This window comes from Scyliorhinus torazame, chromosome 10, assembly GCF_047496885.1.
Source record: "Scyliorhinus torazame isolate Kashiwa2021f chromosome 10, sScyTor2.1, whole genome shotgun sequence".
Taxonomy (NCBI): domain Eukaryota; kingdom Metazoa; phylum Chordata; class Chondrichthyes; order Carcharhiniformes; family Scyliorhinidae; genus Scyliorhinus; species Scyliorhinus torazame.
In genome coordinates, this window is record NC_092716.1 from 215,770,862 (window position 1) to 216,059,219 (window position 288,358).

General features: G+C 46.2%; 1 protein-coding gene across 3 annotated transcripts; it reads left to right on the forward strand.

Moving 5' to 3' along the window:
- Positions 1-55,343: 55,343 nt before the first annotated feature.
- On the forward strand, positions 55,344-208,700 carry pik3c2a (phosphatidylinositol-4-phosphate 3-kinase, catalytic subunit type 2 alpha). Of its 3 annotated transcripts, XM_072466379.1 has the most exons (35): positions 55,344-56,070; positions 78,206-78,246; positions 85,019-85,109; positions 96,671-97,880; positions 108,187-108,287; positions 109,532-109,689; positions 111,919-112,039; positions 120,059-120,170; positions 121,035-121,111; positions 121,193-121,256; positions 125,323-125,469; positions 133,345-133,390; positions 137,847-138,069; positions 140,991-141,113; positions 144,719-144,886; positions 145,041-145,152; positions 148,804-148,943; positions 159,351-159,539; positions 160,523-160,616; positions 161,402-161,496; positions 165,125-165,305; positions 166,359-166,460; positions 168,809-168,901; positions 170,517-170,646; positions 172,353-172,489; positions 172,907-173,076; positions 173,925-174,081; positions 174,615-174,724; positions 182,991-183,198; positions 195,017-195,141; positions 195,233-195,350; positions 195,822-195,903; positions 197,820-197,929; positions 198,430-198,555; positions 205,353-208,700. In XM_072466379.1, the coding sequence occupies exons 4-35, from the start codon at positions 96,756-96,758 to the stop codon at positions 205,533-205,535; spliced, it is 5,127 nt and encodes a 1,708-aa protein (XP_072322480.1). In that variant the 5' UTR covers positions 55,344-56,070; positions 78,206-78,246; positions 85,019-85,109; positions 96,671-96,755; the 3' UTR covers positions 205,536-208,700. The 3 variants fall into 3 exon arrangements, with proteins under 3 accessions (XP_072322480.1, XP_072322479.1, XP_072322478.1); XM_072466378.1 differs by lacking the exon at positions 85,019-85,109; XM_072466377.1 differs by lacking the exons at positions 78,206-78,246; positions 85,019-85,109.
- Positions 208,701-288,358: the final 79,658 nt, after the last annotated feature.

Below are 288,358 nucleotides of genomic sequence, written 5' to 3' on the forward strand. Positions count from 1 at the left end.
TACCTGGCAGCTCCAACTCCATTATTTGCCTCCCGACATATCCTCTCTGTCCACAACAGAATGGCTTCTCAGTTACTTTTTCCAATTATTCCAACCAGAGCTGATCCGTTGCTTAATTTATGTTCCCAAACTTTAACCTTCTGCCACCATTGTCCCAAGGTACTTGAATCTATTCACTTTCTCCAGGTCTTCTCCCATAATATTTAGACCTTCACTCCAATCCTCGTCCCTAGGCACTCAAATTGACAATGTCTCCTAGTGAGTCTTGGATCTACTGATCTTCATACCTCTGTCTTTCAATACTTTTCTCCAGTTGATGTTCAATCATATTCTCATCATCTCCGCCACCTAGATCAATGTCATCCACAAACACATTTGTTTGTGGCACTTCCTGTCTCACTTTCTCAGTAAATACAATCCATGGCTGGAGAACAGACTCAGTGCCAATCCTTGGTGCAATCCAATTTTGTCTTCAAAACTCTCACTGTTTCTCTCTCTTCCCCGCCACCACCCCCCCCCCCCCCCCCCATGTGTACATGTCCTGTAATACTTATACATACCTCCAGAGACTCCATGAGTATCTCCAGATTTCCTCTCTAGACATCTGGTCATAAGAATAGATTGATGAATACGGCCTTTGTGCATTGGCCCTCCCAGTAATTCTCCATCTCTAGTCTCAAACAGAAAAATGGTGGTGCTTCTTTTGGACATGAATCTGAACTGATTTTCATGGATTTCCAGTATTTTTCCCAGCACACCTTCCCATATCTTGAAGGTGTATGGCAGGGGTTTAATTCTTCAGTACTTTATGCAATCTTGAATGGTCCTCGTTACTTTGAACATTGGTACCAGAATGTTTAGCTTCCATGGCCTTGGGATTTCCTCTCTTAATACAAATTTGCACAGATGCTCAGGGCCTGGACCCTATTTTCATCTAGGCAAGTCTATTTTTCTGCTGGTATTTCATCCAGTCCCACTGCATTGCATCTTTTCATTTCTTTTAAGTGCTGGTTTTGATTTTGTTTTTCCAGATTGATGGCAGTTGTATTTCCTTAATTTGTAGGTACTTCTGTCTTTTGTTTTGTGGGTTGCGGGGATGAGGGTGTTTTCTTCATTCATAAGCCAGTTTTAAACAATGGCCCTACCTCTTTATTTCACCATCTTTCATCAGGACATGCCACCTACACTCTTGATTTCTCACATCTTTTGTTACTCTTATCTAGTTATTATTCTGAATATTGTTATCCCTCTTTGATATTAAGACTTTCATATATTTCTCCCAAAAATCCTTCTCTCGTATTAATCACCTTCCTTCATATTCCTTTTTGCCATTTTACCCTGTTATTAAACATATTAATGTTTAAAATATGAAAATGTCTATTCTTTTTAAAACCTGAATGATGTATTTATATTTAATAAAAATACACCAGGGCAGCACGGTGGTGCAGTGGTTAGCACTCTGCCTCACGGTGCCGAGGTCCCAGATTTGATCCCGGTTTTGGGTCACTGTCCGTGTGGGGTTTGCACATTCTCCCCATATTTGCGTGGGTTTGCCACACTAAATTGTCGCTTAATTGGAAAAAATGATTTGGGTACTCGAAATTTATAAAAAATAAATAAAAATACACCTAACTTTCTCACATTTAACAGCAAAAGAGAAAAAAATTATAGTTTCCCTAAGTTCTCATAAATTGTAGGGCAACACGGTGGCGCAGTGGTTAGCACTGTTGCCTCATGGCACCGAGGACCTGGGTTCGATCCTGGCCCAAGTCACTGTGTGGAGTTTGCACATTCTCCCTGTGTTTGCGTGTGTTTCTCCCCCACACCCCAAAGATGTACAGGGTAGGTGAAGTGGCCATTTTTATTAAAACAGCAAAAAATATATACGTGGCCAAACGTTACAAACACTAACTTTGTGTTGGAGAAACAGGATGCCCTCCCCTCAGTACCAATGGACGGGGAGGGGTGGTGGATACTCTGATTATTAAAACAGTTCACAACACATTTCTATAAAAAACAAATGGTGCAAGCACTAAACTTTGTGCTGGAGAGACCAGATACCCTCTCTGTACCAACAGGAGGGAAAGGAAGGTGGGTGATGGGGAGAGAGGGGAAAGGAGGATGGTGGGGAAGAAGGGAGTCGGGGTGTTGGTGGAGGGGGGCCGAATAGGACACTGCTTGAACTATCTACGGAGGTGGAAAAACAAAAGAACTTACAATTATGATATGCCAGATTCCGGGAGTCCCCCAGGGTGAGGGGCGGCACAGTATCAGGCACAAGTGAGCCCTGCACTCCACTGCAGAGAGCCTCATGTGCACCCTCCACTCCCGACACTGGGTGGCTGACAGCCTTCGGACAGTCGCCCTCTGGGCCCGAATCCTCCACTACACTGAGTGCGGTGGGTGACACGGGCCCACCAACCAACCCAGGGCCTGCCTTGATCCCGCCACCGGGATCATTGACAGGCGCTAAATTGCCCCTTAATTGGGAAAAAAGTATTGCGTACTCTTAAAAAAAATGTTTTAAGTTCTCGTAAATTCTGATGCGTTTTTAAGTGGCAGCAATCAAAGGTGGGTGGGGTCTGATTGGTCAATGTTAGACAGGTCTTTTGCCTCACCTGAGTAATCCACAGGGGGAAATAAAGTCTTCTGCCTCAGAACAGAGAAGACAAATGGGAGATTTGAGGAAGGTTTTAAAAATCACATATGTTTTAAATAGACTAAATAAAGAGAAACTGTTTCCGATGGCCAAAGGTTTGACAATTAGAGAGCAGAGTTTGAAGATGATTGGTGCAAGAACCAGAGAAAGCATGTGGGAAAACTCCTACGCTGTATGCATTTAGGATTTGGAATGCACTGCCTGATTAGTGATGAATACACATCCCAGAGCAACCTTTGTAAGGAAATTGGATAATTATTTGAAGGAGAAAGAATTGCAGGGACATGGTTCAGACTAGATGAGTGGGATTAACAGGATTGTTTTTGTAAAGAACTGGCAGTAGCTTGATGGGCTGAGTGTTCTTCTCTGCTGCGGTACTGTTTGATGATTCTATCCCAGACAAATTAATTGGATGGTTTAATGTGAGCTTCACTATTTCATACTGATAAAAGGTGGAAAAAACAGCCAAGTGTCCCACTGCTGTTTGCTATGCCAGGGACTCTTGAAAAGTATGAATGAGTGGACATCAGCAGAAGACAAATTGGTTTTCGGCGTGCTGCCATCTGTTCTCAAACAGCAAGCTGATATATATTTGACTTCCTATATTCACTCATTCATGCATTCATGTGTGATCTAGTCAAAGGCAGGTCTGTTGTTGCTTCATCCTAAACTATTTTCTTGGTCATTTTTGTCAGCGGTGGTTTGCTATTACATTCCATTCTTCAGGGCAGGAGAAGGGGCAGGTTCCAAGTCGACTTCAGCCAGAACAGAAAGCAAAACCAAACTGTTGGTGTTATTCAGAACCACACACTAGCTATCTGATCAAATTGCTTATTTGGCTTCTGCAGGAATAATAAACATTTGACCGAGCACTCCTGAAAACTTGAACTTTGACCAGAATGGATTTTTTTATTTCGTTCATGGGATGTGGGTTTCGCAGGCTGTGCCAGAATTTATTGTCCATCCCTAATTGTCCTTGAGGGGCAAGTTAAGAGTCAACCACATTTTTGTGGATCTGAAGTCACATGTAGGCCAGACCAGGTATGGATGGCAGATTACCTTCCCTAAAGGACATTAATGAACCAGGTGGGTATTTTTTCCCAATTAAGGGACAATTCAGCAATGGCCAATCCACCTAACCCGCACATCCTTTTGGGTTGTGGGGATGAGAGCCACGCAGACACGGGGAGGATGTGCAAACTCTACACAGACAGTGACCCAGGATCGGACTTAGGACCTTGGTGTCGTGAGGCAGCAGTGCTAACAGGTTTTTATGACAATCGGCAATAGGTTCATGATCATCATGAGACTTTTAATTCCAGATTTTTATTTAATTCAAATTTCACCATCTGCAGTGGCAGAATTTAACCTTCCCCAGAGCATTATTCTGGGTCTCTGGTTTACTATTCCAGTGAGGAGAAGAGGAAAAGAATTTGAATGGTAAGAAGTGACTAGTGAACTGAAAGAGGAAGAACATATGAATTCTGGTGATCAGTTTGATTTGATAGTGTAATTAACATGGAATAATTATAACTACTGTAAGTATGGTTGCATCAGACTTCAGAAGACACGCATAGTGGTTAGCATTATAACTACCCCATGGATCTTACAGAATATGAGCTCCCTGATAAGGGGGCGGGGAACCGTTAATAATCTCTAGTAATGTGAAAATAGAACCGGCCAGCAAGGCACCGACTAGAGAAGACCAGTAGTGAACTACTGGAGCAGTTATATAATAGTATTGTAAAATAATGTATGTTTTTATTTCAACAAACTCAGTACTAATTCTTCATGCCCCTTACAAAACTGGCAACAAGGATAAAAACTGGATAGCTATTGACCTGCTGAACCTTCTTCCTATCTCTATCGGATGCAGGTTGGGCATTTTCTTTCATCATGGCTCTTTTCAGAAGTTTGAACTGCCTGTGGCATGCACACTGCCTGTTCTGAGTGATACGGAGCCTTACATACCCAGTGGCCACAGACACTAAGACTTTCGATGAGTTTGTAGATTTAATGGGACAGCACTTTAACCTGACCTTGTCTGTTGTAATACAATAGTACTGGTTTAATAACCGCTGAAAGGATTCCAGGTGAATTCATCGCCAGGTTTTTGTTGAGATTACATAAAATTGCAGAATTCTATGAATATGGCGCCGTACTGTGAAATGCTGCATGAACGCTTGGTTTGCGGCATTAACAATGTAGCCTCTCAAAAGAAACTGCTGGCCGAGCCTTTGACCATACAACAGGCCATCCAAATTAGCGAGGAGATACAGGCAATGGAAGTGAATGCCCAAGGGTGCGCCCACTCCCCGGATCGCCACCTTAACCTGGACTGAACGCTGTAAAGGCCTATCCCGGTGGCCAAAGGAAGAGCTTTCCTGGCGGGAGAATTCCCTGGAGTCCGTAGAAGTGGAGTCCGGCTGATGTGGGGCTTGCGGTCGCCAGGCCCAGTGTGAATGTAGGCCGCGAGTGAACTGGAGAGCCAGGCGGCCCGGCAAAGGAAGACGTCAGACCAGGGCCCTTCCCATCTGGACGAGGAAGATCACTGCATGCAGTTGCATTGTGTGGTGGCCCCCATTAAGGTTTCAGTGCATTGCCTGCTCGTTATGGAGTTGGACACTGGCGCAGTAGTCTCTGTGGTCAGACAGAGAATATTTAACCACATTAAGCTGGGAGTTCACACCCTAGATTTGATGGTCACCCAGTCCAAGGTGGCCACCTACACAGGTGACCCATTGGATATCACAGGTACTACTATGACCTCAGTGACTTATGGGCACCAGTCAATGTGCCATGGTAAAAGGCCACAAGCCCAGCTTGTTGATGCCGTGCTTGGTTGTGCTATCTGCAACTGCATTAGCAATACGACCTCCAGATGGGATCCAGCGGACTGGGCAAGGTGTTGGGAAAATACCCCAAAGTATTTCAAACCAGACTGGGGATGATAAAAGGGGCATTAGCCCGCATACAGATTGACCCGGAAGCCCTGCCATGATATTCCCGGGCATGCCTAGTTCCCTACCTGTTGCTGGGAAAGCTGGAAACAGAGCTCAGTCATTTGTAGTCCTTGCTTATCATCAGGCCTGTCAGGTTTGCTGATTGGGCAGCGCTGGTGGTACCTGTCAGGAAGCCGGACAAAAAGTTAATTTATGCGGAGATTACAAATAGATGTAGAGATGGCTTCGCGGTTGGACCACTACTCCATGCTCCGCAATCTACTTGAGGCTTGAGTGTGGGCATTCGTTCACAAAGCCCTATATGAGCCAAGCCTATTTGCAGCTCATGCTGGATCCGCAAATATGTTACCATCAATATGCAAAGGGGCCTCTGAGTATATGTGGCGACCTTTCACCGTGTCCTCTGCCTGTGCTATTTTGCGGTGCGTAATAGAGAACATCCTGTGAGGGCTGCCATGTGTGACTGCTTATTTGGATGACATGCTGGTCACAGGAGCCTCTGAGCAAGACACTTGGATAACATGGAGGCTGAGATTCTCTGAGGCTGGTGTTTGTTTACGATGAGCAAAATGCGTATTTCATGTGAGGAGGTGGTCTACCTCGGCTATCGGGTGGACCATGATGATTTGCACCCCATCGCGGCGAAGGTGCGTGCCACCCGATAGAAGCCTCGGAACTTTGCTATTTTCTAAGGCTCATTCACTATTAGGGGAAGTTTCTCTCGAACCTTGCAACCACATTGGCCCCATTACATCTTCTTCTGACGAAGAATCATGTATGGTCCTGGGGCCAGTTCCAGGAAACAGCTTTTTGGTGAGTGGAAAAGCAGCTGTCGTGGTCCAGGTTACTGACCCTTTACGGTCCCGCCACACCCTTATTCATCATTTCCCGGCTGGGTCATTGTCTGTGCGGAGTCTGCACGTTCTCCTCGTGTCTGCATGGGTTTCTTCCGAGTGCTCCGGTTTCCTCCTACAGTCCAAAGATGTGTGGGTTAGGTGGATTGGCCATAGTAAATTACCCTTAGTGTCCAAAAAGGTTAAGTGGGGGTTACGGGGATAGGGTAGATACGTGGGCTTGAGTAGGGTGCTCTTTGTAAGGGCAGGTGCAGACTCGATGGGCCGAATGGCCTCCTTCTGCACTGTAGATTCTATGATTCTAAATTCTATAATCACAGGCAATGCTTTCCCCTGGGTACTGGGACCGTTCTGTCACACCAAATGGAGAATGGAAGGGAGCATCCGATAGCCTTCGCCTCCCATATGTTGGCTGCAGCGAAAAGGAATTACACACTGATGGAGAAGGAAGGTCTGACAGTGGTCTTCGCAGTGAAACATTTTCACCAGTACGTCTACAGCCGCCAATTCATTATCGTTAAGGACCATAAACGGGGCTGGTTTAGCACACTGGGCTAAATCGCTGGATTTTAAAGCAGACCAAGGCAGGCCAGCAGCACGGTTCGATTCCCGTACCAGCCTCCCCGAACAGGCGCCGGAATGTGGCGTCTAGGGGCTTTTCACAGTAACTTAATTGAAGCCTACTCGTGACAATAAGCGATTTTCATTTTCATTTCATTTCATAAACCTTTACTCGAGCTTTCCAAGGAGGATTCCGCCCATTGCCTCCGCCTGGATTCAGCGCTGGGTCTTGTTATGAGCCACCAACAAGTATTCCTTTGAACATAGGCCGGGGACTCAAATTGCGAATGCCGACATACTGAGCAGGTTACCTTTGTCATTTGGCCCTTTATCGACCCCCAGGACGATCGAGGTAGTCACAACTCTGAATTTCATGGACTCCTTAAAACATGGAATTCCTACAGTACAGAAGGAGGCTATTTGGCCCATCAGGTCTCCATCGATCCTCCGAGAGGGCACTCTACCTAGGTCCACTCACCCACAATATCCCCATAACCCCAGCTAACCTTTGGACACTAAGGGGCAATTATAGCCAATCCACCTATCCTACCCATTTTGGACTGTGGGAGGAAACCGGAGCACCCAGAGGAAAAACACACAGGCACGGGAGAAAGTGTAAACTCCACCCAGACAGTCAGTCACCCAAGGCCAGAATTGAACATGGGTCCCTGGCGCTGTGAGGCAGCAGTGCTAACCATTGTGGTACCATGCCATCCTTGTCGGTCATGGCATCGCAAATCCGTGAGTGGACCCAGACAGACCTGACACTGTCTAAAGTATGGCACACGGTTTTGTACAGTGACAGAATCAACAGCTCCTAGGGAAATTGACGGCATTTTCCCCCAAGCTGTCTGAGTTCAGTGTAGAGGATGGTATGCTGCTGTTGGGTACACGCATAGTCGTCCCATAGAAAGGACAGGAGTTAATCTTGAAAGACCTCCATAATGGACATTTGGGCGTGTACAATATGAAAATGCTGGCACACAGTTACATATGGTGACCGGGCCTCGATGCAGACGTTGAGAAGATGGCCCAGCGATGCTCCATTTGCCAAGGGCATGAGAAGATCCTGCCAGCCACGTCCCTACATCATTGGAAATGTCCAGGCCGGCCATGGGTACAGTTACATGCCGTCTTTGCTGGTCCATTTCAGTGGTCCATGTTCCTCTTATTGATTTTTTAAAAAAATATATATTTATTAAAGTTTTTAACACAGTTTTTCTCCCTTACAAACAATAACCCCCCCCCCCCCCCCGTAACATAAAAAAAGAAACGAGAAATTGCGCGGAGCAAGATATATACATGGCAAAATAGTATATTTATATAGCTTTGTACACTGGCTCTCTCCCGTACATGCCAGTTTCCCCAACTCTTCATGTTATCTCTTGCTCATCCACCCCCCCAGGCAGCTCCCCCTCCCCCCCCCCTCCCCGGACGTCCCCGCCCCCCCCCCCCCCCCAGGTTGTTGCTGCTGCTGACCGACCTTCCTCTAACGCTCCGCGAGATAGTCTAGGAACGGTTGCCACCGCCTGTAGAACCCCTGCGCAGACCCTCTCAAGGCGAACTTAATCCTCTCCAACCTTATGAACCCAGCCATATCGTTTATCCAGGCCTCCACGCTGGGGGGCTTCGCCTCCTTCCACATTAGCAAGATCCTTCGCCGGGCTGCTAGGGTTGCAAAGGCCAGAATACCGGCCTCTTTCGCCTCCTGCACTCCCGCTTCGTCCACTACTCCGAATATTGCTAGCCCCCAGCTTGGCTTGACCTGGACTTTCACCACCTGACATATTGCTCCCGCCACTCCTCTCCAGAACCCCTCCAGTGCCGGGCATGACCAAAATATATGGACATGGTTCGCCGGGCTCCCTGAGCACCTTCCACATCTGTCCTCTACCCCAAAGAACCTGCTCAACCTCGCCCCCGTCAAGTGAGCTCTGTGAACCACCTTAAATTGTATCAGGCTGAGCCTGGCACACGAGGAGGAGGAATTAACCCTACCCAGGGCATCAGCCCACAGACCTTCCTCGATCTCCTCCCCCAGCTCCTCCTCCCATTTACCCTTCAACTCTTCTACCAGCGCTTTCCCCCTCTTCTTTCATCTCCTGGTGTATTGCCGACACCTTGCCCTCCCCGACCCATGCACCCGAGATCACCCTGTCTTGAATTTCTTGTGCCGGGAGCAACGGGAATTCCCTCACCTGTCTCCTCACAAAAGCCCTCACCTGCATATATCTAAAGGCATTTCCCGGGGGTAACTCGAACCTCTCCTCCAGTGCCCCTAAGCTCGCAAACGTCCCGTCAATGAACAGGTCCCCCATTCTTCTAATCCCCGCCCGATGCCAGCTCTGGAACCCCCCGTCCATCTTCCCCGGAACAAATCGGTGGTTACCTCTGATCGGGGACCATACCGATGCTCCCATTGCGCCCCAGTGCCCTCTCCACTGGCCCCAGAACCTTAACGTTGCCGCCACCACTGGGCTCGTGGTATACTTTGTCGGCGAGAGCGGCAGCGGTGCCGTCACCAACGCCCCCAAGCTCGTTCCTTTACAGGACGCCATCTCCATCCTCTTCCATGCCGCCCCCTCTCCCTCGATAACCCACTTGCGGATCATCGCCACATTTGCTGCCCAGTAGTAGCTCCCTAGATTTGGCAGCGCCAACCCTCCTCGGTCCCTACTGCGTTCCAGGAACCCTCTCCTTACCCTCGGGGTCTTATTCGCCCACACAAACCCCAAAGTACTCCAACCTACTCTCTTAAAAAAGGCCTTGGTGATCACAATGGGGAGGCACTGAAACACAAACAGAAACCTCGGGAGGACCACCATTTTGACCGACTGCACTCTACCCGCCAGCGAGAGCGGTAACATGTCCCATCTTTTGAAGTCCCCCTCCATTTGCTCCACCAATCTCGTCAGGTTCAGTTTATGTAGGGCCCCCCAACTCCTGGCTATCTGGATCCCCACATACCGAAAGCTCCCCTCTGCCCTCCTCAGCGGTAGGTCCCCTATCCCTCTTTCCTGGTCCCCTGCCTGTAATACGAAGAGCTCAATCTTCCCTACATTGAGCTTATAGCCCGAAAACTCCCCAAACTCCCTCAGAGTCTGCATGACCTCCACCATCCCCTTCATTGGGTCCGCCACGTACAGCAACAGGTCATCCGCATACAGCGACACCCGATGCTCTTCTCCCCCTCGGACCACCCCCCTCCATTTATTAGACTCCCTCAATGACATGGCCAATGGTTCGATCGCCAATGCGAACAGCAGGGGGGACAGAGGGTACCCCTGTCTCGTCCCTCGGTACAGTCAAAAGTACTCGGACCTCCGCCGGTTCGTCACTACACTCGCCACCGGGGCTCTGTAAAGGAGCTGAACCCAACTAATAAACCCTCCCCCGAACCCAAACCTACGCAGCGCCTCCCAGAGGTACTCCCACTCTACTCGGTCAAAGGCCTTCTCCGGGTCCATAGCTGCCACTATCTCCGCCTCTCCCTCCTCCGATGGCATCATCATCACGTTTAAAAGCCGCCGCACGTTTGTGTTTAATTGCCTGCCCTTTACAAATCCCGTCTGGTCTTCATGGATCACCACCGGGACACAGTCCTCGATCCTCGTGGCCAGCACTTTTGTCAGCAACTTTGCATCCACATTGAGGAGCGAGATCGGCCTGTACGATCCACATTGCAGTGGGTCCTTGACCCGCTTTAAGATCAAAGAAACTGTTGCTTCCGACATTGTCGGGGGCAGGGTCCCCTCCTCTCTTGCCTCGTTAAAGGTCCTCACTAGTAACGGGGCCAACAGGTCTACATACTTCCTGTAGAACTCCACCGGGAACCCGTCCGGTCCCAGGGCCTTCCCCGCCTGCATACTCCCCAAACCCTTGCTCAGCTCCTCCAACCCAATTGGTGCCCCAAGCCGGCCACCTCCTGCTCTTCCACCCTCGGGAATCTCAGTTGGTCTAGGAATCGTCTCATCCCCTCTTCCCCACTGGGGGCTGGGATCTTTACAGTTCTTCATAGAAGGCCTTAAATACCTTGTTTATTTTCGTCGCACTCCGAACTGTGGCTCCCCTTCCATCCTTGACTCCCCCTATTTCCCTCGCTGCCATCCTCTTACGGAGCTGGTGTGCCAGCATCCGACTAGCCTTTTCCCCATGCTCATAGATCGCCCCCTGCGCTTTCCTCCACTGTGCCTCCGCCTTCCCTGTGGTCAACAGGTCAAACTCCGTCTGGAGCCGTCGTCTTTCCCCAAGTAATCTTTCCTCCGGGGCCTCTGCGTATCTCCTGTCCACTCTCAAAATCTCCCCCACTAACCTCTCTCTTTCCATGCCCTCTGTCTTCTCCCTATGAGCCCTAATGGAGATTAGCTCTCCCCTGATCACCGCCTTCAGCGCCTCCCATACCACCCCCACCCGCACCTCCCCGTTGTCATTGGCCTCCAAGTACCTTTCGATACACCCCCTCACCTTCCCACACACCACCTCACCTTCCCACACACCACCTCGTCCGCCAGCAGTCCCACATCCAGCCACCACAGCGGGCGTTGGTCCCTCTCCTCTCCCAGCGGCAGTTCCACCCAGTGCGGGGCATGGTCCGAAACGACTATAGCCGAATACTCCATCCCCTCCACCCTCGGGATGAGCGCCCTGCCCAGAACAAAAAAATCTATCCGGGAGTAGGCTTTGTGTACATGGGAGAAGAAAGAAAATTCCCTGGCATGCGGCCTTGCAAACCGCCATGGGTCCACTCCCCCCATCTGATCCATAAACCCCCTGAGCACCTTGGTCGCCGCCGGCCTCTTTCCAGTCCTTGATTTGGAGCAGTCCAGTGCTGGATCCAACACTGTATTGAAGTCCCCTCCCATTATCAGGCCTCCTATCTCCAGGTCCGGAATGCGCCCCAACATGCGCTTCATGAATCCTGCATCATCCCAGTTCGGGGCGTATATGTTTACCAACACCACCCGCGTCCCTTGCAACCTACCACTCACCATTACATATCGCCCTCCATTGTCCACTACAATAGTCTTGGCCTCAAATAGCACCCGTTTTCCCACCAATATTGCCACCCCTCTATTCTTCGCGTCCAGACCCGAGTGGAATATCTGTCCTACCCATCCCTTTCTTAACCTGACCTGGTCCGCCACCTTCAGGTGTGTCTCTTGGAGCATGACCATGTCTGCCTTCAGTCCCTTTAAGTGCGCGAACACTCGAGCCCTCTTCACCGGCCCATTCAGGCCCCTCACGTTCCACGTTATCAGCCGGATTGGAGGGGCTCTCACACCCCCCCCCCCCCCCCCCCGACTAGCCATCTCCTTTTCTGGGCCAGTCCCGTGTCCACGCCTCCCTCACCCTCCAGTCCCCCAGACGGGGGACCCCCGTCCCGACCACCTCTTCTCTGTCCCATTCCCTTTCGGCCAGTGCAGCAGCAACCCTTTTTCCCCCCCCTTCCCTCCCCCCGCTAGACCCGTCTAGCTTTTTTGCTCCCCCCATGTCACTCCCGTAAGTCAGCTGACACCTGCTGGGCCCGGCTACCCCCACTATCCCATTGACCTCCCCGAGTGGGAGTTCCCCCTCCCACCTTTCTTCCCGCGCGCGGGAAAAACAAGAAACCCCGCGCTTTCCAAAGCCCGCTCTGCCCCCTCTGGCGCAGCTCCTGTCACGGCCTTGTCTCTCTCCCCCAGCCCACGTAACATTTCCTGCGCGTGATTGTGATTGACCCCCTATATACAACAACCATCACACATCAAACCTCAAATATCCCCCCCACCCTCACAAACCCTCAGTTAGAGTCCAACCTTTCGGTTTGTATAAATGTCCACGCCTCTTCAGGCATTTCAAAGTAGTAGTGTTGGCCCTTGTATGTGACCCACAGTCGCGCTGGCTGCAGCATTCCGAATTTCACTTCTTTCCAGTGCAACACCGCTTTGGCCCGGTTGAAACCCGCTCTCCGCTTTGCAACCTCCGTGCTCCAGTCCGGGTATATTCGGATCTCTGCATTGCCCCACTTACTGCTCCGCTCCTTCTTGGCCCATTTCAGGACCCACTCTCTGTCCGTGAACCAGTGGAACCTCACCACCATCGCCCTTGGCGGCTCATTTGCCCAGGGCCTCCTCGCCAGCACCCGGTGTGCCCCGTCCAGCTCCAGCGGCCTCGAAGGGGCCTCCTTGCCCATCATCGCCCCGAGCATCGTGCTCGCGTATGCCCCGGCATCGGCCCCCTCCACTCCTTCAGGGAGACCCAGGATCCGCAGATTCTTTCTCCTCGACCTGTTCTCCAGGTCTTCGAGTCTTTCCGCCTACCTCCTGTGTAGCGCCTCGTTCTGCTCCACTCTCACCACCAGGCCCGAGATCTCGTCCTCGTTCTGACCAACTCTTTTTTGTACCTCCTGGATCTGAACCTCTTGGGCCTTCTGGGTGATCCCTAGTCCTTCGATTGCCGAAAGCATAGGCGCCAGCATTTCCTTACGCATCTCCTCGCGCTGCTCCTCCTGCAGCTCCACTTTGTCTCTGGCCGCCGCCATTTTGTCTTTTTTCCCCGGTTTTTCCCGTTGCTCCAGTGCCACTTTTGTGGCCGTTACGCTTCGAGTCCGTTTCATAAAAGTTGGAGGGGGACCTCCCTCTTACCTTCCCCACGGGTTAATATCAAAAAAGGTTCCGTTGGGGCTCTTCTAGCGAGCCTGAAAGTCCGTGGTAGCGGGAGCTGCCGAATCGTGAGGCTCAGCTCCGCATAGCTGCACCCGGAAGTCTTCCTCTTATTGATTAATGCCTATTCAAAATGGTTTGAAGTGCACGAGATGGCAGGAACCACGTCCCGGAAACCATTGAGAAATTACAATCTTCATTTTGCACACGCGGCATCCCTGAAGTACGTGTCACTGATAACGGCACTCATTTCACGAGTGAGGGGTTCTCTGGGTTGCTGAAGGCAAATGAGGTGCGGCATATTCGTACTGTCCCAGACTACCTGGCTTCTAATGGTTTAGCGGAGCAAGTGATACAAATCTTTAAATGGGGCCTCAAAAAGTAGTCTTCTGGATCGATGGACACTGGGCTGGCTAGTTCCTTTCTTTTGCTCCAGGACCACTCTGCACACAGTGACTGGCAAAGCCCCGTGGAACTGCTGATGGGCAGGAGGCTTTGTACTCGCCTTAGTATGATATTTCGTTTTTTACAATTAAGGGACAATTTAGAGTTGCCAATCCACCTACCCTGCACATCTTTGGGTTGTGGGGATGAGACCCATGCAGACACGGGGAAAATGTGCAAACTCCACACGGACAGTGACCCGGGGCTGGGATTGAACCCAGGTCCTCAGCGCCGTGAGGCAGCAGTGTTAACCACTGCGCCACCATGCTGTCCCTTAAATGGGATACGTTCTATGGTGCAACTGTAATCATTGGTAAGAGTCAATGTGGACATGCTGAATTTACTTAGTTTCCTGGGGAAGTATAGGTGCTTTCTTTGTCCACGTGGGTGGACCAGGACAGATTGTTGGTGATGTGCACACCTAGGAATTTGAAGCGGTCAACCATCTCCACCTCGGCACCATTGATGTAGACAGGGATGTGTACGATACTTCGCTTCCTGAAGTCGATGACCAGCTCCTTAGTTTTGCTGACATTGAGGGTGAGGCTGTTGTCATTACACCATGCCACCAGGTTCTCCATCGCCCTCCTGTACTCTGAGTCATCGTCGTTTCAGATACGACCTGCTACGGGCGTGTCATCAACAATCTTGTAGACGGAGTTGGAGCCAAAGTTTGGCACACAGTCGTGTGTGTATATAGGGAGTATAGTAGGGAGCTATGTACGCAGTCTTATGGGGCCCCGGTATTGAGAACTATCGTGGAGGAGGTGTTGTTGTTTATCCTTACTGATTGTGGTCTATGGGTCAGGAAGTCAAGGATCCAGTTGCAGAGGGAGGTGCCAAGTCCTAGGTTTTGGAGTTTTCATTTGAGCTTGACTGGGATCATGGTGTTGAAGGGGGAGCAGTAGTCAGTGAATAGGAGTCTGACGTAGGAGTTCTTGTTGTCAAGATGCTCCAGGGATGAGTGTAGGGCCAGGGAGATAGCGTCTGCTGTGGACCGTTTGTGGCGGTATGTGAATTGCAGTGGATCAACGCATTCTGGGAGTATGGAGTTGATGTGTCACATGACCAACCTCGCAAAGCACTTCATAATGATAGATGTCAAGGCCACCGGATGGTAGTCGTTGAGGCACCTTGTCTGGTTCTTCTTTGGCACCGGTATGATGGTGGTCTTCTTGAAGTAGGGAGAGATTGAAGATATTTGCGAACACATCCGCCAGTTGGTCCACGCTGGATCTGAGTGCATGACCAGGGACTCCCATCAGTATCCGTTGCTTTCCGAAGGTTCACTTTCAAGAAGGCTGACCTGACTTCAGAGGCTGTGACGGTAGGTATGGGTGTGTCCAAGTTTGCTGGGCAGTTGACAATGGTTTGTTGGTTTCCTGCTCAAAATGAGCATATGTATTGACCTATGAGGAGAGATTGATGAGATTGGATCTGTATTCTAAAGAGTTTAGAAGAATGAGCGTTCAATTCATTGAAGTGTAAACATTCTTACAGGGCCTGACAGGGTAATTGCGAGGAAGGATGTTTCCCCTGGTTGGGGGGCTTCTAGAATCAGGGAACACAGTCTCTAGAATAAAAGGTAAACAATTTAGGACCGAGATGAGGAAAATATTTTTCAATCAGACGATGGTGAATCTTTGGAATTCTCTACCCCAGAGGGCTGAAGTAGGAAAGAAAGGGACTCTCTACACAATGAACCAAATCCATTTTGTCACATTATCTGTGATAAGTCAGACTCTCTACAAAGAATGAAGCTGTGTTATTAGAAATAGCGTACAGCTGTTTAATTTAGTGTTGGAAAATTAGCAAAATGGACAAACCGCAATATTGCTTTGTGCCACTTGTCACAGCAAAGAAACAAGTGCCGGAGGAGTTGAATCCAGCATCTGCACAGACCATATAAAACAAGAGTCCAAAACAAAACTTTATCAATGAGCACATAGACTTCAGTAAAGGTTTTCTGAGGACAGTTGGGACAAAACATATTTTCCGCGTGATTTACCTACTTTATAAACCTCTGTGTTCAATATCGTTCTGTATGACTTTTTACTTCCTGTTTGAGTCCAAAATTTGTTCATCGTACTGTTAATGTACTGGCAATGGGTCTGCATACTCTGGATTAAATTGAATTAAGTATCCCTCATTTCAGAAGCATCCATATTCCCTCTGCCCACCCACCTTTTTCCACAAGGTAGACAAAATGATCATGGCGTTTGTGTATGTGTGTGTGTGGGTGGGGGGGGGGGGGACCCAAGGATTCCTGAGTCGACACTGCAAAGGAGGAAAAATATGGGTGGCTGGCCCTGCCAAATCTACGGTATTACCACTGGGCAACCACAGCCGAGAGGGTGAGGGGATGGATACGAGAACCCAACACAAAATGGGTGAGGCTGGAGGAGTCCTCCTGCAAGGCTCTCGCCACGACAACACTCCCATCACTCCAAAAAAGTACACATCCTGCCAAGTGGTGGTAGCCACACTGAAGACATGGAACCAAATGAATCAGCATTTTAGTTTGACAGAGATGTTCCCCATGGCCCCCATCTGCAGCAACCACAAATTCCCAACAGCCATGCTCGATACCACCTTTTAAAAAATGGAGACAGGACAGGTGTAGCCACCTGGGTTGGCCAATTCCCGATGTAAAATGGAGAACAGCAAAGGCTGAAGGGAAATTCAACCAACGCAGGCAGAAACTAGCAGGTGCAAGTTTACTGTGTATTAAACTCTGCAAAAGTCCAGACAGCATCGATACCAGCAACCATCTGCACAATAATGTAGCAGCCATCTACATACTAATGAGCGATCCCCGGGAACAATCAAAACATTTAAGGTAAACAAGGCCAAGCCAGACTCCTCGCCGCCAGCAGGAGCCAACACAAAAGAGGTTAACAGTCACCTAACGACCGCCCATCGATCAGGGAACCGCTCCAGTATTGGAGAAATCGAACCAAGCGATTGGAACGAAGTCCAATCACTTGAAACCAGATACGGGGTCCGCCCCGAAAGGCGGGAAGCCCCTGGGGACTATAAAGCAAAGCGCCCAAGTTCAAATCGTCCTTCTTGACAGGGTCACTCAGCAACGCGAACCAACCCTTGACAGTGACCTGTCCAGCTGCCGCCAAAAGACCGTAAGTCTCAAGTCAACGCTCGCTATGAGATAGGCGCTCCTAGCTACCAGTCCATACCAGCTTTTGAATCCCGCAGACTCAGAACCCGAACAAAAGGCCATTTGTTCCCCTGACCTGGTGGGCCAGTCCGAAGCTAAGTATAGGCCTGTTAGTTGTAGACGTAGCTTAGAAAGTAGCGTTTATGCATGAGTAGATTTGACTGTGTGTAAATAAATGTGCTTTGATTTGAATCTTACTAATTGGTGTATTGAGTTATTGATCATTACTTGAACTTGAACCTCGTGGCGGTATCGTAAAGATACCTGGCGACTCGAAAGCAAAGGTTATAAAACAGAGCCAATTGAACCAACCAAAAGTTAGCAACATATTACTGCCGATATCTGACGGGACCTGATCTAGAAGTGGCTTCACCACTCCGGGAGAACGCAAAAATTTGAATTAGAGATTCAATTGGGAACAGAAAACCACAAGTGTTCAAGCAGTTCTGATCAATCGTCATAATTCGGAAGTGTGTTAAATGCATGCGTAACTGACAGGGCAATAAGGTAAACTGATAGATTTTTTTGTTGCGACAAAACTGTCGGGAGTTTGTATTCCGGAAAATAGCGAAAGACGTACCCGTAATTACAGCACCGCCTTAATACCCCTTGTTCCCAATTTTAAGAAAGTATTCAGAGAGGAAAGATAGCAATGCAGGCAATGCAACGCCTCATGAACCCTGAAGAATTTGTGGTCGCAGCGACCAGCAGCAGTAGAGTAGGACAGTGTTCCGTTTGGGAAGAGGAAATCACAATGTACCTCAAAGGGAAAGGATGGCCCCTTTGGAGCGAATTCTGTAACAATGAGGAAACAGGTCCCGGGAGCATAGGACATACTTGGTGGGAGAACCTGAGCGAGATTCACAAGAAGAGCTTAGGAAAAGCTCGCAAGCCGATGGCAATTGTGTCCTGCTTGGCACAATTGCGAGGCACAGAGGAGGTCGTTAGGACGCTCCGGAAAGAGATCGAAGGCATACATCGAATGAGCAAGCTCGATGTCAGTGAGGTAGAAAGAGAGAACGTAGAGTTAAGGCGTAAGTTGGCAGCAAAAGACGGAGAGGTGGATGATGCCAAGGGGGCACCCCAGTCTTGTCTGGCGCACCTAAGCAGCTTCCAGTCCCAGTACGAAAAGGCCTATCAGGACATGCAACGTGCAGTCCTGGTACGAGAGGAAACCGAGAAGCAGGTAGAGGCATTGCAGAGGCAGTGTAGTGACCTGAAGGCAGCGTTAAGAGCACTCCATGCTGCCACCACGGAGCAAAGACAAAGCTCATCAGACCACGCAAAGTGCCGGAAGCAGATTGCAGAACTGCAATCTCTGCTTTCAGTTCAAAAAAGATCACAGCTAGATGAGGAAGACGGCCCTGATTGGGAAGAGTTAAATGAGACAGCGCAGAGATATGTTCAGGGAAGATGTGCGCAGGGAAAGCCACAGAAGAGAAAAGTGCCCCAACCCCCCACAGAGCAGATAGTTCAGGCTCCAATGAACCCAGTAACCACCCACCGCACAGCCACATCGGACGACACAGAATTTCTGTACACCACCCCCTTAACAGTGACCCAATTATGGGACGCATGCGGGAAAATCACACCGTTCCTCCCACCTCAGACCCTCACCGCCTCTTTGCCAGAGTAAAGCAGCAGGCGACCATGTATGGCCTGGATGAGCGAGAGCACGTGAAGCTCACAGTTTTGACCCTTCGGCCGTAGCAGCCCTTCCCGACCCACAGAATGTAGGAGTAGGCACCCTTGCAGAAATGCATACCGCGATCCTAGACGCGATCGGGTATAACCGGGGTGACCCCGTAGATGGCCTCAATAAGTGCAGGCAAAAGAAAACCGAGCACCCCACAGCGTTTGCTGGATGCTTGGGGATCAATTTTGCAGCAGTTTTCGGAGACTTGGACCGCGCCCATTTGTCCCCAGACAACATGGCCAAATGGACCCGCACCCTTATTCCCATGCCACAGAAACAGGACAAAAAGTTTGTGCGAATTATGATCCCTCAGAGGAGGCTCATAATGAGAAATGGGTTGTAAAAAGATTGTCCTGCGCCTGGGAGCAGTCTGTACAAAACAAACCCGCAGTTAAAAATCCCGAAGAACAGCAGGCAGACGCAGACATACACGCAGTTAAGGCACACCAGAACCCCGCATGGGTAAATGAAGGCAAGAACAGCCCCCCACAAAAGTCACAGGAGTGTTACAACTGTGGACAGTTGGGACACTTTGCAAGAGAATGCAATGCCCCACGAAAACCACAGAGAGCACAGCAGGCAGGCACCCTGAATAAGAATAAGACAGAGCCCATACATAGTGTGAGCACCCGTTCAGATCAGACGGACCTGAACGGAATGGACTGACGGTGTTTGGGCTCCCCCAGTTGGGTCTGCGACACCCTTTGGGATAGGTCCGGCCGACCAGTAGTTGCAGCAAAAATACGGGGACAGCCCATCGAGTTTCTCTGGGACACAGGAGGGTCCCGCACCACAATACATTCCTCCACCATGTTTCAAAAGGACACGTGGCCCGCTACAGCCACCATCACCCTCAGCGGCTTTACAGGCCACTCACAGCAGGGACACATCACAGCCCCTGTATCCATTCAAATCGGCAACATCACCACCAAGCACCCCATAGTTTTAGTCGACCTGCCCGACACAGCAGAACACATTTTGGGCATAGACTTTATGAATTCCCGCAATCTATCCTTTGATCCAGTCAACCAATGTGTCTGGAAAATGGCAAATTCCGCAAGAGCCCCTGCAACGCTCACCAAAGGAGAATATGCAAACAAGATTAGCGCAGTAGGCGAATTTTGGTTTGACCCGACTACAATTAGCACAGACAAGCAGGTTAGGGCAGTTTTACAAAAGAACAGGACAGCATTCGCGACCCACAAACACGACTGTGGCCGGATGACTGGTTCAGTACAAATCACAGGACCTGATCCTAGACCCCAAAAGCAATATGGATTTCCCCAAGAGGCAGAGGGAGAAATCGCAAAAGTTATCGACAGCTTATTAGAGCAGGGCGTACTCAGATCAGTAGCCTCCACTAATAATGCCCCGATTTGGCCAGTGAGAAAGCCCGATGGATCATGGCGACTGACCATCGATTACCGGGAACTCAACAAAATCACCCCCGCAGCAGCCCCCACAGAAGCCACAAGTCCCGAGACCATGCTCAAGCAGGGACTCAATTCCCGATACTTTACGGTTTTGGATATCAGTAATGGATTCTGGTCCATTCCATTGGCAAAGGCGTGCCAGTACAAATTTGCCTTCACCTTTAAAGCACAGCAGTACACTTGGACATGCCTGGCACAAGGCTTCCACAACTCCCCCTCCATTTTCCACCGAGCTGGGGGTTTAGCCAAATTTCCTCGCCCCGAATGTCTGGTCCAGTACGTAGATGACCTACTACTGCAGACAGACACCAAGGAAGAGCACATCGAGCTTCTGTCCAAACTCCTGGAACTCCTACAGAAAATTGGTTGTAAAGTTAACCCCAAAAAGGCCCAGATTTTGGAAAACATGGTGATATATTTGGGTACAATTATCACACATGGTAAACGCGAGATCGAGCACAAAAGGATTGACTCGATTGCAAAATTGCCCCTTACCCAGAACCTTTCAGCCCTCCGGTCGTTTTTAGGACTGGTTGCCTACTGCCGAAACCACATTGACAGTTTCGCCAGCAAGGCAGCTCCCCTCTCAGACCTCCTAAAGAAATGAGCCCCCTGGGAATGGCTTCCGCAGCATACGGAATCTGTGGACTCGTTGAAAAGAGTACTCATCGCAGCCCCCGCACTACAAGTTCCAGACCCGCTTTCCCCTTACGCTATAGAGGTAGCAAGCACAGACCGCCTCCAGAGTTTTAGATGCTGTGGAGCAGGGATTTTCAGCCTGTGAAAGGCACCTGCTCGCAGTTTTTTGGGCAGTACAGTATTTTTCTTACATTACCGGACTAAACCCCATCACAATCCTGACGGAACACACCCCCACCCAACTTTTACTGGACGGACGACTCATGGACGGTACAGTTAGTCAGATTAGAGCAGCCTGATGGACCCTTCTTTTGCAGGGACGGGACATCACTGTTAAAAGGACAATGACCCACGCTTTTTTAGCCGATAACCTACTGTACCCCGGAACCCCCATGAATGTGAAATTATCTCTCCACATCTTTATTGCTAAAACACCCCCCAGAAAGATAGGTAGTTCAACCCAGAGCCCCAAGCACACAGACACGTGCAAACCCATTAGGATATATGTGGATGGATCTTCCACAGTATTAGAAGGGAAGCGCATAACAGGATGCGGCATTTATGTCGAGGACGCGCAGGGACGCGCCCTAGAAGAAATAGCAATAAAACTTCCAGGACACTTGGGCGTTCAGGCGGCAGAACGTGCGGCCATCGCATACATAGTGGAACACCCAGATTCCTTCCCCAGCCCAGCAGACATATATTCGGACAGCCTCTATGTCAGCAACAGCCTTACGGAATTCCTACCCCTGTGGAAAGCAAGAGGATATGTTTCCGCAGACGGAAAACCCCTCCCTTCAGCCCCATTGCTCCGTCACATTTTAGAGCGAGCACAGAACAGGACTTTTAGAATAGTTTAAGTTCGAAGTCACCATCGTTCCTCACCCCCTGGAAATGTAAAAGCCGACGCACTGGCCAAAGCAGGTTCCAGGCATGGATATTTTTGGACACCCCCCGAAAGTGCACCAGTGAATGCAGTTCAGGTCTCGCAGACTAATATCGAGGATTTAGTGCAGGCCCAGAAGCAGGACAGCAATCTCAGGGAGATTTTAAAAGGAAACGATTCAGCACCCTATGATTGGTTTAAAAATGCTCTCACCACACATGACGGTGTGGTGTTAAAAGACACCCTTTATGTGGTTCCTGAACAGGACAGGAATCAGCTCATTTGTTTGTTCCATGACGGTCATGGACATCAGGGAGAGAATCGATCCCACTACAGCCCACCTCAGGCAGCTCTGTGGGTGGCCGAGTTTAAAAGACGATGTAACTCACTACATTGAGAATTGCCTTATCGGTGCCCAGAACAACCCGGACAGATACGCCAAAAAGGCTCAGCTCAGTCACACCCGACCCGTTAATGGCCCCTGGACTAACCTCCAGATTGATTATATTGGACCATTGCCCCCTTGCAGGAATGGTTATAAATATGTACTCGTGGTGATAGACACGTTTACAAAATGGGTGGAAGCATTCCCATCCAGAACAAACACGGCAAAGACCACAGCCAAGATTTTAACCCACCACATCTTTACGAGATGGAGACTCCCCCACAGCATTGAATCCGACCAAGGTTCCCATTTTACGGGACGTGTCATGAAGAACGTCCTCACGATATTTGGCATTACCCAAAAATTCCACATCGCATACCACCCCCAGTCAAGTGGTATCGTGGAGCGCATGAATTGGACCCTAAAATCCACCCTCAGAAAAATGGTCCAGCAAAACAACACCACTTGGGATTCAGTCCTCCCCTTTGCGCTGATGTTTTTGCGAAATACAGTTTCAACATCCATAGGTTACACCCCACACACTCTCATGACCGGACGCCCCATGAAAGGCACAGCATTTTTATTAGGATTAGATTTGACCAGCCCCGAAGTGACGGCCCTCACACATGAGAAAGCAGTAGAACAATTAGTGGCAAATGTTAAAACGGCTCAGCTAGCAGCCGCAGTGAAATTGGGCACAAGAAAGAAACAGATCAAGGCCTGTTTCTGAGTTCAGTGTAGGACAGCAAGTCATGCTCTCCGTATACAACCCCAGCACATTCCTGTCACCTAAGTATTCGGGTCCGTACTCCATTGCGGACAAAGTAAGCCCTTCCGTCTACAAAATAAAGTACCCCAATGGAAAGACTGCGTGGTTCCATATCAACCAGCTGAAGGCATATGGAACACAATCTAACCACGCACATCATGTCATGCTCGACGCAGCAGACCACGCCCCGCCCACAGCCAAAGTAACCCTACCCTCCCCCAACACGTCCAGCCCAGCCACGGACACAACCTCGACTCCACCCCCAAAATATACACTCCGCCCCGGAACGCCCACAGACAGCAGCAGCAGCGACTGTGACTCGGACAATAGCCACAGCACGTCTCCCTACTATGCCCATGCAACAGGACCCACACCCAGCGAATCTGACCACGATTCGAGTGATCCCTTCACGATCACTTTCCGAAACAAACCCCACCACCGACTTACAATGCCGACCCCGATTCCGTCCCCACAGAACTAGACACCACCTTTTGGCACCGAGATAATTCATACAGACTCATCCGGAATGACGAGAGCGATCCCAGATCACACCGTGTAGCCCTATCAGCCCTGATACACTCGAGAGTTTGGCATCTGGGAGAAGATGACGACTTTGAGTCTGACTCCCAAAACGAGAACCCCTTTGCGACCCTGTTCGCAACCGATAACTGAGGTGTCCAGATGATGTTTTAAAAAGGAACCGCTTGGGAGAAGACGGTGTCCTTTCTGATGGAACCTGCAGCATGTTTAATGTTGTTTGTATTAGTATTGTTAAATGTTGTATGTTGAACCGGAATTTTTTTTCCACGGCCCCACGCCACCACCCTTCCAACGCCCACTGGCAGTCAGAGAAACTAAATTGGCCACAGAGACTTGTTAATGTCCCAGACGCCAGTTCAGAGGAACTCGTCTGTCAACAGATACACAGACCCCTGTTCGTAACTGCCCTTCTGGTTCGAAGGAAGAATCAATACGGCAACCCCCCACGATGACGACATTTCTTGCCCGTTATTGTCGGTTGCTCAGGCAATGGAGAAACGGCATTGGGACCCGCCCTGCCTGGGAACCCCCATCTGGTCAGCTACACTCGGGTAGAGCACACACGGCATTGGTTGCCGTCCTACCCGGGGACTCCATCCAAATCTTACCTGTCGCGGCCCATATGCACCTGATTTCGGCAAGTTTTGTTCAAAAAGTTTTGTTTTGTTTTCAGGTAACCCTTAGGTTGCCAACCCTCTGCTATTTACATCCTCAAACATTTAGATGGTAAACCGCACAGTCTGCGAGACAGCTCGCACTGTTTCAGTATTTGTAAGTGTGTCTTGTCCTGAAATTCGGTTTTTGGAAAAGAAAAATGAGGGCGTCACACATAGTAACCAATTATCAAGGGAGTAATTGGCACTAAAGGACAGACAGGCTATCATAAGAGATATTAAACCAAGATAGTAACAGACACTATGCTTGATCCCACAGAACTCCAGAAGCTCCAGGACCAGAGAAGAGAAGCGAAGAGAAGAGAAAAGAGAGAAGAAGAACCATGAGGACATCCTCTGTGTTGCTCATCACTATAATGGACATTTGGTTGTGCGCGAACGCGAACTCCCTGACCTCAACCCCCCCCCAGCCGTTAATGATTCACTTCCCCATAGTACCCAGAGCCCAGTCACAAGCGACACCAAACCATCTTGGTGTGACAGGTTTATAACCTGGTACACCCTGTCCTACTTGATAGAATCCCTACTAGTATTGGCGATACTCTGCTGCATCGTGCAGACTATTTGTCTGAGGAAATGGAGAAGGAGAGCCTACCGCACTCGCACCCCGGTGTATAGGATAAGATTCCCTATTTTCGGATACGACCAGACCCCCGACCCCTGCGATCTATAATAAAGAACATTCGTTTACGTTTTTTGTGAATGAAGAAATGTTTCATGAGCGATTGTACAATCCTGAGCTTGACTGCCAAGCCAGGAAAAATATGTATAATGCTGCTATGATTTTGTGTGTATTGTTTAGAAAGTTAGTATGATTGAATGTTTGAGTGAGTGTAGTTTATTAAGGATAGTTAGAGGTACCGTTTTTTTATTTGTAATGCATGTCCCTGTTTTGACATGGCGCCACTTAGAATTGTCAGTTAAAATTTTTCTTGCATAGTTATGGTCAGTGTAGAGGCCATAAAAGAGTGCTCGCCGGGTCAGGGAATGAAGAACAACGCATCGCGTTAGGATCACAAGGAGGGAGTGTAGCCACCTGGGTTGGCCAATTCCTGATGTAGAATGGAGAACAGCAAAGGCTGAAGGGAAATTCAGCCAACGCAGGCAGAAACTAGCACATGCAAGTTTACTGTGTATTAAACTCTGCAAAAGCCCAACAGCATCGATACCAGCAACCATCTGCACAATAATGTAGCAGCCATCTACATACTAATGAGCGATCCCCAGGAACAATTGAAACATTTAAGGTAAACAAGGCCAAGCCAGACTCCTCGGCGCCAGCAGGAGCCAACACAAAAGAGGTTAACGGTCACCTAAAGACCGCCCATCGATCAGGGAACCGCTCCAGTATTGGAGAAATCAAACCAAGCGATTGGAACGCAGTCCAATCACTTGAAACCAGGTACAGGTTCCACCCTGAAAGGCGGGAAGCCCCTGGGGACTATAAAGCAAAGCCCCCAAGTTCAAATTGTCCTTCTTGACAGGGTCACTCAGCAACACGAACCAACCCTTGACAGTGACCTGTCCAGCTGCCGCCAAAAGACCGTAAGTCTCAAGTCAACGCTCGCTATGAGATAGACGCTCCTAGCTACCAGTCCATACCAGCTTTTGAATCCCGCAGACTCAGAACCCGAACGAAAGGCCATTTGTTCCCCTGACCTGGTGGGCCAGTCCGAATCGAAGTATAGGCCTGTTAGTTGTAGCAGTAGCTTAGAAAGTAGCGTTTATGCATGAGTAGATTTGACTGTGTGCAAATAAATGTGCTTTGATTTGAATCTTACTAATTGGTGTATTGAGTTATTGATCATTACTTGAACTTGAACCTTGTGGCGGTATTGTAAAGATACCTGGCAACTCGAGAGCAAAGTTTATAAAACAGAGCCAATTGAACCAACCAAAAGTTAGCAACACAGGGGAAGACTAGCAGTCAGGGACTTTTACATCGGGGACAGACTTGTGACCTTGGGCGAACTGATGGGAAGACTTGGAACTACTGACAGCACAGGAGCTCGGGCACCTCCAAATTAAATACTTTCTTGGCAAGATACCCCAGGGCCCCAAGAGACACACAACTAGAGGAACTAATAAACATGGACAGTAAGGAGGGGGAGAACTGTGGGAACATATATGGACGGTTGCTGGATAGAACAAGACTACCATGGATGAAGCCTGATTAAAATGGGAGGACGAGCTGGGGATGGGAGGACGAACTGGGGATGGAAGTGGGTTGCGACTCCGGAGCGAAGCATTGAGCAGGGCCACCTCCTCCTCCTCCAGTGCTCGACTAAGCCTTATGCAGTTCAAAGTGGTGCACAGAGCTCACTATATTTTTAGAAAATTTAAAAAAAAATTTAGAATATCCAATTCATTTTTTTTTCCAATTAAGGGGCAAACTACATAAGGGGAAGAGGGCTGATGCCCTGGTTTTTGCATCCTTAATCACACACCGTAGGATCCTACTTGGCTGGCGATCAGCAGCACCACCCACAGCTGCAGACAGGCTTGCTCAACTGTCGGAAATGCTCCACCTGGAGAAGATTAAATACACCATACAAGGGTCGGACGAGGGCTTCCACAAAGCATGGGGGCCATTCATCAACCTGTTCCAAGACCTGTTCGAGTCCAAAAGCGACAAGGGGAGAGGGGGGAAAGAGGGAAACAAAGGAGGATACACACTGCAAAGAAGCAGAGGGGGAAGGAGAGAGAAGGGAACCTAAGGAAATCACAGAACGAAACATGGGGAAAAAGGGAGGAGGGGAGGGACCACTCCCTGCCGACAACAACTGAAAACCACAACAGAAAGGAATGGAACATAGTATGTGACACCCAGGGCAGAAGTCAGCACTAAGAGGGAAAACTAAATGACCAATGGGGAAAGGGAGGGGGTTGTTGGGGGGGGGGGGGGGGGGGGGGGAGGCAGGACCACATGTAAAAATAAGAAGTGGGTGGCACTATTTGGAGTGTCGGGAGATCCGGAAGCCCAGGGGGGTAGAGAGGCCAGCGTTTTGGCCTTTGCCTCCCTGGTGGCTCGGAGACAGATTTTGCTGGGATTCGGAGCCTCCTAAGTCGGGAGTTTGGGTCAGTGATATGGCAGGGTTTCTTAGGCTAGAGAAAATTAAGTTCGCCTTAAGGTGTTTGTTACAGGAGTTTGTCGTTCATCGACTTCAAGGATAATTGACCGTCAGCAGGAGGGGGTGGGGGGGAAGGGGGAGGCATGGAAGTGATGAATAAGGGCAGGCAATCTAATGTATGGGTAGTTAGGGTTTAGGGTGGGGGGAATTGGGTGTGTTATTGTGGGGTTTTTGCGTGTGTTGTATCTCTTTGTTTCAAATATTAAAATTATAAATGCCTCAATAAAATATTTTCCAAAAAAAAAAGAAGTGACATTATAAGTAAATACCAGGTACACCATAGATTGGGCTGTTACTCTGTACAAGCTGGAAAATACCAATAAAAAAATATTTTTTAAAAGTAATTCAGCATTTAGCCTTAATCAAGTTTCCATTTCTGTTTATTGGCTCAGCTTTATGTGTCGTTTCTAAATCCCCCATTTTTGCTCCTAATTTGATCTTTTCATTTTTTTTCTAAATCCTGTCTTTGGACCAATGTATAATTCATGACAAGAGGGCTTTAGGATGGCGAACCACCTGCAATGTGGTTTGGTGCTTTACCAGACCTGACTGAATTTCTTTGAAATTCACACTCTTTTTCCCTATCTGTGAAACAAAGCTGTAAATCCATTTTCTCTTTTGATTTCAGATTCCAGCATCCGCAGTAATTTGCTTTTATCCAGTGTTTAACTCACTGCCAATTCTCTTCCAGGAATGCCGACCCTGAAGAAGTACTGCTCTTCTCTCTGACAGGATTTATAAATATCTCCTACTTTCTGTGTCTTTTAGCTTTGACAAAGGGTCATCTGGACTCGAAACATGAGCTTTTTTCTCTCCTTACAGATGCTGCCCGACCTGCTGAGATTTTCCAGCATTTTCTCTTTTGGCTGTAAATCCATAGTTTGATATGGGGCTAGAACAATTGCACTCAACATCAGCATGTACCCTGTTGTAACTGAGGTAGATATGTCAGGTGGGACCATCGTCCTATCTGTATGATAATCCAAACTTTAACAAGCAGAGTAACATGAATATTTATTTGCTTTGGCAGCCTCTGGCTCCTGAGATGATCGTTTGCGCACAGATGGCCAACTCTGTTAAACGTGCCTGGTGTGACTCGGGTACCCCACTCTGGTGTGGCAGTCTCTGCGCATTTGCTGCAGATGAAGACAGCAGTTTCTTTTCATAATTGAATGTTGCTTGTAATTGTTTCATAGAATCCTTAATTGCTTCATATGATTCTGTTATAACCTGCCTGCTTACCATTGGCTGGGGACTAATGACAATCCCACAATCCTGTGGGAATATGAGCTTCCCCAATGAGGGGGGGCGGAGAAACCATTAGTAAACTCCATGTATAAATAAAGCTGGCCAGTTTGGAACCAGAGGAAGGAGTGTGCAGCAAGGGGAGTTGCTGCTGCTGTTGTTATATATATATATATATATATATATATATTATTGTAAATAAATGTTATTACTTTGTATCCTTAAAACTCATGCTGGATTCTTCGTGGCCCTCACAAAACTGGCGTCGAGGATTAAAGTGAATAGCTGTCTACATTGCTGAAGCCACCTCCCTGGATTTTTGTTGGATACAGGTTGGAACTTGTTTTCTATTATACCATGCCTCTGTACGGACATTTGGATGTTTTTAATGCTGCACTGGAAAGCTGGAACCAGTACGCAAACAATATCACCGAAAATGAGCGCCAGGTGGTCATATTGCTCACTGCCTGCGGCCCGCATACATTTGGGGTGATTAGGAGCCTTACTTACCCAGCTGCGCCGGACACCAAAACGTTTGATGAACTTGTGAATTTAGTGGGGAAACATTTTAACCCAACTCCGTCCACGATAGTCCAGCGTTACCGGTTTAATACTGCTGAGAAGACCCCAGGAGAATCCCTTGCCGACTTTCTATCCAGGCTACGCAGGATTGCGGAGTACTGTGACTATGGTGAGACCTTGTCAGAAATGTTACGCGACCGTTTGGTTTGCGGTATTAACAATGCGGCCACCCAGAGAAAGTTGTTAGCTGAGCCAACATTGACTTTTCAACAGGCCATTCAAATAGTATTGCCCCGAGAGAGCGCACAACGAGGAGTGCAGGAGCTACATGGAATGGAGGTGCATGCCTTGGGGCGCAACCCCTTCCGTCCGAAAACGTCCCCCCGCACTCCTGCGGTACCTTGGGCGAGGCAACGTCCGGATCGACGCCAGTGGCCGTCGGACATTCCTCCCCGAATGGAGCCTTCTCCAGAACCAATGGATGAGGAGACATGTCCGTGTCAGACTTGTAGGCGCCGACCCCGTCGCGGACGCCGGTCCTGGGGGCACCAGAGGCGCCGTCATTCCGACCGAAACTGGGACCAGCACAGGGGCCATACCTTCCATGTGGATGAACCTGCGGCAACTACTCCTGAGGACGTGGAGACGGAGGATGACTGCCTGCAGCTGCATTGTGTGGCAGCTCCCCGTGTGGCCCCCATCAAGGTGACAGTATGGATCAATGGTCACCCGCTTGAGATGGAGTTGGACACTGGCGCAGCGGTCTCCGTGATCGCCCAGAGGACATTCGACCGCATCAAGCAGGGTATACAGACCCTTACATTAACTGACTCACAGGCCAGGTTGGCCAACTACACGGGGGAACCACTGGACATTGCAGGAACTACAATGACCCCTGTTGTTTATGCCCGCCAGGAGGGGCGTTTCCCACTTATCGTGGTGCGCGGCCATGGGCCCAGCCTGTTGGGTCGGGACTAGTTGTGCCATTTGCGGCTGCATTGGCAGCACATCCTCCAAACAGTTTCTGGAGGGTTGATTGAGGGGCTAGGACGATACCCAGATGTATTCCAGCCCGGTTTGGGGAAAATAAAAGGGGCCGTAGCCCATATCCAAGTCGAACCAGGAGCCACGCCGCGCTATTTCCGGGCGCGCCCGGTGCCTTACGCCTTGCTCGAGAAGGTAGAAGGGGAGCTCACTCGTTTGGAGAGTTTGGGTATTATCTGGCCCGTCCGTTTCGCTGACTGGGCAGCACCAATTGTACCTGTAATGAAGCCAGATGCCACAGTTCGCTTGTGTGGCGACTATAAACTTACAGTGAATACGGCTTCCCGACTCGACCGATATCCAATGCCGCGCATAGAGGATCTCTACGCGAAGCTTGCAGGTGGACTCTCGTTCACAAAATTAGATATGAGTCACGCCTACCTACAGTTGGAGCTGGACCCTGCCTCCCGACCATATGTAATGATTAATACACACCGGGGCCTGTATGAATATATACAGTTGCCCTTTGGAGTATCCTCTGCCTGCGCTATTTATCAACGTGTTATGGAGGGCATTTTGAGAGGTTTACCGCGTATCGCTGTCCACTTAGATGACGTTTTGATTACAGGGACGTCGGAGCAGGAACATTTGGAAAATCTGGAGGCCGTCCTTAGACGCTTTTCGGAGGCTGGAGTCCGTTTACGTCGCACAAAGTGCGTATTTCAGGCAAAGGAAGTAGTCTACCTAGGTTATCGGGTGGACCGCGAAGGTTTGCACCCCGTCGCAGAGAAGGTGCGCGCGATTCAACAGGCCCCCGCCCCGATTGACACTTCGCATCTTCGTTCTTTTCTCGGTCTCATAAACTATTACAGGAAGTTCCTCCCCGTTGCACCTTCTGCTGAAGAAAAATCACACCTGGGTTTGGGGTCAGCCGCAAGAAACCGCTTTCCGGCGGGTAAAGCAACAATTTTCGTCGTCTGGGTTACTAACCCACTATGATCCTGGAAAGCCTTTGCTCGTCACATGTGATGCATCCCCGTATGGTATTGGGGCCGTCCTGCCCCACAAGATGGAAAACGGGGCCGAGCGGCCGACCGCTTTCGCCTCCCGCACATTGACTGCAGCGGAGAAAAAGTATGCACAGATCGAGAAGGAGGGCCTGGCAGTGGTTTTTGCGGTGAAACGCTTCCACCAGTACGTGTATGGCCGCCATTTCACTATCGTAACTGATCATAAGCGTCTGCTGGGACTTTTCAGAGAGGATAAGCCAATACCGCCCATTGTTTCCGCACGGATCCAGCGCTGGGCTTTGCTGCTTGCTGCATACGAGTATTCTCTGGAGCACAAACCAGAAACGCAGATAGCAAATGCCGATGCATTGAGCCGATTGCCTTTATCGACCGGCCCCATGTCGACCCCCACGACCGGTGAGGTGGTTGCAACCCTAAATTTTATGGACACCTTGCCTGTCACGGCATCACAGATCTGTGAGTGGACCCAGACGGAGCCAGTCCTGTCAAAGGTTCGGCACATAGTCCTGTATGTTGGGCAGCATAGACAGCTCCCAAGCGAGTTGCGGGCATTTTCCTCCAAGCTTTCAGAATTCAGCGTGGAAGACGGCATCCTCTTGTGGGGGACGAGTGTGATTGTCCCGGAAAAAGGACAGGAGCTGATACTAACAGACTTGCACAATGGGCATCCAGGTGTGACCAAAATGAAAATGTTGGCCTGGTGTTATGTCTGGTGGCCAGGCCTCGACACCGACATTGAGAAGGTGGCCCAAAACTGCTCCATTTGCCAGGAGCATCAGAAGCTTCCGCTGGCCACGCCCCTACATCACTGGGAATGGCCTGGGCGGCCTTGGGCACGCTTGCATGCGGATTTCGCAGGCCCTTTTCAAGGATCCATGTTCCTTCTATTAATCGACGCCCAGTCTAAATGGCTAGAGGTGCATAAGATGCTGGGCACAATGTCCTGCGCAACAATTGAGAAGATGCGTTTGTCTTTTAGTACTCATGGCCTCCCCAAGGTGCTCGTCACGGATAACGGCATTCCATTCACGAGTGAGAAGTTTGCGAGGTTCATGAAGATGAACGGCATACGCCATATTCGCACGGCCCCTTACCACCCGGCTTCAAATGGGTTGGCAGTGCGCGCAGTGCAGACATTCAAACGAGGCCTAAAGAAGCAGTCTTCCAGATCAATGGACACGAGACTGGCTCGCTTTTTGTTTTTATATAGGACCACCCCCCATGCGGTGACTGGGGTAGCTCCCGCAGAACTCCTAATGGGCCGGAGACTTCGCACCCGCCTTAGTATGGTTTTCCCGGACATTGGCGCAAAAGTACGCCGCACACAAGAACGGCAGGGACAGGGTTTTTCTCGGCATCGGCCGATTCGGCAGTTTGTGCCACCCGGTGACCCAGTGTTCGTTCGGAATTTTGCTGGTGGTGCCCAGTGGGTTCCTGGCGTAATCTTTTCGCAAACGGGCCCTATATCTTATCAGGTGCAAGCCCAGGGACATCTCCAGCGCAAACATGTAGACCACGTTCGGTCCAGAAGACTATCCCTTCCAAAGATTCCCCGCCCCCGGAGCTCATTGCTACAGCCACAGAGACCAGAGACAATGGAAGGTAGTCCTCAGAATCTTCCTCTGGTGCCTCACTCGAAGCCTGCGCAGGTCGTTACAGAACCGCGCGGAGATAGAGACACCGAGATGACAGAGGCAGCAGGCTCTGACTCCGAGATGGAGACACAGGACGCATCAGAGGGGGAATCCTCGGGCCCACGGACCGTGGATGTACAACCGTTATGCCGTTCATCACGGAAGCGCCGGTCTCCGTCTCGTTACACGCCGCCTGATCCAGCGCCACGTGCAAATGGTGTCCGGCCTGCGGCAAAACGAGTCCATGTATAAATAAAGCTGGCCAGTTTGGAACCAACAGGAAGGAGTGTGATGTGTGAATGTATGTGTGAATGTATGTGTGAATGTATGTGTGAATGTATGTGTGAATGTATGTGTGAATGTATGTGTGAATGTATGTGTGAATGTATGTGTGAATGTATGTGTGAATGTATGTGTGAATGTATGTGTGAATGTATGTGTGAATGTATGTGTGAATGTGTGTATGTATGTATGTATGTATGTATCCTTCGTTAAAACTGGTGCTGGATTCTTCGTGGCCCTCACAAAGGATTCCTAGAGTGAAGAAGGAAGCCATTCAGCCCACCAAGACTGCACTGACCCTCCGAAATAGCACCCCACCCAGGCACACGCCTACACCCTACCCCAGAACCACACCTAACCTTTGGTGTCTTAAGGGGCAATTTAGCATGGCCAATCTACCTAAACTGCACATCTTGAGACTTTTAACCCTGACTTGCACAAAATAATTATAGGAACTATAACCTTTAATTAATTTAAGTATCTGAAAAACAAAATTATTTAATTGGCAAACGTCCTTCAATAATAACACTGATTTAATGAGAACTTACTAAATGTATTAGATAGATTGTAAAAAATGTAGAATAAAAATCCTGCTCAAGTTACTGCTGCTTCAGTATTTTACCTGTGGAATCGGATGACGTGCTCTGTTGAGTAACCATGCAGAGGAGTAATGACTTTAGCTATCTGCTTTACATTTTAGAAATCAGATCAAAACCAGACAGGTGACGAGCCTGAACATGATCCAAGAATTTGAAACTGTATGCCAGATTTGCAGCTGTTGATGAGATTGCAATAAACATTGTAATCTGCAACTAACATTGTAATCAGCCAATGTAATAAGCAGATCATAATTAGGCATTGTCTCTAATTTTACCAGAATGAATAAGGTTGAGGTAGCCTCAAGGACACCAGTACTGCACTATAGTGATTTGAATTTTCAAACTTGATAGCAAGTTGTCTGTCTCAATAATATAGCATATTTGAAGTATCGCAGGCTGACAACAATTTAGTCAAGCAGTAATACAATATCATTTATACTGTTATTTCTGTAAGAACAATTACATTTATAAGGCACTTTTGAATTAAAGAAAGAATCCCAGAGTACTTCACAGAAGCATTTATGAAGTAAAATTTAGCCTCAAGCCAAAACCTGGTCAGAGAGGTAAGTTTTGAGGAGTGAGAGCTGGAGAAATTGAGGAAGTTTAAAAATATCCTCGTCTTTACATGGTGGCTTGGAGTCTTTTACATCCAACTGATAACCAGATAACCAAAAAAAAAAGAATTAAAGAAGGAAGAATTTGTTGCTTATTTTCCACTAGCAGTCACAAGAAAGGCTGAGTCTGGGAAAGGCCTGACAAAGGATGTCACTGAAGATTAACGATAATTAAGGTGCTCTTCTTCACAGGCAACATATTGTAAGCGTTACAATTGTCAGATTCTGCTGTTCAGGTTGTGACAGCAGGTGGCACTATTCGAGGAAGAACAAAGTGAGTTCTTCAATTATCCTGGCCAGTCTGTATCCCTCAATCAATATCATTAAAAAACAGATTACTTGACCATATTGCTGTTTGTGAGAGTTTGTTGTGCGAAGGTTTGCAGCGACATTACCTCAAATTATAACAGTCATATAACATCACAAGTACATAATTGGTAGTAAAGTGTTTTGAGATGGCCTAAATGTCTAGAAGGTACTAGTAAATGCAAGTCGTTTCTTTATTTTCCATTCTGTTTTTTTAACCTTTTAAAATAGTAAAAATAATTTTGGCTGACCTACATTAGCTCACTGTTAAATAATGCTTCAATTTTGATATTGCCATCCTTGTTTACACAAGCATCCCACCCTATCTGCATGAGAATCATAACTGCAAGCATTTGCCAAACCACGTATAGAGGCAGATCTCACTTTGCAGATGATCAGTACGTTCAGAGGCTCCAGCTTTTCAGGCAGATTATGGCAGTTTACCCCACAGTGCAATAAATGTGAAGGGCTGGGTAAACAATGAGCTGGATGGTTCTGCAGCGCACAATATGTCATTATTTAAGAGGTACTGCTGGGCTAGCTGAACCAGCAAAAGCCTTGACTGCTCACACTAGACAGAACCAAAATATCAACAATACCACGACACAACAAATGTGGGGAGTTGTTTTTAATGGAGTGAGTCAGCTGAAAACTGGATGCTGAGCTGTCGCAACTGTTGTAAAGATGCATAATGATAATATGCACCATGTAACAGCCAGCTACAACCTGATTTGAGGAATTCTGAAATCATGAGGATTGTGCTGTTAGTGGCACAGAGGTCAGCCCTCTTTATAGCTATCTACATCCACTAGTAAGAGAAGTGTCATAAGAGTTGTCTGGATGTGTCCTCAAAATTGAATCATTAGTTTGACAGAATGCTAGGAAAGAAAAAGACCAATGCTAATTAACCCATGAAGTATTATACAAACAAAACATTATCAGTAATGGGGGGAAAAAATCTGTTCATGCCACAGGTCCAGAGACAACTTATTAAGAGGGATATAATATGCTCTGCCCTATCTGGACCTTTCTGTGACCACTTTGTTAGCAATAATGGAGAAATTAGGGCATGGACAATCAACTAGACATGTCTAGGTGCTAGTGAAATATCAACATACGTACCAACAGGACTATATGATTGACATGAGAAGGGCTGAACTCGCTTAACAAGTGCTATTCAAGTTGGTAAACCGAATTGACGATCCTTCTTTTGACATAATATATATTCAACGTTTCCAGGAGACCACAAACCTAACACAAAGAATATCCATTTGAAATGGGTGTCAAGGATTGTGAGGTGACAGTAATTATTGTGGATGGCACAGAAAGGGAACAGCAACATAAAACAGTCAACGGGATTCTCCGTCGGTTGACGCCGGAATCGGGAAATCGATCGAGCGGAGAATCGTGGCAGGCGCCAGTTTCACACCAAATTGCAATTCTCTGGTGTCTCGACAATGGCGTCAATGCGTTCCACTCCACATGTACAACACCGTTGGCATATCATTAGCGGGCCTGACCCAGTATTCTCCGGGGCCTCCGCGATTCCCCGCCTCCACTGGGGTGAATTCCCAATGGCGAGGATCACTTGTGCTTTAAAAAATTGAGATACAGGCGCCTTGACTGATGAGGGAGAGAGGGGAGGCAGGACACGGAGAGGCGCGACCATAGGCTGCCCGTCCTGACACTGGCCGGGCTGGCTTGGGGAGGGGGGGGGTCCTGCCAGGGCCAGTGAGAGGGTAGTGATAGGTGGACGGGTGTACGGCTGGCTTGATTCCGCCCCCCATGGGACTGGGGCGGTGTCAGGCACCGGCTGCCATTATTGTGGCCCGTAAGGCAACCATCCTGCTGTGCACACCACTGACCACCCACTCTGGCCCCTGGTACTGCAGAGTGACACCCGCGGGCACCGATGGAGCCAAGTGTGCAGGGATGGGGTGGGGGAGGGGGGAGAGGAGTGGGGATGGGACAAACGTGGGCAGCGTCTGCAGTGCCAACTGGGGCCATCGTGTAGCCCGGTCGACCTGGCCTGTCCCCCACAATCAGTGAACTTGGAGGCGATCAGAGCGTCCCGTGCGCGTTAGCCCTGGCACCCACTTTATGCGGCCTCCCGTGCCTGCCTGGGCCCCATCTACTGTCCATCCTCACCCTTATCCCACATCCTCCATGCTAACATGTTGGCTTTTCACCCCCTGCACACAATGGATATTGGAATCCAACCAGCAATGGTGGCCTTCCTCCTAGTCGGCTGTACGAGCTGGAGCTGCTCGAGGAGGAGGATGCTGCAGCAGCGGAGCATGCCCGAGAGGAACAGGAGGCAGCCAATGAGGATGGAGAGCCGGACGCCAACAGGCCGAGGAGGAGGAGGTCCAAAGGAGGCGCCTCACGAGGCCTCACATGTAGCACCTATCATTCAAGGACCTGCTGGACCGGGCATGCCATCGAAAACTCCGGCTGAGGAGAGGGGTCAGTGCAATATATCTGCCAGATCGTGGCGCACCTGGCACCATGAGGGAATGGGGGAGGACACCCGCTCCCAGTGGCCGTCAAGGTGACTGTCAACCTGAACGTCTAGGTAATGGGGTCCTTCTAGGCGCCGCGTAGGGTGCACCTGCGTCATAACAGAGGCCCTATATGCCCAGTCGGCACAATACATCCACAGAAAATGCACAGTGTTAGACACTCCATTGCATGCAGTCCAGTGGCTTCAGTGGACAGGTCACCCAGCCAAGCTGCCGGTATGGGTGCTAGCATGTGGTGCAGTGTGGTGATTCGGTTGCACTCCGGGTGGGGGGGGAGGTAGCATTATGGGTGTGTGGCGTGGGGGTTGGTGCCAAGGGCACAGTGCTGCCTACTCACCCTGGCTGCCCTGAGTAGGTTGTACAGTTTCTTACGACATGCTGGCTAGTCCGGATGGTGTTGCTCATGGCGCTTACAGCCTCTGCCACCTGCGCCCAGGCACAGCGAATGGTGGTGGCTGGCAGCTTCCTTCCAGGGCCAAGATAAAGATTTGCCTGTCTCTCCTCCATGGCATCCAGCAGGGTCTCAGTTTTGGCGTCCATAAAAAGGGGTTCCACTCTCCTCGCTGCCATCTTGTTGGCTGGAATGGTGTGTGTGGAGAGTGAAGTGTGTATATGCAGCTGAAACTTGTCAGCCTCCTGAGTATCAATCACGAATCCTGCACCGTTTCTCATTGGAATCAATTGTGTTCCACGTGGCGCTGATGCTAGCCCCTCTGCGTCATTGAATTGGTAAAGGTGCAGTGCCAGTTTTGCTGTTGTAGAACTTGGAGAATCCTGCCCGAGCGTCAACACTTCGTCTCAGGAACAGAGAATTTTGCCGAGCATATTTAACTCTAACATTTTTCATCATTCACTTTCCTGTCTCAGGAAGGGTTTCCAACCTTCTAAAGCCCTGCCATATTGAGGAATTCAAGAGTAAGCTCCATGAGACTGCCATGTACAACTCAGGAGAAAATCATAATGACACTAAAAAAATGCCTTTTCATTTTGTTTCCTTTGAACACTTTTGTACAAGTATAACAACGCAAGGGTGGCACGTGGCACAGTGGCTAGCACTGGGACTACAGCGCTGAGGACCCAGGTTTGAATCCCAGCCCTGGGTCATTGTCCGTGTGGCGTTTGCACATTCTCCCCATGTCTGCGTGGGTTTCACCCCCACAACCCAAAGATGTGCAGGTTAGGTAGATTGGCCACGCTAAATTGACCCTTAATTGGAAAAAAAATAATTGGGTACTCTAAATTTTTTTTTAAAGTATAACCATGCTGAACATGATGTGGGGGGGGGGGGGGGGGGTGCGGGGGGGCTGGAGAAGGCCTGCTCATAGGGGCTGGTTTATTGTGTTATTGTGGGAAGATGTGTTGAGTGACCAATGACAGGTGGCGTGGGATGCATGAGACAGAGCTGAAAATCTTCTCATGGGCTTTTTAGTCAATTGATGGAATGATCCTTTTTACTCACAAAAAAATCTATTGGTAGCAGATTTCTGATATAATGTACATGGAATAACAAAAATGCACGGTTGCAAGCAGACAATGTTGAATGCTGAACACTTCATACTCATCCATCAGATTATAATGTTTGCAGACAAAAGTAGAATTACTGGGGAATCAACCTAGTCTAAAGTTCACATGCTTTCAAGTTCCACTGCATGAAAGAAGATTTGAGTGTGTTGTCCAATTAGCAACACTTGCAAATGCCATCAACCATTTCTCTGTGCCCTGGTGATAGTGGAGAACTGTCTTCACAGTGTCTGGGTCAGCAGGGAGGCAGATGTACTGCTGTAAGGATGTAGAAGAAGGCTAGCAAAGACATTGACCAGTCACTCCACCTCCTTATCATCATGCTGCAGCGCTTATTGATAAGGGTAGTGAGGTACCCTCAATAATGACGCTTAGAGATTAAACTGTAAAGAAGGCTTTATTAGACTAATAACTATACTACAGCTAGAGACGAGAGCTGACTGTTACACAGACCATGAAGCAGCCCTTTATGTATGGCTCCCAGATGGGCCAGAGGCGGAGTGCCCAGGGTTCCAAGCCCGGTCTTAAAGGGGACATCACCTTACATGATGATAAGGCAGTAACCGTTCATCACATTCACCCCCTGTTTAAAAATGAGTCCGGCGGGGGTGAAGTGCCATCATAGGTCCATCCATCTCGGTGGCCGGATCGTCCTCCTCGACCTCCTCAATTCGGGCGGTGGTGCGGTGGGCACTGACGTCCCGGTTGAGGGCACATCCGGGAGCACAGCGGTCGGAGCTTCGGTCCGGGTCAGGGCAGAGGAACTAGGCGGGGCCGGGGGTAGCGGAGCCGGCGCCGGCGGGGTGTGTAAAGGGGGGTGCAAGGGGGGGCGCACGGTAGGAGCTCACCAATGGGTGGTAGGGCCAGAAGGGGGTGTGTTGTAGGGGGCGACGGGTCCTGCAGGGGCGCGGCGCGGCCTGGAGGAACTTTTTGAGGTTAGCGTCATGGTCCAGCTGATCATGGCCGCAGATGGTGACATTGTCCAAGTATGGGTATGTAGCCCGCAAACCGTACTGGTCCACCATTTGGTCCATCGCCCTTTGAAAGACGGAGACCCCATTTGTGACACCAAAGGGAACCCTGAGGAAGTGGAAGAGCCGGCCGGCTGCTTCGAAGGCAGTATAGGGGCGGTCTTTTGGTCGGATGGGGAGCTGGTGGTAGGCAGATTTGAGGTCGACCGTGGAAAAGACTCGGTATTGGGCGATCCGATTTACCATTTCCGCGATGCGAGGAAGGGGGTACGCATCAAGCTGCGTGAATCGGTTTATGGTCTGGCTATAATCCACGACCATCCGTTTCTTCTCCCCGGACCGGACAACCACCACTTGCGCTCTCCAAGGGCTGTTGCTAGCCTCGATGACCCCCTCTCCCAGTAAACGCTGGACCTCTGACTTGATAAAAGCCATATCTTGGGCACTGTAGCGCCGGCTCCTGGTGGCGACGGGCTTACAGTCAGGAGTGAGGTTAGCGAATAGCGAGGGGGGTGCGACTTTCAGTGTCGCAAGGCAGCACACCGTGAGGGGGGGCAAGGGTCCGCCGAACTTCAGTGTCAGGCTTCGGTGGCTGCACTGGAAATCCAGTCCGAGCAGCAGGGGGGCACAGAGGTGAGGGAGGATATAAAATTTGAAACGGGTGTATTTGGCACCCTGGATCGAGAGATCCGCAATACAGTACCACGTGATTTGTACCGAGTGGGACCCAGATGCGAGGGCTATGGTTTGGGATGCGGGATGGGTGCGTAGGGAGCAGCGCCTTACCGTTTCAGGGTGGATAAAGCTCTCCATGCTCCCGGAGTCGAAGAGGCATGCAGTGTCGTGCCCGTTGACCTGGACCTGCATCATGGAGTTCTGCAGGTGTTTTGGCCGAGTTTGATCGAGGGTGATCGCACCCAGTCGCGGGTAGTCGGAGTCGTCAGCCGAATCGGACTCGTAAAATGGCCGCCACCGCTGGCTGCGCGTGTCGGGTCGAGAAGATGGCCGACAAGATGGCCGCTCCCATGATTCGCACGAGGCTGATGACGCGTCAGAAGAGGGCGTGTCGGGTAGATGCGCAGCAGCATTGCGAGGCCTGCGGGCCTGAGAGCCTGATTTTCGGGCTGGCTGTTCTTTGTTTTTCTGGCCCCTGGGTCTGGCCAGGCAGACCCTCGCAAAGTGCCCTTTCTTACCGCAGTCGCTACAGATCGCGGAGCGGGCTGGGCAGCGTGGGCGTGGTGCTGGTCCTGCCCGCAGAAGTAGCATGGTGTGCCCCCATGGTGAGCGGGTCGCCGCGTGGCGCAGACCTGTAATACGGTTGAGTCTGAGGAAGTCCGGGGGGGGCTGGCAGAGTCCGCGGGGTATGTACCCAAGTTATGCCGGGCCACCTCCAGCGAGGAGGCGAGCGTTAGCGTCTCCTGGAGGTCTTTTGCCCCGTTTTCAAGCAGCCGCTGCCGGATGTAGGTCGAGCGGATGCCGGACACGAAAGCATCTCTGATATGCAGGTTCATATGGACTTCCCCTGTCACACCCTGATGGTCACAGTCCCTGGCAAGCGCGGTGAGTTTTTCAACAAACTCGTTGAGCGATTCCCCCGAGCGCTGCCGGCAGGTAGAGAGCAGATGCCGGGCGTGCACCTCATTGACGGGTTTGACAAACCGCTTGCGGAGCAACTCAATCGCTTCCTCATAAGTCGTCGCCTTTTCGAGCGTGGCGGAGATTCTGTGACTCACCCGGGCGTGGAGTAGACGCAGCTTGCGTGGCCCTAGGATGGGAATCTCTGCGGAGTCCAGGTAGGCCTCGAAGCACCGCAGCCAGTATTTAAAAATGTCCTTTGCCTCCGGCGTTCGTGCTTCCAGATTGAGCTTCTCTGGTTTTAGGCCTGTGTCCATCCTGAATCTAGTTTAGTCTAATAAATTGAGGTACCCTCAATAATGACGCTTAGAGATTAAACTGTAAAGAAGGCTTTATTAGACTAATAACTATACTACAGCTAGAGACGAGAGCTGACTGTTACACAGACCATGAGGCAGCCCTTTATGTATGGCTCCCAGATGGGCGGAGCCCCCAGGGTTCCAAGCCCGGTCTTAAAGGGGACATCACCTTACATGATGATAAGGCAGTAACCGTTCATCACAGGTAGCAGGGGACAGAGTGTCTCAGAGGCCATGCAATCTTGAAACCATGGATTTAAAAAAATAAATTTAGAGTACCCAGTTCATTTTTTCCAATTAAGGGGCAATTTAGCGTGGGCAATCCACCTACCCAGCACTTCTTTTGGGTTGTGGGGGCGAAACCCACGCAAACACGGGGAGAATTTGCAAACGCCACACGAACAGTGACCCAGAGCCGGGATCAAACCTGGGATTTTGGCGCCGTAAGGCAGCAGTGCGAACCATTGTTCCATCGTGCTGACCTTGAAACCGTGTATAACACTACTACCCCTTCAACCACCCAGCAGTAAATCGGGTATTGGACTGTCATGCCATGCATTCATGCATAATGTGTTTCTTTTATATTAATTTATATTATTTTGCCTTTCACATTTCTATTTTTTTCATCTCTTCAAGGAAAATCAGAGTCAGCGCTTGGTCAAGGAAGGCTTGATGCAACTTATTAAACTGCTTTATTTTGCAACAAATGAGCTCATGGAGAGTCACAGTTCTGATCAGATTCACGGAGTTTAATCAAAATACTTTTTCATATTGAAGTAGAGAACACACCATGCTTCCCAAACAGTGTTACTTGGCTTAATCAAAGTGTCTCTTAGAAAAACTGCAAATTATTTCATCAAAGACAGCTAATGTTTTTACATGCATTCCTATCCTCTCAAACGATATTCAGAAATTATTGCTCCCAATTGTTAAGCTCTCCTTTAATTGTCTCCAATTCGTTTTAATTGGATTTGCACTAGACTTTCAGTCTCTACTTGATAATTCCAGTTCTAAAGGGTATTTTAATGATATGACCTAGAAAAATTGGATGGATGGAATGAGTCTACTTTCACATTGAACCTAACAACCATTCTGCTGTTAACTGTGCCAAAAGAGGAAGGTCTCTAGGCTAATGTGTGGTTAACAATCAGAGAATCGACTTCCGGGTGCGGCGATGACCAGCTAAGTCGCACGTTTCGGCAGCTCCCGGTGGAACGGACTTTTGGGCTCTTAATAAGAGCCCCAACGGCAATTTTAACGGCTAAAAGTACTGTGCGGTAAACCAGAAGGGAATCCCCCCCTGGATACGGATGGAAAAAGGAGAGGAAAGTGGCCGGATTGCGGTGGATCCTCTAGAGCAGCGGCAAGGAAGGCAAGCAAAAACCAAGATGGCGTCGGAAGTGGCAGTTTAATATGGGGCCCTGAACAACACAAGTTTTTGAAAAGCTGCGTGGAAGAGCTTAAAAAGGAGATGAAGAAGGAGCTGTTGGCCCCGATATTACAGGCGATTGAAGGGCTAAAAGATGAGCAAAAGACCCAGGAGCGGGAGCTTCGGGTCGTGAAGGCAAAGGCTGCCGAGAACGAGGACGATATACAGGGCCTGGTGGTGAAGACGGAGATCCACGAGGCACACCATAAATGATGTGTGGAAAGGCTGGAGGTGCTGGAGAATAATGCGAGGAGGAAGAATTTAAGGATTCTTGGTCTTCCTGAAGGTGCAGAAGGGGCGGACGTCGGGGCATATGTGAGCACGATGCTGCACTCGTTAATGGGAGCGGAGGCCCCGACGGGTCCGTTGGAGGTGGAGGGAGCATACCGAGTGATGGTGCGAGGACCGAGAGCAGGAGAAATTCCCAGAGCCATAGTGGTGAGATACCTCCGTTTTAAGGACAGAGAGATGGTCCTCAGATGGGCAAAGAAAACTCGGAGCAGTAGGTGGGAGAACGCGGTGATCCGCGTATATCAAGACTGGAGTGCGGAGGTGGCGAGAAGGAGGGCGAGCTTTAATCGGGCCAAGGCGGTGCTTCATAAAAAGATTAAATTTGGAATGTTGCAGCCGGCAAGACTGTGGGTCACATATCAAGGGAAGCACCACTACTTTGAAACGGCGGATGAGGCGTGGTCATTTATTGTTGAAGAGAAATTGGAATAAGCGGGTTATTAAAAAAGAACGTTTGAGACAAAGTGGTGGGGCGAATATGGGGGGCGAAGAGGGGGGAAAAAGGGGGGAGAGATGATTTTTATGTTGATAATCCTGCGACCCGGTAACTTTTCTCTCTTCCACAGGTTGTGGGGGAGGGAGGAAGGGAGGTGGAGGAGCTGGGGGCGTAGGCCATTGGGGGCGGGGCCAAAAGGGAAGCGCGGGCTTTGTTCCCGCGCTATGATAATTATGGCGGGAATAGGGAAGCAGGAAGGAGGGGGCGTCGCATGGTGCGAGCCGAGGTCACGGGGAGAAGCCGAGGTCGGCCAGAGTTTGCTGACTTCTGGGAGCAACATGGGGGGTGTAACTACGCTAGTGGGGGATCTAGCGGGGGGGGGGGTTGGAGGGGGGATTTACTGGGTTGCTGCTGCTGGGGAGAAGGGGGAGCTGGTATGGGGTGGGGTGGGCGGGGCGGGAGGGCACCGCCTGGGGGGGACACAGCTGCGTGGGAACCGGGTGAGGAGCTGGATAAAAGGGGATGGCTAATCGACAAGGGGGGGGGGGTAAAGAGCCCCCCAACCCGGCTGATCACGTGGAATGTGAGAGGGCTGAACGGGCCGATAAAGAGGGCACGGGTACTTGCACACCTTAAGAAACTTAAGGCAGATGTGGTTATGTTACAGGAGATGCATTTGAAACTGATAGACCAGGTTAGACTACGCAAAGGATGGGTGGGGCAGGTGTTTCATTCGGGGCTAGATGCGAAAAACAGGGGGGTGGCTATACTAGTGGGGAAGCGGGTAATGTTTGAGGCAAAGACCATAGTGGCGGATAGTGGGGGCAGATACGTGATGGTGAGTGGCAAATTACAGGGGGAGGCGGTGGTCTTGGTGAACGTATATGCCCCGAACTGGGATAATGCCAACTTTATGAGGCGCATGTTAGGACGTATCCCGGACCTAGAGGTGGGGAAGTTGGTAATGGGTGGAGATTTTAACACGATGCTGGAACCAGGGCTGGACAGATCGAGGTCCAGGACTGGAAGGAGGCCGGCAGCAGCCAAGGTGCTTAAAGACTTTATGGAGCAGATGGGAGGAGTAGACCCATGGAGATTTAGCAGACCTAGGAGCAAGGAGTTTTCGTTTTTCTCCTATGTCCACAAAGTTTATTCCCGAATAGACTTTTTTGTTTTGGGAAGGGCGTTGATCCCGAAGGTGAGGGGAACGGAGTATACGGCGATAGCTATTTCAGATCACGCTCCACACTGGGTGGACTTGGAGATAGGGGAGGAAAAAGAACGGCGTCCACCCTGGAGACTGGACATGGGACTAATGTCGGATGAGGGGGTGTGTCTAAGGGTGAGGGGGTGCATTGAAAAGTACTTGGAACTCAATGATAATGGGGAGGTCCAGGTGGGAGTGGTCTGGGAGGCGCTGAAGGCAGTGGTTAGAGGGGAGCTGATATCAATCAGGGCACATAAAGGAAAGCAGGAGAGTAGAGAACGGGAGCGGTTGCTGCAAGAACTTCTGAGGGTGGACAGGCAATATGCGGAGGCACCGGAGGAGGGACTGTACAGGGAAAGGCAAAGGCTACACGTAGAATTTGATTTGCTGACAACGGGTACTGCAGAGGCACAGTGGAGGAAGGCACAGGGTGTACAGTACGAATATGGGGAGAAGGCGAGCAGGTTGCTGGCCCACCAATTGAGGAAAAGGGGAGCAGCGAGGGAAATAGGGGGAGTGAGGGATGAGGAGGGAGAGATGGAGCGGGGAGCGGAGAGAGTGAATGGAGTGTTCAAGGCATTCTATGAAAGATTATATGAAGCTCAGCCCCCGGATGGGAAGGAGAGAATGATGTGTTTTCTGGACCAGCTGGAATTTCCTAAGGTGGAGGAGCAGGAGAGGGTGGGACTGGGAGCACAGATCGAAATGGAGGAAGTAGTGAAAGGAATTAGGAGCATGCAGGCGGGGAAGGCCCCGGGACCGGATGGATTCCCAGTTGAATTTTACAGGAAATATGTGGACTTGCTCGCCCCGCTACTGATGAGAACTTTTAATGAGGCGAGGGAAAGGGGACAGCTGCCCCCAACTATGTCAGAGGCAACGATATCGCTTCTCCTAAAGGAGGAAAAAGACCCGCTGCAATGCGGGTCCTATAGGCCAATTTCCCTCCTGAACGTAGATGCTAAGATTCTGGCCAAGGTAATGGCAATGAGGATAGAGGATTGTGTCCCGGGGGTGGTCCATGAGGACCAAACTGGGTTTGTGTAGGGGAGACAGCTGAATACGAATATACGGAGGCTGCTAGGGGTAATGATGATGCCCCCACCAGAGGGGGAAGCGGAGATAGTGGTGGCGATGGATGCCGAGAAAGCATTTGATAGAGTGGAGTGGGATTATTTGTGGGAGGTGTTGAGGAGATTTGGCTTTGGAGATGAGTATATTAGATGGATACAGCTGCTGTATAGGGCCCCGATGGCGAGCGTGGTCACAAATGGACGGGGGTCTGCGTATTTTCGGCTCCATAGGGGGACGAGGCAGGGATGTCCTCTGTCCCCATTATTATTTGCACTGGCAATAGAGCCCCTGGCAATAGCATTGAGGGGTTCCAGGAAGTGGAGGGAAGTACTCAGGGGAGGAGAAGAACACCGGGTATCTCTGTATGCGGACGATTTGTTGTTGTATGTGGCGGACACGGCGGAGGGGATGCCAGAGATAATGCGGATACTTGGGGAGTTTGGAGAATTTTCAGGATATAAACTGAACATGGGGAAAAGTGAGTTGTTTGTGGTGCATCCAGGGGAGCAGAGCAGAGAAATAGAGGACTTACCGCTGAAGAAGGTAACAAGGGACTTTCGCTACTTGGGGATCCAGATAGCCAAGAATTGGGGTACATTGCATAGGTTAAATTTAATGCGGTTGGTGGAACAGATGGAGGAGGACTTCAAGAGATGGGACATGGTATCCCTGTCACTGGCAGGGAGGGTGCAGGCGGTTAAAATGGTGGTCCTCCCGAGATTCCTCTTTGTGTTTCAGTGCCTCCCGGTGGTGATCACGAAGGCCTTTTTCAAAAGGATTGAGAAGAGTATCATGAGTTTTGTGTGGGCCGGGAAGACCCCGAGAGTGAGGAAGGGATTTTTGCAGCGTAGTAGGGATAGGGGGGGGCTGGCACTACCGAGCCTAAGTGAGTACTACTGGGCCGCCAATATCGCAATGGTAAGTGGATGGGAGAAGAGGAGGGAGCGGCGTGGAAGAGATTGGAGAGGGCGTCCTGCAGGGGGACTAGCCTACAAGCTATGGTGACGGCGTGTTGCCGTTCTCACCGAAGAAATACACCACAAGCCCAGTGGTGGTGGCTACTCTGAAAATTTGGGGGCAGTGGAGACGGCATAGGGGAAAGACGGGAGCCTCGGTGTGGTCCCCGATAAGAAATAACCATAGGTTTGCTCCGGGGAGAATGGATGGGGGATTTGGAACATGGCAAAGAGCAGGAGTAACACAATTGAGAGATCTGTTTGTAGATGGGACGTTTGCAAGTCTGGGAGCGCTGACCGAAAAATATGGGTTGCCCCAGGGGAATGCATTCCGGTATATGCAACTGAGGGCTTTTGCGAGGCAACAGGTGAGGGAATTCCCGCAGCTCCCGACGCAGGAGGTGCAGGACAGAGTGATCTCAAAGACATGGGTGGGGGAACGGTAAGGTATCAAACATATATAGGGAAATGAGGGACGAGGGGGAGATTATGGTAGATGAGCTGAAAGGGAAATGGGAAGAAGAGCTGGGGGAGGAGATTGAGGAGGGGCTGTGGGCTGATGCCCTAAGTAGGGTAAACTCATCGTCCTCGTGGGCCAGGCTAAGCCTGATACAATTTAAGGTGCTACACAGGGCGCATATGACTGGAGCACGGCTCAGTAAATTTTTTGGAGTAGAGGATAGGTGTGCGAGATGCTCGAGAAGCCCAGCGAATCACACCCACATGTTCTGGTCATGTCCGGCACTACAGGGGTTTTGGGTGGGGGTGACAAAGGTGCTTTCGAAGGTGGTGGGGGTCCATGTCGAACCAAGCTGGGGGTTGGCTATATTCGGGGTTGCAGAGGAGCCGGGAGTGCAGGAGGCGAAAGAGGCTGATGTTTTGGCCTTTGCGTCCCTAGTAGCACGGCGCAGGATACTGTTGATGTGGAAGGAGGCCAAGCCCCCGGGTGTGGAGACCTGGATAAATGACATGTCAGGGTTTATAAAGTTGGAACGGATTAAGTTCGTCCTAAGGGGATCGGCTCAAGGGTTCACCAGGTGGTGGCAACCGTTCGTCGAATACCTCACAGAAAGATAGAGGGAATGGAAAAGAAGAAGACAGCAGCAGCAACCCGGGGGGTGGGGGGGGGGGGGGGGCGGGTAAGGGGGGGGGGGGGTAGGGGGGGGTTAGGGGAGGGGGGGGGGGAGGAACCAGAAGGACTCTCAGGGATGTTAGTGTACATGTATAATATGTATGGGTTGTTGTTATAGGTAATTGTATATTGGACTGTTGAATTGTATTTTTGGAGAGTATTTATTTGGGACAAGGTAGTTGCCATTTGGTTTTGTTTTTTAATTTTGATGTTGTTTATATATTATTTATTTCTTGCTTAAAACTGGCCATTGTTATTTATATTGTTATATTACTGTGTAAAGGATACACAATGTACTGTCATGGTTGGCCAAAAATTTTGAATAAAATATACTTTAAAAAAAACAATCAGAGAATCGGCTCAATCCTCTTTTCATTCAAGTGCACGTTCCAGCAGGGGTCACTAGATAGTCATCGGAATCCTGTAGAATCCTTGTTTCTGCACCCTTGGTATACTGAAATAAATTAGAGTCATTTATAACACATATGGATACAAGTCTTTCCATCACATCCATGCTGGGTAATACTTATTTTTATATAAGGCAGTGGTGGGAAACCTACGCCTGGGCGCCACATGTGGGCCACCTGGGTTCTGAGTGTGGCTCATGAGACATTTTGCTGACTGTTGCCGATGAGCAGGGTTGCCACATCTGTCCGTGTCGTTTTTTCCCTATTGGTATGACTGAAATGCATGTAAAGCAAGGGCAACTGAAGTGAGGGTGCATGCCGATAGCACACAACATTGACTGTGAGAGTTGTGCTTCCAAAGTGTAAATATTCCTTTTGCTTTTACCATTTGAAGTTGATGATATTTCTATTAATAAATAAATTATTTAAGCATTCGCTATAGCTCATTATGAAATATTTGGCATGCATTAAATGTATCTAATTTTATTCAGTGTAATAGTGCGTGAGAACAGTGGCTCAAAAAATCTAAGTGTAGAATTTTGGTGGAGATAAGAACAACAAGGGGTGGAAAACATCAGTGGGAATTGTCTATAGACCTCCAAATATTAGTGGTAAGGTAGGGGATGGCATTAAACAGGAAATTCAAGATGCATGCAACAAGGGTGCCACAGTAATCATGGGTGACTTTAATCGACATATAGATTGGGCAAATCAAATGAGCATAATACAGTGGCAGACAAATTCCTGGGCTGTTTACGAGATTGCTTTTAGGTCAGTATGTTGAGGAACCAACTAGGGAACATGCTATCCTAGATTTGATATAATGCAATGTGAAGGAGTTAATTAATAATCTTGGAGTGCGGGGTCCTTAAGGGAACAATGACCATAGCATGACAGAATTCCTCATTACGATGGAAACTGGGGTCCTAAATCTAAACCAAGGAAAACACAAAGGTATTTCAGGCAGCACGGTAGCACAGTGGATAGCACTGTGGCTTCACAACGCCAGGGTCCCAGGTTCAATTCCCCGCTGGGTCACTGTCTGTGCGGAGTCTGCATGTACTCCCCATGTCTGTGTGGGTTTCCTCCGGGTGCTCCGGTTTCCTCCCACAGTCCAAAGACGTGCAGGTTAGGTGGACTGGCCATGATAAATTGGCCTTAGTGACCAAAAAAGGTTAGGAGGGGTTATTGGGTTACAGGGATAGGGTGGAAGTGAGGGCTTAAGTAGGTCGGTGCAGACTCGATGGGCCGAATGGCCTCCTTCTGCCCTGTATATTCTATGTTCTATGTATGAGTCATGAGATGGCTAAGATAGATTGGGGAACTTTGTTGAAAGGCATGATGGTGGATAGGCAATGGGTAATATTTACGGAACTGATGTATGCACTGCAACAGTTATATATTCCTTTCTTGCACAAAACACAAGAAAAACAACCCAACCATGTGTTACAATCCCAGCTGATGTTATAACTGGACGGGAGGATTCCAGAATTGCACCCTGGCTCACAAGGCTGTAATTTTTATTTTACTTTTATAAAACAAGGAGGAAAAGAGTCACAGGACCACTAATTAGTTTCAATAATAAGAACAAAACATTTATTAAACATGAAAGAATTGGATTATGATACAATACACTTTTACTCCCCCCTGATCTTAATAATCACACACCGGTTTAAAGATTAACATGGATTATAAAGTACATTTTAAGCTACAATGGGCTTATTAACTGCATAAGTCCCTTCTAAGCACGCAAGATGACTGTGATCAAATACACGCACTCCACTCTGAACCAAGTTAGTGTCTTTTCTCCTCAGAATCCCCCCAGATGATAATCACATGAGAGTTTCCAAACTCCACTCTGAGAAACATGCCTTGAAATCTCTCAGAATAATGCTTTCTCTTAGTGTTTTGCATTGTGAAACCAGTCCAGGTTTTACAAATGACTCTTTTAACCCAAGCTTCCGCTACACTTTTAAAAGTGAATCCAATCCAGGATTTTACAGAACGTCCTTTTAGGTTTCATTTGCCTCAACTGCTTTTACACAAACTCTGATCCAGCCACTGATTTCCATAGTTACTTAAATGCATGTTCCATAGTCTGTAGCAAAATCTCACAGACCTGAAATCTTTCTGGCCTCTCACGATCAAATGCATTTTCACCACAAACAGTTCTCTGTTCCAGTACCTTTAACACCAGACTATTTGGAAACTTCTCTTTATTTCACTAGTTTCCTTAACTAGCTGCTCTTCAGGTCTTTGCACTTGTTTTCATCAATTACTCCATGGTATGGCTTTTCTTCAAGACAGGTTTAGAGAGTGCTCCCCCTATAGCCTTCTAAGCCAAGTGCTTCTAGCAGAGCTGTGAAAGCTGCCTTCTCTATCACTATCTATCGCCAACTGCACACAAATTCAGCCAAAAATAAAACTTTAAAGCTTTTCTGTCTTACAAGGCCCCAGTTTCTAAACAACACCCACATGCTTATGCCTTTTATTTATTCCTTACACCATATCCCTCTGGAAGCACAATAGAAACACAGTTCAAACTTAACCAACACCCACCCATACAAACTCCTCATTCCAGCATGAATTCTTCCAGGCGCAGAAACATTAAATTAAACACTTAAAGCTATAACGTATTTCCAATGTCTATTAATACAAATGTAAATCCCTTAAAACTACCTTTGTTTCCTAACACATGGCTTACAAAAAACTTTAAGAATAGTTTTAGATACAAAGGAGTTATATAAGGTTGCAAGAAAAAGTAGCAAGCCTGAAGATTGGGAGAATTTCAGTATTATTATTCAGCAAAGGAGGACAAAGAGGTTGATGACAAGGGGGAAAATACAGTATGAGAGTAAACTTGCAAGTAACATAAATGTGCACTGTTAAAGCTTCTATAAGTATATAAAAAGAAAAAGAATATTGAAGACAAATGTAGGCCCCTGACAGTCTGAAACAGGATAGATGATAATAGAGATCAAGGAAATGGCAGAGCAATTATCAACTTCTTTAGTTATGTCTTCATACATAAAGACACAAATAACTTCCTGGAAATGCTAAGGAATCAAGGGTCGAGTGAGAAGGCAGAATTACAGGAAATTAGTATTACTCAAAAAATATTTCTGGAGATATTCATGGGGCTGAAAGCCAACAAATCCCCAGGGCCTGATAATCTATATCCCAGAGTAGTAAAGGAGGTGGAAATAGTGAGTGCGTTGGTTGCCATTTTCCAAAATCCTGTACATTCTGGAACAGTCCCAGCAGATTGGAAGGTGGCAAATGTAACTCCGCTATTTAAAAAGGGGGGGGGGGGGGGAACAGGAAATTACACATTGGTTAGCTTAACATCAGTAGTAGGGAAAATGTTACAGACAATTTTAAAGGTTGCAATAACAGGACACTTAGAAAATAGCAAAAGGATTAGACAAAATCAACATGGAATTTTGAAAGGGAATTTGTCATTTTTGACAAATCTATTGGAGTTTATTTGAGAACATAACGAGTAGAATAGTTAAGGGTGAACCAGTGCATATGGCGCATTTGGAGTTTCAGGAAGTTTATGATAACATAAGAGGTTTGTGTGTGAAATTAACGTACATGGGATTGGGGGCAATAGATTGGCATGGATTAAGAATTGTTTAGCAGACAGGAAATATACAGTAGGAATAAATGGCTCTTTTTCAGAATGGCAAGCAGTAACTAGTGGAGTATCGCAGGGATCAGTGCTTGGTCCCCAACTATTCATAATATTCATCAATGATTCGGACGAAGGAACCAAAAGTAATGTTTCAAATTAGTTGATGACAAGAAACTTGGTGGAAAGATAAGTGGTGAGGAGGATGTCAAGAGGCTTCCAAGTGTTCAGGCAAATACTTGGCAGATGAAGTATAACAGGACATCTTAAAGACTTACCACGCTCTGAGTGAAGAAATCCTTCCTCATCTCATTCCTTTATGGTCTGCCTCTGATTCTGAGACTGCCCCCAGGTGCTATACGAGACTCAGCAGTTGGGGAAACATCCTATTTACACTTACTCTGCCACTCACTGTAAAAATTCTATAAGTTTGAATGAGATCACCTCTCATTCTTTGAAACTCTAGAGGATACGGGGCATGGTGGCCCAGTGGTTAGCTCTGCTGCCTCACAGTTCCAGGGACCTGGGTTCAATTCCGGTCTTGGGTGACAGTGGAGTTTGCACTTTCTCCCCGTGTCTGCATGTGTTTCCTCCTGGTGCTCTGGTTACAAAGGGGAAAAAAGGGTGCAAAAATGATGAAAGTAAAAAGAACAAGAGTCTTTGTTTCAGATGGTTGTCTTCTAGCACACCTTCCTTCATTTTAAGCTTTCAGTCAAAAGACCACCCTCACAGACCCAATCCATGGCCTATCCTAGTAACCCTACCTAATCTTTGAAACGTATACAATTCTGACAGAACTGGACAAGACTGGATGCATAAGGGTCTAGAATTAGGGATCACGGTCTCAGAATACAGGACAGGCCATTTTGGACTGAGATGAGGAGACATTTCTTCACTCAGAGGTTGGTGAGGCTGTGGAATTCTCTACCACAAACGGCTCTGGAGGTTATATAACTCAATACAAGAAGGAAATAGATTTCTAAACTTTAAAGATGGCAAGGGGTATGGGGAGTGGGCTGGAGTATGATGTTGAGATAGAGGACCAGCTATGATTGTGTTGAATGGCAGAGCAGACTCAAAGGGCCAAAAGGCCTACTCCTGCTCCTATTTTCTAGTTTTTATATTTCTATCAGGCGGTTAAGCACAAAACTCTCTAACTTCAGAAACCATTTTTAGAAGTGAGTTTGAGTGGGCCGAGGATATTTGTGCACCAACTTTGTCTTCATTGGGTCTTCTGTCAACAAGGAATATGGAGAGCATGGCTGAAACCTACATAAAATATTGTTTTACAAAATACCGTTTAAAAACCTCAGATTGTCTTATATATGTATTATTTATGTTGATCAGTAATATGCAAACTTTATTTCCAAGCAGTAAAATGGAGTCACGATGGAAAATAGTTTGGGAAGCATTGATCTGGGCACTGCTCAATTGGGAGCCAGTGTAGATGAACAAACACAGGGGAGATGGGTGAACAGGACTTGATTCAAGTTTGGACACAGGCAACTGAGGCTTAGATAAACTAAGTTTGATGGCCGGTTGCACGTGGCAGGCTGGACAGGAGTGCTTTGGGTCATAGTATCATAGAATTCCATTTTTTAAAAATTTAGAGTACCCAATTCATTTTCCAATTAGGGGGCAATTTAGCGTGGCCAATCCACCTACTCTCCACATCTTCTTTTGGTTGTTTGGTTGAAACCCACGCAAACAAGGGAAAATGTGCAAACTCCACACGGACAGTGACCTGGACTGGGATCGAACCTGGAACCACGCGTGGTGCCGTGAGGCGGCAGTGGAATTATAGAATTCCTACAGTGTAGAAGGAGGCCATTCAGTCCATCAAGTCTGCATCGACCCTCTGAAGGAGCACCCCACCCAGGCCCCACCCTATTACCGTAACCCCACCTAACCTTTTTTTTGGACTCTAAGGGGCAATTTAGCATGGCCAATCCACCTAACCTGCACATCTTTGGGCAGTGGGAGGAAACCGGAGCACCCAGAGGAAATCCATGCAGACAAGGGGAGAAAGTGCAAACTCCGCATAGACAGTCACCCAGGGCCAGATTTTAACCCGGTCCCTGGTGCTGTGAGGCAGCAGTGTTAACCACTATGCCACCATGCTGCCCTAGTCAAGTCTAGAGGTACCAAAAGCCTGGACGAACATTTCAGAAACATATGAGCTGAAATTGGGGTAAAGTTGGGTGATGTTAAAGAGGTGTAAAAGGCAGTCTTAGTAGTAAGAAGTCTTACAACACCAGGTTAAAGTCCAACAGGTTTGTTTCTAATCACTAGCTTTTGGAGCGCAAGTTCTTCCTCAGGTGAGTCGGAGTAGTGACGTTCGTTTCCAGGTAAAATATCACACCAAGGTCTGGCTGTAGCTCAGACAATTGCCATGAAGAGAGATGAAGTCAGTAGCTCCGGAGAGGGCGTGGTGGGGACTGAAGATAATTGCTCTGATTTCTCGAGGATTTGGTTGGATGCTATTTATATTCTTCAATATATTCCTCATTCACCTGAGGAAGGAGCAGTGCTCCGAAAGCTAGTGTTTGAAACAAACCTGTTGGACTTTAACCTGGTGTTGTAAGACTTCTTACTGTGCTCACCCCAGTCCAACGCCGGCATCTCCACATCATATATTCTTCAAGTACTGGACGTTGGACAAGAAGTCTGACCACGTGGAGACATTGGAGCGGTTACCAGAGGTACTGATGAAGTAGAGTTCCTTAGTGTATGTTGGAACTAAGGGTCCAATAGAAAACAGTGAAAATGCCTTTAAAGTTATTTAATTTATTGGAACAGTCACATCAATGTCAGAATAAGTGGTCAAAAAGGCTACACTCGAAGAGGATACCGGAATCGCTGGGGGTGGGGTGGCGGGGCAATTTTTTTTAAAATTAAAATTAAATTCTACCTTTCTAATTATTACCACGCGCGAACCTGAATTCAGCAGCTGGTTATAAAAGTATGTTTCCTTCTCGTTAGATTAATACTATTTGTTTTCTTATCACGCTGAGAAGTTTCACAAAACATGCATGCCGACACTCTTGATCGTTCGATATCACACAATGCAGGGCAATTCCAAAGGTTTAACTGAATATGTCCCAGATTCCGCATCAAATTGATAGAAACCATAAATTATGCACGACCCTTGTAAACTTTGTTTTTCGTTTTATTTATTCACTCTCTTTATCAATTAATGAAATGAAACTTGCAGTCAAACTGTGCTCCAACGAAGGCTTCGAAAACATGCTTATTGCAGCCGCGGTAGCTATTTGAAATTCCTTTAGTGAACTGTTTGGAGCGATCCCGGGCGTCTGTGTTTTTTTACGTTCGAGAATGAGAACGGCGATGTATGCGCTCGATTTCGAAAATAAGTGTTGCGACCAATGGTTTTGACGCGGCACAATCGTAGCCTTGGGGCGGTATCACAGTAACATTAGAAACTGGCGGGGTGCGGGTAGGGGAGGGAGGTGATGCTCGCTCAGATTGCTGCGCCCCGAGGATGCGCGATCGGAATTCCTTCCATTGTTCAGACAGGACATTGCGATGACGAAGGAATCCCTCCCGTGCTGCAGACGCGGGCAGAGGGCTGCCTGACCATTCGATCGGAATCCGCTACGTTCCATCGGCAATTGTTCTCGCCGAACGCTGCGACACACAACGTTCCACCTGACCAGCCGGCCCCACCGGATTGCCCGACTTCGCGCTGAACTCGGCGAGGGTCCCTCACCCACACAACTTCCCTGCGCCTCCAGCGGGGATTTAAAGCCCCCACCCCAACCAAAAAAAAAGCCTCGACTTGGTTCCCGGAAGTGACGGCCCCCTTTGTGGATACCGGAGATTTAGCTGGAAGATGGCGGCTCGGCTCGGTGCTGTGCTGGGCTCTGAGGTGAGTGGCGGCGTGCGCTACGTAACTCCGGGTAATCTATTTTCAGCAAGACGCTTAGCCCCCCTTCCTCAGTGCCTCTAACACCACAAGTTCCCCCACCTAAGACCAGCACAGCTGTGGGCTGCGTCTCGTGGGTTTTAATTTTAGGTGTCTCTTTGGAAAATGTATGGGATAGTGTGAAGTTTTGTAGCCTCTGCCGCAGGTAACTGGGTCAGGGCTAGGATTTCTGAGCGTCTTTAATCGGGTCGAAGCAATTAAGGTTCGCGACGATTAGTAAGTTCCCTGTGCAATGCAAAGCGCTGGCGCGGCTCTTGTGTTGTGATCATTTGGTGTCCTTATCTTCGGAGCGGTTTAGCTCTTCGGCAGTTGGCTCTGTGCAGGGGAGCTGTGTTTTTCTCTGTCCGAAGTCGGCTACTCGAAGTTGCCGAGTTTTGAGTTTCTCTTTTTAAAATTAATTCCCAATTTATGCTGGGTGGCTGTATTTGTGTGTTATCTCCCCCCCCCCCCCCCAATCCCCCTAGAATTGGACTCTAAAGACTCTCGATGCTGCATTTGTTTTGCTGCTGTCACTTTAGAAGCTGCGCTGAAATCTTTTTTCCCCCAAATGCACCTAAGACCGCATATTTTCCATTCGCCCGGGCTCTTTAAATGTTTCGTTACAACTAAAATGTTTTCCGAGATTTATGCGGGATGTGTTGAAAAGCTGCAATGTTTCACTGACATTAAACGACGTTAATTGTAGTTTACCGATGAGTAAGATTACCCATGGGGTTTGTTTTTCCCCCTGTCTGTTGTCTTGGGGTTGAATCATCTGATGGAATATAATGCTGCAAAATGTTTATTCCAGTCGAATATAGTTTCTCTCGTCCCGAAACGATTTGGGAGGAGTTTACTATTTACTAAATATTTTTGTATGTAAACACTTTAAAAAAAAAAATTGGGATACAGTTGTTATTGGTTGACCTATCACAAACATACTTGAAAATTGAATTATTTTGGAACCTTGTGATCTGGCATTGTGGTGAGTGGTCGGGAATTGGGTTATGTAACTGGGAGGGGATCTCCCTCTGACACAGTTGAGCTTTGGGAAAGCTTTTTGAGTTCAATGCAAAGACCTTTCTCTAAAAGCTGATTTCAGTTCTCCTTCTTTTCTATGAAAATGTTTAATGCACCAATATCCTCCCCGAACAGGTGCCGGAATGTGGCGACTAGGGGCTTTTCACAGTAACTTCATTTGAAGCCTACTTGTGACAATAAGTGATTTTCATTTCATTTTCATTTCATTTCATGGTATCGTCTAACTGCTGAATAAGGGTACTTGGTTTTCAGTTTTTGTTGTTTCTGCTTTTAGAACTATAATTTGGGACAAAATTAACAATCATTTGGCTAGACATAGATTGTTAAGGAAAGCCAGCATTGGTTTGTTGAAGGCCAATTGCATTTAGCCTGCTTAAGCTTTTTATGGTACAGAGAGGATAGATGATGGTAATGCAGTGTATTTTGATAATGTGTGTGAGCAAGGAAGTTGTGATGAAGTGGATACCACATTAGTTTGGAAAGATGTGCTTGTTAGGTGAATTGGACATTCTGAATTCTCCCTCAAGTGTACCCGAACAGGTGTCGGGGTGTGGCAACGAGGGGATTTTCACAGTAACTTTTGCAGTGTTAATGTAAGCCAACTTGTGACACTAATAAAGATTATCATTAGCTGGGGTATTGCAACCAGTGATGGGCACTACAGTTTAAGGAACGATATGAATACATTAGAGAAGGTGCAGAAAAGATTCATAAATGAGGAACTTCAGTTATGTGGTTAGATTGGAGAAATTGGGGCAGCAAGGTGGCACAGTGGGTTAACCCTGCTGCCCCATGGCACCGAGGACCCAGGTTCGATCCCGGCTCCGGGTCACGGACCGTGTGGAGTTTGCACATTCTCCCCGTGTTCGAGTGGGTTTTGCCCCCCCCCCCCCCACAACCAAAGATGTGGGCAGCACGGTAGAACAAGTGGATAGCACTGTGGCTTCACAGCGCCAGGGTCCCAGGTTCGATTCCCCACTGGGGCACTGTCTGTGCTGAGTCTGCATGTTCTCCCCGTGTCTGTGTGGGTTTCCTCCGGGTGCTCCGGTTTCCTCCCACAGTTCAACGACGCACAGGTTAGGTGGATTGGCCTTGGTGACCAAAAAGGTTAGGAGGGGTTATTGGGTTATGGGGATAGGGTGGAAGTGAGGGCTTAAGTGGGTCAGAGCAGACTCGATGGGCCGAATGGCCTTCTGCACTATGTGCAGGCTAGGTGGATTGGCCATGCTAAATTGCCCATTAATTGGAAAAAATGAATTGGGTATAAAAAAAAAATTGGAGAAATTGAGGCTGTGCTCCTTCAAGAAAAGAGGTGAGAGGAGTTTTGAAAGAGGTTTTGATAATTGTGAGGGACAGAGTAGTTGGAGACAGTTTGCTCCAATTGATGAAACTGATGAGCTGTGGTGATGTGATTTGGAAAAAACATTTGTTTAAAATGAGAAGTTAAGTTCTGGAATAAGTTGCCTGGGAGGGTGGTGGAGGCTGATTAGTAGCGACAGGGCTACGGGGATTGGCGCGATGTGAATTGGACTTGCATAGACACAAGCTGAATCTTTTGTGATAATGCTAGGGGTGTATATATTTTTCAAAAGTGGAAGGTTGGTTAGGATTCTCAGAGGGCTTGACAGGGTAGATGCTGAGAGGTTGTTTCCCCTTCTGTCCGAGAGTAAGGGGTCACCCATTTTATGACCGGGATGAAAAGGAATTTCTTCTCAAGATAGTGAATGTGTGCAAATCCTGACTTCAGAGTGCTGTGAAGCCTGGGTATGTTTAAGGCTGAGATAGACCATTTTAATCAGCAAAGGAATCGAGGGTTATGGGAATAATGTGGGAAAATGGAGTGATCTCGTTGAATGGCGGAGCAAACTCAAATGGGCTGAATGGCCTACTTCTGCTCTGACTTATATTATGGTTAGTCTCTTTTCCTCTCTTCCCCTCTATTTTACACTCTCTTTCGCCATTTGTTCTAATCCTCAAAACATTGTAACACTTCGCAATGTCAGTTACCCCGGTTTGTCAATTTTGTTATATATTTCATGGATTTCTGTTTAATGGCATCCTTGTAACGTCTGTATTGTCCTTCATGGAGCAGTTTCCCCTCCCTTCCTCACTAGGAATCCTGTTACATCCACAGGAGCTGCAACTTTATGCTAGAGGTTTTAAGAACATGAGCAGATTTGTTCTGTCTTGGTACCTTGAAAGATCAACAGTGTATTTTATTTCTGACCATGGTGAGTCAGTCCAAGCAGATGGTTGTATTATTTGGTGCCACATTACTGGAACTTAACTTTCTTTGGCTTTTCTGTTTAAATCTCTCCCACCCAAGGCCATGCAGTCTGTAAGATCTCCTCCCCCCCCCCCCCCCCCCCCCACCCCACACACACACACACACACACACACACACACAACCCAAAGATGAGCATGGTAGGTGGATTGACTACGCCAAATTGCCCCTTAATTGGAAAAAAAAATGTTTGGGAACTCAAAATTTATATAGAAATATACATAGGAAGTCTGACAATACTTGTAAACAGAACAATGTTTTGGGAAGGGACGTCAAAGTATTTGACACTTCCCTTTTGCGAAGCTGATTAAAGAATGTTGCAGTACAGAAGCTGGATGTTCTGTTCAGGAAGTTTGTTCTTGCTCTACACAAACCACTTAGTTTAATCCCACACTCCAGATCATTCTGTGACCATTTACTATTTCTCATTTCCCCCACCCAACTCTCTGAATGCACCTTCCAGCAATGGATTGTAACAGCCGTACATTACAGCCAAACACTGCAAAGCGACTTCTGCCAGCCTCTCCTTCGTTTCTTTCTGTGACCACCTCAAATTTGAGCCCGTGTTGCAGCTGCTACACGTGTCCAATATTTGAATAAAATAGCAGGTATGGTTCAATGAACAGCAACAACGCATCTTTATGACCTTGTGGGTTGACTCTATCATAGAATCACTACACTGCAGAAGGAGGCCATTCGGCCCACAATCCACCCTATCCGCGTGCGTGTGTGCGTGTTCACGTTCCCAGTATTTCCCTTTCAAGGTTTTAATTGGAGACACATACTGGCGTAAGCTGGAACAGAAATCTGTGACTTGTTAAAATTCTTTTATGAGATGTGGGTGCTGCTGGCCAGGCCAGCATGAGTTGCCCATCGCCAATTGCACTTGAACCACGACTTGCTCGGCCATTTCACAAGGCAGTTAAGACTCCAACATTGCTGTGGGTCTAGACTCGCATGGAGGCCAGACCAGGTTAGGATGGCAGATTTCCTTCCCTAAAGGACATTAATGAACCAGATGCTGTTTAACAGCACTTTCATAATCAACATTACAAGTATAGATTTTTGTTTTGTGAATTAATTGATTTATTAAGTATTTGACCTTGGTGGAACTTAACCCATGTACCCAGAGCATTAGCCTGGGCCTCTAGTTTTCCCCCGCCCTTCCCCATATAAGATTGCATCTCAAGTAACAGGAAGTTTTATTTTATAGATCTATAGTGACAAGGTTCACATTTTCTGACTTCTCCGTATATCTCATGACGCGATCGATGTTAACTGACACTCGGGGATTTCTGAAATGACTTCAGAATATAATTGCTGAATGACTGACTGACCACATTGGAGTGGTGGGTATGCAATGAATCTGTAATGCAGAGCCACTGCGGGTGAACCATAATATCGACAATGGTTTCATTGCTGTCATTAGACATTTAAATCCACATTATTGAATTTAAATGTCAGCTTCTGCCATGGTGGGATTCAAACCCGGGTCCCCAGGGCATTGCCCTGGGTCTTTAGGTTACTCGTCCAATAACAATACCACTGCCGCCCCTGTGAGAGTTGATAAGTGTGTTGAATTTTAGAGTAACTGACAATGATGTGCAGTAGGACTAATTGTCTCTCAGTTTAAAGTACAATATCATTGCCAGCTTCCTCCAGATTGGCCGATATTAAACCGCCTTGAATTGTGTGAATCTAGGAGTAGCACGGTGTTGCAGTAGTTAGCACTGCTGCATCATGGTGCTGAGGACCAGGGTTCGGCCCCGGGTCGCTGTCCATGTGGAGGTTGCACATTCTCCCCGTGTCTGCGTAGGTCTCATCCCCACAGCCCAAAAAGATATGCAAGGTGGGTGAATTGGCCACGTTAAGTTGTCCTTTTAATTGGGGGGAAATAAATAATTGGTTATTCTAAATTTATTGAAGGGGGGAATCTAAAAACTGTTAGCAGCCTGGGTAAACTGTACCATGGTAGAAAATTGTTGAATTTTGACTTGGCAGATAGTTTGCTATCTTATTTTATTTGTTTTAAACTGTAGATGGGCATAGATAACCTGACTGTCACAGTTATTTGTTGTCGGCATTGTTCCAGCTACGAGTTGCAGCAAACAATCCATTTTGGATGGGTTGCCTTCTTTGGCACTGCTTTACTGATGTTTGAAGAGGATAATCCTTGAGAGGCAGATTCTGTTACAAGTGCTGTACATGAAGCTTCCAAGTGTCATTTTGGGTGGTTGTTTTTGATGTTAGTGTCTGTTGACCAGCTGCTGTAGCCACTGGTCATGGTGGTGGAAGCCATCCCACAGGTGTCACCATTTTCCACTGTCATCAGCTTGTGAATACCAGATGTGGTGATTAATGTTTACGGCCTTCATGTCGCACTTGCAAGCATTCTTGAAGAATTTGTTTTTGGATCCTGCTGACTTTGGCTGCCTCACCAGACAAAAATCTCGTTGGGTAGGCGACTGTCCATCATCCTGCAGATGTGCTCAAGCTAAAGAAGCTGCCTCTGATGCATGCGGACAAACCTGGCTTTGAGAGGACTGTTGTATTTGTGATTTTCACAGCTGTTATGTACATGTGTGTCCCCACTAAAGTGACATATCTGTCAGTGGGACAGCTTTGGCTGGGCTCAAGTTAATGCAATATCCCTTTGGTGTTTGCATCTTTTCAGTTCTGCATTTAGTTTCTCGAGTGCTCAGTTTGTTAAATGGCATACTGTACCAGATACCATGTTGATTCAGTTTATGTCAGTGTGCACTAATTCGGTTCTCAATCTTTTTTTTGTCCAGACGCAATACCATAAATAGTCAACTCTTCCTCTATGCTCCTGCCTCTTTGTGGTATTGTTTGTGACATAATTTATGCATTCTGTGAATGCTTCAGTTGTTCTGCATTCCTGGTTGTGTCAACGTCTGTTTCTTTATAACTCTTGCCATGAGAACTAAACTTCTGCCTGAACTGAAATAAATTTCAGCTCTTTTAGCTTGGATCTTTTTTGAAAAGATTCTTAAAAATTAAGTAAACCTTCAGGTGAGTTCATAATTTCCTTTTTAAACTTCGAAATCCCGTTGCATGACTAGAAAACCATCAACATTGTATCGCAAAACAGATGGATGCCATTATTCAGTAGCCCTGTTTAACCCTTACTGACGACGAGAGACCATATGGAAGCTGTTTTCACAAATTGGCCTCCTTATTTACTGTCAACTCTTCTAAACCAGATGATAAGAGTGTTTGCTTCAGCCTCTTAGAAAAATGCTTTCTTTGGAACTGGAGAAATTTTGGTGTTCGCATTCGGGGGGGAAATGTTGAAAACTTTGCCGTTTATACTTTGACCAAACCTGACTTTTAGTATTGCTATCTGTAAATGCAGGAACAATCATGTGTTTACTCTCGTGTTTAATGTCTAATAATTGTAGGGTTGTAATCCTCTCTGCCCTGTCCTATGAGTTTAATTTGTGGCTTTCCAGTATGTTTTATGATTGATATTGCTTGATTGTTGCTATTGTATTTAAAAAGCTGAATAGTAGCTTTGTTTTTCCTGCCTTAATGCTGTATTGATTGAAGGTAGAATAGTGTGAACATTGTTTATTGACACTATTGGAATGCAAGTGGCTTTGTGCAATTCTTCATGTCCAATTGGTGGCGATTACTTTAAAATGGTGTAGGTAAGTGTCTAATGAATTAAAGTGGAGATTTAGAATGCAATACCCTGTTGGAGCAGAGTCCATAAATTATTTTTGAGAGAATTGATTCCAGCCTGTTCCTTTTTAATTTCCAACTCCAATGCTAAAATAGCTTAATTTGAACTACCAGATTTTTTTTTTTTATGCTTCAAATTGATGGAAGTCAATTGTGCCACTGTTTACTCTTAAATGGGAGAGCTGTTGCGCCTTTCCTTGAAGCTATTCTGTATCAGAACTTGTGCAGTGATTCCAGCTTCCAAGAAGTTAATGTGCAATATTTGCTGGATTTGCCAGTGTAGGGCAATGCATTTTGTAGCATCCCATGACTGATTTCATAAGACTGCTTCTGATGTTGCTGAGCTTTTTTTTGGGTGATGCTTAGAGGGAGCAATTACAGTATTGGATGATGTCAGTGTTTCTTTCTGTTTGTTCTCTGTGTGTGGAACACTGCCAAAGTTGCACTTATTTTCCCTGGCTACCCTGATAAGGTGAGGATCTCCTTTGGCTGTTGTTCTTGCATTCCCTCAACAGAGTTCTGGGAAATCTAGGCTTCCGACCCAATGACACATAAAGGATTGGGACTATATGACCCGGGATAGTGTTCCCATGTTACATAGAATGTAGAGAACCATGCCAGGGTAGTCACTCCAACTGACCCATGCTGGTGTTTACATTCTACATGAATGCCCACCAAGAACTCTTGTCTCTATTCCTTTCTTCTTCATGTATTGAAGAGTGAGACATGCTGCTGAAGCTTTTCATCTTGTACCCATCAAAACAAAATGTCAAACAATCACAACAATTTAGACTACAGAAGAAATGGTGCTGATTAGTTGGCCAGTTGACACTGATCGAGGTATTGCCATGAAGAAAGCAACAGGGAATTATAGGCTCCCCGGGTTCCCGAGTAATTCAAAAAAGCTGCAAGGCTTGAACATATTCAATGTCTCTTCTAGCAAGGGGAAGGCATTGCTGTAGCAGTATTGTCACTTATAGGGGCTTTTCACAGTAACTTCATTGAAGCCTACTTGTGACAAGCGATTTATTATTATTATTGTAATCCAGAGACCCGGGGCCATGCTCTGGGCACCCGTGTTCAAATCCCACAAAGGCAGTTCATGGAATTTGAATTCAACATAAATCTGGAATTCAAGCCATTGTTGTAAAAATCCATCTGGTTTACTAATGTCCATTAGGGAAGGAAATATGTTGTCCGTACCTGTTCTGATCTACATGTGACTCCAGGCCCACAGCAATGTGGTCGACTCAATAAATGCTGGCCCAGCCATCCCTGCATCCCATCAGAATAGAGTTGGTTATCTAATTGGTTGTTAGTGTAACTATTGGCACACTCAGGATTTTCTGCAAGTGCCGCTCAATTACCAATCAAATCTAACACATTTTGGTTTTGCACGTGCAGGCTGGTTCTGCTTATTACGAACAACTGAAGGAACATGTTTCCTTTGATCAGCCAATTGCTGCAATGCATGCCTACATACCGAACATCGCACCGGCACTTAAATACATACATAACATTCTACCTATTGAGCAACACCCGTATGGGTATTAGTGCTGCTGCGATGCCAGGTATGTAGGTGGTAAGTCCCAACAATTGGATGATTGACTCCGTTCTCACAGTTCAAATGAATTTTATAAAATTTGCCATCCCATTCTTCCTCAAACATTTAAACATAACAAAAATGTGTGGTAGGTTTTCCATAGAAGTACAGATTTTTGTTTTTAAAAAAAAACATGGCTGTGAGGTGGAATCAACTTTTTTTCTTTTTATAATTTTTTTTCCAATTAAGGAGCAATTCTGTGTGGTGGAGGATTCTGGCCCGGAGGGCGACTGTCCGAAGGCTATCAGCCGCCCAGTGTCGGGAGCGCAGGGTGCACATGAAGCTCTCTTGCAGTGGGGTGCAGGGCTCACTCACGCCTGACACTGTGTCGCCCCTCACCCCCTCGGGAGCTCCTGGAATCTGGCACATCTTAATTGAAGGTTCTTTTGGTTTTCTGCCTCTGTAGATAGTTCAGGCAGTGTCCTATTGGGCCCCCCTCAACCAACACCCCGACTCCCTCTCTCCCCACCACCCTCCCTTCCCCTCTCTCCTTTCCCTTTCCTTCTGTTGGTACAAAGGCGAGGGTATCTGGTCTCTCCAGTGCTTGTCCCATTTGTTTTTTGTAGATTGTTGTGAACTGTTTTAATAATCAGAGTATTCGCCTCCCCTCCCCGTACAATGGTACTGAGGGGAGCTTACCCTGTTTCTCCAGCACAAAATTAATGTTTGTAACGTATGGTCTTGTATATATTTTTTATTGTTTTAATAAAAAGATATGGCCGATCCACCTAACCCTGCACATTTTTGGTTGTGGGGGTGCGACCCACGCAGACATGGGAAGAATGTGCAAACTCCACATGGGAGTGGGATCAAACCCGGATCCTCAGTAACGTGAGGCAGCAGTGCTAACCACTGCAGCCAAGTGCTGCCCCTTAAATGGAATCAACTTTTCAAAACTCAAAATCAAATTCGGAACTCTGGATGTGAGCCAGTAAAATTGATACAGTCCTTTCAGAGATACTGAGTGTGAAGACTTAATTTTGTAACTGTTTGATCCTGAAATATTCATTTTGGCTGCATGGGAAAGATGAGCAACAATTTACCTGATTGTATATTTCCTTTGTCACTTGGAGAATGCTGGGCCTTTTCTGTACGATGCAGCCTTGTATTTGTTTCGGCTCGCTAGCTAACAATTCAGTGAGGAAAGATTTGAGGGCTTTGCTGTTGAAGGGACATTGAGCTAATTTGATTGGTATGACTTTGGATGACACCCAAAAATGAAAGCGCTCAGTAGTTTTTGATTCTGAGAAACGAACGCTTAGAGCAGTGTTTTTTCAAACTTTTTTCCAGGGACCCATTTTTGCCAACCGCCGCGACCCATGCCGGCTGACCTTCGCGACCCACCATTTTCGCTTACCTTTAATGCGACGGGTGAGCCAGCTTGGACCTCATGCTCTCACTTGCTTTGTCATTCAATGTTACATTTCTGTGTGGGTTGTTCATCAGAGGTCCTGGAGCTCACACTGCCACTGCTTTGTCCCGTTGTGGACTCTCATGAACAGCTCACACCATCACTGCTTTGTCCTGCTGTGGATTCTCCTGAGCCTCTCTCTCCAGCAGGTTTAGTTGAGATCCTGACCTCTTTGTGTCTCTGGCCCTCTCTTCCTTATGACAAAATGATCTATTTTAAATTTTAAGTTCTGTTGCTTGTTTGCTGCTGACACAATGGAGGAATCGCCATCACGCCTGGAGCACATGACGTCAGTGATCGGGGCGCGTGACCTGTTCTCTGCCGTCGCTTTAGGCAGGAAGACTGCATTGAGTTTTTAAAAAATCTTCTCCTGGGTCAGTGCGCCGACTTCCGGAGGAGGCGATGTTTCTTGCTGGACTCCGGGCATGCGCACTGTTTCTTGCTGGACTCCGGGCATGCGCACGGATGAGCGGGCACGCACACACAGCGCGCCCGAATTCTGAAAGCCAGTTGCAGGCAGCATTTTTAAAAGCCGACTGCTACGGCCATTGTGCATTAATTCCCGCAATCGGGAACACCGTGCTGGATGGCTCCGCGACCCCGACTTTGAAAATGACTGACTTATAGTGTGGCCATGTCATTCCTTTGATGTCATCAGTTGTGTAAAGTACTTTGGGAGTCAAAACATGAAACATTCGATAATTGGATGAGTAAGACAATTTTTATTACAGTTTTTTTAGTGTTTTATCACTGTTTTATGTTTCAGGCAAATGGTTATACTGCTTTGTAATTTATATTAAATGGTTATTTGTTGGTGTTTTCTGGTTTTCACACTCGTGGTTAGACCAGTGATGGGCAACCTAGGCTAATGGGCCACAAGATTGAAATCAAGTGTATTCACTAACCATGACCGCATGAATAAGATTGAATACATTTAATGCACATCGAATACTTCACCAAGCTACAAAAAGTGTTTGGTCATTCATGTATTAATGGACCTGCCATCAACTTCAAATGATGAAAAGAAATAGTTTTGCTATGATTGGACACAGAGGGAGCGCACTGTTCTCTCCGTCAGTGTTGTGTGCAATCAGCACACACTTCATTTCACTGCCTTGCTTTAACATGTGTATCAATTAATCATACGGGTAGAAAACGGGTGGACAGAAACAAGCGGAATCTGGCAACCCTGCCGTGGGTAACAGTCAACAAGATGTCTTGCCGGCTGCGCTCAGAACTCAAATGGGTTAGACATTCTATTGTCATTCTCTCTTCAGCCTCTTTCTCCCCACCCTCTTCCAAACAATGCCATTGCTACTGCAGAATTGCGAAAGTTTTAATTACTTGGCTGGCCTGGGAGCTGTTTCCTTGGCTTCCTACAATTGTGAATAAAAGGCAGAATAAGTAGGTTTGTCTGTGAACATAGCAAACCGAGAAGTAGAACTGAGATTTTATTACAGAAATTCTTTGACCAAAACTTTAGTCTGCCTTTCTCTCTCCTGATTCTGATGACTGTAATTTGCATTTTTGTCTGTTTCTACTTTCACATCTCCAGCAGTGCATTTTTGTCGTCTTATCCTCATTTTCAAATTCATTACCAGTATCCTCATATAATGTGAACTCTGTTTCATATGAAACCTTACCTGTACTGTGTGTGTAGATTGTGCATCAGACCCACTGAGATTTAAAATGTCAACAGCATGGTTTATTGTTTTGACTACAAGATTAAATAACTTTGACTTGCATTGGGTGTTTCTGCTGTTGGGTTGTTGCATTGCATGTCATTCCATTTAATTCAAAATGGTGTTTCGTGGAAAATTTTATAATGCAATGCCATGGTGGCGAACAAATGTATCCAGACAGAAAAAAGCACTAACTGGACTGATATTCCAAAACTATCTGGTCATGATTGAGAGTGAAGGCTGTCTCCAAGTTGGTGTGCCCCACCTGTAGTGTTAGGGCTGTCAAAAGCCCAGGCAATATCATCTTATGTTGTGGACTGTGCTTGCTGGTTTGTACTACTTTAATTCTGTGGTTGTGGAGAAAACAACTGTATTTAGCACCTTTTAAAAAAATAAATCCAAACATGTCTGCAGATCAATGTAAATGTGGATTTTTGTCTGTTGTCCCTGTACATCAATAGTATGGATGTGAGTAACATACCTGGGCAATAGAGAGCTGAAGTTGCGCTCGTGGGTGGGGACATTTTATGTTGTAATGTTTGTGTAGGTGATTCCTGTTGTTTATTGATGGGCTTCAAAAGGCTGAGTGTAGGGAAGTGAATATAAGGAAGTTTTGAGAGTGGGAAGTATCACAAACCTTTTGAGCACACGTTTCTCGGGGAATTTTGGTGTTGCTGATTAAACTGGAACTCTGTTTGTTGCAGGGCATGAGTAAGTGCTGGTGACTAAACCACGTCTGTGCTGTCTGTTTCTCCCCTACTTTTTATTTTCTGTTTATCGTTTTTGTTTCACCCCTGTTGTCCTATTTAGTTCACATCCAGACCTGAAGTTTTGAGGGGAGCAGTCGGAGCAATTGGATCTAGATTTCTGAGACCCATTTAATCATTTAACTTGAGTAAACAAGAAATGAACACAAGGAAATGATCTCCTTTGGGGAACTAGGCTGCAGTGAGATTGGCTTGTGAAGGTACTGAAATAACCTAATTCACAGTGTGTGCTAATTAAGCAGCTTCACGCTGTTGCCAACTCAGTAACTCCCTGTTCAAGCTGCTATTAATTAATTTTTTTTTCAGCACTTGTTGTCGTGCTAACAAATAATGGGGCATTCGTGGTGTGGTTCAAAGAAAACGCATGACATATTCAAGATAATGAACAGATGGTACCATGGTGATTTTGGAGGCTGCAGATGTTCCTTGTTGGTATTCTTGTTGCCTGGATGCACTAGAGGATGAAAACCTTCTTTGGATCCCAGTTTTATATTTGCAGCTTACTGCTGTAAAGGGTCCACAGTGAGGGCTTTGTTAGACTTCAGCATGCCAGAATAGAGCCTCTTTTCAGTCTTGTAGCAGCAACTCGAGAGTTTTATTTAGCTTTGCATCTTATCAAGTAGCTCAGTACCAGTTCCTGATGCCGATTTCACAGATGGGTTTTAGTTTTGGCCTGTGCCCATGGCAGCACCTGCAGAACTGAGCCTTGTGTATTCGGTGCTTGAGCAGGTGTTGTAAAATTAGTAAGACTTACCAGCGTGTCTGTCTTTGAAAAGCTGTGTGTAACAACTTCAAAAAGGCAAACCATGTAGAATGAGGGGTGGAGCTCAAAGCCCTCCAAGATCTCTGCTGAAGATCACAGCTCCAAAGGTATGAGTAAACTAAGCTCCTTTTGCATTTATTTTTCATAATTTTCATGAATTAGGTTTTAGTTTTCACTAAGAGCCACAAAAAGCAGAAATGTAATTGCTTGAGATTTGAAACAAAACCAGGTAGAGCTTGAAGCTCCTGTCCATTTTGGGGAGAGCAACAGATGGGTCTGTACCTGAAATGTAAACTTAACTGCACATTCCAGAGATGCTGACTAACTTTTGGTTCCGGTATTTTGCCCTAATTTCCCTATTTATGCCAAATAAAACGTAATCTCAGGACAGAGGTCATGTACTTGTCATAAAAATCAGCAGCTGTACTCTTTGTGTTCTCAGTCATGTAAAACTTTACCAACATACACAAAATGCACTTCCTCCTATGAGAATTTTTTGCAGATGAATCCAAATGTTTTTACAGTCATGCAAATTTATTGGGTAGCAACTCCACAACCTGTGTGTGAAGGAGTGGCTTGCTGTTTACGGTGAGTTTATTGTTCAGTTGGGACAGGCAAGGAAGTAAAACACAGATTCATGAATATCTTGTTGGGAATGGTGATGTAACTATTTTTAGTGGATCCTGAGACATTTACACAGACCAAATATTTCCACAAGTACACAGTGACACCCATCTCTTTTGACTCCTCCACGACTTCTATGTTGTTGGACTGCTTTGTGACATCCAGTCTTGGAGAAAATTACAGCTTATCCAGCTAGAGTTTAGAAGACCAAAGCAATCGTCCTGACCCCTGCTACAAACTCCATATCGCTCTTTTGGACAGAAAAAAATACATGATCAACCTCTGCACCGTATTGTTAAGATCCTAGTTGGTGTTATAAGTGGACAGGAAGATCCCAAAATGGACCCTGGCTCAAAATACCGTGACTTAAAAATACATGGAGGAACAGTCGTAGGATCACTAATTGTTTTTAACAACAAGAAAAGACATATTATTAAACATTAAGAAATTGGATTACGATACAATATGCCTTTACTCCCCTCTTACCTTAACAATTACACACACATTTTAGATTAGCACAGATTCAAAAAACATCTTGTTATACAACAGTCCAAAAATGTGCAGGTTAGGTGGATTAGCCATTCTAAATTGCCCCTTGGGTGTCCAAGGTTGGTTGGGGACATGGACCCATGTAGGACGCTATTTTGGAGAGTTGGTGCAGACTCGTTGGGCTGAATGGTTTCCTTCACTGCGGGGATTCTATGCTGTCCTTAGCGGCTTGCATTCAGAAATCCAGATCATGTTTCCCAAATCACACTTTTTAAAAAAAAAAAAAAACTCCTGTACTACTTTTGACCGTGAATCCAGTCCAGGACTTTACACATCCCTTTTTTGGTTTGCTTTGTCTTGAGAGCTTTTACACGAACTCTGAAATCTAGCCACCAATTCCATGATTATTTCAACTTTCATTCCACAGGCTGCAGTAAAATCTCTCAAACCTGAAAATCCCCTTAGGTATATTCCTGGTGTCTCCGCCTTCTCCGTTCTGACTGTCTTTCCTTATCAGTTCTCTGTTCAAGTACCTTTAACCTCCCACTTCTTGAACATTTATGTAGTTTCTTTAACTAGCTGCACTTCTTTTCTTAGCAATGTACTCTGGTATTGTGTTCCTTCTAACAAAAAGCTGACAGATGGCCCCTCTCCAGCATTCTAAACCAACTGCTTCTAGCAGAGCTGTGAGCTGCCTTCTCTCTCACTACCTATCTCCAATTGCAAGGGAAGTAGCTAAAACTCAAAAGCATCTCTACCTTACAAGGCCCCAGTTGTGAAGCAACCACTGCTGGTTTATTTATTCTTCTTGCTGTAGCCCTCTCTAAACACAATAGAATTACGGTTCTTATTGGAACCAACCCCAACACGTACAAATACCTTTGTCCAGCGCAAATCCAATTTATAGGTTTTGTCCTTCCAGGCACAAAAACATCAAATTAAACCCACTTAAAACTATACCTTATTTCTAACATTTACTGAAACAAATATAAGTCCCTTAAAACTACCTTTATTTTCTTTAGAGCCCTAATCTGTGTTTTCACCATTCCCCATTGCAAAGACTGCTTAAATTTGTCCACTGTTAGGATACTGTGTGTGTTCTTCTTAACCCCTGTCCTGCAGGCTGTCTTTGATCTATCGTCTTCTTGCTAGCAATAATCTTTGTTGTCTCAAGTAGGCTTGCATTAACACTGCGATGAAATAACTGTGAAAAGCCCCTAGTCGCCATATTTTGGCGCCTGTTCGGGTACACAGAAGGAGAATTCAGAATGTCCAAATTACCTAATGGCTCGTCTTTCGGAACTTGTGGGAGGAAACCGGCGTACCTGGAGGAAACCCACGCAGACACAGGGAGAACGTGCAGACTCCACACAGACAGTGACCCAAGCCCGGAATTGAACCTGGGACCCCAGAGCTGTGAAGCAACAGAGCTACCCTGAGATTTTTGCTTAAACTACAGACTGTTGGCGCTGAAACATCCCTGGTTTAGTGGACTTGCCCAGGACTTTCCTTTTGGGTTCACTCTCACTCTCCTGTTTAGAAGACCGAGAGCAATCAGAACTGTGAAGGAAAACTTCTGGAGGGAACGATTACAAGCAGTCTCAACCAGGTCTGTGATTCTTAAATCATCTGTCTGAATGGCTGTGAAGAATCCAATCTGAAATCCTTTCTGTACAGAGGTCGGGCAAACGGAAGACATTGTAAAGTTCTCGTTTTAGAGTTCAAGTAATATCTCTGGGATATGGGGGCTCCATCCAGTGGTCGGAGGTCAGAATTGTACCAACTTGAATCTCTTGTATGGACCAATTTCTGGAGGGTCGCATTCTGAGAAGACTGGTGCCTATGAGGACCACAACTGCAGCTGCGAAGATTAATCTCAAACCTTATCCTTCCGTTCCCATTCTAACCCGTTTCCTATGTCTTTGCGAGAGTCTGTTTTGTATGTGTGTAGGTGGGATGGGATATTGGAAATAGGTACACGAGTGAACCATAGTGCCAATTATTTCCTTTTTATACGTTCAACTTTCCTCTTGTTATAAATAAAGAGTTTGTTAATATTTTGCGTATAGATCTGGTGTCAGTAACTCATTGGAGTAGTCAGGAGTTAAAGATCTCCGGAAAACACACTATTGGTTAATTCACTTATGTAGGTCTGTGGGGCTGGAACTGACCACGCATTCGCCCAGGGTGTCATAACATCACATAATATTATCTGCGGCACCTCCCCTACCTGGCCAAACTACTAGTGAAATTATCGTGCATGCTTTTGACAATCCCATCATGTAACTTCCAAAAAAAAAGATGTATCAGAAACACAGACTGCATCCTGTCCTGTTCACCCTGTCCTAAATGATGAAATTGGTTCCTGGCCCTCAATGTAGATTTGACATTTTAATTGTGTTTAGACCCTCTTTTTTTAATAGCCTCAACTGTTCCTGTTCCTATCAGCCCCACCCTTTCACTGGCCTGCTGATTATGCTCACACTTGGGAATTCTAGGCATCGAGGGGCATGGGAAGAAGGTGCCACCATGGCACAGTGGTTAGCACTACTGCCTCACAGCACTAGGGACCCGGGTTCGATTCCGGCCTTGAGTGACTGTGTGGAGTTTGCACATTCTCCCCATGTCTATGTGGCTTTCCTCCAGTTTCTTCCAAAAGTCCAAAGATATGCAGGTTAGGTGGATTTGCCATGATCAAAGCACAGATTGCAGGGATGGGACGTGGGAGTAGGCATGGGTAGAGTGCTCATTCAGAGTTCAGTGCAGACTTGATGGGCCAAATGGCCTCTTTCATCTGCACTATAGGGATTCTATGGAATGTAATTGTAGAGCGTTGAGGTAGAGGAAAAGCCATGCTCATATTGAATGGCAGAGCAGGCTCCAAATGACCACCACCTCCTCCTGCTTTCTATGTAAAACCCCATTGCTTTTACACCTACTCTTGTAAGACCTTGTTTTAAAAACTCACCCCTTCAACCAAACTTTTGTTTTGTTAATCTTGGTATCGCCTGCTCCTCTGACTTGGTGTTTATTCTTGGGTCATAATGTGCTGTGGGGTTTGTTTCGAGATTAAAATGTGCTGTATGAATGTGATTGTACTGTACGAATGCAAATTAATTCTTTTCATGGTCAAAGCATTTAATTATTGCCTTTCCTGACCTCACTGGTGCCCACTACACAATGTACAAAGCACTTAATGTTTTCCCTTTTATACAGATATTCTATCCACGTGATATTAATTGAGGAATAAATGTTGGCTAGGACCCCAAGGACATCCAGTTCTTTGAGTAGGGCCATGTAATCTCTGCCTCAACATTGGGATTTGGTTTCACATTTCATCAAAGGGTGGCACCTCTGACAGTGTGGCACTCGCCTCTGCGCTAAACTACCAAGTAACAGCCGAAGATGTGCTCAGGCCTGCGGCGTGAAGCTTGAGCAAAACCTTCTAATTGACATGAACAAGTAGCCACTGAGCCAAAGCCTTTGATGCATGCACAAGGCTAATCTTGGGGCGAGCATTTCACGGACTCTGAAATGAAATTCAGTGCCGTCCAAGTGCTAAAACATGAAAATTTAAAATTCCAAAATCCAACCTATTAAGTATTTCCTTGAATGGCAAGACTGGCCACTAAGATTTGAGTTGATTGCTTTTCTTTATGATTGAACAGTAACTTCATTGCAGTGTTAATGTAAGCCTAGTTGTGATAATAATAAAGATTACTATTATTATTTTCCAACCTTCACACCCACCAAACAACATAAAATGTGGAGTTGATGGTTACTCATCACCTTTTTTGCTGCCACCAAATTAATACTGCTTTCACCTTCTAGCCATCACTTCAGACCAATAATAATTAATTATTTGTAATGCATGTCTCCAATTCCGCAGTGATTGGGGAATTTGAGATTTGCAATTAAACTGAAATCTAATTTCAGGCAAGAAATACTTTGCTCATGTTTTACTTTCACCAATGTTACATTCTGGCTACTTTACATCCTGGAAAATATGTTTCTTCCTTATCACCTGAGTCTCTGAAGAATATGCAAAAGAATAGTGGGAGGAGGAGGTGGAACCATTGTGGGGGCGACTCCTGTGTTGCATACGTTTTCCGTTCCTCCCTCACTTTGAATATCACCTCCTGTCATGTTTATTCAGAAATTCCCCTCCCACCGAGCTCACAGTAAATGAAAGATCCCCCCCACCCCACACGCACACAACGTGGTAGAATATTTCCTTTGTTTTGATGTCACTTCAAACTGCTGCTGCCAATTGTCAAGGTGTGGGTTTTATTTAAAAGGTCAGTAGTTCCTCTTTTGGCAGTAGGCAGTAATGTTAACTTCCTCCAATATTGTTTTGTGTACCTGTATTGTAGAAACTAGCTTTAACTTTCTATTCCAGCTTTGACCAGAATTTGATCTTCAAGCACTTGAATGTTTGCATTCAATTTATTTATAGCTATTTTCTTGGCCTGCTGGTAGGGGTGTGAACTTCATGAGAAATCACTCCACATTCTTTCCGTTCCTTGCATGCCTCTTCACCAACTTCAATTACTGCATGTGAGTACGTGTATGAAAAGTAACCTCCCATATGTACCTTTTGATTGCATCTGCAGAGTGGAACAAAATCACCTAAAATAAGCCACCTCCTGAAACCCTAAAATTAATTAGTTGGGAATTGGTTGGTGGGAGTTCTCTGCATAAGTAAATTCCTTTTGGCTGTACAATGGAATTGTTCTCATTTGCTCCTTGTACAGACTGGGATTGGCCACGATTAAAAGGTGAGAGTTCTGGGTGATTTTAAAAAAGAAAACTTATTTTGTATGTTAGACCTTTGGCACTTGCGTGTCAGACTTGTCAGTAAATGTCATTCGACAAGCTGCTGTGCAGGGGTTTATTTTGATGGGACAGGATTCTTCTGGATTTCTTAAACCACAATAAAGATGGATTTATGGCTATATACAAAATTGAATTACAACCTTGAATTCTCTGCCAGCTACCTTTTTTTTTAAAAAATGGATTCCAGTTATTGGTACGCAAGTGTAATTTTGAGGCTGGGAGTATGTGTGGAAGTTTATTTCTCCGGAAGGGAGATGATATGAAATGGGTACTGATCTATTTTGTTTTTATTTCCAAAATAAATTTAAATAAAGCTTTGCACATTTGTTTCTGGTATCCCTTGCCTATTATTGTTTTGAACAGTACTCTTAACTATTTTTGTTTACAAACACACCATCATTCGTGTGATCTGTCCGCCCACGGCAGTGCTAAATTTGTGATTAATCTGCTGCCGTGCATCAGAGCAAACCGTTCATCAATAGGGTCAGCAAGTATGTTGTTGTTGGCTTGATGTGAGGGGTTGGTTTGACTTATTATTTACACAGATAGTATTGTCTTTTTGAGAAAGGAGAACGAGGCCCATAGCACTGATTTTAGATGGTGCTGCCTAGAGTTTGTGTTGGTGTCTGTTCTGAAGTGGAGGCTAAGCCCACAACTTGTCTGGTGGTCATTGTCCATGAGCATGTTGCATTACGAAGCATCTATTGTGTACAATCGTGAGTTTTTGTAAGATGTTTTTTTTTTTTTTTAAACTGTTCCTTAATAGAAAAAGGGAGTAAGAGTCATGCGATCTATGGGTTCTGCCTGATAACCAGCCAGCATGACTTGGTTACCAGGGGCCTAGCTCGAGTGCTGTCAAAATGCACATGCCCGGTTTAATACCAGAAAATAAAGGCAGAAGCAGGTGTTTTTGTTGTTGCAGGCTTTCTGTCTCGCGAGACTTTGAACGGGAACAGAGGGAGGGGGTTAGTCTGGCAGTTGGGGGAGGGGGAAGCGATACATAGTAGCTGCAAGCAACAGGGGAAAGGCTGTTCCGAGTCTGCCACCAGGCAGAATGTTTGATGGCAGCTGGTCCTCCAGCATGAATCTTAAGAACGGAGTTTTGTCCTGACAGGGGTGGGGTGAGAAGGAGTCATTGGGGTGAACTGCGCAGCTCGGTTTGGGGTTCAGAAGACCGAGGGAAACGGTTATCGACGGATGCTGGCCATTACGGCTCAGTAATTGGGGAGAATTGAACCTGTTGGAAGTGGGGAGTGACTTTGGACTGTTACTGAAAAGACCTACAATTTTGCAGAGAGGCTCCTGGGAGGTATGTTATGGTGTTAAAACACTAATGAGGGATGCCTTTTCTTTAGAATATTAATTCCTACTAAATAATGTTTTAGTCAAATTTAAAAGCCCTTAACTTGAGATCCTACCATGCAATTTCTTTACAGCAGTCAATCGGTCTCTATGGGAACTGTAATAATTGATTTATGAAACATGCCGTTAATCCTGGAAACAAACTATGGTTGTATCCAATCTGGGTAGCTATGTGGACCTGATTTCTAAACTGTGATTCATGGAACCACTGTACCTGCATTGATTAAATCCACAGAAATGTTTGTGACATTTTACAAGTTTGGTCTGAAGTTAATTTCAAATGAGATTCAAGCTGAATTGAAATTGGCAGTGTCAAATTGGCTTTTAATCTGCAGCTCGGGAGATCTGTTCTTTCTCCAAGATGCCCTTGTAGAGTAATTAAGTAAACTGGAGTATTTGATCTTTGTACTGTGATATATTAACCAAAGACCATACAACATTTTTAAACCAGTTACTCCACCTGCACACCACTACAATTAAAGAAATCCAATATGAAAGAATGAATAGGGGAGTAAAATGGTGCGGTACACAGCCTTCTCTGCTAAATTTGGTAGTGGTCTGTTGAGGTTGTGGAGATAGAAAGTGAAATGCTTAATGTTTTTGCTGTGCACTTCAGTCTGTGGGAACTCTGACACTGCATCCTCAGGAATTGAGAATCTGTAATCTGACCAGATAGGATAACCGTTTCAATTTAACCCCTCACTGTGCTGAATAAACTTGTGTATCGGATTTGTTTTTTGTTCTTTTGCTGCCTTGAGCGTAGAGGTTGAGAACTGCTCGTCTTTTATACAAACATATTGAAGCAACAATTTTCTTAAATTTTATTTCTCCTCCGCCTTGGAGTCCAGTATAAATAATTCTTTACCAAGTTGAGGACGCACAAGGAACTGGCTTCTTATTTTTCTTTAGCAAAATCTTAAAGCCACCAAAGCTGTGAGACTTTGTCCGATCATCTCGGGTGACATCTGCACTGTATGCTGTTTCCTTATCATTTCAATGAATTTTTCATTTGAGGTAGCCAGTCTCTATTGGTTCAATGTTGGAGCTCCCAAGAAACATCCAAATGTACAATAAACGTATCGTTCTGAGCTTTTGGTTGCTCACCTCAAATTGATCTAACTATGAATTTGTTTATCAGTTTGACATTGGTACTTTGTGTTTAAATGCTGTGTCAGTTCCAGAAATTGTGCTATCTTTATGTTGTGAAGGAAGCCAAGTGTAACATTTGAAGGCTCCTATTTGTTCAGGCACCCAGCCAGTCATTTTCTTTACAAATTTCCATGTTCTCTCATCTCCCTCCAAAGCATTTTGTTTTATTTCGCAACCATGGATCTTGTAATGCAGCCAGTTTCCTGTTGCTGTTGAAAGTTGAACTTAAAAGCGAGTTTATCATATTGCTATCTTTGTGTGTTTAGAAAGATATTTACCGGGTAAGTTTATGCATTAGGGGAGAACAGAGCATTGGATTATTTGTGTTGCATGCCATTATTAATCACGTCATTATTACTCACGAATGTAATTTTTTTTTTTAGTAGGCCCGAATCTGGTAACTCTGGAGGAAATGGATATATGGGTAAGCTATTGGCACGGCAGGTGGATTATCAATTAATATCATATGCTAAGGGGGCTTTGAATCAACCATGCAACTTCACACTAAGTTGCTGAGTGGAAGGAGTGGATTTTGTCTCCATTTCTTAAAAAAAAAAAAATCTTTTTAATGGCATTTTTGGCCTTTTGTACCTTGATGTTCGTGTTTATTTATTGTACAGTGTAAAGAAAAAAGGCTTTTGTCCTGCATTACTCTATTTACAGATTGCTGCCGTCTAGATCGGCGTGTCCTCCCTGCACCCCCCCCCCCCCCCCCCTTGCTATCCTCTCTGGTCGATCAGGGGGTGTGCCCCCCTTTCTCTTCTCCCTTCTTCAGCTTCAGCCGTGTTCTTTTTGTGGATGAGTGGGGGAGGGGTTGTGCCCCCCCCCCCCCCCAAGGTTGCCCACTTTGTTCGTCTCAGGCTCTCTGCCTTCTTTACCCCTCCCCTCTGGGTTGTGCGTCCTTGGTGTTCTCCTTGCCTTTTGTTTGTTCCCTCTCTAATCCTTAGTTTCCCCTCTACTGGCTTTTGTTGGCCTCAAATAGGTTTTGGAACAGATCAACAAATTGCCCCCATGCAGTAACGAAGACTTCCTCTGACCTTCAGATGGCTTATTTAATCTTCTCCAGGTGGAGAAATTCCGAAAAGATCAGCTAGCCGTGCTGCAGCTGTGGGTGGTGCTGCAGCTGTGGGTGGTGCTGCTGATGGCCAGCTGAGCAGGATTCTCCGGCGTGCGATTAGGGAAGTGAAAGCTAGGGCATCGGCCCTCTTCCCCATGTGTACCTCTGGCTGCTCTGATACCCCAAAGATTGCCACATTTGGGCATGGCTTCACCCTCACCCCTACAACCTTGGACATTGCCTTGGAGAAGGCTGTCCAGAACCCAGACAGTTTGGGACATGCCCAGAACATGTGGGTGTGGGTGGCTGGGCCCCTCTGGCACCATTCACATTAGTGCTACACCTCCGGGAAGAAATTGCTCATTTGGGTTCTGGTCAGGTGTACTCTGTGCACCAATTTGAACTGCATGAGACTGAGCGTTGCGCAGGAGGAGATGGAGTTGGCTCTGCTCAGTGCTTCGCTCCACAGAGTCCCCACCCCAGTTCTATCCCCAATTCGTCCTCCCATTTCCGTCTGGTCTCATCCAGTGGTGTTCGGGCTCTGTCCAGTAGCTGTCCATATATTTCCCCCCCCCCCCCTCCTCCTTGCTGTCCATGGCCAATAGGTCCTCTAATATTGTGGTCTCCTGGGCCCGGGGTATCCTACTGCCTACTGTTTCCCCCCCCCCGTCCTGTTTCCATTTTTTTAAGACATTGCGTCTAGCATGGCTTGTGGGAATCTGTGGTTACCTTAGATGGGGGCCATGGCCATTTTGGTCAGCCCGAAGTGCTGTCTTAGTTGGCCCCACGTTTTCAGTGTGGCCATTACCACTGGGCTCAAATGTGTTTTGCGCCGATGGGAAGGGAGTGCTGCCTTGGCCAGGGCCCGGAGGGTCGTTCCCTTGCAGAGGGCCTCCTCCATCTGTACCAACTCAGAGTTGGGTTCTTGCACACACACCCTCACCCATCCCATCACTCATCCCATCACTCTCTGCTGTTGCAGCCCAGTGGTAATATTGCACATTTGGCAGTGCCAGGCCTCCCTTAATTTTCCTCCTTCGCAGTGTTGCTTTGGGGATTCGTGACCTAAACAAGAAGAGGAACCTTGGCAGCATGTTCATTTCAATCGTCTGCACTCTCCCCAACAGGGAGAGTGGAGCGCATCCCACCTCTAAGTCCTTTTTGACTTCCTCCACCAGGCTGGTCAGGTTCCACTTGTGGATCTATGTCCCGTCTCTGGCTATTTGGATCCCCAGGTATAGGAATCTGTTTTGGGCTATATTGAACGGGAGTCCCTCCAGCTCAGTCCCTCCCCTGTTTGGGTTCACTGGGAATGCCTCACTTTTGTCCAAGTTGAGTTTGTAACCTGAGTAGGTTCTGAACTCTCTCTTGGGATCCGCATGATTGCTTTCAGCCCTTCCTGTGGCTTTGAGACGTACAGGAGTACATCATCTACATGGAGTGAGACTCTGTGCTCTCTGACTCCTCTTTGGATGCCCTCCAGTTTTTCACACCCCGTAGGGCTATCGCCAGGGGTTCGAATGCTGATGCAAACCGGAGCAGGGACAATGGGCATCCCTGCCTTGTCTCTTTGGAGCTGGATGTATTCAGAGCTGGTGGTGTTAGTTCAAAAGCTCGCCTTGGTAGCGTTGTACAGGCGTACAATCCAGGCAGTGAATCCTGTTCCTAGCCCAAACCGTTCCAGTACCTCTGAGGTAGTTCCATTCGACTCTGTCGAAGGCTTTTTCTGCGTCCAGGGGGATGATCACCTCTGGTGTGTACTGCCAAGGGGGTGGGCGTGGTCATTATTACGTTTATCAGCCGCCTGATGTTCGCAGTGAGTTGCCTACTCTTCGCAAAGCCCGTTTGGTCTTCAACGACTACCTCCAGTACGGAGTTCTCCAGCCTTTTAGCCAGGACCTTTGCGAGTATTTTTGCATCCACATTCAGCAGTGAAATGGGTAGATATGATCCACGTTCTGTCGGGTCTTTGTCTTTTTTGGGTACAATGAAATTGTGGCCTGTGCTAGAGTAGGAGGCAAAGTGCCCCTTGCCAGCGAGTCTGCAAACATGTCCCTAAGATGTGGGGCCAGGACCGGTTCCCCCCCCCCCCCCCCCCCCCCCCCAATACCGGCATTTCCAGTCTGTCGAAGAACTGTTTCATCCCTGCGACCCCTTTGGGGGGGTTCGGAGGTGTACAGCCCTCGGTAGAATGTCTCAAATGCTTGATTGACCTCTTTTGGTTCCACTACCAGTCTGCCTCTGTTGTCCCTCACCAGCGCTATTTCCCTCATGGCTGTCTGCTTTCTCTGTTGGTGAGTCAGTAGGTGGCCAGCCTTTTCTCCATGTTCGTAAAAGGCCCACCATGTCTGGCAGAGTTGGTACACTGCTTTCCTGCTGGATAGCAGGTTAAAGTCCATTTGTAGCTATTTCCTCTCCGCCAGCAGCTCAACGGTCGGGGCCTCTTGAGTACTTTCTGTTGACCTCCCAAGATGGAGTCGATCAACTGTTCACCTTCTCTTCCCTATGACTTGTAGGCTATAATCTCTCCTCTAATCACAGCCTTCAGTGCATCCCAAAACGTGGAGGGTGAGACCTCCCCGTTCCGGTTGTTACCCACTTAGTCACCTATGGCCTGCGATGTTTTCTGGCAGAAGGCCTTGTCGGCCAGAAGGTCTGTGTCCAGCCTCCCTTGTGAGGCGCTGGGCATGGCCCGTCTCCAAGCTCACATCCATGTAGTGTGGAACATGGTCGGAGATGACTATCGCAGAGTACTCCGCTCCTATAATTCCTGAAAGCACCGATTTCCCCACTGCAAATAAATTGACATGGGTATATACCTTGGGCACTTGTGAAAAAAATGAGAATTCTTTTTGTCCCGGTTGTAAGAACCTCCACGGGTCCATGGCCCCCATCTGCTCCATAAATGCTCCCAGTTCCTGAGCCATGCCTGTCTTTTTCCCGTTCTGGGGCTCGATCGGTCAGTAAGTGGGTCCTGTACATGTCGCCCACCACATTTATCAGTCAGTGCATGTACGGGGATTTCCACCATGGTCTTTTTAATAAAGTCTTGTTGTCCCAGTTGGGAGGGTATACATTTACCAGGACTACTGGTGCCCCGTCTAGGATATCGCTGACCATGACATACCCTCTCCCTGGTTCCGTAACCATCCTGGTCTCAGTACATCTCGTCCTCTTGCTGATCAGTATGGCAACTCCCCCAGCCCTCATCCCGTAGCATGAATGGTACGTCTGCCCCTTCCATACCAATAGTCTGTCTTTCTTCAGGTGTGTCTCCTGCAGGTAGACTATGTCCACCTTCAGGCTTCCCAGGTTGGCAAAGACTTTGGATCTTTTCACTGAGCCTTTGAGTCCCTTTATGTTCCAAGTGACTATCCTTGTGGGGGATTTCTGACCCCCGGGTCCTGCGGGATCAACCATACTTAGCTGGTGGACGTGTCCCTGCAGTCCGGGGTTTCTCTTTGTTAGAGGCCGTCCGAAATGACTACGGTCGCGTTCTCACCATTAGGTCAGCCCCCTGCGCTCTGGGGTTTCCCTTTGTCCAGGGGGCGCCCAACATGCCTGCCAAGTGTGTGTACGCCACATGGGTGCGCCCCTGCCTTCCGGACCCTCCAAAGTGGCTGCTTGCGGTGCCATCTTGATTCCTCGGCCTGCTCTATGCCTGTGCCTTTCTAGCTGCCAACCCTTTCCTATTCTTCTGCCCCTCTTCTGTTCTGATTCCCTGCCCCTCCCTCCTTTGTCCTGCTCCCCCTCCCCTGCTTGTCTTCCCGTGCTAGCCCTCCCTGCTAGTACGGTGGCTTCCCTCTCTGGGCTGGTCCTGCCCTGTCTCTGTTCTGTCTGCCTGTTCCGGTTCCCTTCCTCGCCCCCTCACCTGTTTCCCCTATCCTTGTTTCCCTCTCTGTCTTATTTTAGTCCGAGAATGAGGCAACACAGTCCCACGCAAACATGAGTCCATGCAACAGATGGTGGTCCTGTTTTTTTTTTTTTTTTTTTTTGCGAGATCTGCCCCAATGTCCTGATAAACCCTTATTTTGTGCCCTTATTCTGTGTCCTTCCCATGAACACGACTGTCTGTCGGGCCCATCTCTGGGTCCTTTCCCGGTCCTGGTACTGGTGCAGCTTCACAATGATCGCTCTCAGCTGCTCCCCAGTCTTAGGTTTTGGCAGAGTGACCTGTGTGCCCTGTCGTGTTCTGGGGGTGGGGGGGTTTGGGAAGCTGTCCTTCCTGACCAAGTTGACCCAGCATTTGGGCAATATTGTCCATTGCGTCCCTTCCCTCCACCTCCTCTGGCAGTCCCACAATACGGACGTTCTATCATATGGACCTGTTTTCCTGGTCCTCTACGGTTCCCTTGGGCCGCCACCAACCTCTTCACCTCGGTCTCCAGAGCCACGATCCTATCACTCTGGTTGGTTGCCGCCCTTTCCAAGTCCAGGATCGTCCTTTCCTGGGCTTCCACCTTCTTTCCCAGGCCATGTGCTGGAGGCTGGCTAGCGCTTCCATCACCACCTCTTTCATCACCACCTGGAGTTCCATTTTGATTACCTCCCTCATGGCAGTCAGTTCTTTGCTTGGGGATGTCTTCCATCCATCCCCTGGTGTGGTGGGGGCGTCGCTGCCTGTTCACGTTCTTCTCTTCTGGTCGCCCCCACTCTTGGTTCGCCAGGGCCTCCGCCTCGCCTTGTGTATCTGATGGTCCATCTGTTCGTTGCTCCTGCCCCTTGCCGCAGCTTCTGCCTTCTCGCCGGCCCTTTGAGCTATCGTTTGCTGGCATCTTCTCCTTCTTCGCTGCTAATGCCTTTTGGGTTTTAAGGAGTTTTGGGTGGCTTTTTGAGCCAAGAATCCTGGAAAACTCGCTATTTTGGGTTCGATTGGGAGGAGAGCCACCTGATGTGCATTCGCTCAGCACATCACCACCACTGCAAGCCCTTGTCTCCATTTCAATTGAATCGTCTAATGGCATCAGGTGAAAATGTATTTTTGCTTTGTTCCACCTCGCCACTTCCTCTGATACTAGAGGGCCAAAAATATTCTGCTGTGGCAGTTGTCTGATTAGCCCTGAAATACGGGCTATCTGGAAACGTGATATGAGGTACAGTAGCCAACTCTAAATTTCTTCTATGGTTGATTCTCCTTAGTGTTTTGCAGTGGAGGATTTATTTCAAGCACATTGGCTTTTGCCATTGCAGGACCGATTTGTATGTTGATCATACTTAATATCTTGCTGATTATTGGTTATTTTTCGTTCTAATTGGAATATAAGCAGCCCTAATTGGAATATAAGCAGCTTTTTGCATTGAAAAAGGACTGAAACCTGGGTGTGAGATATGTAACCACAATGCTGTTTTGGGGCAACCAGTAATTCCTATGAATTTTTAAAGAGAACTTCTACAGCGGGTGGCACGGTAGCACTGTTGCTTTACAGTTCCAGGATCCCAGGTTCGATTCCCTGCTTGGATCTCTGTCTGTGCGGAGTCTGCATGTTCTCCCTATATCTGCATGGGTTTCCTCTGGGTGCTCCGGTTTCTTCCCACAGTCCAAAGATGTGCAGGTTCGGTGGAGTGGCCATGCTAAATTGCCCTTGGTGTCCAAAAAGGTATGGGGGTGTGGGGGAGGAGGAGTTTACTGGGTTACGGGAATAGGGTGGTGCTCTGGGCTTAAGTGGGTGCACTTTCCAAGGGCCGGTGCAGGCTGGATGGGCCAAATGGCCTCCTTCTGCACTGTAAATTCTATGATAATCTAGAAGGGTTTTTTTTTTTTGGGAAGGTATTTTAGTGCACTGGTTACATGAGTAAACTAGTGATCTGGAGAATGAGTTCAAATCCCATAATGACAGTTTGAGAATTTAACTTCATTTTTATTTTTACTTCTGGAAATAAAATCTAGTATCAGTAAATGTGACCCAAAGTGCTGTTCGATTTTACCTTGAATAAAGAAGGTTGGAGATTGACCTAATTTTCAGATGTTTAGAATGATTCAAATAAGGTAGATAGAAGCAATTTTCTCTAGTGTTGAGTGCTGAACATAGAGCTAGGCTGTTCAAGAGTGATGTCAAAAAGAACTTCTTAATTCATGGAACGTTTTCGCCCTCCGCCTCCCCCAAAATCCCTTGGGTCTCCAATCGGTTGTATCGAACAGCTTCAAGACGGCAGTACACCAAACATTCTTGGCACAAAGAGATGGGCAATAAATGCTGCAGTTACGAGCAACATCGATTTCGCTGAATAGTGTAAGAAAATGGTTCAATTTCTTAATTGCGGTTCCAAGCCCAGATAAAAGTATGCAACATGAAACTGTTTATAGAACGTGCCTACCGTGTAATCTTTGTGTATTCGACTTTGCAAGAAAAACCTCTAGCCGTCCAGAGACGAGCAGTGAGACAAAATAAAACCAACATGTTGAAAACTTAAATCTTTCTCAGTGGTTTCAGAAAGGATAAAAGTGAATTGATGTTCGGGTAAACCCTCAAATGGTTTCTGCCATTTGCATACCCCAGCAAGAGCAAAAAATAGTATCAATAGGAAGCTATTTTTTTAGCTGCTTATTTAGTTGCAAATAATTTGAGGAAACATTGTCAGCACTCCACTGTTAGCTCCCAGGGTTGAACTTCTCTGCCTCCCAACGGCTGCGTTAACAAGATGTACTTATCGGTTCTCTAGTCGTGCCGTTCAATACTGGAGGTGGTTTGGACGTGATTTTACTTTTAAAATTCTTAACATCTGGTAGAATCATTCACGTCATCAGTGTCACTTGAGCCTCTGGTGATCCACTTTCCTTTGAATCAGAAGGTTGTGGGTTCAAGTGCTTATTCTTCAAACAATCCAGTGCAATACTGAGGGACTGCTGCTCTGTCAGAGATGCCACCTTTCAGACAAGATGTTAAAGCAAGGCTTCATCTGCTGCAGGTAGTCGTTAAAGAATACATGGCACTATTTCAAGGAGCAGCAGAGGGAGTGGGAGGTAGCTTATCCCTGGTGTCCTGGTCAATATTTTTCCCTCCATCAAGATCACCTAAACAGATGACAAAGTGCTGTTTGCTCTGGTCATTTAAACCATTATAAATGCAAGTCTTTATTTTCTGTTTGCTTAAACTCCTGATGTTTCTCCAATTGAACTGACTGTGCAAAATCTGCCGGTATTCCACAAAGCATGCTGACTTGTGTTTGAACAACCTTTTCGATGTAAAACTGGATCACTTAACAGCAAGTTACTGCGGATGCTGGAATCTGAAATCAAAACAGAAATTACTGGACAATCTCAGCAGGCCTGACAGCATCTGTTGAGCGAGAGAAGGGAGCTATATTATAATAATAATCTTTATTGTCACAAGTAGGCTTACATTAACACTACAATGAAGTTACTGCGAAAAGCCCCTAGTCGCCACATTCCGGCGCCTGTTCGGGTACACTTGAGGGAGAATTCAGAATGTCCCAATTATCTAATGGCACGTTTGGGGACTTGTGGGAGGAAACCTGAGCACCCGGAGGAAGCCCACGCAGACACATGGCGAACATATGGACTCCACACAGAGTGACCCAAGCCGGGAATCGAACCTGGGACCCTGGAGCCGTGAGGCAACAGGACTACCCACTGTTAACATGCTGCCCATGTGCTGCTAACGTTTTGAGTCTGGATAACTTTGTCAAAGCTGGAGAGAACTGGAAATAGTCAGTTTTATACTGTTTTGGGGGGGGGGAGGGGGAGAGAGGAGGGAGGAGAGAGCAATGAGCAGTGGGGCTGGATAGAGGGCCAGCAATAGGTGGAGAATGATACAGATGTCGTGGGCAGAAAGGCAAAAGGAATGTAAATGGCGTGATCAAGGCTAAGAAGCACATAAATAGATTAGAATATGTCAGTGGCAGAACTACAGTGTGTCAAAGGGGAATAGGGAACAGAGGACACAGGTGGGGTCCATAGGGGGAGGGAGGACAATGGTGAGGGGAAAACAGATCGATGGAAGAAATGAAAATAAACCATCTCAATTTCTCTGTTCCTGCTGAGATTGTTCAGTATTTCCTGTTTTTGTTTCATGTTTAATAATTCTGTCTCTAATGGAGACATTATAGAGCGGAGCAATTTTATGGGCCAACTGAACCACACCAAAGCGCAAAAATGGCTGCCATCACTATCACCTTTATGCATCCAAAGTTGAGTAGCAATCATGGTGTCCTGCATGATTTCTGATTTTAATTTCCAAATTCTGACTATGTGAATCAATGTCCTCTATCCCCCACCTTCCCTTTTTGGTGCTCTATTGTATATTTAATATGAAATAATTTTGAAAATTAAAATTCTGTGAAGGTAAGAATTGATTTTTGTCACAGCAAATATCAGAATTGGAGAATCTTCAATTTCTGAAAATGTGCCTGCTTAATGCATACCATGTCTTAGATTGAGAATGTTGTAAATATATGAATATTGCCTCTAACTTTTATTCTTTTGGATGTGGGTGAACTCACCAAGGGGCACATTTATTATCAATCACCTAATTGATTAGGTCAATATGCTTACTGCAGCTTAGAACTTTAATATTCCACATTGTTCATAATGCATAAAGGTGGTAGTGATGGCAGCCATTTTTTTGCTTTGGTGTGGTTCAGTTGGCCTATAATTGCTCCGCTCTGTAATGTCTCCATCAGTGCTTCTCTGTGCATGAGGGTTCAGCTATTGGGACCGACTTTCTTTTAAAATAATTTTTATTGGGTTTTGTACATGGTAAAATTTCAAATATATACACACACAAAAACAAAGGAAGTAAAATCAAATGACGAGAAAAGGGTTTTTCCCCCTTTTTTTTTTTTACAAAACTGGGTGGGAGGGGCATCGGGTGATGCCCCGGATGCTATTTACACTTTTGGTTAGTTCTTTATTGCTGTACGGTGTTGCATCAGTATCGGCCTCTTTCTTCCCGTTCTTCCCCCCCCCCCCCCCCAAAGGTTCTCCCTCACTTCCCTCTCATGTCTTGGCTACTTTTTCCTGGCGACTTTTATTTGTTGGCCATAAAAGGGTCCCGGAACAGTCGGGTGAATGACTCCTATGTTTTAAAGAAGCCATCTTCCGACCCACAGGTGGCAAATTTGATTTTTTTCATTTGGAGAAATTCCGATCGGTTGGACAGCCAGTCTGCTGCTTTAGGAGGTGCTGCTGACAGCCAGCTGAGCAGGATTCTACGGCGGGCGATCAGGGAGGCAAAGGCAAGGGTGTCGGCCCTCCTCCCCCTCCTTCCCATGAACAGATCTGGCTGGTCTGATATCCCAAAGACCGCCACTTTCATGGCTCCACTCTCATCCCCACCACTTTGGACATAGCCTCAAAGAAGACTGTCCAGTACTCAGCAAGCCTAGGGCAAAACCAGAATAAGTGGGTGTGGTTGGCCGGGCCTCCTTGGCACCGTTCACATCTGTCCTCTACCTCTGGGAAGAACCCGGTCATTCAGGTTCTTGTTAAGTGGGCTCTAATGTACCACGTTTAGTTGCGTCAGGTTGAGCCTGTGCACTTGGAGGTGGAGTTGACCCTATGTAGTGCTTCGCTCCAGAGTCCCCACTCTATTGCGAACTCCAGGTCTTCCTCCCACTTCCTCCTTGTCACGACCTGTTCGGTGTCTGCCCTCTCTGTCAGTTATTCGTATATGTCACTACAGTCCCCAGTAGTTCTTCTAATAGTGTCTGTCGCGGGTATGTCCTTGTCTCCTTTCATGGGACGTTTTTAAGCTGCAGGTACCTGAGTTCATTGCCCTTTGTTAGCTGGAATCCTTCCGTCTGTTCGTCCAGTATTGTGATCTGTGATCCTGTACACCGGTCCCTGACCATCATGCCTTGAAGCCCATAAAAGCTTAATTTAAAGTTGAGCCACATCCCTAATTGCCCTTGAGTAGGTGGTTGGAAGCTGCTGCCTTGAACCGCTGCAGTCTGTGTTTGTAGGTACTCCTTCCATGCTGTTAGTTGATGAGTTCCTGGATCTTGAGCCAGTGATGATTAAGGAACACATTTCCAGGTCAGGATGGTATTGGCTTATGGGGGAACCTCCGATGCTGATACCATGTGTCTTCTGCTCTTGGCCTTCCATGTGGCAATGGTCACAGGTTTTGGTGGAGGTGTCGCAAAAGCCTTGACAGTCGTTGTGCATCTCCTAGATGGTACACCAGATATAGATGGGAATGAATGGAACACTATTTACCACCTTAAACACTGAAGGGGGCTGTTTTTGCCATGATGATGTCAAGCTGTTAGTGCTGAAACTGCATTTACCCAGGCAAGTGGATTGCGTTTCATCACATTCTGGGGTTACCATTGACTAGAAACTGAACTGGACCAGCCCTTTAAACACTGTCTCCACAAGAGCAGGTGAAGAGGTTCACAATCCTATGGCAAGTAGCTGGTTCCCTGTCTCCCCAAAGCCTATCTATCTATATAAGAAACCAGTCAGGAGTGAAATGGAATACTCTCCACTTGTGAACTTGAGACCATCCAGACCACGCAGCTCGCTTGATCGGCACCCTATCCTCGTGATTTAAACATTCAGCCCCTCCACCACTGACATACAACAGCAGAAAGTGTGTGTCAGTGACTTATTCGTTACATTAAGGTTTAATGGCAATTCCATTCAGGTAATGGGTATTTGTCACTCACTCATTTACTCTCTCTCACACACGCACTCTTTTGTGGACTAAATCAATAAACTCTTGTCAAACCCCCTCAGAATGGTATGTAGAACTTGATCACATCTCCTACTTCTCAATTCCATCCTCCAAAGATGACCCCTTCATCCCAGGAGCCAGCCTAATGAACCATTTCTGAACGGTCTCCCATGCATGTAAATTCTTAAACTGTACGCGGTGCTTGAGGAGTGGTCTCACCAATGCTCTATAACTTTTAAGAAGATTTCCCCACTTTTGAAATCCATCCCCATTGCAATAAAGACCAACATTCATGGGCGTAGCTGGTTGCTTTTTAATTCAATTTCCTGTTTAACTAACTAGCCGTGCCTAATTTCATCTTCAGTCAGTAAAAGCAATCTGTTTCCACCGTCATTGCTTCATTTTTGAACGCCAACTATTTATGACTTGATCACCTCTACTCTAATGAAAACTGGTGCAACTATGTGTGTCAACTGTTTTTTTTTTTTTGTTCAGTCGGGGAATGCTGAAAGAAACTTGGAATTATCTAAACTTTAAAAAATTAAATCTTTGGGTGTCATTGGCATGGTGGGTTAGAACTGCTTGGCTTGACAAAGTAGATTAGGCTTAAAGTGGTCCTTGGGCCTCTACCCTTTAACTCAGGTGACAGTGCCATCAGCTGTGCCAGGCTAACGTTAGTGTGGTCAATATTTTCGAAAGCCTTATTTAAATTAATGCAAGAGGTCGCAGCAAAATAGTGCTTTTAGGTCCACACCTCTCCACTTATGTTACTCCTGTCTCCATTATCACTCTGTTTTGTCCAAAACTTGAGAAATTATGTGCAGATTTGATTGTGTCGATCAGAATGACCAACTTCTGTCCCCACTTCTAGAAATGTGTTTTATTTCTTCAGGCTGTTTTCTTTTCAATAGAATTAGATTTTTCTTAAATAACTAATGTCCCAGCCGGAATGTGAGTTAATGACAAGCATGCTGTTTTTAATACAAGCTAGGAATTAACTGCATTCTATCGGGAATGATTACAGACCTAGTGAGGCCAAAATTGCTGATGGGCCTTAGTCCATGCATCGTAAACACCATTGAGTCATTGACCCCTAACTGTGTGTTGCTGGTTAAAAGTACTGTGTGGATGGTTAATGTTGACAGTTTTGTTCCTGATTATGAAAGTTGACATTCAGGAACATCCGATTGAAAGAACATTTTAACTTCATATAGTTCTTTCAGAGCTGTTTCATTGCTTCCCTTTTTTAGAAAAAAAACAAATTAACTTGAATTGCAGTAACTACTATAGTCAAACACAGCAAAATCCCAGCTGCTGCAATTGGATGATGGCTCAGTTATTTGATTTTTGGTGTTGCTAACTTTGCCTTAGATTAATTGCTCTGTTTTATCACCTTTGCTCTTGAGTCGCCAGGCATCTTTATGATACTGCCACGTGGTTCAAGTCTGAGTAATGATCAATAATCCAATACACCGATTAGTAAGATTTAAATCAAAGCACATTTATTATACACAGTAATCACTACTCATGCACAAATTCTACGTTTAAGCTACTTCTACAACTAACGGGCCTATACTTAACTTGGAACTGGCCCACCAAGTCAGGGAAACAAATGGCCTTTCGTTCAGGTTCTGAGCCTGCGGGATTCGAAGTTGGTACAGATTATAGCTAGGAGCGCCTATCTCGTAGCGAGCGTTGAAGTAAGACTTACAATTTTGACCAGCTGCTGAAGAGTGAAGAGCTGGTGAAGCGGTGGTGAAGAGCTGAGGAAGAGCTTGGGGCTCAATTCTTATAGTCCCCAGGGGCTTCCCGCCTTTCAGGGCGGACCCTGTACCTGGTCCCAAGTGATTGGACTTTGTCCCAATCACTTGGTTCGATTTTCTCCAATGCTGGAGCGGTTCCCTGATCGATGGGCGGTCTTGAGGTTGTCGTTCACCTCCTTTTGTGTAGGCTCCTGCTACCGCCGAAGTGTCTGGTTTTGCTTTGTGTGTCTAAATGTTGCTTATTGTTCCCGGGGATTGCTCATTAGTATGCAGATGGCTGGTGTTTTGTTATGCTGATGGTTGCTGGTATCGATCTTGTCTGGCCTTTCTAGAGGTAAATACAGAGCCAACCTGCAGCTGCTCGTTTTTGTCCTGTTGGCTGACTTTCCCATCAGCCTTTGCCGTTCGCCATTTTGAATCGGGAGTTGGCCATTTTAAGTGGCTACATTGGTCAGGGGGAATATTTGGGGATCTTGACTTTAAATCAATGCTTGACGAGGTGTAAATCCTGTGTCTGAAATACCTTGAATGTATTTGTGTACACCCGATGTGTGCCAGGGTGTAATGCTCAGTCTCTGGACCAGAATCCACCAGCTGCTGAAGCATGACTGATCCATTATTCTTCCCAAAAGACACAATAGTAAATGTGCACAGCTCGGCAGTGCAAAAACTCAATATGACTTGAGCCAGGACAATACCTGCCAAAAGACCTTTTCCCAAGTCTCAAAACATTAGATATTTGACCTCCATATGAGGAATAGGGTAGGCATAGCATCCATCAATTCCCTAGAATCCCTATAGTGCAGGAGGCCATTCAGCCCAATGAGTCTGCACAAATCCTCTGAACAAGCACCCTACCTAGGTCTACTACCCTGCCCTATCCCCGTAACCTCACCTAACCACATTTTTGGACTGTGGGAGAAAACTGGCGCACCCGGAGGCAAGCCATGTAGACACTGGGAGAATGTGCAAACTCCACAGTCACCCAAGGCCGGAATCAGCCCAGGTCCCTGCCACCTTGCTACCCTCTGTTTTGGATTATTCTTCAAATTTGTGTAGAATGAATGTATTGTGTGTTCAGCGTTCCTGGATTTAATTAACTGATAGCAGTGGGCATTGGATTTAAGTTACCTAGGTTTACCTTTGATCACAAATTTCATCATACCACCTGACTTGCCTGAGAGCAGTGACAATTTTCTGTGTGGTGTGTGGGACATAAATTAATTGATTACCTTTTGTTTCCCTCAAATTAAAGCAGTAAAAGCCTTGGGGCAACCAAAATACATAGACAAATTTTCAGCACTGATTTAAGTATACTTTACCTAGTGCTAACAGTGATTTGGATACCTCCGCAATATAACTTGCATTATTCTGTTTTTCTGCTACCATTTATAGACTGGCCCTGTAACCAGTAATAGCTTTCTGATAGACCAGCCTTTCCTCCCTTCTGAAACTAACGTAACTTTATCTATCCAACATTTGGGTAATTAGTAATTGAGTCCCAAGGTTGAACAAAATCCTGGTCACCTTTATTTGGGCTCACTCTTTATTTTGACAGCAAAAATGCTTTGAGTATATGGTTTGGTTTATAGATTTTGAAATAGATCTATTAAATACTATGTTGGTAAATCGTCAGCACGATTAGCATTTCCAATTTGCAACAATTGCAGTCTAATGTTGCTGCTTTCAGAAACTGGTCATATCTGTAGCTTGAAACAAAACTTGCAAGCAGGTCACCTGACATGATCAGCCAAGGTTTAATGCTGAGTCTTCCTGATATATTTATTTGTCTTTTGTCTCTGATGGACTACCCAATTGAACAAGGGTGTCACAGTGGTTAGCACCGTTGCCTCACAGCTCCAGGTCCCAGGTTCAATTCCAGCCTCTGGTGACTGTCTGCGTGGGTTTCCTCGGGTGCTCAGATTTCTTCCCACAGTCCAAAGATGTGCAGATTAGGTGGATTGGCCATGCTAAATTGCGCCTTAGTTTCCAAAAGGTCAGGTGGGGTTACTGGGCTACAGAAATGGGGTGGAGGCATGGGCTTAAGTAGGGTGCTCTTTCCAAGGGCTGGTGCAGACCTGATGGGCCGACTGGCCTCCTGCGCTGTAAATTCTATGATTCTGTGAATATTGCAATATTTTAACTAGAGTGAAGGGAGTTTTAAATTGAAAATGGTGTGTAAATCATGTTCATCCAAACAAAGACCATAGTTGCATTGCAAAGATTCAATCCTCCTGTGTGAAGGCACCTTATTCTCATCTGCCCTAAATTAGTGACTCCTGACCTCCAATTCTGGACTCTCCAGCCAGGAAAAACAGTCTCTCTCTATCTTCTCGTCAAGCCCTCCAAATATTTTATTAGATTCAATGAGTTAATCTCTCTGATCTAAACTGCAAAGGATATACACCCATTCTATCAATCTCTCCTCTTAGGATAAGGTTGTTGTCCCAAGAATCAATCCAGAAAGTTTCCTTGCAGCTTCTCCAACTTCACACAGTACTCGAGGTGTCATCTCACCATAGCCCTGTATAATTGCAGCAACACTAGCTTACTCTGCTAAGAGCACATACAGGTAAAACATTTTCCCCAGAAATCTGTGCCACAGGAACACAAGCAGTAGGAATGGGAGTTGGCTATCTGACCCATCAAGTCTGCTCTGCCAGTCAGCTGATATTGGGTTTCAATTCCACTTCCCTGCCAGTCCCCACATCCCTTGGTTCCCTGAGGCCAAAAATATGAATATCTAAATCTTAATGAGAAGCATCCACCTTTGGGGCAGAGAATCCAGAAGATTCACAACCCTTTTTAAGTGAAGTGATTTTCCCCTCATCTCAGTCCTAAATGATTAATCCCAAATCATGAGACAGTGACCCTGAATTTTGGATTCCCTGACTGCCCATGTGTTTTTGATTCTCTGACTGACAGAAGCAATCTCTCAGCATCTACTCTATCGAGCCCCTACAGAATCTTGTAGATTTCAATAATATTCCTTCTTTCTTCTAAACATCAGAGAAAATCGACCCAATTTGCTCAGCCTCTCATTAGAGGACAAATCCCCTTTCCAAATTACCAATTTGGTAAACTTTCACTGTACTTATCTTAAATGTGGAGATCAAAAATGTAACAGTACTCCAGATGTGGTCATTTCAAAACCCTGTACTACTACAACATACAGCATATACTTGTTTATTCCTGTACTTCAATCCTTTTGCAATAAGGCCAATATGTTACTTGCCTTCCTGCGTGCTTGCTGTACCTGTGTTTTAATTTTTTTGCAGCACGGTAGCACAATGGGTAGCACAGTTGCTTCACGGCTCCAGGGTCCCAGGTTTGATTCCTGGCTTAGGTCACTGTCTGTGCGGAGTCTGCACGTTCTCCCTGTGTCTACGTGGGTTTCCTCCAGATGCTCCGGTTTCCTCCCACAGTCCAAAGATGTGCAGGTTAGGTGGATTGACCATGATAAATTGCCCTTGGTATCCAAAAAGGTTGGGGGGGGGGGGGGGGGGGGGGAGGCTACTGGGTTGCGGGGATGGCGTGCTTTCTGCAGCATCAATTTAGCTAGTACCATGCCCCTGCCCTTAGCGCTGCAATTCCTTTCTCTTCAGATAATTATGTAATTCTCTTTCGAAGCCTCCAATTTGAATCTGCCTTCATGTTCTCTGACAATGTATTCCAGATCCTAACCACTAGCTATGTGTGATAAATAACTGAGTAAATAAATTTTCCGTATGCCTTTTTTTTTTTTTTTTGTTGCCTTTCACCTTAAATCAGTTTCCTCTGTTCTCCTCCCTTCCAGCAGTGGAAATAATGTCTATCTACCTTTTCCAGACCCCTCATGATTTTGAATACCTCTATCAAGACCCCCACCAACCTTTTGAACTATGAAGGCCCTCATCCTTGGGACCATTCCCATAAAACTTTTCCTGCATCCCTCTAAAGTCTTTGCATCTTTCTTAAAATGTTGTCACCAGAATTGGATGCAATATTCTACTTGAGTCTAAACTGGTGTTTTACAAAGATGGCTCATAGGTTTCTTACTTTTTATAATCTGTGTCTCTATTTATAAAGCCCAAAATCCTATTTGCCATTTTAGCAGCTTTCTCAACCTTTTCTGCCACCTTCAATGGTTTGCAGACATGTATTCCCAGGTCTCTCTGGCACCTTTTAGAATTGCAATCTTGCATTGCCTCGCCTTGTTCTGCCCCAAAATATATCACATGACACTTGTGGGGCTGGTTTAGCACACTGGGATGAATCGCAGGCTTTGAAAGCAGACCAAGGTAGGCCAGCAGCACAGTTCAATTCCCATACCAGCCTCCCCGAACAGGTGCCGAAATGTGGCAACTAGGGGCTTTTCACAGTAACTTCATTTGAAGCCTACTTGTGACGAGCGATTTTCATTTCATTTTCATTGTGTCAGCTGAAATTTAATACGGGCATATCTATCCATTCCACTAGCCTATGTCCTAGTTTGTTGCTGTTCTCTTTACTTCAATCAAGTTGATCTCTGTCATAATTAAGACACAATGGGGCAGCATGTGGCACAGTGGATAGCACTGGGACTGCAGTGCTGAGGACCCGGGTTCGAATCCCGGCCCTGGGTCACTGTCCATGTGGAGTTTGCAGTCTCCCCATGTCTGCGTGGGTTTCACCCCCACAACCCAAAAGATGTGCAAGTTAGGTGGATTGGCCATGCTAAATTGCCCCTTAATTGAAAGAAAAAAGAATTGGGTACTCTAAATTTATTTTAAAAAATAATTAAGACACTATTTTTGAATAATAATGTGCACAAAGTAGGAACTCTTAAGGGAAGGTTAGAAGCAAATTTGCGTTTCCTCCTTTTGGGGAAGGTTTGGGATTGAGAAGTTGCTGCAAGCAAGTGTGTTAGTTGCTAATAAGAAGTTGTTAAATCAGGTTGCCTGCCAGAACTAAACTCTGCCTTCATGATCTGACACGTTACAAGCTTTTGGAAAAAATCCTAACCATTTTTCACTTATTTTATTTTTTAATAATTGTCTGGAAGTCGAGGGCGGCATGTGGCACAGTCGTTAGCACTGGGACTGCGGCGCTGAGCACCCGGGTTCAAATTGTGGCTCTCGGTCACTGTCCGTGTGGAGTTTGCACATTCTCCCCCACAACCCGAAGATGTGCAGGTTAGGTGGATTGGCCACGCTAAATTGTCCCTTAATTGGAAAAAAAATAATTGGGTACTCTAAATTTAAAAAAAAATAATAATAATTGCCTGGAAGTCATGAAACTAACCTGGTGTTAAAATGATTGTTAAATTGGTTAACTGTAATTGCAATGTGGGACAGGCATATAGCTAAAATGCTGAGTGAGTGGATAGAATTTATAATTGTTTTCTTTATAATTCCTTTTTTTTTTTTTTAGGGCACTAGATTCTGATTCCTGGGGACTTCCCAGCTAAGAACATCTTGGACTTGCTCTGATAAATGGGAATCTACCAGTTAACGGCATGGCCCAGATATCCAGTAGAAATGGGTTCAAGCAGCCTGCAACAGTGGGCCACTCTGGGAAGCAAGCTGTTGGCAAAGAAGAAGCTCTGCAAATGGAGGCTGAAGCCTTGGCTAAGTTGCAGAAGGATAGAAGCCAAAGTCTAAAAGAAGATCGTGCAATGAAGTCTGCCAGCAGTGTATGCCAGAAATCTCCAAGTACCATCCAAGAGTATGATCTCATTCACTTCCCAGAGTCAGAAAACTCAAAGAAACAAGCTGCTGATGCTCTGTCCGACCTAGATATAGAGAAACTGACTTCAGCTGAGCTGGAAAAATTGCTGTTGGATAAAAACTTTGGTCCTAAAAAAATAACCCGACCCCACACATTACCAAATACCCCTCTTGTCAGCCCATCGTTCTCCAGCCAGTTTTACAATCGGGCACTGTTCTCTGGGGGACAGTGGACAGGTGGATTACAGCGGCCTATAATCCAAACAGCGAGTTACCATGCGACATACCCTAAACAGCCTGATCCATTTCAAAATGGCTTTGGCCCTGGACAGTCTTCATACCGACCTTCAGAGCCTGTTTATATTGGCCTTCGTGCACATCAGTACATGCCCTTCCCACTCCAGCCTGCTGCACCTGTACACCCTGCCGGTGTTCTACCTGCTTATTCAACAGTCACACCTGAGCTTGCAAAACTATATGATAAAATAGCCAGCACATCAGAATACTTGAAAAATAGTAAGTCTAGCAATGATTTGGAATCGGCCAGTACAATGGTTCCTAAGCTGCCGGTATGTGAACACTCAAATGATGTTAGCAAATTTGACTGGTTGGACCTTGACCCACTCAACAAAGCAAGGATCGAAAACCTGGAGCTCTCTCAAAGTGCAGCTGAGATTGAGCAAAATGCAGGCGCAGGACCTGTGGCTGGGGATCCTTGGGAACAAGTACTGCAAAAACAAAGTCCACCAGAAAGCAGCCAACCTGATGTGAAGAATGAGGGGGTGTCACTGAAGCAGACAAGTGGGAAACCTACCTCTGGAGTTTCAGTGACACGTAGTTTATCTCTTACTTTACGGTCCTCAAGTTCACAACTTTCTGACAGAATGCAAGGACTCAACACCAAAATTTCACAGGTATGTGATTGAAATTCTCATTGCACCTTGCGTCGTGCTTCACCACCTTTTTTGTCTATTAACAGATGAGCAAAGTTGACCTATGAGTCATGTGTTGGAATGCATTTTTCAGGATGCTGCAAGATAAAGTAGCGTTCAAACGCTGAATTGTTTTAATGCATTTTTTTGCGTGACATGTTTGTCTTTCAGTCACTTACTTTCTGTGGCAGTATGGGAAAGAAGGCCGGAGCCGACTGTTTTCATCAGCATCTACCCTCACCATTTGGCACACCAAACTTTCCACCTTCCTGGCAGTCATGAGCTGGCTTCCTCCAGTTCCATGGACTTGCATGCCAACTGGGACATTTATATTAGAGGAAAGTTGGAGTATAACTGAGGGGTCCTGCATACCTTCACAGCAGGAAATGCCAGCTTGTAACGTGATTTGGCTTGCAGCCAATAAAAGCATATCCTGATCTCAGGAGATTTACATCAAAATAATTGTTTCTGGCTTAAGCCTATAGTTGTCGTGTTTCTAGATTTACCATAATGTTACTCTGTGTGTGTGGGAGGGGGGCGGGTGGTGGGTGCAGGCTTCTGGTGGATTGAACGGATAGATTTTCATTATTTACGTGTGACCTCTTACATTTTCTAATGTGGTCCAACCAGCGATGAATTTGAGACATGGCTTCAGCATTTCCTGACTAATGATACACACATTGTAGTTGACGAGCATTCCTTTCAACAAATGTGAGTTCCTTGTTCAGCAAGGGCACATTTCCTGTTTTGTTAAAGTTGCTTGAGTTTACTTCAGACTGCTCAGGAAAACACCATGAGAAATGTGCTTTGAAAATTGTTCCAGGCAACTGATTTATTTTTTAAAATATTTTTCTTCCAAAGTTGACCCAAAGTATCTAATTTCCTGTCATTACCATTTTTACCATTCCAGAGCAGCGACCAGCTGTTTTATTTTTCCCTCTTTGGGTGACACTGCAGTAGACACCATCAAAACAATGTACGGTTCAATGAAGATCTCTGATTCCCTAATGAGTTGAGATTTTAAATATGTCGTGAATTGTCAGCAGTGTTGCTTGTAGAGCTGTGGCATGTGAGTTTTGCGTTGTTTTTCTCCAGGCGTTTTCAAACTTTATAAATGTAACTTCAAGGTGCAAAATGGAACTTTCCTCACTTGTGCAATCGACTGTCAAAATCAGACACTACCAGATTATTAAACTTAGAACGAGGCAGCTATAGAGTAAACACCCACTCTGGTCCACCTCCTGTCTCCGAAAGAAATTTCTCTCCCATCTGCGTTTATTGAATTCTGTCCATAATTTACATGCTGTTGTACTCCAAACCAGCTCTGCACTTTTAAAATTTCCATCTTTTCAAAACCATCTTGCATTTGGAACCAGAGGAACCTATTGGAATTTTCCACCTTCCATATTCTGTTAGTCTCTATTTTTCACGCTTTTTATAAAATCACATTTTGTAGTTTGTCTCCATGCATTATGCCCTAATTACCATATGGTCTAGCTTTAGTCGAGTCTCTTCTGATGAATTGATCTAATTAATTTTTCATCTTTTAATATTTTTTCTTTTTGTTTAATTTAGAGTATCCAATTTTTTTTTTCCCAAAAGAGGCCATTTAGTGTAGCCAATCCACCTAACCTGCACATCTTTGGGTTGCACGGAAACACTGGGACAATGTGCAAACCCCGCACGGAGACACTGGGACAATGTGCAAACACCACACTGACAATGACCCAGGTCCGGGATCGAACCCGGGTCCTCGGCGCCGTGAAGCAGCAGTGCTAACCACAGTGGCACCGTGCTGCCCACCTTTTTTATGTTTTGATGAGGAATGCCTCAGCACAACATCCCATGCTGCATAACTGGATCCTAACCAGGTAAATGTTGACTAATGTGGCACTGGACAAGTGGTTAACCCGAACAGGCAGCTGACACAAGTTCAATTTTATTGTACATGTAATTAGTTGACAGCTGAAACTTTCATCAGGGAACATCCGCTATCTCAACATTGTCCTCTTCTGACGTAAGCATCATTTTCAGTCAAGCCAACCCAATTTGCGTGGGAAGAAAAGCTGGCCTTAGTTGCAAAGGCCAGAATACAGAAGGATATCCAGCAACTTCAGTGCTTTAGTACGCATTATGGGCACTTAATATTCTGAGAATGTGAAACATAAATACGCCCTCGTGTGTTATGTTTTCTAAGGCTAATGTTCAGTACAACAGTCTATTCAACTGTGATTACTTGGAAGAACAACTGGCCTGGCATTGGATGGACAGGTGGATTGTTTCTTACGGGAATGTTGGGAAATGCCAATCTGTTCCATTATACACAAATAAAAGACCAGATATTGACTGTTTGGCCATGTCTTCTGTTACGCTGAGCAGTGAGCAGGCACATCTTTGCCACTCCAAACATCTATAATTAGATAAACAGAAGAGTAATTGTTCTAGGTTGTTACTTTGTACTCCAGCAGTGTATGTTCACGCCTTGGGACATGGTGTACTTCGGAAGAAACTCAAGGCAAGTGTGTTTTTACTTTGGGTAAGAATTAACTGTACATTTCAGGAAGAGGGCATTTCTCAGGTATATTCATTGTATTTGAATATGACTTCCAGCATGAAACAGCTGGTTTAGCACAGTGGGCTAAACAGCTGGTTTGTGGTGCAGAACAAGGCCAGCAACGCGAGTTCAATTCCCACACCATCTTACCCGAACAGGTGCTGGAATGTGGTGACTAGGGGCTTTTCACAGTAACTTCATACTTGTGACAATAGAAAGTTATTATTACCTCCCAATTTTCCTGCCCAAGGCATTTTTTAGAGAGATTGAAGGGATGATTGCCTCGTTCATATGGGGAGGGAAGGTGGCCAGAATTAAAAAGGTGCTACTACAGAGAGGAAGGCAGGCAGGGGGTTTGAGTCTTCCGAACCTGATGTATTATTACTGGGCAGCGAATGTGGAGAAGGTATGGAGCTGGGTCAGAGGGGTTGACTCCCAATGGGTCAGAATGGAGGAGAGTTTGGGTAGGGGGTCAGGATTGCAGGCGCTAGCGACAGTGTCACTTCCGACGGCCCCGGGGAGATAGTCGGGGAGTCCGGTAGTAATAGCTTTGTTGAGAATTTGGAGACGGTTTCGACAGCACTTCGGGTTGGGGGTAGGGTCAAGGGAAATGCCGATTTGGGGGAGCCATAGATTTGAGCCAGGGCAGTGGGATGGAAATTTTCGGAGATTGGAGGAGAAAGGAATTAGGACACTAAAAGATTTGTTTCTTGGGGTCGTTTTGTGGGATTGAAGGAGCTGGGAGCGAAGTATGGGCTGAAGCAGGGGGAAATATTTAGATACATGCAGGTTCGAGACTTTGCCAGAAAGGAGATACAGAGCTTCTCAGTCGAGCCGGCTTCCATATTGCTGGAGGAGGTGCTGATGACGGGGGGGACTGGAGAAGGGGGTAGTATCGGCGGGTTATGGGGCTATTTTGGAGGAGGAGAAGGTGCCGCTATAAGGGATCAAGGCAAAGTGGGAGGAAGAGATGGGAGAGGGTATGGAGGAGGGGTTTTGGTGTGAGGTGCTCCGGAGGGTGAACGCCTCCACCTCGTGTGCGAGGTTGGAGCTGATACAGCTGAAGGTGGTGTCTAGAGCTCCCCTTACAAGGGCGAGGATGAACCGGCTCTTTGAGGGGGTAGAAGATGTATGTGAACGTTGCAGGGGGCCCCTGCAAATCATGTTCATGTGTTTTGGTCCTGTCCAAAGCTGGAGGATTACTGGAAGGAGGTGTTTAGGCTAATCTCTAAAGTGGCGCATGTGAAACTGGACCCGGGCCCTCGGGAGGCCATATTTGGGGTGTGGACCAGCCGGGATTGGAAACTAGCGCGGAGGCAGATGTTGTAGCCTTTGCCTCATTGATCGCCCGAAGGCGGATCCTGTTAGGGTGGAGATCAACCTCTCCACCCTGTGCCCTGGTGTGGCGGGGGGACCTGCTGGAATTCTTGACGCTTGAAAAGGTCAAATTTGAACTGAGGGGAAGGATGGAGGGATTCTACAATTCGTGGGCATTATTCATTTATGCACTTTTGAGAATTGGATCACATCGAACATTAGGGGGGTTGGGGGCTGGGAGGGTTGGGGGAGGGGGACTGTGTGTGTTAATGGTGACTATGGGTGATTCCTGATTCCTCTTTGTCATTTGTTTATGTTAACATGCGGGCTAATGTTTGGGGGTTTGGTGGGAGGATGGGATCGTTGTTATTGATATGGGGATTGACATTACATTCGTTACTGTTTATTGTTAATTGTTGGGTGTAAATGTGGGAGAAAATGTGAAAAAGGAGAATAAAAATTTAAAAAAAAAAAGATTATTATAGGGGCTGGTTTAGCACAGTGGGCTAAACAGCTGGCTTGTAATGCAGAACAAGGCAGCAGCGCGCGTTCAATTCCTATACCGGCCTCCTGGAACAGATGCCGGAATGTGGCGACTAGGGACTTTTCACAGTAACTGCATTGAAGCCTACTTGTGACAATAAATTTATTATTGTTATGTGATTTTTAAAAACGTTGTGTTACTGAGAATTGCTAGAAATTGTTCTTTTCCACAGCATTTGCCTGGGCTTCTGATCTGAACAAGACTTGCACTACTGACAATTCTGTTATATCCAAAAGCTTTTGTGCTGAACACCAGACATGTTGCAGTTTAAGTAGGAAATGAGGAAGCACAAATTGTCAACCAAGGCTGGTTTCCTTTTGAGAGCAAATGAATTGTGCTGCAAGTATTTGGTGTGCTGACTGGAATGTATTGTCTAGGTATAACTGTCATAATGTCATTAAGTAGGTTTCCATTATTGGAGATTGCCATTAGGAATGTTCCTTATCAAAACCCTTTTTTTTTTTTTTTTTTAGTAGACAATCCCAGCTGTACATGACCTCTCCCAGGGAAGTGCTGGGATGTTTTTAACCCACCAATAATACTGCACTTCCAGTTTTGGTGCAGAGCTGTTCCCTGTTGCTCATTGTGTAAATGAACACGACGCTCCTCGAAGCCCATGTATAAATCGGGTGACCTTTACTGATAGTTGATAGTAGGGCGAACTAATGGGCAGTGGGAAATTATTGCTCTTCACCCCATCCATATTCCATGCAGAAGGAGGTTTAGCATGTGTAACTGAAGCCATTTGTGACTCGAGTAACGTTTTGAAACTGGAAGCCAGTCAGGAGTGGACCAGTGTGAAGACTGATGGGAGCACTCGTCGCCAGATATAAAGAAAGAAGAGATTGGAGGCAGAATATAAAGGAGCAGGTGCCCATTCAAGCATGGGAAAAATCCAGTAAGTGATGGAAGAGTGACTTTGTACCTACAGAAAATATGGAGAAACTGAAAACATGCCAGGGTTAGTATACTGGTAAGCTTTTAATCTAACTTTAAATTACAATCTTGAGCGTTTAAGATACTGAGTTAAGTAAAATCATTTTAGTCAATCTCCTTCTACAGAGGAGAAGTAGCTCATTGATACTTGACCTGTCCTAGGAAGCGCTGGGATGTTTTAAACCCACCATTAAAACTGCACTTCCAGTTTTGGTGCAGAGCTGTTCCCTGTTGCTCATTGTGTAAATGAACACGACGCTCCTCGAAGCCCATGTATAAATCGGGTGACCTTTACTGATAGTTGATAGTAGGGCGAACTAATGGGCAGTGGGAAATTATTGCTCTTCACCCCATCCATATTCCATGCAGAAGGAGGTTTAGCATGTGTAACTGAAGCCATTTGTGACTCGAGTAACGTTTTGAAACTGGAAGCCAGTCAGGAGTGGACCAGTGTGAAGACTGATGGGAGCACTCGTCGCCAGATATAAAGAAAGAAGAGATTGGAGGCAGAATATAAAGGAGCAGGTGCCCATTCAAGCATGGGAAAAATCCAGTAAGTGATGGAAGAGTGACTTTGTACCTACAGAAAATATGGAGAAACTGAAAACATGCCAGGGTTAGTATACTGGTAAGCTTTTAATCTAACTTTAAATTACAATCTTGAGCGTTTAAGATACTGAGTTAAGTAAAATCATTTTAGTCAATCTCCTTCTACAGAGGAGAAGTAGCTCATTGATACTTGACCTGTCCTAGGAAGCGCTGGGATGTTTTAAACCCACCATTAAAACTGCACTTCCAGTTTTGGTGCAGAGCTGTTCCCTGTTGCTCATTATGTAAATGAACACGACGCTCCTTAAAGCACGTGTATAAATCATGTAGCTGATGAATTTATTTAAGTAGTGGTTTAGTACTGAGATTATGCCAAGGTAACTCAGACCTGTGGAGTGCACTCCTGAACCATAGAATTCCCACAGTGCAGAAGGAGGCCATTCGACCCAAAGGGTCTGCACTAACCTCCGAAAGAGCACCCTACCGAGGGTCTCATCTCTTTCCGCGCCCCCTCCCCCATAACACAAGCTAACCTTGAACAAAAGGGGCAATTTGGCATGGCCAAACCACCTGACCTGCACATCTTTGGACTATGGGAGGAAACTTAGTGCAAACTTCACACATGATGTGGAGATGGCGGCGTTGGATTGGAGTGGGTATAATAAGTCTTGTAATACCAGGTTAAAGTCCCAACAGGTTTGTTTGGAATCACTAACATTCGGAGCATAGCTCCTTCATCAGGTGTGAAGAGGTGGGTTATACAAACACACATAAAGACAAAGCCAATGATGCATGATACTTTGAACGTGAGTCTTTGCAGGTAATTAAGTCTTTACAGGTCCAGATGGTGCGACTGGAGCGAGGGATAATCACAGGTTAAAGAGATGTAAATTGTCTCAAGCCAGGACAGTTGGTAGGATTTCGCAAGCCCAGGCCAGATGGGGAGGGGGGGGGCCTAATGTAGTGAGACATGAATCCAAGGTCCCGTTTGAGGCCATACTCATGCGTGTGGAACTTGGCTATCAGTTTCTACGTGGCGATTTGCGTTGTCATGCGTCCTGAAGGCCACCTTGAAGAGCACTTACCCGAAGATCAGATGCTGAATTTCTCCCATGATTGCTGAAGTGTTCCCTGACTGGAAGGGCACATTCGTGCCTGGTGATTGTCGCATGATGTCCGTTCAACCGTTGTTGCGGTGTCTGCATGGTCTCGCCAATGTACAACACCGCGGGTCATCCTTTTCCTGCAGCGTGTGAGGTAGACCATGTTGGCCGAGTCGCACGCGTATGTACTGTGTAATGGTGGTATCCATGTTGATTATCTGGCACGTCTTGCAGAGTTTGCCAAGGCAGGGTTGTATGGTGTCGTGGTCGCTGTTCTCCTGAAGGCTAGGTAGTTTGCCGCAAAATATGGTCTGTTTGAGGTTGCGTGTTTGTTTGAAGGCATGTAGTGGGGGTGTGGGGCTGGCCTTGGCAAGTTGTCCAACACGTCATCAATGAAGACAAACATCTTGCCAAGGCCAACCCCATGCATAAGTACGGCCTCAACTGGGACCTTGGATTCATGTTCCACTATATTAACACCTCGCCATCTGGCCTGGGCTTGCAAAATCCTACCAATCCTGGCTTGAGTCAATTTACACCTCTTTAACCTGTGATTATTCCTCTCTCCAGTCACACCATCTGGATTTGTAAAGACTTAATTACCTGCAAAGACTCTCATTCAAAGTATGCATCATTGGCTTTGTCTATAGATGTGTTTGTGTAACCCACCTCTTCACTCGCCTGATGAAGGAGCTGCGCTCCAAAAGCTAGTGATTACAAACAAACCTGTTGGACTTTAACCTGGTTTTGTAAAACTTCACAGAGGCAGTCACCTAAGGTTGTAGGCAGAGTGGGAATGGGTGACAACCAGGCAGTGAAGAACGATCAGAAAGAGTCCCCTGAGTACACCTTTCTCGCCCAAGTACTGAGCTGAGGAGTGTGGGCAGAGCCAAGTCCATTCTGTACAGGGGAGCAGTGGGTGTTTGCAAAAGCAGTAGTGATAGTGGAACAGACTAGCATTTCTGCAGCCATAGACGTAATCCAGAATGGTCTGTTGCTTCCCTGGTGCCAAATTCAAAATGCCAGCGACTTGAGGTGATTGATGAAAGAAGCACCATGAGAAACCGCTTTTCTGCAGCCAATACATGGCCTAAGAGACAGGTGGAGGCAGATTCCAGCGTGGCTTTCAAAAGCTAATTGAATCATTATCTGAAGAGGATATTTCCAGGGTTACTGGGAAAGGTTGGGTATTGGCATGAAGTGAACTGCTCTTTGCAGGGATCTGGCTCAGACACAACAGGACAAATGGCCACCATCTGTTCTGTAACCGTTTTACGATTCCATGAGTGGTACAGGTTGGAAAATATTTATCTGCCCATACTGAACATGGTTGCAGTTTCAAACCTGTTAATTATAATTTCCATCGGAAATGTTGAGTGCTTTCTATTCGTAATAGTTTTGACACTTTTATTGAAGTCTTGCTACCTCCTGATAAGTGATCAGTGGTGCTATAACGATGGAGAGGTGAAAAGTATGTTGATGTGCTAGGTTGGTTCAACATATTTCACCAACAACGACTTGTATTATGTAGTGCATTTAATGTAATTAAGCATCCCCGGGTGCTTAAAGGCAAGGCCACCAATGGTGAGCAACTAAAATTGGGGGTGCCCAACAGGCTAGAAATTGAGCAGTGAAGAATTTGTTGATGGTTGTGGGCGTGGAGGAGATTAGATATCGGAAAGGGTGAGGCCATAAAGGCATTTCAAAAGGAGGGTGAGAATATTGAAATCAAGACATTGCTTGCTTTCCTGGGAACCAGTGTAGGTGTGTGCATTGGGTGGCAGAAGAACAGTGTTTTATTCAAGGTAATCATGAGCAACTGAGGTCTGAATGAACTCCAGTTCATGAAAGATAAAATCTTTTAGGGTCAGGGACGTTGTCTGGAAATGGTTTTAGCATAATGGAAGTAGTATACAGTGAAATTGTTTTGAAGCAGGAAAGCCTGTGAGATGCACTGTAAACACTTCAGTACTTGGCTAACAATCCATGGCCTTGTACATTACTTGTGTGCAACAAAATTGATGTTTTTTCAGTTTTTCCAAACCAAACTAAATGAGGATTCGGCTACAATACTTCCAAGGTTTTGGAATGTAATGAAAAAATGTTAACTGCTATACCTAGTTTATTAACAGAATATAACTTTGTTTTCCCATGTGAAAAATCAAAATGCTTTCAGTTTGGTTCCCGAATGTGTAATGTATGATGTCATTTTCCACTTCGAAATATGCTATGAGTGTACACTTGAAGAATGTTCTGCAAATTGAGTGATAATTAGATCACCTCGTTTTGCTTGCTGTCTAAACACTGTTATTATAGTGGGCTTCACAATTGTGGTCTGAGTTGTATCCTTTACAATGTTTCCTTTGTTTAAAAAAAAATTTTAAAAATCAGTATGATAAAGCTTAAGAAATTAATAGAGAGGTATATAATTTGGATACAATGTTACAAATGTTTAAGATCATAGAATTTACAGTGCAGAAGGAGACCGTTCAGCCCATCCAAGTCTGCACCGATCCACTGAAAGAGCGCCTTATTTAAACCCGCGCCTCCAACCTATTCCGGAAACCCCCTTAAACTTTTGGATACCTAAGGGGGCAATTTAGGATGGCCAATCCACCTAACGTGCACAGCTTTGTACTGTGGGAGGAAATCGGACCACCCGGAGGAAACCCACGCAGACATGGGGAGAAAGTGCAGTGCAAACTCTTCAGTCACCCAAGGCCTGAATTGAACCCGGGTCCCTTGCAGCGGTGCTAACCACTGTGCCACCGTGCATCAGAAGCATCTGGACAATTCCTATCCAAGTTGTAACTTTTACTGCAAACTGAAAAAAACTCCCCACGGTTCAAAGAACTTCAACGTTTTTTGGCATAGCTTGTGTATGAATATTAATTGCCTTTCACATGTATACTTCATGTGAACATCTATATTTATCTGTTTTTATGTGTGGAACATCTTGCTGTGTGCAGAACATCCTGCTATATACAATGCTTAAATGTGTTTATTGCAATCCAGAGATGAACTTGGTTTAAAATTATTTGGCTTTATTATAGGGTGAAAATGGGACATGCAACTAATTCAGTCTATTCGACTAAACCACAGCAATACCTTTCAGTCTTTGAGCTGCAATTTTTAAATAGCAAATTGTCCTACTTGACCTATTCTGAGAATCAACATCTGGAAAATCAACCAGTTGATTGTGTTTGTTCCTGCCACGAACTATGGTTAATGTGTTTATGTATTGGATTGCCAATTTTTATTTGGAACAATGTGGTTTCATTGTAGGGCGAAAATGGGACCAGTAATGATCTTGCAGGAGAGAATATTCTGGAACAAATCGATTCACAAAATGGGGAGGTGGCAGCCTTCTGGCAAGAACTTGTTAAGTAAGAACAGCCAACTGTTCTTTTGGTTTGTTGATTTTGATAAACACAAAATATTTATTATATTCTTGTATATTGTTTGATATTTGATGGTGCATGAGTATGAATTGCCTGGCTAGACAGGGGTGCTGTCCAGGTTTGTGAAGAGGTTTTACTTCCTGTTTACTCCACCTGTTTAAAATTCTGAGAAATGTGAGCATGATGTACAGGAGCATGGCATTAATCAACTGTAGTGGACTGAGCAAGATTAGTTGACCTTTTTGATAGCTTTATGCTGAAATCTGCAATGTTACCAGGTAAGGATAATTGAACTGGCTCTTTTCTGCAGTATCACTTCTGCGATGCATCACAAATGTAGGACGTGATTTAAGAGTCTGGGTTTGGGCACGTTTATAGGGTGTTTCTTGCCACCGAGGCTGCACTTACATAATTTCCTGCACAGTGCAGGAAGAGTATTCATGATTCGGGTGGCATTCTTTTGAAGGCTGCCCCTATCGCGGCCCCCCCAGCCGCACCCAACTTATCTCCTTATGGGCCCTCAAGCCCCCATCTCTTTAAGGGCAAGGCATCTCTGGCACGAGCAACCAAGCACCTTGACAGTGCCCTGACCAGCCTGGTAGTGCCACCTGGGCTCCCTGCCAGACTGCTGAGGTGACCGTGGATGTTTAAGGGCACCACCCTGCCCTGAGCCCGACCACCCAGGCTAGGCCGCTAGTTCACGAGCCCCGGGAGATCCAGCATAGACATCACTTAAAGATGTCCCAAAAGACATGCTTGTTAGGTGAATTGCACATTCTGAGTACCTGAACAAGCGGCGGAATGTGGCGAGGGGCTTTCCACAGTAATTTCATTTCAGTGTTAATGTAAGCCTACTTGTGATAATAGAGATTATTATTAAATATGTTCAATCTCGTGCAGCTTTTTGAGTAATGCAAATCTCGCAAGATTCAAAGGCCTCATCGCGTCAGCCAGTTGGGCGTGACCGTGCCATTAAATCATGCTCGTAATTGCGATCTTAGTGGAGATGAAGATTAAAAATTCAGATGGGCATGCTTGTTATTAACAATTGAGCCATTATTATATTCCTATGTGCAAACTGAGCAGACATGAAGTGTCTAGTTAAATGTTAATGTCCCAGTTAAATTTGGCTAAGAATGGCTGTAAAATATTGGACTTTCCAAGTTAATGTCAGAGGAGTTTGAAGCTAAATCTTTAACTAAACTTGCGTGATTTTTTTGCACTTTTAGGTTACGATCCACATTCCCATACAGTGACCACTCCACAAATCCAGGCTATGTTTTGAGTCCTGTTATGCTTCACCGTGATATGAATGGAGAAAATGCTAGTGTGAAGGTCTCCATTGAAATTGAGGAGTTTCAGGAGCCGGTCACATTCACCTGTGATGGTGAGATTTGCAATCGTCATTTTACTCATTTAGTGTTACATGACAAAATGTGTATAATTGCATGGCACTTGAGGAATCTTAGGCATACGTGCTCCATTACTTATTCATGATGTTTCTTTGAAATTTCATTTTGTATGTTGCTTGGGTGAGACAGAAGGCTTTTTGGGTATGAATGTAAATACTGTACACTGGAACACTTTGGCCAAATATTCTGTTTGTCTAATCAAACAATTAACGTTACACGAATGACTCCAGTCAAACACGTGCAACAAATCAAAGTCTTGTGCTCGTGTACATAATTCACGCAACACTATCTTCAGACGTACAGGAAGTGTGCAATTGGGGCTAGATGGAAGTGTGCAATTGGTGAGATGGGACCAGAAGCATAAATAAATCGGCAATAAATTATCCTTTAACCTCTGCCAAAATTATCTAGGTTGAATTTTATTAAATGGGTGTCCTTTCGTTCTGAAACTTTAAGCAGAATTAATGAAGTCTTAAACAGTTACAAAAGGGAGAAGTGAACCTCTGAATTCCTATCATATTTGTCCAACTGTCAACAGATGTTGGCCATACTGAGTTAGGAATGGAGAATCTATTAGTTATAAGTTGCTGCACAGTGACAGAAACTTTTATTAACTACAGTCTATTAATTTATTGGCAAGAAATTACTTGTTCTTTGGATAAAAAAGCATAACATTGTCTCTACAATCACAAGCTCTACAATCACAAGCTTGTTCGTTTGATAGCTATAGATGTATAGCCTTAAAATCTACCCACACCACCTTGTGGTCTGATGCAGTAACTTTAACTTTCCTGTTGTGTGCTTCATGTATAACTGTAATATCGAGCAGTGTTTCTATAGGGAAAAGCTATAGGAATTACCGTAAGTATTCCCCCTGAACCTGGGTTCAATAGATTGTTATAGGTGACCTTTAGAAGACGCTTTTAAAAAGCATTTTCAGGCAAATTTGTTGCTTCTAGGGATTTGAAACCTTGTGCATCATGAATTATTTATTTGAGTGATCTAGTTGAAATATGAAAGCATAATGTACAGCAGCTTTGTCTTCTAAAGACAAAACTAACTGTTGCCCTCCAAACTAGATATGATTTTGCAAAAAAGTACCTGCCAAACAGCTATTTACTTATGTTCATACAAAAAAAAAAAATTTGGCATGTCTCTAACGTGTGTTTGGAGTCGAGGCTGTATGGCCTGCCAATTTAAACATCACTTATTATGTCGCTAGAGAACTATTGGAAAGTGAGACCAAAGTTTGGCCAAAAACGTGCAGGCCTGAGTCACTTGCCACATCCACAATAGGATAGATTTTTTAAAGACCGACCGTCTAGATTTTTCAAGACATTTATGGCATAGGATATGTGAGTTGGTCACATGAGTCTCCATATGAATAAAAGAAAGGAAGAACTTTTTAAGACCTTGTACACTTCGCAGTCGATTTTAATGTTTTTGGCAGTGTAGTCGCTTTGAAAATGCAGCCAGTTCCTTATCCATATTACTGTAGCAGCTTGGTGTATGATGGGCAGAACCCAATATATTGATTCTTTAGACTGTAATGGTGGGCACTCCCATCTTGGCTTCTATAGTTTTCAGTGCAGTTGACACCTTTAAAAAAAATTTTTTGTCTTGATCCATTTTATATCTCGGACTTCGTTCTAGTTCCATTTCCTATCACAATCCAAATAGCACATTTGCTTCCTGTACTAGTTTTTCCGTTCTTCTTCCCAAGAACTCCAGCATTGGCATCCCTTTCTTTAATTTTCAAACCATCCCTTGGTATTCACGGGTGTTGAGTTAAATTGCCCCTTAGTGTCCAAAGGTTGGGTGGGGATACAGGGCTGGAGTGGGGATTGGGCCTAGGTAGGGTACTCTTTCAAAGGGTCAGTGCAGACTCGATGGGACGAATGGCCTCATTCTGCACTGTAGGGATGGGATTCTATGATTCTATATTGATATAGGCTATACCAGTCAAATATGATTTTTCACCCTTGAAAGGAAAAGTACCAGTAACTTTGTTTTCTTGAAAAATATTGTGACCTCAGCTTAAAAACACCAGAGATGACACTGCGAACTGGGGGGGATGCAACCTGAATTGATTTTGAGTTATTTATTCCGTTCAGCATAAAATTACTGATGTGAATTATGTGCAAGTTATTTTAATGTCCCTTTATTGTTTTAGACAATCCTGAAACTCTTGCTTTTTTTAACAGTGAGCTCCCACGTGGAGCTTATTATAATGCAGGCTCTGTGCTGGGCTCATGATGACCTAAATAAGGTTGATATTGGCAGCTACATACTGAAAGTCTGTGGACAGGAGGAAGTCTTGCAAAAGTAAGAGGCTCAGAAACACTTAATCATGTTTCTCCATATTATCAATTGATGTGTGAATTTTCACTTTGGCAATGGGTATTTACAGTAGGAAGAATTTTAATAGTAAAACACATTTGTTTGTGTTGCTTTTTTTGACTTTAATTTTTTTGTTTGTATGAATTATTTTTGAATATGTGCAACATTTTGGCTCTATATACTTTATACAATCCCAGCTGATGTTTAATACTGGACAAGGAGGTCCCGGAGTGAAACATGGCTTCATGGATCCAAAGTTTTGTTGTAGAAACCACGGAAGAAAGTTGCTGAACAACTTCACAGGTGTCTGCTGATGACCCTTTTAACACAATATATTTATTAAATCAGAAAAAAATGAATGATATTAAACCAGACTAAAAGGCTGATAAGATCTCCATACAAACACTGGAAGCCGCTTCAAATTTGCACTTCCTTTACGCCAGCAATATCTTTACATACACATAAACCAGTGGAGAGTTACCACCAGCTTGATACATAGGCTTCTCTATTGAGACTGGTACAGTGGCATGTGGTTTTCTTCTAGTGAATTCCTGAGCATTCACAAAAAGCTTTTCACCCCACTTGTACCTCTCCTCAAAATATTGAAACCGGACTCCAAACTCACTGTTTCTTCAACCTCCAAGCAAACAAATGAATTTCCTAAACTCAGTCTTCCTCTGCTAAACTCAGTCTTCCTCTGCTAAAATGATCACATTACTGATTTTTAAAAATTATTCTGTCAACTACTGTCCTCAATAGCCTTGTAGTCTTTACAGCTGAGAGCTGACGGGCACTAATCTCTCCTTTTGTTCTTTGTCTGGACCACTGTTGCTAAGCAATGTAATGTTTTTCTCCCCATAATCCCTAAACTTTTAGCTCATGCCTTAACTTTAATGGTTTAAAACTTCATTAAATCTATGTATACGCAAACAAACTCAAAAGAACTGCCCTTTAGTCAGGAGTCTATCCAGACTCCCAGGCATCGAAGCTCACAAACAACCTAAATTGAACTGATGCCATTTTGCTGTTCTTAACACTCATATGTTCCATTCAAAAATTATACATTGCTCATAACAAACTCTAGATAATCAGTTGTGACCTCTGTTATAGACTTTCATTTCATCTTATAGACTTCCATTTCACCTTGTGTGCATGTATTTCGATCAGATTAAACTTCCAAGTTCAATTTCAAATTGAATCCAACTTCTTTGCTGGTTTAAAAATGATTTGTTTCTGATCCTATATTGCAGCTGGAACTTTTTCAATGACGTCCTAATATTTTCAATATGCATATTCATTCTTCATTATTTTTTAAAGCCTTTGTAGTAACGGGCCATCTGATTGAGCTATCATTTTTCAAGATCTGATATGGGTGTGTTAATGAATTTCAGCAACTGACCTCAGCTTTTGACCTCTCCCCTTTTTTAACTTGCGGAGGTAGCAGGGGACTGGGTGGTTAGAACTGGGATTGAGTGCTGCAACATGTTGTGCGAGCCTTAGAAACTAAGTCATAACATTTGCCGTGATTAGAAGCCACGTTCCAAATATGCCAATGAAAGTAATTAACTTGTGCATAAATTTTAAAGCTAATACCTTCACGAAGGAGAAGCCTTTTAAATCATAGAATCTCAAAGCCTTCTAATGCTTGAATGATGGTAGAAAATAGTTCATATCAATCAAAACTCCTGGGATACATGAAATTAACTCTGAAGACTCATTTTCTGAATAAAAAATACTCTTGACCTTCTTATGATCCTTTTTGGAAAATTCTTGAAGGAAGCCAAGGTTATAAAATACTTGCAATGGACTGCAGCGGACTCTAAAATGGAAAATCGTGTGGAATAATTTAAACTCCAGACTTTGCAATAGTGCTCAGGCCTGAATCTCACTTCATTGCCGTTTAACTGCTAAACTCTAATTGAGCTGCGTATTTCTAAGGCCAGTTTATAGACAAAGTAAGGGTACAGCCTGCATTTTAATGTAAAAAATTTGTCCCTCCCAAATTCATGCCCATTCCCAGTATTTGAATTCTTTCAATCCGGTTTCTTTTCCTGCTACATTGCCATAATATGCTTCTGAATCACAAATGATATCCAAAATGACAGTGACACGAGTAAACTAACTCTCTTCGTTTTCCCCCATTCCCCACCCCACAACAGATTCCACTCCCTAGTCACCAATTCCATTCCTATCCCTGGCGGCTATACGAGGCTGAACGAGACTTGACAGAATTGGTGTCATTTTTGGCCCCAATTTGAACTTTCACCCACACGTCCGTGATATCACCAAGACCACCCATTATGACTCTATAACATTGCACAACTCGGCTTCTGCCTCAAATCATTGCATAACTCGGCTTCTGCCTCAAATCATCATCTGCTGAAACCCTCATCAATGCCTTTGATACCTCCAGTATTGACAGTTCCAGCAGACCTCTGACCAACCTACCATGCTACACCCTCTGTAGACATTTACCCTTGTCTTGACTCAACATCAGATTTTGTTCACCTGTCACCCTTGTTCTTGCTGATCTCCAGGTTAAGAAACACCTCCATTTTAAACTTTGCTTTGTTATTTTTAAATTTCTCTTCAGACTATCTCTGTAATCACTTCCAGCCCAGCTCATCTCATTCGGTGTCCTGAGCGTTCCCAGTTGGGGCTGTACCTTCAGCCCCTTACAAGTTCCTGCAGATCCCTCCCTCTGCCTCTTTTCTCCTACAGTCCTTTAACCAAACTATTCATCGACTAAAATCACAAGGTGGCTACAGAACAGAAGATGGCCGTTCAGCCCAATGTGTTTGTGCTGGCCCTCCAAAGGAGCAAATCACTTAGTGCCACTCTACTGCCTTTTTCCCAAAATCTTCCTTTTCCGATTGAACCTTCATGCAGGAATTTTACCAATTGACCCACCTGCACCATACGCTATTTGAAATCCCTAACCATTCATTGTGTTTATAAAACAAAAGTCACCATTGTTTTCTTTTTGCCATTGACATTAAATCTGTACCCTCTGGTTCTTGATCCTTTCACCCCTGGGACATTTCCTCTCTATCTACTCCATCCAGTTCCCTCATGATTTTGAATACCTCTATCAAATCTCCTGTCCACCTTCTCTTCTCCAAGGAGAACAGCCCCAACTTCTCCAGACTTTCTACATAACTGAAGGTCTTCATGCCTGGAACTAGTCTTGTGAATAATTTCTTGCCTTTTTCCCAAAATCTTCCTTTTCCGATTGAACCTTCATGCAGGAATTTTATCAATTGACCCACCTGCACCATACGCTATTTGAAATCCCTAACCATTCATTGTGTTTATGAAACAAAAGTCACCATTGTTTTCTTTTTGCCATTGACATTAAATCTGTACCCTCTGGTTCTTGATCCTTTCACCCCTGGGACATTTCCTCCCTATCTACTCCATCCAGTTCCCTCATGATTTTGAATACCTCTATCAAATCTCCTGTCCACCTTCTCTTCTCCAAGGAGACCAGCCCCAACTTCTCCAGACTTTCTACAAAACTGAAGTTCCTCATGCCTGGAACTAGTCTCGTGAATAATTTCTGCACCCTCTCTAATGCCTTCACGTTCTTCAGAAAGCGCAGTGCACCGAACAGGATGTAATACTTCAATTGAGGCAGAACCAGTGCCTTATGCAAGTTTGCATTCATTTTATTGCTTCTGCATTCTTTGTTCTTATTAATTAAAGCCAGGGATACTATGCTTTACTGCTTTACTAACTGCCACCTTCACTGCTCAAATATGCCCTCTGCTCCAGCACCCCCTTTGGAATTGTGCCCGTTTTATCTTGTCTCTCTGCATTCTTCCTGCTGAAATGAATCACTTCACATTTTTCTGCATTAAATTTCATCTGCCACCACCTGTCCATTCCATCAAACTGTCTATGCCCTTTGACATTCTGCACTATTCCCCTCAATGGTTCACAATGTTCCAAGTTCCGTATCATCCGCAAATTTTGGCATTGTTTCCTGTAGGTCAAGGTCTTGGTCTATCATGAGCAGGGAAGCTCATGCTGAATCCAAGTACCTCTGTTATGAACCTTCCTCCTGTCTAAAAAGTAATCATTCACTATTACTCCTTTGCTTTCTGTCATTCGGGCAATTTCATATCCATGTTGCTACTGTCCCTTTTATGTCATGAGCTCTAAATTTGCTCACAAGTTTGTTGTGCAACACTTAACAAATACCTTTTGGAAGTTGTAGCCACCTGGGTTGGCCAATTCCCGACGTAAAATGGAGAACAGCAGAGGCTGAAGGGAAATTCAGCCAACACAGGCAGAAACTAGCAGGTGCAAGTTTACTGTGTATTAGACTCTGCAAAAGCCCAGACAGCATCGATACCAGCAACCATCGGCATAATAATGTAGCAGCCATCTACATACTAATGTGTGATCCCCGGGAACAATCAAAACATTTAAGGTAAACAAGGCCAAGCCAGACTCCTCGGCGCCAGCAGGAGCCAACACAAAAGAAGTTAACGGACACCTAAAGACTGCCCAACGCTCGGAGAAACCGCTCCAGCATTGGAGAAATCGAACCAAGCGATTGGAACGAAGTCCAATCACTTGAAACCAGGTACGGGGTCCGCCCCGAAGGGCGGGAAGCCCCTGGGGACTATGAAGTAAAGCCCCCAAGTTCAAATCGTCCTTCTTGACAGGGTCACTCAACAACGCGAACCAACCCTTGACAGTGACCTGTCCAGCTGCCTCCAAAGAACGCAAGTCTCAAGTCAACGCTCGCTACGAGATAGGCGCTCCTAGCTACCAGTCCATACCAGCTTTTGAATCCCGCAGACTCAGAACCCGAACGAAAGACCATTTGTTCCCCTGACCTGGTGGGCCAGTCCGAAGCTAAGTATTGGCCTGTTAGTGACAGAAATAGCTTAGAAAGTAGAGTTTACGCATGAGTAGCGATTTACTGTGTATAATAAATGTGCTTTGATTTGAATCTTACTAATTGGTCTATTGAGTTATTGATCATTACTCGAACTTGAACCTCGTGGCGGTATAAAGATACCTGGCGACTCTAGAGCAAAGGTTATAAAACCGAGCCAATTGAACCAACCAAAAGTTAGCAACAAAGTTCATGTACACCACATCGCATTGCCTTCATCAACGTTCTCTGTTATGTCATCAAAAACTCAAGCAAGTTAGTTAAACACATATAACACGAAGGGGCTGCTTTGCACAGGGCTAAATAGCTGGCTTTTAAAGCAGGCCAAGCAGCGTGGGTGCAATTCCCATACCAGCCTCTCTGAACGGGCGTCGGAATGTGGCGACTCGGGGCTTTTCACAGTAACTTCATTTGAAGCCGACTTGTGACAATAAGCAATTTTAATTTTTCATTTCATTTCATTATTTGCGATTACCAAATCTGTGCTGGCTTGCCTTGAGTAGCCCACATTTCCCCAAGTGACTATTCATTTTGTCCTGAATTATTGTTTATTTTACTACCACCAAGGTTAGGCTGCTTAGCCTGTGGTTGCTGGGCTTATCTTGAAACCTTTTTTATTTGATCAAGTGTAACATTTCTAATTTCTACCCTAAGTCTAATGAAAATTATGGCCAGTGCCTCTGAAATTTCCATTCCTGCTTCCTTAGTATCCCTGGATGCGCTTTGTCTGGTCCTAGTGCCCTATTGAGTGCTAACAACCAATCCAATGATGCCCATCAGTTTAAACCCATCTGGTGTCTGAACTACCACCTGTTTCACCATGGCATGGGCAGCATGGTTTTCCTTGGTAAAGACCGATGCAAAGTACTCTTTTTTTTTTTTTTTTAAAAAACAAAACAAATTTAGCGTACCCAATTCATTCTTTTACAATTAAGGGGAAATTTTAGCGTGGTCAATCCACCTACCTTGCACAATCTTTTGGGTTGTGGGGGAGAAACCCACGCAAACACTGGGAGAATGTGCAAACTCCACACGGACAGTGACCCAAAGCCGAGATCGAACCTGGGACCTCGGCGGCATGAGGCAGCAGTGCGATCCACTGCGCCACCGTGCTGCCCTGCAAAGTACTCATTTATTGCCTCAGCTATGACCCCTGTCTCCATGCATAAATAAATGCCATTTTGGTCACGAATTTGTCCCACTGCTCCTCTTGCTATCCTTTTTCTAATTATCCCTATAGAAGCCTTTGGATATCCTTTTGAGAGCTGCCAGTTTATTCTCTAATCTTTTTGTTTCTCTTATTTACTTCTTCAAGTCCCTTCTGAACCTTGTGTATTTGGCCTGATTCTCCATTGTGTTACCCACCTGACATCTGTGTCTTAAATGCACTTTTTCTTCTTTATATCTTTATCTCCATCTAGGGAGCTCTGGGATTTTTGCCTTTCCTCTTTGAGGGAATATACCTTGACTGTACACGAGCTGAGGGTAGCTCATTGTTCAATTACAGTTTTGCCTGCTAACCTTTGATTCCAATTTAATATCTATCTGTGTCCCTTTGAAGCTGACTTTGCTCCTGTCAACTATTCTTTGTCTGAATTCTCCTTGTCCTTTCCATAGTCAACCTAAACCCCATGATACAATGATCACTATCCCCTAAATGTTCTCCTACTGACACTTGGTCCACCTTATTACCAAGAACCAGTTCTAGCAGTGCTTTCTTTCTCCATTAGACTGGAAACGTACAGCAGTCCGCTACTGTAACGACTCTCATCCACTGCTCTATAATTTCCTTGCAAATTTGTTCCTCTTGCATCTTTTTGGCAGCCTATAGACTACATCAAGCAATGTAATTGTACTTTGTTTTGTTCCTTGGATTCTGTCCTTGATCCCTCTCCAGTATTTCACTCCTTTCCTGCCTTTCTCTGTATTTCCTAAGTACTTTGTATCCAGGAATATTTGATACTTAGTCCTGTCTTTCTTTAAGCCCATTCTCTGTTATAGCCACATCTTCATATATCCACATAAGGGCGACACAGTGGTGCAGTAGTTAGCACTGTCGCCTCACTGCACCGAGGACCCGGGATCGATCCCAGTCCCGGACCACTGTCCATGTGGAGTTTGCACATTCTCCCCGTGTCTGCGTGGGTCTCAACCCCCACAACCCAAAGATGTGCAGGGTAAGTGAATTGGCAACGTTAAATTGCCCCTTGAGGGGGAAAACAAAGAATTCGGTGCTCTAAATTTATTTTTTAAAACTTTGTATATCCACATGGCTATTTGCAGCTGGGACTTGCCAGTCTTATTTACCCCACTCTGGACATTCGCGCACACACACTCTAAGGATAATTTGAACTTTATTTCTTCCCTCTTATGCGGAATCCAATGACTAGCTTAAATTTCCTACTCTAGTGCTGCCTATCTTAACCAATAATGTTTGTACCTTGGTGCCCTTCTCTAGTACCTCCTGGTTCTTTCATCCCTGCCAAGTTCATTTAAACCCTCCTCAGTAGTACTAACTAATCGCCCTGCAGGGAAATTAACCGGGGCTCTAAAGTGAAACTTGCGTGGCCTCTACATGTCCCATCTACCCCAGAATTAATTCCAACGTCCCAAGAATCTTAAGCCTTCTGTACCATCACTTCAGCCACACACTGATCTTCTCTATCCTCCTAATTCATACTCACTAGGATATTGTAATGGGAGCAATCGGAAAAGACTACTTTTCAAGCCAGTCATGGTATCGTGGACTTTGTTCTGGCTACACTTCTCAAGATTGACCATCACTTTGATCAGTACTCATTGGAGAGTGAGAAGCACTTGGGAGACTCTTGCATTACCTGTATATTTTCGTTGTGACTGCTTAGCCATCCCTCTATGCCTGCATGCTCTTAAGCTGCAGGGTCATCTTCCCTAATATTTCCTTGTGTGACTGTGTCATTTTGTTTTATGATGCCCCTATAAAGCACCTCTGGATATTTTTGGAATATGAAGAGTGCTGTATAAACGCAAGTTATTACTTTTAATATTGCATGAGCAGCCGTTCCTGAGGTAACTGTGTAGTTCTGATGTCTGATGTTTATTCATGTATATTACAGTAACCACTGCTTAGGCAGCCACGAGTACATTCAGAATTGTCGTAAATGTGACACTGAGATCAAGCTGCAATTATTAAACCACAGTACCATTTCCAGAGCCCTAGCCCGCACGGTGAGCACAATTTATCAGTTCAATTATACATTTCCTTTGACCATGCATTATGATTTGGAAACAGCACAGTAGCACTTCTGTAAAATTTTTATTTTCATGGTATGATAATCTGACCTGAATATAACGAATTGACAGCTTCAATAATTGTCAGTGGAGTTCAGCACCAAAAAGTCAATATACTGATTCGTAACAGTGGCTGCTTGGGAAATGCAAGCGTCGCTGTTGTGGCAGAGAGTCTGTTCTAAATTTGGAGATGAGGAATTTCCTTGGGACAGAATAGTAGCAGCTACACCATCCCTATGGGTACTCTGAATGTAAGTTCATTGCTCTTGATGTGGACCATGGGTCTCTGAAGTGTCCAACAGTTTTATTGTCCTGCATTTAAGTTAAACCAACACTACTCCCAAGAAGGTGAGGGCAGATTTTTCAATATCATAAGCCTTTCTCTAAGGATTTCTCTTTTTGAAACTGTGTAAAGGTTTTTCTTTTTTGAAGTGTTTAAAATCAAGCCAATGCTGTTTTCTACCACATTTTTATACAATGTCTTTAATTTGAGCGAACGTTCTTGATCTCCCTGTATTTATTTAACATCTGTCAGAGCACCAATTAACTAAATTCCACAGCAGCATGAGACTTTCAAGTCCACTTGCGAATGCCAATTTAGTATTGTCGTTTTGAATGAAAAGTCAATAGTATTGGAATTTAACCAGAAATTTGCATCAGCTGGGTATTTTTGTTATAACCTTTTAACATGAAAATATTCGGTAAATGGTGCCTCCTCATTCTTGGGGAGGGGCTGCAACCACTAATTATCAGTCTTGATGAAAATTTGTAATTATTCTCTCAAATCTATACACTGAACAGGCAGACGATGATGAGACACCTACTGATCTTGAGAAATACCTCTCCCAGGTGGAAAAGCCCTTCAAAGAAATTACAAGGTAAAATATTAATTCCGTATCTAAATTATCATCCACATTTTCTTGATTTGGCCACTTATAAATATATACTTTTTTGCCTAGACAATGTCTTGCTGAGCTTTTGGAAGTTTATCATAACCGTACAAAGGCATGCCTTCAGAGAGAAGTAAGTATTAATTTGGTATGAAGCATTTTTTTAAAAAGAATGAGAAATGGTGCAGTACCTATCTAAACCTCATTGAGAAGCTTGGAAACGGCATGATATGCATGTCAAAGTAGAACTGTGGTTAAGAAATTAGGCCTGACTCTGCCCCTCAGATTAGTAACGCATGAGACCTCCATGGTTTGTAAGTCTGTGATGGGTGGTTTCTATCAATATTTATGAAAGAGAAGGATAGGAAGGAGCCAAGTTTAGATGATTGGAAAATAATGGAAGTAGCCATGGATTTTTTATCACCTTCGTGAAGCGGTGACCAAGCACTCGAGGCCTGTTCTAATTGACAGCCAATCATAGAATCCCTATGTTGCAGAATGAGGCCATTCGCCCCATCGAGTCTGCACCGACCCACTGAATGAGTGCCCTACCTAGGCCTATAACCCCACCTAACCTGTTGGATGTTAAGGGGCAACTTGGCATAGCCAGTTCACCTAACATGAACATATTTGGCCTGTTGGAGGAAATCGGAGGAAACCCACGCAGAGACTGGGAGAATGTGCAAACTCCACACAGTCACCCAAGGTCGGAATCAAACCCGGATCCCTGGTGCTGTGCTGCAAGATTAATTTATTTATGTCAAGGAAGCTCTGATCTTGATTATTTATAACCCTCCATTTGGGAATCCTATCTGAAGAAGTTCTCTCATTATCTTGAGTTTGCAATTTCTTTGGATTGGGCTGTTTTCCGAAGTATCTGGATCCGGGTAGTTGATTGAAGGCAATGGTATCCAGCATGCTGTTGCTTCAGGAGTCCCTGTAGAAAATGTCCGAGATCCAAACATGTTCAGTTGCTTCATCCTCCAACGTCAGAATTGGGGGTGTTCGCTGTTGATTATATAGTGATCATTGCCATTGCAGACAACTCTGTTACTGAAGTGATCTAATGTCAGAATGGAGCAACACCTGGACGATATTTGGACTGGGGTGACCAGTGGCAAGTAACATTTGTGCCACAAAAGTGCCAGATAATGACTATCTCCAGCCAGGGAGAAGCTATTCATCTTCCCATAATATTCAGTGACATTACCATTGCTGAATTACCCCAGCATCACATACTGGGGGTTGCCATTGACCAGGTACTGAACTGGACAGCCATACAAATACTGTGGCTGCAAGAAAGCATCGCAGGCTGTGAATTATGTGGCAAGCAACTTGACACCTGACGCCCCAAGGTCTGTCCAACCTCGAGGCACACGGTGGTAGTGTGTTGGAATGCTGACTACTTGCCTAATGAGTGCAGTTCCTACAACACTCTCAGAAACTTGGCACGATCCAGGACACAGCAGCATACTTTAAAAAAATATATTTTTATTCTCCTTTTTCACATTTTCTCCCACATTTACACCTGCCAACAATAAACAATAATCAGTAACAAATATGTCAACCCCATATCAATAACAACGGTCCCATCCTCCCACCAAAGACACAGCAGCGTACTTGATTAGCACATGTCCCACCGTTAAACATTCACTCCCTCCACAATAGCGTCTACCTAACCCACAACCCCTAGCACCTAAAATGACAAGGTGCCCCGGACGTCCATCACATGCAAGTTCCACTCTAAGGGGGATTTAACCGTCGCATTGTGCCTGACACAGATCTGGGTGCGCTGGCTAAATAGCGGGAAAGTCCAAAACCGAGATTTGCGCCGGGCACGACCGGTTTGCTGTCTAACCGGCCCTCTGCCGGTGGAGAGTACCAGACCATGGCCAAATATGGTGAGCATATCATTTAAAAAAATTTAGAGTACCCAATACTTTTTTTTTTTTCCCAATCAAGGGGCAACCCACCTACCCTGCACACCTTTGGGTTGTGGGAGTGAGACCCACGCAGACACTGGGAGAATATGCAAACTCCACAAGGACAGTGACTCGGGGCCAGGATCGAACCCGCGTCCTCGACACCTTGATGCAGCAGTGCTAACCACTCTGCTGCCGTAGTGAACATATCATTAACCCTCATTATCAGGACGTTGTTTAGTGCTCCTTTTTAAAAACATGAAGCTGAAGCAATGGTTGCTGAGGGGACCTTGGGGAGGGGGGGGGGGGTGTGCAGTACTCTCTCTTTCCCCCTCCCCCCCCCCCAAAGAAGGTCACCCACTTTGTGGTGGTCTGCTGTACCCTCCAGAACCTTCTCTCCTTCTTTCCCCCCCCCCCCCCCCCCCCATTTTGCTCAGTGAGCCTTGATCTTTCATTGTCTACTGCTGCATCTAGGTATGTCCCCAGGAGGCATATTCGAGGTGGAGGCCTGCTGCTTTCCGCACCCTGTGGCCTTTAATGCCCTTGGCGGATGTCCTCTGGAGGGCCTCGGCAGATTTAGCAGTGTCACTGGCGTTGCTGTGTCGGGATTCAGAAGAACTGGATATCTCCATCTTCTCTTTGGTGGCAGGCCCGGGGTTGGCCTCCAGCGTCGCCTCATCCCTGATGGTGCCCATAAGACCCTGGGGTCTCCATAGGGTGGAGGGGCAGATCTCTCCTCATCTGGCTCTGCCAGTCCTGGACTCCCCATGGGACTGGACCATGCTCTGCCGTGCCTCGGCAATGTCCACCTGTGTCTGGGACACGTCCCTCAGTGACTGAGACATGATGTCGAGGCCCTCAGCCAAGGTTGTCACAGACTGAGCCATACTTTGGGGACCACCAAAGATGCTGACCTTGTGCTCCAGGCTTTACAGTGCCCTCGCCACCCTAGCAGTGTTGGCCTCGATACCACGCATTGTCGGCTTCATCTCCTGTGCCTGTAGCCTTTAGGACTCCTCCAATCAGCTATGCGCTCACTGGGATGTCGTTGACATTCCCTCTGGAATGTCACGGCTGTGTCCTATCATCTTCATCAGCTCTGGAATAACTTTGTCCAGAGGCTTGGCATATGGCTGGGCCTCAGCTGAGTCCTGGGATCCAGCAGACTTCTGATTGCTGACTACCTTGGATGTTCCTGCCTCCACAGTTGCATCAGCAACTGTGTGGTGCTCTCCAAATTGTGCCCTGTCCACTAATTTCACCCACAGGTGTGTCCCTGTGCCCTGGTGTAAGGTGGGGATGACATGTCGATGGTGGTCTCCTCTGTGCTCTCCTCGAGCTGGTCTATTCGGTGACTTGAGATGGGGTGGGTGACCCAGGATGGCCCTGCCCCATCAGATGGAGATCCTGCAAGAGAATTGACGTGGTCAGCGAGGGGGAAGGATCGTTTTGTCTTGTCATGAACAACTCACTTGAGACAGGCCATCTGCGTGAATGGGCAGTGGATCCTCCCCTCTTGTGGCGCAGGCCAACTGTCGGTGACTGTGCTCTCCTCTGACAACTGTGATTTCCAGGGCCCGCTCCTCATAAGGGCCCCCCCCCGGGCACAGTCTTGGCTCTTTCCCGCTTATTATGGATATCCTCGCTTGCGTGAACGAAGATAGGGCATTGTGAGACGCATGCTTGATGGATTGGCCGTCTATAGCAGGTGGCATTTGTGGGCACCACACCTGGACATGAAGGAATTTTACTGGTGGGTGCTATTGGGTTCTGAGAAACAAGCATTCAGATCAGGTGTGGGGAGGGTGCGACGTGACAGCCAGTCATTTGGCAGGGGAGGCGGGGTGGAACCTGAGGGCTGGTAGGTGGAACTGGGGCTAGGACAGCAGTGGCAACTTATTCTTCCAGCCCAGTGGGGATCATTGGTCCCCCTATGTTTGACAGCAGTCTTCCTTCTCTTACTGCCCACAATGACAGCTGCTACCTCTGCCTCCGGGGGGGGGGGTGGGGGGGGGGGGGGCTCTTTTTCCCCTGGATATTTTAATTTTTTTGTTTACATGTTTTAATCAGCCGAATTCAGCAGCATGACTAATCCCATATTAACACATGCAGAAGGAATACTTCAGTGTAGCATTTTAGTTGCACCTTTTTGTCTTCTATTGGAATAAAAATATGAACATGGAGCTTCTAACATTTTCTTCAATTAAGGCTATCGCTTATGCATGTACCGTTCGCCGTAGCAATTATGTACAATGTTCCTGTCTTAATTTTAACCAGGGGAAACAGTACAAAATGGTGGAACAGATTATCCAATCTGTAAAGGATATTTGCAATGCACTGGATGGTGCAGAGACCAAGGCTGTCACTGACGCTGTAAAAAAACTAAAACGTGCTGTTAATCTACCAAAAAATAAAACTGTTGAGGTAAGGTTTTTTGTTCATTTCTAATCCACTTGCTGAAAGCACTCTTCTCTCAAGTCTGCCAGTAGCAGGCTGGCTATTTTCCTGGAAGTTTAAATGTTTAAAGTAAAGTTTCCTGCTGATCTATCTTTATGATTGGCTACATTTGATTTCTGTTTCTTGCCCAAGAATAAAATATAAAGTAATGTGCCTCTTTCTGCAGGGTGTAAAGCGTTCAGCTGAGTGCAGTGTTTGAACAAAGTAGTTTACACATGCAAGAGGCAAGTAATGATCCGAAGGACAAAGCTAGTTGGGTGGTATTTGGCATAACTGCTTTTATCATGCTAGCATCATGCTTCGTCGAATCATGTATGATGGCAAATGTTTCTCTACAGTCAGGTGATCATGTCCTGCTAATTTTTTCAAAAACCCGGCATAGTTGATTTTGGTTCAGATGAAGAAATGTCTGTGTCACTTGGGGTGGAGTAATATATTTTTAACCTTGACCCTTTTCTGGCCATCAAAGAATTGTTGGCTTAGGAGTCCCTGTTCAGTTAGACGCATGATACAATGGTTCGTGGCCATTGAAATCTATCTCCATGCATTCGTGTGGAGCCATTCGACTAGAGTATCAGTCTTGAACAATCCGAAACAATACTCCAATATGATGGCAACATAAAATATTAGAGAGAATTGTATTGCTGGACTGGCATCATCTGATTGTTGAGGATTCCATCATCTCTGAAGTGGAGATGCCGGCGTTGGACTGGGGTGAGCACAGTACGAAGTCTTACAACACTAGGTTAAAGTCCAACAGGTTTTTTTCGATGTCACTAGCTTTTGGAGCGCTGCTCCTTCCTCCGGTGAATGAAGAGGTATGTTCCAGAAACACACATATATATAGACAAATTCAAAGATGCCAAACAATGCTTGGAATGCGACCATTAGCAGGTGATTAAATCTGGACAGATCCAGAGATGGGGTAACCCCAGGTTAAAGAGGTGTGAATTGTATCAAGCCAGGACAGTTGGTAGGATTTCGCAGGCCAGATGGTGGGGGATGAATGTAATGCGACACGAATCCCAGGTCCCGGTTGAGGCCGCATTCATGTGTGCGGAACTTGGCTATAAGTTTCTGCTCGGCGATTCTGCGTTGTCGCGCGTCCTGAAGGCAGCCTTGGAGAACGCTTACCCGGAGATCAGAGGCTGAATGCCCTTGACTGCTGAAGTGTTCCCCGACTGGAAGGGAACATTCCTGCCTGGTGATTGTTGCACGATGTCCGTTCATTCGTTGTCGCAGCGTCTGCATGGTCTCGCCAATGTACCACGCTTCGGGATATCCTTTCCTGCAGCGTATGAGGTAGACTACGTTGGCCGAGTCGCACGAGTATGTACCGCGTACCTGGTGGGTGGTGGTCTCGCGTGTAATAGTGGTATCCATGTCGATGATCTGGCACGTCTTGCAGAGATTGCCATGGCAGGGTTGTGTGGTGTCGTGGTCACTGTTCTGAAGACTGGGTAGTTTGCTGCAAACAATGGTTCATTTGAGGTTGCGCGGTTGTTTGAAGGCAAGTAGTGGGGGTGTGGGGATGACCTTGGCAAGATGTTCATCGTCATCAATACTGTCTGCTGGAAATCTGAAATAAGAACCGAAAATCTGGTTAATCTGAGCAGGTTTGGCAGTGTCTGGGGAGAGGGAAATCAAGTTCATGTTTTGAGTCCATACGACTCAATTATTTAGAGACATATGGACTCAATGGTCACTCTGTTTCTCTCTCCAGAGATGCTCCCAGACCTGCTGAGTTTATCCAGTATTTTTCGGCTTTTATGGTAAATCTTCACATTCTGTTAAGGAATTTAGAATTGAAGTCTCCAATGGCCTTCTAAGTAAAAGGATTGTAATGAGTGTCAAAGAACTGAAGGCTTTGGATTTGATTATTCTATCCTGTCAATTGTATACTCGACCCAGCTGCGGCAAAGCCTTCAACCATGAAGACCATGTCCCTGAAACCGCCAATCTGTCTCGATCATTTTTTTTCTCTTCACCTTCCCATGCTATGTTAAAACTTTCCTTCAGCCACGTTCTCCAGCCACTTTTTTAAGGTCTGGTCCTCAATTGTGGAATCATTTGGATTTATTTTTAAAGGTAGATTGGATTTATTTATTTATTGAAATATATTTTATTAAAGATTTTTGATCAAAAAGAATTTTCCATTTTTACAACTTTGTAACAAAATGTACATTGACCGTTATTTAAACAATATATTAAACTAACAAGTGCAGAAAAAGAACAAGAAAAAAGAAATAATAATACTGAAAAATTAAATATAAACAACTCTCATGGAGAGAAAAAAAAAAGAAACACTGAATACACCCACCCCCCTCCCCCCTGGGTTGCTGCTGCTGTCTTTCCTGTTTTCCCTTATCGCTCTGCGAGATAGTCAAGGAACGGTTGCCACCGCCTGGTGAACCCTTGAGCCGAACCCCTTAGTGCGTATTTTATTCGCTCCAATTTTATAAACCCTGCCATGTTGTTTATCCAGGCCTCCACGCCCGGGGGTTTGGCTTCTTTCCACATAAGTAGAATCCTTCGCCGGGCTACTAGGGACGCAAAGGCCGAAACATCGGCCTCTCTCGCCTCCGCACTCCCGGCTCTTCTGCAACCCCAAATATAGCTAACCCCCAGCTCGGTTCGACCCGGACCCCCACCACCTTTGAGTTCACTCTTGCCACACCCACCCAGAACCCATGCAATACCGGACATGACCAAAACATGTGGGTGTGGTTCGCCGGGCTTCCCGCGCACCTCCCGCACCTATCCTCCACTCCAAAAAATCTGCTCAGCCTTGCTCCCGTCATATGCGCCCTGTGTAGAACCTTGAATTGGATCAGGCTAAGCCTGGCACACGAGGACGAGGAATTTACCCTACTTAGAGCATCTGCCCACAGCCCCTCCTCAATCTCTTCTCCCAGCTCCTCCTCCCATTTACCCTTCAGCTCCTCTACCATCGTCTCCCCCTCGTCTCTCATTTCCCTGTATATATCAGACACTTTACCTTCATCAACCCATGCCCCCGAAATCACTCTGTCCTGCATTCCCAGGTGGCAACCCGTATTTTTCTACCAATGCTCCCAAACTCGCGAACGTCCCGTCCAAGAACAAGTCCTTCAACTTCCCAATTCCTGCTCGCTGCCAAGATTGGAATCCCCCATCCATCCTCCCCGGGACGAACCCGTGATTGTTCCTTATCGGGGACCACACCGAGGCACCCATCACTCCCCTATGTCGCCTCCACTGCCCCCAAATCTTCAAAGTCGCCACCACTACTGGGTTTGTGGTGTATTTTTTCGGGGGGAACAGTAACGGCGCCGTCGCCAGTGCTTTTAAGCTAGTTCCCTTACAGGACGTCATCTCCAGCCTTTTCCACGCCGCCCCTTCTTCTTCCCTCATCCACTTACATATCATAGACACGTTGGCGGCCCAATAATAGTCACTCAGACTCGGCAGTGCCAGTCCCCCTCTGTCCCTACTGCGCTGCAGGAACCCCCTCTTTACCCTCTGGGTCTTTCCAGCTCACACAAAGCTCATAATACTCCTGTCCACTTTCTTGAAAAAGGCCTTTGTAATCAGTATGGGGAGGCACTGAAACACGAAAAGAAACCTTGGGAGGACCACCATTTTAACCGCCTGTACTCTGCCCGCCAATGACAAGGGCACCATGTCCCACCTCTTAAAGTCCTCTTCCATCTGCTCTACCAGTCGCGTCAAGTTAAGTTTATGCAAAGTTCCCCAGTTCCTGGCCACCTGGATCCCTAGATATCGAGAATCCCTTGCTACTCTCCTCAGCGGCAGATCGTCTATCCCCCTGCCCTGTTCCCCGGGTGCATCACAAAAAGTTCACTCTTTCCCATATTTAATTTATATCCCGAGAACTCTCCAAACTCCCTGAGTGTCTGCATTATCTCTGGCATCCCCTCCACTGGGTCCGCCACATATAGCAGCAAATCATCCGCATATAATGACACCCGAAGTTCCTCTCCTCCTCTGAGCACCCCCCTCCACTTCTTAGAGCCCCTCAGCGCTATGGCCAATGGCTCGATTGCCAACGCGAACAGTAACGGGGACAGGGGGCACCCCTGTCTTGTGCCCCTATGTAATCGGAAATAGTCGGATCGTTGCCTGTTTGTAACCACGCTTGCCAATGGGGCCCCGTACAGGAGCTGAACCCATCTGATAAACCCCTCTCCAAATCCAAATCTCTTCAGTACCTCCCACAGGTAATCCCACTCCACTCTATCAAATGCCTTCTCTGCATCCATCGCCACCACTATCTCCGCCTCCCCCTCCGGTGGGGGCATCATCATAACTCCCAGCAACCTTCGTATATTGGCATTCAATTACCTCCCTTTAACAAACCCTGTCTGGTCGTCATGTACCACCCCTGGGACACAGTCTTCTATCCTTGTCGCCATCACTTTGGCCAGTAACTTGGCATCTACATTTAGGAGGGAGATGGGCCTGTATGATCCGCACTGCAGCGGGTCTTTGTCTCGTTTCAGGATCAACGATATCGTCGCCTCCGACATTGTCGGGGGTAGTGTCCCCCTTTCCTTAGCCTCATTGAAGGTTCTTGTCAGGAGTGGGGCCAGTAGGTCCACATATTTCCTGTAAAATTCCACCGGGAACCCATCTGGTCCCGGGGCCTTTCCTGCCTGCATGTTCCCAATTCCTTTAATCACCACCTCCACCTCAATCTGCGCTCCCAAACCTGCCACCTCCTGCTCCTCAACCCTCGGGAACTCCAGCTGGTCCAGGAAGTGTATCATTCCCTCTTTCCCCTCCGGGAGTTGGGACTTATACAGCCTCTCATAAAATGACTTAAACATCCCGTTCACCCTCCCCGCTCTCTGCTCCATTCTTCCCTCCCCGTCCCTAACTCCTCCGATCTCTCTCGCCGCCCCACTCTTCCTAAGTTGCTGGGCCAGCAAGCGGCTCGCCTTTTCCCCATACTCTTATTGTATTCCCTGTGCCTTCCTCCACTGCGTCTCCGCCTTACCCGTGGTCAGCAGGTCAAAGTCTCTGTCTTTCCCTGTATAGCCCTTCATCCGGGGCCTCCGCATATTGCCTATCCACCCTCAGCATCTCCCCAATCAGTCTCTCCCTTTCTTTACCTGCTTGTTTCCCCCTGTAGGCTCTTATGGAAATCAGCTCCCCCTAACCACCGCCTTCAGCGCCTCTTATACAACTCCCACCTGGACCGCTCCATCATCATTGACCTCTAGGTATCTTTCAATACATCCCCTCACCCTTCCACATACCCCCTCGTCCACCAACAGTCCCATGTCTAATCTCCAAAGTGGGCGCTGCTCCTTCTCCTCTCCTAGATCCAGATCCACCCAATGTGGGGCGTGATCTGAAACGGCTATAGCCGAATATTCCGTTCCTACCACTTTCGGGATCAGCGCTCTTCCTAGGACAAAAAGGTCTATCCGGGAGTATACTTTATGGACGTGGGAGAAGAAGGAAAACTCTTTACTCCTCGGTCTAGCAAATCTCCAGGGATCTACTCCTCCCATCTGCTCCATAAACCACTTAAGCACCTTGGCCGCTGCCGGCCTCCTCCAGGTCCTAGATCTGGACCGATCCAGGTCTGGGTCCAGCACAGTGTTGAAGTTTCCCCCCCCATTACCAAATTTCCCATCTCTAGGTCCGGGATGCGCCCCAACATATGCTCCATAAAACCCGCGTCATCCCAGTTCGGGGCATATACGTTCACCAGCACCACCGCCTCACCTTGCAATCTGCCACTCACCATCACATACCTGCCCCCACTGTCCACCACTATGGTCTTAGCCTCAAACGATACCTGTTTCCCCACCAGTATTGCCACCCCTCTATTTTTCGTATCTAAGCCTGAGTGGAATACCTGTCCCACCCATCCTTTCCTTAATCTGACCTGATCCACCAATTTCAGGTGCGTCTCCTGAAGCATAACCACATCCGCCTTCAATCTCTTTAGGTGCGCAAATATCCTTGCCCTATTAATCAGCCCTCTCACGTTCCATGTGATCAACCGGGTTAGGGGGTCCTTTACCCCCCCCCCCCCCCCCCCCCCATCGTCGACTAGCCATCCCCTTTTTTAAACCAGCTCCTCACCCGGGTCCCACGCACACGTTTGTCCCCCAGACGGCGCCCTCCCGTCCCGACCATCCCATCCCGTAACAGCTCCCCCTTACCCTCAGCAGCAGCAAGCCAGTTAATCCCCCATCCCCCCCCCCACCCCCCACCCCCCTAGATTCCCTTCTAGCTTGATTGCTCCCCCGATATTGCTTCCGGGGATCAGCAAACTCTGGCTGACCTCGGCTTCCCCCGTTTACCCTTGACCTCCCTGCGTGTGAGGCCCCCTTCCTTCCTGTGCCCACTTTTCCCGCCGCGATTTCCATAGCGCGGGAAAAATACCCTGCGCTTCCCTCTCGGCCCCGCCCCTAGTGGCGCACCTCCCTGTCCCCTTCCCCACTGGCGGGGGGGGGGGGGGAGGGAAAGAGAAAAATTCTCCCGTCTAACATTTTTACAGATAAGCCCTCCCCCTCTCCCCCCCTTTGCATTTCTTTGCCACCACCTCGCTACTTCTTTCCAAACATCAATTCCTCAAATCTAGTCCAACTTCTCTTCTTGAATAAATGTCCACGCCTCCTCTGCCGTCTCGAAGTAGTGGTGTTTGCCCTGGTGTGTATCCCACTGTCTTGCCGGCTGCAGCATTCCAAATTTTATTTTCTTCCTGTGGAGCACCGCCTTGGCCCGATTGAAACTCGCCCTCCTTCTCGCCACCTCCGCACTCCAATCTTGATACACGCGGATCACCGCGTTCTCCCACCTGCTACTCCATGTCTTCTTAGCCCATCTCAGGACCATCTCCCTGTCCTTGTAGTGGTGGAACCTCACCACTATTACTCGCGGTGTTTCCCCTGCCTTTGGTCTTCTCACGAGGACCCGGTATGCTCCCTCCACTTCCAAGGGGCCCGTCAGGGCCTCAGCTCCCATTAAAGTATGGAGCATCGTACTCACATACGCCCCAACATCGGCTCCCTCTGTCCCTTCGGGAAGACCCAAAATCCTTAGATTCTTCCTCCTCGAGCTATTCTCCAGGGCTTCTAGCCTTTCCATGCACCTCTTATGCAGTGCCTCGTGCGTCTCCCGTCTTCACCACCAAGCCCTGTATCTCGTCTTCATTTTCGGCTGCCTTTGCCTTCACTCCACTGAGCTCCATCGCCTGGGTCTTTTGCGTCTCCTTCAATCCCTCAATCGCCAGCAACATCGGCGCCAGCACCTCCTTCTTGAGCTCCTCCACACATCGTCGGAGGAACTCCTGCTGTTCCGGGCCCCATACCATCTTGGCTCCCTCAGCCGCCATCTTGCTTCTCCCTTCTCTTCTCTGCCGCTGCTCCAGAGGATCCTCCGCAATCTGGCCACTACTATCGCTTCTTTCCATCCACACCCGAGGGGACTCCTTCCTTTGTCGCCTCACACTGGGTTTGGCCGTCAAAAATTTCCGTTGGGGCTCCCGATAAGAGCCCAAAATCCGTTGAAACGGGAGGTGCCGAAACGTGCGGCTTAGCTGGTCATAGCCGGAACCGGAAGTCCGATTGGATTTATTTTTAACAGTAGACACTGTAGACATGCAAGTTGTACCAACTTTTTAAAAAGTACTCTCAAACAAAGCCATTTTCAGGTTGAACTGAATTATAAGCTGGCTAAACCGCACGACTTTTGAAGTGGGGGATTAAACTGTTATGCCTTTAAATTATTATTTTTTTTTCTGTATTTCATTTCACACCTTAACAAAAGGATTCATCTCATCCTAACCTTTGAAACTAATTATGGTCTGTTCTTTATCGACAGGTCAAATCAAAAGATAGTGGTGATTCATCTAATGGTGCAAAGAATGGTATGTCATCTGCCAGACAAAATTTTCCAGTTGCCTGTGAATTAATTGTTGTGTAAACACTTCACAAAGTTGTGAATTGCCTCGAGTGTCTCCGCTGCTGAGTTGTTGAGACTGATGTGGTTATTTTTTCTCTTGGTCCTCCCCTTCCTGAAAACCTATTCTAAGCCTTTCTTCACATTATGTTAAACCCTATCACTTCAATACAATGACAAAGCAGATCGGTTAAACTGTTTTATAAGTCACTCATTGGGCCTCAGTTGGAGTCTGATGGCCAGTTCTAAAACACTTCAGGAAGCACCGTGGATCCATCGCTGTGGCATTAGAGAGGGTGCAGAGAAGACTTACGAGAAGGATGCCAATGATGAGGAACTTCAGTTACGGGGAGAAAGCCAAAACTGAGATTTTTAAAATTCAAATGAGGACGTCACTGGCTGGGCCAGCATTTATTTTCCCAACCATTCAACTTGAACTGAGTGGCTGGCTAGACCACTTCAGAGGAAAGATAAAATCAGCCTTATGCTGTGGAGAGTCACATGTAGGAAGGCAAATGCAACGTTGGCATTCATGTCGAGAGGGCTAGAATACAAGGGCAGGGATGTGCTGCTGAGGCTGTATAAGGTTCTGGTCAGACACCTTTTGGAGTATTGTGAGCATTTTTGGGCCCCATATCTAAGGAACTATGTGCTGGCCTTGGAAAGGGTCCAGGGGAGGTTCATAAGAATGTTCCCTGGAATGAAGAGCTTGTCATAAGAGGAGCGGTTGAGGACTCGGTCTGTACTCGTTGGAGTTAGAAGGATGAGGGGGTATCTTATTGAAGCTTGCAGGATACTGTGAGGCCTGAATAGAGTGGACGTGGAGAGAATGTTCCACTAGTAGGGAAATCTAGAACCAGAGGGCACAACCAAGACGGCAGGGGCGATGCTTTAAAACAGTGATGAGACGGAATTTCTTCAGCAAAGGTGAATCTGTGGAGCTCTTTGCTGCAGAAGGCTGTGGAGGCCAAATCACGGAGTGTCTTGAAGACCGATATAGTTTCTTGATTAATAAGGGGATTAGGGGTTATGGGGAGAAGGCAGGAGAATGGGGATGAGAAAAATATCAGCCATGATTGAATGGTGGAACAGACTTAATGGGCCGAGTGGCCTAATTCTGCTCCTATGTCTTATGGTCTTACAGGAGCAAGAACACATACAGGCAACTTTTAAAAGATAACGGGTGCGATTTAACCACCGCGTTGAGCCCAGCATGGATCTGGGCATGCCTATAAAATAGCGGGAAAGGCCAAGGTGCGATATCCATTTGCAATATACTTGGCCTCCTCCAATGGTGAGTTCTAGATCATGCCCAGATATGGCGAGCATATCATTAACCATCATTTAAAATAAAATCAAGTCCCCATAGTCCCAGATGACCACAGGCTGCTTTCCCCTTTTGAGGGAGAGAGCTGACGTGGTGATTTAACCTGAGGATCACCACAGCTCAGGGGGGGGCCTTCATGAATAACCTCAACCAGTACAGGAATTGAATCCATGCTGTTGGCCTTGTTCTGCATCACAAACCAGATGTCTATCCAACTGAGCCAAACCAGTCCCTGTCGGGAGTTCTTCATATCTCATTCTGACTGACTAAAGCTGAATTACATCATCACATCACCATTCTTTAAAAATAAGTTGTAAAATGCAGTACATGAGAATAAGATTACAGATGTCTTATTCGGCTCGATATTAGCAATTTGCACATTATTTTCCTTGGGCATAAATATTTGGAATTCGTTTCCAGATTCTGGCTAACCAAATTCTGATTACAGCACATGTTCAGTCGGCAGTCCTGTATATAACCAAATCCATGCAGTCCAGTTTTCAATAGTTTTTTTTTTAACTTCTATTTGTCACTATTGAACAAAAAAATACTGGAGGAAATCAAGATGTTAGGTGCTGGATTTACCTTGTTTGGCAATAAACATGGTCACATCTGTTTGACTTTATTGAAGGTGTGGCTGTGTTCTGGCAGGATAGCCTTTTGTGAGTTTGGATCCTGTTTTAACTGCAGCAATAATTGGTACATGTCTTATATGTTTATCTGCTTTTACCAGCCTGGCACTCATTGGTATTCTCTGAAGAAACTAGATCCCGTGATACTCTGTTTTGTTTAAACTTATTTACTCATCGGGACAGAAACAGACTGCTTCAGATCAGTAATACTTTATCCTAGAGTTCTTTTCGTTCTGTGGTAGGATTCGTATGAAGGTGACTGCTATCTGAATTGGGAGTTGGAAGTTTTTTTCCAATTTTATTACCAGCTGTATGCACACTGCTCCGGTTTAGGTTCAGCATCAGGACAGCATGGTAGCATAGTGGCTTCACAATGCCAGGGTCCCAGGTTTGATTCCTGACTTGGGTCACGGTCTTTGCGGAGTCCACACATTCTCCCCGTGTGCGGAGTCTGCACGTTCTCCCTGTGTCTGCGTGGGTTTCTTCCGAGTGCTCCAATTTCCTCCCACAAGTCATGAAAGACGTGCTGTAAGGTGGATTGGACATTCTGAATTCTCCCTCTGTGTACCGGAGAAGGTGCCAGAATGTGGCGACTAGGGTCTTTTCACAGTAACTTCATTGCAGTGTAAATGTAAGCCTACTTGTGACAATAAAGGTTATTATTATTATTATTACTATTATTAGTTAGATGCAGAATAAAACTCCCTTTATCTTTCTGGCTTACTAATCAATCTCCCAGTGATCTGAGTAGTAAGACAAAGTGAAAGCAGGCTTGGAGGAGTGGGGCAGTCGGTGGTCGAACTAGGCTGTTCATAACCTCATTGCCCGTGATAATGATCATCTTTATTATTGTCACAAGTTGACTTACATTAACACTGCAATTAAGTTACTGTGAAAATCCCCAAGTCGTCACACTTTGGCGCCTGTTCGGATACACCGAGGGAGAATTCAGAATGTCCAATTCACCGAACAAGCACTTATTACAGTACCTGTGGGAGGAAACTGGAACACCTGGAGGAAACCCACGCAGACACGGGAAGAACGTGCTGATGCACAGACAGTGACCTAAGCTGGGAATCGAACCTGGGTTCCTGGTGCTGTGAAGCAACAGTGCTACCGTGCCGCTCAGGAAAACCCTAAATTGAGTTTGCCCCCCTGTATTGTCTCGATTGCAGAGATTACTTAGATCTTCTGGCCTTTCACGTCGGCAGGATGTTCTGGTCCCGCCATTACTGTACCCGTGCCACGGGTTTTCCGGGGGCGTGGAGTGGATTCAGTGGGAAATCCATTGAGAGCGGTGGAATCAGAAGGTCCTGCTGCCAGCTAACAGTGAGCTGCCTCCCTCTGTCAAGTACCACTCTGCAGGGAGGCCAGAGGAGACAAGATTCTATCTCCGCTTCTACCAGTAAAATCCTTAACCATTCCTTGTCTCTAAAGCTGTCCTCATGGGTGATCTATCCTCGAAACTGCAGCTCGTCTTAAACTGCATATTAACACCAAATTCCGAGTATCCCTTTATTTACTGACTTGTATTGGCTTCATGTTGCATTGTTTAAAATTTTCATCTGTGTTTTAATCCCTCCATGGGCCTTCCCTATCTCCAACCTACTCCCTCATAGAACTCTTCATTCCTCTCGTACACCCTTTTTCCTTTGTTCCTACCATCAGTGGCCATATGTTTCATCACCCAGATCCTATGCTCCAAGGTTCCCTCATTAAATCCCATGACCTCTCCTCCTCTTGAGGACCTCCGTTGATTCATCCAAGATTCTTGTTAATTACACTGAACCCGCTTAATATTTTATTCTTTGACTCTCCATTTATATTTCATAAATTTCTGAAGCACCTTGGTACATTTCACTGATTTTAAGGTGCTATATAAATGCAATACCTATTCTTTGTGTATCAGCAAAGTTGCAACATGTTTTCGGGAGAATAAACACTTTTACTCTGTACCTGAACAGCAAATCCTGATGTGCTTGAATCCTGACGGGCAGGCACTCCTTTTCTGTTCAGATACCTAGGAACCCCACCACCTGGAGGTTCCCCTCCAAGTCTCTCACCACCCTGACTTGGAAATATATCGCTGTTCCTGCACTGTCACTGGGCATAATCCTGGAACTCCCTAACAGCACAGTTGGTGTACCTACACTTCAAGGGCTGCAGGGGTTTAAGAAAGGCAACTCACCACCACCACCTTCTGAAGGGCAACAAGGGATGGGCAATAAATGCTGGCCGAACCTGTGACTCCCACATCCCGCAAACACATTTTTAAAAAATGGGCTTTAATGCTTTTCTATTAATAAAATTCATGCAATACGCAGACCTATTTCTCTAGTTAGCAAATTATGAAGAATCAATCCAGTGGGGAGTTTTTCGTAAACATCCAAACACGAGCAGGATCGCAAAAGTATTGTTAATTCTTTTTGCACATATACGAAGAAACATTGTTCTTCTGATTGCAGAATCTTCACATGCAGTAAATCCTGTGAATGCAAGCATCCAGGCTCTAACGTTGGCTGTCTACGACCTGCTACAACTGTACCTGAGTTCTTTTAGCAGAAACACAGGTGCAACTGGGAATCTGCCACAGAGCACAAAATGTACAAAGGAAGCGCAGACCACCACTGAACACCTGCAGTTTACATTGTTTGCAGCACATAGGATTCCAGGAGCGTGGGTCAGCAGGTGGGTGTTGAGGGAAGCCTTTAGTACTATCTACATTGGTGTTACAGGAAGTAATCTGTCCTGGATGTAATGCAAATTTTAAAATACAATATAGAAAATGGATTAAAGTCGTTGGAATTGCTGCTTTTTTAGATTGAAGGTGAGGCGCAACTGGGTTACCTTGTCCATGGTGTTCAATTATGTGTGTTCTATTTTAGTTGAGGAATTGTGACCTAGATTTTGAAATCCCTTCTGAATCACCCCTGCCAAAAAGATCTATTACTTGAAAATCTGGAGGAAAAAATGTATGCTGCAAGTCCTGGGTGTAGTGCAGGAGCTCAGCCTATTTAAAGTAAGATCCATAAGAATTCTGAAATAGCTTCTATCTTCCTAGCTTCTGTTTGGTTTCTCCTTTTTAGTTGCGTATTTAAAACTAACAAATTAGTAATAATTCAACCCACAATTGGAAGTGTTCGAAAGCCTCTACACTGATTATCAAAAATACAAATTAAAAGCATTATAGCATTTTACTAAACTAAATATTCTCATGTACTTTTTTTTTTTTTTTGAAGTCTTGCCAGTAATTTCTCTCTCTCTATCCTTCTCCACAATTTTATCTCTCTTTATTTCCCCCCTAGTTTGGGGAGTCTATAGACCGGCAAGTGAGTGTAGGATGGTGCATGTTTCCAGGCCGTTTTCAATCGATTCAAAAACTAAATAATTTGCGTGATGGAAAACTGAAATACAAGCAGAAAATGCTGGGAAGATGCAGAAGATCTGGCAGCATCTGTGGCGAGAGTTATGTCCCGGGCTGATGGAGTTAACAGTAGAGGAGAGCACAATCTATTCACTCCATTGTGGAGTGGCACAGACCAACCAAGTATTAGTCTCATCATCCAATTTTTGTTCAAGGATATTGGAAGATGCTTGGGCTTCACTTCGCGCTTCATCACTTGACACTGCTCACTGTGAATTAAGTCTTGTAAAAAGGACACTTGAGTTTTCAAAGTTCTTGTGCTTGTCTGCTGCATTCTCATCCTCTCTTTTTTTTCCCTTTGTGTGATGGTTTGTTGCATTTATTGCATCTGATTTGTGATGGTCAGGGATCATTGCGTTGTGTAGAAGTTTCACTGCAAAGAGACTATGTAGAGCATTTTCATTCCAATATGGACAGGTTGACTTTGGCAAATAATTCCTTTGTACTGCTGTTCAGATGAGAAACCTATTTCTTTAGAGCAGCATGATTGCCATAATTATAACCCACCCTGTTGTGATGTAGAAGGTAGAGCTGGGAATTTAAACACAAATCCATTTCCATTGTTTGTGACACAATCTTTCGCAGGTGTCCAGGTAGTCCACGTTTAAGCGTAAAAGTTGGAACCCTAGCATACATAGTGGCGGAATGGTGTTGAACTTTATTACTGTATGTAAAGTGCTATAGTACCTTGGTGATGAACACCATATTATTAGGCTGCACCATTTATAATTTACTGAATTCAAGCATAAGGCTGGTGTTGTCCTGTTACTTAAACAACTTTGAAGTGACCAGACGAATCTCAAAAGACAATTTGACCAACATTCACAAAAATATGTCCAATTGACCACTTTTCAAGTCCATTCTCAATTATTGATAGTTCTGGTTCTGGCCATCACGTTTTTTCAAAGCTAGTGTGGAAGCACACAACTGCTTTACTGAGCTCCCAGCAACTACTTGTCTATTAAAAGCATTGAGTGGGAAAGGACCAGCAGCTCTGAAGCTAAACCGGCAAGTCACTGCTTTCTTTGCTTTTCCAAATTCTGCAATACTGGGGGCAGAGGGTAGCATCCTGCTGTCACGTGATGACATGAAAAGTAAATACTGTGCGCTTGGATAGTAAGTCAGCTGTGCCCACTTTGGAAAAATGATTGCACCAGATTTCCAGTTAAGAGGGCTAACTGAATTATTAGTTGTTTCGATGTACAGAGCGGTGAGATCAAATGGTTTAATAGCTTGGCCTCGGGGTTTTACTGTTTTGTTTATAATGCTGCTTTGTATTGAACTGCAAAATTGTTTCTAAAAATCACCTTGGAGTACAGATTTGGATGTGGTTCCCCAGATTCCTTAGCAAGAATATATGGGGCTCAACCTTTCATAACACTACAAATGCAGAGATTCAGCATTTTTATGGAATGTATTTTTGCCAAGACTACCTCATTTCAGCTGCGCAGTTGGCATAATTTTCATGACTCATGTTGGTCAAACCACATTCTGACTGTGCCATGGAGGGCAGCACTTTGCTTAAGTATTTCACCATAACATGAATTCAAACGGGCCAATGTTATTTGTACTTGATCCAATTTACACGTGTGGTTTTCCCATTTAAAATTGTTATGGTGCACTAATGTGGATGGAGTATTAGGATTTAAGTATATTGTTTCATTAAATTTGCACAATGGGAAACTGCTGCTTGAGAAATCAAGGAAGAGAGCAATGCATTTTTTTTTTTTTGGGGGGGTGGTTTGGAGGGAGGGTGAGAAAGCTGTGGGCCAGGAAAAATCTGCAGGAGAATTTTTTTTCCCCTCCTATTCTATTGCATGTCCTGCCCCTTGCCACCTTTTGGGTATCTCTATGCTACTCTATTCAAAAGATTGATTTTTTTTTTTTTGGCAGTGGTGGCTTGGGAATGGCACCATCCAAATGTCTCGGTATGGCTGTCACATGGTGGGAACTTAAAATGAGATTATCACAAAAGATTTAGAAATTATCGAGTAATTGCAGTTTAAATTTGAATGTTTGTGACTGACCATATTAAACATTCTTGATGCACTACATTGAATGTAATGCAGTCTATTTTTTTTGTAGCCCATTTGAAAAATGTTATTTTTCCCAGACAATAACTCTCAGAAATGTACTTTCATTTAAAAGTAATTTTGCTGATAAGTGGTGCTTGCTTTCTCCCCAGTTTTGAGAAATACTTCCTAATGTGCTCGTTGACACACAATGGGAAGGATCTTTTCAAGCCAGTACAATCTAAGAAAGTTGGGACCTATCGCAACTTTTTCTACCACATCAAGTGGGATGAACTGTGAGTATTTTCTTTGCTTTTATAGGAACTAAATGTGGTTCGTAAGTAAATTGAAGTTGGAATACAAAGTTAGTCGGAAATTGTGAAGTTATTCATATTGCTTGTCTTTGACTCCCTGGTGGAGTTCAAGTACACGCCTGTTGAATGTTTCTGCAACATTTTTGGAAATGCATGGATTATGCATAATATATCCTCTTGAAATTACATGGGATTGTCCTGATGGTCTTGCAGGTTAAAAACATTGGCTGGTGTACTACCAAACCATAACGAACGGGAAGGTGCAGATTCAGTTCTTATGTGCCGAGGTATTTTATACCCTCTGCGGTGCTAAAGGTGGCCTCAGAATCCTTAGGAAAGTTTGGTGAAGGAAAAAATCAGCAGTGGTTCAGCTTACTATTCAGTAGCCTTTTTTTCTGGAAAGTTCATGCTACCACATTGGGTGAGGTTTGGTTTGGGCTTGGCTGTAATGCTGGTGACTCCTCTGCTGTTGCTGACCATGCAAGCTCATTTATGAAGAATGGACAGCTGAATAAGGTAACAAAAAGGCAGCCATGGCACCATCTTCGTCCTGTGAAGAATAAGTGCTGAGGTGGAGTTGGGGGGGTATGGAGATGTGGTGAGATGGAGTGGGGGGGGGGGGGGGCGCACAAAGATGTGGAAGAAACCCATTCTTTTTTTCTAGTTTAGATTACCCAATTCATTTTTTTCCAATTAAGGGGCAATTTAGCGTGTCCAATCCACCTACACTACACATCTTTGGGTTGTGGGACGAAACCCACGCAAACACGGGGAGAATGTGCAAACTCCACATGGACAGTGACCCAGAGCCGGGATCGAACCTGGGACCTCGGCGCCGTGAGGCTCCAGGGCTAACCCACTGCACCACCGTGCTGCCCCCAAGAAAACCATTCATGTTGTTTTCAGTTTTATTAGCTTGTTGAAATAAGAGGTGGATTAAAATAAGTTATGCTTCTTGTTCGCGACAATTGACCGGCTACTTAATCAGCTTTTCCTTTGGCCTAATGACACAACTGGTTGTGGGCTAGTGTTGTCAGTATGAAAAGGGACAACATCAGGCTTGCTAACCCAGTCTATTCTTATTCAAGGCACTGTTTGAATCACTAAAACATTTTTGCCCCAGGCAAGGGAGGGAAAGTAAATAATCTAGTTTTCCCTTTCTTATTCACAATCCAGTAGCCTCTGGTGCATTGATTTCATGTCAACATTGAGTGAGGACAGGGTCATACATGCCTGTGATGTCCTCCCATCTATAAATGTTCACTGTCCAGGGTCACTCATGAAGGATAGTTACCCATGAGACATACTGGAGGGCTGCCAACAATTGTGAACCTGCATTCATTGTGGGGCACTACCTTGAGGAAACAAAGAAATGAAGGAAGAAGACTGAGCTGATAGCAGTCAGAGAGAGCCACTTGTGGTTCTTGTAAATAAACAGCCATAAACCTGAAGATAGGGACATTAAAATTTTGATTTATAATTGGCTTAAATGCAATCAGTTATTTGATGCCTTCCCAACCAGAAGACATGCCATTGCAGTCACCTTTTCTGGAGACTGTTTTCTTCAATAATGTTGCTCTTGGTGCACTGGCAACCAATTCCGACTGTTTCACTATCACGCCGTAAATTATTTGTGTTCTCTCTCTCTCTCTCTCACACACACACACACACACACACACACACACACACACACCTTGTGCTCGTTCACCAAGGGCGTTGACATACTCTGACTCTTGTATCTGCTGAGCTCGTTGATGAGGTCTCTGATTGCCTCCCTCCGTTCCATGATGGCCTCTTACTGCTGCAAGATGGTCTCCCAGAGGAATGTATAGTCCCCTTGATGTCGACCACTGTTCTGCACTGGTGCAAAACACATGGGGCCCATGTCCGGGGGGGATGGAAGAGAAGAAGGACTACATTTGGGCGAACTCTTGGACCGCAGATTTGGGTAGGAGAGGTCGAGGAATCCGCCAAAGGTTTTGCGGCACATCTTTGAAGCGGAGCTGCCGCCGGGAAGGTGGTGGTGGTCAGTTGGTGGGAACCGCCAGGATATCTGTCAAGCAACTGCTCTCTAGAGAGGACGAAATTGACATTTTAGGCAGGATTTTCCCTGCAGGTCTCTGAATGCTGACGTTAGGAAACTCTGCATTAGCGGCTGATGGATTCTGAAAGCAGTGACTCTTAGCTCATTGATCCTTCTAACACCTGCCTATGACCCACCCGTGGGTAGCGACCCGCAGTTTGAAAAACCCTGTAATTGAGGGTACTTTCTAAAGTCACTTGGCGGGCTTTCAGTCAGCTACCTATGGGCTTTCTCGTTTTGTGTTTTAATAATGTCCAGATTTTGAACGGGCAAATGGTTAAAAGGAATTATTGTTCTATCAATGTATAGTGTGGGTTATCACTCCAGCAGTTTGTCTGTTCCCTTTTGAATAATTGATAAATCATGTTGCAGATTTTGTCTCCCCGCACGTCAGGGCAACTTGCTGGCAGCTGAACCCCGCACATCAGGGCAACTTGCTGGCAGCTGAAACCAGCCAGGAAATGAAAGCAAAATACTGCTGAAGCTGAAAATCTGAAATAAAAACAGAAAATGCAGGTCTGGCAGCATCTTTGGAGAGAGAAACAGAGTTAGTGTTTCGCTCTCTCTCTCTCTCTCTCTCTCTCTCTCTCTCTCTCTCTCTCTCTCTCTCTCCACAGATGCTGCCAGACCTGCTGAGTCTATGCAGCAATTTCTGTTTTTATTTCTCAAACCATAGTTGAGTTCTGTGACAAAGGAGTAAACTGCCATTTGTGCTTGGGAAAGTACACAGGTTAATTTTTATTTATTTACAATACCAATTTTTTTCTCCAATTAAGGGGCAATTTGGCGTGGCCAATTCACCTACCCTGCATATCTTTTTGGGCAATGGGGTGAGACATGGTGAGAATGTGCAAACTCCACACAGACAATGGGCTGGGATCGATCCCGGGTCTTCGGCGCCATGAGGCAGCAGTGCTGACCACTGTGCCACCATGCTGCCCATACACAGGTTAAATTTTAATGTTTATAAAAGGTGGCAGTGTTATATCTCCCAACCTGGAACATGCAGAAGTGAGTTTATAGAGTTCCATAAACGTTTGAGCAATTTCCCTTTTTTTTTTTTTAAGAAAAGGTTTGCCCCAGCTCAGGCTTACACAGCTTTGTTTTATCGGGTGCAGTCTAAATTATGAACTCAAGTGGTTTGTCGCCTTTCACTGGTCTGGAGTTCGATTAACTTTCCTGTTGATGCTCTTGAGACCTCTTCGCATTAACACTAAAATATTCACATAAAAGTAGCTCCAGTTTCCCTACAAAACTTATTTATCTCTTTGTCCTTTCCTTTGGCAAATTTTTGATCCATCCCCATCAAGTATTTTTTCCGTTATCTGATTTTTAAATAATTTTCTGATTTGTATTCATCAGTAGAGACCATATTGAGATACTCGTCATCTATCTCCAGGTTCCAATGTGACCAACCCAATAGCTTCGCAATGCTTAATTAAGTATTGTTTGCAATATTTGTATTGCCATAACAAACTTTTTTTTATTTGTTTCCACCTTCCAGAATCAGCTTTCCTGTTCAGATTTCACAGTTACCCCTTGAATCTTTACTAAGCCTTAGTTTGCATGGAGTTCTAAATCCCTCAGCAGCTGGATCACCAGATACAAACAAACAGCGGAAGGGACCTGAGTACCTTGGTCGGGTCTCCATGCCTCTCTTTGACTTCAAACGGTAAGAATGGTTTCTCCTCTTCCCTTTTAAGGAAATGCTATGCTAGATTGTGGTTCAATGTACAACAATTTGGGGATGTATCCCATTTCATTGTATATTATATTTGACTCTTCTCTTGTATCTCTTTTTTTTTTTTCTGTCTTCATATGACAAGGGTGTTGACAAGTGAAACAAAACTGCTTCGTCTATGTACATCTATCCTTGTGAATCCAAGTGGTGGGACTACCGGCAGAAAAGGGATTTTGATGGAAAGAATTGTGTTGCAAGTGAGTTCCGCTGTTTGGTCAATTAAATCATTTTGGTAGATTCATGTTTTGAGAGATTTAACCTCCTAAAGGTTTTATGTTTTCTTTTCAAAAATGTACTTGTACGATTCTTTTTGGAAATTGAAACTTCACATGATGGCCTAGCATATGTTTTCTATATCATAGGGAGCAATATTTGTTTAGAAACAAATTACATTTTAAAAGACTGAACCACTGTAACTAAGCTTCGTTTTCTGACTTTTGAACGGCCAAAATTAAAAACCGATGAGATCAGTTATGGGGACAAATATTTCTGACAAATCTAGTCATTTGCTGAAAGGCCGAAATACCGTTACAATAACCATTTTAAATTGACTGATGGTATGGGTGGCATGATGGCGCAGTAATTAGCACTGCTGCCTCACAGCACCGACCCAAAAATGTGCAGGGTAGGTGGATTGGCCACTCTAAAATTGCCCCCAATTGGAAATTTGAAAAAATAATAAATTGACTGATGGTTCTCTCTGCATTTGTGTGATAATATATTTAAAGCAATGTTGGTCAACGTCTTCCAAGCTTTTTATGCTCAAAGCAGAGGGGAGATGGTAGCATCATGGTATTGTCATAGGATCATAGAATTTACAATGCAGAAGGAGGCCATTTGGCCCATCGAGCCTGCATCGGCCCTTGGAAAGAGCACCTTACTCAAGCCCACACCTCCACTCTATCCCCGTAACCCCACCTAACCTTTTTTCTTTTTGGAAGGGCAATTTAGCATAGCCAATCCACCTCACCTGCACATCTTTGGACTGTGGGAGGAAACCAGACCACCAGGAGGAAACCCACTGTTATGGGCGAGGCTTTTTCAGAACCCCAAAATGTATCATGGAGTTCAACCAACCTCACCCTTTAATGTATTTGTTGCTTTTCCGAGCACGCGGCTTTTTCCCTAGGTGAGGGATTACAATTATGGACACGTGGGTTTTTAAACACAAAACGCTGTTTATTCCATGAACTCAACTTAACATCTGAAATAAACATTGGATCTCTTAACACCCCTTACTTCAAAGATAACTCAGAAAATATTGCAACAGTAAATAACTCCTTAAAATGTTCCTTCAAACTTCCAAGAGACTTAACACCTTTAAACAGTATCACACCAGGATAAAGTATATAAATATTTTCTGTAGAATGGCAGAGATATATTAGCTTGGGTAACTTCAGCTCCAGCACCTTGCTTTCTTCATGCAGCGCTCAGGAAACCCACAGGCACACCCATGCTGCTTTCTCAAACCTGGCTTTCTCCCTTCTAAGCAGATCACAGCAAACCAGAACTTCTCAAGCTGATGTCTCAAACTGGCTTTCTACTTTTAATTAGCTCACAGTAAAACAGCCAGGCACTTTTAAACTGCTCTCAGCAAAACCAGCCAGGCACTTTTCAAAACTGAAACTAAAAACCTGCAGAAATGGCTGAACTGAGCTGAGCTCCACCCTCTCTCTGACATCACTGTTTTCTTAAAGGTACATTGCTTACACATCCATTCCTTAAAGGCACTCTTGCATGACACCACACAAACACGGGGAGAACATGCAGACTCCGCACAGACAGCGACCCAAGCCGGGAATTGAACCTGGGACCCTGGAGCTGTGAAGCAACTTTGCTAACCACTGTACTACCGTACTGCCCTTAACTGGACTAGTTTCTGGACTAGGAAACCAGAAACTCTGGATGTGCTCTGGGGACCCCAAGTTCAAATCTCGCCACTGTAGATGGTGAAATTTGAATTCAATAAAGATCTGGAATTAAAAGTCTCATGATGACCATGAAGCCTTCAATTGTTGTAAAAACCCATCTGGTTCACTAATGTCCTTTAGGGAAGGAAATCTGACCTCCTTACCTGGTCTAGCCTACATGTGACTCCAGATCCACAACATTGTGGTTGACTCTTGGCAATGAGCAAGAAATGCTGGCCCAGCCTGTGACATCCACGTTCCATGAACACATTTTTTTTTTAATGCGCTGCTCCCAACGGTTGTGCCCAAGGCAATGTCCCACCTGTCAATGCACAAAGTAAATCTTGCTACCAGCCCAACCTTCCTCGAGGATTCAACTGGGTCCCAAACTACTTCTGGCTGAATACCTCCACTCTCTCTTTGCTCAGGAATCCCTTCTTAGGATTTGCTGTGGAAAGAAATGAAAAGGAGACCAGTTTAACATCAACTTTCTGTTGCTTAACTAATTATAAAAGATGTACCCACCTGGCCTCCCGGGCGAGGCAGATTCTCAGAATCTCTGATGTCCCTCACTCCTATCAGCTTGCAAACTTTCCAATGTCAAGATTGACTAATGTAAGAAAAACATGGTCTGCCTTGGGAATCAGTTATTTTGTCTTTGCTTTGCTTACATCCGAGCCTGGAATTCTGCCGGGGTGTTTATCCTATAGCTCTCATACAGTAGTCTATCAGTTTTCCCACTTTAATTGAATTTCTACTGATTGCTTTTAAACCTTTCAGACCAATATGTGATCGGAGAACGGCCAATTCAATTTCCCATCAAGTCACCTTCCAGCTGCTTTTCCCTTGCGCCTATCGCAAACAGGAATAAAAAATCTAGTTCAGTATAAGCATAATCATATCTCATCCTCGTGAAGACTCCCTAATTTACAATCGGTCATTCATAGTACTTAAGTTAGCTCTCACCTAATTAGCAAGCAAGCCCGTTGTTTCCCAGGATTCTTACTGTGGAACGATGAGCCATTGTGGGAGTTGCACTCATTATGAATAGATAAAACAGTAGTGGGGCCAGGTGACACCAGCCCACCTCAGCTGGGCAGTGAAGATTGGCCATGTCAAATGGTACCTAGATTGAGAACGGTGAGGAAGGATAATGCACGGCTAGATAGAATTTAACTGCATTAACGTAGAACATAGTGCAGAAGGAGGCCATTCCGCCCATCGAGTCTGCACCAACCCACTTAAGCCCTCACTTCCACCCGATCCCTGTAACCCAATAACCCCTCCTAACATTTTTGGTCACTTAAGGGCAATTTATCATGGCCAACCTACCCTGCACGTCTTTGGGCTGTGGGAGGAAACCGGAGCACCCGGAGGAAACCCACGTAGACACTGGGCGAACGTGCAGACTCCGTACAGACAGTGACTCAGCGGGGAATCGAACCTGGGACCCTGGCACTGTGAAGCCACAGTGCTATCCACTTGTGCTACCGTGCTACCCAGATAGTGTAACTGGAACAGTTCAAATAGCTTAGTTGCCCTCCGATTGCAACATACATTTTCAGAACGCTGCTTTGATTTATTGTGCACATCTAGCAAAGTTTTTTTTGTATTTGCTTTTTATGCAATTGGGCTTTCAAATCTTTGTACAGTTCTGCACAGAAAATAATGGTAGCCATCTGCGTTGTCTCAGTTGTGAATATTTTTTACCAGGATGTGGATGCAAGAGAACTCCTTAATCAGGGCAGAATTGTTGGGGATGTGCACTGTTTTAATTTTGTAGCTTTCGTGTTGGCCCTCTGCAAAGATTCCTCGCAAAGCTTTGGACCAGCTGAGAAGCTAGGGTTTTAAAAAAAAATACAAATATATTGTACTTTGTCTGATTTATGTGTCATAGTTAACAGCAGATTCTAATCTAATGTTTCATTTTTAATTTAGGTGGACTTTCCATCCTTTGCCTTTGATATTGTCTACTGTCCTCCTCAACCTAGCCGAGTGGTTGAGCTTGGGTTTGAAACACTGGATCAAAGTTTTCAGAAACAGCTTCTTGAGTTGTTTGCCAAAGATTTGACATTTGAGTAGGTTCTGTCACAATATGTAGATATTGTAAAGCACATAAAGGGTTAATGTAATGTTACTACTCTAGTCACTAGATGGTGCAATAGAGCATCCTGAAAGAACTAAAACAAAGAATACAACAGGTTCTTCCTATGAAAATGTTTTTTTTAATGTCATTTTGATTTTGTTTCCACATATAGGATCCCATTTAAGGCACCATGTTTAGAAGTTCAGTTTGCAAAGATGGTGTTAATTTGGATACACTATTGCATGTTTTGAAAAAGTGAAGTGCTGCAAATGTTTTTTTAAAGCTGCAGTTGCCAGCTTATAAAATAGAGATGGAATGGTACACTGATGTATTGCCCATGCTTCCAAAATGAATTATTTCATAGTTTTACCAATTGCACAGTTCGTTGAAGAGAGGCATTTAAAAAACAAAATAAAATCTTAATCCTGTAAAGAGACGTGTTAAGCTGGCATCTTTTAAGGACAAAAGAAGTGAATTACACTCCAAATGGCTGTTAGTAAATGCAGCATTATAAACCACGCAGGCTGGAATGTCCTGAGTTCAGTTCCTGGTCGGCTAAGTTAGTTGATTCTAAATGGATCTATTGAATAAGAGACTCCTGATCTAGAGGAAGGAAAAGCAATTTGAGCCAGGGATAAATTCACTGCATAATTTTCCATATTAAGGGCTAGTTGCTTGTAGTGGAGCTACTGCATATCTATTTCCTTCCTTCCTTCCTTTCATTTTTTTTCGTCATGGGTGGTGTCGGTAAATTTTTCTAATAAATGTGGTGCCAAACAGTCCTTTAGAACTTGCTGATATGGTAGTTGTAACATGAAGGGCTGACCTGGGAAGGTATACTGTACTTAAAGCTGCTTTAAATCTTCTCAGGTTTTTGCATGCTAAACTATTGACTTTGGTTAAGAGTTCTGCTTTGCAGTTTATCTATTTAGTGCTTCATCTGTCTGTGAGCGACCAAATGTACAGATTTAAAAACCTGATGAGATGAAAGCTTGTAATTATTTTAAATTTCAAGTATGCGTTCGATGCTGACAGTGGCCCAATCTGTTGCTCAGTGTTTTGTTGTGCCAGCAGGATAATTGCAACAGCGCTCCTGTTATCTTCCTGCATAACAATCCTTCATATATCTGCACAGATTGAATGTTTTGACCCTGGGTCAATAATGTATTGTGCTTCATTGTGTCCCTGCACACTTCTTTATAAAATCCTGCCTTCTTGGCTTTGCTCATGTAAAAGGGATGTAGTTACTCAGAAGAATAAAGATAGATGGGTGACGGTGAGAGGGGCTGGGAGAAAGCAGTCAGTACAGGGAACCTCTGTGGTCGTTCCCCTTAGTAACAAGTATACCGCTTCGGATACTGTTGGGGGGGGGGGGGGGGGACCTTACCAGGGGTAAGCCATGGGGTACGGGTCTCTGGCACAGAGTCTGCCCCTGTTACTCAGAAGGGCAGGGGGAATAGGAGCAGAACATTATAGTCATTGGAGACTCCACAGTTGGGGGGATAGATAGGAGATTCTGTGGGAATGAGAGAGACACGCGGTTGGTGTGTTGCCTCCCAGGTGCCAGGGTCCGTGATGTCTCGGATCGTGTTTTCGGGATCCTTAAGGGGGAGGGGGAGCAACGACATAGGTAGGAAAAGGGATGGGGATGTAAGGCAGGAATTCAGGGAGCTAGAGTGAAAACTTAGATCTAGGACAAACAGAGTTATTATCTCTGGGTTGTTACCCGTGCCACGTGCTAGCGAGACTAGGAATAGGGAGAGAGAGGAGTTGAACACGTGGCTACAGGGATGGTGCAGGAGGGAGGGTTTCAGATTTCTAGATAATTGGGGCTCATTCTGGGGTCGGTGGGACCTCTACAAACTGGATGGTCTACACCTGGACCAGAGGGGTACCAATATCCTGGGGGGGGAAATTTGCTAATGCTCTTTGGGAGGGTTTAAACTAGTTCAGCAGGGGCTTGGGAACCTGAATTGTAGCTCCAGTATACAGGAGGTTGAGAGTAGTGAGGTCATGAGTAAGGTTTCAAAGTTGCAGGAGTGTACCGGCAGGCAGGAAGGTGGTTTAAAGTGTGTCTTCTTCAATGCCAGGAGCATCCGGAATAAGGTGGGTGAACTTGCGGCATAGGTTGGTACATGGGACTTCGATGTTGTGGCCATTTCGGAGACATGGATAGAGCAGGGATAGGAATGGTTGTTGCAGGTACTGGGTTTAGATATTTGAGTAAGCTCAGGATAGGTGGTAAAAGAGAGGGAGGGGTGGCATTGTTTGTCAAGGACCGTATTACGGTGGCAGAAAGGACGTTTGATGAGGACTCGTCTACTGAGGTAGTATGGGCTGAGGTTAGAAACAGGAAAGGAGAGGTCACCCTGTTAGGGGTTTTCTATAGGCCTCCAAAAAGTTCCAGAGATGTAGAGGAAAGGATTGCAAAGATGCTTCTGGATAGGAGCGAAAGCAACAGGGTAGTTGTTATGGGGGGCTTTAACTTTCCAAATATTGACTGGAAACGCTATAGTTCGAGTACTTTAGATGGGTCCGCTTTTGCCCAATGTGTGCAGGAGGGTTTCCTGACACAGTATGTAGATAGGCCAACGAGAGGCGAGGCCATTTTGGATTTGGTACTGGATAATGAACCAGGACAGGTGTTAGATTTGGAGGTAGGTGAGCACTTTGGAGATAGTGACTACAATTCGATTACGTTTACTTTAGTGATGGAAAGGATATACTGCAGGGCAAGAGTTATATCTGGGGGAAAGGCAATTATGATGCGATGAGGCAAGACTTAGGATGCATCAGATGGAGTGGAAAACTGCAGGGGATGGGCACAATGGAAATGTGGAGCTTGTTCAAGGAACAGCTACTGTGTGTCCTTGATAAGTATGTACCTGTCAGGCAGGGAGGAAGTGGTCGAGCAAGGGAACCGTGGTTTACTAAAGCAGTCGAAACACTTGTCAAGAGGAAGAAGAAGGAGGCTTATGTAAAGATGAGACATGAAGGTTCAGTTAGGGTGCTCAAGAGTTACAAGTTAGCTAGGAAGGACCTAAAGAGAGAGCTAAGAAGAGCCAGGAGGGGACAGGAGAAGTTTTGGGCAGGTAGGATCGAGGATAACCCTAAAGCTTTCTATATATGTCAGGAATAAAAGAATGACTAGGGTAAGAGTAGGGCCAGTCAAGGACAGTAGTGGGAAGTTGTGCGTGGAGTCCGAGGAGATAGGAGAGGTGCTAAATGAATATTTTTCGTCAATATTCATACAGGAAAAATATAATGTTGTTGAGGAGAATACTGAGATTCCAGCTACTAGACTAGAAGGGCTTGAGGTTCATAAGGAGGAGGTGTTAGCAATTCTGGAAAGTGTGAAAATAGATGAGTCCCCTGGGCCGGATGGGATTTATACTAGGATTCTCTGGGAAGCTAGGGAGATTGCTGAGCCTTTGGCTTTGATGTTCAAGTCATCTTTGTCTACAGGAATAGTGCCAGAAGACTGGAGGATGGCAAATGTTGTCCCCTTGTTCAAGAAGGGAAGTAGAGACAACCCCGGTAACTATAGACCAGTGAGCCTTACTTCTGTTGTGGGCAAAATCTTTGAAAGGTTTATATGAGATAGGATGTATAATCATCTGGAAAGGAATAATTTGAGATAGTCAACACGGTTTTGTGAAGGGTAGGTCATGCCTCACAAACCTTATTGAGTTCTTTGAGAAGGTGACCAAACAGGTGGATGCGGGTAAAGCAGTTGATGTGGTGTATATGGATTTCAGTAAAGCGTTTGATAAGGTTCCCCACGGAAGGCTACTGCAGAAAATACGGAGGCATGGGATTCAGGGTGATTTAGCAGTTTGGATCAGAAATTGGCTAGCTGGAAGAAGACAAAGGGTGGTGGTTGATGGGAAATGTTCAGACTGGAGTCCTACACATCCAGGACATTCCGATGTTGGTTGTATGTGAGGGTTCTGTTGGTGGCAAGGGCCTTTCAAAATTTACCCAATAATGTTTTGGAAAGATACGTGGCACTATGAAGCTGCAATTTGCAATAAGTATTGCAGTTCCTGCTACCCCAGGCTCAAGACATCTGATGTGCAATAACTAAAAATACTTACTAGTGGTGTACCACAAGGATCTGTTTTGGGGCCATTGCTGTTTGTGATTTTTATAAATGACCTGGAGGAGGGCGATAAATTTGCAGATGACACTAAAGTCGGTGGAGTTGTGGACAGTGCGGAAGTATGTTACAAGTTACAGAGGGACATAGATAAGCTGCAGCGCTGGGATGAGAGGTGGCAAATGGAGTTTAATGCAGAAAAGTGTGAGATGATTGATTTTGGAAGGAATAACAGGAAGACTGAGTACTGGGCTAATGGTAAGATTCTTGGCAGTGTGGATAAGCAGAGAGATCTCGGTGTCCATGTACATAGATCCCTGAAAGTTGCCACCCAGGTTGAGAGGGTTGTTCAGAAGGCGTATGGTGTGTTAGCTTTTATTGGTAGAGGGATTGAGTTTCGGAGCCATGAGGTCATGTTGCAGCTGTACAAAACTCTGGTGCAGCCGCATTTGGAGTATTGCGTGCAATTCTTGTCGCCGCATTATAGGAAGGAAGTGGAAGCATTGGAAAGGGTGCAGAGGAGATTTACCAGAATGTTTCCTGGTATGGAGGGAAGATCTTATGAGGAAAGGCTGAGGGACTTGAGGCTGTTGTCGTTAGAGAGAAGAAGGTTAAGAGGTGACTTAATTGAGGCATAAGATGATCAGTGGATTGGATAGGGTGGACAGTGAGAGCCTTTTTCCTCGGATGGTGATGTCTAGCACGAGGGGACATAGCTTTAATTTGAGGGGAGTTGGATATAAGACCGCTGATAGAGGTAGGTTCTTTACTCCGAGTGTAGTAAGTGAGTGGAATGCCCTGCCTGCAACAGTAGTGGACTCGCGAACACTAAAGGCATTCAAATGGTCATTGGATAGACATGTGGATGATAAGGGAATAGTGTAGATGGGCTTTAGAGTGGTTTCACAGGTCGGCGCAACATAGAGGGCCGAAGGGCCTGTACTGCGCTGTAATGTTCTATGTTCTATAACCCAATCCTATCTCGGGCAGCAGTAAAATTTGTGTTGTTTTGTCTGTGGCATCAGACGTTGCCACTTCCCACCAAACCAATGTGGTGCTATATTACCAGTCTCTCTCTCTCTCAGCTGCATCCAAGAGCTGAAATATAAATTTACAGAGAGGCTGATGATGCATATTTGGTTGCACAGACTTGCTGAATTCCAAAGTAGTCAGTGGAAGGCTTGTATGAAATGCATCAGTAGACATCAGATCCCTGGATTTGAAAGCGCTTAAGACTCATCTTTATTATAGAGGCATGTATTTTGCATAGTTACTTGCTATTTTAACTGCTAGTCCTTGGTTTGTTTGTTTAACTGACTCCAGGTTTAATGTAAATGGGTGCTTCAAGACTATTTGAACTCCTGTGAACTTAGCAATACTTTTCATAATGTGCATCTGAACATAAATTCATAACTTAGCAGTGTGAAGTTAATTGTTGTTTGTTTTTCCCTCAAATAGTTGTCAGAACAGACAAATGTATACATTCCATTATATTTTACCTGCTGTGGCCTATTTATTGCATTTCTGCTGATGCAAATTGAAAGTACTTTGGGGAACCTCTTAATTACTGTGTCTGGAACAAATCATTACTTGTTTTGAAGTGCTCCTAGGACTCTGATTTCCTGACTTACAAATGCCAAAACTTTCCAGCTGATGTCAGTTGAGAATATCAAACATGATATTTAGAAACATTGCTTATAAATGTTTTGTTAATACCCTTGCTGGGGGAATGGGTGTATAAGCATTAATTGAATTAACTCCTCTATGAGGAAGGATCACCTGGGGGACACAACTATTTGGCTAATAGCTGAGGAATGTGATTTGTTATGTTGTAGGTGTAACATAAGCGACTTCCTTGTGGTGCACTTGACAAAGGAACGTTCAGACGTGGAGATAACTTCAACACATTTATTAAACTTATGTACACTTCTATTACTCGGGTTCAACACTACTGCTAATCCTACTATAGCTACCCAGACTGACTAACCAGTTGCTGCAATCCACGTGGTGGGTGTAATATTGAATCAACCCTGTGTCTGTACTCACTGACTGTCTCCACTGGAAAGAGGCAGATCATGTGTGTGGTGTCCTTTTATATATGGGTTGGTGTAATGCCCCCTGTGGTCGTGTCACCACCTTGTGTATCGTATATGTCTATTGGTCGTATCCTATCTACTTGATCTGTTGGTTGAGTGTGTGTGTGATGTCGCTTGTGCTCCCTCTAGTGTCTAGCTAGCCTACATGTATTTACATTGATGTACATCACCTCATTTCCCCCCCCCTTTTTTATATGTTATATATTTTCTGCACACTTTGAGAAAATTGAATAAAGAACAAGTAGATAAGGTAAGGTATATACAAGTCATGGGAACAGTGATTAAACAATAAGTCCAAATCATTCGTGTGAGTCCATAAACCATCAATCATCATCGTCCAATGTCTCTCTTGGTTATGAACGCCATCAACGTCCCTGTGCCACAGGAATCAAGAAGTGGTCAAATCACTTCGCTGTCTGATTTGGAGTCCCTTTCTTTTTTCGATGTTTGTGATGATGCTGTCGGATGGCATCTTGTAGCTGATAAGGTGTTGACGTTGAAGAGGTACCATCAGCAGTATCATTCGAGGTCATGGATGTGCCATATGTTGAAGTTGGATAAGACAGTACATACTGGTTCTGGCCACATGCTGTGCTGGATGGGTGATCCTGCTGAGAACCGTTGAAGCTTGTCGAATTGGAAACAGAATTGCTGCTTGCAGAAATACCTGGTAATGGTGTGAAACTAGAACCTTGCATCTGATAGGAATATGCCGTCTAGCCAGGCTGTGGTTCAGAAAATCCTGGGCATCTAGTCTGTAGTGCAGATTGCGCTTGCGGTAGTCCTCCTTCGGTCTTGATTCCATTAGTGGGCAATCCGTAGTGCTGGCCTGTTTGAGAATGTGCTGCATAGACTGCTAGCTGCTGCATGCCTGAATACTGGGTTTGTCCAGCATGAGCTGTCATTGGCTGCACTGCTGGTGTGGAAAAAATGTGTGGATATAGCTGTGCTGAATATTGGTGTATTCCTCTTGGACTGTAGCCGCTGCTTGTTATTACTGACGTTGTGGCACCTGTCGTTGTGGCACCTGCTGTCACCCTGAGCGTGCCATCACTGAGGTTGGGGCACTCCCTGTCTGGAGTAAAGTCCAGCTTACGTGAATCAGACTCTGAGTTTGGTTGCTCCCCATCTGGAGTCTGGTCTGTTTTAACTGAGTCGGTGTTGGTTTGTTGATGCTCCCCGTCTGGAGTCTTAGCAGGTTCACTGGAGTCAGCTGAGATTTCTTGAAGCTGCACGTCTGGAGTCGGAACATGCAGGAATGCATTGACTTGTGGAGAGGTTCGAGCGAATGAGGGTGGAAGTATTGTGGTGTCACCGGAGTCACCAGTGGTCTCAGTGATCGTCGAGTGCCTCTGTACACACTAGCTGAGGTCTGTCACTTTGCACATCTTGCATGGGAAGTGGGATGCTGTCGCCACTCGTCTCACATGCCGTGGGTAGAGCCTCAGTAGCTGCTTGTTATTCACTTGTGTTGGGTAAATTGCCAGAGTCTTCATCTGGTGGTGCAAACAATGTGGGAGGACTGTCATTGTCTTGCTGTTGTCCTTCATTTGGGCTTGGACCTCATCGTCGCTTTGTTCTTCACTGCAGCATGATAGACCGTCACGGTCATCCTGCTGTGCACTGGAGTGTGGTAGACTTTCATAGTCGTCTTGTTGTTTACTTGAACATGGCAGACTTGCATCGTCTGCTGCTAGTTGGTCAGAGGAGGCAGCTAGACCCTCATGGTCTTGGTCCTGCAGGGACTGGGCGTCGGAGTCTTGCGTTTCTTCTATCGTGGAGTCTGCCCACGAGTTTGCTGTGGAGGCTTGTGACACTGGATTCTGCCATGGAGGCTTGTGACACTGGAGCCGTGTCTTTTGTGTGCACGGACTGCACTCTGGAGTCTTGCGTTTCTGCAATTGTGGAGTCTGTCCACGGGCTTGCTGGAGTCACTTCTCGTTCATGCAAGGACTGCGGTGTGGAGTCTTGCGTGTCTTCTTTCGTAGAGTCGGGAACCCTGAGCGGGGCGTGGACCACTGTCTGTGTGGCAGCAGGCCGCTCTCTGTGGGGTTATACCGCTCTCTATCTCTTGGTTTCAGGCTGCGGTTTCAGGCTGCAGCATCAGGCTGCAGCATCATCCTGCACTCACGAGTTGAGATGTCATATCTTCTGAGCTGAAGATCCTCAAATCCGAAGAACGAATCCGCGTCTGCGTCGGATTCAATACGGGGGGCGCCAATGTGCAACACGTCTAGTTGCGGTTCGGATTTGGTACTGGGGTAGCCTCCCAAGGTGAAAGGTTCGTCCGAGTCGTAGTCTTCTAGGACCATATCATCACTGTTTGTGTCGGAGCTGGCATTGGGCTCGCGAGGTCCAGAGAAAATGTAAAGGTCAGTATCGAAGTATTCAAGGTCGGAATCATCGGTTTGGGCATAGGTAACTGCTTGTTGCAGGGTTCTTCGGAGGTTAATTTCATTCCCTGGTTCAATTTGAGGCATTGTGCTGCCATTCCAGGTGAAGGAAGGTTGTTTTACTGCATTAAAAGATTCTTTCTTTGATTTGGGACGTTTCACCTTTAAATGGGCGTGGTTCGGGGCCTCTGACGTCATGACACATGTGACGTAGCGCGTTGGAAGCGATTGCGCAGATCGCTGTTCCTTTACTGATGGCTGTTTTCGTGATTGCGCATGCGCAAACGGACCTTCCCGCTCTGCGCGCTTCTCGCGCAACTGTGCAAGTGCAGGCCCTTTAGAAAGAAGGCCACCGATCAAAACTGTTCTCTGCTCCGGGATCTCAGCATTGTCGTGAGTACTGGCGCTTCTCTTACCTTTTCTTGCTGGTTGGAGTGTGTTTTCCTGACAGTATTTGCCGAATATGTCCAGGACTGCCTGGAAGTCGCTCCTGTTTTGCACTTTGGAGAACTTGAATTTTTTTAAGATTTCTTCTGCGCTGGCACCGGCTATGGTGAGGAGAAGCTCTGTCCTTTCAGCATTGGCCAGGTCTTCTAGTTCGGCTGCCACCAGGAAGATTTCAAACTTTTGCCGGAATGCCCGCCAGTTTTCGCCGAGATCGCCGTGGCACTGGAGCTGCTGCGGAACCCGGATCTCAAACATCTTGCCTGGGTATCGTTGCTGGTTGTCACTGTACGCTGAGGTACGGCTATCTGGATTGAAACAGTTCAGTCCTGGTACCATGATTTGTTATGTTCTCGGTGTAACATCAGCAGCTTCCTTGTGGTGCACTTGACAAAGGAAGGTTCAGACGTGGAGATAACTTCACGTTTATTAAACTATTTACACTTCTATTACTCGGGTTCGACACTACTGCTAATCCTACTATAGCTACCCAGACTGACTAACCAGTTGCTGCAATCCAAGTGGTGGGTGTAATATTGAATCAATCCTGTGTCTGTCCTCACTGACTGTCTCCACTGGAAAGAGGCAGATCACGTGTGTGGTGTCCTTTATATATGGGTTGGTGTAATGCCCCCCTGTGGTCATGTCACCTCCTTGTGTATCGTGAATGTCTATTGGTCGTATCCTATCTACTTGAGCTATTGGTTGAGTGTGTGTGAGATGTCTCTTGTGCTCCCTCTAGTGTCTCGCTAGCCTACATGTATTTACATTGATGCACATCACCACAGAATGTACTGCAAAAACACCTTTGATTGTAAAGAACACAATTTGGAGGGGGAATTGATTATCTTTTATTGTAGTAAGTAGTTAAAAAGAGAATAGGGGGAGTTTACACATTCTCCCGTGTCTGCATGGGCCTTGTAATGTTCTTGTCGGATGGCCTGATTTGTATTCCAAGAATACAAATCTTGTAGCTAAAGCTATAAATGATTTATTAACATTAACTGTGGGTAAACTATATACAAAGCAACAGTTAGATCAAGCACAAACAACCTCGCTCCAGCTTCCTCCAGCCAGTCTGAGGGGTCACCTGACTAACATTCACTTATACACTAATAAGACTCCTAGTAGTCAGTCAGTGGATTACAACACAACCATGATATTACTACAGGTCTTACCCCCACAACCCAAAACTGTGCAGGGTTGGCCACGGTCTCACCCCCACAACCGAAAACTGTGCAGTGTTGGCCATGATACATTACCCCTTAATTGGGGGGAAAAGAATTGGGTATTCTAAACTTATTTTACAAAAAGAGAATAGGGCACATGATAATTGTAATAGGCTGCCATTTGTTTCGTACCTACAGACTTACCAAGGCAGATAAAGAGCTTTTGTGGGATAAGAGACAGCACTGTTTTTCCAACTGTAACAGCCTTCCTAAGATTCTTGCTAGTGCACCAAGTTGGGACTGGGATACTCTACCAGAGATCTACTCACTGCTCTATCAATGGACACCACTCTCTCCTGTTGCTGCCCTGGAACTACTGGATTCTAAGTAAGTTGTTTTTAAAAGAAACTCAACTGTATTAGAAGACTTTTTTTCCTCTGCCTGTTGCTAATAAACATCAGCTTGAGGCCCTGCTTCTGGTTACTGCCCAGTGTTGTCCAAACAGAAGCCTGTATCTGAAACAGTGACAATAAACAAATCCAAGAGCTGTTCTCTAATCAGTGCGAATATGACAGCTCAGTAATGAAGCCTCTCCTGGTCAAGTAATGTCAACAATTGTTGTAAGAGCAAAATATACTGGAGGATCCTTTAGAACTTTGTGTCCCAGAAAGGCCCACGGCTTCAATAGTAGATTGAAGTGATGGTGTAAAGAAAAAGCTCCATAGTGTTCTTATTGTCATTTGTTTTGTTGTAAGAAACTGTGATGTGATTATAAATGAACTCGTGAGAAACTGCCTTACAATCAAAATCCAATCTGATCACATAACTCAAGAAAAGTTCAGTTTTGGAGTAGGGAGCAGGGTGGTTGGGTTGTGTATGATCATATTTTCCAAGATTCCTTCTGAGCTTTTCAATTCTCTTTAAAAGAAAAAGAAGAGCAACACTGACATATTGTTAAATCATTACAGACTCCACCACTACTTTTAGCAGTCTTGAATCCCTAATCTCTCCATCTAGGAGCACCTTATGGTGACAATATCTGCAACAACGGAATGGTGACTGGCCTGCATGGAACTATACCAGACCAAGAAGTAGACCTCTCCAAAAAGAGGGAAAATGTAATCTGGCAGGGAAGAACAAAGAAGGGGAAAATGCAATGTACCCATGAATTAAATGGTGCAAAAGTGTTTGAGTCATGTCTCGTGACATTTTTAAACAGTTCATAGTTTTATATTATATCTGCAAGTTTCAATGGTACTGGTGTTTTGAGAAATATAATTTGACTTGGAATCTTAATTATAAGATAACAGAGTCTATGATTTAGCTTAAAACAACATACTTGGAACTTTGACCCTAGTGCTTCTTTGTAGATTTGCAGATCAAGAAGTGCGAAGTACAGCAGTGAACTGGATTGAGCTAATGACTGACGATGAACTGGTTGATTATCTCCCTCAATTTGTAGAGGTATGTTGGTTGCTTATTCATTTAACTGCAATATTTGGACTCTCAATAGTGCAAACTTGTGTGTTTCCTGATGCACATTTAATTGTACGCAGGTTAATTTGAAGGCATTTTTTGTACAAAGCATTGAGCTTGCAACCGGCCTGGGCTAAAACCGAATTCTCAGCAGCTATGATGCTATGATTCCCATGGCTGTCTTGAATTAAATTTGTTAGCAGCTCTGAACAACGGGATTGTTTTGCAATTCCACAAAAGACTCTTAATCTGATTTATTTAAACTCTGTTGTAATGAGTATTTGGCTTGAATTAATTTATTTATTTCTTTAATAGATAACGGTTAATCTAGCAGATACCCCCTTAAATAATTAGTAGTCTGTTTTTGGCTTTCCCATCCCATTCTTTGGACCACAGAAAATGAAAAAACTTTGGATTGGATGATCTGTGCATATGCTATCCAGTTACTGGTCAAAGTAGATCTGAACATTGGCTCTATTCTCCCCTGATCAACTCTCTTGCTTTATTTGATTTGGTGAATAGTACCTATGGTTGGTTGTTGCATTTAAGTGACATCAAAAAACCTCAAATGACTTCGATATATTTTGAATTTAAAGTAGAAAAAGGACAAACTGCTTCACTCAAATGATGGTCAATTGATTTTTAAAATTGTCTTTTATTGAATTAAATAAATCCTGCAGCTCTTGGTGGGGCTCTGCAGTTTCTCTTTAGAAATTAGGATCTTGTGTTTTCAGAACACTGGTATTTAATAGTGCTGCTTGTTTTATTTACAGGCTGTGAAGCACGAGTGTTATCTGGACAATGCCTTAGTGAAATTTCTTTTGTCTCGAGCATTGGCAAATGTTGGTGTGGCACACCACTTATACTGGTAAGAGGATAACTTTTATGCATGTAATAAATGTTACTTTCTTGGCTAACCTGCTCGGAATAAGCAGATATTAGAGCTCCTCTTCCTTTCTTTCCCCACTCCTCTGTTCCCCCCACCCCAACCAATTTCCACTAATGATCTTCCTCTGGCCACAGTTAAATAGAAGAAGCAACATTTATATCAACAAGTTAAATTCATTCAAATGTATTGAAATGACTGTGCAGCTTCTCTGAAAGCAGATGTAATGCCTCTACTAAAGCAGAAATCCCCAAGGATGAAAGAATATCAAGGCTAGTATCCAAAAAACAATATCTGTCCACATAGGAATGCAGATGCATGGTGGCAAAATCTACCATTTTCTTTGCCTTGGCATCAGTGCGCAGTAGTCTGTGTAGTGCAGCTCTAAAGGATATGCTTTCATGCACATGGTTTTATTGGTGTTACTCTTATACCAGACCAAATACTTTGTTGATGTTGTGGATAATTACTTCTAAGTGTCCATTTTCCCCTTTTTTTCATCTCCTGCCCCTGTTGTAGCATTCAAACAGCCCTGATCAATGTCAGCAGCACTGTGGGTGAATCAACACAACATGTCACTTGGACTGCTGTGGTTCAAGAAGTGACTCACTACCATCTTCCCAAGGACAATAGAGATGAGCAATAAATGCTGGTCTGGTCAGTGACATTCACATCCCATGATTGAATTTAATTTTTTCAGTTCCCAAACATCCTCTGTTTCCAGCTTAGTGGAACTGCTATGCACAATTATCCTGTAATCTCCTAAGGATCTATCCTTGCCCCCTCTTATTTCTCTTCTACATGCTCTCCTTCTGTGACATGATGATAGGTTCTACCTATAAAATAAACAAAAAACACTACCTCACCGCCATTTCCCTTAACTCCAAGTTTCTGTTGTCGGCTTGTTTCCGTGATATCTAGTCCTGGGTGAGCCACAATGTCCTTCACTTAACATTGAGAACACTGGAGCCTCATCCTAAAAATATGCCCCCTCACCATCCATTGAACTGCCTCCCTAACCACTGTCTCGCCTCACAAAATTGACTGTTTGCAAACTCAACAACATATTTGACCTGAGCGGAGTTCCTTACCCTATATCCTCTTCATTGCAAAAAACTGCTAACTTCCACTTCTGTGACCACTCCCATTTCCAGCCCTGCCTCGGGTCATAATGTTGCTGAAATCCTTGACCGTGCTTTTTATCTCCAGACTCTAAAATTCCAATGTTTTCCTGGCTGGCCTCCCATTTTCCAGCCTCCATAAACTTGTCTGATTCAAAACACTACCCACATCCTCTCATACACTAAGTTCAGCTCACCCGTCACACCGTGCTCCATGAACTACGGTAGTTTGTAGTCCATCAAATTCCTCCCCCTTGTGTTGACGTTCCTTCAGAACCTTATTCCTCTTGGTATCCTCAGACAACCCACCGTTGGCCTACAATGAATTTCTCAGTTCCATTCAAAATTAATCTATGGAAGCAATAGTTTATTGTTCAGTCTATGGAACAAACTCTCTGGGGAGACCATGGACACTTTTTGTGTTGGTTCATTCAGATTTTTCTTTTATTCGTTCATGGTATGTGAACGTCACAGGCTGTGCCAGCATTTATTTCCCATCTATAATTGCCCTTGAGCAGTTAAGAGTCAACCACATTGCTGTGGGTCTGGAGTCACATTTAGGCCAGACCAGGTAAGGATGGCAAATTTCCTTCCCTAAAGGACATTAGTGAACCAGATGGGTTTTTACGACAATCGACAATGTTTTCATGGTCCTCACTAGACTTTAAATTCCAGATATTTATTGAATTCAAATTTTACAACCTACAGTGGCAGGATTTGAACCTGGGACTCCAGAGCAGTACTCTGGGTCTCTGCATTACTAGTCCACTGACAATACCACTACGCCAAGGCCTCTCTGAATTGGGAAAGTTATTTTTGAGAAATAACATTGGCATACAACACGGATAATTTGACGTGTACTTGGGAGAAACAGGTGATTTGCACATGTCTGCCAAACCTCTCTGCCTCCCCACTTTGCTTTCCACCTTTAAGATGCATTGCATGAAAACCTCTCGGTGACCAAGCTTTTGGCTATTTACCCTAATATCCCCTTGCATGGCTTAGTGTCAGGTGCCATATAACTGTTTATTCATTGTTACAATTAATCAATTTTAGTATCATACAGCCACTAAGATGGTTGAAAGCAAATTAGAAGCATCGAGGGCATGTTTTGTCTAGCGATTCCTACATCTCCTTTTCTCCCCCACTATTGGTGGTTCCATCAGTTATGTGGAGTTCAAGGGCTGGAGTTCCCACTTTAAACCTCTCCAATTCTCCCCTCCAGACTATAATTAAACCAGACCTTCTTGATCAAGCTTTCCCTGGAACATATTACGATACTTTTTTACGAGCTACATACATGCAAGTTGCTGTTGAAAATTTGAATTTTTGACTTGCCAGAACTTCCCCGTTTTGAATATCTTGAAACAATCAAGCTACGGTGCCTGTAAAAGAAAACCCAATATTGAGTCCAAAGACTTTTGATCGGTTTCCTGCTATTAATCTGGTATTCATATATTCCTCCAGGCTGGAAGTCATATAATAATTCACACCTAGTGTGAGCAGTTGTCTTTACAGATGAATTCCAATTATGGGGCCAGCAATAAAGACCGTGTACATCTTTTACAAACTGGCACAAAGCCAGAAAAACTCCAAGGAGATTTGTTGCATATTGAGCACCAACATACCCATGAACGCAACTTAAATTGGTTAAAAACAAAAATTGCCTACTAGCTAGCTATCGCAGGGATAGCTAAATTTGGTTGTTGTAGTCACTACCAGTGATGACTTGTTAGCAACAGTTGCTTATTCATTTTCAAACCCCAACACTAAACCCCGTACGTAGCTGTGTGTTCACTCGAGTTGCTTTTACGTTTAACTTGAAACTCTGTGCCACCGGTTCCTGATGGTATGGGTTTTGCACACTTTGTGGAAACCTCAGACTTGTTGAATTTGCTAAACCTGGTCACCAAGAAGATTTTATTTTGTATTCCGTTCTTCCTGGTGGCCCACTCAATGAACCTGGAAAGTTTAATTTGTTGTGCACAAAACCTGTGAAACTCTATATTAAGTGCGCTTTAATTATGTAGCTTTGGATTAAGCAGATAGTTGGTTGTTTCACCACGGGGCCACCCTGTGGAACCTTTTGTACTGAGACAAGTGTAGTTATGCCACCATAATCCATTGCATAAAGTAGGTTTCATTTCAACGGCAGAATCTGCAAAGCAGAGACCGTGTTATTTTCCAAAAGTCTAGGTCTGTTTTTGTACTGGCACCATTACTTTGGATTCTTGAAGGTTAAACCATGAGCTATCTCCCTTTTGTTTATAATCCAATCTCCTCTTTCTGTTTGCATTTATCGTTATGAAATACAGTTTGTTGGCTCTGCAGTTTTATTCAGAGAGTGATACAGACGGCACCATAACTTAATCAACTCTGTTCACAAGATACTTGGGGCTTATGGTTGTGTTACCTTATTGGAAGCTTTGCATTCATCATTCGCAAAAGGCCCTTATTTAATTACTTAATTCCATTCTTAATTTTTATAGGCTATTGAAAAATGCACTTCATGACCCGTATTTTGGAATGCGCTATGAACTCCTTTTGGGTGCCCTGCTTTATGTATGTGGGCAAGGCTTGCAGCAGGAGTTTGAAAAACAGACCAAACTAGTACGGAAGCTGGGAGTGGTAGCAGAAAAAGTGCGCCAAGCCAGTGGATCAACAAGGCAGGTATGGCATCAATACCAGCAGAACATTTAAAATGCCATGCATATTTCAAAATGTGTAATGCACTTGAATTGACTAGTAGCCTAGATTACTGCAAAAAAACTGAGGCTGCAATAGCATTGAAATAAGTCTCTTCTTTGTATTTAAGCTAGTCACAAGCTCCCCTCCTCTACTTATATTCTCTTCCCTTCCCCTTGAAAATGTTGTTTCTTTCAAACAGTTGACTAGCCTTAACAGATTTTATTTGAAGTTGACCATTCCTGGGACAACTGATCATTAATCTCAAGCACATTTGTACTAACTGTCTACCATGTATGTTGTAAGAGCAACGATAAATGGTATATTTTTGAAAGAGTCCTCTTTTACCCTCTTATGTTTCAATAAAATCTAAATTGCTGAGTGTTTTAGTTTTGCTCACTAATGAAGGGTTTGCTCATTTGTTGCGCTGTTTTACTTTCCGACTCCATTCTTTCCAATGTTGCACTTTTTGAATAGATCGATTATACTTTCCCGAAACCTTGCTGGACTGTTTAATCTTATGATAATTGCTGGTTCACATACCTGACTTGAGCCAGTAAGTGCTGTGCAACTCGAAAAATAAGTTGACCTTTTTGCATCCTTGTATAGTGTTTGGGGGGGGGGGACGGCGGCATGATTTTCCCCTCTCACCGAAAGGTATTTAATTCTGCTTCATATTTGATTTTTAAAATGATTTCTTTGCTGCTAATCTTGTCTATGCTCTCCCTCCACACCCGAGCAAAGTGTTAAAGTTGACTGGTAGTCAGCAATACTGTCATGCTTGCACAAGTGCAAGACGACACGTGATATGAATTTGGAAAATTTTGCTTTACGCTAGTGCTTCTTTTATTAGCAATTGGAGGAAATATGCAGCTGTGTTGGAACCAATGGACTGCGCTCTTCATTCTTCTCTCAACACTCAAAGCCAGTGATGGTTTTCGTTCCATATTCTTCAAGAATATAAATTCCGCCAACAATAAAGGATAAAATAACGTCACGTAGTTACCAATACCAGTGATTTTCTTTTCTTTTTTAAAGGTTGCCCTTCAGGAGGGCATGGATCGTATCCAGTCATTCTTCAAAAATAAGTGTCGCCTGCCCCTCAACCCAAGCCTAGTGGCAAAAGAATTAAATGTTAAGGTATGCAAACATCCAATAAATTGTCAAACGTGCCGTATAATGCAATTTAAGCAATGTTTCCTAATGGGCTACCTATGATTATTCTAGTAGCTCACCGACACACCTGGAATTTATTTTTCACCTCCATTACATTCTCTGATACTTAATGAATTGGTTGATATTGATGAATTGATTAACGGGCAGCACAGTAGCATAGTGGTGAGCACAATTGCTTCACAGCTCCAGGGTCCCAGGTTCGATTCCCGGCTTGGGTCACTGTCTGTGCTGAGTCTGCACATTCTCCCCCTCTGTGCGTGGGTTTCCTCCGGGTGCTCCGGTTTCCTCCCACAGTCCAAAGATGTGCAGGTTAGGTGGATTGGTCATGCTAAATTGCCCTTAGTGTCCAAAATTGCCCTTAGTGTTGGGTAGGGTTACTGGGTTATGGGGATAGAGTGGAGGTGTGGGCTTGGGTAGGGTGCTCTTTCCAAGAGCTGGTGCAGACTCGATGGGCCAAATGGCCTCCTTCTGCACTGTAAATTCTATGATATGAATTTACTTTTGATCAGTGATATTTTTCGAGTTGGAAATTACCAAATTGCTTCCAATTTTTAACTGGCTGAAAAGATCGACCATGCGTAATTAGTGAAGTCTTGCGACACTAAAACTCAGTAGAAATTTGAGTTAAACTTCTCGAATGCAAACAAGAATCTTTATTGCCTCTATTTGATTACAATTAGGAGAAACTTAAATCTATTCTCAATAAAGTCCGGCTAGCAAAAGGACTTAGAGAAGTAACTTATACACAATTTAACTTTCAAAATAATACAGAAATGGTTTCTTGCTTACGGCAAAACAGCTTGCATTTACTTCAAGAGTTAGAGTGGAAAAGTGAAAATATGAAAATAGAGATTGCAAATAGTTAGGTCAAAGTATAGGATGATCCCAGAATAATGATGGCCGTACGGACCGTCAAGTTTGAAGGAAACCTTATCAGTCTTGAGCCATCTATCTACACCTCCTATGTCGTCCTAATTGGTTTGGGTTAGAATCAAATACATTTGATTTGATGGTTAACGGTCAGTCCTTAATGTGCAACATAAGTTCTGAATGTTTCATGTTTGAATATTTGTGTACGTTATGGAATGCGATTCTGTGCTATTATCAGCACTGGTTTCTACTGGTTTTCTGCTGACTTTGCTTTTATCCACATTCTGTACAATGGTGCCTTCATAATGCTATGGTGCTTACTTGGCCTTGATCTGATTACTGGTACAGCTCATTTCTTAATGTCAAACTGTCTTTGAAAATATGTTTATTAGAACAATAGCTTTTTCATCTTGCTTAGCGAAAATGTTTTCATCTCCAATTAGTTCATGCATGTGTCAGGCTTTTTGTGCCTCTGTTGAAGCTATTGTGTTTTGTCATGACCTGAGATTGAGTGCGGAAATCCTCATTTTAAAATGGGTATTAAAACTGGGTCTTAATATTTACACTAAATAGTCCTTTTTACCTATCGGATCTATCAGGAAATAGTCAATTACTATCACTAGCATTTTGATGAATTGTACTTTTAGAAAAGTAATGTTTATAAGCGTAGTCTTTTCTGCCACGTAATCCACATGTTTTGCTGAATAAGTAAAAGCAGAATATTTTGTATGAAATAAAAATTCTGACTTTGTCATGATTCAGAAAAGTAGTTTTTTTTCCCATTTAGGTTTGTCGAGCAGCTCCTTGGGCAATGTCTTGCCAAGCCCACTATAGTTGAAAAATCCTACATTCAAGCTACACATTGACATGGATCCCACTGATCTGCATCTATAGTGCAAGTGCACACTTTTGTGCTATTTTAAAGTCATTTGGTACAGGTTTTCTACAAACTGTTGTGGAGGCCTTTGCAACACTGGTGTGTACATAACCAAAGTTTAGTGTAGCCCACGAGCTATCTTAGTGCAGTTTTCCAACATCCTTTGTATCCTGCAGCACCATTTGTGGCCTTTCCTAACGTTCCACCCACCTGTCCAAGATATTTTTACTCCACTTGTGTTTAACTAAGCTAAGCCACAAAATTATTCCTGAACATGAAGAGGACTTCTTCCAGCAAGCTGTGTTGCTCAGCTTGAGTCCATAAATTGAATTCAAGTCCATAAATTGAATTCAAGTCCCAGCATGAGAAGGAGCACTTAGTCCTGGACTGAAGTGTGGGCAGAGATCGGTGAGAGTGCTGCATTGTAAGAGTTGCTGCCTTTCAGATCAGTCCTTTAATTGTGTGACATTACCTTTGTGTTCTGAAAAGTCTCCATTTAAAGCTTTTGGCATTAATATGACTTCCTCTTTGCTGATTTATGTGCCTCTTTTTAAAAAATTATTAGGCTTGTTCCTTCTTCAGTTCCAATGCCGTTCCACTGAAGGTAACACTGGTGAATGCTGACCCCCTGGGGGATGAAATCAACGTTATGTTTAAGGTTCGTTAATGTTTACAATGGAACATGCTATTACAGAAATTCTGAGTGGGTGGTGGTGGGGGGTGAACGAATATAGGAATTTCAGAGATTGTGCTGGAATGGCAGGTCGGTTACTGCAAATGCATTAGCAGTTTTGCCGTTGCTTCACCTTTCATTTCCCAAGCATTATAAATTCTCACTTCCATCTTTTATTTTTATAAATTTATTTAAAGTACCCAATTCTTTTTTGCAATTCAGGAGCAATTTAGCCTGGCCAGTTCACCTACCCTGCACATCTTGTTGGGTTGTGGGGGAGACACTGGGAAAAAGTACAAACTCCACATGAGTCAAACCCAAGAATGTGCAAACTCCACACAAGTCAAACCCGGGTCCCTGGTGCTATAAGGCAGCAGTGCTAACCACTGCGCCCTGTGCCACCCGTAATTCAATACTTTGAAGAGCAATGGCATTAGTAGCTCGTTTCTGCGTTGCTGTTGTGCTTCCATTACCTTCTGTTTTCTAGCTCATTTACGCGAGAAATTTTATGCTGATTAATATTGGTGTAGAAGAAGTGTGAAAATAAAGACCTCTGCTCCCATTTTCTTCCGGCGTGATTCCCATCGCAATTCACCCACAAGTAGTGATATTTTTGGGGTGGGGACCTTGAGAGTCCCCACCCACACCCAATTTTTGTTTTCCCCCAACTAGGGGGCAATTTAGCGTGGCCAATCCACCTACCTTGCACATCTTTGATTTGTGGGGGTGAAGCCTACGCAGACACAGGAAGAATGTGCAAACTCCACACACGCAGTGGATCGGGTTCGAGCCCGTGTCCTCAGCGCCCTAGGTAGCAGTGCTAACCACAAGGACATCGAGCCGCCCTAGGAGTGGGGACCTAAAGATGCAGGCAAGACGGGCTCCTCCGAGATTAGAATTACTATTTTAAAGGGTGCCCCAATCTCAAAGTTCAAGGTGTTCTTTTCCCCCCTACCACCCCCGCCCCCACAGCCAACACAACCCCACTGCAGATGCGGGCAACACACCCAACCCTTGATGGTGGAGGCCCAACCTCCACTCCAAAATCCATACAACAATCCTTGCTGCCATCGGGGCATCTCCTACAAGCCCCCTCAAATGAGTGATACCCTGCTATGGGGTCGCTGAAGGCCCCGCCCCCCTCCCCCTTTCTATTGCCAAGACTGCTCTCAGGCATGGCCTTTGGTGGGGATGAACGGGCGGGGCCCTGTCGTCAACCACCTGGTCGCTCTAGTGGTCTCTGAACCACCAGGCATGGCCATCACATTTGATTTCAGTTTTTTGTAAACCAATACCGATTTGCACCGGCCTTTCGCTGTGCCAATGGGGATGGTGAATCCTGGAAGCTGGGAGACTGCGGCCTCTAATAGGCTGAGCATATTTAAATTAGTTTAAAGACTGGTCAGTGAGGGCATGAATCAAATTAAGTCGGCTGCCGCTGGCCAAGAGTATCAAGCTCTATTCTCTGGGGATAGCGGGAGGTGCAGCAGATGCAATGGAGTGTTAGAAACGCACCCATTAAGTGGTGCTGATAAAGAATATTGCAGTTTTCTTCTGTAATTAAACTATACAGTAATCCACTGTTTTCTCCTGCATGCAGATTGGAGAAGATTTGCGACAAGACATGCTTGCGCTGCAAATGATCAAAATTATGGACAAAATCTGGCTTCAGGAAGGGTTGGACCTGCGCATGGTAATTTTCAAGTGCATCTCCACAGGGAAGGACAGAGGTGTGTGTATTTACCACTGATGTCTGGGTCCGCTTTCAATAGAATGCTGTATGCTGTGTCTTGTGTTGAATTGTATAAAACCCACGAATCATACTTCCCTAAATACAGTTGAGACTCAACATAGCTTTTTCCCTGCATGACTTGAGAAAGAAACAAAATTTGCACAAACTTGTATTTTCCAATCTCGTGGTTTTCCAGATGAAAGTGCAGATTTTCAAATAGATTTTGTCATGGAGTCGCTATTCACTGCAGCCGATATACACCAGTCTACTTGTAGAAATGGACATGTTCTGTTGGGTCCATTGCCCACTGGCCACTGGAGCTGATTTTTCTGCCAAGATCTAATTTAACAGATGGAATCAAATCGGAAACAATCCTGATCCGTATATTTCAGTCACTAACCGAGATGAACTCCTTGAAACCTTACGCAGCCCACATTGAAATTAAAACAAAATTATTATTAATAATAATGATAATAATTTATTGTCACAAGTAGACTTGCATTAACGCTGCAATGAAGTAACTGTGAAAAGCCCCTAGTCGCCTCACTATGGCACCTGTTCGGGAACACTGAGGGAGAATTTAGAATGTCCAATTAACCTAACAAGCATGTCTTTCGCGACTTGTAGGAGGAAACCAGAGCACCCGGAGGAAATCCACACAGACACAGGGAGAATGTGCAGACTCCGCACAGACAGTGACCCAAGCCGGGAATCGAACTCGGGTCCCTGGCGCTGTGTAGCAACAGTGCTAACCACTGCTACTGCCTTTTAAAATTTCTTTCCAAGCACAATGTGTTGACCAATTGGCTTACTTCCCTGAATTCTGAAACTTTTGTAACTTCCTCAAAATTCCACAAGATGGTTTTGTGTCAACTAAAGCGGCTTATGATGGCCTGTTCAACTGGCAGGTGGTTAAGTAGGACCTTCGTATGCAGAATGCTTACAAGTATATCAGACACTGCAACGAGAAGATGCAAATAGACGGCTGCTAAAAGTAAATTCCTTACCGATATTGGAGGAAGTTATAAACATTGGGAATAATTTGAAAACCAGAGACGAACAGATGCAAATTAATATTTCTCTCCATCTAATAATAATAATTCTTGTATAAATTGGGGCTACCCAAATTGGGGAGCTGTGACTAGTGGGGTGGTGAAACATGATTCCAGGATCGCAAGCTGTACAGCGATGATGGTCGTCATGGAGCTCCGACTGAATATTAATGGCCGTGAGGTCCCTTTTAAATAATTATTTTTTAAAAATAAATGTACAGCACCCAATTTTTTTTTCAATTAAGGGGCAATTTAGCATGGCCAATTCACCTACCCTGGACATCTTTGGTTGTGAGGGGGAGACCCACACAGACACGGGGAGACTCCATGTGGACAGTAACCTGGGGTCGGGATCGACCTTGGATCTCGGTTCCATGAGGCAGCAATGCTAACCACTGTGCCACCATGCTGCCCTGTTTTTTTTTTTAAATGGTGGGCTTGGTCTAAATGGCTGAAGCTTGAGGCCTGATTTTGGATCCCCAAAAGTGCTCTCTCGGTTCCCACTGAGGCACGCTGCCATTTTTGAACCTCAGTGGGGCCAAGAGTTGCAAAAAGTGTAGGAAGCACTGTGTTAAATGGGATCAGGTGTGACAGCCTAATTGTTTCTCATCTTCACTGTTACCTTCTGCTCATATCATTTTATTCTCTCTAGGTATGGTTGAACTTGTTCCATCTTCAGAAACACTTCGAAAAATCCAAGTTGAGTATGGAGTGACTGGCTCATTCAAGGACAAACCATTAGCCGAATGGCTCAGGAAGTACAATGCCACTGAAGAGGAATATGAGAAGGTGAGGCACTACTTTCAGGAGCTATCTGCTTATTTCCGCCTGGATTTTATTTTTTCAGTTTTAGTCCAGTGTTCAACATGTTTTGTGGAAATATCCGTAGTCATTGATGGATGAGTTGCCAACGAAGTGGGCTGCCTTGTCCTGGATGTTGTTGAGCTTCTTGAGTGTTGTTGGAGCTGCACTCTTCCAGGTAATGGAGAGTATTCCATCACACTCTTGACTTGTGTCTTGTAGATGGTGGACAGACCTTGGGGAGTCAGGAGGTGAGTTACCACAGAATTCCGAGCCTCTGGCCTCACTAAATAGTCAACTGGTGTTTTGAGAAAAGCTGCCCTGCAATTCAAGTTTTGTGAATTAATCAGTACATGCTCTTGCATAATTCTGAAAATTAACTTCTTGAAAATCTCAACTTTGCAGGCATCTGAAAACTTCATCTATTCGTGTGCGGGGTGCTGTGTCGCTACCTATGTCCTGGGAATATGTGATCGTCATAATGACAACATCATGCTCAGATCAACCGGTCACATGTTCCACATAGATTTTGGAAAGTTTCTTGGACATGCTCAGATGTTTGGAAGTTTTAGGAGGTGAATTTATTTTTAAAATGTGAATAGTGTATTTTCCAGCTCAGAATTCAGATTGTTGTTTTAAAAAGATTATTGTTGTGCACAAGTATCTGCAAAGGAATTAATGATTAACGTGAGACTTGAACAAAAGCAGTCGTGCCACAGAAATGATTTACCCTTTCAGGTAGTTCTTTCACTGATGTTTAATTTATCTGGGAAATATAATCTGCTTTAGCAATTTCCCATTTTCGCTCGGAGGGCCTGTGCCTGTGCTGTTCTTTGTAACCATATCTTCAATAAAATATTTTGCTATGTTTTGCATGCAAGATAATCTAATGAGTAAATACAAATTGGTTAAGATTGAATAAGGTTTTGCACCCTCTGGAGGTCGAAGAAATGGGGTTCAGGAAATTTTGTAAGCTGTTTTACAGCTTTTTAAAAATTGTAGCTTATTTTAACCTTTGAATTGTTTTCACATGAGTGACATGTTGGCAATGAGGTTTTGTACCTACTTCAGGCATCAAGTGCAGCGCAGGCAATATTGAGCTGCCCTTATGGTTCATTGAGAAAGAATATTGTGATACATAAATAAAGCCTGTGATTTGAGCTGAATCAGCTGGGACACCTGGATAGATTTGGTCCAATCTTTTGTGTTCACATCTGGTAATAGGGTTGGAGGGTTGGGTTTGGATGGAAGAGTACAGTCAATCCTGGTTCCCACTCCTAATCGACAGAGTGCTGCTACACACTGCACATGTGTGAATGTTTATGGTACGATCTGACTTGGCCTTTTCACCATACTCAGTGAGACAATATACAGGTTTTGTAGCATTTTGAGTGGGGACAGATTCTTCTCTCTTTTCCTTCAGAGATCGAGCTCCGTTTGTGCTGACCTCCGACATGGCTTATGTGATTAATGGTGGGGAGAAACCAACAAGCCGGTTCCAGTTGTTTGTAGACTTGTGCTGTCAGTCATACAATCTCATCCGCAAGCATGCCAACCACTTCCTGAATCTCCTGTCACTGGTAATGCATACTTGGAACGGTTTTCCTTGATTAACTGTGCAAGAAATGAGTGAGATAGAGCAGCCAGCTTGAGTTCAGCAGTTAAAAGAAAATGCTTGAGGAGCAAAACAGATAAGTCTGTGTTATTAATGTATTGGTTCATGTTCTACATCAAATAATATGCTAGCTGAAAGCACATTGCTAACCTTTTTTTGCCATCTGTAGAAGTAACAGCCTTATGGTTCTTAATGATGGTTTCTTTTAAAGTTCTGTTATGAGACTTTCACTGCTGTGCCAACAAATTATTATGCTAAAGAAAAACAAAGTAGAAAATGATCCCAAACAAATCCACATCTCCTTTTACCTTTCTGTATTGCCACCTAAGCCACAGCAATTTATTTTCCTGACAGTTTGTGTAAAGTTTTTACATGCCTCCTTTTTAGTAATCCCATTTCCATGTTGATGTTTTGGTGATTTTGCGTATTTTATTTCTCCAACCAAAGTAATAAATAGTAGCGGAAATGTTAAATCGTGTTACCTCTGAACTTTTTCAGATGTTGTCTTCTGGATTACCAGAACTTGCCACTGTGCAGGATTTGAAGTATGTCCAAGATGCTCTACAGCCCCAGACAACCGATGCTGAAGCCACCATCTTTTTCACAAGGTAAGGTGAATTGCAAATGAACTCTCAAAATTAAAACCCGGTTTAGGTAGAATGAATATATGAAGAGTTCCATTTATTGCCAAATACTGAAATCATACAAGTATGTTCAGATGAAGAACTTGAGCTCCAGCATTAAAACCAAAACAAAATACTTTTTTTTTAAGTTAGAATTTTAAGAGAATTTGATGCTTTCCCTCAAAAAAGGTAAATAATATAATTTAGAGCAAATCTACATTGAGAACGACTGTGCTGGGAATTAAACAAAACCAGAAAATTCTGGAAATACTCCCAAGTCAGGCAGCATAGAAACATCATAGAATCATAGAATTTACAGCGCAGAAGGAGGCCATTCGCCCATCGAGTCTGCACCGGCTCTTTGAAAGAGCACCCTACCCAAGCCCACACCTCCACCCTATCCCCATAACCCAGTAACCCCATCCAACACTAAGGGCAATTTTGGACACTAAGGGCAATTTATCATGGCCAATCCACCTAACCTGCACCTCTTTGGACTGTGGGAGGAAACCGGAGCACGCGGAGGAAACCCACGCACACACGGGGAGGATGTGCAGACTCCGCACAGACAGTGACCCAAGCCGGAATCGAACCTGGGACCCTGGAGCTGTGAATCCACCTGGGACCCTGGAGCTGCTATCCACAATGCTACCGTGCTGCCCACGTTAGTGGACACTAACTGCTGGAGTTAGTGTTCACGATTCAACAAACAAATTTCTTTCTTTTTGGGCTAGGTTGGTGAGGTGTTTCTCACCGGCTTTTTGGGTGCGATCCACACCGCTATTCAACCACACTTAAGTCATTTTTGGGGCCTTGGGAGTTTCTCCCTGGTCGAGTCCAGACTTCGAAACTTTTTCATCATTGGGGGGCTGAACACGCTGGTGGGACAGGCTCCTCCGAGATCATGCCTTTTTTTAAAGAGTGCCCCGATCTCTAAGTGAGCTAAAGGGACCCCCACACGCATGGGCATTACCCCCCATTCCCTTTTAGAACATTCAAGGAGTAGACAATTCAGCCCTTATAGCCTGCTCCACTGTTCAATAAGATCATTGCTGGTCCGATTGTGGCCTTGAATCCACCCTACTGTCCACACGACCCTGGATTCCTTTGTAGATCAAAAATCAATCTAACTCCGGCAGTGCAGTGGGTTAGCCCTGCAGCCTCACGGCACCGATGTCCCAGGTTCGATCTCGGCTCTGGGTCACTGTCCGTGTGGAGTTTGCACGTTCTCCCCGTGTTTGCATGGGTTTCGCCCCCACAACCCAAAGATGTGCAGGCTGGGTGGATTGGCCACGCTAAATTGCCCCTTAATTGAACAAATTAATTGGGTACTCTAAATTTATTTTTAATATTTTAAAAATCTATCTAACTCTTGTATTTAATAAATTCAAATGACTCAACCACCACCTGCTTTCTCGAGGAGACAATTCGACAGACTAACAAGCCTTGGAGTAAAAAGGTCTCATGTCTGTCTTAAAAGGGAGACATCTTATTCTTAAATGCCCCCCCCCCCACCCCCCCCAGTTCTCATCTTTCCTACAAGAGGAAATATCCTCCTGGTATCCGCCCTATAAAGTCCCATCAGGATCTTTTATGTTTCAATAAGATCACCTCATTCTTCCAAATTGCAATAGGTTCGTCCCAACCTAACCTGGTCAACCTTCTTCACATGTTTGCGTGGATTTCGCCCCCACAACCCAAAGATGTGCAAGGTAGGTGGATTGGCCACGCTAAATTGCCCCTTAATTGGGGAAAAAAGAACAAGTCACATGAATCTTCTCCATATTGTATCTAATGCAATTCTATTTTTCTTTTTCAAATTATACACAGTCCTCCGGATGTGCTTGTCACCAAGGCCCTGTGCAGCGGCAGTAAAATTCCCTATCCTTCTATTCCATTCCCCTTTTCACTTAACATCCAGATTCTGTTTGCTTTCCTAGCTACTTGCTGTAGCTGCATTCTAATTTTTTTTCCTGATTTGTGTACCAGGACACCGAGTTTTGCAATCTCTCCTTTTTTTAAAAAAAAATACCAGTTTTCATGCCAAATCAGACTAGTTCATGTTTTCCTGCATTGTACTCCCATCTGCAAAATGTTTGCCCACTCAACGTACCTGTATCCCTTTATCTCCACAACTTGCTTTCCTACCTATCTTGGTGTCATCGACAAATTTAGCTACCATACAATCCCTTCAATAGCTTGCCAACCCAGAAAAAGACCACTTATCCCAAATCTTTATTTCCTAGATTCTAGATTCCCCAACCAGACAAAACCAGTCTGATGAACCTTCGTTGCATGCCCGCTGGAGCAAGTATGTCCTTCCTAGGGTAAAGAGATCAAAATTGCACACAGTACTCCAGGTGCAGCCTCACCTATTTCCTATAGAATTGGAGTGAGAAATGATTTAGTCTTGAACTCCAATCCACTTGTAATATAATATAACCATTCATCTTCCTAATTGCTTGCTGTACTTGCCTGTTCGCTTTGAGATGCATGAGCAATTAAGCCCCTCCAAATGCACACCTTTCCAGTCTGCCTCAATGCAAAAAAAAATTTCCTACCAAAGTAGATAACTTCACACTTCGCCACATTGTATTTCATCTGCCATGTCCTTAACCATTCACCCAGTCTGTCTATAGTCCGCTTCAGCCTCTTCACATTCTCCTCGCTACTTACTTTCCCGCTTAACTTTATATCACGAGCAAACTTGGAAACCTTACACTCGGCCCCCTCATCTATATAATTAATTTAGATTGTAAACAGCGGGTGTCCAAATTCTGATCCCTGTGGTACCAACACAAAAATGTCCCATTTACTTTTAACCCGCTGCTGTTACATAGCTGTAATAGTGGAGGTTCTTGAGGCAAGGTTAAGGTAACTTGATGGCAGAGATGGATGTGCTGTGGGTCCAACTTGTGCTAAACCTGCTCTGGGAGAATTTGATAGGATAGTGTAGATGTAGCTCTACATTGTATTGAATGTGCTGTTACCTATCCTTGGGTTGTTTTATACTGATGTTTGTGTGGAAAAGTGGAAATCATACCATTTTAAAGCTAACAGCACATCTTTGCAATAAATCAGATGAACAAGAGCTGCTTTGGAGTTCCCAACTCCAGGAAACTACACAGCAGGCTTACGAAACACATGCCTGGCCTTCCCTCTTCATCTCGGTGAATAGTGACAGATTCTAAAACTACTACAATCAAATCACCAAATCTAATCTGAACTTCCACCACTTGTAAATTAGCTGAACGTTACTTTTTTATTTTTTGTAAATTTAGAGTACCCAATTCATTTTTCCCAATTAAGAGGCAATTTAGTGTGGCCAATCCACCTACCTTGCACATCTTTGGGTTGTGGGGGGCGAAACCCACGCAAACACGGGGAGAATGTGGCAAACTCCACACGGACAGTGACCCAGAGCCAGGATTGAACCTGAGGCCTCGGTGCCGTGAGGCAGCAGTGCTAGCCACTGCACCACTGTGCTGCCCTAGCTGAACATTACAAGTAATGCATTTGTCTATTACAAACAGCAACACTGAAAAGTTCAATGACAAACTGCAACAGCGACCGTTTGGATTCTCGTATGTTATGTCATGGCCATTCTATGATCTATTATTCGAAACATAATATTTCCGAGAGTATTAACTGAGGGGGGGGTGGAGGATCGGGCTAGATAGAACCATCTGCACCTCCCAAAGAGTGATGAACCCCAACATATTACTGAGGTTACATCAACTGGATCCACTGCAATAGTTGTAGGGACTCAATTGTAAGGGGAATAGACAGGCGTTTCTGTGGCGGCAGACGAGACTCCAGGATGGTTTGTTGCCTCCCTGGTGCTAGGGTCAAGGATGTCTCGGTACGGGTACATGACATTCTGGAGGTGGAAGGTAGTGGTACACATCGGTACAAACGACATAGGTATAAAAAAAAGGGATGAGGTCCGCAAAGCAGAATACAGGGAGCTAAGAAGGAAGTTAAGAAATCGGACCTCAAAGGTAGTGATCTCCGGATCACTACCGGTGCCACGTGCTAGTCGGAGTAGAAATGACAGGATATATTGGATGAACACGTGGCTGAAGAGATGGTGTCAGGAGGAGGGTTTCAGATTCCTGGGGCATTGGGGCTGGTTCTGGGGGAGGTGGGACCTGTGCAAACTGGACGGGTTACACCTGGGCACTGGAACTGATATCCTAAGGGGGCTATTTGTTAGAGTAGTTGGGGGCGGGGGGGGGGGGGGGTTTAAACTAATATGCCGGGGGTTGGGAACCTATGCAAGGAGTCAGAAACAGGGAGCAAGGACAAAATCAAAAGGTAGAAAACTGAATCCGAAAAGTGATAGGTGGAGAAACAAAGGGCAAAGTTCAAACAGTGCAAAAAAGAAAAATATTGGGAGCAAGACAAATAATGTGAAAAAGACACACTTAAAGGCTCTGTGCCTTAATGCACGGAGAATTTGCAATAAAGTGGATGAACTTATTGCACAGATAGATATAAATGGGTATGATCCAATTGGGGTTATGGAGACATGGCTGCAGGGAACTGAATGTCCCAGGGTTTTCTGTATTTAGGAAGGACAGGCATAAAAGAAAAGGTGGTGGCGTGGCACTGCTGGTTAATGAGGAAATTAACACCGTTGTGAGAAAGGATATTAGCTCTGACAATGTGGGGTCTGTATGGGTAGAGTTCAGAAATACCAAGGGACAAAAAACATTAGTGGGTGTCATATATAGAGCCCCAAACAGCAGTGGTGAGGTTGGGAATGACATTAAACACAAAATTAGAGATGCATGTAATAAGGGAATATCGGTGATCATGGGTGATTTTAATCTTCACATAGATTGGGCAAATCAAATTAGCCACAATGTCATAGAGGAGGAATCCATGAAGTGTATACGGGAGATAGTTTTCTTGACCGATATGTGGAGGAACCAACTAGAGAGCAGGCCATCTTAGACTGGGTACTGTGTAATAAGAAGGGAATCATTGCCAATATGGCTGCACGAGACCCCTTGGGGATGAGCGACCATAACATGATAGAATTTTTTATCAAGCTGGAGAGTGAAGTAGTTGATTCGGAGACTAGGGTGCTGAATCTTAATAAAGGGAACTATGAAGATATGAGACGTGAGTTGGCCTTGATAGATTGTGGAGAGTTACTTAAAGATTACCGTGGGCAGCATAGTAGCATAGTGGTTAGCACAATTACTTCACAGCTCCAGGGTCCCAGGTTCGATTCCCATCTTGGGGTCACTGTCTGTGCGGAGTCTGCACATTCTCCCCGTGTGTGCGTGTGGGTTTCCTCCGGGTGCTCCGATTTCCTCCCACAGTTCAAAGATGTGCAGGTTAGGTGGATTGGCCATTCTAAATTGCCCTTGGTGTCCAAAATTACCCTTCGTGCTGGGTGAGGTTATTGGGATAAGGTGGAAATGTGTGCTTGGGTAGGGTGCTTTTTCCAAAAGCCGGTGCAGACTCGATGGGCCGAATAGCCTCCTTCTGCACTATAAATTCTATGATTCTATGATGACAGTGGATAGGCAATGGCAAACATTCAAGGAACGCATGGGGGAACTACAGCAACTGTTCATTCCTGTCTGGCACAAAAGCAAAGGAGGTAAGAGGGCCAAACTACGGCTTAGAAAGGAAGTTCGAAATAATATTTGAACCAAGGAAGAAGCATACAGATTGGCCAAGAAAAATAATAGGTCTGAGGATTGGGAGCAGTTTAGAATTCAGCAAAGAAGGACAAAGGTATTGATTAAGATGGGGAAAGTACAGTACGAAAGGAAGCTTGCAGAGAACATAAAGACTGACACTAAGAGTTTCTATAGATATGTGAAGAGAAGGAGATGGGTAAAGAGAAATGTAGGCCCCCTACAGACAGAAACAGGGGTATGCATAATAAGGGACAAAGAAATGGCTGAGCAATTGAATACATACTTTGGTTCTGTCTTCACAAATGAGGACACAAATCAGATACCAGAAATATTGGAGAATGAAAGGTTGTGTGAGGGGGAAGAACGGAGAGAGATCATCATTAGTAGAGAAATGGTGCTGGGAAAATTGATGGGATTGAAGGTAGATAAATCTCCTGGGCCTGGGATTCTTCATCCCAGAGTGCTTAAGGAGGTGGCACTGGAAATAGTGGATGCAGTTGTGCTAATCTTCCGAGATTCTGTAGACTCTAGAACTATCCCTGCAGATTGGAGGGTAGCTCGCCACTCCAATATTCAAAAGGGAGGTAGAGAGAAAGCAGGGAAGTTATAGACCAGTAAGCCTAACATCAGTAGTGGGGAAAATTCTTGAATCCATTATCAAGGACTTTATAGCGGAACATTTATAAAGCAGTGGCAGGATCAGTCAGAGTAGGCATGGATTAATGAAGGGAAAACTATGCTTGACAAATCTATTGTAATTCGTTGAAGATGTAACCAGTATAGTTGACAAGGGGGAGCCAGTCGATGTGGTATATTTGGACTTTCAGAAGGCGTTTGACAAAGTCCTGCATAAGATATTATTGTGCAAAATTAAAGCACATGGGATTGGGGGAAATGTATTGAGGTGGATAGAAAACTGGTTGGCAGAGAGGAAACAGAGTAGGGATTAATGGGTCCTTTTCAAATTGGCAGGCAGTAACTAGTGGGGTACCACAGGGATCAGTGCTGGGACCCCAGCTATTCACAATATATATTAATGATTTGGATGAGGAAACAAAATGTAACATCTTAAAGTTTGCAGATAATACTAAGTTGGGTGGGAGGGTGAACTGTGACGAGGATGCAGGGATCCTACAGCGTGATTTGGACAGGTTGGGCGAGTGGGCAAATCAATGGCAGGTGCAGTATAATTTGGATAAGTGAGGTTATTCACTTTGGAAGCAAAAACAGGAAGGCAGATTACTACCTGAATGGTTGTAAATTGGGAGAGGGGAGTGTGCAGCAGGACCTGGGTATCCTTGTGCAGCAGTCACTGAAGGTAAGCATGCAGGTGCAGCAGGCGGTAAAGAAGGCTAATGGTATGTTGGCCTTCATTGCGAGAGGTTTCGAGTATAGAAGCAGGGATGTGTTGCTGCAATTATACAGGGCTTTGGTGAGGCCATACCTGGAGTATTGTGTGCAGTTTTGGTCTCCTTGTCTGAGGAAGGATGTTCTTGCTCTCGAAGGAGTGCAGCGAAGGTTTACCAGACTGATTCCAGGGATGGCGGGACTGTCATATGGGGAGAGATTGACTAGGTTGGGATTGTTCTCGCTGGAGTTCAGAAGAATGAGGGGAGATCTCGTAGAGACTTTTAAAATTCTAATGGGACTGGACGGGATAGATGCAGGAAGATGTTACCAATGATGGGTGTGTCCAGAACCAGGGGTCACAGTCTGAGGATTCAGGGTAAACCATTTCGGACAGATATTAGGAGACATTTCTTCACCCAAAGAGTGGTAAATCTGTGGAATTCATCACCACAGGAAGTAGTTGATGCTAAAACATTGAATATAATCATGAGGTGGCTAGATATAGCACTTGGGGAGAAAGCAGGATTAGGCTATTGAGTGGGATGATCAGCCATGATCGTGGTGAATGGCGGAGCAGGCTCAAAGGGCCAGAAGGCCTCCACCTGCTCCTATCTTCTATGTATCCATGAATGTATCCACCCAGGATCCAGCCAAATAGCTGGTGGGAATCTGAATACAACATTCCTGTGGAAATCGGGAAATTCCTAATTGTGGAAAAAGTCTCCAGCATTCTGATATTGATTTCTCCCCCTCATCCCTGGAGGCAATCACCGACACTAATGTTAATGATTGGCTACTGCTTATCTGCCAGAAAGTAGTTACCATATAGCGGCTTGATATCAGAACCCCACAACGGGTTGCTCCATCAGATGGAGTTGGGAGAAGATGTACTCTACTTGGAGTTGGTATTTGGAAATTGAGTTGCAGCCATCCATTCAGGGGAAGAGTCAGCTCTGAAAAGATGTGTGTTCACAAGATTTATGTCAATGTGCTTAATACTGCGGTTCTGTTATGACTTAAGGCAGAGTGGCAGCAAACATAGGTTGATCTGACAAGCCAATTTCTATATTGCTGTTTGTAAGAATGAATCCCCAGCCGGTTACTCCTTGGTGTTGTGTCGCACAGCTCCATGAACAACTCTGGAATATTGTAAAGCATACTGATGTTACTAGCTCACTTAACTTGAATTAAAATGCATGCAATATTATACACCATTGTTTTCCCTTTATTTTCTCTTCTAGGTTAATAGAATCCAGCTTGGGCAGCATGGCAACGAAGTTTAACTTCCTCATTCACAATTTGGCACAGCTACGGTTTTCAGGGTTGCCGTCCAATGAACAAGCTATGCTTTCATTCTCTCCTAAGACCTATTCTATTAAACAAGATGGGCGAATTAAAGAAGTGACTGTTTACACCTACCAGAAGAGATACAACCCCGACAAATATTATGTAAGTAGAAGGCAGCTCCTGCTGTGCAATAAGTTAACATAGCTTTCACCGGTCAGTACACCATGTGTCAGATCCAAACACGGGAAATATTCTGCACGCAATGTGTATAACACATGTACTATTTTGCTGGTACCAGTTGGTCATTCTATATTGAGGTCAAATGTTGCATTTGTGTTTTTACTTCTGTGAAATACACAATTTTGTAATCTTGTACCTTAAGGACAACTTGAGTGATAGGAGCAAGTTTATGTCCAGAATCTCCCCATAGAGTTTATGACCTGATGTAATAAGAGTAGAGAGACATCAGGTAACGAAAAGGCATTCTTCAGGGAGGCAAAGAACTTCCAGAGTTCCATGCAACCAGGGCATTTTAAAGAATGGTCAATATTAACAGGTTTTCTGTCATGGTGAAAAGCAACAGACGGAAAACACATGCGTTTATGCAATCCCAATATGGAGCATTAGAAGTGTTTATACTATTGGAACTGCGTGCATTAAACACGACTGTTCTGTCAAGGGAGTAAGGAGACATTGGCAAAGGTATCTGAAAACATATAACTAGTTAAGGAAACGATCACGCTACGTGTTTTTTGAAGAAATGGTACTTATTTTCTTTGTCCTGAATGATGCCTTGGAACCAGCAGAAAGTTGTTTAAATTATGTGTCTATTGACATTAGGGTAGCACAATGCCGCAGTGGTTAGCACTGCTGCCTATGGCCCTGAGGACCTGGGTTCGATCCCAGCCCCAGGTCACTGTCTGTGTGGAGTTTGCACATTCTCCCGTGTCTGAGGGTTTCACCCCCACAATCCTAAGATGTGCAGGTTAGGTGGGTTGGCCATGCTAAATTGCCCCTTAATTGGGGGAAAGAATTATTGGGTACTCTAAATTTAGGAAAAAAAGGAAAAGTCTCCATTGGGTGAAGAACCTCATTTGACATAAAGCTGATGCTCACCAAAGTGTTTAGTGTGGAAGCATTTCTGCTTGGTCATTTTTAGGTTCCCACTTAAGTCTATATACTCCAGGATAATAACCTTGCCTTCAACTATGGGAAAATGCATTCCATTACTAAGTTCAGAAATTGTAAAAAATCAAATGCAGATGTACCTAACATGTTAAGGGTTGTAGCCACCTAAAATGGCTGATTCCCTATTAATTTGGCCAAAACCCGATTTAAAATGGCTAACCGAAAAGACTGATGGGAAAAGCAGCCAACAGGACACAAACGAACAGCTGCAGACAGAATAGCGTATTCAGCTCTGGGGAAGTCAGCCCAGATCGATACTCAAGACTATTAGCAGCACATCAACCCAGGATCTGCAGTTTAATCGGCTATCCCCGGGAACAATTGCAACATATTAGCAATGGAATGCCGGGCCAGACCTGTCGGCACCTGCAGTGGCCGAAACAAAGACAGGTGAACGACCACCCCCTCGATCGAGGAATCGCCCCGTTATTGGACATATCGAACCCAGTGATTGGGAACAAGTCCAATCACTTGGGACTCCGGGTCAAGGGCCGCCCCGAGAGGCGGGAAGCCCCTGGGCCCTATAAAGTGAGGGGCCAAGTTCAGATCTCTCCCTCTTCTCCTGCTCGAGACCTTCGCAAGAACATCAACCAGAAACTGTAAGTTTGACTCCAGCGATCGCTACCCGATAAAGACTCCTAGCCATCGACCCGTATCAGCCTTTTGAATCCCGCGGGCCAGATCCGATTCGATAAGCCATTCGTTTCCCTGACCTGGTGGGCCCTTCCTAAAGTTAAGTATTGGCCAGTAATGGTAGGTTTCGATATAGATAGTAGGATTATTGTGTAAGCATTAATTGTTGTACATAATAAATGACCGTTGATTTCAATCTTACTAAGCGGTGTGCTGACTTGTTAATCATAACTCTAGCTTGAACCACGTGGCGGTATCAGAAAGATACCTGCCGACTCGTGAGCAAAGGTGACATAATCAGAGCTAATAAACTAAGGCTAAAAAGAGCAACATAATTGGCGACTCCGCCGGGACCCGACATAGAAGTGGAAAACCACTCCGGGAGAGCCCCAACAATTTGAATACAATCCAATCGGAAACAAAACAAAAAAAACCACAAGTGTTCAAGCGGTTCAGGTTAATAATTCACAATTCGGAAGTGTGTGTATGCATGCATAACTAACAGGGTTATAAGGTAAAACTGATAGATTTTTGTTGCGTCAAAACTGTCGGAAGTCTGTATTTTCGGAAATTAGCGCAAGCCGTACCCGCATCTACGACACCACCTTAGCCCCCTGTTCCAAATGTGAACGTAACGAGCAGATAAGAGAGATGGCCATGCAGGCAATGCAATGCCCCATGAACCCCGAAGAATTTGCAGTCGCATTAAAGTGGGACAGAGTCCCATTTGGGAAGTGGAAATTCGCAAATTTCTGCAGGGCAAAGGATGGCCCGTGTGGAGCAGTTTCTGTAATAATGACGACGCGGGGCCCGGAAGTATAGGGCATACTTGGTGGGGGAACCTGAGTGAAATCCATAAGAAAAGCTTAGCAAAAGCGTGCAAGCCGATGGCAATCGTGTCCTGCATGGCACAATTGCGAGGCACCGAGGACGTCGTCAGGACGTTCCGAAAAGAAATAGAAGGCATACATCGGATGAGTAAAATAGATGTATGCGAGATGGAAAAAGAGAACCTGGAATTGAAAAGGCAGTTAGAAGCCAAGGACGAAGAGGTGGCTGATGCCAAACGGGGTCACCAGTCTTGTCTGGCGCATTTAAGCAGTTTTCAATCCCAGTATGAGAAGGCTTATCAGGACACGCAGCGTGCAGTCCTGGTTAAGAAAGAGACCGAGACGCAGGTGGAGACACTACAGAAGCAATGTAGTGATCTCAAGGCAGCCTTGAGAGCGCTCCACGCTGCAACCACGGAACAAAGGCAGAGTGCCTTAGACCATGCGAAGTGCCGAAAGCAAATTGCAGACCTGCAAGCAATGCTTTCTGTCCAAAAGGGATTCCAAGACACCTTTGGGGAAAGTTTAGACCAGGAAGACGGCCCTGATTGGGAAGAACTGCAAGAGACAGCGCAGAGATATGTTCAGGGAACATGTGCGCAGGGAAAACCCCAAAGGAGGAGAGCACCCCCACACAGCAGGGAATACAGGCTCCCATGAACCCTGTAACAACCCACCGCACCGCCACAGCAGACGAGGCGGAAGTCTTATATTCCACCCCCTCACAGTGACCCAATTACGGGACGCGTGTGCTAAAATCACACCGTTCGTCCCCGCTTCAGACCCACACCATTTCTTTGCCACCGTCAAACACCAGGCGACCATGTACGGTATGGATGAGAAAGAGCAGGTAAAGCTCACGATCCTCAGCTTAGACCCATCGGTCGCAGCAGCCCTTCCCGACCCACAGAATGTAGGAGGAGGCACCCTTGCAGAAATGCATACCGCGATCCTGGATGCGATCGGGTATAACCGGGGCGACCCCGTAGACGGTCTAAATAAGTGCAGACAGAAAAAGTCTGAACACCCCACAGCGTTCGCAGGACGCTTGTGGATTCACTTTGAAGCCGTTTTCAGATATGTAGACCGTGCCCATTTGTCCGCAGACAATATGGCCAAATGGACCCGCACCCTTATCTCCCATGCCACGGAAGCAGGACAGAATGCCTGTAGTAATTATGACCCCTCGGAGGAGGCTCATAATGAGAAATGGGTGGTCAAAAGATTGTCCCGCGTTTGGGAACAAGCGGCTCACAGTAAACCCGCAGCTAGAACCCCTGTGGAAAAACAAGCCGCCGCAGACGTGCAGGCAGTAAGAACCACTCTTCACAACCCCGCCTGGGTAAACGAGGGAAAGAGCAGCCCCCAGCAAAACCACAAGAATGCTACAATTGCGGACAATTGGGACATTTTGCCAAAGAATGCAATGGCCCTCAAATGCCACACAGAGCCCAACAGACAGGCACTCTCAATAAGAAAAAGGCAGAGCCCATACATAGCGTTAGCGCCCAGTCCGATCAGACAGACTTGACCGGAATGGACTGACGGTGTGCAGGCTCCCCCAGCTGGGTCTGCGATACCCTGTGGGATAGGTCAGGATGACCCGTAGTCGCAGCAAAGGTTAGGGGACAGCCGATCGAGCTTCTCTGGGACACAGGAGGGTCCCGCACAACCTTAAATTCCTCCACCCTTGGTAAGGACACATGGCCCACCACAGCCACTATCACCCTCAGCGGCTTCACAAGCCACTCACAACAGGGACATATCACAACCCCTGTACCCATCCAAATCGGCACCATTAATACAAAACACCCCGTAGTGTTAGTCGACCTGCCCCCAACAGCAGAACACATTTTGGGGATCGACTTCATGAATTCTCACCACCTCTCTTTCGATCCAGTCAACCAGTGTGTCTGGAAGATGGCGAAATCCGCTAGAGCCCCCGCAACGCTCAATATAGGGGACTATATGAACAACATTAGCGCAGTAGGCGAGTTTTGGTTCAACCCCACTACACACAGCATGGCCCGACAGGTTAGGGCAGTCCTGCAAAAGAACAGGGCAGCATTCGCAACCCACAAACACGACTGTGGATGGATGACCGGTTCCGTACAAATAACCGGACCCAAGACCCCAAAAGCAGTACGGATTCCCCCTAGAAGCAGAGGGAGAAATCCTCAAGGTTATAGAAAGTTTATTAGAGCAGGGCGTCCTAAGATCGGTAGCCTCAACTAATAATGCCCCGATTTGGCCAGTAAGGAAGCCCGACGGATCATGGCGCTTGACCATTGATTATCGGGAACTCAATAAAGTCACCCCCGTAGCAGCTCCCACCGTTGCAACAAGTCCCGAGACCATGCTCAAACAGGGACTCCATGCCCGATAATTCACGGTTTTGGACGTCCGTAATGGGTTCTGGTCCATTCCATTGGCAAAGGCGTGCCAGTATAAATTTGCCTTCACTTTCAAAGCGCAGCAGTACACGTGGACAGGCCTGCCACAAGGCTTCCACAACTCCCCCTCCATTTTCCACCGACAGCTGGCAAATGGACTAGCAAACGTTTCTCACCCCGAATGTCTGGTACAGTATGTAGACGATCTACTACTGCAGACAGACACGAAGGAAGAGCACATTGAGCTTCTGTCCGAACTCCTGGAATTACTACATTCCATTGGCTGTAAAGTAAACCCCAAAAAGGCCCAGATATTGGAAGAGAAAGTGGTATATTTGGGTACAATTATCACGCACGGCAAACGCGAGATAGAGCACAAAAGAATTGACTTGATCGCTAAATTGCCCCTTCCCCAACACGTTTCAGCCCTCCGGTTGTTTTTAGGACTGGTTGGCTACTGCCGAAACCACATTGACGGTTTCGCCAGCAAGGCAGCGCCCCTCTCAGACCTCCTAAAGAAGGGAGCCCCCTGGGAATGGCTTCCGCAGCATACGGATGCTGTGGAATCATTAAAACAGGCGCTCGTAGCCGCCCCCGCACTACAAGTTCCCGACCCGCTTTCCCCTTACGCAATAGAGGTAGCGACCACAGATCGCACCCTTTCAGCCATGCTCCTGCAGGAACGGCACGACCAGCTAAGACCCGTGGCTTATGCCTCCCGAATTTTAGATGCTGTGGAGCAGGGATTCTCAGCCTGTGAGAGGCACCTGCTCGCAGTTTTCTGGGCAGTCCAGTACTTCTCATACATTACCGGACTGAACCCCATCACAATTCTGACCGAACACACCCCCACCCAACTTTTACTAGACGGACGAATTAAAGACTGTACCGTCAGCCAAATCCGTGCTGCTATGTGGACCCTTCTCTTACAAGGACGGGACATCACAGTCAAATGAACCAAAACACACACATACTTAGCGGACAATCTACAGTACCCCGGAACTCCCTATGAGTGTGAAATCATCTCGCCCCACCATAATACAGGCCCCTTTATCGCTAAAACACCCCCCAGAAAACTAGCCACTCCATCTCAAAACCCCCCCTCACCCGGACACGTGTGATCCCATTAGGATCTATGTGGATGGATCTTCCACAGTCCTGGATGAACAACGCATAAAAGGTTGTGGGATTTATGTGGAGGACGCGCGGGGACGCGCCCTCGAGGAAATCGCATTAAAATTACCCGGACACTTAGGCGCGCAGGCAGCAGAGCTTGCGGCCATCGCTTAAGTTGTAGAGCACCCAGATTCCTTCCCCAGCCCAGCAGACATATATTCAGACAGCCTATATGTTTGCAACAGCCTCACCAAATTTCTACCCCTCTGGGAAACAAGAGGGTTTGTTTCCGCGGATGGGAAACCCCTCCCCTTAGCCCCAATACTCCGCCATATTTTGGAAAAAGCCAAGAACCGGACCTTTGGCATTCTAAAAGTCCGCAGCCACCATCGTTCCTCACCCCCCCCCCCCCCCCGGAAATGTAAAAGCCGACGCACTGGCTAAGGCAGGATCCAGGCATGGGTACTTTTGGAAGCGCCCCAGTGAGTGCGCTAGTGAGTGCAGTTCAGGTCGCGCAGACTAGGATCGAAGATCTAGTAGAGGCCCAGAAGCTGGATAGCGCTCTCACTGAAATCGTGAAAGGGAAGTTTCCAGCCTAAGTTTCCAGTACGAGAGGTACAGAAATACAATAACCACACATGACGGTGTGGTGCTAAAGGACACCCTTTATGTAGTTCCTGAGCAGGATAGGAACCAAATGATCTGTTTATTCCATGATGGTCATGGACACCAGGGAATCGAACCCACCGCAGCCCACCTCAAACAGCTTTGTTGGTGGCCTAATCTCAAAGAGGATGTATCCCATTACATTGAGAATTGCCTCATCTGCGCTCAGAACAACCCAGATAGATATGCCAAAAAGGCACATCTCAGCCACACCCGACCCGTTAACGGCCCCTGGACTAACCTCCAGATCGATTTCATAGGTCCATTGCCCCCTTGCAGGAATGGCTATAAATATGTTCTGGTGGGCATAGACACTTTTACAAAGTGGGTGGAAGCATTTCCAGCCCGCACCAACACCGCGAAAACCACAGCCAAAATCCTAACCCACCACATCTTTACAAGATGGGGACTCCCCCGCAGTATTGAATCGGACCAAGGTTCTCACTTTACGGGACGGGTCATGCAGAACATCCTCACGATATTTGGCATAACCCAAAAATTTCACATTGCGTACCACCCTCAGACGAGTGGTATAGTGGAGCGCATGAATCGGACCCTAAAAACCACCCTGAGGAAAATGGTCCAGCAGAATAACACCACTTGGGATTCGGTCCTCCCCTTTGCGCTGATGTTTTTGCGTAACACTGTTTCCACCTCCACAGGTTTCACCCCACACACCCACATGACCGGACGCCCCATTAAAGGGACAGAGTACTTGTTGGGTTTAGACCTGACCAGCCCTGAAGTTACGGCCCTCACCCATGAGAAAGCCGTTGAACAATTACTCGCAAATATAAAAACGGCTCAGGTAGCAGCCGCTGTTAAACTGGGCACTAAAAGAAAACGGAGCAAGGCCTGTTTTGATAAGGCAGTACATGCAACGGAGTATAATATAGGACAACAAGTGATGTTGTCTGTGTATAACCCCAGCACATTTCTGTCTCCGAAATACTCCGGTCCGTACTCCATTACGGATAAAGTGAGCCCATCGGTATATAAAATCAAATACCAAAATGGTAAGACTGCATGGTTTCACATAAACCAGCTAAAGGCTTATGGAGCACAGTCGAACCACGCCCACCACGTCATGCTTGACGCAGCAGACCAAACCCCACCCACAGCCAACGTGACCACGCCAACCCCCTCCACGTCCAGCCCAGACACGGACTCGCCCCCGACTCCACCCACAAACTTTACACTCCGCCCTGGAACGCCCACAGACTGCAGCAGCAGAGACCGCGGCTGTGACTCTGACGACAGCCACAGCACGCCTCCCTACTATCCTGGTCCCACACCCAGCGACTCCGAGTTCGACTCCAGTGACCCCTTCCACATCACTTTCTTAAACAAACCACACCACCGACCACCGAACCACACGGACGACCCCGACTTTATCCCCACTCAACTTGACGAACGCCATTGGCACCGCGACAACTCCTACAGACTCGTCCGCAACGACGAGAGCAACCCCAACTCATACCACGCAGCCCTCTCAACATTAATTCACTCCCGAGTTTGGCACCTGGGAGAAGGGGACGACCCCGACTCAGACCCCCAATCCGCCAACCCCTTTGCGACCCTGTTCGCAACAGAGAACTGAGGTGTCCACATGATGATTTAAAGGAGACACTTGGTGAAAGGTGTTATCCTTCCTGATGGAACCTGCAGGATGTTTTACGTTGGTTGTATGTTTGTTTGAGTGTTGTTCGTCCGACAGGAGAATTTTTCTCTCACGCCCGTTCTGCCGAAACCTCTGAGGACTTGCCTCAGAGACCCACCGCGGCCAGACGCTCGTTCAGAGGAACTAGCTTTTCAGCTGATACTTGTTCGGGTATCAGACGCCCGATCGTAACTGCTCTTCTGATTTGACGGGAGAATCACAGCAGCAACCCCACCATGATGACTACATTTTTGCCCGTTCTTGTCGGTTGCTCAGGCAGTAGAGAAACGGCGTGAGACCCGCCCTGCCTGGGGACCCCCCCCCCCCCCCGTTGGCCAAAAACGCTCGGGTAGGGGAGATACAGTATTGGTAGCCGTCCTACCCAGGGACTCCATCCAAATCTTACTCATTGCGGCCCATACGCACCTCATTCGACCTTTTCCTTTCAAAAACAGTTTTATTTATTTAGGCAAACTTTGGGTTGATGCCAAATGCTATTTACATCCTCGAACATTTGGATGATAAATCAGCACTGGTCCACCATTGGGAAGTGTGCCGTGTCCTAACATTTGTTTTGGGGGGGGGAAAAATGAGGGAGTCACATATAGTGACCAATTATAAGGGAATAATTGGCCCCGCAGGACAGACACACTTACATACCGGATATTATACCAAGGTAGTTACAGACACTATGCTTGTTTTACAGAACTCCAGAAGCTCCAGGACCGGAGAAAACCGAGAACACAAAGAAAGAAAAAGGAGGACAGCCATGAGGACTTCTTTCATCGTGCTCAACATCTTTTATTTGGACATTTGGTTGTGCGGGAACGCGGACCCCATTACTCCAAACCCCCCTACCATTAATGTTTCACTGCCCCGCAGTACCGAGGGCCCAGTCACCAGCCACGCTGCATTATCCTGGTGTGCCAAGTTCATAACTTGGTACTCCCTGTCGTACGTTATCGAAGCACTATTAGCGTTGGCCATACTCTGCTATGCAGTACAGACTATGCGCCTCTGCAAGTGGAGAAGGAGAGCGTACCGCGCTCGAACCCCGGTATATCAGATCCAATCCCCTATATTCGGTTATGACCAGACCCCAGACCCCCTTGACCTATGAAACCAGAATAATAAAACATGCACTTGCGTTTTTCCTGTAAATAAAAAGATGTACAAAACTTTCATAAAAGAAAAAAAATGTACGACCCTGAGCTTGACTGCCAAGCTAGGAAAGAATATATGGAATGATATGATTGTTGTTGTATGTTTTAGAGAGATAGGATTATGCAATGCTTGATGAGTGTATTTAGGTAAAATTAGAGATTCCAAGTTTTTATTTTGTAGATACATGCCCCTGCCTGACATAGCGCCCTCAAGAATTGTTTAGGTAAATTTTTGTGCATAGCTAGGGTCAGAGTAGTGGCCATGGAGGAGGTGCCCCCCCCAGTCAGGGAACGGAAAGGACAAAATTCTTGTGATCCTTCACGCTTCGCGTTAGGATCACAAGGAGGGTCGGTAGCCACCTAAAATGGCTGATTCCCTATTAATTTGGCTAAAACACGATTTAAAATGGCTAACCGAAAAGGCTGAAGGGAAAAGCAGCCAACAGGACACAAACGGACAGCTGCAGACAGAATAGCGTATTCGGCTCTGGGGAAGTCGGCCCAGATCGATACTCAAGACTATTAGCAGCACATCAACCCAGACATCTGCAGATTAATCGGCTATCCCCGGGAACAATTGCAACATATTAGCAATTGAATGCCGGGCCAGACCTGTCGGCGCCTGCAGTGGCCGAAACAAAGACAGGTGAATGACCACCCCCCGATCGAGGAATAGCCCCGTTATTGGATGTATCATAGATTATCATAGAATTTGCAGTGCAGAAGGAGGCCATTCGGCCCATCGAGTCTGCACCGGCTCTTGAAAAGAGCACCCTACTCAAGGTCAACACCTCCACCCTATCCCCATAACCCAGTAACCCCACCGAACACTAAGGGCAATTTTGGACACTAAGGGCAATTTATCATGGCCAATCCACCTAACCTGCACATCTTTGGACTGTGGGAGGAAACCGGAGCACCCAGAGGAAACCCACGCACACACGGGAGGATGTGCAGACTCCGCACAGACAGTGACCCAAGCCGGAATCGAACCTGGGACCCTGGATCTGTGAAGCAATTGTGCTATCCACAATGCTACCGTGCTGCCCACGGTATCGAACCCAGTGATTGGGAACAAGTCCAATCACTTGGGACTCCGGGTCAAGGGCCGCCCCGAGAGGCGGGAAGCCCCTGGGCCCTATAAAGTGAGGAGCCAAGTTCAGATCTCTCTCTCTCTCTCTCTCTCTCTCTCTCTCTCTCTCTCTCTCTCTCTCTCTCTCTCTCTCTCTCTCTCTCTCTCTCTCTCTCTCTCTCTCTCTCTCTCTCTCTTTCCCTTCTCCTGCTCGAGACCTTCGCAAGAACATCGACCAGAAACTGTAAGTTTGACTCCAGCGATCGCTACCCGATAAAGACTCCTAGCCATCGACCCGTATCAGCCTTTTGAATCCCGCGGGCCAGATCCGATTCGATAAGCCATTCGTTTCTCTGACCTGGTGGGCCCTTCCTAAAGTTAAGTATTGGCCAGTAATGGTAGGTTTCGATATAGATAGTAGGATTATTGTGTAAGCATTAATTGTTGTACATAATAAATGACCGTTGATTTCAATCTTACTAAGCGGTGTGCTGACTTGTTAATCATAACTCTAGCTTGAACCACGTGGCGGTATCAGAAAGATACCTGCCGACTCGTGAGCAAAGGTGACATAATCAGAGCTAATAAACTAAGGCTAAAAAGAGCAACAGGGTTCCCACATTTCACACTTGGGCACTGCGTTCAACATCCTTTTTTATTAATTTGTAATCTTGGGAGTGATTGGAGCCATTAGGAAATGGCCCATCACACTTCGAAATGAAGACTCAAGATTTACAGCCCTGATTGGGGGGGGGGGGGGGGGGGGGGGGGGGGCGGGGGGGATTTGAGAGGGAGCAAGAAAGCAATAATATCTCTCAGAAATTTACTGTTCTATATTTTTGTAGGATAAGAGTATACCTTCAGTGATGAACCAGTAATGACATATCTGTAATCTGACCAACGCGTAATATATAATTGTATTTCTTTTAAATAAGCGTTTTTTAAAAACTTCAGATTAAAGTACTTTAAAGAATGCTGCAGATATTATGAATTGGACCTTTAACTGAGAAGTGGAACAAGGAGCTCCTTTTTCATGTAAATACAGAAAGTGGCATTTGTTATTCCACACAGCAAAATGTCAACCTGGATTTGTGTACTGTCCTTGAGTGGGGCTTGAAATTGGAACCTCCTGACTTGGGTGAGAGCTACTGACCTGAGCCACGGTTGACACCATCTTTTAGGAGATAACGACTGATCAAGCGAGAAGTTGTTTTGTTGCCATTTTGAAATGTGTAATTGCTGCCATCTTTACCAAACAGATATATGTGGTGAGGGTATTACGGGAAGGGCAGATTGCTCCAGCATTTATCTTCAGAACATTTGATGAATTCCAGGAGCTGCACAACAAATTGGGCATCCTCTTCCCCCTGTGGAAACTTCCAGGGTAGGTTATATTTTTAAGAAAATTGCTCCTTAATTTATGATGAACTCCTTGTTGTACATGGCAATTAGACAATAAGCCTTTGTTTTTCCAGCTTTCCCAATAAAGTGGTTCTTGGACGAACACACATTAAGGATGTGGCCTCCAAGCGGAAAGTGGAGCTCAACAATTACGTGCAGTGTCTAATGAATGGCTCAACGGAGGTAGCTGAGGTAAGATTTAGGAGCAAGGTTGGCTGATAAGGTCTCAAATCTTGTCCTGTGTTGGGGCCTGTACAATAAATGAGTGAGTGACTTGAGCAACTTTATTTATCAAGCTCCAACATGTACTAAGCTGGTGCTGTGAAATGCAAGGCCATTGGTTCCCTCCCACAATTCCCTGTGTGATATTGTTGAACCAACGCAACGATAAGTCAGTCCTGCTGTGTGTACTCAGTTGATTAAATCAAACTGGTGGATGGCTGAGGCTGGTGAAATGAATTCAAGGAATGGAATGATAACATTAAACATTTGTCCACAATGTACTGACCTTGTTTATGCATCTGTCTGTCTCTCTCTATCTCTGTATATATGTCTCTTGCTCTATGCACTTGCTCCCTCTCTCTGCTTAGTGCCTTTTGCTCTGTGTACTGTATAAAGTTTATAGCTGAAATGTAAAACCTTATTTTCCATTGCTGCCTTCAGTGTGATCTAATCTACACCTTCTTCCGCCCGCTGGGCCGGGATGAGAAGGCTGAAGGAATTGATGGATTGGTCAAGCCCTCAGGTAATGCACAAATCATTTTATTCTGTTGAGCGGACACATGTGTCTTGTTTTTCTGTTCAGTTGTGGTCATGCCACCTATCAAGATTTGGTGATGCAATGTTAAACAACTTAGAACATGACATCTTGCCTCAACATGCATATCTTCTGTGTTTTTATTTCTGTGTTCCAACCTGTTAAGTTTTTGATATTTTGAAATCCCACTTGGTATCTTGCAAACTTGACATGCTTTCATGCTCCTGTAAGACTTTCTTAACTGAAGTATCTAGCAGAAACACTGGTAACCTTTGCCATCCTCAGTAACTTATTACGGTTACTCCTCGGTCATGGTGTGCAGTGGTTTTATAATCTTATTTTGTACACCTCTAGAAATTGCTACAGGTAACAACAGTGTTCTTATTAATGTGATGGCTTCATACAGATTTCTATTCTAAAATCTGTGGGTAGCATTTTTACATTCGATAAATTTCCTCAACAGGTCAACATCTTTTCGTCAAACAGTTTACCAAAGTACAAAACAATTCAACTTCTAAGGAAGCCATAATGTGATAGACTTGCAAAAATACATCCGCAGCTAGATTAACCTCTGCTCTTGCGTGCAAAATTGAATTATAAAGTGGGGCTTCATTAACATTCCTGTAAAATTTTGACCCAGATGAACGCATTTTAGATACTGTTCCACAATTGCGGAGAATCTCTCTTTAAAGGCCGAGTGAGCTGTCTGCAAAGGAACCTTGGAATTGATTCTAAATCCTCCATATGAATCAGTTCATCAACCATACCCCAAGACTGTTGATCATCTTTGCACTCTACTATTCCACTTCTGACAGCAGGCAAAGCTAGAATTGGGGACAAAGATTAAAGCAAAATTGTTGAAATAGTGCATTTTTACCTATTTAACCTTAATGTTTTTCCATTTTATTTAAAGGAACATCTAGAAGCTTTGTTTTGTATAGTCTAAAGTGGGAGTGGGGAGGGGGGCGGTTAGCGATCCTAAACAATGGAAATTAGTTGCTTCCGAGGCTCGGGCAGGAATTCTGCTGCCTGACATAAAATATTGTATTAAAGGGCTGGCATCACACCAGGAGCTGTAACTGCTGTTCAGAAAAGGATACAGAGGAAGAAGAGGAGAATTAGGAAGGAGAAAAAGAATCCTAAAGTTCATTCAGATTGTTTTTCTTTCGCTTCTGAAACCTTCATCTTCTCTTTGTAACCCTGATCTTTATTTGCACGCTGATTGACTTTTTCTCCTTTTGGTACTTGAGTGTAATCACATTTCACTGCAGCATCTTCCATGTGTTTACGATTTTGAGCAATTTTCAGCCCTTGCTCCTGCAGGCAACGGTCCAAGCTAGGGATCTGATTCATTGACTACTGGTGACTCGCTAGCACTTCACCAACCTCACAAACTCCTTTTGAGCCCAGTGGATGTGAACGACCTGCTTGAGCCCAGTGGATGTGAACAACCTGCTTGACGTAGGTCACACTACTACCCCAGTCCTATCCTATTCCAGTATCAACCTGAATACAATCTGAGACTCCAGTCATGGCTGACTTTTTTTCCCTTTCCTTTTATAAATTTTTTCTCCGTTATCATTTCTATAGGGTTCAGACACCATGTTTTGTTCTGCCTCCCGAGCTGACATTCGACAATAGAACACCAGTTAGGGTATATAACAGTGGAAATTTCAAAGCCTCCAGTTTGAGTTACTGAGAGAAGCCTGATTGTCCAAGAGAAATTTTGTTTTGAGTCAAAACAAAATGATTTTTTATTTAAAATTTGACTGTCGAAAGCTCTGATTATAGACGGACAATATTGTTTGAAGATGCTGTTTCATGATCGATCACATTGGGGTGTATTACAATGGGTATCTTTCCCATGTATAATATGCATTTTCTTTACATTTGTATCTATATAGAAATTGTTCTGCCAAGTCCCAACACCGGTCAAGTGGGAGGAGAGGTTAAGCTGTCTATTTCATACAGAAACAACACACTGTTCATTATGGTAATGCACATCAGAGATCTGGTAAGTAACCGCCATACACTGAGTTGAGCACTAGCTTCCAGGAGTGCTCTCAAACTGTTTGCCTTGTACATGCATCATAATCACATGAAATTTGCCCCCCCCCCCCCCCCCCCCCCCCCCCATGGTCAATTTGATAACATTAGATCAATATGCATGCTCGATCTCAGCCTTTACACACCCCATATACACCCTTAATTTCCCTTTCCTCATACATACACTCTCCCCATTCACTCAACTCTCATCTACATTGACTTGCCCTCTTTCATTTTTATTTCTTCACTTCTCCATTGGAAACAATTAATCTTAGTTTATCTGTATTCCTGCCTTTTGAAGTATTTCAAAAATGCAAACCTTGGGAGTCAACTTTGCAGAATGTAATGTGAGATATCATTAATGAGCATTCAAGCTTGGAGTTTTATACAAGCATGTGACTAACAAAACATTTGGTATTTAGCGTGGTGTCATCTTGTGCTTAGTGTATTTCATGTTTCTGACTCCAGGTAACTGAGGATGGAGCAGACCCGAACCCTTATGTAAAAACCTATTTGCTTCCTGATCCACATAAAATAACCAAGCACAAAACCAAGGTATCAAGGAAAACTCAAAACCCAACTTACAATGAAATGGTAAGCATCAGCACGTTGTATTCTGGTATTTCCTGTAGTTTCAATTTTGAGCTTCTAAACAAGTGTCCCTTTTTAAGAAAGTTTACTGTTTGAACAAATTAGTGGTTCAGATTCTGAAGAACAATAATTACAATACAATTTCTAGGAGTGCCAGGTGCAGAATTTTAGATATGCCTGTGCAAGAACCTGAGAATATCACAATCTAGGCAAGAAGCATGGTGTGAAATACCATCTTCTGGTTAGCTGTGCATACTGCAGTGAATTGGTGTCCAATGTCAGTGAATTTGGATATGTTTGCTGGGCTGAAAAGGCTGACTTCTCAGCAATGGTAATTAATCCTTCACTGGAAAAAAAATTACTACCCTAAATGTTTGAATTTTCTGGCTGATTTCCCACTCCCTGCATGTTGGACAAGGCCCCTCTCTTCTGAGATTGTGCTGTTGTTGCCTTGAATGCATTGTCTAACTGAATGGAACACCCCGATCCATCTTAATCTGTTGGCAGTTAGAATCATAGAATTTACAGTGCAGAAGGAGGCCATTCGGCCCATCGAATCTACACCAGCCCTTGAAAGAGCACCCTACTTAAGCCCACGCCTCCACCCTATCCCCGTAACCCAGTTATACCACCTAACCTTTGGATTCTAAGGGGCAATTTATCATGGCCAATCCACCTAACCTGCACATCTTTGGAATGTGGGAGGAAACCACAGCACCCGGAGAAAACCAATGCAGACACTGGGAGAACGTGCAAACACCACACAGTCACCCGAGGCCTGAATTGAACCTGGGACCCTGGAGCTGTGATGCAGCAGTGCTAACCACTGTGCCACCGTGCTGCCCAAATATGTGTCATATCACCCCTTAACATTGTTCATCAAACACTCGCAACCCAAATACAGATTGGTTTTCCACACAGAGTAAATTATGTTTCGACGAAGCATTTTAAAAAAACATTTTTTTTAAAAAATATATTTTATTAAAGTTTTTCGATCAAACAAAAATTTCCCATTTTACAACTTTGTAATAATATATACATCGTTTTTTAAATAAATAATATGCTAACTAACGGCAACTGCCAACAACAAAATAAGAAACAACAGAAATAATAACTAAAATAGTAACTTTGTGAAATCAAATATAAATAACTAATATAAAAACACACACAAAACCCCCTGAATACCTAAATGAGCCCCCCCCCCCCCCCCCTTCCCCCCTGGGTTGCTGCTGCTGCCTTTCCTATTTTCTCTTATCGCTCTGCGAGATAGTCGAGGAACGGTTGCCACCGCCCGGTGAACCCCTGAGCCGAACCTCTTAACGCATATTTTATCCGCTCCAGTTTTATAAACCCTGCCCTGTCGTTGATCCAGGCCTCCACACCCGGGGGCTTAGCTTCTTTCCACATAAGTAGAATCCTTCGCCAGGCTACTAGGGTCGCAAAGGCCAACACGTCGGCCTCTCTCGCCTCCTGCACTCCTGGCTCATCTGCAACCCCAAATATAGCCAACCCCCAGCTTGGTTTGACCCGGACCCCCACCACCTTCGAGATCACTTTTGCCACACCCACCCAGAATCCATGCAATACCGGACATGACCAAAACATGTGGGTGTGGTTCGCCGGGCTTCCCGCGCATCTCCCGCACCTATCCTCCACTCCAAAAAATCTACTCCGCCTTTCTCCCGTCATATGCGCCCTGTGTAGAACCTTGAATTGTATCAGGCTGAGCCTGGCACATGAGGACGAAGAGTTTACCCTACTTAGGGCATCTGCCCACAGCCCCCCCTCAATCTCTTCCCCCAGCTCCTCCTCCCATTTTCCCTTCAGCTCCTCTACCATTGTCTCCCCCTCGTCTCTCATTTCCCTATATATATCTGACACCCTACCATCACCCACCCATGCCCCCAAAATCTCACTGTCCTGGATCTCTTGCGCCGGGAGCTGCGGAAATTCCCTCACCTGTTGCCTCACAAATGCCCTCACTTGCATATAGGGAAATGCATTCCCAGGTGGCAACCCATATTTTTCTGTCAGTGCTCCCAGACTCGCGAACGTCCCGTCTAAGAACAAGTCCTTCAATTTCGCAATTCCTGCTCGCTGCCAAGATTTAAATCCCCCATCTATCCTTCCGGGGACGAACCTATGGTTCTTCCTTATCGGGGACCACACTGAGGCACCCGTCACTCCCTTATGTCATCTCCACTGCCCCCAAATTTTCAGAGTTGCCACCAACACTGGGTTTGTGGTGTATTTTTTCGGGGAGAATGGTAACGGCGCCTTCGCCAGTGCTTTTAAGCTAGTTCCCCTACAGGACGCCATCTCCAGTCTTTTCCACGCCGCCTCTTCCCCTTCCCTCATCCACTTACATATCATTGACATGTTGGCGGCCCAATAATAATCACTTCGACTCGGCAGTGCCAGTCCCCCTCTGTCCCTACTGCGCTGCAGGAACCCCCTCTTTACTCTTGGGGTCTTTCCAGCCCACACAAAGCTCATAATATTCTTGTCCACCTTCTTAAAAAAGGCCTTTGTAATCAGTACAGGGAGGCACTGGAACACAAAAAGAAACCTCGGAAGGACCACCATTTTAACCGCCTGCACCCTGCTCGCCAATGACAGGGGCGCCATGTCCCACCTCCTAAAGTCCTCTTCCATCTGCTCTACCAGTCGTGCCAAGTTAAGCTTATGCAAGGTTCCCCAGTTCCTGGCCACCTGGATCCCTAAATACCTGAAATCTCTTATTACCCTCCTCAACGGTAAATCGTCTATTCCCCTGCCCTGTTCCCCGGGGTGCGTCACAAACAGTTCACTCTTCCCCATATTCAATTTATATCCTGAAAATTCTCCAAACTCCCTGAGTGTCTGCATTATCTCAGGCATCCCCTCCACTGGGTCCACGACATACAACAACAAATCATCCGCGTATAATGACACCCGATGCTCTTCTCCTCCTAAGTACCCCCTCCACTTCCTAGAGCCCCTCAGCGCTATGGCCAATGGCTCAATTGCCAACGCAAACAGTAACGGGGACAGGGAACATCCCTGTCTTGTACCCCTATATAGTCGGAAGTGGTCAGATCGTTGCCTATTTGTAATCACACTTGCCACCGGGGCCCTGTACAGGAGCTGAATCCATCTAATGAACCCCTCTCCAAATCCAAATCTCCTCAATACTTCCCACAGGTAGTCCCACTCCACTCTATCAAATGCTTTCTCTGCATCCATCGCCACCACTATCTCCGCCCCCCCCCCCCCGGTGGGGGCATCATCATCACCCCCAAAAGCCTCCGTATATTAGCATTCAATTGCCTCCCTTTAACAAACCCCGTTTGTTGATCATGCACCACCCCAAGGACACAGTCCTCTATCCTCGTCGCCATCACCTTGGCCAAAAGCTTGGCATCTAGGTTCAAGAGGGAAATAGGCCTGTATGACCTGCACTGCAGCGGGTCTTTGTCTCTTTTCAGGATCAGCGATATCGTCGCCTCCGACATCGTCGGGGGTAGTGTCCCCCTTTCCCTAGCCTCATTAAAGGTTCTCGTCAGAAGTGGGGCCAGCAGGTCCACGTATTTCCTATAGAACTCCACCGGGAACCCATCCGGTCCCGGGGCCTTCCCTGCCTGCATGTTCCCAATTCCTTTTACCACCTCCTCCACCTCAATCTGCGCTCCCAGTCCTGTCATCTCCTGTTCCTCAACCTTCAGGAACTCCAGCTGGTCTAGGAAACACATCATTCCCTCTTTCCCTTCCGGGGGTTGAGCCTTATATAGCCTCTCGTAAAATACCTTAAACACCTCGTTCACCCTCTCCGCTCCCCGTTCCATCTTTTCCTCCTCGTCTCTAACCCCTCCGATCTCTCTCGCCGCCCCCCTCTTCCTAAGCTGTTGGGCCAGCAGCCGGCTCACCTTCTCTCCATATTCATACTGCACTCCCTGTGCCTTCCTCCATTGTGCCTCCGCCTTACCCGTGGTCAACAAGTCAAAGTCCGTGTGCAATCTCCGTCTTTCCCTGTATAGCCCTTCATCTGGAGCCTCCGCATATTGCCTATCCACCCTCAAAATCTCCCCCAACAATCTCTCCCTTTCTTTACCCTTTTGTTTCCCCTGATGGGCCCTTATGGAGATCAGCTCCCCTCTAACCACCGCCTTCAGCGCCTCCCAGACCACTCCCACCTGGACCTCTCCGTCATCATTGATCTCTAGGTACCTTTCAATACATCCCCTCACCCATACACATACCCCCTCGTCCGCCAACAGTCCCATATCTAATCTCCAGAGTGGGCGCTGCTCCTTTTCCTCTCCTACTTCCAGATCTACCCAATGTGGGGCATGATCTGAAATGGCTATAGCCGAATACTCCATTCCTGCCACCTTCGGGATCAGCGCCCTTCCCAGGACAAAGAAGTCTATCCGGGAGTACACTTTGTGGACATGGGAGAAGGAAAACTCTTTACTCCTTGGTCTAGTAAATCTCCAGGGATCCACTCCTCCCATCTGCTCCATAAAGCCCTTAAGCACCTTGGCCGCTGCCGGCCTCCTCCTGGTCCTAGATCTGGACCGGTCCAGCCCTGGGTCCAGCACCGTGTTGAAGTCCCCCCCCCCCCCCCCCATTACCAACTTTCACATCTCCAGATCCGGGATGCGCCCCAACATACGCTTCATAAAGTTCACGTCATCCCAGTTCGGGGCATATACGTTCACCAGCACCACCGCCTCACCTTGCAATCTGCCACTCACCATCACGTATCTACCCCCACTGTCCACCACTATGGTCTTCGCCTCAAACAATACCCGTTTCCCCACCAGTATTGCCACCCCTCTATTTTTCGCATCCAAGCCCGAGTGGAATACCTGTCCCACCCATCCTTTTCTTAATCTGACCTGATCCGCCAGTTTCAGGTGTGTCTCCTGAAGCATGACCACGTCTGCCTTTAGCTTCTTTAGGTGCGCAAGTACCCTTGCCCTCTTAATCGGCCCATTCAACCCTCCCACGTTCCAACGTGATCAACCGGGTTGGGGGGCTCTTTACCCCCCCCCCCCCCCGTCGACTAGCCATCCCCTTTTTTAGACCAGCTCCTCACCCGGTTCCCACGCACCCGCTTATCCCCGGACGGTGCCCTCCCGTCCCAACCATCCCATCCCGTAACAGCTCCCCCTTCCCCTTAGCAGCAGCAACCCAGTTACCCCCCCCCCCCCCCCCCCCCCCCCCTCGCTAGATCCCTCTCTAGCTTAGTTGCTCCCCCCATATTGCTTCCGGAAGTCAGCAAACTCTGGCTGACCTCGGCTTCCCCCGTTTATCCTTAGCCTCCCATTATGTGAGGCCCCCCTCCTTCCTGCGCCCCCTTTTCCCGCCACAATTTCCATCGCGGGAACAAGGCCCGCGCTTCCCTCTCGGCCCCGCCCCTAATGGCGCAGCTCCCTCTCCCCTTCCCCCTCCCCTCCCCCACCGGCGCCCACATTTCTTCGTGTGTGTCCCCCCTTCGAGGGGAAAGAAAATTTTCCCCCATCTGATTCACAGTCCCTTGCCACCACCTCGCTACTTCATTTCACTCTTTCTCAAATCTAGTCCAACTTCTCCTCTTCAATAAATGTCCACGCCTCCTCTGCCATCTCGAAGTAGTGGTGTTTACCCTGGTGTGTAACCCACAGTCTTGCCGGCTGCAACATTCCGAATTTCACTTTCCTCTTGTGGAGCACCGCCTTGGCCCGATTGAAACTCGCCCTCCTTCTCGCCACCTCAGCACTCCAATCCTGATACACGCGGATCACCGCGTTATCCCACCTGCTACTCCGTGTCTTCTTAGCCCATCTCAGGACCATCTCCCTGTCCTTGTAGCGGTGGAACCTCACCACTATTGCTCGAGGTATTTCTCCTGCCTTTGGTCTTCTCACGAGGACTCGGTACGCTCCCTCCACTTCCAGGGGGCCCGTCGGGGCCTCAGCTCCCATTAAGGTATGGAGCATCGTGCTCACATACGCCCCAACGTCCGCTCCCTCTGCCCCTTCGGGAAGACCCAAGATTCTTAAGTTCTTCCTCCTCGAGCTATTTTCCAGGGCTTCCAGTCTCTCCATACACCTCTTATGCAATGCCTCGTGCGTCTCCGCCTTCACCACCAAGCCCTGTATCTCGTCATCATTTTCGGCCGCTTTTGCCTTCACTCCGCGGAGCTCCAACTCTTGGGTCTTCTGCGCCTCCTTTAACCCCTCAATCGCCTGCAGCATCGGCGCCAGCACCTCCTTCTTGAGCACCTCCACACATCGCCGGAAGAGCTCCTGCTGTTCCAGGCCCCATACTAACTGGCCTCCCTCCGCCGCCATCTTGCTTCTCACTTCCCTTCTTTGCCGCTGCTCCAGAGGATCCTCCGCAATCTGGCCACTATTATCTCTTCTGTCCATTCACATCCGGGGGGACTCCCTTCTATGTCGCCTCACAGTGGGTTTAGCCTTCGAAAATTGCCGTTGGGACTCTCGAAAAGAGCCCAAAAGTCCGTTAAAACAGGAGGTACCGAAACGTGTGACTTAGCTGGTCATCGCTGCACCCGGAAGTCTTAAACATTTTAAGTACCCAATTAATTGTTTCCAATTAAGGGCCAATTTAGCGTGGCCAATCCATCTACCCACCTATCTAAAATTCCTCGAGTCATCTTGCAGATTATTAATAGAGAAATATCCTTCAAATCACTTGTAGCATTCAGGAGCAGTGAACGAAGTTAGTTGCTAGCCATAGAAGGTGAATACATTGAAGAGTACTTGATGTGCAATTTCAGTTCCATAAAGTGTATTTTTTCTCTCCCCTTTTAGTTGGTGTACAGCGGATACAGTAAAGAATTACTTGAACAGAGAGAATTACAGCTGAGTGTGTTGAGCGCAGAGTCATTGAGAGAAAATATTTACTTGGGTGGTCTTACGTTAAATCTGAAAGAGTTTGATTTGAGCAAGGAAACCATTAACTGGTACAAACTAACTGCTGCGTCCAATGCGTAACACCCAGCCCTCAAAGTATGTGGAAGTGGAACATGTGGCAAAAGAAAAGCCTAAGCTGAACCCCTGCATTTTTTTATACTTGAAAGAAACATTTAACTGTGGACAAACAGCAAATTCCAGCTGCACACATTACCAGTGGACCAATCTATTTGATAAATCACAGAAAAAATTGGTTGCATGCACTTAGTGTCGCCTTCATTTTATATCTCTTTTTGAATATTTCAAGATTAAAGGATGGTGGGAAATTGCGTGTGCCAAAAACTAAAATATCGAAGCACTTCACTGCTTGTTAGCAAGAAATGGTGCCTTCCTCTATTACAGCTGCAAACTTTCAATAATATTAAAGGTGCTAAGTTCACTGACTTTCTGAAAAGCATATACCTTTTCCTGGGGAACAGCACAAATGAAATTAGCCACTAAGGCATTATATTGCCATAATTGCACAATACTGGACTGCTTTAGGTGGAACTGAATGGAAAAGGATGCAAATGATCGTCCCCCTTGGGTTTTTTGTGTAGTACGCATGTAGAATGAAGATTCAAATTAGGAAAATGCTATTTCTGTAAACACTATTCTGTACTTTACATTGTAATCTGGAAGTTAAAGCAGGTTTTCTTCAGTTTTGTACACAGCCAAACCACTGTTTGCTGTGACCTGTGTAGGGACACTGTTCATTTGTAGTAGTGGCACTCCCCAGGTCAAAGGATTTTTTTTATCATTGGAGGAGATTAAGAACTAATAACCACTGTAACAGACATGAGTGCATGCAAGTGCAAACACATGTACAAAACGTGTGCATAGAAAGATTGCACAACTGCCCACAATTTCACAGGTGGATCATTAAATCTCTGTTGTGAGATGTGAAGTTTATGATGAACAACTAAGGTTAGGGTGAAATTATGAATTTAACTAAATCTTATACTATCATACTTTTACTATAAGTCCAAAGTGTAAGTTGAAGGATACTGTGGTTTCAGTCATTTATCTAAGTATTACTGCTAGCAACATTTCAAAGGTTTTGGCAATTCATGAAATATATCTCAAATGTATTTTTTTAGAAGTTACTTTTAAGTTATTTCTGTTACAGCACAGGGCATTGTCTCAAGTGCAGTAAAGTAGAACTTAACCAAATAAAACCTAAGCAGATAAATTAAGTCCTCAAAGCTTTTTAAATATAAAACTGAATAGTTGTAATTTAAGAAGCACATCAAAGATGAATGCAAGTGTCTCACTCCTGGTGGATATGTGATATTATTTCTGCTGAAATTTTTCATTGACGAAGAAGCATAAGGCGGCAATTTCACAGCCAATTAGACTCTCTTTCACCGATGCTTGCACATTACAGTTGGTTCACTGTTTTGGGGTTGTATTCTGCACCTTCCACCACATCAAATAGTCGCAGGATGATTAGTCAGCTACAGAAGTGCAATTGAAATATTTGCTATAATGAGTTTTAACTGTATTGTGCTTTGTTTCTTAGAGTAAAGATGTACAACAATTCCAGGGAAGCTGGCACTTGAAACTGTATTTGCTATTGTACATTTTTTTCTTTAAAATCTGTCCTTCCTACCACTGTCCTGTACAAGATGCTTAATTCACAAAAGTTGTGCAGCAATCCTTTAGCAGCACTTACAGTTGCTGCTGCTCCAGATGCAAGACTTGTAGCTCTCTGTGGAAATGCAGAATTGTTTATGACAGAAAACTGGAAGGGCTTTGTATTTATTCATATCAATGTGTCTTCCTTTGCTGCAGAGTTGAAATTATGTACAATACTGGCAGGTTAAGAGCCTTCACAGAAATCTGTGAATCATTGTTCCTGCAAGCTTGCTGTTGCCCTGTGTAACCACGGGTACCTCTGAATAAGATGAATTTGCACAAACTGACCATGTAGTGTTTTGTCTCTTACAATGTTGTGTTGAGCTGCGGTTGACCTAATAGATGACTAAGTAAAATGCTTTTTAGCTGTACAAATGTTAGATGTCTGCAGCTCTCCTTCTGCCCCAGTCCCCATCCCCTGTACCTAAAAAAAAAAAAAAAAATGAGCTGTTGCATTTAATACAGCTCAATTCACATTATGAAAATGGCATGTGTCAGTTGTCATTCATATAAATAAATGAGTCTTGAGGGCTGTGGTTTCTAACCATCCAAGTTTCCTCTGTTTTTCAGATCAACTTAACTTGCCTAACCAAAAACAAATATTCATTCCATTGAAAGAACACCATCTTGAATTTTCTCTTTCAACAGTAGGAGAAATAGTGAACCATTTCTACAAATACTGCCTGTTAAGTCCATACACCTTGTTCAACTGTTCTAACTGAATGTGTGAACAAGGAATTCCTCATACTTTATTTTGTTTGGCAAAAATGAACTGCTGCTGCTTTTTAATGTAAATACCTACTACTTCGTCCTTGTATTTTAAAATTCTAAATAGTCACTTTTAATGAACGCTTTAAAAATAACCAATTTAAAATTAATAGTTGACAGTTGCAAGAAATTGGTGTGAATGTGGCAAAGGTTTTTCAAATGTATAGGAGCATGTCAATCGAAGCTCCTTCAGACCAGCTGCATAATGAAACTGAAGATGTTTTTCCACTACAATAGGTTGAATTTAGGACTCGGAGAGAAACTAAACTTAGCCTTAAGCAATATGACTAACTGCCTTTCTGTATTAACTATGCTATCACTGAAAATTTATTTGTGGAGATTATATGATAAATTCTTTGCAGGTTATTGCTTAAATGGGAGACAGTGACATTTTTGCAAATGACCAGTGTAGGTGAATATTTGCAGAGATTATATGATAAATTCTTTGCAGGTTATTGCTTAAGTGGGAGACAGTGACATTTTTGCAAATGACCAGTGTAGGTGAGGGGATATCACTCTATTGGACTAATTGTGATTATCACTACTTGATTCTGTGACTGTATTACGTGTGTATGTTAGCAGAACAAGAAACATTGTGGAGCAAAGATGTTGACTTGACTGATGTACATTGTCGTCAGCTCTTAAGAACCAAATGTATGTCCAAATCATGTTTATCTTTTTACTTAGTAAAGATGTACAGTATTTCTATCCAAATCCTGTCCACATCCTAATGGACTAAATGTGACTCCATAACTGCATTAAATATGTAACTTGTTTTTAATAAAGTCAGTTTCAAAACCACATGGTTATACATCTGCTGACTTGTGTTGTTACAAGGTTAAGTGAGAGAGGGGATATGGTATCAAAACCCACAGGTAAAAGTGCCAATGGCGAGTCGGGGGGAAGAAGCCTGGGTGGAAAACAATGCCACAAACACATATGTAAAAAGTGCGGTGGTGAATCTGTGGCTAGGAAGTCTGCGGCGAGTAACTCCCCTCTCTTCAAAGCTTGTCCACAATCTACAAGGCACAAGTTAGGAGTATGATGGATTAGGGCAGCACAGTGGATTAGCACTGTGGCCTCACGGCGCCGAGGTCCCAGGTTCGATTCCGGCTCTGGGTCACTGTCCGTGTGGAGTTTGCACATTCTCCCTGTGTTTGCGTGGGTTTCGCCCCCACAAACAAAAACAAAAAAAATATGCAAGCGAGGTGGATTGGCCATGCTAAATTGCCCTTTAATTGGAAAAAAAAAATGAACTGGGTACTCTAAATTTATTTTTTTTAAAGAGTGTGCTGGATTGCTCTCCACTTGCCTGGAAGAGTTCAGCTGCAACCACACCATCCAGGACAAAGCAACACAGTTGATTGGCACCCCTTCCACAAACATTCACTCCCTCCACCACCAATAAATAGTGGCAGCCATGTGTACCATCTACAAGATACACTGCAGTAACTCACCAAGGCTCACTTGACAGCATCTTCAAAGTCCACAACACTCTTATGATATGGAAGGACCAGGGTAATGGATACCTGGGAACACCACCGCCTGGAGGGTCCCCTCCAGGTCACACATCATCCTGAATTGGAAATATAACACCACCATCCTGAATTGGAAATATAACACCATTCTTTCACTGTCAGCCAAAATCCTGGAACTCTCTATTCCTCACAGTGCTTTGGGTGTACTGACCCCTCTGGGACAGCAGTGATTCAAGAAGGCAGCCCACGAGCACCTACTCGAGGGTGCTTGGGGATGTAAAATAAATGCTAGCCAAACCACCAGTGATGCTGCATCTTGTAAATGAAATTTTTTAAAAGGTCTTGAGAAGGGGATAAAATCAGAGTATCAACATGGAACAACAGGTTGGTGAACAGTTGTTTAGAGAGATTGAAGGTTCAGGAGCACCTATCTGAAGGCGTTCCAGATCAGGCAGCAGAATGGAGTGTCAAGGCACACTGTTTTAAAAACAAAAATTATCAGCACAAGTAAAGATACAGGCCATGTTTTTTTTAAATCCTAGGTTTGTCCTCAAATTTTTTTTTCTGTTTAAGTTAACAGAGGCATGCCGAAGATTCTGAGTCCTATGATATGAATAGCCTGGGCATTTCATGCTTCTCGTCTCTTGGACAAACTACATCTGCATGAGGTGGAATCAGCTGGAGTGAGTTCTGCCTTATTCTTCAGTTCCTCCCCATCTTTTGGGTTGATCCAACTGGATAATATTCAGCTAAGATACTGTGCTTGTTGGCAAAACACCTCTTTAAGATTTGATTAAAAACAGATGGTGCTGAAGTCTGAAACAAAAAACAGAAAATGCTGGACAATCTCAGCAGGTCTGACAACATTATTTGATTCAAATTTATCATTGCAAATGAGACACCATAGAGAGGTCAGTAAATTTGCAATGAATGTGAATTGATCTCCGATCATCTTGAAAATCTTTTTCCCCTTGTGCAGCCATTTCCAAAGCAGCCTGCGAACCAAGGGCAAGAGTAGGTTTGTTACATCAAGACAGCAAGGTGCTACAGTGGTTAACATGGCTGCCTCATAGTGCCCGGGACCAGGTGCAATTCCAGCCTTGGGTGACTGTGTAGAGGCAGCCATAGCAATAGAATTAAAAGAAACGGAGATAGAAAATTTAAGACACTAGTTGGAAGCTGCAAAATTTGAGCAAATTCCAAATGGAAACTGGGAAAGCTCATCGGGAAAAAGAGCGAGCTGTTCGTGGATGAAGCTCCACCCAAAAAGAAATAAAAAGATTGAATAAGAGATGTGTTAAATTACAAGCAACTGTAAAAGCGTTGCATCAAAAGTGTAAAATATTTTGACATCAAACCATTGACCATTTAAGATGTCAGCATGCGATAGATTGGTTGACGGCACAACTGACACCTTTGAAGCTGTAGAATCAAAGAATACAGTGGAAGGTGAAGTAAATTGGGGTGTACTGGACAAAGCCGCACAAGAATATGGTGATTGGGAGGAAGTCAAGGGGCCTTACCCCCTCCTTGTTCTAACCGTCCTAGGCCCAGTGACTCGGCTCCGCAGGGAGAACCAGTCCCCACCACAACACAGAGCGGGGGCATGGAGTGTGATACACCACACACAGCGGCCCAGTTAGCAGAAATAGCAAAACGGATCCTGGTATATGAACCATCTGTAAATCCTCAAGTTACTTCATTACATAGTAGTTGGCACTGCTGCCTCAAGGCGCCGAGAACCCGAGTTCAATCCCAGCATGGGTCACTGTTCGTGTGGGGTTTGCACATTCCGTGTCAGTGTGGGTCTCACCCCCACAACCCAAAGATGTACAATGTAGGTGGATTGCCACACTTAATTACCCATTAATTGGAAAAGAAGAATTGGGTACTCAATCTTAACAAAAAAGTTATTTAATTACGTCCATCAATTAAGGGGCACCCTCCTGGACAAGTTCTCTCTATGGGATAGTATTTTAGTTCAAGTTGTGAGACTTGAAACTTCTGTAACTGTTTAAATAAGAAATCTTAAGTGAGTTAAATAAAGCTGTATTAAAAGCAAGCTTTTTTTAAATTGAGTACCGAATTCTGTTTTTCCAATTCAGGTGCAACTTGGCGTGGCCAATGCACATCTTTTTTTTTTTTTGGGTTGTGGGGGTGAGACCCATGCAGACAAGAGAATGTGCAAACTCCACACAGGCAATGAACCAGGGCTGGGACCGAACCCAGGTCATCGGTGCCATGAGGCAGCAGTGCTAACCACTGTGCTGCCCAGTATTAAAAGCAAGCTTGTTGGGATTATCGATTTGTCTGTTTCGTCAGTTGACACCAGCAGAGGGCAGCAACAACTGGAATGAGACTTTTGAGTGCATTCACAGAACATACCTGCCAGGACCAAGGAGTATCTGAAAGCTCTACCAGCTCACTTTGTTTCAGACCCGGTTTAGCTTGAACATCCCACACATTTTGGTAATGTAATGATGATCCATTAAAAAAGGTGAACAAAGGGCAGCACGGTGATACAGTGGTTAGCACTGCTGTCTCACGGCGCCGAGGTCCCAGGTTTGATCCCAGCTCTGGGTCACTGTCCGTGTTGAGTTTGCATATTCTCCCCATGTTTGCATGGGTTTCGCCCCCACAACCCAAAGATGTGCAAGGGAGGTGGATTGGCCACGCTAAATTGCCCCTTAATTGGAAAAAATGAATTGGGTACTCTAAATTTATATTAAAAAGGTAAACAAGCTTTCCAAAGTGTTAAATAACTCACTAGTTTCTTTAATGGGCTTGCACATGTGACAGAGCAGCAGATTACGTTTGTGTGTGTGTTACAATGGATATAAATTGCTTTTGGGTGATATTTCTGAATGATTGAACACCACAACTGGCACCGCACAGAACTGAGACACCATCATGCATTTGTGCCACACACAAGATGGTCCAACTCATTAACTGTTCAGCAGCGCTGCATTGATTCTGTGATGGACTTGACTTTGAAAGCTTTTAGAACATAGAACGATACAGCGCAGTACAGGCCCTTCGGCCCACGATGTTGCACCGAAACAAAAGCCATCTAACCTACACTATGCCATTATCATCCATATGTTTATCCAATAAACTTTTAAATGCCCTCCATGTTGGCGAGTTCACTACTGTTGCAGGTAGGGCATTCCACGGCCTCACTACTCTTTGCGTAAAGAACCTACCTCTGACCTCTGTCCTATATCTATTACCCCTCAGTTTAAAGCTATGTCCCCTCGTGCCAGCCATTTCCATCCGCGGGAGAAGGCTCTCACTGTCCACCCTATCTAACCCACTGATCATTTTGTATGCCTCTATTAAGTCTCCTCTTAACCTTCTTCTCTCCAACGAAAACAACCTCAAGTCCATCAGCCTTTCCTCATAAGGTTTTCCCTCCATACCAGGCAACATCCTGGTAAATCTCCTCTGCACCCTCTCCAAAGCCTCCACGTCCTTCCTATAATGCGGTGACCAGAACTGTACGCAATACTCCAAATGCGGCCGTACCAGAGTTTTGTACAGCTGCAACATGACCTCCTGACTCCGGAACTCAATCCCTCTACCAATAAAGGCCAACACTCCATAGGCCTTCTTCACAACCCTATCAACCTGGGTGGCAACTTTCAGGGATCTATGTACATGGACACCTAGATCCCTCTGCTCATCCACACTTCCAAGAACTTTACCATTAGCCAAATATTCCGCATTCCTGTTATTCCTTCCAAAGTGAATCACCTCACACTTCTCTACATTAAACTCCATTTGCCACCTCTCAGCCCAGCTCTGCAGCTTATCTATATCCCTCTGTAATCTGCTACGTCCTTCCACACTGTCGACAACATCACCGACTTTAGTATCGTCTGCAAATTTACTCACCCACCCTTCTGCGCCCTCCTCTAGGTCATTGATAAAAATGACAAACAGCAACGGCCCCAGAACAGATCCTTGTGGTACGCCACTTGTAACTGAACTCCATTCTGAACATTTCCCATCAACCACCACCCTCTGTCTTCTTTCAGGTAGCCAATTTCTGATCCACATCTCTAAATCTCCCTCAATCCCCAGCCTCCGTATTTTCTGCAATAGCCTACCGTGGGGAACCTTATCAAATGCTTTACTGAAATCCATATACACCACATCAACTGCTCTACCCTCGTCTACCTGTTCAGTCACCTTCTCAAAGAACTCGATAAGGTTTGTGAGGCATGACCTACCCTTCACAAAGCCACGCTGACTATCCCTGATCATATTATTCCTATCTAGATGATTGTAAATCTTGTCTCTTATAATCCCCTGCAAGACTTTACCCACTACAGACGTGAGGCTCACCGGTCTATAGTTGCCGGGGTTGTCTCTGCTCCCCTTTTTGAACAAAGGGACCACATTTGCTATCCTCCAGTCCTCTGGCACTATTCCTGTAGCCAATGATGACATAAAAATCAAAGCCAAAGGTCCAGCAATCTCTTCCCTGGCTTCCCAGAGAATCCTAGTATAAATCCCATCAGGCCCCGGGGACTTATCTATTTTCAGCCTGTCCAGAATTGCCAACACCTCTTCCCTACGTACCTCAATGCCATCTATTCTAATAGCCTGGGTCTCCGCATTCTCCTCCACATTATCTTTTTCCAGAGTGAATACTGATGAAAAATATTAATTTAGTACCTCTCCTATCTCTTCAGACTCCACGCACAACTTCCCATCCCTGTCCTTGACTGGTCCTACTCTTTCCCTAGTCATTCGCTTATTCCTGACATACCTATAGAAAGCTTTTGGGTTTTCCTTGATCCTACCTGCCAAATACTTCTCATGTCCCCTCCTTGCTCGTCTTAGCTCTCTCTTTAGATCCTTCCTCGCTATCTTGTAACTATCCATCGCCCCAACTGAAACTTCACACCTCATCTTCACATAGGCCTCCTTCTTCCTCTTAACAAGAGATTCCACTTCTTTGGTAAACCACGGTTCCCTCGCTCTATGCCTTCCTCCCTGCCTGACCGGTACATACTTATCAAGAACACGCAGTAGCTGATCCTTGAACAAGCTCCACTTATCCAGTGTGCCCAACACTTGCAGCCTACTTCTCCACCTTATCCCCCCCAAGTCAAGTCTAATGGCATCATAATCGCCCTTCCCCCAGCTATAACTCTTGCCCTGCGGTGTATACTTATCCCTTTCCATCATTAACGTAAACGTCACCGAATTGTGGTCACTGTCCCCAAAGTGCTCTCCTACCTCCAAATCCAACACCTGGCCTGGTTCATTACCCAAAACCAAATCCAACGTGGCCTCGCCTCTTGTTGGCCTGTCAGCATATTGTGTCAGGAAACCCTCCTGCACACACTGTACAAAAAACGACCCATCTAATGTACTCGAACTATATCTTTTCCAGTCAATATTTGGAAAGTTAAAGTCTCCCATAATAACTACCCTGTTACTTTCGCTCTTATCCAGGATCATCCTCGCCATCCTTTCCTCTACATCCCTCGAACTATTTGGAGGCCTATAGAAAACTCCCAACAGGGTGACATCTCCTTTCCTGTTTCTAACCTCAGCCCATACTACCTCAGAAGATGAGTCCCCATCTAGCATCCTCTCCGCCACCGTAATACTGCTCTTGACTAGCAGCGCCACACCTCCCCCTCTTTTGCCTCCTACTCTGAGCTTACTAAAACACTTAAACCCCGGAACCTGCAACATCCATTCCTGTCCCTGCTCTATCCATGTCTCCGAAATGGCCACAACATCGAAGTCCCAGGTACCAACCCATGCTGCCAGTTCCCCTACCTTATTTCGTATACTCCTAGCATTGAAATAGACACACTTCAAACCACCTACCTGAACACTGGCCCCCTCCTGCGACGTCAAATCTGTGCTCCTGACCTCTATACTCTCATTCTCCCTTATCCTAAAACTACAATCCAGGTTCCCATGCCCCTGCTGCATTAGTTTAAACCCCCCCAAAGAACACTAACAAATCTCCCCCCCAGGATATTTGTGCCCCTCAGGTTCAGATGTAGACCATCCTGTCTGTAGAGGTCCCAGCTTCCCCAGAAAGAGCCCCAGTTATCCAGAAATCTGAATCCCTCCCGCCTGCACCATCCCTGTAGCCACGTGTTTAATTGCTCTCTCTCCCTATTCCTCATCTCACTATCATGTGGCACGGGCAAAATCCCAGAGATAACAACTCTGTTTGTTCTAGTTCTGAGCTTCCATCCTAGCTCCCTGAAAGCCTGCCTGACATCCTTGTCCCCTTTCCTACCTATGTCGTTAGTGCCAATGTGGACCACGACTTGGGGCTGCTCCCCCTCCCCCTTAAGGACCCGGAAAACACGATCCGAGACATCACGTACCCTTGCACCTGGGAGGCAACATACCAAACGTGAGTCTCTCACCCTCCCACAAAATCTCCTATCTGTGCCCCTGACTATCGAGTCCCCAATTACTAATGCTCTGCTCCTCTTCCCTTCTGAGCAACAGGAACAGACTCCGTGCCAGAGGCCCGTACCCCATGGCTTACCCCTGGTCATTTAATTTGTTTAATCCCAGAAAACGTTCTTTTACAAACCCAGTGTCCGAACAACATAGTGGACAGTTTGCCAGCTGCTCCTTGTGTTTGTCTCATTCTTCACCTGCCATTATCGCATTTTTATTTCACTGATGATAGTGAATGTGTTACTTGTTCCGAACAGCATTGAATGACTTTATCCTGGTGAAATATATCTACGTTTAGATTGTGCTTTTGTCATGGGAGTGTCCCTTTAAGAAATGTTTTGTCTTATCAAATGACTTCAGTGATGTCATTGTGTGGATGGAGTTGGGCTGTGGCTCTGACTGTTACTTACGTTTTTGAGCTGGGTGCTGTTGCGTGGCTTGAGTTTTTCTGCTTTCGTTTTCACATTTTGGAAGCTGGATTCAGACGGAGAAGTCTTGTCTTGTCTCACTCTCTCTCTGCATGTTAAAAGATGTCTCCAGATCACTTCACAATTTAAACGGGATAACTGCTTTCTGGAAGGAATTCAAACGTGATGTTTTGAAAAGACGAGCATCCATGTGCTGGACTTAACGACAGTAAGAGTGCCATATGCTGGGCCACACCTTTGAAAAGGGTTTTCTGGTTTCTGGGATGTTATTAAATTGAAACAGTTAAGGGAAGGTATTTAGGGTTATATATAGAGTACTGTAGTTGTGTGGGGTATTTATGTTTGTAGTTGATAAAAATGCTTATTGTGCATGTTTATAAAAATGTTAACTGAATTTGTGGAGTAAACCTTGTTTTTGATTAAAAGTGCTTAAGGCCTCTGTTGAATAACATCTGAAAGGAAGGCCCTTGTGCTCCCCGTTACCAAAATCTATAAACAGTTGTAGGACAGGTAACCCTGACCCAGAACATTTTGGAGTTGTGAAGAAACAGGACAAAACTCATCAGTAGATTTAAGCACTCGGTAAAATTTCCGTTATTTTGGCTCTGTTTGGTCTGATCATGAACCATAAACGGTATTCTTTATTTTCCCAGAAATTTTGCGACACCAGTAATCCGTCGAAGATACCCTGATTTTATTGTTATTTGATGCTGATAACTATACTACATTACCATGCATCTTCCTGTCTCTGAAGGCCACCAATGACAACATGCTTGCTTTGTGCACTGCAAACTTTTCCTACTGTCCAAAATAATCCAGTGCCCTTTATGCAGTTGTTAAGACCATTATCATTTATCGAAGAATCGCTGTTGCATCTGATGTGTTTTCTTTTTTTTTTCAACATTTTATTAGGGTATATGTAGTTTTTATAACAATAACAATTATAGCAACATAAACATGGTACAAAAAACAATTCCAATCCTATCGCGTTTTTCACACCCCTAACACTAAGACAATAACCTAAACCCCCTCCCTAGATTTCTGCCTCTGCTGACATTTTAATTGTTTTCTTTTTTTTTAACAAACATTTTATTGAGGCATTTATGGTTTTATAACAAAAGATACAAATACAAATGTAAACACAATTCGGTGTGTAACACCTGCCCAACCAACAACCATACACCGCCAACTTGGCCTATGCACATACTCCCCAAGTCCCTCCATCTCTTCTCGCTGTTCCCGCCTAAACTAAACTGGCGCCTCCTACCCCCCTTATTCTCTATCCCTCTCCCCCACCCCCACCCCCCACCCCCACCCCCCACCCCCACCCCCACACCTTATTGTATCTGCTAACAGTTTAGTTTTCCCCGAAGAAGTCGATAAACGGCTGCCACCTCCGAACAAACCCTAACACTGATCCCCTTCGGGCAAACGTGATTTTCTCAAGCCTGAGAAACCCGGCCATGTCGCTAACCCATAACCCCGATTTTGGGGGCTCCAAGTCCCTCCACGCTAATAAGATCCGTCTCCGGGCTACCAAGGAGGCAAAGGCCAAAATGTCAGCCTCTCTCGCCCCCTGGAGTCCTGGATCCTCCAACACTCCAAATATCGCCTCCTCTGGACTTGGTGCCACTCTCCTTTTTAGCATCGTGGACATGACATGCGCAAATCCCTGCCAGAATCCCCAAAGCTTCGGACATGCCCAAAATATATGGGTATGATTCACGGGCCCTCCTGCATACCTCACACACTTGTCCTCTACCTCAAAAAACCTGCACATCAGGGCCACCGTCATGTGTGCCCGGTGAACCACCTTGAATTGTATCAGGCTGATCCTGGCACATGATGAGGACATGTTGACTCTGCTCAGTGCATCCTCCCACGGACCCGCCTCCTAACTCCTTCCCCAACTCATCCTCCCATTGACGCTTTAACTCCCCTATCTGGGTTTCCTCCCACACCCTAAGTTTTATAAATTTCCGATACCTTCCCCTCCCCAAACCCCATTCCTGTACCCCCTGTGGTGGTAGAAGCAGAAAGGTCAAAACCTGCCTTCGCACAAAATCCCTCACCTGCAAAACCCATTCTCTCCCGGCAATTCAAATTCCTCCTCCAGATCCTCCAAACAAGGAAAGCTCCCATCAATAAACAGATTTCCCACTCTCTCAATACCTGCTCTCTGCCACCTCCAAAACCCCCCATCTAACCTCCCCCGGGACAAACCAGTGACCACCACAAATTGGAGCCCACACCGACGCTCCCACCGCACCCATGTGCTTCCGCCACTGCCCCCAAACTCTGAGCCGCCACTACCACCGGGCTTGTAGAGTACCGGGCCGGCGAGAATGGCAGAGGTGCCGTTACCAGTGCTCCTAAACTGTGCCCCTGCATGATGCCGCCTCTAACCGCTCCCATACCGACCCCTCCCCACTACCCACTTCCCGATAATGGCTATTTGCTGCCCAGTAATAGTTCCTAAAGTTCGTTCGGCAAGGCCACCCCCCCCTTGGCTCCACTCCAACAGCGACGTTTGTGTGGGGTTTTACCCGCCCACACAAATCTAGTGATCACTGCATTAACCCGCTTAAAAAAGGTCTTTGTTGTAAAAATAGGGAGACACTGGAACACAAACAGAAATTTTGAGAGAACCATCATCTTTATGATCTGTACCCTCCCTGCCAGTGACAACGGGAGCATGTCCCACCTCTGAAAGTCCTTCTTCATTTGCTCAACTAACCAGGCCAGATTTAATTTATGTAACTGCTCCCATCCCCGTGCCACCTGAATTCCCAAGTATCGAAAACTCCCTCCCGCCACTTTAAACGGCAACTCCCCCAGTCGCCTCTCCTGCCCCCTTGCCCGGATCACAAATACCTCACTCTTACCCATGTTCAATTTATACCCCGAAAACCGGCCAAATTCCCCTAAGGTCCGCATAATCTCCCCTAACGGGTCAGAAATATACAGGAGTAGGTTGTCCACATACAATGAGACCCTGTACTCCACCCCCACCCCACCCCCCCCCCCGACTAGTCCCTTCCAGTCCTTTGACGCTCTCAGCGCCAACACCAATGGCTCTATAGTCAATGCAAACAACAGTGGGGAGAGTGGACATCCCTGCCTTGTCCCCCGTCTCAGTCTAAAATAGTCCGAGCTCACTCGGTTCGCCCACACACTCGCCACTGGTGCCTGGATACAGCAACTGGACTCAGTCAACAAAGCCCTGCCCAACCCATCCCAGGACCTTGCACAAATAATTCCACTCCACCCGGTCAAAGGCCTTTTCCGCATCCATAGCTACCACTACCTCCACTTCCCTCCCCTCGGTGGGCATCATGATTACATTCAAGTGCCTTCTAATGTTGGCCGTTAACTGCCTGCCTTTGACAAATCCCGTCTCACCCCTGGTACACAATCCTCTATTCTCGAGGCCAAAATCCTGGCTGGCAATTTGGCGTCAACATTTAGTAGGGAGATTTGACCTGTATGACCCGGATTGTTCTGGGTCCTCCTCCCGCTTCAGGATCAATGAGATTGAAGCCTGTGACATTGTTGGGGGAAGAACACCCCGCTCTCTTGCCTCATTAAATGCCCTCGCCAGCAACGGACCCAGCATAGAAGAAAACTTCTTGGAAAATTCCACAGGGTAGCCGTCCGATCCCGGGGCCTTACCCGGCTGCATGGCCTCCAATCCCTCTACTACTTCTACAATCCCGAGCGGGGCTCCCAGCCTCTCCACCAACCCTTCCTCAACCTTCGGAAACTCCAACCCTCCAAGAACTGCCTCATCCCCTCCACCCCAGCTGGGGGCTCCGACTCATACATCCAACTGTAAAATCCCTTGAACACCCCATTCACCCCTGTTAGGTCCAAGACTGTGTTCCCCCCTCTGTCCACTCTTCCTATCTCCCTGGCCACCTCCTTTTACCTGAGCTGGTGTGCTAGCATCATACTGGCCTTCTCCCCATGCTCATACCCCCCTCTTGCCTATCTCAACTGCCCCACCACCTTCCCCGTGGATATCAGACCAAACTCCATCTGAACCTTCTGACGTTCCTTCAACAGCTCCATCTCCGGGGCTTCCGACTACCTTCTGTCCACCTGGAAAATCTCCCGAACCAGCCTATCCATCTCTGCCCGCTCCATCTTCTCCCTATGAGCCCGGACCGAAATTAGCTCCCCCTAACTATTGCCTTTAGCGCTTCCCATACCGTTGCTGCCCATGTCATTTATCTCCAAATAATTCTGGATGGCCTCCCTCACCCACCTGCACACTTCCTCATCTGCTCACAGTCCTACATCCAACCTCCATTGCAGGCGCTGACCCCCCCCCCCGTCCTTGCTCACCCGTAAATCCACCCAGTGTGGGGCCTGGTCTGACAAAACAATCACCGAATACACGGCATCCACCACCCCTGCCTGCAAAGCCATGTTCAAAATGAAAATATCAATCCGTGTACAATTCCTTCGCTCTTGGTCGTCCGAACCTACATGGATCTACCCCTCCCCATCTGTTCCATAAACCCTTTTAGTTCCTTCGCTGCGGCTGGCACTCTCCCTGTCCTTGAGCTCGACCGATCCTGCGTTGGATCGATAACCGTATTGAAGTCCCCCCTTCCCCCCCACCTGCCCATGATCAATTTCTGCAAGTCCAGGTCCGGATCTTTCCTAATACCTGCCTCATAAACTCCACGTCGTCCCAGTTTGGTGCATAGATATTCACAAATACCACCGGCATCCCCTCCAGCTTCCCACTCACCATAACGTACCTATCCCCCGAGTCCACCACTATGCTCCCTACCTCAAACGACACCCGCTTATTGATCAAGATCGCTACCCCCCTAGTTTTAGAGTCTAGCCCCGAATTAAATACCTGCCCAACCCACCCCTTCCTCAGCCTAGTCTGATCCACTACGCTGAGGTGTGTCTCCTATAGAATTGCCACGTCCGTCTTCAAATGTGCGAACACTCAAGCCCTCTTGACAGGCCGAGTCAGCCGTCTCACATTCCATCTGATCAGCCTGGTCGGGGGGCACCCCACCACCCCCCCTGCCGATCAACCATCACCCAGCTCGCGTCTCATGCCTCCTCAGGCCCGCCCTCGGGTGCCCACCATCATCGACCTCCAATTTGTCTCCAAGTGCCAGTCCTTCCCGGTCAGCCTGCCGATGGCGCCAAGCATCCTATGCCCCACTGCTTCCCCTGCCCCCCCCCCCGCCCGAACATACATATGCAAAATGTAACAATCCCCAACAAACGCAAAGAAGAAAATTCCACCCGCCATCCCCCATTAAGAACAAAGTTAACCCGCATACAAACTGAGTAACGGCCCAAAACTTAGCACAAAACAATACAAAACACAAAGAGAAAATAAATTTATCAGCATAATAAGTACACAATTACTCACTCCCAAGTTCAACGTCCTCCATCACCTGCCAACCCCTGGCCGTAACCAGGTTCATTGCCTCATCCGGCGATCCAAAATAAAGTTCTTGGCCCTCGTAAGTGACCCACAAACAAGCTGGGTACAGCATGCTGAATTTCACCCCCTTCTAAAAGAGGGCCGATTTCATTTTATTGAAACTCGCCTTTCTTTTGGCCAGTTCCACACCCAAGTCCTGATAAATACGCTGCTCGTTATCTTCCCATTTGCAGCTCCTCGGCTGCCTGGTCCACTGCAAAATCTGTTCCTTGTCCAGGAAACGGTGCATTCATACCACCATCGCCCTCGACGGCTCATTCTTCAGTGGCTTCCTCATAAGCTCTCTGTGCGCCCTGTCCACCTCCAAGGGCCGAGTAAACGCACCTTCCCCCAGCAGCTTCTCGAACATACACGCCACATATGCCCCTGCGTCTGATCCCTCGTTGTCCTCCGGGAGGTCAACAATCCTCAGGTTCTGCCTGTGTGGCCTGTTCTCCAGATCCTCCACTTTCTCTTACAGCCTTTTCTGGTGGTCCTTCATCAGCCCCATCTCCGCTGCCATCGCGGTTAGCTGGTCATCATGCTCAGCAACCACCTCTTCCACTTTTTGGATCGCCTTGTCCTGGGCTTCCAATCTCTGCTCTACCCTCAGGGCAGCATGGTAGGTATAATGATTAGCATAGTTGCTTCACAGCACCAGGGTCCCAGGTTCGATCCCTGGCTTGGGTCACTGTCTGTCCGGAGTCTGCACGTTCTCCCAGTGTCTGCGTGGGTTTCCTTTGGCAGCTCCAGTTTCCTCCCACAGTGAAAGATGTGCAGGTTAGGTGGATTGGCCATGCTAAATTGTCCTTAGGCTAAGTGGGGTTACTGGGTTACAGGGATAGGGAGGCTAGGTTTGGCGGGGGGGGGGGCTTGGTTAGGGTGTTCCCGGTGCAGACTCGATGGGCCAAATGACTTCCTTTTGCACTGTAAATTCTATGATTCTATGATACCCAGTCAATTCCCGTCTTAAATCGGATCCAGGTACTCTTTTCTTTGCTTAGCAAAGCTCTTCTGGAGAAAGTCCACCAGCTGCTCCGTTGTCCATCGGGCCGGCATTTCCAGTCCCTGAGCCTCTGCCATATTTTTACGTGCTGCAGATTCCACTCATTTCGACCAATGATCTCTCCTTTTTAGGCCACTTCTGGTCCATGAATCCGTACACTGGTGGGGAATCCATCTCCTCTACCTCACCAATCTCCTGTTTTGTCGATCAAATCCTCCATAAGTCGGGAAAAAGGTCCTAAAGGTCCACAACGAGCGGGTGCTACCAAATAAGCGACCACTCACTCCATGGCCACCACCGGAAGTCCTATCTGATGTGTTTTCAACTGAACGTTTTACATGGAAATCAAGATGCGGAATTTTGCTTTCAAACCAGCGGTATTGAACTGAATGTCTTTTCAAACCATAATATTTATATGGGTACTGTATTAATTTTCGTTGTACTGGCCCATTTTCGATGTGGGCGAAATCAGATGCTTCATATTGTTTACCAACATCTGCTGATATGGCACTCACGGTCTCCTTACTGGAACCTCCATCTACACCTGACACCCATTGGAGCCAGCCCTGCTTCCCCTGTCTGCCCTTCTTGACATCTCTGTGCCACAACTATTGTGAAAAAAACTGCCTGATATCCATTTCCGACAGAGAATCAAAATGATGAATACGATATATTATTCAGAAAAACAACTTGTTCATATCCAACTTTGTTTTCAAACTATTCAACTTTCGAAAGTTGTTCGCTTAAAAAATAAAACTAAGTTTGTTCATGGTCGACTAAACGGTAGCCTTGATATTTGTATAAATTGTTATTTTCCCAATTGGCAGGCAGCGATCTGTGCTGGGGCCCCATAATAATGATTTGAACGAGGGAACTGAATGTATTATCTCCAAATTTTCAGATGATACAAAGTTGGGACAGAAGAGTGAGCTGTGAGGAGGATGCAGAGATGCTTTAGCGGGATTTGGACAGGCTGAGTGAATGGTCATATGCATGGCAGATGCAGTACAATGTGGATAAATGTGAGGTTATCTGCTACAGTAGAAGAAATATGAAAGCAAATTGTTATTTGAATGGGTGTAAATTGAGAGAGGTGGATACGCAACGAGACCTTGGTGTCCTCTTGCCTCAGTCGCTGAAAGTGAGTGCGCCATTACAGCTGGCAATAAAGAAGACAAAGCTGGCCTTCATAATGAGGATTTGAGTACAGGAGTAGTACAATACTGCAATTGTATAGAGCATTGGTGAGGCCGCACCTGGAGCAGTGTGTGCAGTTTTGGTGTTCTTATCTGAGGAAGGACGTTCTTGCTATGGATGGAGTGCAGCTAAGGTTTGCCACGCTGATCCTTTTTTTTAATGTATTTTATTCCAAACATGTGTATAAAACAGCAACATATGCAAAAACACGCTCCACGAACTCTCAGTCCACAGTTTCTACAATTTTTCCCCTTTCTATCCCCTCCCTTCCACCTCCGTCCCTTCCTCCCTGCCCATGATGAACAGTTCCTCAAACATTGTCATGAACCACCCCACCATGTATCGAAGCCCTCCGCTGACCCCCTCAACTCAAATGTAATCTTTTCCAACTGGAGAAAATCGTACAAGTCTCCCAGCTAGGCCGCCTCCCCCGGTGGCGTATCCGACCTCCGATTAAGCAGGAACTTTCGCTGGGCAATTGGAGAGTCGAAAGCCACAACATCGGCCCCTTCCCTCCAGCGGCTCCGGCACTTCCGATTCCCCAAAGATCGCCACCATTGAGTTCGGCCTGACTTCCACCCCCACAATCTTACATAACATCCCAAACACCGCTTCTCAATACTTCTCCAACTTCTCTCAACCCCAGAACATGTGTGCATGATTTTCCGACCCTCGCCCATACTTCTCGCACTAATTGGCCACCCCTTTTAAGAACCCACTCACCCTCGCCTGGGTCATATGTGCCCTGTGCACCACCTTGAACTGAATCAAGCATATCCCACCACCTTGAACTGAATCAAGTTCATCCCACTACCTTGAACTGAACCAAGCTCGTCCTTGCGCAGGAGGAGGTTGAATTCACCCTACACATCGCCTAGCACCATCGACCCCAGCCTATTTCCACCCCCCCCAGCTCGTCCTCCCATTTGTTCTTTATCTTTAGCACCTGCACCATCCCTCCGCTCCCCCAACCAGCTGTATATATCACCAATCCTACCATCTCCCAACTCATCCAGGAGCAGCAGTTGCTCCAATATGATGTCCTGCGACAACCTGGGAATCGACCTCCGCTCCTTCCACGGAAAGTCCCTCATCTGCATATATTGAAATTCACTCCCCCTCGGTAACTCAAACCTCTCCCGCAATTCTTCCAGACCTGCAAACTTCACTTCCAAGTACATGTCCCTCACCCTCATCAGCCCCATATCCCTCCACTTCCCATACATCCCATCCATCTCCTGTAACTTAAACCTATGGTTCCCACACAGTAGTGTCAACATCGACATCCCCTCCAACTTAAAGTGCCTCCGCAGCTGTTTCCACACCCTGACTGTCAACTGTACCATCGGGCTCCCCCTATACTTTCCAGAAGCGAGTGGCAGCGGGACCGTCACCATAGCCCTCAGGCTGGAACCCCTACAGGACTCCTCCACCATCCTGGCCCGAGCAACATTGCCCCACCTTCTTCACATTAGCTGCTCAACAGTAGTGCAGCAGGTTCAGAAGTGCCAACCCCCCCATTTCTGCCTCTGTAGCAGGACCTTCCTTACCCTCGGCACCTTCCCTGCCCGAATAAACTCCAAAATCATTGTCTCCAATTTCTGGAAGAAGGCCTTTGGGAGAAAAATGTCCCTCACCCTCAGAAAAAACATGAACCTTGACCGCACAGTCATCTTTACCACCTGCACCCTCCCTGCCATTATCAGGTTTAACATATCCCATCTTTTAAAAACCCACTCATCTTCTCCGCCAACATTGTCAAATTCCACCTGTGCATCGTAGCCCATTCTCTCGTCACCTGAATCTTCCCCTTGCCTCCTTGAATGGCAACACTCCCCAAGTTGGCCCCACCGCATTCATCGGAAACACCCACTCTTCCCGACATTTAACTTATACCTAGAGAAGGCCCAAACCTCTCCAATAATCCTGTGAACTTACCAGCAGAGGGCTGTGGAGCGGAGCTGCCGATTGGCTGTTGTGGGGGAAATTTGCATACCTCCATTGTGGCCACCCTAACTTGAAGGTGTACCTGAGCAAGAGACCCTAGCTGTTCAAGTGAAGACAAACATCCATCAGAGGGCAGTAGAGCAGAGCTGCCGATTGGCTGTTGCGGGGGAAATTTGCATACCTCCATTGTGGTCACCCTAACTTGAAGGTGGTTTGTGGAGGAGCTGTTGTCAAGTGGCACTTAAACCCGAAACACTTTTTCAGTGTTTCCCTCCCTACCCCCTCCTCTAACAAAAAAACAACAACCGCTGTGAAGATAAAGAGGAAGGCTCGAGGGCAGGTAGAAGTAGAAAGAAGTTGAAGCGGGATGTCACAGCCTGCAGGTAAGGGATTGGCTGGTGACTGGTAAGTAGTTTTTATTTTATTTTCCCTCAGGTGTTATCATGCGGGGCACAGAGGTTGCTGAGTGAGTGCTTGCTGAGAAGGGGAGTGAATAACAGGTAAGTTCTTTCTTTTCTTTTTTAGCTAGAGGGGATGGCAGGGAAGGTAGTGCAATGTTCCTCCTGCACAATATTTGAGGTGAGGGACCCCATCAGTGTCCCTGCTGATTTCATCTGTGGGAAGTGCACCCATCTCCAGCTCCTCAGAAACCATGTTAGGGAACTGGAGCTGGAGCTGTATGAACTTCGGATAATTCGGGAGGCTGATGTGGTCACAGATAGAAGCTTCAGGGATGTAGTTACTCCGAAGAATAAAGATAGATGGGTGACGGTGAGAGGGGCTGGGAGGAAGCAGTCAGTACAGGGACTCCCTGTGGTTGTTCCCCTTAGTAACAAGTATACTGCTTTGGATACTGTTGGGGTGGGGGGGGGGGGGGACTTACCAGGGATAAGCCATGGGGTACAGGGCTCTGGCACAGAGTCTGTCCCTGTTGCTCAGAAGGGAAGGGGGGAGAGGAGTAGAGCATTAGTCATTGGAGACTCCATATTAGGGGGATAGATAGGAGATTCTGTGGGAACGAGAGAGACTCGCGGTTGGTGTGTTGCCACAGGTGCCAGGGTGCATGATGTCTCAGATTGTGTTTTCGGGATCCTTAAGGGGAGAGGGAGCAGCCCCAAGTTGTTGTTCACATAGGTACCAACGATATAGGTAGGGATAGGGATGTAAGGCAGGGAGCTAGGGTGGAAACTTCGATCTCGGACAGAGTTATTATCTCTGGGTTGTTACCCGTGCCACGTGCTAGCGAAATGAGGAATAGGGAGAGAGAGGAGTTGAACACGTGGCTACAGGGATGGTGCAGGAGGGAGGGTTTCAGATTTCTAGATAATTGGGGCTCATTCTGGGGTTGGTGGGACCTCTACAAATGGGATGGTCTACACCTGGACCAGAGTGGTACCAATATCCTGGGGGGGAAATTTGCTAATGCTCTTCGGGGGGGGGGGGGGGGTTTCAACTAGTTCAGCAGGGGCTTGGGAACTGAATTGTAGCTCCAGTATACAGGAGGTTGAGAGTAGTGAGGTCATGAGTAAGGTTTCAAAGTTGCAGGAGTGTACCGGCAGGCAGGAAGGTGGTTTAAAGTGTGTCTTCTTCAATGCCAGGAGCATCCGGAATAAGGTGGGTGAACTTGCGGCATGGGTTGGTACATGGGACTTCGATGTTGTGGCCATTTCGGAGACATGGATAGAGCAGGGACAGGAATGGTTGTTGCAGGTGCCGGGGTTTAGATATTTCAGTAAGCTCAGGGAAGGTGGTAAAAGAGGGGGAGGGGCGGCATTGTTAGTCAAGGACAGCATTACAGTGGCAGAAAGGATGTTTGATGAGGACTCGTCTACTGAGGTAGTATGGGCTGAGGTTAGAAACAGGAAAGGAGAGGTCACCCTGTTAGGGGTTTTCTATAGGCCTCCGGAAAGTTCCAGAGATGTAGAGGAAAGGATTGCAAAGATGATTCTGGATAGGAGCGAAAGCAACAGGGTAGTTGTTATGGGGGACTTTAACTTTCCAAATATGGACTGGAAACGCTATAGTTCGAGTACTTTAGATGGGTCCGTTTTTGTCCAATGTGTGCAGGAGGGTTTCCTGACACAGGATGTAGATAGGCAAATGAGAGGCAAGACCATATTGGATTTGGTACTGGGTAATGAACCAGGACAGGTGTTGGATTTGGAGGTAGGTGAGTACTTTGGTGATAGTGACCACAATTCGATTACGTTTACTTTAGTGATGGAAAGGGATAGGTATATACCGCAGGGCAAGAGTTATATCTGGGGGAAAGGCAATTATGATGCGATGATGCAAGACTTAGGATGCATCGGACAGAGAGGAAATCTGCATGGGAAGGGCAGAATGGAAATGTGGAGCTTGTTCAAGGAACAGCTACTGCATGTTCTTGATAAGTATGTACCTGTCAGGCAGGAAAGAAGTGGTCGAGCAAGGGAACCCTGGTTTACTAAAGCAGTCGAAACACTTGTCAAGAGGAAGAAGGAGGCTTATGTAAAGATGAGACATGGAGGTTCAGTTAGGGCGCTCAAGAGTTACAAGTTAGCTAGGAAGGCCTAAAGAGAGAGCTAAGAAGAGCCAGGCGGGGACATAAGAAGTCTTTGGCAGGTAGGATCAAGGATAACCCTATAGCTTTCTATAGATATGTCAGGAATAAAAGAATGACTAGGGTAAGAGTAGGGCCAGTCAAGGACAGTAGTGGGAAGTTGTGCTTGGAGTCCGAGGAGATAGGAGAGGTGCTAAATGAATATTTTTCGTCAGTATTCACACAGGAAAAAGACAATGTTATCATAGAAATTACAGTGCAGAAGGAGGCCATTCGGCCCATCGAGTCTGCACCGGCTCTTGGAAAGAGCACCCTACCCAAGGTCAACACCTCCACCCTATCCCCATAACCCAGTAACCCCACCCAACACTAAGGGCAATTTTGGACACTAAGGGCAATTTATCATGGCCAATCCACCTAACCTGCACATCTTTGGACTGTGGGAGGAAACCGGAGCACCCGGAGGAAACCCACGCACACACAGGGAGGATGTGCAGACTCCGCACAGACAGTGACCCAGCGGGGAATCGAACCTGGGATCCTGGAGCTGTGAAGCAATTGTGCTATCCACAATGGTACCGTGCTGCCCGTTGCAGTGTTGCCCGTTGCAATGTTGTCGAGGAGAATACTGAGTTCAGGCTACTAGACTAGAAGGGCTTGAGGTTCATAAGGAGGAGGTGTTCTGGAAAGTGTGAAAATAGATAAGTCCCCTGGGCCGGATGGGATTTATCCTAGGATTCTCTGGGAAGCTAGGGAGGAGATTGCTGAGCCTTTGGCTTTGATCTTTAAGTCATCTATGTCTACAGGAATAGTGCCAGAAGACTGGAGGATAGCAAATGTTGTCCCCTTGTTCAAGAAGGGGAGTAGAGACAACCCCGGTAACTATAGACCAGTGAGCCTTACTTCTGTTGTGGGCAAAATCTTGGAAAGGTTTATAAGAGATAGGGTGTATAATCATCTGGAAAGGAATAATTTGATTAGAGATAGTCAATACGGTTTTGTGAATGGTAGGTTGTGCCTCACAAACCTCATTGAGTTCTTTGAGAAGGTGACCAAACAGGTGGATGAGGGTTGTTGCTAACTTTCGGTTGGCTCTTAATTCGTAATTTGCTCTGTTTGTTTAACCATTGCTCTAGAGTCGCCAGGTATCTTTATGATACCACCACGAGGTTCAAGTTCAAGGACTGATCAATAACTCAACACACCAATTCGTAAGATTCAAATCAAAACACATTTATTATACACTGTAAATCACTACTCATGCATAAACTCTACTTTCTAGACTATTCCTATCTCTAAAAGGCCTATACGTAGCTTTGGAATTGGCCCACCAGGTCAGGGGAACAAATGGCCTTTCATTCAGGTCCTGAGTCTGCAGGATTCAAAAGCTGGTATGGACTTGTAGCTAGGAGCGCCTATCTCGTAGCGAGCGTTGACTGGAGACTTACTTGGTTGGTGCGGCAGCTTAGACAGGTCACTCTCACGGGTTGATTCAAGTTGCTGAGTGACCCTGCCAAGAAGGACGATTTGAACTTGGGGGCTTTACTTTATAGTCCCCAGGGGCTTCCCGCCCTTCGGGGTGGACCCCGTACCTGGTTCCAAGTGATTGGACTGCATTCCGATCACTTGGATCGATTTCTCCAATACCGGAGTTGTTCCCTGATCGCTGGGCAGTCCCTAAATGTCCGTTGGCCTTCCTTTGTCTTGGATCCTGCTGGCGCCAAGGAGTCTGGCTTGGCCTTATTCTCCTGAAGTGTTTCAATTGTGCCTTGGAATCACTCATTACTATGGCAGATGGCTGCCGGTTTCAGTGCTGTCTGGTTTTTGCAAGTTCCAATACACAGGATTTCTGAACTTGCTCGATTTTGCCTGTGTTGGCTGAATTTCCCTTTAGTCTTTGTGGTTCTCCATTTTAAGTTGGGAAGTGGCCAACCCAGGTGGCTACACTCCCTCCTTGTGATCTCTAACGCGAAGTGTGAAGGATCACATAACTGCGTTGTCTTCATTCCCTGACCCGACGAGCACTCTTCCATGGCCTCGACACTGACCATAACTGCAAGAAAAATTTTAACTAACATTCTACGTGGCGCTATGTCAGACAGGGACATGCATTACAACACAAAAAACGGTACCTCTAACTGTCTTCAATAAACTACACTCACTAAACATTCAGTCATATTAACTTCCTAAACAATACAAAATGAAAGCAGCATTTACATTTTTCCTGGCTTGGCAGTCAAGCACAGAGGTGTACAATATTTCTATTTCTTTATTTACAAAAGATGCAACACAAATGGTCTTTATTGTAGATCAAAGGGTTCAGGGTCCTGGTGATAACCGAACATAGGGAATCTTATCCTGTATACCGGGGTTCGAGCGCGGTAGGCTCTCCTTCATCATTTCCTCATGCGGATAGTCTGCACGATGCTGCAGAGTATCGCCAACACTAATATGGATTCGACTACGTAGCAAAAGGGAGTACCATGTTATGAGCTTATCACACCATGATGGTGTGGTGTTGCCTGTTACTGGGCTCTGGGTGCTATGGGGAAGTGAATCATTAACGGCCGGTGGGGGGGGGGGGGGGGGGGGGGGGGGTGTTGGTGTCAGGGAGTTCGCGTTCACGTGCAACCGGGTACAAATTGCAATAACGACGAAATACACGTATGACGTCTTCATTGTTGTCCTCTTTCCTTTTTGTCCTGTCCTTTCCGTTTTGTCTCTTTTACTGGAGCTTCTGGGGTTCTATGGATCAAGCAGTGTCTGTTACTATCTTGGTTAATATTTTGTGCGTTAGTATGTCTGTACTTTTGTGCCAATTCCCCTCTACAATTTGTCACAATGTGTGACTCCCTCATTTTTTTTTTTCAAACCGAATATTCAGGACCAGACACACTTAAAAATACTGAAACAGTGCGAGCCGTCTCGCAGGCGGTGCGATTTACCATCCAAATGTTTGAGGATGTAAATAGCATAGGGATGGCAACGAAACAAAACATTTTGAACCAAAATTGCCGAAATGAGATGCGTAAGGGCCGCGACGGGTAAGAATTGGATGGAATCCCCGGGTAGGATGGCGACCAATGCCGTGTGTGCTCTACCCAAGCGTAGCTGACCAGAGGGGGGGTCCTCAGGCAGGGCGGAGACCAATGCTGTTTCTCCACTGCCTGAGCAACCGGCAAGAACGGGCAAGAAATGTAGTCATCGTGGGGGTTACCGTATTGGTTATATCTTTGAACCAGAAGAGCAGTTATGAACGGGAGCTGGCAAGCTCTCAGCGGTTTCTGCCGAGGAGTGTGCTGGCAAGTTTTCACAGGTTTCAGCCGACAAATAAGGAGTGGGGCCGTGGAAAAAGTTTTCCGATCTTACATACAACACATAACAATAACACTAACAAACAACATGAAACAACATGATGCAGGTTCCATCAGAAAGGACACCGTTTCTCCCAAGCGGTTCCTTTTTTAAAACATCATCTGGGCACCTCAATTATCAGTTGCAAACAGGGTCACCAAGGAATTCTTGCTTTGGGAGTCAGACTCAAAGTCGTCATCTTCTCCCGGATGCCATACTCTTGAATGTATAAGGGCTGATAGGGCTGCATGGTGCGATTTGGGGTCCATCAGTGGGCTCCCCCCCCCCCCTGGAAATGTAAAAGCCGATGCACTGGCTAAATCAGGTTCCAGACATTGATACCTTTGGACACCACCCGAAAGCACACCAGTGAGTGCAGTTCAGGTCTCACAGACAAAGATCGAGGATCTAGTGGAGGCCCAGAAGCAGGACAGCAATCTCAAGGAGATTGTAAAAGGAAAATATCCAGCTCCCTATGAGAGGTTCAAAAATGCACTGACCACACATGACGGTGTGGTGTTAAAAGACACCATTTATGTGGTTCCTGAACAGGACAGGAATCAACTGATTTGTTTGTTCCATGACGGTCATGGACATCAGGGAATCGATCCCACTGCAGCCCATCTCAAGCAGCTTTGTTGGTGGCCGAATTTAAAGGAAGATGTAAACCACTACATCGAGAATTGTCTTATCTGTGACCAGAATAATCCGGACAGATATGCCAAAAAGGCTCAACTCAGCCACACCCGACCCGTTAATGGCCCCTGGACTAACCTCCAGATTGATTTTATAGGACCATTGCCCCCTTGCAGGAATGGCTATAAATATGTACTCGTGGTAATTGACACATTTACGAAATGGGTGGAAGCATTCCCAGCCCGCACAAACACTGCAAAAACCACAGCCAAGATTTTGACCCACCACATCTTTACAAGATGAGGACTCCCCCGCAGCATTGAATCCGACCAAGGCTCCCATTTTACGGGACATGTCATGCAGAACGTCCTCACGATATTTGGCATCACCCAAAAATTCCACATAGCAGACCACCCACAGTCGAGTGGTATCGTGGAGCGCATAAATCGGACCATAAAATCCACCCTCAGAAAAATGGTCCAGCAAAACAACACCACTTGGGACTCGGTCCTCCCTTTTGCACTGATGTTTTTGCGTAATACGATTTCTACTTCCACAGGTTACAGCCCCCACATCCTCATGACCGGACGCCCCATGAAAGGCACCGAATTTTTATTAGGTTTAGAATTGACCAGCCCCGAAGTGACGGCCCTCACTCACGAGAAAGCAGTAGAGCAATTAGTTGAAAATGTTAAAACGGCTCAGCTAGCAGCCGCAGTAAAATTGGGCACCAGAAAGAAACAGAGCAAGGCTTGTTTCGACAAGACAGTGCATACGACTGAGTACAGTATAGGACAGCAAGTTATGCTCTCCGTATATAACCCCAGCACATTCCTGTCACCAAAATACTCGGGTCCGTACTCCATTGCAGACAAAGTAAGCCCTTCCATATTTAAAATAAAGTATCCCAACGGTAAGACTGCGTGGTTCCATATCAACCAGCTGAAGGCATATGGGACACAGTCGAACCATGCACACCACGTCATGCTCGACGCAGCACACCACACCCCGCCCACCGCCAAAGTGACCCTACCATCCCCCAACACGTCCAGCCCAGCCACGGACTCAACCTCGACTCCACCCCCAAAATGTACACTCCGCCCCGGAATGCCCACAGACTGCAGCAGCAGAGACAGCGACTGTGACTCGAACGATAGCCACAGCACGCCTCCCTACTATCCCCATGCAACAGGACCCACACCCAGCGATTCCATCTACGATCCAAGTGATCCCTTCATGATCACTTTCCTGAATAAACCCCACCACCGACCACCGAACTACACTGACGACCCCGATTCCGTCCCCACACAACTAGACACCAACTATTGGCACCGAGATAACTCATTCCGACTCGTCCGCAACGACGAGATTGACCCCACCTCACACCATGCAGCCCTTTCAGCCCTGATACACTCAAGAGTTTGGCACCCGGGAGAAGATGATGACCTTGGGTCTGACTCCCATACCGAGAACCCCTTTGTGACCCTGTTTGCAACCGAGAACTGAGGTGTCCAGATGATGTTTTTCAAGGAACCGCTTGGGAGAAGTGGTGTCCTTTCTGATGGAACCTGCAGAATGTTTTATGTTATTTGTAAGTTTGTTAAATGTTGTATGTTAGACCAGAAAAAGAAAATTCACTGCCCCACGCCCTTTCGGCCGATACCTCTGAGGACTCGCCCACAGAGACTTGCTATTGGCCAGACGCTAGCTCAGAGGAACTAGCTTGTCTGCAGAGACTTGTTAAGGTACCAGACGCCCATTCGTAACTGCCCTTCTGGTTCAAGGGAAAGAACCACTACGGCAGCCCCACCACGATGACTACATCTCTTGCATGTTCTTGTCGGTTGCTCAGGCAGTGGAGAAACGGCTTGGGACCCGCCCTGCCTGGGAACCCCCCCCCCCCTCTGGTGAACTACGCTTGGGTAGGGGAGACACTGCATTGGTAGCCGTCCTACCCGGGGACTCCATCCAACTCTTACCCGTAGCGGCCCATTCGCATCTCATTTTGGAAATTTTAGTTCAAAAAGTTTTGTTTTGTTTCAGGTAACCATTAGGTTGCCAACCACATGCTGTTTACATCCTGAAACATTTGGATGGTAAATTGCACAGTCTGCGAGACGGCTCGCACTGGTTCATTAGTTGGAAGTGTGTCTTGTCCTAAAATTCGGTTTTGAAAAAGAAAAAATTAGGGAGTCACACATAGTGACCAATTATAAAGGGAGTAATTGGCACTAAAGGGACAGATAGACTATCGTACGAGATGTTAAACCAAGATAGTTACAGACACTATGCTTGTTTCCACAAAATTCCAGAAGCTCCAGGACCGGAGAAGAGAAGAAAAGAAAAGAGAAGAGCCATGAGGACTTCCTTCACATGGATCAACCTCATAATAATGGACATTTGGTTGCGAGTGAACGCGAACCCCATGACTTCAAGCCCCCCAGCCGTTAATGTTTCACTTCCCCACAGTACCCAGAGCCCAGTCACCAGCGACACCGCACCATCTTGGTGTGACAGGTTTATAACCTGGTATTCCCTGTCCTACGTAATCGAATCCTTGTTGGTATTGGCGATACTCTGCTGCATCGTGCAGACTATGCGTCTGAGAAAATGGAGAAGGAGAGCCTACCGCACTCGCACCCAGGTATATAGGATCAGATCCCCTATTTTCGGCTACGACCAGACCCCCGACCCCCGCGCTGTATAATAAAGAGCATTCATTTGCGGTTTTATTGTAAATAAAGAAATGTAAAGAAATGTTCATGAGCAATTGTACGATCCTGAGATTGACTGCCAAGCCAGGAAAAATGTGTATAAACTGCTATGATTTTGTTTGTATGGTTGAGGAAGTTAGAATGATGAAATGTTTAAGTGAGAGTAGTGTATTAAGAATAGTTAGAGGTTCCCTTTTTTTTGTTTTGTAATGCATGCCCCTGTTTGACATAGCGCCCCTTAGAATTGTCAGTTAAAACATTTTCTTGCATAGTTATGGTCTGTGTAGAGGCCATGAAAGAAGTGCTCCCCAGGTCAGGGAATGGAAAGCAACGTAGTTATGTAATCCTTCACGCTTCGCATTAGGATCACAAGGAGGGAGTGTAGCCACCTAAATTGGCCAACTGCCGATTTAAAATGCCGAAAGGCAAAGGCTGATGGGAAAGTCAGCCAACGTAGACAGACACCGGCAGCTGCAGGTTTGCTGTGTATTTACCTCTGCAAAGGCCAGACAACATCGATACCAGCAACCATCAGCATAACAAAGTAACAGTCATCGGCATACTGATGAGCAATCCCCGGGAACAATAAGTAACATTTTTGACACACAAAGCAAAGCCAGACTCCTCGGCGCCAGCAGGAGCCAACACAAAGGAGGTGAACGAGCACCTCAAGACTGCCCATCAATCAGGGAACCGCTCCAGTATTGGAGAAAATCGAACCAAGCGATTGGGACAAAGTCCAATCACTTGGGACCAGGTACAGGTTCCGCCCCGAAAGGCGGGAAGCCCCTGGGGACGAGAAGAGTTAAGCCCCAATTTCAAATGGCTCTCTTCACTCTTCAGCAGCTCTCTTCATGCTCTTCTTCCTGCCCGGGTCACCCAGCAACAACGAACCAACATTGACCGTGACCGGTGCAGTGACTCCAGTGATCATCAAATTCGTAAGTCTTAATTCAACGCTCGCTACGAGATAGGTGCTCCTAGCTACCAATCCATACCAACTTCGAATCCCGCAGACTCAGAACCCGAACGAAAGGCCATTTGTTCCTCTGACCTGGTGGGCCAGTTCAAAGTTAAGTATAGGCCTGTTAGTTGTAGAAGTAGCTTAGACGTCGCATTTGTGCATGAGTAGCGATTACTGTGTATAATAAATGTGCTTTGATTTAAATCTTACTAATCGGTGTATTGGATTATTGATCAGTACTCGGACTTGAACCTCGTGGCGGTATCATAAAGATACCTGGCGACTTGAGAGCAAAGGTAATAAAACAGAGCAATTGAACCAAGGAGAAAATCAGCAACATTACCTTCTAATACAGTGGAAGAACCTTCCACATATATCCTTAAAGGTGCGCACGTGTCTGTGTGCTGGGGGCTCTGGGGTGAACTATCTATCTTTCTGGGGGGTGTTTTCGCAATAAAGGGGCCTGTGTTGTGGTGCGGTGAGATGATTTCACATTCATGGGGGGTGCCTGGTTACTGAAGGTTATTGGCTAAGAAAGTGTGGGTCTTGGTCCTTTTAACGGTGATGTCCCGTCCCTGCAAAAGAAGGGTCCATCTAGCTGCCCTAACCTGCTTGTCTGTGCTAATCGTGGTCGGGTCAAACCAGAAATCGCCGACTGCGCTAATCTTGTTTGCGTATTCACCTCTTGTGAGCGTTGTGGGGGCTCTTGCGGATTTTGCCATTCTCCAAACACACTGGTTTACTGGATCAAAGGACAGGTTGTGGGAATTCATAAAGTCAATTCCCAAAATGTGTTCTGCTGTGTGGGGTAGATCGACTAAAACTATGGGGTGCTTTGTCGTTATATTGCCAATCTGAATGGGTACAGGGGCTGTGATGTGTCCCTGCTGTGAGTTGCCTGTGAAGCCGCTGAGGGTGATGGTGGCTGTAGTGGGCCACGTGTCTTTCTGGAATATGGTGGAAGAATTGATTGTGGTGTGGTTCCTGTGTCCCAGAGAAATTCGATGGGCTGTTCCCGTATCCCTGCTGCAACTACTGGTCGGCCGGACCTATCACAAACGGTGTCACAGACCCAACTGGGGGAGCCCGAACACCGTCAGTCCATTCCGTTCAGGTCCGTCTGGTCTGAACGGGTGCTCACACTATATATGGGCTCTGTCCTATTCTTATTCAGAGTGCCTGCCTGCTGGGCTCTCTGTGGCTTTCATGGGGCATTGCATTCTCGTGCAAAGTGTCCTAACTGTCCACAGTTGTAACACTCCTGTGGCTTTTGTGGGGGGGCTGTTCCTGCCTTCGTTCACCCATGAGGGATTCTGGTGCGTTTTCACCGCTTGGATGTGTGCTTCTGCCTGCTGTTCCTCGGGTTTCCTAACTGCGGGTTTGTTTTGTACAGACTGCTCCCAGGCGCGGGACAATCTTTTTAAAACCCATTTCTCATTGTGAGCTTCCTCTGAGGGGTCAGAATTCATACTGGCTTTTTTTCCTGCCTCTGTGGCATGGGAGATAAGGGTACGGGTCCATCTGGCCATACCGTCTTGGGACAAATGGGCGCGGTCTAAATTACCGAAAACTGCTGTGAAATGGATCCACAGGCGTCCAGGAAACGCTGTGGGGTGTTCTGTCTTTTTCTGCCTGCACTTATTCAGGCCTTCTATGAGGTCACCTCTGTTGTAGCCGATCGCATCTAGGGTCGCTGTGTGCATTTCTGCAAGGGTGCCTCCTCCTACATTCTGTGGGTCGGGAAGGGCTGCTACAACCGAAGGGTCTAAACTCAAAACTGTGAGCTTCACGTGCTCACAATCGTCCAGGCCATACATGGACGCCTCCTGCTTTACTCTAGCAAAGAAGTGGTGGGGGTCTGAGGTGGGGAGGAATGGTGTGATTTTCTTGCACGCGTCCCATAATTGGGTCACGGTTAAGGGGGTGGTATAAAGAAATTCTGTCTCTCCGTCCGATGTGACCGTGCGGTGGGTGGTTACTGGATTCATTGGAACCTGATCTGTTTGCGATGCGGGGGGTTGGGACGCTTTTCTCTTCTGGGGCTTTCCTTGCGCACATGTTCCCTGAACATACCTATGCGCGGTCTCATTTAATTCTTCCCAATCCGGGCTGTCTTCTGTACCTAACTGGGATCCAAAGGTGCTCTGGAATCCATTCTGCACTGAAAGCAAAGACTGCAGTTCTGCAAACTGCTTCCCGCACGTTGCATGATCTAGTGAGCTCTGTCTGTGCTCCGTGGTAGTAGCATGGAGTGCTCGTAATGCTGCTTTCAGGTCGCTACACTGCCTTTGCAATGCCTCTACCTGTTTCTCTGTTTCCTCTCTTACCAGGACTGCACGTTGCGTGTCCTGATTGGCCTTTTCGTACGTGTCTGGAAGCTGCTTAGGTGCCCCAGACAAGACGGGCAGCACCGTAGCATTGTGGATAGCACAATTGCTTCACAGCTCCAGGGTCCCAGGTTCGATTCCGGCTTGGGTCACTGTCTGTGCGGAGTCTGCACATCCTCCCCGTGTGTGCGTGGGTTTCCTCCGGGTGCTCCGGTTTCCTCCCACAGTCCAAAGATGTGCGGGTTAGGTGGATTGGCCATGCTAAATTGCCCTTAGTGTCCAAAATTGCCCTTAGTGTTGGGTGGGATTACTGGGTTGTGGGGATAGGGTGGAGGTGTTGACCTTGGGTAGGGTGCTCTTTCCAAGAGCTGGTGCAGACTCGATAGGCCGAATGGCCTCCTTCTGCACTGTAAATTCTATGTATTAAAAAAAAGACCGGTGTGCCCACTTGGCATCAGCCACCTGTCCGTCCTTTACTGCTAACTTCCTTCTCAATTCTATGTTCTCTTTCTCAACCTCACTTACATCGACCGTGCTCATTCAATGTACTCCTTCTATCTCTTTACGGAGCGTCCGAACGACCTCCTCTGTGCCTCGCAATTGTGCCAAACAGGACACGATTGCCATCGGCTTGCGAGCTTTTCCCAAGCTTTTCTTATGAATCTCTGACAGGTTTCCCAACCAAGTATGTCCTATACTCCCGGGTCCTGTTTCCTCATTGTCACAGAATTCGCTCCAAAGGGGCCATCCTTTCCCTTTGAGGTACTTTCTGATTTCCTCTTCCCAAACGGGACACTGTCCTACTCTACTGCTGGTCACTGTGACCATGAATTCTTTGGGGTTCATGAGGCGTTGCATTGCTTGCATTGCCATCTTTCCTCTCTGAATACTTCTCTTAAAATTTGGAATGAGGGGTACTAAGGCGGTGCTGTAATTACAGGTACGGCTTTCGCTATTTTCCGGAATACAAACTCCCGACAGTTTTTCTCAACAAAAACCTATCAGTATTACCTTATAGCGCTGTTAGTTATGCGTGCATTAACACACTTCCGAATTACGAGGATTGATCAGAACTGCTTGAACACTTCTGTTCCCAATTGGATTTCTAATTCAAATTTTTGGGTTCTCCCGGAGTGGTTAAGCCACTTCTAAGTCGCGTCCCATTAGGATGTTGCCAGTAATATGTTGCTAACTTTTGGTTGGCTCTTAATTCGTAATTTGCTCTGTTTGTTTAACCTTTGCTCTAGAGTCGCCAGGTATCTTTATGAAACCGCCACGAGGTTCAAGTTTGTCAAAGTCAATATTTTCCCACTTCTGTAGTAGAAAGATACAACACACTAGTTAAGACAGAATAACAAGCTTTATTTTCGAAAACAACTGCCTGCAGTAATGGCTGAAACTTGAAGTCAGAGAGCAGTCAACAAAACTGCTCAGTCTTTCACAAGTTCCGCACTTTCACGGAGAATTAGCTCAATATTTATACATTATCTTTATCAAGATTATGTGACAACAGTATGGTCAGGAGTTTGATCGGAAATACAAACGGAAGCAAAGACCAGACCATGTTTGGTCATATGACTCATACCATTATTTAGTCCTCGGAGGGAACATTGAAAGGTCAGAATAGACTTGATTCTTCCTGAACTTATGTTTGTTTTAAATTCCTACGGCCCTGGGTTATGACAAGTTAGTTTTATCAGGCGTTGCCGAGGTCTGGTGTTTTGGAATGGCTCGACCTTCGCTGATCTTTTCAGACTTCAAGTTATGCAGAGTTGGCCTACGGCCATACTAGTCTGAAAATGGTTAGGGCAGCATTCTTTACCTGGGCCTGGTGAGCTGGAATGAGTAGTTTCAGTCTTTCTTGTATTGTATCAAACCTTTTGACCAGTCTTCCCATTGACCAGTTTTCCCATCATGCCATTACTTAATTCGTACCATAGCAAAGTTCAAGGACTGATCAATAGCTGAACACACCAATTAGTAAGATCCAAATCAAAACACATTTATTATACACAGTAAATCACTACTCCTGCATAAACTCCACTTTCTCGACTATTCCTATCACTAAAAGGCCTATATTTAGCTTCGGAATTGGCCCACCAGGTCAGGGGAACAAATGGCCTTTCGTTCAGGTCCTGAGTCTGCAGGATTCAAAAGCTGGTATGGACTTGTAGCTAGGAGCGCCTATCTCGTAGTGAGCATTGACTGGAGACTTACTTGGTTGATGCGGCAGCTTAAGACAGGTAACTCTCACGGGTTGATTCAAGTTGCTGAGTGACCCTGCCAAGAAGGACGATTTGAACTTGGGGGCTTTACTTTATAGTCCCCAGGGGCTTCCCGCCCTTTGGGGCGGACCACGTACCTGGTTCCAAGTGATTGGACTGCGTTCTGATCACTTGGATCGATTTCTCCAATACTGGAGTTGTTCCCTGATCGCTGGGCAGTCCCTAAATGTCCGTTGGCCTTCCTTTGTCTTGGCTCCTGCTGGCGCCAAGGAGTCTGGCTCGGCCTTATTCACCTGAAGTGTTTCAATTGTGCCTTGGAATCGCTCATTACTATGCAGATGGCTGCTGGTTTCAGTGCTGTCTGGTTTTTGCAAGTTCCAATACACAGGATTACTGCACTTGCTTGTTTTTTGCCTGTTTTGGCTGAATTTCCCTTTAGTCTTTGCGGCTCTCCATTTTAAGTCGGGAAGTGGCCAAACCAGGTGGCTACAGGGTAAAGCAGTTGATGTGGTGTATATGGATTTCAGTAAAGTGTTTGATAAGGTTCCGCATGGTTGGCTACTGCAGAAAATACGGAGGCATTGGATTCAGGGTGATTTAGCAGTTTGGATCAGAAATTGGCTAGCTGGAAGAAGACAAAGGGTGGTGGTTGATGGGACATGTTCAGACTGGAGTCCAGTTACTAGTGGTGTACCACAAGGATCTGTTTTGGGGCCACTGCTGTTTGTCATTTTTATAAATGACCTGGAGGAGGGCGTAGAAGGATGGGTGAGTAAATTTGCAGATGACACTAAAGTCGGTGGAGTTGTGGACAGTGCGGAAGGATGTTCCAAGTTACAGAGGGACATAGATAAGCTGCAGCGCTTGGCTGAGAGGTGGCAAATGGAGTTTAATGCAGAAAAGTGTGAGGTGATTCATTTTGGAAGGAATAACAGGAAGACAAGTACTGAGCTAATGGTAAGATTCTTGGCAGTGTGGATAAGCAGAGAGATCTCGGTGTCCATGTACATAGATCCCTGAAAGTTGCCACCCAGGTTGAGAGGGTTGTTAAGAAGGCGTACGGTGTGTTAGCTTTTATTGGTAGAGGGATTGAGTTTCGGAGCCATGAGGTCATGTTGCAGCTGTACAAAACTCTGGTGCGGCTGCATTTGGAATATTGCGTGCAATTCTGGTCACCGCATTATAGGATGTGGAAGCATTGGAAAGGGTGCAGAGGAGATTTACCAGAATGTTGTCTGGTATGGAGGGAAGATCTTCTGAGAAAAGGCTGAGGGACCTGCGGTTGTTTTCGTTAGAGAGAAGAAGGTTAAGCGGTGACTTGATTGAGGGATACAAGATGATCAGAGGATTGGATAGGGTGGACAGTGAGAGCCTTTTTCCTCGGATGGTGATGTCGAGCACGAGGAGACATAGCTTTAGATTGAGGGGAGATAGATATAAGACAGATGTCAGAGGTAGGTTCTTTACTCAGGGAGTAGTAAGGGCGTGGAATGCCCTGCCTGCAACAGTAGTGGACTCGCCAACACTAAGGGCATTCAAATGGTCATTGGATAGACATATGGACGATAAGGGAATAGTATAGATGGGCTTTAGAGTGGTTTCACAGGTCGGCGCAACATCGAGGGCCGAAGGGCCTGTACTGCGCTGTAATGTTCTATGTTCATACTCTCCAGCAGGTCCGACACAAACAACAAGTCGCCTGTGTATGACATCCGGTGCTCTCCGAGAACAACAACAGCGACAGCGAACATCCATCTGGTTCCCCTGTGCAGTCTAAAACTCCGTGAATTCATATCATCTGTACGTACATTTGCCATTGGTGCTACATAAACAGACGCACCATGCCACAAACTTCAGGCCAAACCCAAACCTACTAAGATCTTTTTGTAAGGGCTACGAAGAATCCAGCATGAGTTTTAAGGATACAAAGTAATAACATTTATTTACTATAACATATATACATAACAGTAGCAGTAACTTCCCTTGCTACATACTTCTTCCTGCTGGTTTCTGAACTGGCCAGCTTTATATATACTAGGAGTTTACTAGTGGTTTCTCCGCCCCCCTCATTGGGGAAGCTCATACTCACACAGGATTGTGGGATAGTCACCAGCCAATGGTAAGTAAGCAGGTTATAACAGATCTCGAACAAATACCTCGACTCCACCCAATCAAAACCCTTCTCAGTATCCATTGGACAATAACCTCTGGCACCCGCCCCACTGACAGAGTCATAACCACATTTAACAGCTTCCCGATGTTACATGAGAGCTGCCTGCCCTTTACAAAACCCGTTTAATTCTCAGCGACCACCCCTGGAAAACATCCCTCCATCGTCCCCACCACTAACTTGGCCAGCACTCACATGTCTGTGTTTAACAATGAAATGAGCCTATATTACCACACTCCAACGGATCCTACCCGTTCTTCGAGATTAGCGTAATCAATGCCTACATCAGTGTCTCTGGCAGCTCCCCCTTCTCCAACGCCCATACAAATGCGTTGCCAACTCTGTGGCAAAAGCCTTAGAAATCTCCGCCAGAAACCTTCCGGCCCCGGAGCTTTCCCTAACTTCATCCCATTATGCTGTCAGTCACCTCCCTCAGCCCCAGTGGCTCCTCTAACACCTGCCTCCTCTCTTCCTCCAACCTTGGAAACTCCAACACATCTAAAAACCATCCCATATCCCCTTCCTCTCCACACGGCCCCATACAGTTTCTCATAGTACCCCCTGAACACCTCAATTATCCTCCCCGGCTTTGACACTACCTCCCCCTCTCTGTTTGCACCCTTAGGCTTTCCCTGGCTCCGCAGCCGGTGGGCCAGCATATGGCTCGCTTTCTCTCCATATTCATATCGCACCCCCTCACCCACCATAGATGCCCCACTGCCCTTCCCATGGCCAACCTATCGAACGTCCCCTGCAACCTCTTCCTCTCTGCCAACAACTCCTTTGTGGGGGTCCCCCTCCCGAGTATCTCTTGTCCACCTTGACTATCTCATCCAGCAACCGTCCATGCTCCTCCCTCCTCCGACCTCTGTGCACCTTGAACGAGACAATCTCCCCTCAGACCATGCCATCAACTCCTCCCAGAACGTAGTTGCTCCACGTAACCCCCAATCGCCAACCTCACCTTCTCACAAAACCCCTTACCTGCCAAAATACCCGAATCCAATTTCCATCGCAGCCTCTGCACTTGCCCGAGCTAAACCTCACCTCCAGCCAATGCGGTGCGTGATCCAAAATCGCAATTCCCGCATACTATGCCCCACCACCCCATCAACATCGCTCGACTCACCACAAAGAAATCAATTCTTGAAGACACCTGATACACATGTGAGAAGGAATACAACCCCCCCCCCCCCCATCCTGGGTTCATAAACCTTCAAGGACCAACCATTCCCATATGTTCCATAAACCCTCCCAACTCCTTTGCCATGCTCAACCTTCCATTGAATAGGAGCTCCACCTGTCCACCCTCAGTTCCATCACACAATTAAAATCTCCACCCATAATGAACTGGTGTGTATCTAAGTCCGGGTCGTTTCCAGTAAACCATTCACAGGCCCCACATCATCCCAATTCGACGCATAGATGTTGACTAGTACCACCGGCATCCCCTTCAGCACCTCACTCAATATCACCCCCCACCCCAAAGGTCTGCACTTCCTTGGTCTCCACTAACCCCATCCTTTTGTTCAACAAAATGGCCACCCCTTGCGACTTTGAGTCAAACCACAGAGAAATACTTGTCACACCGATCCCTTCCTCAGCCTAACCTGGTCCTTCACCCAGAGGTGCGTCTCCTGTAAAACATTCACCTCCACCTTCACATTCCTCCGGTGTGCAAAAACCTGTGGCTTCTTAATCAGCCCGTTTAACCCACAAATATTTCATATAACAATTCTTACGGAGGCTTACATGTCTACTTCCCCCCCTACCATCCACCATCATCCCCCTCTGGCTCCTCCTCCTCAAATATCACCCTAAACCAGGCACATCCAAGATGGCCCCCCTCTCCGCCCATGACGACGCTCAGTCTCCACCCCTGTCATGTCGCTATCCCCCCTCCCTGCTCTCCCTCTCCCCCCACACCCCCATCTCTCAAGGTTTCCTCTCCCATACCAGGCTGATTCCAGGGATGGGGGAGACTGTCACATCAGGATACACTAAGTCGGCTAGGATTATATTCATTGGAGTTTCGAAGAGAGGGGATCTCATGGAAAGCTATAAAATGCTAACTGAAGTAGACAGCGTAGATTCAGAAAGAATGGCGTGAGTCCAGTACTCGGGGTCATAGTTTGAGGATAAGTGGTAAACCTTTTAGGATTGAATTGAGGAGTAATTTTTTCACCCAGAGTGGTGACTATGTGGAATTTGCGACCATCGAAAGTTTCAAGGAGGTAGATATACTCTTGGAGCTGAAGGAATCTAGAGGTATGGGGAGGCAGAATTAGGGTATTGAACTTACTGACCAGCCATGATTATAATAAATGGTGGAGCACGCTCGAAGAACTGAATAGACTCCTCATGCTTCTATTTTCTGTGTACGTTTCTCTGTATTAGTATCCTTTTGTTGAGACACACACTTACCGCCCCCACCACGCACCATGTTTACGCTATAATCAATTCATTTTACGTGTTAAATGTTCTTTTTAAGTTTAACTTTATTTCTGATGTGGCAGTTCACTCTATTTAAAATTGGAGGGCAGTACGGTGGTGCAGTGGGTTAGCCCTGGAGCCTCACTGCGCCGGGGTCCTAGGTTCGATCCGGGCTCAGGGTCACTGTCCGTGTGGAGTTTGCACATTCTCCCCGTGTTTGCGTGGGTTTCACCCCCACAACACAAAGATGTGCAGGCTAGGTGGATTGGCCACGCTAAATTGCCCCTTAATTGGAAAAAATGAATTGGGTACTCTAAATTTATAAACAAAAAATATTTAAAATTGGGTATTAAGTATTATATATATATATATATCTGATCAACTTCGATTTTGTCTTTGTGTGCGCCTTGTGCATTGTAATTTTTCACCGACCTTGTGGATTTACAGCTCGGTCAAACTTGGCGGGCTCCACGTGGACGAGTCCAACATGTTTTAATAAATAGCTTCCAAATTTCAGAGAAATTGAAACATCATTATTTTAAGTCTTTGTTGTTGAAAAACATTACTTTCCTCGACTTGAAAAATGTTATTGTCCAATTTGCTTGCAGCAGTTTAACAAAAATTCAACAACAATGATGAATTGAATGAATATTCCATTGCTGCTATAATCGACCCACCCACCGAAGATCACAAGGTTAGCCCCTCACGACGAGAACACCTCTACTTCCGCCACTCAAGGAACACGTCATGCCCAAAATTTCTACTCAGGACATTAGTGACCGGACACCCTAACGTGTGCACCGTTATATTATGGTAATCGGTCGAGAAATAAAGAAGTATGAACCTGATTCGCGTTATAAATTCGGATTTTCCAGAGGCTCCCAAAATAGATCCGGGCCCAGCGACGCCACCGTTGTCCATTGAACATCAGGCGGGAGGAATCTTTTGAAGTGATGATCTGTAAGAGAATTAAGTCACACGGACGAATTAAAGAAGGCCGGCGTTGTATTGGGAAAGGAAAATGACGTTTAACTATCTTGCTTCAGTTTTTTTTGGATGAGATGAACCAAAAGGGTTCATAAGGGGTAATGCGGTGCACGTGATGTCCGTCATCTTCCAAATGCAGTGTGATAAAGTGTCGAATAACAGGTTTGTCTGAAAACCTGAGCAACTTTACACAGAAGAGGCAGTGGGTACAAAGTCGGCTGGACGTCAGAAAACTGAGCAGTGGTGGACAGATGTTTCCAAGCTGCTCAGGAGGAAGGGGCACCGTTAGGCACTCGGGGCTCTGTGCCTGGACCACTGCTTTGATTGGCCTAAAATTCGGGTGTGCAGAGCATAATTTCAAAATTTGCGGTTCTTACTACCTTTAGAAGTCCTGTACAAAACGCGAACTCCACGGAACCTAGTGATAGATGTATGGGGGAGAAAGCAGGACTGGTGAAATGGGTGGACAAGCGTTGATGAAGTTAAATCCACTTCACCCCTACAGTGCAGAAGGAGGCCATTGGGCCCTTTGCGTCTGGACCAGCCCTCTGAAAAAGCACACGACCTAGGCCCACTCTCCTGTCCTATTCCCATAACCCCAGCCAAACTTTGGACACTAAGGGGGCAATATATCATGGCCAATCCACCTAACCTGCGCATTTTAGGACGCAGACACGGGGCGAACGTGCAAACTCCACACAGTCACCCAAGGCCGGTATTGAACCCGGGTTCCTGGCGCTGTGCTTACAAAATGTTCACGGAGGCAAGCAGTTTACGAAATCAGTTAATAAATGAACAATTGAACTTTATACAAGGAGGACAAGGCAACAGAACCAGAGTTGTAAAGATTCTTGGATTTTCCGGCACTGTTTTAGCACTGAAGGAGGCAATTGGGCTCACTGTGCCTGAAGAACAACGCACCCTATACCATTCAGTGCCGCTGATGGCTGGCCGATCTTTCTTCTCAGATGATAATCCAATTCTTTAATGAAGTCCCAACTTCAGTATGGTCCAAACACAGCATGAGGCGCGGCGTTCCAGATTGTCATCACATCACCTCCCTCAGACAGCGGTTACTCTGTTGAAAAAATTGTCAAAATCCTCTGACACGCGAATCAATTGCTTCCTATCTACTCTAAACAGTACCAATCTCCTGAGAAAGTGGTCCACGGCTCAGGTCCACTCCACTGCGCAGATGAAGCTGCTGGAAGGCTGAGGCTGTCGGGTTGCTTGAGCAAGGGCCGCGAGCGAGCGCCACATTTCCCAGCACAAGGACCAAGCTGTCTCTTGCCTCCGATACATCCTCCTCACTCATTCATTCATTCATTTCTTCATTCGGTCACCACTTCTGTCACTCGCTCGAATGCCAACCACGCAAATGTGGGCGCGCATGAATGTTTTCCGCTGAGCTGCAAACGTGAGAGAGAGATTAGCAAAATGTTCATTTTGGCCACGGTGAAGCTTGCACAGACATCTCCGCAGATAAGCCAATGAACCAACCGATTCTGCTTGCAGTCATGACTGCAGTGGAGTATCTGCTGATGTTTGAACTGAAGGCGCCTGAATCAAGCCTTGCGTTTGCCGGGTGCTGTGGCGTTCGCCTGTAATCCTACTGCTAGGAGGCTGAGGTTGCCGGATTGCTTGAAATCGGGAGTTCTAGACAGGTGTTCTCTATACCGTTTGGGTGTCCGCACTAAGATCAGTGTCCACATGGTGCTCCTTGTGGAACCTGAGAACACCAGGTGCGTTAAAGAGAGGTGAACCGGCCCAGGTCGGAAACGGAGCAGGTCATAGCCTCCGTGCTGTTCAGTAGTGGGATAGCACCTGTGAATAGATACAGCAGTGCAGCCTGACCAACACAGCGAGACGCATCCTTTCCTACACACATTGCAGCAAACAAACCATTTTGTCATGTCGGTCAAGGCACAGAAACTCACTGTCTCTGTACCTCTCACCACATTCACTCCCTCTTCCGTGCCTTTTACTCTCTCTCATCCAACATTCTCACCACAATCAATCTTTACAACACAAGATATGGAGATGCTGGCGGAGGACTGGGGTGAGCTCAGTAAGGAGTCTTACAACACCAGGTTAAAGTCCAACAGGTTTGTTTCAAACACTAGCTTTCGGAGCACTACTCCTTCCTAAGGTGAATGAAGAGGTATGTTCCAGAAACATATATATAGACAAATTCAAAGATGCAAGACAATGCTTAGAATGCCAGAATTTGCAATTAATTGTTTACCGATCCAGAGATAGGGGTAACCCCAGGTTAAAGACGTGTGAATTGTATCAAGCCAGGACAGTTGGTAGGATTTCGCAAGCCCAGGCCAGAGGGTGGGGGATGAATGTAATGCGACATGAATCCCAGGTCCCAGTTGAGGCCGCACTCATGTGTGCGGAACTTGGCTAGAGGTTTCTGCTCGGCAATTCTGCGGTGTTGTGCGTCCTGAAGGCCGCCTTGGAGAACGCTTAGCCGGAGATCACTCGCTCCGAAAGCTAGTGTTTGAAACAAACCTGTCGGACTGTAACTGGGTGTTGTAAGACTTCTTACTGTTTCCAACACAACACATATTTGTCTCCACCAGCCCTCCACGCTCACCTGCACCATTCTGCAATTGTCACTTTCCACACTGCGCATTCTTTGTCTCCTCGATATCCACCTCACTTTTACTGCTTCCTGCTGCTCACGGCAGGAAAGGCACTGACAAAATCTCCACTTTGCACTGTCCTGTGAGCCACGGCCACGGGAGGGCGCCACACGCTTCGTCCTCCTCCACACTGCTCAAATCGCACACACTTTCCAGCACAAAGACCAAGCACACAAGCTGTCTCTCGCCTCTGGCAGTTGCTTCTCACTCATTCGTTCATTCATTCACTCACTCACTCACTTCGGTTACTCGCTCTACTGTCAACCTCGCAAATGTGGACGCATATGACTTTTTTCGGCTGCAACTGCAAATGCGCGTGAGTGAAAGAGAGAAAGAGTAACAAAATGTTCATTCTATTTCCACACACAGAGAGTTGAACTCGAAACTACTTTGGCAAATCACCGAAAACCATTCTTTAATATCCTCTTTACCGAGCCTATTCTCAAAGAGAAAAGCCGGCGAGATGAATGCATCGGGGAAAACGCGATCGAACCAAACACTGCACATTATAGCTTTCACTTGACAACAACAACTGTTCGTCAAATTCAGAGATCCGGAATAAGAATTCTCTCTGTTCTTTGCTGCTGCCGTGCTCTCTGGAAACGCGAACTTCAACAGCATCCAGCAGACCTGCTGCTTGCAATTCCGGAATGGAAAATCATTCCTCATTTTCAAACACACTGAGAGTCGGGCCGTTGACTGCAATGAATGAATGTATTCGGAGAGGTGCCAGGAGCAAAAAGAAACAAACTGCACACATTTACTTAAAGCTCTCATTTAGACGAAATAGAACAGACCACGTTCAAGCTTGCACAGACTTTTCAGCACACATGTCACTGAAACAGCCGATTCTGTTTGCAGTGGAGTATCTGCTGATGTTTGAACTCAAGGCGCCAGAATCAAGCCTTGCGTTTGCCGGGTGTTGTGGCGCACGCCTGTAATCCCGCTGCTGGGAAGCTGAGGTTGCCGAATTGCTTGAGGTCGAGAGTTCTGGGCTGGTGTCCTCTACGCCGATTGGGTGTCCGCACTAAGATCAGAATCCACATGGTGCTCTTCGGGGAACCAGGGTGCACCAGGTGTGTTAAAGAGAGGTGAACCGGCCCAGGTCGGAAACGGAGCAGGTTAAATCCTCCGTGCTGTTCAGTAGTTGGATCGCACCTGTGAATAGATACAGCAGTGCAGCCTGACCAACACAGCGAGACCCATCCTTTTCTACATCATTACAAACAAACCATTTTGTCATGTCGATCAAGGCACAGAAACTCACTGTCTCTCTACCTCTCTCCACATTCACTCACTCTGCTGTGCCTTTTATTCTCTCTCATCCAATACATTCACCAAAATCAATCTTTAGAACGCAATACATACTTTGCATCACCAAGTCTCCACGCTCACCTGCACCATTCTGCAATTGTCACTTTCCACACTGCGCATTCTTTGTCTCCTCGATATCCACCTCACTTTTACTGCTTCCTGCTGCTCACGGCAGGAACTGCACTGACAAAATCTCCACTTTGCACTGTCCTGTGAGCCACGGCCACGGGAGGGCACAAACTCCTTCGTCCTCCCCCACACTGCTCAAATCGCACACTCTGTCCAGCACAAGGACCAAGCACACAGCTGCCTCTTGCCTCTGACACTTGTTTCTCACTCATTTGTTCATTCATTCACTCACTCACTCACTTCGGTTACTCGCTCTACTGCCAACCTCGCAAATGTGGACGCATATGACTTTTTCGGCTGCAACTCCAGAGACGCGTGAGTGAAAGAAAGAGTAACAAAATGTTCATTCTATTTCCACACACAGATAGTTGAACTCGAAACATCTTTGGCATATCACCGAAACCCATTCTTTAATATCCTCTTTACCGAGCCTGTTCTCAAAGAGAAAAGCCGGCGAGATGAATGCATCGGGGAAAACGCGATCGAACCAAACACTGCACATTATAGCTTTCACTTGACAACAACAACTGTGCGTCAAATTCAGAGATCCGGAATAAGAATTCTCTCTGTTCTTTGCTGCTGCCGTGCTCTCTGGAAACGCGAACTTCAACAGCATCCAGCAGACCTGCTGCTTGCAATTCCGGAATGGAAAATCATTCCTCATTTTCAAACACACTGATAGTCGGGCCGTTGACTGCAATGAATGTATGTATTCGGAGAGGTGCCAGGAGCAAAAAGAAACAAACTGCACACATTTGCTTAAAGCTCTCATTTAGACGAAATAGAACAGACCACGTTAAAGCTTGCACAGACATTTCAGCACACATGTCACTGAAACAGCCGATTCTGTTTGCAGTGGAGTATCTGCTGATGTTTGAACTCAAGGCGCCAGAATCAAGCCTCGAGTTTGCTGGGTGTTGTGGCGCACGCCTGTAATCCCGCTGCTGGGAGGCTGAGGTTGCCGGATTGCTTGAGGTCGGGAGTTCTGGGCTGGTGTCCTCTATGCCGATTGGGTGTCCGCACTAAGAGCAGAATCCACATGGTGCTCTTCGGGGAACCAGGGTGCACCAGGTGTGTTAAAGAGAGGTGAACCGGCCCAGGTCGGAAACGGAGCAGGTCAAATTCTCCGTGCTGTTCAGTAGTTGGATCGCACCTGTGAATAGATACAGCAGTGCAGCGAGACCCATCCTTTTCTACATCATTACAAACAAACCATTTTGTCATGTCGATCAAGGCACAGAAACTCACTGTCTCTCTACCTCTCTCCACATCCACTCACTCTGCTGTGCCTTTTATTCTCTCTCATCCAATATTCTCACCACAATCAATCTTTACAACACAACACATACTTTGCACCACCAAGTCTCCACCAGCCCTCCACGCTCACCTGCACCATTCTGCAATTGTCACTTTCCACACTGCGCATTCTTTGTCTCCTCGATATCCACCTCACTTTTGCTGCTCACGGCAGGAACTGCACTGACAAAATCTCCACTTTGCACTGTCCTGTGAGCCACGGCCACGGGAGGGCGCCAAACCCGGCGTCCTCCCCCACACTGCTCAAATCGCACACACATTCCAGCACAACGGCCGAACACACAAGCTGTCTCTCGCCTCTGGCACTTGCTTCTCTCGGAAACGGAACAGGTCAAATCCTCCGTGCGGTTCCGTAGTGGGATAGCACCTGTGAATAGATACATCAGTACAGCCTGACCAATACAGCGAGACGCAACCTTTTCGACACACATTGCAGCATACAATGTCATGTCGATCAAGGCACAGAAACTCACTGTCTCTCGACCTCTCTCCACATTCACTACTCCCTCTTCTGTGTCTTTTATTCTCTCTCATCCAATACATTCACCAAAATCAATCTTTAGAACACAATACATACTTTGCATCACCAAGTCTCCACGCTCACCTGCACCATTCTGCAATTGTCACTTTCCACACTGCGCATTCTTTGTCTCCTCGATATCCACCTCACTTTTACTGCTTCCTGCTGCTCACGGCAGGAACTGCACTGACAAAATCTCCACTTTGCACTGTCCTGTGAGCCACGGCCACGGGAGGGCACAAACTCCTTCGTCCTCCCCCACGCTGCTCAAATCGCACACTCTGTCCAGCACAAGGACCAAGCACACAGCTGCCTCTTGCCTCTGACACTTGTTTCTCACTCATTTGTTCATTCATTCACTCACTCACTCACTTCGGTTACTCGCTCTACTGCCAACCTCGCAAATGTGGACGCATATGACTTTTTCGGCTGCAACTCCAGAGGCGCATGAGTGAAAGAGAGAAAGAGTAACAAAATGTTCATTCTATTTCCACACACAGATAGTTGAACTCGAAACATCTTTGGCATATCACCGAAACCCATTCTTTAATATCCTCTTTACCGAGCCTGTTCTCAAAGAGAAAAGCCGGCGAGATGAATGCATCGGGGAAAACGCGATCGAACCAAACACTGCACATTATAGCTTTCACTTGACAACAACAACTGTGCGTCAAATTCAGAGATCCGGAATAAGAATTCTCTCTGTTCTTTGCTGCTGCCGTGCTCTCTGGAAACGTGAACTTCAACAGCATCCAGCAGACCTGCTGCTTGCAATTCCGGAATGGAAAATCATTCCTCATTTTCAAACACACTGATAGTCGGGCCGTTGACTGCAATGAATGTATGTATTCGGAGAGGTGCCAGGAGCAAAAAGAAACAAACTGCACACATTTACTTAAAGCTCTCATTTAGACGAAATAGAACAGACCACGTTAAAGCTTGCACAGACATTTCAGCACACATGTCACTGAAACAGCCGATTCTGTTTGCAGTGGAGTATCTGCTGATGTTTGAACTCAAGGCGCCAGAATCAAGCCTTGCGTTTGCCGGGTGTTGTGGCGCACGCCTGTAATCCCGCTGCTGGGAGGCTGAGGTTGCCGGATTGCTTGAGGTCGGGAGTTCTGGGCTGGTGTCTTCTATGTCGATTGGGTGTCCGCACTAAGAGCAGAATCCACATGGTGCTCTTCGGGGAACCAGGGTGCACCAGGTGTGTTAAAGAGAGGTGAACCGGCCCAGGTCGGAAACGGAGCAGGTCAAATTCTCCGTGCTGTTCAGTAGTTGGATCGCACCTGTGAATAGATACAGCAGTGCAGCCTGACCAACACAGCGAGATCCATCCTTTTCTACATCATTACAAACAAACCATTTTGTCATGTCGATCAAGGCACAGAAACTCACTGTCTCTCTACCTCTCTCCACATTCACTCACTCTTCTGTGCCTTTTATTCTCTCTCATCCAATATTCTCACCACAATCAATCTTTACAACACAACACATACTTTGCACCACCAAGTCTCCACCAGCCCTCCACGCTCACCTGCACCATTCTGCAATTGTCACTTTCCACACTGCGCATTCTTTGTCTCCTCGATATCCACCTCACTTTTGCAGCTCACGGCAGGAACTGCACTGACAAAATCTCCACTTTGCACTGTCCTGTGAGCCACGGCCACGGGAGGGCGCCAAACCCGGCGTCCTCCCCCACACTGCTCAAATCGCACACACATTCCAGCACAACGGCCGAACACACAAGCTGTCTCTCGCCTCTGGCACTTGCTTCTCTCGGAAACGGAACAGGTCAAATCCTCCGTGCGGTTCCGTAGTGGGATAGCACCTGTGAATAGATACATCAGTACAGCCTGACCAATACAGCGAGACGCAACCTTTTCGACACACATTGCAGCATACAATGTCATGTCGATCAAGGCACAGAAACTCACTGTCTCTCGACCTCTCTCCACATTCACTACTCCCTCTTCTGTGTCTTTTATTCTCTCTCATCCAATACATTCACCAAAATCAATCTTTAGAACGCAATACATACTTTGCATCACCAAGTCTCCACGCTCACCTGCACCATTCTGCAATTGTCACTTTCCACACTGCGCATTCTTTGTCTCCTCGATATCCACCTCACTTTTACTGCTTCCTGCTGCTCACGGCAGGAACTGCACTGACAAAATCTCCACTTTGCACTGTCCTGTGAGCCACGGCCACGGGAGGGCACAAACTCCTTCGTCCTCCCCCACACTGCTCAAATCGCACACTCTGTCCAGCACAAGGACCAAGCACACAGCTGCCTCTTGCCCCTGACACTTGTTTCTCACTCATTTGTTCATTCATTCACTCACTCACTCACTTCGGTTACTCGCTCTACTGCCAACCTCGCAAATGTGGACGCATATGACTTTTTCGGCTGCAACTCCAGAGACGCGTGAGTGAAAGAGAGAAAGAGTAACAAAATGTTCATTCTATTTCCACACACAGAGAGTTGAACTCGAAACATCTTTGGCATATCACCGAAACCCATTCTTTAATATCCTCTTTACCGAGCCTGTTCTCAAAGAGAAAAGCCGGCGAGATGAATGCATCGGGGAAAACGCGATCGAACCAAACACTGCACATTATAGCTTTCACTTGACAACAACAACTGTGCGTCAAATTCAGAGATCCGGAATAAGAATTCTCTCTGTTCTTTGCTGCTGCCGTGCTCTCTGGAAACGCGAACTTCAACAGCATCCAGCAGACCTGCTGCTTGCAATTCCGGAATGGAAAATCATTCCTCATTTTCAAACACACTGATAGTCGGGCCGTTGACTGCAATGAATGTATGTATTCGGAGAGGTGCCAGGAGCAAAAAGAAACAAACTGCACACATTTGCTTAAAGCTCTCATTTAGACGAAATAGAACAGACCACGTTAAAGCTTGCACAGACATTTCAGCACACATGTCACTGAAACAGCCGATTCTGTTTGCAGTGGAGTATCTGCTGATGTTTGAACTCAAGGCGCCAGAATCAAGCCTCGAGTTTGCTGGGTGTTGTGGCGCACGCCTGTAATCCCGCTGCTGGGAGGCTGAGGTTGCCGGATTGCTTGAGGTCGGGAGTTCTGGGCTGGTGTCCTCTATGCCGATTGGGTGTCCGCACTAAGAGCAGAATCCACATGGTGCTCTTCGGGGAACCAGGGTGCACCAGGTGTGTTAAAGAGAGGTGAACCGGCCCAGGTCGGAAACGGAGCAGGTCAAATTCTCCGTGCTGTTCAGTAGTTGGATCGCACCTGTGAATAGATACAGCAGTGCAGCGAGACCCATCCTTTTCTACATCATTACAAACAAACCATTTTGTCATGTCGATCAAGGCACAGAAACTCACTGTCTCTCTACCTCTCTCCACATCCACTCACTCTGCTGTGCCTTTTATTCTCTCTCATCCAATATTCTCACCACAATCAATCTTTACAACACAACACATACTTTGCACCACCAAGTCTCCACCAGCCCTCCACGCTCACCTGCACCATTCTGCAATTGTCACTTTCCACACTGCGCATTCTTTGTCTCCTCGATATCCACCTCACTTTTGCTGCTCACGGCAGGAACTGCACTGACAAAATCTCCACTTTGCACTGTCCTGTGAGCCACGGCCACGGGAGGGCGCCAAACCCGGCGTCCTCCCCCACACTGCTCAAATCGCACACACATTCCAGCACAACGGCCGAACACACAAGCTGTCTCTCGCCTCTGGCACTTGCTTCTCTCGGAAACGGAACAGGTCAAATCCTCCGTGCGGTTCCGTAGTGGGATAGCACCTGTGAATAGATACATCAGTACAGCCTGACCAATACAGCGAGACGCAACCTTTTCGACACACATTGCAGCATACAATGTCATGTCGATCAAGGCACAGAAACTCACTGTCTCTCGACCTCTCTCCACATTCACTACTCCCTCTTCTGTGTCTTTTATTCTCTCTCATCCAATACATTCACCAAAATCAATCTTTAGAACACAATACATACTTTGCATCACCAAGTCTCCACGCTCACCTGCACCATTCTGCAATTGTCACTTTCCACACTGCGCATTCTTTGTCTCCTCGATATCCACCTCACTTTTACTGCTTCCTGCTGCTCACGGCAGGAACTGCACTGACAAAATCTCCACTTTGCACTGTCCTGTGAGCCACGGCCACGGGAGGGCACAAACTCCTTCGTCCTCCCCCACGCTGCTCAAATCGCACACTCTGTCCAGCACAAGGACCAAGCACACAGCTGCCTCTTGCCTCTGACACTTGTTTCTCACTCATTTGTTCATTCATTCACTCACTCACTCACTTCGGTTACTCGCTCTACTGCCAACCTCGCAAATGTGGACGCATATGACTTTTTCGGCTGCAACTCCAGAGACGCATGAGTGAAAGAGAGAAAGAGTAACAAAATGTTCATTCTATTTCCACACACAGATAGTTGAACTCGAAACATCTTTGGCATATCACCGAAACCCATTCTTTAATATCCTCTTTACCGAGCCTGTTCTCAAAGAGAAAAGCCGGCGAGATGAATGCATCGGGGAAAACGCGATCGAACCAAACACTGCACATTATAGCTTTCACTTGACAACAACAACTGTGCGTCAAATTCAGAGATCCGGAATAAGAATTCTCTCTGTTCTTTGCTGCTGCCGTGCTCTCTGGAAACGTGAACTTCAACAGCATCCAGCAGACCTGCTGCTTGCAATTCCGGAATGGAAAATCATTCCTCATTTTCAAACACACTGATAGTCGGGCCGTTGACTGCAATGAATGTATGTATTCGGAGAGGTGCCAGGAGCAAAAAGAAACAAACTGCACACATTTACTTAAAGCTCTCATTTAGACGAAATAGAACAGACCACGTTAAAGCTTGCACAGACATTTCAGCACACATGTCACTGAAACAGCCGATTCTGTTTGCAGTGGAGTATCTGCTGATGTTTGAACTCAAGGCGCCAGAATCAAGCCTTGCGTTTGCCGGGTGTTGTGGCGCACGCCTGTAATCCCGCTGCTGGGAGGCTGAGGTTGCCGGATTGCTTGAGGTCGGGAGTTCTGGGCTGGTGTCTTCTATGTCGATTGGGTGTCCGCACTAAGAGCAGAATCCACATGGTGCTCTTCGGGGAACCAGGGTGCACCAGGTGTGTTAAAGAGAGGTGAACCGGCCCAGGTCGGAAACGGAGCAGGTCAAATTCTCCGTGCTGTTCAGTAGTTGGATCGCACCTGTGAATAGATACAGCAGTGCAGCCTGACCAACACAGCGAGATCCATCCTTTTCTACATCATTACAAACAAACCATTTTGTCATGTCGATCAAGGCACAGAAACTCACTGTCTCTCTACCTCTCTCCACATTCACTCACTCTTCTGTGCCTTTTATTCTCTCTCATCCAATATTCTCACCACAATCAATCTTTACAACACAACACATACTTTGCACCACCAAGTCTCCACCAGCCCTCCACGCTCACCTGCACCATTCTGCAATTGTCACTTTCCACACTGCGCATTCTTTGTCTCCTCGATATCCACCTCACTTTTGCAGCTCACGGCAGGAACTGCACTGACAAAATCTCCACTTTGCACTGTCCTGTGAGCCACGGCCACGGGAGGGCGCCAAACCCGGCGTCCTCCCCCACACTGCTCAAATCGCACACACATTCCAGCACAACGGCCGAACACACAAGCTGTCTCTCGCCTCTGGCACTTGCTTCTCTCGGAAACGGAACAGGTCAAATCCTCCGTGCGGTTCCGTAGTGGGATAGCACCTGTGAATAGATACATCAGTACAGCCTGACCAATACAGCGAGACGCAACCTTTTCGACACACATTGCAGCATACAATGTCATGTCGATCAAGGCACAGAAACTCACTGTCTCTCGACCTCTCTCCACATTCACTACTCCCTCTTCTGTGTCTTTTATTCTCTCTCATCCAATACATTCACCAAAATCAATCTTTAGAACGCAATACATACTTTGCATCACCAAGTCTCCACGCTCACCTGCACCATTCTGCAATTGTCACTTTCCACACTGCGCATTCTTTGTCTCCTCGATATCCACCTCACTTTTACTGCTTCCTGCTGCTCACGGCAGGAACTGCACTGACAAAATCTCCACTTTGCACTGTCCTGTGAGCCAAGGCCACGGGAGGGCACAAACTCCTTCGTCCTCCCCCACACTGCTCAAATCGCACACTCTGTCCAGCACAAGGACCAAGCACACAGCTGCCTCTTGCCCCTGACACTTGTTTCTCACTCATTTGTTCATTCATTCACTCACTCACTCACTTCGGTTACTCGCTCTACTGCCAACCTCGCAAATGTGGACGCATATGACTTTTTCGGCTGCAACTCCAGAGACGCGTGAGTGAAAGAGAGAAAGAGTAACAAAATGTTCATTCTATTTCCACACACAGAGAGTTGAACTCGAAACATCTTTGGCATATCACCGAAACCCATTCTTTAATATCCTCTTTACCGAGCCTGTTCTCAAAGAGAAAAGCCGGCGAGATGAATGCATCGGGGAAAACGCGATCGAACCAAACACTGCACATTATAGCTTTCACTTGACAACAACAACTGTGCGTCAAATTCAGAGATCCGGAATAAGAATTCTCTCTGTTCTTTGCTGCTGCCGTGCTCTCTGGAAACGCGAACTTCAACAGCATCCAGCAGACCTGCTGCTTGCAATTCCGGAATGGAAAATCATTCCTCATTTTCAAACACACTGATAGTCGGGCCGTTGACTGCAATGAATGTATGTATTCGGAGAGGTGCCAGGAGCAAAAAGAAACAAACTGCACACATTTGCTTAAAGCTCTCATTTAGACGAAATAGAACAGACCACGTTAAAGCTTGCACAGACATTTCAGCACACATGTCACTGAAACAGCCGATTCTGTTTGCAGTGGAGTATCTGCTGATGTTTGAACTCAAGGCGCCAGAATCAAGCCTCGAGTTTGCTGGGTGTTGTGGCGCACGCCTGTAATCCCGCTGCTGGGAGGCTGAGGTTGCCGGATTGCTTGAGGTCGGGAGTTCTGGGCTGGTGTCCTCTATGCCGATTGGGTGTCCGCACTAAGAGCAGAATCCACATGGTGCTCTTCGGGGAACCAGGGTGCACCAGGTGTGTTAAAGAGAGGTGAACCGGCCCAGGTCGGAAACGGAGCAGGTCAAATCCTCCGTGCTGTTCAGTAGTTGGATCGCACCTGTGAATAGATACAGCAGTGCAGCCTGACCAACACAGCGAGACCCATCCTTTTCTACATCATTACAAACAAACCATTTTGTCATGTCGATCAAGGCACAGAAACTCACTGTCTCTCTACCTCTCTCCACATCCACTCACTCTGCTGTGCCTTTTATTCTCTCTCATCCAATATTCTCACCACAATCAATCTTTACAACACAACACATACTTTGCACCACCAAGTCTCCACCAGCCCTCCACGCTCACCTGCACCATTCTGCAATTGTCACTTTCCACACTGCGCATTCTTTGTCTCCTCGATATCCACCTCACTTTTGCTGCTCACGGCAGGAACTGCACTGACAAAATCTCCACTTTGCACTGTCCTGTGAGCCACGGCCACGGGAGGGCGCCAAACCCGGCGTCCTCCCCCACACTGCTCAAATCGCACACACATTCCAGCACAACGGCCGAACACACAAGCTGTCTCTCGCCTCTGGCACTTGCTTCTCTCGGAAACGGAACAGGTCAAATCCTCCGTGCGGTTCCGTAGTGGGATAGCACCTGTGAATAGATACATCAGTACAGCCTGACCAATACAGCGAGACGCAACCTTTTCGACACACATTGCAGCATACAATGTCATGTCGATCAAGGCACAGAAACTCACTGTCTCTCGACCTCTCTCCACATTCACTACTCCCTCTTCTGTGTCTTTTATTCTCTCTCATCCAATACATTCACCAAAATCAATCTTTAGAACACAATACATACTTTGCATCACCAAGTCTCCACGCTCACCTGCACCATTCTGCAATTGTCACTTTCCACACTGCGCATTCTTTGTCTCCTCGATATCCACCTCACTTTTACTGCTTCCTGCTGCTCACGGCAGGAACTGCACTGACAAAATCTCCACTTTGCACTGTCCTGTGAGCCACGGCCACGGGAGGGCACAAACTCCTTCGTCCTCCCCCACGCTGCTCAAATCGCACACTCTGTCCAGCACAAGGACCAAGCACACAGCTGCCTCTTGCCTCTGACACTTGTTTCTCACTCATTTGTTCATTCATTCACTCACTCACTCACTTCGGTTACTCGCTCTACTGCCAACCTCGCAAATGTGGACGCATATGACTTTTTCGGCTGCAACTCCAGAGACGCATGAGTGAAAGAGAGAAAGAGTAACAAAATGTTCATTCTATTTCCACACACAGATAGTTGAACTCGAAACATCTTTGGCATATCACCGAAACCCATTCTTTAATATCCTCTTTACCGAGCCTGTTCTCAAAGAGAAAAGCCGGCGAGATGAATGCATCGGGGAAAACGCGATCGAACCAAACACTGCACATTATAGCTTTCACTTGACAACAACAACTGTGCGTCAAATTCAGAGATCCGGAATAAGAATTCTCTCTGTTCTTTGCTGCTGCCGTGCTCTCTGGAAACGTGAACTTCAACAGCATCCAGCAGACCTGCTGCTTGCAATTCCGGAATGGAAAATCATTCCTCATTTTCAAACACACTGATAGTCGGGCCGTTGACTGCAATGAATGTATGTATTCGGAGAGGTGCCAGGAGCAAAAAGAAACAAACTGCACACATTTACTTAAAGCTCTCATTTAGACGAAATAGAACAGACCACGTTAAAGCTTGCACAGACATTTCAGCACACATGTCACTGAAACAGCCGATTCTGTTTGCAGTGGAGTATCTGCTGATGTTTGAACTCAAGGCGCCAGAATCAAGCCTTGCGTTTGCCGGGTGTTGTGGCGCACGCCTGTAATCCCGCTGCTGGGAAGCTGAGGTTGCCGAATTGCTTGAGGTCGAGAGTTCTGGGCTGGTGTCCTCTACGCCGATTGGGTGTCCGCACTAAGATCAGAATCCACATGGTGCTCTTCGGGGAACCAGGGTGCACCAGGTGTGTTAAAGAGAGGTGAACCGGCCCAGGTCGGAAACGGAGCAGGTTAAATCCTCCGTGCTGTTCAGTAGTTGGATCGCACCTGTGAATAGATACAGCAGTGCAGCCTGACCAACACAGCGAGACCCATCCTTTTCTACATCATTACAAACAAACCATTTTGTCATGTCGATCAAGGCACAGAAACTCACTGTCTCTCTACCTCTCTCCACATTCACTCACTCTGCTGTGCCTTTTATTCTCTCTCATCCAATACATTCACCAAAATCAATCTTTAGAACGCAATACATACTTTGCATCACCAAGTCTCCACGCTCACCTGCACCATTCTGCAATTGTCACTTTCCACACTGCGCATTCTTTGTCTCCTCGATATCCACCTCACTTTTACTGCTTCCTGCTGCTCACGGCAGGAACTGCACTGACAAAATCTCCACTTTGCACTGTCCTGTGAGCCACGGCCACGGGAGGGCACAAACTCCTTCGTCCTCCCCCACACTGCTCAAATCGCACACTCTGTCCAGCACAAGGACCAAGCACACAGCTGCCTCTTGCCTCTGACACTTGTTTCTCACTCATTTGTTCATTCATTCACTCACTCACTCACTTCGGTTACTCGCTCTACTGCCAACCTCGCAAATGTGGACGCATATGACTTTTTCGGCTGCAACTCCAGAGACGCGTGAGTGAAAGAAAGAGTAACAAAATGTTCATTCTATTTCCACACACAGATAGTTGAACTCGAAACATCTTTGGCATATCACCGAAACCCATTCTTTAATATCCTCTTTACCGAGCCTGTTCTCAAAGAGAAAAGCCGGCGAGATGAATGCATCGGGGAAAACGCGATCGAACCAAACACTGCACATTATAGCTTTCACTTGACAACAACAACTGTGCGTCAAATTCAGAGATCCGGAATAAGAATTCTCTCTGTTCTTTGCTGCTGCCGTGCTCTCTGGAAACGCGAACTTCAACAGCATCCAGCAGACCTGCTGCTTGCAATTCCGGAATGGAAAATCATTCCTCATTTTCAAACACACTGATAGTCGGGCCGTTGACTGCAATGAATGTATGTATTCGGAGAGGTGCCAGGAGCAAAAAGAAACAAACTGCACACATTTGCTTAAAGCTCTCATTTAGACGAAATAGAACAGACCACGTTAAAGCTTGCACAGACATTTCAGCACACATGTCACTGAAACAGCCGATTCTGTTTGCAGTGGAGTATCTGCTGATGTTTGAACTCAAGGCGCCAGAATCAAGCCTCGAGTTTGCTGGGTGTTGTGGCGCACGCCTGTAATCCCGCTGCTGGGAGGCTGAGGTTGCCGGATTGCTTGAGGTCGGGAGTTCTGGGCTGGTGTCCTCTATGCCGATTGGGTGTCCGCACTAAGAGCAGAATCCACATGGTGCTCTTCGGGGAACCAGGGTGCACCAGGTGTGTTAAAGAGAGGTGAACCGGCCCAGGTCGGAAACGGAGCAGGTCAAATTCTCCGTGCTGTTCAGTAGTTGGATCGCACCTGTGAATAGATACAGCAGTGCAGCGAGACCCATCCTTTTCTACATCATTACAAACAAACCATTTTGTCATGTCGATCAAGGCACAGAAACTCACTGTCTCTCTACCTCTCTCCACATCCACTCACTCTGCTGTGCCTTTTATTCTCTCTCATCCAATATTCTCACCACAATCAATCTTTACAACACAACACATACTTTGCACCACCAAGTCTCCACCAGCCCTCCACGCTCACCTGCACCATTCTGCAATTGTCACTTTCCACACTGCGCATTCTTTGTCTCCTCGATATCCACCTCACTTTTGCTGCTCACGGCAGGAACTGCACTGACAAAATCTCCACTTTGCACTGTCCTGTGAGCCACGGCCACGGGAGGGCGCCAAACCCGGCGTCCTCCCCCACACTGCTCAAATCGCACACACATTCCAGCACAACGGCCGAACACACAAGCTGTCTCTCGCCTCTGGCACTTGCTTCTCTCGGAAACGGAACAGGTCAAATCCTCCGTGCGGTTCCGTAGTGGGATAGCACCTGTGAATAGATACATCAGTACAGCCTGACCAATACAGCGAGACGCAACCTTTTCGACACACATTGCAGCATACAATGTCATGTCGATCAAGGCACAGAAACTCACTGTCTCTCGACCTCTCTCCACATTCACTACTCCCTCTTCTGTGTCTTTTATTCTCTCTCATCCAATACATTCACCAAAATCAATCTTTAGAACACAATACATACTTTGCATCACCAAGTCTCCACGCTCACCTGCACCATTCTGCAATTGTCACTTTCCACACTGCGCATTCTTTGTCTCCTCGATATCCACCTCACTTTTACTGCTTCCTGCTGCTCACGGCAGGAACTGCACTGACAAAATCTCCACTTTGCACTGTCCTGTGAGCCACGGCCACGGGAGGGCACAAACTCCTTCGTCCTCCCCCACGCTGCTCAAATCGCACACTCTGTCCAGCACAAGGACCAAGCACACAGCTGCCTCTTGCCTCTGACACTTGTTTCTCACTCATTTGTTCATTCATTCACTCACTCACTCACTTCGGTTACTCGCTCTACTGCCAACCTCGCAAATGTGGACGCATATGACTTTTTCGGCTGCAACTCCAGAGGCGCATGAGTGAAAGAGAGAAAGAGTAACAAAATGTTCATTCTATTTCCACACACAGATAGTTGAACTCGAAACATCTTTGGCATATCACCGAAACCCATTCTTTAATATCCTCTTTACCGAGCCTGTTCTCAAAGAGAAAAGCCGGCGAGATGAATGCATCGGGGAAAACGCGATCGAACCAAACACTGCACATTATAGCTTTCACTTGACAACAACAACTGTGCGTCAAATTCAGAGATCCGGAATAAGAATTCTCTCTGTTCTTTGCTGCTGCCGTGCTCTCTGGAAACGTGAACTTCAACAGCATCCAGCAGACCTGCTGCTTGCAATTCCGGAATGGAAAATCATTCCTCATTTTCAAACACACTGATAGTCGGGCCGTTGACTGCAATGAATGTATGTATTCGGAGAGGTGCCAGGAGCAAAAAGAAACAAACTGCACACATTTACTTAAAGCTCTCATTTAGACGAAATAGAACAGACCACGTTAAAGCTTGCACAGACATTTCAGCACACATGTCACTGAAACAGCCGATTCTGTTTGCAGTGGAGTATCTGCTGATGTTTGAACTCAAGGCGCCAGAATCAAGCCTTGCGTTTGCCGGGTGTTGTGGCGCACGCCTGTAATCCCGCTGCTGGGAGGCTGAGGTTGCCGGATTGCTTGAGGTCGGGAGTTCTGGGCTGGTGTCTTCTATGTCGATTGGGTGTCCGCACTAAGAGCAGAATCCACATGGTGCTCTTCGGGGAACCAGGGTGCACCAGGTGTGTTAAAGAGAGGTGAACCGGCCCAGGTCGGAAACGGAGCAGGTCAAATTCTCCGTGCTGTTCAGTAGTTGGATCGCACCTGTGAATAGATACAGCAGTGCAGCCTGACCAACACAGCGAGATCCATCCTTTTCTACATCATTACAAACAAACCATTTTGTCATGTCGATCAAGGCACAGAAACTCACTGTCTCTCTACCTCTCTCCACATTCACTCACTCTTCTGTGCCTTTTATTCTCTCTCATCCAATATTCTCACCACAATCAATCTTTACAACACAACACATACTTTGCACCACCAAGTCTCCACCAGCCCTCCACGCTCACCTGCACCATTCTGCAATTGTCACTTTCCACACTGCGCATTCTTTGTCTCCTCGATATCCACCTCACTTTTGCAGCTCACGGCAGGAACTGCACTGACAAAATCTCCACTTTGCACTGTCCTGTGAGCCACGGCCACGGGAGGGCGCCAAACCCGGCGTCCTCCCCCACACTGCTCAAATCGCACACACATTCCAGCACAACGGCCGAACACACAAGCTGTCTCTCGCCTCTGGCACTTGCTTCTCTCGGAAACGGAACAGGTCAAATCCTCCGTGCGGTTCCGTAGTGGGATAGCACCTGTGAATAGATACATCAGTACAGCCTGACCAATACAGCGAGACGCAACCTTTTCGACACACATTGCAGCATACAATGTCATGTCGATCAAGGCACAGAAACTCACTGTCTCTCGACCTCTCTCCACATTCACTACTCCCTCTTCTGTGTCTTTTATTCTCTCTCATCCAATACATTCACCAAAATCAATCTTTAGAACGCAATACATACTTTGCATCACCAAGTCTCCACGCTCACCTGCACCATTCTGCAATTGTCACTTTCCACACTGCGCATTCTTTGTCTCCTCGATATCCACCTCACTTTTACTGCTTCCTGCTGCTCACGGCAGGAACTGCACTGACAAAATCTCCACTTTGCACTGTCCTGTGAGCCACGGCCACGGGAGGGCACAAACTCCTTCGTCCTCCCCCACACTGCTCAAATCGCACACTCTGTCCAGCACAAGGACCAAGCACACAGCTGCCTCTTGCCCCTGACACTTGTTTCTCACTCATTTGTTCATTCATTCACTCACTCACTCACTTCGGTTACTCGCTCTACTGCCAACCTCGCAAATGTGGACGCATATGACTTTTTCGGCTGCAACTCCAGAGACGCGTGAGTGAAAGAGAGAAAGAGTAACAAAATGTTCATTCTATTTCCACACACAGAGAGTTGAACTCGAAACATCTTTGGCATATCACCGAAACCCATTCTTTAATATCCTCTTTACCGAGCCTGTTCTCAAAGAGAAAAGCCGGCGAGATGAATGCATCGGGGAAAACGCGATCGAACCAAACACTGCACATTATAGCTTTCACTTGACAACAACAACTGTGCGTCAAATTCAGAGATCCGGAATAAGAATTCTCTCTGTTCTTTGCTGCTGCCGTGCTCTCTGGAAACGCGAACTTCAACAGCATCCAGCAGACCTGCTGCTTGCAATTCCGGAATGGAAAATCATTCCTCATTTTCAAACACACTGATAGTCGGGCCGTTGACTGCAATGAATGTATGTATTCGGAGAGGTGCCAGGAGCAAAAAGAAACAAACTGCACACATTTGCTTAAAGCTCTCATTTAGACGAAATAGAACAGACCACGTTAAAGCTTGCACAGACATTTCAGCACACATGTCACTGAAACAGCCGATTCTGTTTGCAGTGGAGTATCTGCTGATGTTTGAACTCAAGGCGCCAGAATCAAGCCTCGAGTTTGCTGGGTGTTGTGGCGCACGCCTGTAATCCCGCTGCTGGGAGGCTGAGGTTGCCGGATTGCTTGAGGTCGGGAGTTCTGGGCTGGTGTCCTCTATGCCGATTGGGTGTCCGCACTAAGAGCAGAATCCACATGGTGCTCTTCGGGGAACCAGGGTGCACCAGGTGTGTTAAAGAGAGGTGAACCGGCCCAGGTCGGAAACGGAGCAGGTCAAATTCTCCGTGCTGTTCAGTAGTTGGATCGCACCTGTGAATAGATACAGCAGTGCAGCGAGACCCATCCTTTTCTACATCATTACAAACAAACCATTTTGTCATGTCGATCAAGGCACAGAAACTCACTGTCTCTCTACCTCTCTCCACATCCACTCACTCTGCTGTGCCTTTTATTCTCTCTCATCCAATATTCTCACCACAATCAATCTTTACAACACAACACATACTTTGCACCACCAAGTCTCCACCAGCCCTCCACGCTCACCTGCACCATTCTGCAATTGTCACTTTCCACACTGCGCATTCTTTGTCTCCTCGATATCCACCTCACTTTTGCTGCTCACGGCAGGAACTGCACTGACAAAATCTCCACTTTGCACTGTCCTGTGAGCCACGGCCACGGGAGGGCGCCAAACCCGGCGTCCTCCCCCACACTGCTCAAATCGCACACACATTCCAGCACAACGGCCGAACACACAAGCTGTCTCTCGCCTCTGGCACTTGCTTCTCTCGGAAACGGAACAGGTCAAATCCTCCGTGCGGTTCCGTAGTGGGATAGCACCTGTGAATAGATACATCAGTACAGCCTGACCAATACAGCGAGACGCAACCTTTTCGACACACATTGCAGCATACAATGTCATGTCGATCAAGGCACAGAAACTCACTGTCTCTCGACCTCTCTCCACATTCACTACTCCCTCTTCTGTGTCTTTTATTCTCTCTCATCCAATACATTCACCAAAATCAATCTTTAGAACACAATACATACTTTGCATCACCAAGTCTCCACGCTCACCTGCACCATTCTGCAATTGTCACTTTCCACACTGCGCATTCTTTGTCTCCTCGATATCCACCTCACTTTTACTGCTTCCTGCTGCTCACGGCAGGAACTGCACTGACAAAATCTCCACTTTGCACTGTCCTGTGAGCCACGGCCACGGGAGGGCACAAACTCCTTCGTCCTCCCCCACGCTGCTCAAATCGCACACTCTGTCCAGCACAAGGACCAAGCACACAGCTGCCTCTTGCCTCTGACACTTGTTTCTCACTCATTTGTTCATTCATTCACTCACTCACTCACTTCGGTTACTCGCTCTACTGCCAACCTCGCAAATGTGGACGCATATGACTTTTTCGGCTGCAACTCCAGAGACGCATGAGTGAAAGAGAGAAAGAGTAACAAAATGTTCATTCTATTTCCACACACAGATAGTTGAACTCGAAACATCTTTGGCATATCACCGAAACCCATTCTTTAATATCCTCTTTACCGAGCCTGTTCTCAAAGAGAAAAGCCGGCGAGATGAATGCATCGGGGAAAACGCGATCGAACCAAACACTGCACATTATAGCTTTCACTTGACAACAACAACTGTGCGTCAAATTCAGAGATCCGGAATAAGAATTCTCTCTGTTCTTTGCTGCTGCCGTGCTCTCTGGAAACGTGAACTTCAACAGCATCCAGCAGACCTGCTGCTTGCAATTCCGGAATGGAAAATCATTCCTCATTTTCAAACACACTGATAGTCGGGCCGTTGACTGCAATGAATGTATGTATTCGGAGAGGTGCCAGGAGCAAAAAGAAACAAACTGCACACATTTACTTAAAGCTCTCATTTAGACGAAATAGAACAGACCACGTTAAAGCTTGCACAGACATTTCAGCACACATGTCACTGAAACAGCCGATTCTGTTTGCAGTGGAGTATCTGCTGATGTTTGAACTCAAGGCGCCAGAATCAAGCCTTGCGTTTGCCGGGTGTTGTGGCGCACGCCTGTAATCCCGCTGCTGGGAGGCTGAGGTTGCCGGATTGCTTGAGGTCGGGAGTTCTGGGCTGGTGTCTTCTATGTCGATTGGGTGTCCGCACTAAGAGCAGAATCCACATGGTGCTCTTCGGGGAACCAGGGTGCACCAGGTGTGTTAAAGAGAGGTGAACCGGCCCAGGTCGGAAACGGAGCAGGTCAAATTCTCCGTGCTGTTCAGTAGTTGGATCGCACCTGTGAATAGATACAGCAGTGCAGCCTGACCAACACAGCGAGATCCATCCTTTTCTACATCATTACAAACAAACCATTTTGTCATGTCGATCAAGGCACAGAAACTCACTGTCTCTCTACCTCTCTCCACATTCACTCACTCTTCTGTGCCTTTTATTCTCTCTCATCCAATATTCTCACCACAATCAATCTTTACAACACAACACATACTTTGCACCACCAAGTCTCCACCAGCCCTCCACGCTCACCTGCACCATTCTGCAATTGTCACTTTCCACACTGCGCATTCTTTGTCTCCTCGATATCCACCTCACTTTTGCAGCTCACGGCAGGAACTGCACTGACAAAATCTCCACTTTGCACTGTCCTGTGAGCCACGGCCACGGGAGGGCGCCAAACCCGGCGTCCTCCCCCACACTGCTCAAATCGCACACACATTCCAGCACAACGGCCGAACACACAAGCTGTCTCTCGCCTCTGGCACTTGCTTCTCTCGGAAACGGAACAGGTCAAATCCTCCGTGCGGTTCCGTAGTGGGATAGCACCTGTGAATAGATACATCAGTACAGCCTGACCAATACAGCGAGACGCAACCTTTTCGACACACATTGCAGCATACAATGTCATGTCGATCAAGGCACAGAAACTCACTGTCTCTCGACCTCTCTCCACATTCACTACTCCCTCTTCTGTGTCTTTTATTCTCTCTCATCCAATACATTCACCAAAATCAATCTTTAGAACGCAATACATACTTTGCATCACCAAGTCTCCACGCTCACCTGCACCATTCTGCAATTGTCACTTTCCACACTGCGCATTCTTTGTCTCCTCGATATCCACCTCACTTTTACTGCTTCCTGCTGCTCACGGCAGGAACTGCACTGACAAAATCTCCACTTTGCACTGTCCTGTGAGCCAAGGCCACGGGAGGGCACAAACTCCTTCGTCCTCCCCCACACTGCTCAAATCGCACACTCTGTCCAGCACAAGGACCAAGCACACAGCTGCCTCTTGCCCCTGACACTTGTTTCTCACTCATTTGTTCATTCATTCACTCACTCACTCACTTCGGTTACTCGCTCTACTGCCAACCTCGCAAATGTGGACGCATATGACTTTTTCGGCTGCAACTCCAGAGACGCGTGAGTGAAAGAGAGAAAGAGTAACAAAATGTTCATTCTATTTCCACACACAGAGAGTTGAACTCGAAACATCTTTGGCATATCACCGAAACCCATTCTTTAATATCCTCTTTACCGAGCCTGTTCTCAAAGAGAAAAGCCGGCGAGATGAATGCATCGGGGAAAACGCGATCGAACCAAACACTGCACATTATAGCTTTCACTTGACAACAACAACTGTGCGTCAAATTCAGAGATCCGGAATAAGAATTCTCTCTGTTCTTTGCTGCTGCCGTGCTCTCTGGAAACGCGAACTTCAACAGCATCCAGCAGACCTGCTGCTTGCAATTCCGGAATGGAAAATCATTCCTCATTTTCAAACACACTGATAGTCGGGCCGTTGACTGCAATGAATGTATGTATTCGGAGAGGTGCCAGGAGCAAAAAGAAACAAACTGCACACATTTGCTTAAAGCTCTCATTTAGACGAAATAGAACAGACCACGTTAAAGCTTGCACAGACATTTCAGCACACATGTCACTGAAACAGCCGATTCTGTTTGCAGTGGAGTATCTGCTGATGTTTGAACTCAAGGCGCCAGAATCAAGCCTCGAGTTTGCTGGGTGTTGTGGCGCACGCCTGTAATCCCGCTGCTGGGAGGCTGAGGTTGCCGGATTGCTTGAGGTCGGGAGTTCTGGGCTGGTGTCCTCTATGCCGATTGGGTGTCCGCACTAAGAGCAGAATCCACATGGTGCTCTTCGGGGAACCAGGGTGCACCAGGTGTGTTAAAGAGAGGTGAACCGGCCCAGGTCGGAAACGGAGCAGGTCAAATCCTCCGTGCTGTTCAGTAGTTGGATCGCACCTGTGAATAGATACAGCAGTGCAGCCTGACCAACACAGCGAGACCCATCCTTTTCTACATCATTACAAACAAACCATTTTGTCATGTCGATCAAGGCACAGAAACTCACTGTCTCTCTACCTCTCTCCACATCCACTCACTCTGCTGTGCCTTTTATTCTCTCTCATCCAATATTCTCACCACAATCAATCTTTACAACACAACACATACTTTGCACCACCAAGTCTCCACCAGCCCTCCACGCTCACCTGCACCATTCTGCAATTGTCACTTTCCACACTGCGCATTCTTTGTCTCCTCGATATCCACCTCACTTTTGCTGCTCACGGCAGGAACTGCACTGACAAAATCTCCACTTTGCACTGTCCTGTGAGCCACGGCCACGGGAGGGCGCCAAACCCGGCGTCCTCCCCCACACTGCTCAAATCGCACACACATTCCAGCACAACGGCCGAACACACAAGCTGTCTCTCGCCTCTGGCACTTGCTTCTCTCGGAAACGGAACAGGTCAAATCCTCCGTGCGGTTCCGTAGTGGGATAGCACCTGTGAATAGATACATCAGTACAGCCTGACCAATACAGCGAGACGCAACCTTTTCGACACACATTGCAGCATACAATGTCATGTCGATCAAGGCACAGAAACTCACTGTCTCTCGACCTCTCTCCACATTCACTACTCCCTCTTCTGTGTCTTTTATTCTCTCTCATCCAATACATTCACCAAAATCAATCTTTAGAACACAATACATACTTTGCATCACCAAGTCTCCACGCTCACCTGCACCATTCTGCAATTGTCACTTTCCACACTGCGCATTCTTTGTCTCCTCGATATCCACCTCACTTTTACTGCTTCCTGCTGCTCACGGCAGGAACTGCACTGACAAAATCTCCACTTTGCACTGTCCTGTGAGCCACGGCCACGGGAGGGCACAAACTCCTTCGTCCTCCCCCACGCTGCTCAAATCGCACACTCTGTCCAGCACAAGGACCAAGCACACAGCTGCCTCTTGCCTCTGACACTTGTTTCTCACTCATTTGTTCATTCATTCACTCACTCACTCACTTCGGTTACTCGCTCTACTGCCAACCTCGCAAATGTGGACGCATATGACTTTTTCGGCTGCAACTCCAGAGACGCATGAGTGAAAGAGAGAAAGAGTAACAAAATGTTCATTCTATTTCCACACACAGATAGTTGAACTCGAAACATCTTTGGCATATCACCGAAACCCATTCTTTAATATCCTCTTTACCGAGCCTGTTCTCAAAGAGAAAAGCCGGCGAGATGAATGCATCGGGGAAAACGCGATCGAACCAAACACTGCACATTATAGCTTTCACTTGACAACAACAACTGTGCGTCAAATTCAGAGATCCGGAATAAGAATTCTCTCTGTTCTTTGCTGCTGCCGTGCTCTCTGGAAACGTGAACTTCAACAGCATCCAGCAGACCTGCTGCTTGCAATTCCGGAATGGAAAATCATTCCTCATTTTCAAACACACTGATAGTCGGGCCGTTGACTGCAATGAATGTATGTATTCGGAGAGGTGCCAGGAGCAAAAAGAAACAAACTGCACACATTTACTTAAAGCTCTCATTTAGACGAAATAGAACAGACCACGTTAAAGCTTGCACAGACATTTCAGCACACATGTCACTGAAACAGCCGATTCTGTTTGCAGTGGAGTATCTGCTGATGTTTGAACTCAAGGCGCCAGAATCAAGCCTTGCGTTTGCCGGGTGTTGGGGCGCACGCCTGTAATCCCGCTGCTGGGAGGCTGAGGTTGCCGGATTGCTTGAGGTCGGGAGTTCTGGGCTGGTGTCTTCTATGCCGATTGGGTGTCCGCACTAAGAGCAGAATCCACATGGTGCTCTTCGGGGAACCAGGGTGCACCAGGTGTGTTAAAGAGAGGTGAACCGGCCCAGGTCGGAAACGGAGCAGGTCAAATCCTCCGTGCTGTTCAGTAGTTGGATCGCACCTGTGAATAGATACAGCAGTGCAGCCTGACCAACACAGCGAGACCCATCCTTTTCTACATCATTACAAACAAACCATTTTGTCATGTCGATCAAGGCACAGAAACTCACTGTCTCTCTACCTCTCTCCACATTCACTCACTCTTCTGTGCCTTTTATTCTCTCTCATCCAATATTCTCACCACAATCAATCTTTACAACACAACACATACTTTGCACCACCAAGTCTCCACCAGCCCTCCACGCTCACCTGCACCATTCTGCAATTGTCACTTTCCACACTGCGCATTCTTTGTCTCCTCGATATCCACCTCACTTTTGCTGCTCACGGCAGGAACTGCACTGACAAAATCTCCACTTTGCACTGTCCTGTGAGCCACGGCCACGGGAGGGCGCCAAACCCGGCGTCCTCCCCCACACTGCTCAAATCGCACACACATTCCAGCACAACGGCCGAACACACAAGCTGTCTCTCGCCTCTGGCACTTGCTTCTCTCGGAAACGGAACAGGTCAAATCCTCCGTGCGGTTCCGTAGTGGGATAGCACCTGTGAATAGATACATCAGTACAGCCTGACCAATACAGCGAGACGCAACCTTTTCGACACACATTGCAGCATACAATGTCATGTCGATCAAGGCACAGAAACTCACTGTCTCTCGACCTCTCTCCACATTCACTACTCCCTCTTCTGTGTCTTTTATTCTCTCTCATCCAATACATTCACCAAAATCAATCTTTAGAACACAATACATACTTTGCATCACCAAGTCTCCACGCTCACCTGCACCATTCTGCAATTGTCACTTTCCACACTGCGCATTCTTTGTCTCCTCGATATCCACCTCACTTTTACTGCTTCCTGCTGCTCACGGCAGGAACTGCACTGACAAAATCTCCACTTTGCACTGTCCTGTGAGCCACGGCCACGGGAGGGCACAAACTCCTTCGTCCTCCCCCACGCTGCTCAAATCGCACACTCTGTCCAGCACAAGGACCAAGCACACAGCTGCCTCTTGCCTCTGACACTTGTTTCTCACTCATTTGTTCATTCATTCACTCACTCACTCACTTCGGTTACTCGCTCTACTGCCAACCTCGCAAATGTGGACGCATATGACTTTTTCGGCTGCAACTCCAGAGACGCATGAGTGAAAGAGAGAAAGAGTAACAAAATGTTCATTCTATTTCCACACACAGATAGTTGAACTCGAAACATCTTTGGCATATCACCGAAACCCATTCTTTAATATCCTCTTTACCGAGCCTGTTCTCAAAGAGAAAAGCCGGCGAGATGAATGCATCGGGGAAAACGCGATCGAACCAAACACTGCACATTATAGCTTTCACTTGACAACAACAACTGTGCGTCAAATTCAGAGATCCGGAATAAGAATTCTCTCTGTTCTTTGCTGCTGCCGTGCTCTCTGGAAACGTGAACTTCAACAGCATCCAGCAGACCTGCTGCTTGCAATTCCGGAATGGAAAATCATTCCTCATTTTCAAACACACTGATAGTCGGGCCGTTGACTGCAATGAATGTATGTATTCGGAGAGGTGCCAGGAGCAAAAAGAAACAAACTGCACACATTTACTTAAAGCTCTCATTTAGACGAAATAGAACAGACCACGTTAAAGCTTGCACAGACATTTCAGCACACATGTCACTGAAACAGCCGATTCTGTTTGCAGTGGAGTATCTGCTGATGTTTGAACTCAAGGCGCCAGAATCAAGCCTTGCGTTTGCCGGGTGTTGGGGCGCACGCCTGTAATCCCGCTGCTGGGAGGCTGAGGTTGCCGGATTGCTTGAGGTCGGGAGTTCTGGGCTGGTGTCTTCTATGCCGATTGGGTGTCCGCACTAAGAGCAGAATCCACATGGTGCTCTTCGGGGAACCAGGGTGCACCAGGTGTGTTAAAGAGAGGTGAACCGGCCCAGGTCGGAAACGGAGCAGGTCAAATCCTCCGTGCTGTTCAGTAGTTGGATCGCACCTGTGAATAGATACAGCAGTGCAGCCTGACCAACACAGCGAGACCCATCCTTTTCTACATCATTACAAACAAACCATTTTGTCATGTCGATCAAGGCACAGAAACTCACTGTCTCTCTACCTCTCTCCACATTCACTCACTCTTCTGTGCCTTTTATTCTCTCTCATCCAATATTCTCACCACAATCAATCTTTACAACACAACACATACTTTGCACCACCAAGTCTCCACCAGCCCTCCACGCTCACCTGCACCATTCTGCAATTGTCACTTTCCACACTGCGCATTCTTTGTCTCCTCGATATCCACCTCACTTTTGCTGCTCACGGCAGGAACTGCACTGACAAAATCTCCACTTTGCACTGTCCTGTGAGCCACGGCCACGGGAGGGCGCCAAACCCGGCGTCCTCCCCCACACTGCTCAAATCGCACACACATTCCAGCACAACGGCCGAACACACAAGCTGTCTCTCGCCTCTGGCACTTGCTTCTCTCGGAAACGGAACAGGTCAAATCCTCCGTGCGGTTCCGTAGTGGGATAGCACCTGTGAATAGATACATCAGTACAGCCTGACCAATACAGCGAGACGCAACCTTTTCGACACACATTGCAGCATACAATGTCATGTCGATCAAGGCACAGAAACTCACTGTCTCTCGACCTCTCTCCACATTCACTACTCCCTCTTCTGTGTCTTTTATTCTCTCTCATCCAATACATTCACCAAAATCAATCTTTAGAACACAATACATACTTTGCATCACCAAGTCTCCACGCTCACCTGCACCATTCTGCAATTGTCACTTTCCACACTGCGCATTCTTTGTCTCCTCGATATCCACCTCACTTTTACTGCTTCCTGCTGCTCACGGCAGGAACTGCACTGACAAAATCTCCACTTTGCACTGTCCTGTGAGCCACGGCCACGGGAGGGCACAAACTCCTTCGTCCTCCCCCACGCTGCTCAAATCGCACACTCTGTCCAGCACAAGGACCAAGCACACAGCTGCCTCTTGCCTCTGACACTTGTTTCTCACTCATTTGTTCATTCATTCACTCACTCACTCACTTCGGTTACTCGCTCTACTGCCAACCTCGCAAATGTGGACGCATATGACTTTTTCGGCTGCAACTCCAGAGACGCATGAGTGAAAGAGAGAAAGAGTAACAAAATGTTCATTCTATTTCCACACACAGATAGTTGAACTCGAAACATCTTTGGCATATCACCGAAACCCATTCTTTAATATCCTCTTTACCGAGCCTGTTCTCAAAGAGAAAAGCCGGCGAGATGAATGCATCGGGGAAAACGCGATCGAACCAAACACTGCACATTATAGCTTTCACTTGACAACAACAACTGTGCGTCAAATTCAGAGATCCGGAATAAGAATTCTCTCTGTTCTTTGCTGCTGCCGTGCTCTCTGGAAACGTGAACTTCAACAGCATCCAGCAGACCTGCTGCTTGCAATTCCGGAATGGAAAATCATTCCTCATTTTCAAACACACTGATAGTCGGGCCGTTGACTGCAATGAATGTATGTATTCGGAGAGGTGCCAGGAGCAAAAAGAAACAAACTGCACACATTTACTTAAAGCTCTCATTTAGACGAAATAGAACAGACCACGTTAAAGCTTGCACAGACATTTCAGCACACATGTCACTGAAACAGCCGATTCTGTTTGCAGTGGAGTATCTGCTGATGTTTGAACTCAAGGCGCCAGAATCAAGCCTTGCGTTTGCCGGGTGTTGTGGCGCACGCCTGTAATCCCGCTGCTGGGAGGCTGAGGTTGCCGGATTGCTTGAGGTCGGGAGTTCTGGGCTGGTGTCTTCTATGTCGATTGGGTGTCCGCACTAAGAGCAGAATCCACATGGTGCTCTTCGGGGAACCAGGGTGCACCAGGTGTGTTAAAGAGAGGTGAACCGGCCCAGGTCGGAAACGGAGCAGGTCAAATTCTCCGTGCTGTTCAGTAGTTGGATCGCACCTGTGAATAGATACAGCAGTGCAGCCTGACCAACACAGCGAGATCCATCCTTTTCTACATCATTACAAACAAACCATTTTGTCATGTCGATCAAGGCACAGAAACTCACTGTCTCTCTACCTCTCTCCACATTCACTCACTCTTCTGTGCCTTTTATTCTCTCTCATCCAATATTCTCACCACAATCAATCTTTACAACACAACACATACTTTGCACCACCAAGTCTCCACCAGCCCTCCACGCTCACCTGCACCATTCTGCAATTGTCACTTTCCACACTGCGCATTCTTTGTCTCCTCGATATCCACCTCACTTTTGCAGCTCACGGCAGGAACTGCACTGACAAAATCTCCACTTTGCACTGTCCTGTGAGCCACGGCCACGGGAGGGCGCCAAACCCGGCGTCCTCCCCCACACTGCTCAAATCGCACACACATTCCAGCACAACGGCCGAACACACAAGCTGTCTCTCGCCTCTGGCACTTGCTTCTCTCGGAAACGGAACAGGTCAAATCCTCCGTGCGGTTCCGTAGTGGGATAGCACCTGTGAATAGATACATCAGTACAGCCTGACCAATACAGCGAGACGCAACCTTTTCGACACACATTGCAGCATACAATGTCATGTCGATCAAGGCACAGAAACTCACTGTCTCTCGACCTCTCTCCACATTCACTACTCCCTCTTCTGTGTCTTTTATTCTCTCTCATCCAATACATTCACCAAAATCAATCTTTAGAACGCAATACATACTTTGCATCACCAAGTCTCCACGCTCACCTGCACCATTCTGCAATTGTCACTTTCCACACTGCGCATTCTTTGTCTCCTCGATATCCACCTCACTTTTACTGCTTCCTGCTGCTCACGGCAGGAACTGCACTGACAAAATCTCCACTTTGCACTGTCCTGTGAGCCACGGCCACGGGAGGGCACAAACTCCTTCGTCCTCCCCCACACTGCTCAAATCGCACACTCTGTCCAGCACAAGGACCAAGCACACAGCTGCCTCTTGCCCCTGACACTTGTTTCTCACTCATTTGTTCATTCATTCACTCACTCACTCACTTCGGTTACTCGCTCTACTGCCAACCTCGCAAATGTGGACGCATATGACTTTTTCGGCTGCAACTCCAGAGACGCGTGAGTGAAAGAGAGAAAGAGTAACAAAATGTTCATTCTATTTCCACACACAGAGAGTTGAACTCGAAACATCTTTGGCATATCACCGAAACCCATTCTTTAATATCCTCTTTACCGAGCCTGTTCTCAAAGAGAAAAGCCGGCGAGATGAATGCATCGGGGAAAACGCGATCGAACCAAACACTGCACATTATAGCTTTCACTTGACAACAACAACTGTGCGTCAAATTCAGAGATCCGGAATAAGAATTCTCTCTGTTCTTTGCTGCTGCCGTGCTCTCTGGAAACGCGAACTTCAACAGCATCCAGCAGACCTGCTGCTTGCAATTCCGGAATGGAAAATCATTCCTCATTTTCAAACACACTGATAGTCGGGCCGTTGACTGCAATGAATGTATGTATTCGGAGAGGTGCCAGGAGCAAAAAGAAACAAACTGCACACATTTGCTTAAAGCTCTCATTTAGACGAAATAGAACAGACCACGTTAAAGCTTGCACAGACATTTCAGCACACATGTCACTGAAACAGCCGATTCTGTTTGCAGTGGAGTATCTGCTGATGTTTGAACTCAAGGCGCCAGAATCAAGCCTCGAGTTTGCTGGGTGTTGTGGCGCACGCCTGTAATCCCGCTGCTGGGAGGCTGAGGTTGCCGGATTGCTTGAGGTCGGGAGTTCTGGGCTGGTGTCCTCTATGCCGATTGGGTGTCCGCACTAAGAGCAGAATCCACATGGTGCTCTTCGGGGAACCAGGGTGCACCAGGTGTGTTAAAGAGAGGTGAACCGGCCCAGGTCGGAAACGGAGCAGGTCAAATCCTCCGTGCTGTTCAGTAGTTGGATCGCACCTGTGAATAGATACAGCAGTGCAGCCTGACCAACACAGCGAGACCCATCCTTTTCTACATCATTACAAACAAACCATTTTGTCATGTCGATCAAGGCACAGAAACTCACTGTCTCTCTACCTCTCTCCACATCCACTCACTCTGCTGTGCCTTTTATTCTCTCTCATCCAATATTCTCACCACAATCAATCTTTACAACACAACACATACTTTGCACCACCAAGTCTCCACCAGCCCTCCACGCTCACCTGCACCATTCTGCAATTGTCACTTTCCACACTGCGCATTCTTTGTCTCCTCGATATCCACCTCACTTTTGCTGCTCACGGCAGGAACTGCACTGACAAAATCTCCACTTTGCACTGTCCTGTGAGCCACGGCCACGGGAGGGCGCCAAACCCGGCGTCCTCCCCCACACTGCTCAAATCGCACACACATTCCAGCACAACGGCCGAACACACAAGCTGTCTCTCGCCTCTGGCACTTGCTTCTCTCGGAAACGGAACAGGTCAAATCCTCCGTGCGGTTCCGTAGTGGGATAGCACCTGTGAATAGATACATCAGTACAGCCTGACCAATACAGCGAGACGCAACCTTTTCGACACACATTGCAGCATACAATGTCATGTCGATCAAGGCACAGAAACTCACTGTCTCTCGACCTCTCTCCACATTCACTACTCCCTCTTCTGTGTCTTTTATTCTCTCTCATCCAATACATTCACCAAAATCAATCTTTAGAACACAATACATACTTTGCATCACCAAGTCTCCACGCTCACCTGCACCATTCTGCAATTGTCACTTTCCACACTGCGCATTCTTTGTCTCCTCGATATCCACCTCACTTTTACTGCTTCCTGCTGCTCACGGCAGGAACTGCACTGACAAAATCTCCACTTTGCACTGTCCTGTGAGCCACGGCCACGGGAGGGCACAAACTCCTTCGTCCTCCCCCACGCTGCTCAAATCGCACACTCTGTCCAGCACAAGGACCAAGCACACAGCTGCCTCTTGCCTCTGACACTTGTTTCTCACTCATTTGTTCATTCATTCACTCACTCACTCACTTCGGTTACTCGCTCTACTGCCAACCTCGCAAATGTGGACGCATATGACTTTTTCGGCTGCAACTCCAGAGACGCATGAGTGAAAGAGAGAAAGAGTAACAAAATGTTCATTCTATTTCCACACACAGATAGTTGAACTCGAAACATCTTTGGCATATCACCGAAACCCATTCTTTAATATCCTCTTTACCGAGCCTGTTCTCAAAGAGAAAAGCCGGCGAGATGAATGCATCGGGGAAAACGCGATCGAACCAAACACTGCACATTATAGCTTTCACTTGACAACAACAACTGTGCGTCAAATTCAGAGATCCGGAATAAGAATTCTCTCTGTTCTTTGCTGCTGCCGTGCTCTCTGGAAACGTGAACTTCAACAGCATCCAGCAGACCTGCTGCTTGCAATTCCGGAATGGAAAATCATTCCTCATTTTCAAACACACTGATAGTCGGGCCGTTGACTGCAATGAATGTATGTATTCGGAGAGGTGCCAGGAGCAAAAAGAAACAAACTGCACACATTTACTTAAAGCTCTCATTTAGACGAAATAGAACAGACCACGTTAAAGCTTGCACAGACATTTCAGCACACATGTCACTGAAACAGCCGATTCTGTTTGCAGTGGAGTATCTGCTGATGTTTGAACTCAAGGCGCCAGAATCAAGCCTTGCGTTTGCCGGGTGTTGGGGCGCACGCCTGTAATCCCGCTGCTGGGAGGCTGAGGTTGCCGGATTGCTTGAGGTCGGGAGTTCTGGGCTGGTGTCTTCTATGCCGATTGGGTGTCCGCACTAAGAGCAGAATCCACATGGTGCTCTTCGGGGAACCAGGGTGCACCAGGTGTGTTAAAGAGAGGTGAACCGGCCCAGGTCGGAAACGGAGCAGGTCAAATCCTCCGTGCTGTTCAGTAGTTGGATCGCACCTGTGAATAGATACAGCAGTGCAGCCTGACCAACACAGCGAGACCCATCCTTTTCTACATCATTACAAACAAACCATTTTGTCATGTCGATCAAGGCACAGAAACTCACTGTCTCTCTACCTCTCTCCACATTCACTCACTCTTCTGTGCCTTTTATTCTCTCTCATCCAATATTCTCACCACAATCAATCTTTACAACACAACACATACTTTGCACCACCAAGTCTCCACCAGCCCTCCACGCTCACCTGCACCATTCTGCAATTGTCACTTTCCACACTGCGCATTCTTTGTCTCCTCGATATCCACCTCACTTTTGCAGCTCACGGCAGGAACTGCACTGACAAAATCTCCACTTTGCACTGTCCTGTGAGCCACGGCCACGGGAGGGCGCCAAACCCGGCGTCCTCCCCCACACTGCTCAAATCGCACACACATTCCAGCACAACGGCCGAACACACAAGCTGTCTCTCGCCTCTGGCACTTGCTTCTCTCGGAAACGGAACAGGTCAAATCCTCCGTGCGGTTCCGTAGTGGGATAGCACCTGTGAATAGATACATCAGTACAGCCTGACCAATACAGCGAGACGCAACCTTTTCGACACACATTGCAGCATACAATGTCATGTCGATCAAGGCACAGAAACTCACTGTCTCTCGACCTCTCTCCACATTCACTACTCCCTCTTCTGTGTCTTTTATTCTCTCTCATCCAATACATTCACCAAAATCAATCTTTAGAACGCAATACATACTTTGCATCACCAAGTCTCCACGCTCACCTGCACCATTCTGCAATTGTCACTTTCCACACTGCGCATTCTTTGTCTCCTCGATATCCACCTCACTTTTACTGCTTCCTGCTGCTCACGGCAGGAACTGCACTGACAAAATCTCCACTTTGCACTGTCCTGTGAGCCACGGCCACGGGAGGGCACAAACTCCTTCGTCCTCCCCCACACTGCTCAAATCGCACACTCTGTCCAGCACAAGGACCAAGCACACAGCTGCCTCTTGCCCCTGACACTTGTTTCTCACTCATTTGTTCATTCATTCACTCACTCACTCACTTCGGTTACTCGCTCTACTGCCAACCTCGCAAATGTGGACGCATATGACTTTTTCGGCTGCAACTCCAGAGACGCGTGAGTGAAAGAGAGAAAGAGTAACAAAATGTTCATTCTATTTCCACACACAGAGAGTTGAACTCGAAACATCTTTGGCATATCACCGAAACCCATTCTTTAATATCCTCTTTACCGAGCCTGTTCTCAAAGAGAAAAGCCGGCGAGATGAATGCATCGGGGAAAACGCGATCGAACCAAACACTGCACATTATAGCTTTCACTTGACAACAACAACTGTGCGTCAAATTCAGAGATCCGGAATAAGAATTCTCTCTGTTCTTTGCTGCTGCCGTGCTCTCTGGAAACGCGAACTTCAACAGCATCCAGCAGACCTGCTGCTTGCAATTCCGGAATGGAAAATCATTCCTCATTTTCAAACACACTGATAGTCGGGCCGTTGACTGCAATGAATGTATGTATTCGGAGAGGTGCCAGGAGCAAAAAGAAACAAACTGCACACATTTGCTTAAAGCTCTCATTTAGACGAAATAGAACAGACCACGTTAAAGCTTGCACAGACATTTCAGCACACATGTCACTGAAACAGCCGATTCTGTTTGCAGTGGAGTATCTGCTGATGTTTGAACTCAAGGCGCCAGAATCAAGCCTCGAGTTTGCTGGGTGTTGTGGCGCACGCCTGTAATCCCGCTGCTGGGAGGCTGAGGTTGCCGGATTGCTTGAGGTCGGGAGTTCTGGGCTGGTGTCTTCTATGCCGATTGGGTGTCCGCACTAAGAGCAGAATCCACATGGTGCTCTTCGGGGAACCAGGGTGCACCAGGTGTGTTAAAGAGAGGTGAACCGGCCCAGGTCGGAAACGGAGCAGGTCAAATCCTCCGTGCTGTTCAGTAGTTGGATCGCACCTGTGAATAGATACAGCAGTGCAGCCTGACCAACACAGCGAGACCCATCCTTTTCTACATCATTACAAACAAACCATTTTGTCATGTCGATCAAGGCACAGAAACTCACTGTCTCTCTACCTCTCTCCACATTCACTCACTCTTCTGTGCCTTTTATTCTCTCTCATCCAATATTCTCACCACAATCAATCTTTACAACACAACACATACTTTGCACCACCAAGTCTCCACCAGCCCTCCACGCTCACCTGCACCATTCTGCAATTGTCACTTTCCACACTGCGCATTCTTTGTCTCCTCGATATCCACCTCACTTTTGCAGCTCACGGCAGGAACTGCACTGACAAAATCTCCACTTTGCACTGTCCTGTGAGCCACGGCCACGGGAGGGCGCCAAACCCGGCGTCCTCCCCCACACTGCTCAAATCGCACACACATTCCAGCACAACGGCCGAACACACAAGCTGTCTCTCGCCTCTGGCACTTGCTTCTCTCGGAAACGGAACAGGTCAAATCCTCCGTGCGGTTCCGTAGTGGGATAGCACCTGTGAATAGATACATCAGTACAGCCTGACCAATACAGCGAGACGCAACCTTTTCGACACACATTGCAGCATACAATGTCATGTCGATCAAGGCACAGAAACTCACTGTCTCTCGACCTCTCTCCACATTCACTACTCCCTCTTCTGTGTCTTTTATTCTCTCTCATCCAATACATTCACCAAAATCAATCTTTAGAACGCAATACATACTTTGCATCACCAAGTCTCCACGCTCACCTGCACCATTCTGCAATTGTCACTTTCCACACTGCGCATTCTTTGTCTCCTCGATATCCACCTCACTTTTACTGCTTCCTGCTGCTCACGGCAGGAACTGCACTGACAAAATCTCCACTTTGCACTGTCCTGTGAGCCACGGCCACGGGAGGGCACAAACTCCTTCGTCCTCCCCCACACTGCTCAAATCGCACACTCTGTCCAGCACAAGGACCAAGCACACAGCTGCCTCTTGCCCCTGACACTTGTTTCTCACTCATTTGTTCATTCATTCACTCACTCACTCACTTCGGTTACTCGCTCTACTGCCAACCTCGCAAATGTGGACGCATATGACTTTTTCGGCTGCAACTCCAGAGACGCGTGAGTGAAAGAGAGAAAGAGTAACAAAATGTTCATTCTATTTCCACACACAGAGAGTTGAACTCGAAACATCTTTGGCATATCACCGAAACCCATTCTTTAATATCCTCTTTACCGAGCCTGTTCTCAAAGAGAAAAGCCGGCGAGATGAATGCATCGGGGAAAACGCGATCGAACCAAACACTGCACATTATAGCTTTCACTTGACAACAACAACTGTGCGTCAAATTCAGAGATCCGGAATAAGAATTCTCTCTGTTCTTTGCTGCTGCCGTGCTCTCTGGAAACGCGAACTTCAACAGCATCCAGCAGACCTGCTGCTTGCAATTCCGGAATGGAAAATCATTCCTCATTTTCAAACACACTGATAGTCGGGCCGTTGACTGCAATGAATGTATGTATTCGGAGAGGTGCCAGGAGCAAAAAGAAACAAACTGCACACATTTGCTTAAAGCTCTCATTTAGACGAAATAGAACAGACCACGTTAAAGCTTGCACAGACATTTCAGCACACATGTCACTGAAACAGCCGATTCTGTTTGCAGTGGAGTATCTGCTGATGTTTGAACTCAAGGCGCCAGAATCAAGCCTCGAGTTTGCTGGGTGTTGTGGCGCACGCCTGTAATCCCGCTGCTGGGAGGCTGAGGTTGCCGGATTGCTTGAGGTCGGGAGTTCTGGGCTGGTGTCCTCTATGCCGATTGGGTGTCCGCACTAAGAGCAGAATCCACATGGTGCTCTTCGGGGAACCAGGGTGCACCAGGTGTGTTAAAGAGAGGTGAACCGGCCCAGGTCGGAAACGGAGCAGGTCAAATCCTCCGTGCTGTTCAGTAGTTGGATCGCACCTGTGAATAGATACAGCAGTGCAGCCTGACCAACACAGCGAGACCCATCCTTTTCTACATCATTACAAACAAACCATTTTGTCATGTCGATCAAGGCACAGAAACTCACTGTCTCTCTACCTCTCTCCACATCCACTCACTCTGCTGTGCCTTTTATTCTCTCTCATCCAATATTCTCACCACAATCAATCTTTACAACACAACACATACTTTGCACCACCAAGTCTCCACCAGCCCTCCACGCTCACCTGCACCATTCTGCAATTGTCACTTTCCACACTGCGCATTCTTTGTCTCCTCGATATCCACCTCACTTTTGCTGCTCACGGCAGGAACTGCACTGACAAAATCTCCACTTTGCACTGTCCTGTGAGCCACGGCCACGGGAGGGCGCCAAACCCGGCGTCCTCCCCCACACTGCTCAAATCGCACACACATTCCAGCACAACGGCCGAACACACAAGCTGTCTCTCGCCTCTGGCACTTGCTTCTCTCGGAAACGGAACAGGTCAAATCCTCCGTGCGGTTCCGTAGTGGGATAGCACCTGTGAATAGATACATCAGTACAGCCTGACCAATACAGCGAGACGCAACCTTTTCGACACACATTGCAGCATACAATGTCATGTCGATCAAGGCACAGAAACTCACTGTCTCTCGACCTCTCTCCACATTCACTACTCCCTCTTCTGTGTCTTTTATTCTCTCTCATCCAATACATTCACCAAAATCAATCTTTAGAACACAATACATACTTTGCATCACCAAGTCTCCACGCTCACCTGCACCATTCTGCAATTGTCACTTTCCACACTGCGCATTCTTTGTCTCCTCGATATCCACCTCACTTTTACTGCTTCCTGCTGCTCACGGCAGGAACTGCACTGACAAAATCTCCACTTTGCACTGTCCTGTGAGCCACGGCCACGGGAGGGCACAAACTCCTTCGTCCTCCCCCACGCTGCTCAAATCGCACACTCTGTCCAGCACAAGGACCAAGCACACAGCTGCCTCTTGCCTCTGACACTTGTTTCTCACTCATTTGTTCATTCATTCACTCACTCACTCACTTCGGTTACTCGCTCTACTGCCAACCTCGCAAATGTGGACGCATATGACTTTTTCGGCTGCAACTCCAGAGACGCGTGAGTGAAAGAGAGAAAGAGTAACAAAATGTTCATTCTATTTCCACACACAGATAGTTGAACTCGAAACATCTTTGGCATATCACCGAAACCCATTCTTTAATATCCTCTTTACCGAGCCTGTTCTCAAAGAGAAAAGCCGGCGAGATGAATGCATCGGGGAAAACGCGATCGAACCAAACACTGCACATTATAGCTTTCACTTGACAACAACAACTGTGCGTCAAATTCAGAGATCCGGAATAAGAATTCTCTCTGTTCTTTGCTGCTGCCGTGCTCTCTGGAAACGTGAACTTCAACAGCATCCAGCAGACCTGCTGCTTGCAATTCCGGAATGGAAAATCATTCCTCATTTTCAAACACACTGACAGTCGGGCCGTTGACTGCAATGAATGTATGTATTCGGAGAGGTGCCAGGAGCAAAAAGAAACAAACTGCACACATTTACTTGAAGCTCTCATTTAGACGAAATAGAACAGACCACGTTAAAGCTTGCACAGACATTTCAGCACACATGTCACTGAAACAGCCGATTCTGTTTGCAGTGGAGTATCTGCTGAACTCAAGGCGCCAGAATCAAGCCTTGCGTTTGCCGGGTGTTGTGGCGCACGCCTGTAATCCCGCTGCTGGGAGGCTGAGGTTGCCGGATTGCTTGAGGTCGGGAGTTCTGGGCTGGTGTCTTCTATGCCGATTGGGTGTCCGCATTAAGATCAGAATCCACATGGTGCTCTTCGGGGAACCAGAGTGCACCAGTTGTGTTAAAGAGAGGTGAACCGGCCCAGGTCGGAAACGGAGCAGGTCAAATCCTCCGTGCTGTTCAGTAGTTGGATCGCACCTGTGAATAGATACAGCAGTGCAGCCTGACCAACACAGCGAGACCCATCCTTTTCTACATCATTACAAACAAACCATTTTGTCATGTCGATCAAGGCACATAAACTCACTGTCTCTCTACCTCTCTCCACATTCACTCACTCTTCTGTGCCTTTTATTCTCTCTCATCCAATATTCTCACCACAATCAATCTTTACAACACAACACATACTTTGCACCACCAAGTCTCCACCAGCCCTCCACACTCACCTGCACCATTCTGCAATTGTCACTTTCCACACTGCGCATTCTTTGTCTCCTCGATATCCACCTCACTTTTACTGCTTCCTGCTGCTCACGGCAGGAACTGCACTGACAAAATCTCCACTTTGCACTGTCCTGTGAGCCACGGCCACGGGAGGGCGCCAAACCCGGCGTCCTCCCCCACACTGCTCAAATCGCACACACATTCCAGCACAACGGCCGAACACACAAGCTGTCTCTCGCCTCTGGCACTTGCTTCTCTCGGAAACGGAACAGGTCAAATCCTCCGTGCGGTTCCGTAGTGGGATAGCACCTGTGAATAGATACATCAGTACAGCCTGACCAATACAGCGAGACGCAACCTTTTCGACACACATTGCAGCATACAATGTCATGTCGATCAAGGCACAGAAACTCACTGTCTCTCGACCTCTCTCCACATTCACTACTCCCTCTTCTGTGTCTTTTATTCTCTCTCATCCAATACATTCACCAAAATCAATCTTTAGAACACAATACATACTTTGCATCACCAAGTCTCCACGCTCACCTGCACCATTCTGCAATTGTCACTTTCCACACTGCGCATTCTTTGTCTCCTCGATATCCACCTCACTTTTACTGCTTCCTGCTGCTCACGGCAGGAACTGCACTGACAAAATCTCCACTTTGCACTGTCCTGTGAGCCACGGCCACGGGAGGGCACAAACTCCTTCGTCCTCCCCCACGCTGCTCAAATCGCACACTCTGTCCAGCACAAGGACCAAGCACACAGCTGCCTCTTGCCTCTGACACTTGTTTCTCACTCATTTGTTCATTCATTCACTCACTCACTCACTTCGGTTACTCGCTCTACTGCCAACCTCGCAAATGTGGACGCATATGACTTTTTCGGCTGCAACTCCAGAGACGCGTGAGTGAAAGAGAGAAAGAGTAACAAAATGTTCATTCTATTTCCACACACAGATAGTTGAACTCGAAACATCTTTGGCATATCACCGAAACCCATTCTTTAATATCCTCTTTACCGAGCCTGTTCTCAAAGAGAAAAGCCGGCGAGATGAATGCATCGGGGAAAACGCGATCGAACCAAACACTGCACATTATAGCTTTCACTTGACAACAACAACTGTGCGTCAAATTCAGAGATCCGGAATAAGAATTCTCTCTGTTCTTTGCTGCTGCCGTGCTCTCTGGAAACGTGAACTTCAACAGCATCCAGCAGACCTGCTGCTTGCAATTCCGGAATGGAAAATCATTCCTCATTTTCAAACACACTGACAGTCGGGCCGTTGACTGCAATGAATGTATGTATTCGGAGAGGTGCCAGGAGCAAAAAGAAACAAACTGCACACATTTACTTAAAGCTCTCATTTAGACGAAATAGAACAGACCACGTTAAAGCTTGCACAGACATTTCAGCACACATGTCACTGAAACAGCCGATTCTGTTTGCAGTGGAGTATCTGCTGATGTTTGAACTCAAGGCGCCAGAATCAA

What these genes read in the sequence shown, in the direction of transcription:
- pik3c2a (XM_072466379.1), top strand. Translation starts at nt 96,756, where the DNA reads ATGGCCCAGATATCCAGTAGAAATGGGTTCAAGCAGCCTGCAACAGTG. An exon ending in CTGGAACTACTGGATTCTAA is followed by an intron (nt 159,540 to 160,522) that starts GTAAGTTGTTTT and finishes GCTTCTTTGTAG; the next exon opens with ATTTGCAGATCAAGAAGTGC. An exon ending in CTGAAGAGGAATATGAGAAG is followed by an intron (nt 172,490 to 172,906) that starts GTGAGGCACTAC and finishes TCAACTTTGCAG; the next exon opens with GCATCTGAAAACTTCATCTA.